Source organism: Bos grunniens, chromosome 5 (assembly GCF_055505025.1).
Source record: "Bos grunniens cultivar Pamir isolate PY7600 chromosome 5, Bosgru_T2T1.0, whole genome shotgun sequence".
Lineage (NCBI taxonomy): Eukaryota > Metazoa > Chordata > Mammalia > Artiodactyla > Bovidae > Bos > Bos grunniens.
The window spans coordinates 6,536,164-6,824,521 of record NC_141169.1 but is presented as its reverse complement, the minus strand read 5'-3'; the positions used below and the strand labels follow the sequence as shown (position 1 = coordinate 6,824,521).

Below are 288,358 nucleotides of genomic sequence, written 5' to 3'. Positions count from 1 at the left end.
TCCCACCCCCAAACATCTGAACTCCTCCCACTGTACCCCAAAACATGCTCACCAGCTAACTGACTTTCCCCAGTCATGTTAATGTCCACCATACTGGCTTGCTGTGAAAATGAAGCCAGTGATGCCTGTAAGCTGGTCAGCACGATGCTTGACGAATGTCACTTCCGTTCCCCTCTGAGCGATGTCCACTAGCTGGGGCACCTCCGCAGCTTTGTTTACTGCCACCTTCACCCTCCACACACACCCAGACCTGTGGCACGCTTTCTTGACATACCAGCCGTTTCCTGTCAGCCTTCTCTACTCCCCATGGTCTGCTGCCCGCACGGGAAGCAGACTCTGCTCTCTGGTCTCACACGGCCTGCTCCATCTCTCCAGTGGGAGGCTCTCACCTCCCAGGCTGCAACTTCCTGAGGACTTGTCCTGAAACTGGATACTAGGAACTGTGAGTCTAGAAAAGGGAAAGCTCGGGGAAACAGCTATTTTCTAATGTTGGAAGACCTGACTCATAAACGAGGAATTAGGCCAGTTTCTAAACACTTTATGCTCTTTGGTGGTCCAGTGAAGCTTATGAATGCTTTCTGAGAACGGTATTTTTAAATGCACAAACCATAACATATAGGATTACAAAGAAGCCAATTATATTGAAATACAACCAACAAAACAAGCTTGTGATGCAGCAAAGCGTATGAAGTTTTATTAGCATATATGCCCTCCTGCCGTGTATTCCTTGTTCTCTCACCTCCATCTGAGGGGCACAGCAAGGAAGACTAGAAAAGAGTGCAAAAATGTAAATTTTTCAAATAATGAAATGACAGAACAGGATTTTGGGGAATTCATCCCTGTAGTTTGACTCAGAACCCACTTCTGATGCTGTTGCCCACTTCTTTTAATCATTAATATTATTATATTTTTAAGCTCTGAGGACTTTTTCTTCATGATTGGACACTGGCAATGCACTCCGGGGAAGAAATAAGAACCACCCACTCTCAGGAGAGCTTTGTAGACTGTCACTTTGATTCTTGCTAAGCTGGGTTTCTCTGTCCTCTGGCAGACAACAGAGTGATGATTCACAAACTGAGATTTATGACTTGCTATGTTCAAAAAAACAAGCAAAAAATATTCATTTCTATCATTTCTCTCAGGAGCTCATCTGAGTCATGCCCGTGTCTCTCTTGGTATTTAAAAGACTATAGTTTTCTATGTCTGTGGGTCTGTTTCTGTTTTGTAAACAGATTCATTTGTATTATTTTTTAGATTACACATATAAGTGAATTCATATGATATTTGTCTTTCTCTGTCTGGCTTACTTAACTTAGTATGATAATCTCTAGGTCCATCCAGATTGCTTCAAATGGCATTATTCCATTCTTTTCTTATGGCTGACTTATGGGGAAAGGAGGGTGGGGGAGGGATAAATTGGGAGTATGGGATTAACAGAGACACATTACTGTATATAAAATAGATAAGCAACAAGGATTTACTGTATAGCACAGGGATCTATGCCTACAAAGGTCCATATAGTCAAAGCTATGCTTTTTCCAGTAGTCATGTACCGATGTGAGAGTTGGACCCTAAAGAAGGCTGGGTGCAGAGGAATTGATGCTTTTGAACTGTGGTGCTGGAGAAGACTCTTGAGAGTCCCTTGGACTGCAAGGAGATCCAACCAGTCAATCCTAAAGGAAATCAACCCTGAATATTCATTGGAAGAACTGATGCTGAAGCTGAAGTTCCAGTACTTCGGCCACCTGATGTGAAGAGCCGACTCACTGGAAAAGATCCTGATCTGGAAAAGATTGAAGGCAAAAGGAGAAGAGGCTGGCAGAAGATGAGATGGTTAGATAGCACCACTGACTCAGTGGACATGAATTTGAGCAAACTCCCGGAAATAATGAAGGATAGGGAAGCCTGATATGCTGCAGCCCATGGGATCAAAAGAGTCAGACATTACTTAGCAACTAAACAGCAACAATAGGAATCTATATCCAACATTTTTTTATAACCTATAATGGAAAGCAACCTGAAAATATATAATAAATATCCATATATCTGGGCTTCCCAGATGGTGCTAGTGGTAAAGAACCCACCTTCAGTGCAGGAGACTGAGTTCGATCCCTGGGTCAGGAAGATCCCCTGGAAAAGGACATGGCAACCCATTCCAGTATTCTTGCTGAGAAAATCCCACGGACAGAGGAGGCTGGTGGGCTACAGTCCACAGGGTCGCAAAGAGCGGGACACGACTGAAGCACCTTAGCACAGCACGTCTATATAAGTGAATCACTTTGCTGTAGATGTGAAACTAACACAATGATGTAAATCAACTACTTCAATTTTAAAAAGACTATATTTTTTAGTAACCATACAGCAACCTTCATACAAGGATTTGGCCAAGATAACTGCACCAAATACTTACTGAGCCTACTGCTTGCCAGGCAGTATGTTAAACATTTTATTCTCTCGTTTTGTTTAACAAAAACTCTGTGAGGTATTAATATCTCTGGTCCCCATTTGATATGAATAAGCAAACTAAAAGAGGGATTGAACAATTTACCAAAGAGTGTTGGAACTGGAAGTCAATCCATGTCTGTTAGATTCCAGAGCTCAAGTTCTCTGTTTTCAATTACCAGGGAACTTTGTCGGTCATAAGCCAGGCAGGCCACTGGCAAATACTGCTGAAATACTTGGTTTATAGCTCTGCATTGAAGCCTTCTATCCATCTATAAAAATGTGCCCCAAAGCTACTTTTTTTTTAAGCTCTCCATGTCTTGAATTCCTTTCAGAAAATGCTGTTAATATTCCCTTAGCACCCTCCATGTGCTGGTTAGTGCAAGAAAAGTTATTTTTATCAAGAAAAAAAGTCTTTCCTGGGGGTTGGTTTCATAAATGCAGCCACATCTGCTGCATTTGCGAGTCTGGCTGAAGCTGCTGGGGTGATGGGCTAAACTGGGACTCTGTCTTGGTGACACCTAGTACACCCCTGCAGTGCACATCCACGTGGCCCCTGAGAGGAGGAAGACCACGGGCTGGGTCACTGCGGCGGGGAAAGGGGGGGATTGGCATCCTAGTAACCTGACTCAGGCTGCTCACCGTTTATAAAAAGTGGCATTCACCATGGACAACATTCTGCCTAAGGACCCTCCTTCTAGAAAAATCCTTTTAGTGCCTCCAGCTGTTTCTTGATCTTCTGCTCAGGACTTCACGATTCAACAATAGCGATTTATGGAACTGCCAGAAGTTACTCAGATAATTTTTATTAGTTCAAGTCAAACACTTGCTCCCTTTTGTTTAAGCTGCCTGGGGCTGCTTTGCCAAAGAATATTTTCATCAGTAAACACTGGGCTTTGCCTAATAGCCAAATAGGAGTCAGAAGTCCAGAAAATATATAGGATACTTGTAGTAATTATTACAGTAAGAAACATTTTGTGGGAATTTATTCTTTAAGAGAAATATAGACTATAAACACTGGAATCTGCTAGAAGATAAAGGGGAAGTCTTAGGTTGGTTGAATTGGAGGATTTTTGTGTTTTTATATTTCACTGCATCATTTTGACTTCAGTTTGCAAAGCCTTAGAGGTCTTTAGATAAACACAAAGGAGAAGAAAGCCTTTTTTGTGAGCCAGGGAAGCATTTTGGTATTTGTTCTGATTTACTTTTAATTTCTTACTTTTAGAAACTGAAAGATATTTTTTAAAACAAGAAGTACTAATGGCTAATAGTCAAAAAGTGTTCTATCTAATTTTTTCAAAATTTGTGAGAGGTAAGCTTTGATTTTCCATCTGTGATTTAAAAACGAGAAGGAGAGAGAGCATCAATTGTTGTAGTGGTGTGGTTTCCTATTCCACAGATGAGTTTAAATCTTTCTGGCAAATTATTCAGCAAACTGTTTAAAATTCTTAAAAAAGGTTATTTCCTCATATATTCTTTTTTCTTAATTTATTTATTTTTAATTGAAGGATACTTACAATATCGTGTTGGTTCCTGCCATATATCAACATGGACCTCATATATTTTTAATCCAGTAAATATAGCTGCTAAAAATCCAACCTAAGTAAACAGTTGCAGATGGAATTGAAGATTTACTTACAAATGCACCAGTCACAGCCATGCTGAGAGAGCAGGATTCCCCGCAGCTCATGCTCCTGGTCTGCTATGAGCTGCAGTGGTAACACCCACCTTGTGTCATAATTTGAAGAACATTTTAGACATGGAATTAAAAAAAAACTTAGGATCAAGGCTTTGCTCTGACACCTTTGTCAACTAGCTGACTCTAGAAATTACTTTTTTAGTCTGTTATTTAACATTTTCATCTGCATCATAAAATATTTTAAGATCATCAGATTGTATTGATTCCTAGCTCTACTGTATACTAGTTAAATGAACTTGAGTAAATCCCAGTGCCTCAATTTTTCCTTCTGTGAAATGGTGATGGTAATCGTTCTTCTTATCTAGAGTTGTTTTGAGGACTCAAGTTGGTGCTAGTGGTAAAGAATCCACATGCCAACGCAGGAGACACAGGTTTGATCCCTGGGTCAGGAAGATTCCCTGGAGAAGGGAATGGCAACCCACTTCAGTATACTTGCCTGGAGAATTCCATGGACAGAGGAGCCTGGTGGGCTACAGTCCGTGAGGTCACAAAGAGCTGGACATGTGCATGCACGCACACACAAATGAGTTATTTGTGAAGGTGGCTTGTCAGGGCTTGGCATTCATCAGACCCTGTGTTAAATGAATCTGCACAATGAAAGTAACGACCTCTGTTTCACCGAAGTGATGGAAGGATTACATGGGAAGACATTCATTAAAGTATTCTATCAACCACCACACCCCACAGAGGCATTATGCCATTACTAAGGAGATAGTCGGGAGTAATGTCCATCTGAAAACTGGATGGAAGGAAGTCTTTCACTTGCTAGAAATCATGTGTTGGAGAGGTAATTGACTTAGCAGACCAGAGAAAATTGAAATTTAATTCTGGTCAGACAGAAACTAGTCTAGAGTGGAGCTGGTGGCAGAAGCAGCACCACCAAGGAAAACTGAGACTGGCGGGTTGTCAGCTGTGCTGACTGTGTCAGAGGGGTTTTCCTGACACAAGCTGTGTGGGATGCATGCGAAACAGATTAGATTTCTATTTACAGCCATAATGATGTGATTAGCTAAGGTTAGTTACATTATTAGTAACAAAGAGTAATTACTGTAACACAGGTTACAGAACTATATTTGAGACAGGAGAACTGGAAAAGCATATATGTGTGAATGGGGAAGGGAGGGTGAGGAGACAGGATTAAACCCTTACCTTTCATAACTGGAGGTTGAGCCATGGAAGCACGAGTCAGATGGGACTTCACTGGTGGTCCAGTGGTTAAGAATCCGCCTGCCCATGCAGGGGATGTGGGTTGGATTCCTGGTCTGGGAAGATTCTACGTGCTGTGGGGCAACTAAGCCCATTCACCACAATTACTGAGCCTGTGCTCTAGAGCCTGTGCTCCAGAGCATGTGCTCCACAAGAGAAGCCACTGCAATGACAGGCCCCTGCACCCCAACTAGGGAGGAGCCCCTCTCACCCCAACTAGAGAAAAGCCTGTGTGCAGCAGTGAAGACCCAGCACAGCCAAATAAACAAAAATTTAAACAAAAAGTCAGACAGATGAGGGTTGAAATACCACCTTCTCTTCTGAGAGACAAGATTTGGGTCCAAGAAGTTTGTGGGGAAGTGTTTCTAGAAAGTAAAGTAAGGATGCAGGGGAAAGAAAGAGAGAAAGGAAAAGAGCCAGGGAAGAAATGGTGCCAATTCCCTTGGGGAACCTTCTGAGCAACCATGTGGAACCCATCTTTGAATTATCCCATCGGAGAACAGGAAGGCTTGTCCCACTAGCTGAAGATGGTGTCAACCTCTCTGCACTTTTGCTTCTGGTGATTCAACTAACAGTGCCCACGGAGAAGTGAAGAGATGCAGGAGTTGTCCCTACAGGATGGGAGTTGTCACCACAGCCGCAGCAGGTGAGCTCAGAGTGGCAGGGGCTCGGGGGAAGGGGCATTAACAGATTCTGTCACACAGAAGGTGGAGTGAAGCTTGGAGGGTGGGTGTCCCAATATTTCACCCATGAGTTCGGCAGACTTAGCCCCTCCATCACTGGCCTCAAGCACTGGCAGGCTCTGGCCAATACATTCACAGATAGGGACGCAGAGCTGCATACGCCGTGCCTTAGGTGCAGGCGCACCCAGGAGGAAGAGGACGGGGCTCTGGTGGGCTGCTCACTAGCCACGTGTGTCACTTCTCCCTGGGGAGGACGTGAGGCAGGACAGACAGCAGGGGAGGTGAACAGAGTCTTCCATGTGGAGACAGAAGCCCAGGAAATGGAGGGCCCCAACAGAAACCAGTGTATAAAAGCTAATAAGGAAAGAAAGAAAGAAAGGAAATTGTATTATCTTGCTATTTCAGAGTATCAAGGTATTAGTGCAGTTGCTTAATCGTGTCCAACTCTTTGCAACCCCATGGACCGCAGCACACCAGGCCTCCCTGTCCATCACCAACTCCTGGAGTTCACCCAGACTCATGTCCAGTGAGTCGGTGATGCCATCCAACCATCTCATCCTCTGTCGTCCCCTTCTCCTTCCGCCTTCAATCTTTCCCAGCATCAGGGTCTTTTCCAAGGAGTCAGTTCTTTGCATCAGGTGGCCAAAGTATTGGAGTTTTAGCTTCAGCATCTGTCCTTTCAATGAACATTCAGGACTGATTTCCTTTAAGAGGAACTGCTTGGATCTCCTTGCAGTCCAAGGGACTCTCAAGAGTCTTCTCCAACACCACAGTTCAAAAGCATCAGTTCTTCAGTGCTAAGTTTTCTCTCTCACATCCATACATGACCCCTGGAAAAACCATAGCCTTGACTAGATGGACCTTTGTTGACAAAGTAATGTCTCTGCTTTTGAATATGCTATCTAGGTTGGTCATAACTTTCCTTCCAAGGAGTAAGCGTCTTTTAATTTCATGGCTGCAGACACAAAGTACAGTTGTAGATAAATATTACCATCCCTAGGTGCTGGCTAGTATGCTAGCATACTTGTAACAATCTTGTGTTTTTTAGCTTACAATGTAAAAAGTCTGATTATAAAAATAACACGTGTGTGTGCATTACCCACTTCAGTCATGTCCTACTCTTTGTGACCTCATGGACCATAGCCTGCCAGGCTCCTTCCTCTGTCCATGGGATTCTCCCGGCAAGAGTACTGGAGTGGGTTGCCATTCATTTCTCCAGGGGATCTTCCCGACCCAGGGATTGAACCTGGGTCTCCTGCATTAGAGGCAGATTCTTTACTATCTGAGCCACCAGGTAAACCCTATAAAAGTAACACGTGCCTATTAATATATATCCTCAAATATATCTTCCAAAAAATAGCTCTTAATGGCCACAAAACATTCCACTAAGCAGCTGCACGGTAATTTGACATCTTAGTCCCCTGGAGTAGGAAATGGCAACCCACTCCAGTTTTCTTGCCTGGAAAACAGCATGGAGAAAGGAGCCTGGTAAGCTACAGTCCGTGGGGTTGCGAAGAGTCGAACACAACTGAGTACACACGTGCCCATGCGTGCACCCACATATTTACACACACACACAGGTTGTTTCCACCTTTGCAGTGTTATAATTAACCTGGGGTAAAAATGCTCCTGCACAGATTGTTGCACCCTGAGTCGTAACTGCCTACGTGCTCATCCGTTTCCCCCAGTGGGTAATAAACGTCGTGAGAGACTCTTCCTTTTTTTGCCCCTGTTCCTTAGTTCCTAGTATTTCCCCTGGCACGTGGTATCTACATATGTAAACGTGTGTTGTGGGAATGAACAAAGGAAATAGTTAACAAATACTGGTATTTCCCCACAGAACTCAAGGGGTATTGCAGAAGAACTGAACAAAATAAGATAATCTTCATGAAAGTCCTTTATGTGTTTTAAACCTTATCATCTTTTAATCTGCATTACTTTTACTGTTTTTTATTGCTACCATAAACCAGAGCAATAAGAAAGAGATGTTGGAGAGGCAGGTGTGGGTATGGGTGGGGTCCAATGTGGGGGCAGGGGAGGGGATACACCTTTTCCTGTCCCAGTTGCTGGCAAGCAGGCTTTATTTAATTCTGCCTTGGCAAGGACGAAGCTTTCATCTTAATGGAATCTTCTGCAGGGCAGTTACATAGCTGTTTCAAGGCAGGAAGGAAAAAAGAGAAAAGAGAATGACTGTGTGGGAGAGGAAATTATGGAAGGAAAACATTTTTTCTCATTTTCTACTAAAAGTATGAGTTAGAGACACACAAAGGGGAGTTTATGGAAAGAAATGCAGAATGCAGCAGTGACTCCCTCTGTATGCTTAAGCTCTATGCTTGAGCCCAACAAAAATGTGTATTTACCAAAATCTGGACATAGCGTGCTGTTCCAGGGTACCACACTGTAACCACACTAGAGGTTAGACTGTCTTGGGGTGGTGTGTGTGTTACAGGAGGAGTGATATATTAGGGTAATTTCTGGTTTAAAAGGGCACAAAGGAACCTTTTGGGTGATGGAAATAAGTCCTACCTATGTTGTTTGGATTGGTGGTTACATGAGTATACAGTTTTACTCAGCAATTCAAACTGAATGCTTAAGATCTCTGTGCATTTTACTGAATGTAAATTATACCTCAGTTTAAAATATTAAATAACAAGATTTTTTCCAGTAACAAAAATAATATGCATTCATTCCAGAAAGTTTAGAAAATATAGACAACCACAAAAGAAATATAAAAATTACTTGGACTTTCACTGCCCAGAGATAATATGCTTGGGTCATTGTTGTTTGACTTTTCATTGTCACAGCATTCCAGGTAAAATGTTACCCAAGATAGCAATAGTTACCATGATATGGATATAGTTAGCTAATGAGCTGGCTGCCTATAAAGTCCATGCCCACCCAAACATCCTCAGCACTCACTCCCATCCCCACCCATCCTGTCAAAGAGCTTGTAGGCAGCTTTTCCCTGAGTGTTGGATGTAAACATCCGCAAACGTCATGGAAACTGAATCAAAGTGGTCTGTGGAGTTTTTAAAAACAAGGTATGTTTCATAAAGTCAGTGACCATAGTGTTGGAAAACTGCTGGGTCACGTAAAAACCAAGGAAAAGGGAGGCGTTAGACTCGATTGATGTGCACGTACTGAGAGAAAATAAGCAAGGATGATGATAAGCCCTTCAAAGGAGAATGATCATCAAAGATTGAAAAAAGCCTTTGGAAAATAAAAAAGCCCTCAAATTATTTTTGTTACAGAAGTTTTGATACTACCACAAATTTCAGATGTAAAATGGGGAAGAAGGTTGTATAATACAGTCGTTCAATTTTTGTCCAAAAGAAAAGCCAAAATATCAGTATTTTAAAAGTTAATTCTCAATGAAATGTTAAAAAAGAACTATTTCCTGTAACACAGTTTCACAAATATTACTGCGCATAGGGATCACGTGAAAATCTTGTTAAATTACAAATTATGATTTGGTTAGATCAGAGAAGGGGCCCCAGACTCTGCGTTTCTAACAATCTCCCATGAATGCTGATATGGTTAGTGTCTGGACCTTACTTTGAACACCAGGACTGTAAAACTGTGATTTAAGTAGATTCACTTTAAGTGGCCTGTCTTCAATTCTCATTAGCTTTGAGTATTGAGAAAGACTTCCCTATACTCCTAGCTATTTCTAATTTAAATGTCCTAGGTATACACAATACATGGTTCTCACGTTATAAACAAAGTCATCTGGACAACTTGTTTAAGCATAGATTGTTGGGCCCCACAAAAGCTTCTCTCTTGGTAAATCTGGGGTGGGGTCTGAGAATCTGCCCTCCTAACTTGTTCCCAGGTGATGTTAAGGTGCTAGTCCTCCGGCCATACTCCATGAAACACTGGTTTAGAATGATTGTAAATAACTTCTGGGGGGTTGCTTCCAACACCGAAAGGACACGTTCTGTTACACTTGCAAAACAAAGAGTATGATAGAAATTGTTATGTATCATATGAACAGGCCCAAACACCTAACTGAATGTTCCTAGTATCAATGCTTACTGAACTCCGTGATCCAGGTCACTGTCCAAGGGTTCAACTTGACCTTGTGTGTGTGGGTTAGTGGTCACCACCTGTTTTGACTGTAAAACATCTTGTATACTATTAATTATGTTTCTAAAGAGAGCAATAAGACTACCTGTGTTAGATGTGCTCAGATTTTCAATTGCTTTATTTCACTTTGGCTCACAAAGGATTCCCTCTCACTTTACACGTAATGGACCTGCAAAATATGCCCATGTTTCTATTAGTATAAATGGCTCACTACACAGTTTCTTTGTATGGATTCTTTCAGGCAATCCTCTTATTTTGAGAGGATTACTTAGTTCAAATCAGATAATACAACCTGTAAATCCACTTCCTGTGTTTGTAACCTGCAATATAAGACAATAGGCAAAAAAGGAACAAACAGTTTAAGGCTCCAGTACAAATCCCTTTGCTCCGAGGAACTCCCACTCAGAATACTGTAAACCTTTTGTCTCTTAGTTAAACAGTGTATTTCTATATACTTCTATAAACAGTGTATCACCTGACTGCATTTTCACCAGCATGCAGGTTTGCTGTTGGTTCAGAGTAATAAAATGGGACAGTGTCGGATGGCCCAGAAGGACGAAGAGTCGTGGTTCAGCCCTCTGGCTCTAAAACCAGCTGTTCTAGCCTAGACCCTGGCTCCACCTCCTCCCGTACACTCTGTGGTCTTCAGCAAGTGACTAGATCACTCTGTGCCTCCGTTTTCTCATCAGTAAAATGGGAGTAATAATAATAGAACATATTTCACAGCGTCATCATGAAACTCAGATAAGTTAATATGGGTAAGGTATGTAGAGCAGTTCCTGGCACAAATTAAGAATGTAATAAGCGTCAACTATTTTATTACGTCCTGAACACTGCACTGAAAGCCAGAAGACCTGGATTGTAGCTTTTAAGTGACTTGTGCAGTTGCTCTAAGCTCCCATTTTATCATGGAGATAAGTGTGGTTACCCAGCCCCCCTCCCTGGGCAGGATCTGGAGAGAAATGAAATACAGACATTCACAGAACCATGGGTTAGAGGTAACATCAGGTATGCATCTTGCCTAGGAATTGGTGATTTTTTTTTTTTTTTGTAAAAGACTAAATAATAAATATTTTAGGCTTTCTAGGTCGTAAGCCTCTGTCACAACTACCCGACCCTGCCACTGTTGCATAAAACAGCCATAGACAATATAGAAACAAATGGGCGTGGATGTGTTCTAATCAAACTTGATTTATGGACACTGAATGATTTTCACATAAATTTTACATGATGTGAAAACTTCTTTTGATTTCTTTCAAACCATTAAATTGGCAATTCTTAGCACAAAAACAAGCAGTGAGCTGAAACTGACCTGCAAGCCATGGTTTGCCAGCCCTGCTCTAGGTCAACGCCTGGCCTGTAACTGACATAGCGGTAGAATCACACGCACACAGCTGCTTTACAAACCAAAAGTCAGTAGGTATAATCTTTTGGCAACTTTGTTTGTTCTCCACCACTGCTTGAGGACCAGCATCTCTTGCCCTATTATCACATCTGTGCTTTTCCAGGAGCTAAGGAATCGGGGACCTGGCGTTATCTAAAGCTTTGATTTGATCTGTAAGTCTTTTACCTAAGCCTTGTTTTATTTCCTTGTTTTTCAATAAAATGTTAAGAATCTTTTTTTAATTACTTAAATTGCTTAAGCAAATTATGTAATTTAAATTACTTTAAATTACTTAAGTAAATATTTTACTTCAATATTAAGTAAAAAAAAAATAATGCTCATTGTAAAATTTTCAGAAAATACAGAAAAGCAGGAATAATGAGGTGGCTCTCTCATAGTCATTCCATGCAATCAGATCATGCTTAGTTATGTTGCCCACCTCCCACTTGGAGAGCCAGTTCCTTTATTAAAAAAAAAAGAAGAAATAAAGCAGCAATCAAGTAGTTAGATTTTCTCTGCCATCTGTCAGCATTACATCATTTTCTTGCTCCAAACATAATGTTTTTTTCTTTCACTGAATTGTTTTTATTATCCTCAACTTCAGATGGTTCTATACTTTCTCCTTCCTGAGCTTTTCCCTTCATATGTGTGATAGTTAACGCACGCCCCTTTATATCAGCATATATCTCAACAGAGCCCTCTCTGTTTGACCACATGCATTTTTAAAAATATTTTCTTCCTCATCAGCTTTATTTGTGATTGTGATTTCTTACAACCTGTGTTTCCCTAGGCACACCAACCTATGGAAAAAGTGAAACTATATTACAATAATAAGCAGGACTGTTTCTGACTTTCACCCACACCTCTATTTGGGACATCTGCTGCAGTCCATGGGGTCTCGAAGAGTCAGACACAACTGAGCGACTTCACTTTCATGGATTGGAGAAGGAAATGGCAACCCACTCCAGTGTTCTTGCCTGGAGAATCCCAGGGACAGCGGAGCCTGGTGGGCTGCCGACTGTGGGGTCACACAGAGTCGGACACGACTGAGCGACTTAGTAGTAGTAGTGGTAGTAGTAGTAGTAGTAGTAGTAGTAGTAGTAGTAGTAGTAGCTATTCTCAAAGCCTCATCCAGGTGCCTTCAGGAAGCTCATGGATGATCAGACAGGTGCTTATGAACGAGTCATGTCAGTTCCCAGCCATGTCTGCCACGATCCTCTCCTACCCCGGCCCCCATCCGTGGCACTTGCTGCCAAAGCCGCTGCTTCCCATGAAGGGGCTTGCGGGTGCCTGACCACCGCCCCTCCTGCAGGGGCAATCCACCTTGAGGATACTGTCTTCTGAAGCTGCCAACTATTAAAGTCTCTCCTGCTCTTAAAGCTGGTTCCCACTGTTACCGAGCGATGAGGCCTCTGTTGTTGCCTCAGCCATCAGGGCTGCTTATAGAATGTTACAGTTGGGGGCGGGGAAGTTTTTAGAGTTCTGAAAGCTCCGGGGCCTTGTGGACCAAAGCAGGAACAGAGTTTTTCTCCCTGGTATGTTAGCATCAACAGAGGACGAGCAGCAGAATAGGACTGTCTTGTGATCCTGGTATCTTACATAATTTATTGAAGCAGAGCTCTCGTTTCTTGTCTTCCTCTCTGGTGTATGAACCAGAGGCTAGTTCAGAGAGACAGACACCGTGTGGTCCTGGTCTTCCCTCCCATCTGGCCAGTTACTGGTCCAAACTTAAGAGCCCTCCATTCTCCCCATTTAGAATGAATTCTCTGCCAGGAGACCCCTGGCCCTGACACTACACATGTGGCATATCTGAATGCCAGTGGGGATCAAAACTGAGATTCAAGCCAGAATCATGCCGCCTCATCAGACTCCCACCCTCCCTCAGCTGTTCTCGTTCTTCTTAATCTGCTGTCCATTTTAAATGATGTTGGTCGGAAAACCAGTTATCTTTACTCTGGGCTTTTAGAAATCTGTTTTCTAAAGTCTCCCATATGTTTTGGTAGTGGACATCTGCTGATTTTGCAAGTCTCCTCAAGAACATTTCCCCATAAATTCTGCCTTCACCCTACTACATCACCAGTTTCCTCTCCCCATTGAATCATTCTATCAATAAATAAAAAAGACAAGAAACCGGGATTTCCCTGGTGGTCTGGTGGCTAAGACTCTGCTTCCAATGTAGGGGGCCTGGGTTTGACCCCTGGTCAGGGACCTAGATAAACTCCTGCCACAGGTAGGAGTTTGCATGCTCCAGTGAAGACTGAGGGTCTTGCATGCTGCAACTAAGACTTGAAACAGCAAAATAAGTAAATAAATATTTAAAAAAAAAAACAGTTTCTCTTGATATCCCTCTTCTAGTTACTACCCCATTTCTCTGCTCCTTCTTATGGCAAAACATGTGGAAATAAACTGTGTTGTATTTGTTTTTAACATTTATTGTTTTTAACATTTATAGTCTCCAAATGCCTTTCTTCTCATTCTCTTTTGAAGAGACTCCAATAGGGTTTTTTTGGTTTTATTTTTTTCCACCATACACCCTTTAAACTGCTCAAGTCAAGGCCTCCGTAGAGTTAAATCCAAAGGTCAGTCATTTTCACTTGACCTCCCTTCATTTGACAGAGTGATCTCTTTCTCCTTGAAGCATTGGATTCCCTTTGCTTCCAGGATTTCTCATTCTCTTCAGCCCTTATCAAGATTGGCTGCTGCTTCTCAGCCTCCAGTCTCCTTGGCTAATTTCTTATCATTACCCTAATGTCTAAACACTGAAGTACCTCGCTCTTGGAACTGTTGATCTTCCACACTCTCCTTCAGTGGTCTTATCCAGTGTTATGGTATTAAATACCACCTACAGGAACTTGCCTGGTAGCCCAGTGGTTAAGAACCAGCTTTGCAATGCAGGGGACACAGATTTGATCCCTAGTCAGGGAATTAAGGTCCCACATGCTATGGAGCGACTAAGCCCACACTGCAACAAAAGATCTCGTGGGACGCTACTAAGATCTAATGCCGCCAAGTAAATACATATTTGAGCTTCCCTGGTGGCTCAGCTGGTAAAGAATCTGTCTGCAATGCAGGAGAGGTTCGATCCCTGGGGTGCGAAGATCCCCTGGAGAAGGGAATGGCTACCCACTCCAGTATTCTTGCCTGGAGAATCCCACGGACAGAGGAGCCTGGTGGGCCACAGTCCATGGGGTTGCAAAGAATCGGACATAACTGCCTGGAGAATCCCATGGACAGAGGAGCCTGGTGGGCCACAGTCCATGGGGTTGCAAAGAATCGGACACAGCTGAGTGACGAATAGGACAGGGACCACCTATATACTAATAACTCTGTAGCCAGGGACTCTCACTCGAATCCCATGCTCATACATTCTACTGCCTGTCAACACCTCCAGTTTGAATCCTGAAAGTGCCTCACATTTAATATGTCTTCAGTGGAACTCCTGTTCCCTGAGACCTGTTGCTTCCACAGTTTTCTGCATCTCAGTTAATGACAACTCCAGGCTTCCAATCACCCTGCTCAAAAATCTCAGTTATCCTTGATACTTTCCCTCACTTCCCTCCCACCCCGCCCCAAATCCACTGCCTTGAAAATATTTCCAGCATCTGACCTCCTTTAACCAGGTCCACTGCTATCATCTTGGTCTAAACCACTAGTATCTCTAATCTGGATTGTTACACTAATCTCTTACCTAATCTCCTGCTTTCTCCCTTTGATCTACATTTTAAAATGTCAACTAGAGCATGTCACCAACCTGCTCAAGCACTCCAGTAGCTTCTCAACTCAGAGTAAAATCAGAATCAGTAGCCTACGAGACATTTTACAGTCTTTGACCTCATCTGCTCTCCCCTGGCTCACTCACACACGCACTGCTCTTTTCTTTCCCTTTCACCCAGATATTCAGAGAGTTCATTGTCTTGTCTGCTGTGGCTCACATGTCCCCTTCTCAGTGATAACCCTGCATAAACTTGCAGCACCCTTCTTGCCAGCAATCCCCGTTCCTCTTACATGTACTGTGCTATTTTTCTTCGCAGCACACATAATCACCTGGACTATGGCGTGGTTTTTTGTTTAAACACTTATTTATTTGGTTGTGCCGGGTCTTGGTTGTGCCGGGTCTTCGTTGCGGCACGTGGAACCTTCTAACTGTGGCGTGTGAACTCCCAGCTGCAGCATGCGTGACCCAGTCCCCTGACCAGGGTTCGAACCCAGGCCCTTTGCACTGGGGGCTCAGAGTCTTAGGCGCTGGACCGCCACCAAGTCCCGCAACATAGTTTAATAATGCAGCTGTTTGTTGTTTCTCTCCCTCACCCCAACTGGAATGTAATGTCCTATAGAGCAGGAACTTCTTCTATATTATTCAGTGTTATATATACCTGAATATAAAATAGGCATACATACATTCAGTCCAGTTCAGTTGCTCAGTCATCTCCGACTCTTTGCGACCCCATGGATTGCAGCATGCCAGGCCTCCCTGTCCATCACCAACTCCTGGAGTAGGCACTCAGTAAATATTTTTGTTGAATGAATGAATGAATGAATCCCTAACACCTTCGATTCTTAGCGGGGACCCTTACTTTTCCTTCATGGAACCATTCCTTTGCAGTTGATTTGTGCCAACTTTACCTCCTCAGCTTCAGACCTAACACATTCCTAGGATGTACCTATTCCCAGCCCCCATTCAGGTCACATAATTGATGTAGGGATGGGCCCAGAGCACAAGCTTTTCCAGTGACGCTCAAATTCAAGACTTCTTGGAAACTACTGGGGAAAAGATGTTCTTTTCTAATGAGGTTGATTGCCTCATAGAACATAAGCTCAGAGTTATTAGAGATCATCTTGCCACTGCGAGAGGTGACCCTGTCTTGAGAATGAAGTCAGAACCCAGGAAAACAAATAACACCAACAGGGAAATACTGATTCCTGGTGACTTCATTTGAAAACCTGGATCCAACTGTGCCTGAGCCAATTGGAATTGGATTCCCACCACTTACAACTAAAAACTTACAACTCAAACTCCACTCCCAGTGTCCAGCTCTGATATGATATGACCTCTTGATATTTTTTCTTGATATTCTTATAGCTTTTACATACCAGTTTTTCCTTATTAGTAAAAGTCATATCTAGAATATCTAGTCCCCCTAATTGCTACCTCTGTCTTCTAAGGAATGAAATTATCATGGAGATAAGCAAAGAAATTTTCAAATTCTCTGCTTTTAATAAAATGGAACCTTGGAATAGTTTCAGGTCCTCCTCTGTTGCTAGTCTCTGTGCCAGTGTGATAGCTAGAACTCAAAAAGCAGGTTCTAGAACATTTATCTGGTTAGATGGCATGCAGCATACTCCTATAAAAATACTGTTTTCAGTTTCCGCTTTTCATACTGAACAAAATTAATTTCATTATCTCTAGCCTTGGGTTTCTTGATCTCCTAGGTGAACTTTATTTATTAAGTCAGGAGATATTTCTTAAAATCCAGACTCCATACCAGGTACTTTTCTAGGTCCTAGAATGTAAAAATAAATTTTTATGCCTAACATTATCTTGTACACATGGTAGGTATTCAGCAAACATTTGTTAAGTTAGTAAATAAGTGGATGCATTCATGTGTAGACCTTCTTGAGTATTCATTGCATCTCTTTCCTTTGAACAAGGTTTGCCGTTCTGTTGATATATGTTAATTCACTCTAACAAGTCTTGGCAGGGATGATAATAACTTAACATTTATGAAGTAGAATACATATAATGTTTTATTTGTTGATATATTATCATTATTCTAGTTGGTAATCTTCAAGTGGATAGGAACAAAAACTGACTGAAGTTAACTGACATAAAAGGGTGAACAATAAAATTGTTATTGTATATAACAACAAAAGTGTTGTCATGTCAATTCAAGAATACCCATAAGGAATTGCTATAATAGGAAGCGCCAGGGAGGAGTCCTGGATTTAAGACATTTCTGAGGACATCAACAGCAGGAATTCATGAACTCGACTCACTGGTGTTCCACGTGACTGCTTCCTTCACTTCTACTCTGGTCGGCTGGCCACTCTTGGTTTAAGCAGCCCATGGCCAGAGTCACAGAAGCATGACATTAAGAGGCAATTGGCACACAACTGTGGGGAAAACCACAGGCAGTGGTGAAGACCAGGGTTAATTTAAGCCTTATTTAAAGGGGAGTATCAATCATTGCCATGTGGGCCTATGGATCTATTGTTACCACATATCTGATTTTTCACAAGAAGTTGGAAATCCTGGGTAAAACTTCTTAAGTTCTGAAGGATGGCAATGAAGGGAAGGAAGGAAGGAAAGAGGAAAGAAGGAAGGGAGGGAAGAAGGACGAGAGAGAAATAGAGAAAGAAACAGTACTACATGGGCAAACACTGCTCAGGCTTGTGTGAAAAAAATGAGTTAACGTATCAGGCCTGACTGCTTTTTCTTAGAAAGGCCTCCTACCTACATAGCTGACCCTTGGCTGGCATCTAGGAACTTGAATTTTGCTCCCAGCTTTCCCAGAACCGGTAATAATGACTCACTGGGCTAAACTGTTTTTGCAAACAATATGGCTTGTGCCCAGCACCTGCCTTCCTTCTGGGAGTATGGGATTTTCGTATGTGCCTGGCAAAGCCTGCCCACATGACTAGCCACCGGTAAAACCTTGGGCGCTAAATCTCGGAGAATCTTCTTGGCTGGCAGCATTTCTCATGTGTTGTCACCATTTACTGCTGGGGCAGTTGAGCATGTCCTGTGTGACTCCGTGGAGAGGACCCTTCAAAACTTGCTGATCTGGCTTTGTATCCTTTGCCGTGAGAAGTCATAGCCATGAGTATGACTATATGCTGAATCATTGAACTTGGGGGTAGTCTCGGAGACTCCCGATACAAAGTTAAACGAAACATCTCTAAGCCAAATCCAGCCCACAGGGCTTACTTTTCTACTTCTAATCTAGGAATTACCATTGGCAGTAGAGCAATGACCCCAAAACAGAGCATTTTTGCATGGCTTATCTCATTTAATCTTCACAACACTACACAATAAACTTTTTATGACCCCAATTAATGCATGAGGAAACTGAGACTCGAGAGCCTGCACAAAGTCACTTAACCTGTAGGTGGAAGAGGCAGGACTCAAGCACAGCTAAATCCCATTTTATTTCCATACTGCCTCTATGAAATTACGTTTTCCCCCTCAGGTTAAAATTTCAAGATTATTTTGTTTATTTCCCATTTCCTACTTGTAGCATTAACATCTCAGAGCTGAAAGTATTCTTATTCCTCCTCTTCTTTATCATATCTGCTTCTCTCTTACCCCATGCCAACCTTCTCTTCCTGTCCGCGTTGAATAAGGCTTTCTGAGCCGAGAGGGAAGGAAGATGAAAATGGGCAAGGAAAGGGAGGGCTAACCTGGCAGCTTGGCCAGATTTTGCTGGCCTGTCAGTAGTCCCAATAACAGGGTCTGAAGTGGTGTGGGGAATGCAGGGTTAACCCGTGCTGGGGTCCACATCAAAGAATGGATGTTACTATTGTTACCACCTTTCTGACTATTGGCGAAGGAAATGGCAACCCACTCCAGTATTCTTGCCTAGAGAATCCCATGGACAGAGGAGCCTGGTTAGGCTATAGACCATGGGGTTGTAAAGAGTCGGACACGACTGAGCAACTTCACTTTCACTTTCACTTTCTGACTATGGCGGTATTTGTCAGAGGGGCAGCGGGAGTTTTTCCAGAGGGATCTATAGTTGTTCCAGGGGTTCAAAGCAGAATCTCATTCACATCTGAGGAGCAGTGGCATAGTTTGGGTATCAAGATAAGAGGGGAGAAATGTATAGGCAGATTGTTAAGGTAATAGCTGGGGTCCGTGACTGAGGGTAATAGCTGGGGTCCATGACTGAGTTATATTCTTAGGAAAAATTGTTATAAAAGTCAGGAAGCCAGGAAGAAGCCCGCTCCTAAGATCTGAACTCATAGAGTCAAAGTTAAGAAGGGGAACTGCAACTCGATGGTTGAGCAAGTACTCCAGAGTTCTCCTTTGGTCCCCTGAATATCTAGCTTAAAACAGCAAGACTAATTCCAGCCCCTTTCTCTAAGTGGCATTGTGGCTGATGCTAGAATTGTGTTCATAGAGCCACACACCTGTGTGTGGGCAGAACTGAACACAGTAGGGACTGCACAATTCTTATCTGAGGAATAAATCCAGGTAAGTTTGTCTGGGTTTGTAATACTTATACACCTCTCTGGAAAGACTCAGCGACATACATATGAGCTCTAATGATACCCAGAGAGATGCCATTTCAATGAACTCCTGAGGCTACGCACCTGTAGAGTTCCATTACTAGTATACATGGTTATTCCCTTACCAAACGGCCCTATGGGTATTTTGGCACTCGTCTCTGAGTTAGGAGTATCGGGCTTGTGAGCACCCCGTCCGATTGTGTATCCACTAATACTTGCTGATATTACACGTGCCTCATGGTGACTGCGGAGAAGGCAATGGCACCCCACTCCGGTGTTCTTGCCTGGAGAATCCCAGGAATGTCGGAGCCTGGTGGGCTGCCGTCTATGGGGTCGCACAGAGTCGGACACGACTGGAGCGACTTAGCGGCAGCAGCAGCAGCACGGTGACTGTGCAGTCCCCGTGACTGACATCTATGGAGCATTTACTCTGTCGTCTGCATGGTTATGTTTACACCATCAACTCATCTCTGCTCACAACAATGCTATGGAGTAGGCATCACTTTTTCAAAAGTAATTTTATTTATTTTGGCTATGCTGGGTCTTTGCTTCAGCAAGCGGCCTTCTCACTGCGGTGGCTTCTCTTGTGGAGCAAAGGCGCTAGGAAGTGAGAGCTTCGGCGGCTGAGGCTCCGCAGCTCTAGAGCACAGGCTCAGGAGTTGTGGGGCATGCGCTCAGTTGCTCTGCAGCATGTGGGACCTTCCCAAACCAGGGATGGAACCCACATCTGCTGCGCTGGCAGGCAGATGCTTTACCACTGTGCCACCAGGGAAGCTGATACCACTTTTATATCCACTTTACAGGGAGGAAACCAACTTTTAGTTGTACCTGGAAATGTTCTTCGCTTCAACCAATGAACAGTTTAGAGTTAAGACGTTTTCAAATATAAACCACCAGTCACACTGTCTCCCCACACATTCACCCAAAGCCCGCCTTTATCCTGAGTATCGATTTCCACCCTTTGTTTCAGTTGGCATCCAAGCTACTCTGCTGCCACCTGTTGACCGGAGCAGAGAACTACCTGACTCAGAATCATTTCTCCTTCTGGGAGTGGTTCTGGGAGTCAGTGAAAGTCTGTCTTACATTCCACTTATTCCTAGTTTTAAAATGCCCATTTTATTCCATACAACACTTAATACATATCATTTACATCTAAAGAAGAGATGGTCATGAGATTGATCCATGTAAGTAAAATACTTACTCTAAGAAGTGTAGTCCATACATCGTAAAATTTCAGTAGTTCCATATACTGAATGGGTTTCTTTGCTGTAGAGAATCCAAGTGGAATGAGCAATGGAGATGTGTAACAAGTTTTCTTGAAGGAAAAAAAGATGACACTGTATCCATTTAGCTTTCTGTCCCCTCTGCACTTCACATTCTTCTCCTGCATTGTCTCTGGTCCATAGTGTTAGATTGTCTCTAAGCTGTTGCGTGATAAGGGTGTTTTTGTCTGAGTTTTCATTCAGTACCTCAGATTCCATAATGGCTTCACCAAAAGTGGTTTCAGCCAGTATGCAGGCGAACTCTGGGTTACTCAGGATTTCACAGTAAACTACAGAAGAGCTAAGAGCCAGCCCAAGGTCGAGTGGGTGAGTAGGTTGCATTTCTGCTTTATTGACTATGCCAAAGCCTTTGACTGTGTGGATCACAATAAACTGTGGAAAATTCTGAAAGAGATGGGAATACCAGACCACCTGATCTGCCTCTTGAGAAATTTGTATGCAGGTCAGGAAGCAACAGTTAGAACTGGACGTGGAACAACAGACCAGTTCCAAGTAGGAAAAGGCATACGTCAAGGCTGTATATTGTCACCTCGCTTATTTAACTTATATGCAGAGTACATCATGAGAAACGCTGGACTGGAAGAAACACAAGCTGGAATCAAGATTGCCGGGAGAAATATCAATAACCTCAGATATGCAGATGACACCACCCTTATGGCAGAAAGTGAAGAGGAACTAAAAAGCCTCTTGATGAAAGTGAAAGTAGAGAGTGAAAAAGTTGGCTTAAAGCTCAACATTCAGAAAACAAAGATCATGGCGTCCGGTCCCATCACTTCATGGGAAATAGATGGGGAAACAGTGGAAACAGTGTCAGACTTTCTTTTTGTGGGCTCCAAAATCACTGCAGATGGTGACTGTAGCCATGAAATTAAAAGATGCTTACTCCTTAGGAAAGTTATGACAAACCTAGATAGCATGTTCAAAAGCAGAGACATTACTTTGCCAACAAAGGTTCATCTAGTCAAGGCTATGGTTTTTCCAATGGTCATGTATGGATGTGAGAGTTGGACTGTGAAAAAGGCTGAGCGCTGAAGAATTGATGCTTTTGAACTGTGGTGTTGGAGAATACTCTTGAGAGTCCCTTGGACTGCAAGGAGATCCAACCAGTCCATTCTGTAGGAGATCAGCCCTGGGATTTCTTTGGAGGGAATGATGCTAAAGCTGAAACTCCAGTACTTTGGCCACCTCATGCGAAGAGTTGACTCATTGGAAAAGACTCTGATGCTGGGAGGGATTGGGGGCAGGAGGAGAAGGGGACAACAAAGGATGGGATGGCTGGATGGCATCACTGACTCGATGGACGTGAGTGTGAGTGAACTCCGGGAGTTGGTGATGGACAGGGAGGCCTGGTGTGCTGCAATTCATGGGGTCGCAAAGAGTCGGACACGACTGAGTGACTGATCTGATCTGATCTGATTCCATGTTCATATCTAATGCCTTCTGGGAAGCTCCTTGGGAATTGTCTATAGTTTGTTTTTGATAATCACCTTATGGAAGTAGTCTCCATTTTCAGATGAAAGATCACTCTCTGGATTAGCCGCATTGGCTATGGCATTAGTTATCCAACAATCTCAGGGCGGTGGTATAGGTGGTTCTCAGTTCAGACTCTGCTTTTCCCCAGTAGTTCTTAATCAGCTGCAATTCTTGTCAGAAGGATTTGTTTTTTGCTCACAGCTCAATATAACTCTCCAGGTAGACCTGTGTCCCCGAGGGTGTCCTTGTACCCCCCTTTCCCAGAGTACGTTGTGTTCTCATTGGATAGCTCCAGTGGGTTTTCATCTTGGTTTTCTGCCAGAGCTGTGGTTTTGTCAGAATCACCGAAGTTTCAGCTAGCTGTCAGAGGTCTCACAAGAAACAAGTTAAACCTATTTCCATCCACTGTTCAGCCACAGAAAGAGAATAGTATCTGGGCAGTTGCTCACACCAGTTGCCAAAGGGGTAACCCTGACAGGGCCGGAACTCTGGCCTCACTGTATTAGTAAGAATTATGTTACTGGGCCCTGCCAAAACCTGCAAAACTCTCCGTCCAGCCACTAGACGGGAATTAACCATGATGTACATTAACTTTGAGGCTTCCGTGGTCCCAATTCCCTACTCCAGGCACTCGAGGGACACCAAGTGAGACAGGAAGGATGGCATAGCTGTCAGCTGCTCTGAGCTTGAGTCTTCAGCACTTTCCCTATACTATTCTCCAAGTAGTTTCTAAGAAGAAAAAAAAAGAAATGTCTCCTTTATTCAAGCGTTCCTCCTTCTATCCCATTATTTTCAGCAATGGCAGAGCCGAAGGTTACCTGGGGAATTGCTCACCGCATAATTTCATCAGTGTCCTCATCCCCAATTCTTTAATGGTAACCTTTGACATTTCCTCAGTCTGATTGATATACTGTGCTTTATAAAATCCGGAGAAGGCAATGGCACCCCACTCCAGTACTCTTGCCTGGAAAATCCCAGGAAATCCCGACTGAAGCAACTTAGCAGCAGCAGCAGCTTTATAAAATCAGCTTTAAGGCTTATCTTCTAACCAGTATGCAGCCTCTAACCCATCCTAAATAGAATTTCTGGACATGCCATTACTTCCTGGAGACCTTTAGTAAGGAAATGACTCAAAGCAAGAGGTTTGCTCTCTTTCCTGAAACCCACCTCATCCTCTGAAGCTCTCATTTCTGTAAACTGGGTAAAATTAAGTGAGAGTGAAGTCGCTCCATCGTGTCCGACTCTTTGCGACCCCATAGACTGTGGCCTACCAGGTTCCTCCATCCATGGGATTCTCCAGGCAAGAATACTGGAGTGGGTTGCCATTTCCTTCTCCAGGAGACCTTCCCAACCCAGGGATTGAACCCGGGTCTCCCGCATTGTAGGCAGACGCTTTACCATCTGAGCAACCAGGGAAGTCGGGTAGAATTAGAGGTGCCTCCATTTTATCTCCATAGGTTGCATGTTTCCAGGAACATCAGAACCCGGCTTCTCTGCTAATTGACTTCTAGTGAGGCTGTTTGTGGATAATGTTCTTCAGAGATTGTGTATGAGGTTAGGGCCTTTCATAGCCACAGTGTAGTAGAGTTTCCTTCTCTAATTAGCTTCCTTCAGTTCCTTCAAGTGGGTATAGGAATGGGAAGGACACTGTTTAAAGTATGCTTTTTACTGTAACCTCTTTCACTCTTTAATTTTACAAATGAAGAAATTGAAGGCTGGAGGGGTAAAATGACCTGGTTAAATTCACACAGCCAGACCTCAAAGAGCAGAAGACTGAACCCATGGCTCCTGACCCACAGACTAATGCCTATTTTTCCTGTTTCATTGGGAAAAAAAAAAAATTGCCACAGTTTTTTAAAACATTGTCTTTTCATTTAAAAATACTTGCTCTTTCCACTCCATTATGAATTCAGTTAGTGGCCTCCCCTCAGAAGTGAATTACTATTTAAATCCATTTTTCTGTGGGAAAATGCATTTCTAAATCTACTCAATTTTCTTATTGTCTCAGTCTATTTGGGAGTTAAAATACCATAGGTGAGATGGCTTAAATAACAGACATTTATTTCTCACAGTTGTAGAGACTGGGAAGTTCAAGTTCAAGGTGCTCGTGGATTTGGTGTCTGGATAGGCCCCCCTTCCTGGTTTTCAGCTGGTTGGCTTCTTGCTGTGCCCTCATATGCAGAGGCTAGTAGCCTGCTCTCTGGCCCCTTCTTATAAGGACACTCATTCAGTCGTGAGAACCCCATTTTGTGACCTCATCTAACCTAATGACTTCCTAGAGGCCCATCTCCAGCTCCATCACTCTGAGGATCAGGGCTTCAACATATGGATTTTGTGCACATGCTCACGGGTGTGTTTCCCAGCTTGGGAGAGGGATACCAACCTGCATGCCCTACTTCGGGAACTTTGGAAAAATATGTTACCCAAAAATTCCATTTTCATGAGGACCCAAAGGTGTACAAAAATAAAGTTTGAAGATTTAACTATGGTATAAATTGATGTGACTATGGTACTGTAATAGGGAAGAATATGTTGTATTCTATTACAAGTTAATCACTAGAGAGATGTTGCCTATAAGCTTAAGTTATACATAATGGCCAATCTCTGGGAACTCTGCCTCCCAGGTAATGAGCATTAAGCTAAAATACCTTTGTTTAGCTCACAGGAAACATCTTTAACAGGCCCACTCGTGAATGACTGTAGGGAGGAAGAAATTAACACATCCCCTCTGGAGGCTGATGGGAACCAGGAAGTGTTTGACTTTACTTCCTCCCCTTTTAGTATAAAAGGAGTCTGAATTCTGACGCTGGCAAGATGGTTCTTTGGGGCATGAGCCCACCATCTTCTTGGTTAGCTGGGCTTTTGGAATGAAGTTGGTATTCCTTGCCCCAAGAACTCATATCTCAGTTATTGGCCTGTCCTGCAGTGAGCAGTATAGTTTAGACTCGGTGGGAACAGTACCCCGCCTGCTCCATGAGGAGCCCTGGACTGGTGTTGAGAACAAGCGCACTGGAGCCTCTGCCCTGTCCGCAGTGTTTTGCCTCACGCTCATTCCCTGTCTACTCTTCTATAAAAACGCTATACTGACTGAGGTTCCAGGCCAAGAAAGAGAATGCCTGGTTTGAACTTTGGCTTTCTCATCTACTAGCAATGTGGCCTTGAGAATCCAATAATTGGAAAACATTTTTTTAAAAGGAGAAAAAAAAAAACCCCAAGGGAATTGTCCAGAGACTTCATGCCTAAATGAGGGACTGGTTAAGAGAAGCTTCAATAAATGGGTACCTAACTGCTGATAGCATATAAATATATAGGAAGCTACAAGCTGTCATTTGGCCTTGGAATACTAATTTGACCTTGGAATACAAAATAAAGCAGGTCAAAGGCTAACAGAGTCTTGCCAAGAGAACGCATTGGTCATAGTAAACATTGTCTTCCACCAACACAAGAGAAGACTCTACACATGGACATGACCAGATGGTCAATACCGAAATCAGATTGATTATAATCTTTGCAGCCAAAGATGGAGAAGCTCTATACAGTCAGCAAAAACAAGACCAGGAGCTGCCTGTGGTTCATATCATGAACTCCTAATTGCCAAATTCAGACTTAAATTGAAGAAAGTAGGGAAAACCACTAGACCATTCAGGTATGATCTAAAGCAAATCACGATTATACAGTGGGAGTGACAAATAGATTCAAGGGATTAAATCTGATAGACAGAGTGCCTGAAGAACTATGGATGGACGTTCGTGACACTGTACATGAGGCAGTGATCAAGACCATCCCCAAGAGAAAGAAATGCAAAAAAACAAAATGGCTGTCTGAGGAAGGCTTACAAATAGCTGAGAAAAGACAAGATGTGAAAGGCAAAGGAGAAAAGGAAAGATATATGCATTTGAACACAGAGTTCCAAAGAATAGCAATAAGAGATAAGATAGACTTCCTCAGTGATCAATGCAAAGAAATAGAGGAAAACAATAGAATGAAAAAGACTAGAGATCTCTTCAAGAAAAAGAGATACCAAGAAAACATTTCATGCAAACATGAGCTCAATAAAGGACAGAAATGGTATGAACATAACAGAAGCAGAAGATATTAAGTAGAGGTGGCAAGAATACACAGAAGAGCTATACAAAAAAGATCTTCAGGACCCAGATAATCACAATGGTGTGATCACTCACCTAGAGCCAGACATCCTGGAATGTGAAGTCAAGTGGGCCTTAGGAAGCATCACTACAAACTACATAGTGGAGGTGATGGAATTCCAGTTGAGCTATTTCAGATCCCAAAAGATGATGCTCTGAAAATGTTGCACTCAATGTGCCAGCAAATTTGGAAAACTCAGTAGTGGCCACAGGACTGAAAAAGGTCAGTTTGCAATCCCAAAGAAAGGCAATGCCAACGAATGTTCAAACTACCACACAATTGCACTCATCTCACAAACTAGCAAAATAATGCTCAAAATTCTCCAAGCCAGGCTTCAACAGTACATAAGCTGTGAACTTCCAGATGTTTCAGCTGGATTTAGAAAAGGCAGAGGAACCAGAGATAAACTGCCAACATCTGTTGGATCATTGAAAAACCAGGAGAGTTCCAGAAAAACATCTACTTCTGCTTTATTGACTATGCCAAAGCCCTTGACTGTGTGGATCACAACAAACTGTGAAAAATTCTTCACGAGATGAGAATACCAGACCACCTGACCTGCCTCCTGAGAAATCTGTATGCAGATCAAGAAGCAACAGTTAGAACTGGACATGGAACAACAGACTGGTTCCAAATCAGGCAAGGAGTATGTCAAGGCTGTATATTGTCACCCTGCTTATTTAACTTATATGGAGAGTACGTCATGAGAAATGCCGGACCAGAAGAAGCACAAGATGGAATCAAGATTGCTGGGAGAAATAATAACCTCAGATATGCAGATGACACCAACCTTATGGCAGAAAGCAAAGAAGAACTAAAGAGCCTCTTGATGAAAGTGAAAGAGGAGAGTGAAAAAGTTGGCTTAAAACTCAACATTCAGAAAACTAAGAAAATGGCATCCATTCGCATCACCTCATGGCAAATAGATGGGGAAACAGTGGAAACAGAGACAGACTTTATTTTGGGGGGCTCCAAAATCACTGCAGATGGTGACTGCACCCATGAAATTAAAAGACGCTTGCTCCTTGGAAGAAAAGCTATGACAAACCTAGGCAGCATGACAAACCTAAAAAGCAGAGACATTACTTTGCTGACAAAATTCCATCTAGTCAAAGCTATGGTTTTTACAGTAGTCACGTATGGATGTGAAAGTTGGACTATAAAGAAAGCTGAGCATCGAAGAACCGATGTTTTTGAACTGTGGTGTTGGAGAAGACTCTTGAGAGTCCCTTGGACATCAAAGAGATCCAACCAGTCCATCCTAAAGGAAATCAGCCCTGAATATTAATTGGAAGGACTGATGCTGAAGCTGAAACTCCAATATTTTGGCCACCTGATGTGAAGAACTGACTCATTTGAAAAGACCCTGATACTGGGAAAGATTGAAGGCAGAAGGAGAAGGGGACAGCAGAGGATGAGATGGTTGGATGGCATCACTGACATGATGGACATGAGTTTGAGTAAGCTCTGGGAGTTGGTGATAGACAGGGAGGCCTGGGATGCTGCAGTCCATGGGGTCACAAAGAGTCAGACACAACTGAGCAACTGAACTGAACTGAACTACAAGCTGTTATTAAATAAACTGCATTCAGAACCCAAAAGTTAATTTAGAAAAGCAATTAAGGAAAGAAATATCACTTCTTAACAAATTGGGAAAAGTGAAGAGAGTGCTCTGTAAGGATTAGAAGCAAATGAAGAAATCAGAGCCTGTGAATCAGATTACCTTTGTGATATAATATATATCCCAATATTTCCCCATATGTATATAACATATGTAATATGTTACATATTACAGTGTTTTTATATATAGTATATATATTACATATTACAATGTTTATATGTATATTATATATAATATATATCAATGTTTTGTGCCTTAATTGCCTGGCATAATGTGATTAGGTAGGTGAATCAGTATTGACCAAGAGCATAAAAAAGAGAGATTGTAAAACTCTGTTTTTTTGTTTTTTGTTTTTTTTGCACAAACATGGCAAAAAACCCCACACATTTGAGAAATCCTAGGCATCTTTGCCTGGAGAATCCCAGGGACAGGGGAGCCTGGTGGGCTGCCGTCTATGGGGTTGCACAGAGTTGGACACGACTGAAGCGACTTAGCAGCAGCAGCAGCAGCAGGCATCTTTAGTTTAAGGGAGACCCTGGCCCAATTTCATCAAAGATGCAAGGTTGCAATTCACCAGCAACGTGTTAGTCTCCTTCCTCGCTTTGTGGTGCCCAGGCCTGTACAAACAACCTAGAACCAAGCAGATGTTTAAACCCCAGGAGACACCATTCAAGCACACCAGGTAAGATATTTGGATGTGCAACCAAAAGTGAGTTTGCTTTCCCCACAAACGGATTCTACAGAGTGTTTCCTGCTTCCCAAAGAGACCTCAAAAATCAAGTTATTTTTTCTTTAAGTAGCAGTCATGCTCGACCCCTAGGATCCTGATAAGAAGTAATTTTATACTCCAGGAATGAAAACACTCATCTTTTAATATTGTTTGGGAAATAAAGACCCACGGGATTCAAATATTTTTCCCAACATTAAAATAAACTGGATGTTAGTGATAAGAATGAGTTTGAAACCGGAAGTAGTTGAAGCCTTGACTAGTCCCAGATAATGAGACAGAAGCACTCACCTTTTTGTTTGAGTGAGAAAAGAGTCACAGATGTGCTGTTCATTTGTGCACAAAGGGAGGAAAAAGGACGTTCTAAAACTCTTCTCCTGGCTTGACAGAGAAACCTCATAAATATCTCATTGCCTTTTAAAAAGTAGAGATATCAGTTTTAAAATAATTACTAGGGAAGCAAATTATTAAGATAACCAATTAGAACTGCAGACTGTTGGAGGTTGCAGGGAAACTTTTCAGAGGACACAAAAGCAATCTTTCTGCAAGTCTGTCTGTCTTTAAAAGATTCCTTTGAAAAAGAATGCATTTGAATCAGTCCTAATGAGGTGGATGAAACTGGAGCCTATTATACATAGTGAAGTAAGCCAGAAAGAAAAACACCAATACAGTTTACTAATGCATATATATGGAATTTAGAAAGATGGTAACGATGACCTTATATGCAAGACAGCAAAAGAGACACAGATGTAAAGAAGTCTTTTGGAATCTGTGGGAGAAGGCAAGGTTGGGATGATTTGAGAGAATAGCATTGAAACATGTATATTATCATATGTGAAATAGATCGCCAGTCCAGGTTCAATGCATGAGACAGGGCACTCAGGGCTGGTGCACTGGGATGATCCAGAAGGATGGGATGGGGAGGGAGGTGGGAGGGGGGTTCAGGATGGGGAACACATGTACATCCATCGCTGATTCGTGTCAGTGTATGGCAAAACCACTACAGTATTGTAATTAGCCTCCAATTAAAATAAATTTAAAAAAGATTCCTTTGTATAAATATCTTGCAGAGACAGTTTTATAGTAGCAGAACACAACACAAGATTATATGTTTTTACAGGTATCTCCAAACTGAAAAGAAAGTAAGGCTGGTACTTTTGTGAACATCCTAGATTCAAGCCTTTATCAGAAATACCTTGGGAATTCTCTGGTGATCCAGGAGTTAGAATGCCACATTTGCATTGCTGAGGGCACGGGTTCAATCCCAGTTTGGGAACTAAGATCCTGCATGCCCTCGTGGAGTGGCAGAGACCAAGCCAACACAAACAAAACCCTAACCCTGACCTTCATGTTACTGAAGTGCTTATCAATAACATGCGCCTAATTCTTTATAAGAGAAGAAAGAACATCTCTTTCTCTTTGCTTTTCTGAAAAATGTCAGGGGCAGTTTGAGAGAAAAAGGCAAAGCTAAAACGTACTTTCTCAAAGTTTGTTTGTTAGAATCTTTGGTGGCAGTTGATACAGACCCAGCTGAAACAGAGGAGGAAGAACGGAATGTGTTATGAGGAACGAGACTGTCTCACAGAACCCAAGGGCAACGACGTGGCAGGACCTTGACAACTGACTGGAACCAGGTTCCCCAGCAGCAGGCGGAAAGCAGAAGAGGCTCTCCATCCTGGGTCTCCACTTCCCCTTCAAGTCTCCAATTTCATCTGTTCTCCAAACCACGGGGCAGAAGATATTCACCATCTACAACTCCTTCTCTAGAATTTAAGACAGTTGAAATCTTTGATCAACAAATATCTTTCAATCAACAAATATCTGTTAAGTTGTTGCTATTGCATGGTTCTCAGTAGACAGTAATAAAAAAAAAATAGACCAATTTGTTCCCCTTCTAGAACTAGATTTTCATGAGACAGATAGTCAATAAACAAGTAAATACAGAAAATTGTGTCTGGTGGTTGCAAGCAACATGATGAAAATAAAAGCAGTATAGAGGGAGAGAGTTATAGAGGTGCTAGTTTAAATAAAATTAATGGTCAAGGAAGCCTCTTTGAAAGGTGATATTTGGCAAAAACCTAAAAGAAAAAGAAAGAGTAAGCCATGCTAATACTTGGGAGATAATGGGTTTTGATGCTCTGAGTTTTGGTAGATTCCCAGTCTCCAAGAAGTTTCTTTTACAATTACTATTAATTTTTATAGGACTATAGTTGCTTTACAATGTTCTGTTAGTTGCGCAGCAAAGTGGTCAGTTATACATATACATTTGTATATATACAGGCTTCCCTAGGGGCTCAGATGGTAAAGAATCTGCCTGCAATGTGGGAAACCTGGGTTGGATCCCTGGGTTGGGAAGATCCCCTGGAGGCGGGCATGGCAACCCACTCCAGTATTCTTGCCTGGAGAATGCCTGGCAGGCTACAGTCCGTGGGGTCACAAAGAGCTGGACGTGACTGAGAGACTAAGCGCAGCACATGTATACACGCATATGTATCTCCATATATGCACCACGGAGCGCTGAGTGGAGCTCCCTGTGCTGTACGATAGTTTCTCACTAGTTACCTAGCAGGGTGTTTGTGTCAGTCCCAATCTCCCAATTAATCTTGCCCCACCTTCCCCCCTTGGTAAGCCTGAGTTTGTCTTCCACATCTGTGACTCTATTTCTGCTTTGCAAAACGTTCTAGGTCCATCCCTGTCTCTGCAAATGTCATATTTCACTCCTTTTAATGGCTAAGTAATATGCCATCACCGTGTTCACTATTCATTCCTCTGTAGACGGATATTTATGTTGCTTCCATGTCCTGGCTATTGTAAATCATGCTGCAATGAATGTCGGGGTGCATGTATCCTTTAGAATTACGATTTTCTCCAGATATATGCCCAAGAATGGGATTGCAGGATCATATGGTAGCTCTATTTTTAGTTTTTTAAGGTATTCCCAAGCTGTTCTCCATAGTGGCTACACCAATGTACATTCCCACCAACAATGTAGGAGGGTTCCCTTTCTCCCAAACCCTCTCCAGCATTTTGTTTGTAGAACAACAAACTTCTTAAAGTGATCAAGTGAATCCTTCTACTGGACGATGCTAGTCCAGGCAGGGAATGCAGTGATTCCTGTGCCTCTAGCAGGCCCTAGATCTGCCCCATGATGAGTCTCTTGTTCATCTCTGGCCACAGAACACCAGCACCAATGCCAAGGGCCGCAGTTCTTCACAAGACTTTCGGGAGAATGTCTCAACTCTTTCAGCCAACCTCGTATGGCAATCCTAAGAGGAGCTGAGGTGAGGGGATGTCTAAGTGCATGCAGGGAACTTTCTTCTCATCCCCACACCTCCATCAGCTCCCAGATAAACCCTAAAGATAAATATACAATCTAAGTCATAGTACACTTGTATATAAGCAACTTCAAAATAAGTCCCCAAAGTGAATTCGTTTCTTCCACCCCTCCCCATGTAAACACATATACACACACAGAAGAGAACACTGCTCACAAGGCACCCAGTTGAAAGTTCTGGCACCAACACTGGCTGTGCTCATTGGTTACAGCTCATTTAGCTCTCTCTAGCTAGACTTCCCTCCTGAGTTTACGGCCCCATGTTGTTGCAAGCTGGGTTCCCCAGGAACTGACTCAAACTGAGGACATGTGCATGACATTTATTAAGGAGTGCCTGTGTATTAACACCCATGGAAGGGAAGAGAAGGGGAAGGAAGGAAGCTGGAGTGGACGGAGGAGAAGTCAAATTGTGATTCAGCCTCAATGACAGTCTTGGACAATGCCCCAGGGAGCTCTGGAGCTAGGATGACTCTCCATAGCTGCCCCGTGTGTGTGCAGACTAAGTCGCTTCAGTCGTGTCTGACTCTGTGTCAGCCTATAGACTACAGCCCACCAGGCTCCTCTGTCCATGGAATTCTCCAGGCAAGAATCCTGGAGTGGGTCGTCATGCCCCGTTCCAACGGATCTTCCTGACCCAGGGATCAAACCCGCGTCTCTTCTGTCTCCTGCATTGGCAGGCAGGTTCTTTACCACCAGCACCACCTAGGAAGCCGTAGCTGTCCAAGTCGGTTGGGCCAAAGTGGCAGGACTTTTGTGTTCTCGCATCAGTGGTTTTGAGGAAGCCCAGGCCACATAGAGAGGCCATGTGTACGTGTTCCAGGCAAAAGCCCCGCTAAGGTCCCCGCCAACAGCCCACATCCTCCCACACACACGTGGATGAGGAAGCCTCAGAATGACCCCAGCCACAGCTGTCTGACTTCAACCCCCCCGAGAGACTAGGGGGTTGAAGTCCCGTCAGCCCCAACACTGTAAGAGATAATAATTAAGTACAGACCACTGCTCCATGCTATGCAGTTGAGGCGGTGTGTTACACAGCTGCAGATAGCCAAAACATTGAAGAACCCTCCCCGCGGGGCTGAAGCAGGTCTATCTCAACCTCTTCTAGTCAGAAGCACTTAATATTCTTGTCTTCAGATCTAACCATCATATCAAAGTTCCTATCACAATTTCTTTCAAGAGATTTTACGTCCTTCAAATTAAGATCTTAAGATCTGCCTTTCATTTTCCTGAGGTAGACAAGCAGATAATTTTCCTGTAATGCGTGGCATGTGGATGGTGAGTCCAAGGACAGTGAAGCAACAGTTTATTTTCTGTGGAGATCACTTGCAGTACGCCCCAAACCAAGTAGCTGTATCCAGGGGGACATTGTAATTCATTACTGTGACTTTTACCTGCTCACATTTACTAGTCCATTCTGAGACTTTACTACAGTAAGTAAAAAAATAAATCACTTTAAAGGAAAAAAGTCAATAGAGAAAGAAAAAAATTTTAAGTTGACAGAAGCCATTGAAGGATTTAAAAAGGAGGATAACAAGTTCTCAGATTTACATATTTAAAACAATGCTGCTTCTGTTGTGTGGAGGATATAAGAAGGAAGATGAATTAGGAGGCTGTGGCAGTCATCTCCAGGAAAGATGATAGATGAGAATCAAGAGGATTTGATGCCAGAGGCTTCTGTGGTGGCTCAGACCGTAAAGAACCTGCCTGCAATGCAGGAGACCTGGGTTCTATCCCTGAGTTGGGAAGATCCCCTGGAGAAGGGAATGGCAACCCACTGCAGTATTCTTGCCTGGAGAATCCCATGGCCAGAGGAACCTGTGGGGCTACAGTCCATGGGGTCTCAAAGAGTCAGACACAACTGAGCAACTAACACTTAGATGTGGAAGGTAACAAGAGTGAAATTATCAAGGATAATTTCTAGGTTTCTGGGATGAGCAGCTGGAAGAAAAGGCTGAAAGAAAAGCAGAATTGGAAGAGAGGAAAAGATCAAAAAGTTCAGGGTTTTTCTAATGTTAATTAATGAAATAATTTATCAGCAGTGCTGAGTCTCAGTTGTGGCATGCACAGTCTTTACTGGCAGCATGTGAACTCAGCTGAGGCATGTGGGGTCTAGTTCCCTGACCACGGGTGGAACCCGGACCCCCTGCATTGGCAGCGTGGAGTCTTAGCCAGCGGCCCACCAGGGACCAATCGGAAGTCTCCCAAAAGTTCAGTTTAGCCATGTTCAAATTCACATACTTCCATGAATGAAAATGTCAGGAACAATTGGTTGGATAATACCCTCTGGAACCCCAGAGAGAGGTGTGGACTGGAAGGGGAAAAATAAGAGAACAATCCAAATTGCAAATGTGCTCCCGCATGTGTTGTTGCTTAATCAAATGTGCTCGTTATTTCCTTTAACATCTTCAAAAAGTATTGTTTGGCCTTGCAGAAATGCAAATATGCCTTATTTGCAAAGTGGCTGCAAAATGTCTGCCATCTGGTGGACAGTCACGGAGAGGGCTATAAATTTACTTCAACCGAAGGAATAGAAACGTTTTTACTGACAAGTAGCACAAATCTTTTTAATGTCATTGTCTTACTAATAAACATTCACACCTTTATATTTCTCATTATGGAAAATTGGTTGCCATATTAAAACCTAAATCACATCAAAGTGTGAAGCACTGAAAAGATTTATAAAAGGAATGTTTAGTTTCATAAAGTATTAAAACCAACATTAAGAATAATTCTCCAAATTGGATATCCTAGGAACTACACCAGAAACGATGTAGTCTTTGGGCTGTTTGACAGAAAGTAAATTAATATTTGGGGCTTTCCTGATTGCTCAGATGGTAAAGAATCTGCCTGCAATGCAAGAGACCCAGGTTTAATCCCTGGGGCATGAAGATCCCCTGGAGGAGGGAACGGCAACCCACTCCAGTATTCTTGTCTGAGATTCCCATGGACAGAGGATCCTCTTGGGCTCCAGTCCATGGGGTCGCAAAGAGTCAGACATGAATATTTATTTTTTCCCTCAGGTGACAACCGTTGATTTCTGGAGCTGGCTTATCCAGGCTCTTGAGAGCTGACTGGGCATGCTGACTGGGCACATCTCTCCCCAACTGTATGTTCTGTGATTTCAGACTGGTAGCTTGAAATTGGCCATGGTGGGAGTGTTTATATTAAAGAAGTCAACAAAGACTTCAAATCAGAATTTCCTCTTTGTTTTTGCTTTCAGAAAGCCAGTTTATAGGCACATCATGCATGGATCACTTTTATCTCTTGATTCCACCAATTTTTAATAAAAGCAATCCATGGAACATTTGTTTTAAAATTTTTTATTTTATTTAAACACACATTTCTAAATTTGGGTGTCCATGGAATCTTTTAGGAAATAATATTTGAATTTTATACTTTTAGTTGGAGGAGACCGGAGTGAATTTCTTAGGTTATTTATGACCAAAATGACAAAAAAACAATGTATCTCAAATTTTTGCTGTCTCATTACCAATACTGGCAGTTGGATTTCCTGATGTGATGATTGTCAGCTAATCGGTACAATTAATCATTATATAGCTCCAAAATTGGCAGAAATCGAAAAGTTCTCAGTACACATCAGTGGAGGAACATGTGCTTTGAGAATGTCCCGATCTATTTCTAGAGGGGTGGACTTGAGAGGGATAGTTCAGTTCAGTCGCTCAGTCGTGTCTGACTCTTTGCAACCGCATGGACTGCAGCACTCCAGGCCTCGCTGTCCATCACCAACTCCCAGAGCTTACTCAAACCCATGTCCATTGAGTCAGTGAGGCCATCCAACCATCTCATCCTCTGTCATCCCCTTCTTCTCCTGCCTTCAATCTTTCCCAGCATCAGGGTCTTTTCCAGTGAGTCAGCTCTTTCCATCAAGTGACCAAAATAATGGAGTTTCAGCTTCAGCATCAATCCTTTCGATGAATATTCAAGGCTGATTTCCTTTAGGATAGACTGGTTGGATCTCCTTGCAGTCCAAGGGACTCTCAAGAGTCTTCTCCAACACCACAGTTCAAAAGCATCAGTTCTTTGGCACTCAGCTTTCTTTATAGTCCAACTCTCACATGACTACTGGAAAAACCATAGCTTTGATTAGACGGACCTTTGTTGGCTAAGTAATGTCTCTGCTTTTTAATATGCTGTCAAGGTTGGTCATAACTTTTCTTCCAAGGAACAAGCATCTTTTAATTGCATGGCTGCAGTCATCATCTGCAGTGATTTTGGAGCCCCAAAAAATAGTCTGTCACTGTTTCCACTGTTTCCCCATTTATTTGCCACGAAGTGATGGGACCAGATGCTATGATCTTAGTTACCTGAATGTCTTTTGTGTTTGTCTGATGACTAAGCAGCAGTCCCTCTGATGTTTCCTGAGGGCAGGGTGATCAGCTTACCTTTGTCTCTACATTGCCTTAAAGAAGCTTAAACCATAAGGGGGCTCATTTTTAAAAATAAATCTCTTCTTAACACATAAAGACAAGTCCTAGACAGAGAGCTATTGGATCAGGTACTTTATGTTCAGTTCTTCACCATGCCATATTCTAAAATAGGATTTTCAGATCTTATGGGTTCTATAAACTCGCAGATAAAAGAGAAGGCAGCTCTCTGCTTTCTGAAACAGAAATGATGAGGCCTGTTTCATGTCAGCGGAGGTTCGATAAGGCAGAGAAATTTCGCTCAGTGGGAGAAGTCACAGGTTCCTCCGTTAGTGTTCAATGGTAAGTGTCTGTACTTTGTAATTGGTGCAGGTGGATTGAGATGATGATTTGATCTCCAACTCAAAGGGCAAAGGAGACAGCAGTATTGGATATTAAGGGTGACAACTGGGAAAGTTTTACTAATGTAATATGGTCACAGCCAGGTAGATTTACCTTTCACTTCCTTGTGGATGTCAATCTTTGTATCTCCAACACCCAGCAAAAAAATCTCAAGAGTTATCTGTTTAGTTTTTACAAAGTTATAAAGGTAAAAATAAATGCAATCATGTTTTTAATGCCTGCAAGTTCCATGAGGTTAGAGGTCATATCTGTCTTGTAAATACTGTATCCTCAGTGTCTGGCATATGGTAGGGAATTCATAAATGTTTATTGAATGAACATTTCTAATATAGATATTAGGAATGATATTAAGTACTGGATCTATTTAAATTTGTGTTGCAGGTATTCTGGCTTACCCAGAATGCCATTCTATTTTGGGTTCGTTTGTTTTGTTCTTTAAAAATATTTATTTTGCTTTCCTCCCCTTTTCACAAAATGAAGGAACCTGAAGTAAAGGCACAAAAACATGTCTTAGGCAAAGTTATATTAGTTTTACTTGTCAATAGTTTCTGTCCTTCTTAAGAAACAAATGTTTCTTGAATAGTTTGTAGTTAAAATTTATAATCTTTCTGGTCAGCATCCTCTGTCATCTGAACTTTGAAGATCTAATTAACCCTATTTCCTTTCACTTTCTCAACATGCTGTTTGTTGGAGACCTATCTCCTTTGTGTGACATGGTTACGTCATGCTTTTGCTTTCTTCATGTCCCTTCTAACCACTTTTCGCTTACACAAAGAGGTCGGTTCTAGAAACCACACCTCATAGCTGAGACTTTCTATGAGACTTTCTTTGAAATTCTCTCAAATTCAGCACTGGAATAGATATTTTGGGGCTTCCTGTGGCTCAGCTGGTAAAGAATCTGCCTGCAATGTCGGAGACCTGGGTTCGATCCCTGAGTTACGAAGATCCCCTGGAGGAGGGCAAGGCAACCCACTTCAGTACTTTTACCTGGAGAATCCCACAGACAGGGGAGCCTGGCAAGCAAAGTCCTTGGGGTCACAAAGATCTGGACACAACTGAAGCAACTTAGCATGCACACACACATGTGTCTTTGTAGTACAAAATGTCACCACTGAGCCCTGGGGACACAGGGATCAACAGTCAGTAGTGTCAGTCCAATGACATTACACAGACAGTGTCATGGCGCACTTCCCTGGCAGTCCTGTGGTTAGGACTCGGCACTTCCATACAGGGGCATGGGTTCAATCCCTGATCAGGGAACTAAGATCCCATAAGCTATTTGGCATGGCCAAAACCAACCAACAAACAAAAAGTGTCATGGGTCTTTGTTTATGCCAGACGCATGCTCAGTTTGGACTCCAGGCAGGAAAATCTTTCCTATCACAGCTCAATGGCCAGAGGAATACGTGATCAATTTCCACAGAGAGAGTGCAAACTCAGAATATTCAGGATGCAGAGACCAAGCTACAGAATCATCTAGTCAGGTTCAGTGAGTAAAGATTCTTATGTAGCAGTACAATAACAGTTTATTCCTTGGGATTTTCTTTTCAATATATAGGGTGAAAAAATGAGACGTGGAAATACTTTGCAGAAAGGGACCTACCTTCATTGAGTACTGACCAAGTGCCACACTTTTCAGTGTAACAGATGTAGCATAGGTGTGCCTTTCTTGGTTCTCTGCTCATCACACTCTGGGAGAACATCCAACCATAACGTTAATTTCCAAGACTCATCATCCTCTATTTTTCCTATGTAGAGGAAGACCTGCATACATGAATGCTCTGATTTGCTATTAAGGTCATTCTCTGTTATTTGTCTAAATTTAAAGTGGTTTCACATAATTCAAAAAGATACATGCACCCCAGTGTTCATTGCCTCACTATTTACAATAGCCAATACATGGAAGCAACCTACATGTCCACTGACAGAGGAACAGATAAAAAGATGTGGCATATATAGAAAATGGAATATTACTCGGTCATAAAAAATGAAATAATACGATTTGCAGCTACATGGATGGACCTATGGATTGTCATAATGATTGAAGTAAGTCAGACAGACAAATATCATATGAAGTTGTTTATATGTTCAGTTCAGTTCAGTTGCTCGGTCATGTCTGACTCTTTGCGACCCATGAATCGCAGCACTCCAGGCCTCCCGGTCCATCATCAACTCCTGGAGTTCACCCAAACCCACGTCCATCGAGTCAGTGATGCCATCCAACCATCTCATCCCCTGTCGTCCCCTTCTCCTCCTGCCCTCAATCTTTCCCAGCATCAGGGTCCTTTCCAATGAGTCAACTCTGCGCATCAGGTAGCCAAAATATTGGAGTTTCAGCTTTAGCATCAGTCCTTCCAATGAACACCCAGGACTGATCTCCTTTAGGATGAACTGGTTTGATCTCCTTGCAGTCCAAGGGACTCTCAAGAGTCTTCTCCAACATCACAGTTCAAAAGCATCAATTCTTCGGTGCTCAGCTTTCTTTATAGTTCAACTTTCACATCCATACATGACCACTGGAAAAACCATAGCCTTGACTAGACGGACCTTTGTTGACAAAGTAATGTCTCTGCTTTTTAATATGCTGTCTAGGTTGGTCATAACTTTCCTTCCAAAGAGTAAGTGTCTTTTAATTTCATGGCTGCAATCATCATCTGCAGTGACTTTGGAGCCCAGAAAAATAAAGTCAGCCGCTGTTTCCACTGTTTCCCCATCTATTTGCCATGAAGTGATGGGACTGGATGCCATGATCTTAGTTTTTTGAATGTTGAGCTTTAAGCCAACTTTTTCACTCCCCTCTTTCACTTTTATCAAGAGGCTCTTTAGTTCTTCTTCACTTTCTGCCATAAGGGTGGTGTCATCTGCATATCTGAGGTTATTGATATTTCACCTGGCAATCTCAATTCCAGCTTGTGCTTCCTCCAGCCCAGCATTTCTAATGATGTACTCTGCGTATAAGTTAAAGAAGCAGGGCGACAATATACAGCCTTGACGTACTCCTTTTCCTATTTGGAACCAGTCTGTTGTTCCATGTTCAGTTCTAATTGTTGCTTCCTGATGGGCATACAGGTTTCTCAAGAGGCAGGTCAGGTGGTCTGGTATTCCCATCTCTTTCAGAATGTTCCACAGTTTATTGTGATCCACACAGTCAAAGGCTTTGGCATAGTCAATAAGGCAGAAATAGATGTTTTTCTGGAACTCTCTTGCTTTTTCGATGATCCAGCAGATGTTGGTCATTTGATCTCTGGTTCCTCTGCCTTTTCTAAAACCATCTTGAATATCTGGAAGTTCACAGTTCACGTATTGCTGAAGCCTGGCTTGGAGAATTTTAAGCATTACTTTACTAGCGTGTGAGATGAGTGCAATTGTGTGGTAGTTTGAGCATTCTTTGGCATTGCCTTTCTTTGGGATTGGAATGAAAACTGACCTTTTCCAGTCCATATATATATATATATATATATATATATATATATATGCTTATATGTGGAATCTTAAAAAATGGTACAATTGAACTTATTTACAGAACAGAAATAGAGTCACAGATGTAAAAAACAAACTTATAGCAACTGGGGGGAAAGTGGGGGAATGGAAAAGTTGGGATATCAATACTGAATATGCATCTGTGCTATATTGCTTCAGCTGTGTCCAACTCTTTGTGACTCTATGGACTGTAGCCTGCCACGTTACTCTGTCCATGGGATTCTCCAGACAAGAATACTGAAGTGGGTTGCCATGCCGTCCTCCAGGGGACCTTCCCAACCCAGGGATCAAACCCATGTTCTCTTGAGTCTCCTGCACTGGCTGGCAGGTTCTTTACCACTAGAGCCACTGGGGAAGCCCGGCATATACACACTACTATGTATAAATGGGCTTCCCCAGTGGCTCTAGTCGTGAAGAACTCACAGGCCAATGCAGGAGACTTAAAAGATACAAGTTTGATCCCTGAGTTGGAAAGATCCCCTGGAGGGGGGCGTGGCAACCCACTCCAGTATTCTTGCCTGGAGAATCCCATGGACAGAGGAGCCTGGTGGACTACAGTCCATAGGGTCACAAAGAGTCAGACACGACTGAAGAGACTTAGCACACATGCATATATAAAATAATTAATAGGGACCTACTGTATGGCACAGGGAACTCTAGTCAATACTCTGAAATGACCCATATGGGAAAAGAATCTTAAAGCAAGTATATATATATATATATATATATATATATATATATGTAACTGATTTACTTTGCTGCACACTTGAAACCAACACATTATAAATCAACTATATCCCAATAAAAAATTTTTTAAATAATAGTGGTTTCAGAGGAACTTACCTAGCTCTTTATCATTTTTTAATGACAGTATTTACCATAGCTACATTTTAAATTGTTATATCTGTTCTTATATTGTGGTTTTTTAAATTAAATTAATTTTGTTACTTAATAGCTGTCTCAGTCTTATGTAAGGACAGGAATTATCATTGCAATGGGGAAAGTAGTTGCCCATTAAAGTAGTCAAAAGTAGTTGGAGGGGAAATTAGTTGCCATTGAAAGAGAGCCACTCAATGGAGAAAAGGCAGTCTCTTTGATAAATAGTGCTGGGAAAGTTGGATATTCACATATAAAATAGTGAAAATAGGCTCCTATCTTACACCACTCACAAAAATTAACTCAAAATGAATTAATGACTTAAATGTAAGACCTGAACCATAGAACTCCTAGAAGAAAACAGAGGGAAAAAATTCCTTGACATGGGTTTTGGCAATGATTTTTTGATATGTCACCTAAGCAAAAATAAACAAGTTGGGCTACTTAAAACTAAAGAACTTATTCAGAGCAAAAGAAATAATCAGCAAAGTAAAAAGACAACCATGGAATGGGAAAAAAATATTTGTGAGCAGATATCTGATAAGGGGTTATTACCCAAAATATATGAAGAACTTACACAACTCAATAGCCAAAAAATTCCCCCAAAACAAAAAAACCTAAATGAAAAGACCCAAGTAATCCAGTTACAAGATGGGCAAAAGACTTGAATAGACATTTTTCAAGAAAAGATATATGAAAGGCCAACAGGTGCATGAAAAGAGGCTCAACACCCCATCATTAGGGAAATGCAAATTAAAGCTACAGTGTGATATCACCTATGCCTGTTAAAGTAGCCTCATCCAAAGGATAAGAGGAAAAATTCCGGTGAGGATGTGGAGAAAGGGGAGCCCTTGGGTACTATTGGTGAGAATGTAAACCGTACAGCCACAGGGAAGACAATATAGAGGATCCTCAAAACTTAAATAGAACTACTATATGATCCAGCCAATCCACTTCAGGAATATATCCAAAGGAAGCAAAAATACTAACTTGAAGAGAGTATCTGCATCCCCATGTTCATAGCAGCATTATTTATAATAGCCAAGACATGGGAAAAACCTAAATGTCTGTCCACAAATGCATGGATAAAGAAATTCAGTATATACATAGAATAGAATATCATTCAGCCATAAAAATGAAGGAAGCCTGCCATCTATAACAACATGGATCCACCTTGAGGGCATTATTCTAAGCGAAATAACTCAGGCAGAGAGAGACAAATACTATATGATCTCACTCAAATGCAGAATCTTGAAAAACAAAACACTAAACTCGAAGAAAAAGAGATCAGATTTGTGGTTATCAGAAGTGGGAGGGTGTCAGGGAAGGCAGAATTGGAGGAAGATGGTCAAAAGATACAAATTTCTACAACCTAAATGTCCATCTACTGATGAATGGATAAAGAAGAGATGGTGTATATGTATACAGTGGAATACTTCTCAGCCACTAAAAGAATGAAATGATGCCATGTGCAGCAACATGGATGGACCTAGGGATTGTCATAAGTGAAGTAAGTCAGGCAAATACAGATACCATATGATATTACTTATATGTGGAATCTAAAAAAAAAACTGGTGACAAATTAACCTCATTTATAAAACAGAGACTCAGAGACATAGGAAAGGAACTTATGGTAACCAAAGGGGAAAGATGGAAGGGAAGGATAAATTAGGAATATAGAAGTAACATATCAGTTCAATTCAGTTCAGTCGCTCAGTCGAGTCCAATTCTTTGTGACCCCATGGACTGTAGCATGCCAGGCTTCCCTCTCCATCACCAGCTCCCTAAGTTTGCTCAAACTCATGTCCATCGAGTCAGTGACACCATCCAACCATCTTATCCTCTGTCATCCACTTCTCCTGCCTTCAATCCTTCCCAGCATCAGGGTCTTTTCCAATGAGTCAGTTCTTCACATCAGGTGGCCAAAGTAATGGAATTTCAGCTTCAGCATCAGTCCTTCCAATGAATATTCAGGACTGATTTCCTTTAGGATTGATTGGTTGGATCTCCTTGCAGTCCAAGGGACTCTCAAGAGTCTTCTCCAACACCACAGTTCAAAAGCATCAATTCTTCTGCACTCAGCTTTCTTTGTAGTCCAGTTCTCACATCGGTACACGACTACTGGAAAAACCATAGCTTTGACTAGATGGTCCTTTGTTTGCAAAGTAATGTCTCTGCTTTTTAATATGCTGTCTAGGTTGGTCATAACTTTCCTTCCAAGGAGCAAGCGTCTTAATTTCATGGGTGCAGTCACCATCTGCAGTGATTTTGAAGCCCCCCAAAAAATAAGTCTGTCACTGTTTCCATTGTTTCCCCATCTATTTGCCATGAAGTGATGGGACCAGATGCCATGATCTTAGTTTTTTTAATGTTGAGTTTTAAGCCAATTTTTTTCACTCTCCCCTTTCACTTTCATCAAGAGGCTCTTCAGTTCTTCTTCACTTTCTGCCGTAAGGGTGGTGTCTTCCACTTACAAGATAAATAAGTACTAGGGATGTAAGGTACAGCATGATAGCTATAGTTAACACTGCTGTGTGACGTATAGGAAAGTTGTTGAGAGTAAATTTTAAACGTTATTACAAGGAAAAATATTTTTTGTTTTTTTTTTTTCTTTTATCTGTATGAGATAATGGATTCTAGCTAAACATTACCATAATATGTATAATATATTGTACCACAATATATGTACCATTTGCTGTATACCTTAAACTTATTCAGTGATGTATGTCAATCATATCTCAATAAAGCTGGAAATAAAATACAAAGGGAGAGCCCCCTGAGCAGGATATTTTCCTAAGACAGGTCTTGTGAGTGTGCGTGTGTGTTTGCACGCGCACACTCAGTCGTGTCTGACTCTGCGATCCTATGGACTGTAGCCTGCCAGACTCCTCTGTCCATGGGATTCTCCAGGCAAGGTTACTGGACTGGGTTGCTTTGCCCTCCTCCAGAGGATCTTCCTGACCCAAGGATTCAACCCACGTCTCTTGTGTCTCCTGTATTGGCAGGCGGATTCTTTACCACAGATCTCCTAAGGTGGCGTTAAGGAATCTCTGGATACAATCATATCATAGCAACCAATGGTCCATGTTAAAAGGCACAATTCCCTTTTTATTCTGTGAAAAGGAAAATGGAGGAAAGGCACATAAATACTTTAGCTATACAGAGGAGAAGAAACAAGGACTTGAAAACTGCACAGAACCTGGTTTCAAGTTCATTCCATCACTTCCTGTTTGAACTTGGAGAAGTTGTTTAATCTCTTTGTACCTTTTCTTATGAAAATCCAGATAGTAATGTCTAAGAGCTGTTGCAAGGATTAATTGACATTCAATTTAGCATAATAAATAACATTTGCAAATCATTTAATAAATATATATAATTTTATGAGCGATATCTTTGTGATATATGGACCACAGAAAAGCTATAGATTCCTGCTATATTTGTCTAATGAGAAACTACAGATAACTAAAGTACTGACTGCATTTTTCATTTTCCCCTTTACATTTATATTGCAAACAGACAATTATAAAGCCGGTCTAGCATAACCATAATCTTCTAATATTTGTCAGGTTCCAGTTCTTGTAAGTGCTATAAAATTAAGTTCCTCACAGGTAAAGAACTGAATTTATCATCTTGCCTGACACAAACCCTTTCTTTTTTTGACTTCCTGATTTCTTTGAAGAGCATCACCTTCTCCCATGCTTGAAATGCGAGTCATTTTTGAAAACCATTTCTCCCTCCCCACCACCTACTGAACTTACTTCCTCATTCTTCTCAAAATCCATCTCCACTCATCTCCATTTCTAGGGCCACCACCCTAGCTCAGGCCTCCAACCTGTTTTTCTTGTCTCAAGTCTCTTTTCTCCACTAAATTCATCTATAGCTGCCAAACAATCTTAGGTAAATAATGACTGATCCTGTTTCACCCATTACCTCTGCCTCTATTGAAACACCCCTGGTAGCTCGCCATTGCTTACCAGATGAACTCCAGGCATCCAATACCTTCACAAGATGGCCATATACTAACTTTCTGGCCTTGTCTTAATAACTCTACTTTCTGCATCCTCCTCCTTGCCTTTCCCCAAACAAGGAGGAGGGTTTTTTTTTTTTTTTTACCTCCATAAATCTATTATTATTTCTTATACATACTTTGAGAAACCTAAACTTTCATTTCTTCAAATCATCTCTCCCTTTAAAGACAAAACCAAACGCCATCTCTCTAACAAATGAAATAGTAGGTTTGCAGAAAATTCATTTTAAAGTGAATGAACTTACTTGATTCATTGATTAAATAAATTAATCAATAAATGTATAAGTGAAATAAATGAATGAATAAAATTCTACCCTGAAGGGCTAGGTTGATTACTGGAACAAGATCAAAATAATTGAAATGGAAATCATTAGAATATTAGTGTGGGATTTGATTAGGTAGATAAAAACGGAGGCAAGAAATCTTTACTTTGGCAAGAAGAATGGAGGGTTAGAAATGGGGAACTGAGTTGGAACCAAGAACAGAATATGATGGGTCATGCTTATTAGCAAGCAGAAAAGATCAATGAGAGAACAGTTAGGCCAGGATTGTTTATAACAGCACAGACTTGACTCAGAGGGGCAAAATTTGCAAAAAAATGAATTGCTACCACTTAGAATTTAGATTTGTTTTCGACTGGTGGCTCTCAAAACGTGACCTGCAGACCCCATGGAGTCCCTAGGAGACTATGCAACGTCAAAACTATTTTCACAATAGTACTAAGACGTTATTTGCCCCCCTTACTATGTTGATATTTGTACCATGTTACAAAGGCAGTGCTGGCTAAAAGGCTTAGTGCCTTAACAGAAATCAAAGCAGCGATACCAAGCTGTTAGTAGTCACTGTGTTATTCATTGCCGTATACAGTCATCAGCCTCTCTGTATTCCCACAGATTCAATCAACCATGGACTGAAATTTTTAAAGGTTTTTCTTTTGAAAAGTTCCAAAAAGCAAAGCTTGAATTTGCTGCTCCAACAACCATTTACATAGTATTTACACTGTGTTAGATGTTATAAGTAATCCAGAGATGATTTAAAATATACAGGAAGATATTCCATCGGTTATATGCAAATACTATGCCATTTAATATAAGAGACTCGAGCACCCTCAAATTTTAGCAGCTGCAGGGCGTCCTGGAACCACCCCCACAGATACCAAGGAATGACTGTACTCACAGGAGAAAAAAATAATTTAAGAATATGCTTGATAAAATAGTAAAAATTATTAACTTTGTTAAATCTGAATCCTTGATTGCATGTCTTTCAAAAGTTATGTGAGGCAGAATGCATAAAGCATTCCTGCTCCATACCAAAGAACAATGGTTGTCTCAAGGAAAAGGATTTATGTAATCAAGTTGTGAGCTGAACAAGCCACTTTTAATATGGAACATCATTTTTACTTGAAAGAATGAGACAGACAAACTATAGTATTCAGACTTGGGTATTTGGCACACATTGTCTCAAAATTTAACAAAGTAAATCTATAACTTCAATGAAAACAACTTTCAGCATTTTTTGTTATGAATAAAGTTTGAGCTTTCAAGAAAAATTCAGAGTTTTGGAAAACTTATATCCATCCCTGTGAGTCTCATTGTCCTGATGAGTGGTTATATCATTAATGAATGTGAGTTTTCGATATTTCAAAATGAAATGTGTCAACATTTGGAAGATATGCATAGCTCAATGAACAACTATTTTCCAAACGACCAATGCATGACATTACAAAATAATGTAGGACTAAAAGATCCATTCAAAGTTCAAGACACACCATAATACACAAATATATATTAATGTTACAATATACAAACATTCATTCATACAATTTCAGATTCTACATTGCTGATAACCTAGGAAACTATCACTGTTAAGGTTTTGGTGGTGTGAAAGCAAAGAATTATATTCACAATTAGCTTTTTAAAAAGCTATTCAAATGCCTCTTCCTTTTTTGATTACATATGTGTGCGAGGCTCATTTATTGCAACCAAAACACCATTATCAGAACATACAGAATACAGAAGTGGATATATAAGAATTGAACTGTCTTCTACTAAGCCAGACATTAAAGAGATTTACAAGTATGTAAAACTTGTACTTCTTTTCTCACTAAATTATTTTGGAAAATACAGTTAATTTTCATGAAATATATGTTATTTATCTTAAAACATAATGGGCTTATTGTTAATTTTTAAAGGAATCAATAACCTTTTAAAAATCACTAGTTTTAATTTTTAATATGGAAAATATCCACAGACATCATCCATATAAACAAAAGTTCTTTGGAATTCTCCATACTTTTTAAAAGCGTAAATGGGCTTTGAGACTAAACACGTAAGAACTGCAGTCCTCAACAGCCCCACGCAGGCCAACCTTCTTCGGTCTACTGGGAAGCAGAATGAAAGTTTCTCCTCTACGAAAGTGGCTATATTTCCTTGATCCAGAAATTGTTCAAATCTATCTTGAGTTGAAGTAGCAGAAAATTTGAGAGTCAAAGTTAGGATTAATTAATTGCATCCTCTGGTTTATTGATGTCTGATCTAAACTTTAGCTTTATGTGGTTAGAATTCTGATGCCCCCATCCCAAGATAACCTCTAGAAGACAGACTAGAGCACGGGCTTAACGGCACTAGAATCCTCAGTCTAGTTGCGGTGTGTGGATTTGAGTGCTGAGGTCATATGTTTGTTTTTCTTAACAATATCCTTTCCAGTTAACAAAACCATGAGTATAGTCATGACCATAGTCATAACCATGACTATGTTCACTATAGTTAGGTGATCAGGTGATCTAAACTCATAATCTATATCATTCACTAGATTAGGACTGGAGAGTGTAGGATGCAAGGAACTGGTGTGCTTATTTTGATTTAGAAGAGCAGAAACTGGTAAAATATGGGATAGATATAGAAAATGGAGAGGAACTGTAGTTTTAAGATCTTGGTGGTAGGGAAGGTGCCCAGGAAGAGATCAAATAATGTTTAGAAGATTTTAGAAATGAGAGCTCATAAATAGCCCCAAATTTAGTCTCCTGACTGTAAGAGTTTCCCTGACATAAGCTGGATTAGATTTTAGGGACTGCTTCAACTTGATGAATGAAAATCTGTGCATTGATTCAATGGTTTTTAGTTCCCTAAACGAGTTGTGCATGACTAAAGTATAGTGAGAGAGTTGAAGGACAAGGAAAATGGAAAACATAAATGGAAGAGAGGGTTTGACATTAAAAAGTAGAGGGCTATATTACTGTTATAGGTAAATTCTGTAATGAAAAAGAAAAATGGTCTAATTATTTGTCTTGAGGGTAGACAATGGTCCTCTCAATCAGACAAGTTAACAAAGGAAAAGCAAATGACCTAAGAGGTAAAAAGATACTGACAAAACAGGATAGAAATGAAAAGGAGAGAGCAGAGACATTAATTTGCTAACAAAGGTCCGTCTAGTCAAGGCTATGGTTTTTCCAGTGGTCATGTATGGATGTGAGAGTTGGACTGTGAAGAAAGCTGAGCACTGAAGAATTGATGCTTTTGAACTGTGGTGCTGGAGAAGACTCTTGAGAGTCCCTTGGACTGCAAGGAGATCCAACCAGTCCATTCTGAAGGAGATCAGCCCTGGGATTTCTTTGGAAGGAAGGATGCTGAAGCTGAAACTCCAGTACTTTGGCCACCTCATGTGAAGAGTTGACTCATTGGAAAAGACTCTGATGCTGGGAGGGATTGGGGGCAGGAGGAGAAGGGGACGACAGAGGATGAGATGGCTGCGTGGCATCACTGACTCAATGGACATGAGTCTGAGTGAATGTGAACTCCGGGAGTTGGTGACAGGGAGGCCTGGTGTGCTGCAATTCATGGGGTCACAAAGAGTCAGACATGACTGAGCAACTAAACTGAATTGAACTGAACCTTTCATGAGAAACCAAATTAGGGCTGAATTGTAGCAAATTTCTAGGTGTTTAGATTCTTTAATGGTCATTAGCCTATTTGCTCTCAGATCCATCACTCCCAGCCCTTCCCCAGCTCTACTCTGAATCACAGGACACACCCAGGTTAAATGGTATTTCCCAGAATTCCTTTAGCAATTGGTTTCTGATTAGGTTCAGCCAATGGAACACTGGAGGGGAGAAGGAGAAGAAAAGCATTTTATCACTAAGAAAAAGGTGCCATGAGCCATCATATGTGATACTTGGGGTGGCTTGGAAGGCTGCCAGTTTTGAGTAGACTCAGAAAAAGTGATAGTTCCTGAGTACAATTCCTCTTCTTCTGTGCACTTTAGAATGAAACTAAAGAAATCAGTTATCTGCTTCCAACAAGCCCAACATTCAATGCTGGGACAGATGTATTAATAATATTACTGACAGGCATTCTAGTTTATAAAGGGGAAAAAATGAAAGGCTAAAAAGAGTCCCTGGTCCATTGGAATTTTGAAATACAGCTAGGTGAATGTTGGGAGTTTCCTTGATTAGGTTCTTTGGCTTGAAAATAGTCTTTCATGGTTCTTGGCGGAACCCCCTGGGGTCTTGGTTCAGCCCTCGAAGTCATCCTCTCTTCCTCCTGGAAGGGAGCGTGTGTTCATGGATGAGGATGAGCAGATTCATCAGTCTACGTCTTGTCAGTAAAATCTAGAGGATCCGACAGCGTCCTTCTGTTTTTTATCTCCTTGTCCTTCTCATTCCAAGTTGGTGTGGAGTGCACTCTTTGAGACAGAAACCACACAATGCATAGACTGCTTCAGAATAACTCAGTCTCTACCTGTGGCTACTGCTGAGAGCCTAATGCTGAGGAACAGTACCTTTGAACTTCTTAGAGGCTCTTCGAGTGAGAGGATCTGTGTGCATGCTAAGCTGCTTCAGTTCAGTTCAGTCGCTCAGTCGTGTCCGACTCTTTGCGACCCCATGAATCGCAGCACGCCAGGCCTCCCTGTCCATCACCAACTCCCGGAGTTCACTCAGACTCACATCCAAGGAGTCAGTGATGCCATCCAGCCATCTCATCCTCTGTCGTCCCCTTCTCCTCCTGCCCCCAATCCCTCCCAGCATCAGAGTCTTTTCCAATGAGTCAACTCTTCACATGAGGTGGCCAAAGTACTGGAGTTTCAGCTTTAGCATCATTCCTTCCAAAGAAATCCCAGGGCTGATCTCCTTCAGAATGGACTGGTTGGATCTCCTTGCAGTCCAAGGGACTCTCAAGAGTCTTCTCCAACACCACAGTTTTCAAAAGCATCAATTCTTCAGTGCTCAGCTTTCTTCACAGTCCAACTCTCACATCCATACATGACCACTGGAAAAACCATAGCCTTGACTAGATGGACCTTTGTTGGTAAAGTAATGTCTCTGCTTTTCAATATGCTATCTAGGTTGGTCATAACTTTTCTTCCAAGGAGTAAGCGTCTTTTAATTTCATGGCTGCAGTCACCATCTGCAGTGATCTTGGAGCTCAAAAAAATAAAGTCTGACACCGTTTCCACTGTTTTCCCATCTATTTTCCATGAAGTGATGGGACCAGATGCCATGATCTTCGTTTTCTGAATGTTGAGCTTTAAGCCCACTTTTTCACTCTCCACTTTCACTTTCATCAAGAGGCTTTTTAGTTCCTCTTCACTTTCTGCCATAAGGGTGGTGTCATCTGCATATCTGAGGTTATTGATATTTCTCCCGGCAATCTTGAGTCCAGCTTGTGCTTCTTCCAGCCCAGCGTTTCTTATGATGTACTCTCCATATAAGTTACTCTCCATATAAGTTAAATAAGCATGGTGACAATATACAGCCTTGACGTACTCCTTTTCCTATTTGGAACCAGTCTGTTGTTCCATGTCCAGTTCAAACTGTTGCTTCCTGACCTGCATATAAGTTTCTCAAAAGGCAGGTCAGGTGGTCTGGTATGCCCATCTCTTTCAGAATGTTCCACAGTTTATTGTGATCCACACAGTCAAAGGCTTTGGCATAGTCAGTAAAGCAGAAATAGATGTTTTTCTGGAACTCTCTTGCTTTTTCGATGATCCAGCGGATGTTGGCAATTTGGTCTCTGGTTCCTCTGCCTTTTCGAAAACCAGCTTGAACATCTGGAAGTTCATGGTTCACGTATTGCTGAAGCCTGGCTTGGAGAATTTTGAGCATTACTTTACTAGCATGTGAGATGAGTGCAATTGTGTGGTAGTTTGAGCATTCTTTGGCATTGCCTTTCTTTGGGATTGGAATGAAAACTGACCTTTTCCAGTCCTGTGGCCACTGCTGAGTTTTCCAAATGTGCTGGCATATTGAGTGCAGCACTTTCACAGCATCATCTTTTAGGATTTGAAATAGCTCAACTGGAATTCCATCACCTCCACTAGCTTTGTTCATAGCGATGCTTTCTAAGGCCCACTTGACTTCATATTCTAGGATGTCTGGCTCTAGGTGAGTGATCACACCATCGTGATTATCTGGGTCATGAAGATCTCTTTTTGTACAGTTCTTCTGTGTATTCTTGCCATCTCTTCTTAATATCTTCTGCTTCTGTTAGGTCCATACCATTTCTGTCCTTTATTGAGCCCATCTTTGCATGAAATGTTCTCTTGGTATCTCTAATTTTCTTGATGAGATCTCTAGTCTTTCCCATTCTGATGTTTTCCTCTATTTCTTTGCATTGATTGCTGAGGAAGGCTTTCTTATCTCTTCTTGCTATTCTTTGGAACTCTGCGTTCAGATGCTTATATCTTTCCTTTTCTCCTTTGCTTTTCACTTCTCTTCTTTTCACAGCTATTTATAAGGCCTCCCCAGACAGCCATTTTGCTTTTTTGCATTTCTTTTCCATGGGGATGGTCTTGATCCCTGTCTCCTGTACAATGTCACGAACCTCCGTCCATAGTTCATCAGGCACTCTATCTATCAGATCTAGGCCCTTAAATCTATTTCTCACTTCCACTGTATAATCATAAGGGATTTGATTTAGGTCATACCTGAATGGTCTAGTGGTTTTCCCTACTTTCTTCAATTTAAGTCTGAATTTGGCAGTAAGGAGTTCATGATCTGAGCCACAGTCAGGTCCCAGTCTTGTTTTTGTTGACTGTATAGAGCTTCTCCATCTTTGGCTGCAAAGAATATAATCAATCTGATTTCGGTGTCATATTCAACTCTTTGTGGCCCTGTGGACTGTAGCCTGTCAGGCTCCTGTGTCCATGGAATTCTCCAGGCAAGAATACTGGAATGGGTTGCCATTACCTGCTCCAGGGGATCTTCCCGACCCAGGGATCGAACCCACGTCTCTTGCATCTCCTGCATTGGCAGGTGGGTTCTTTACCAGTAGCGCCATCTGGGAAGAGAGGATCTGAGACACCCTTTGTCTCTTAAAATGGTCTTTGGTGTGACTGAAAACCAGTGACCTTTTGGTCTCTTTGAAGTTTTAACAAAAGGTTGCAGAGTTACTTCCTGGGTATCTTTCTCTAGAGCAGGATTTCCTGACAACGTTCAGAAGCCACTTCCTAGGATTAATATTTTTTAACCACCTGGGGTAGATGAAGATTTTCAGAATCATCAAGTCCTGATCCTTTTTTATTTAATAATATTTCTGCTACATTCTCTCTTTCTGACATCTTGCATTTTGCTGTATGCACCAAAAACAGTGTCACATCTAGGACTTTGCTTTGAAATCACCTTAACTATATATAACAAAATTCACCACTTACAAGTTTCGCTTTCAACATAACTGCAGGAGAAAGTCTCACTAAGTGTTCTGTCGCTACAGTGCAAGTGTTCTCCTTCCTCTGGTTTCCAATCCCAGGCTCCTCACTTGCCTCGGAGATCTTCACAGTACCCTCAGTGTCCCTATTTCTCCTGATAGTCACGGTGACCCCAGTCATGGTGATTAAATTTCTCTATCATGCTCTTCAACATCCTTCCGGTTTCCACTCATCACTTGGTTGCAAAACCACAGACACATTTTTAGGTGTTTGTTACATCAGCACCCCACTACTAGGTACTAAAATCTGTATTCGCTTTCTGTTTCTATGTAACGAACCCCATAAACTTATCAGTTTAAAACAACACATATTATCTCTTATTTCTGTGGGTCAAGAGTTCAGGCACAGCTTGCTTGGAGTCTCCACTTTGGGGTCTCACATTGAACATTTGATTAGGTTGTATTTCCATGTGGAAGCTCAAGTGAAGAAGAACCCATTTCCACACTCTAGGTTGTTGGGAGAATTCATTTCCTTGCCGTTGTTGGACTGTGCGTTTCAGAGGTTTTGCTGGCTGTCAGCCGGAGGCTGTCAACCACTTACAGAGGCCACCTGGGTTCCTTGCCATGCGGTTCTCTCCATACGCAGTTCAAAACATAGCAACTTGTGCATTCAAAGTGGCAGCAATGTGAGAAAGAGCAATTCTGCCCATGAGATCAATTCTTTCCTAATGTAACACAATAATGGGAGTGATGTATCCCATCGCATCTGTCACGTAATGTAATTGTGGGAGGAAGAAGGCAATGGCACCCCACTTCAGTACTCTTGCCTGGAAAATCCCATGGATGGAGGAGCCTGGTAGGCTGCAGTCCATGGGGTCGCTAAGAGTCAGACACGACTGAGCAACTTCACTTTCACTTTTTACTTTCATGCATTGGAGAAGGAAATGGCAACCCACTCCAGTGTTCTTGCCTGGAGAATCCCAGGGACGGGGGAGCCTGGTGGGCTGCCGTCTATGGGTCGTACAGAGTCGGACACGACTGAAGTGAAGTGACTTAATACCCTATAACCAAGCAGGGAGATCAAACCAGTCAATCTTAAAGGAAATCAAACCTGAGTACTCTTTGGAAGAACTGTGCTGAAGCTGAAGTTCCAGTACTTTGGCCACTTGATGTGAAGAGCTGACTCATTGGAAAAGCCCTGATGCTGGGAAAGATTTAAGGCAGAAGGAGAAGAGGGTGAAAGGGGATGAGATGGCTGGGTGACATCACCAATTCAGTGGACATGAACTTGGGCAAACTCCAGGAGATGGTGAGGGACAGGGAAGCCTGGTTTCCTGCAGTCCATAGGGTCACAAATGAATTGGTCAGGACTTGGTGACTGAACAATGACAAAAATTGGCTGGAAGCAATTCACAGGCTCCACCTACATATAGGGATAGGAGCTTAAAGAAGGGCACTAATACCAGAAGGCAGGGATCAATAGACCTTAGGGTCTCTCTGCCACACTGGACAGTGCAAGCTGGAAGCTAGTAGATAAATGCTGCCCTCCCCTTCACTCAGGCAGACAGTTCTACATGAATTCTAGAGTACTATTTGGAGATCTAGAAAACTGAACCCTGATTGCCTGCAGAAATGTCTCGATTGGTCATCTAGTTTTGAACTGGTTTTCCCTCCTTCCATGATTTAGTTTTCCAGTTTTTTCACTCTTATTCATTGAGATCTCTGTCCAAAATCAACTACCTGCACATAAGTTATAGTCATAGACTCTAATTCTTGGAAGGAAGCCAGGTTAAGGAAGAAGGAATGAATAAACTTATATAAGTAAAAATAAATGAAATGAAGTTGCTCAGTCGTATCCGACTCTGCGACCCCATGGACTGTAGCCGACCAGGCTCCTCTGTCCATGGGATTTTCCAGGCAACAGTACTGGAGTGAATTGCCATTTCCTTCTCCAGTGGATCTTTCCAACCCAGGGATCAAACCTGGGTCTCCCTCATTGTAGACAGATGCTTTACCATCTGAGCCACCGGGTAGTACATTGCAAAATAGGAAGAACTGTAAGCCGGAGACACGTCCCTCCACCCCATATAATTTCTCCAGACTGTCTTTAATAAAGCAATGCTAAGACTTCATGACACTGTTTCATGAAGTTGGCTTAAAGTTCAACATTCAGAAAACTAAAATCATGGCATCTGGTCCCATCACTTCATGGGAAATAGATGGGGAAACAGTGTCAGACTTTATTTTTGGGGGCTCCAAAATCACTGCAGACAGTGATTGCAGCCATGAAATTAAAAAGACACTCCTTGGAAGGAAAGTTATGACCAACCTAGATAGCATATTGAAAAGCAGAGACATTATTTTGCCAACAAAGGTCTGTCTAGTCAAGGCTATGGCTTTTTCGGTGGTCATGTATGGATGTGAGAGTTGGACTGTGAAGAAAGCTGAGCGTGGAAGAATTGATGCTATTGAACTGTGGTGTTGGAGAAGACTCTTGAGACTCCCTTGGACTGCAAGGAGATCCAACCAGTCCCTCCTAAAGGAGATCAGTCCTGGGTGTTCATTGGAAGGACTGATGCTGAAGCTGAAACTCCAGTACTTTGGCCACCTCATGCAATGAATTGACTCATTGGAAAAGATTCTGATGCTGGGAGGGATTGGGGGCAGGAGGAGAAGGGGACAACAGAGGATGAGGTGGCTGAATGGCATCACCGACTCAATGGACATGAGTCTGAGTGAACTCCGGGAGTTGGTGATGGACAGTGAGGCCTGGTGTGCTGTGATTCATGGGGTTACAAAGAGTCAGACACAACTAAGTGACTGAACTGAACTGAAGACTTCATGAAAGAAAGTACGGGACGGGCTTCCCTGGTGGCTCAGTGGTAAAGAATCCACCTGCCAATGCAGGAGACACAGGTTCAATCCCTGGTCCGAGAAGATCCCACATACCTCAGAGCAACTACGTCCATGCACCACGACTACACTGAGCCTGTGCTCTAGAGCCTGGGAGCCACAACTACGGAGCCCACATGCTGCCCTAGAGCCTGTCAGGCTCCCCAGCCAGAGGAGCCCGTGCAATGACAAGCCTGCACACTGCAGCTAGAGGGGAGCCCCCACTCAGCAATGAAGATCCAGCACAGCCAAAAATAAATACATTTTTAAAATGGAAAAAAAAAAAGAAACCATGGAAGAGTTTTGTAAGATACTCCCTCCATAAAGCCAGAACTTACCCTGGGCTGGGCTAGCAAGTGGAGCTATAGTTTCTGTTGTAGAGAGAGAGAGCTTTATCAAGTAAGCCTGGTAAAGTGTAATGGCTCAAGAAGAATGAGAGAAGTATTTAAAAATAGAGAAGAAAGCTATTAAAGAACATTTGTCACCAAAAAATAACTTATTTTCTTCAGTTATCTCTGTTTTCAACGCCTGTCATCTGACACAACAACCATTCACTCTACTCCGGCCAAGTCATTTGTCAAATCAGTGATCGTCAGGTCCTATGTTTGGGGATGGTATGGATAGAATAATGGCAACAGAAGGACACATGACACTCGGGGAAAGAGTTATGAGGAAGAAAAGCCAGTGCGGTGCTCATCAAAAGGACTTGAGTCAGAGTCATACGGACACCATGTGTAGCACAGTGAATTATCGTAATCTTCACATAAAACTTCTAAAATTGTTGCCTTAAGATTGCCCTGTCTGCATGGTCAGAGTTCTCATTTCCTTTTCCTAAAATGTGAGTTAGGACTCTGAAATGTCTAAAGGTAGGTGACTGTCTTTAGTTGGTTGAGTATATTGTATGAACAGGCCCGGTACTGAGCTAACTGCTGTGCATGCAATTTCACAACATCTTTTTGAGGACAGATGGTATTATTATGCCTTCCTCTAAATGTGGGGAAACTGTGAACGTCAGGATATTGAGTAATTTGCCCAAGGTCATAACAGCTAGTGAATGACAGAGCTGAGACCCAAGCTCATGTCTGCTTGCTCTGAAGTTAAGGGCCCTAACCCCTGTATCATACTTCTCTCTAAGGGTTCAAACAGGAAGTCTCAAGTTTAAAAGAATTTAAGTGTTTACACATTTCCCTTCAGTCACTTAAACGATTGAGCCTAACATTTCTGTTTTCCTCTGAAACAATGCAGTCATTAGACTATAGTGACGGAAAACACATCAGTCCTTGAGGACAGGAGAAGGATGGGAGGGGCGGAAGGAAGGAGGAAGGAAAGAGGCGTGAAAACACTTTGGGGAGCAACAGATATGCCCTCTATCGTGATCAAGATGATGCTGTCATTGCTGTACACATAGGTCAAAACTTACCGAATTATACTTTAAATATATGTTGTTTACGACATGTCAGTTATACTTCAAATTGCAGATGAAGAAGTAAGAATCAAGAAATTAAAGTGTCTTGTCTAAGATTAGCCAGAGAGACAGTAGCAGAGATAGAATAAAAACACAGCTTGTAAGATTCTGAAACAAGTGCTTTTTAATCCCTCTCAATTTGATGTTATTCCCATTTGGTTCCAAAAAGGATTTAAAGAGACATAAAATATGACATGAAAGAAGAGGATCATGCTTAAGAGAACTAAGGGTTAACTTATCTCAATTGAGCACTGGAACCTGTGGTGAATTCATTAGATGAAAAGTTCAATGTATCTCTTTAGAAGTTTGTCATCATATGCAATTTACTGAGAAATACATATTTTTAGGAAATCTAAAATTTGTGTGACCAGCAGGGGGCAACTAAATTCTTCAGAAACAATACCTTGTACAGAGACCAAATTATAATTGTAGACTGTTAGCATCTCAGCAATGTAGAAGTGAATTTATTCTAAAGTGACAGTTAACACCTAGCCACACATTCTCACAACACTGAATTTTTGAAGATAATTAGAACATTCCCCTAAGAAGACAGACTATAAAACCACATTCTAAGGCCTATATGTGGCAGATTGTTTTGGCTGTTTTTTCAGTCTGGTAAGATTTTTGCAAAAATCTGTGTATTTTATAATAGAGGTGGTTTTTTTTTTTAATTTCTTGTATTACAGAAAATATAGGAAATTCCCTGGTTGTCTAATGGTTAGGACTTGACATTTTCACTACCAGGGTCCAGGTTCAATCCCTAGTCAGGGAACTAAGATCCCAAAAGCCATGCAGCATGGCCAAAAAAAGAAAAAGAAAAGGTAACATATAAAAAAAGAAAATATAATAAATATTGACTTATTTCTGTATGTTATTCTAGGATTCTACTTTTTTATCTGAAATCAAAATAGAGCTTGCATAGGATCTTGTTTTATATATATATATATATATATATATATATATATATATATACATACATACATACATACAGAGAGAGAGATTTATTTTAAGGAATTGGTTCAAGCAATTGTGAAGACTCAGAGAGAAATTGCAGTTCAAATCTAAAAGTAGTCTGCTGGCAGAATTCCTTGTCACTTGGAGGAGGTTGGTTTTTGCTCTATTAAGGCTCTCAACTGATCAAATGAGGCCCACCCACATTATGGAGGGAAATCTGCTTTCCTTAAAGCCCCCCAGTTTAAATGTGTATCTCATTCAGAAATATCTTCACAGAAACATCCAGAGTTAAGTTTGATAAAATATCTGGGCACTGTGGCCCAGTCAAGTTGACATATAAAATTAACCATTACAGTTGTTCTATTTGTTTATACCTATAAGAATAGATCTATATGGTCAAATAATCTAAACCTTCTCCATATGGAACTGCAATGCCTGACACAAAGCATTCAGTAAATGTATGCTGATTCGAATTGAACTGCATTTAAGTGAATTGAATGAAATATCCTCCAGTGCTGGCTAGGTTCTGCCAGGCTTCCTGTGTGATATTGGGAGGTTATATAGGATAGAGTTTAGGCACAAGCTCTAGAATCAGAGTATCCTCTATTAATACCATCAATGCTATTAAACCTATTAATAATAGCTCTTAATGGGCTTTCCTTGTAGCTCAGTTGGTAAAGAAATCTGCCTGCAATGCAGGAGACCAGGGTTCGATTCCTGGGTCGGGAAGATCCCTTGGAGAAGGAAATGGAAACCCACTCCAGTATTCTTGCCTGGAGAATCCCACAGACAGAGGGGTTGCAAGACTACAACCCCAGACTACAGGCCATGGGGTTGCAAGAGTTGGACACGACTTAGTGACTAAACCACCACCACCATTAATGGTATTCATTGCTAGTGTTAATTAGTATTCCGTTCTCTTTCCCTCTGGGTACTCAGTGGATCGACTGTGTATCCTGCAATTGGATGGGGCCATGTGACTCAGTCTGGCCAATGAAATATTGTGGAACTGATATGTGTCTATTTTAGAATGAGGGCATGAAAGGCCTGTATGAAAGTCCCAGTCTTTCTTCCCCTACTGGGGCAATCACAGAAGGAGATTCATGTTAAGATGGTGATCCCACAAGGTTGAAAGAGCCTGAATTATTATGTCACCATGTGGAGAACAGTTGTCTGCAGCCAAAGCCAATTTTTTGGAACAAGAAATATATCTGTGATCAGTTAAACCACTGACTTGTTTTTCAACTGAAGTGTAACCTAGACTATTCTGTTCTGTCTCACAGATTTGTTTTGATGATTCGATTGGATATTTTATGGGAATCTCTTGATTGATAAGTAATTAGCACCCAAATGTTATGATTGTTATATTGAGTGAATCACATTGTCTTTGAATAAAAAACATTGCTTGGCTGGTGATCATTATCACAATTCAAAACTCAGAACAGTCAGAGTACCAGGGAACTTTTGTTTAAAGTATTCTAACTCTTTAAACTTCCACTTAGAACATTGCCTAACACACAGTAGGAATTCACGAATAAAGAACAAATTCCTATTTTACTGATCCTCTGATAATTGCTATCGTTCTTTCCTGGGATCCTTTATTCCCTTATTGTCAGGCTGGTAAGATTTTATTTTCCAAGACCAAAGTTCTTATTAAACAGCCATTTCTGGATAGACTTGTCCTGTCAATAATGGGGATTAGGCAGTGATAGGTGCTTACATGTCTTAACTTTCTTCTGAATTCAGAACCAGTTGATAGGGAGCCAGAGAGAGGGAAAAAAACAAAAAAAAAAACAAAAAAAAAAACAAAAAGAATACACCTTCTACTGATAAAGCTGCTTGGACAATATGAGTTCAGTGTACAGTCATGACCAAGACTTTCCATACTCCTCCTCAAGTCCAAATGGGAGATGACATACCAACGGAAATTTTCAGTTTGCAGGACAGATTAACAGGCAGAGTCACCACTTCACACTCAGTGTGGTCAACAGTGGAAAGAAGAAAGTGTAGGCCTCAGAAAGTGTTAATCACTCAGTCATGTCTGACTCTTTGAGATCCCATGTAGCCCACTAGGCTCCTCTGTCCATGAAATTCTCCAGGCAAGAATCCTGGAGTGTGTTACCAATTCCTTCTCAGGGGATCCTCCTGACCCAGGGATCAAACCCAGGTCTCTGGCATTGCAGGCAGATTCTTTACCATCTGAGACACCAGACCTCCATCTAGAAAGTAAGCATGGGCTTGATTCACACGAGTTTGAGAATGAGAAACAGATCCAAACATAATCTGTTGTGGAAAGGTAGATTTGAAAAATATGGCAAGAATGCAGTGGATTTTATTTTCATCTCCCCAAATCACTAATTAAATAAAATGCTCTTTCAACTTACATACAGAAGGTGGCAGAAATAAAAATGGAAGTTACTCTTCACTAAAGTTCTAAAAGAACCGTATTACTATTTTAAGAGCCAGGTAAGGGAGCACCTAAACAAAAGAAACAAACATTAACAAATCTAAAGGGAGAAATAGAATTTCTGCCCAAAGGCAAACAAGAGACAAAGAAGTTGTTAATTAGTGATGACTGCTAAGGTGAAAAGTCTGTGCTGGCCTGGTGCTAATGTCGCCCTTCTGAGCCACAGGTAAGAGGCACAGGCTGAGGAAATCCGCAGGCAAGGAGAGGCTCTGAAGAAATAACCAGCTGGGCTGGTGCCCTGGCAACCTCCCAAGCTGGAAAGCACAGACTTGTGTTGATGATTGTCCAAAAGCTGTATGTGGGCCCAATAGGAAATAGTGATTTTTTTTTTTTTAAATAAGCTTTTGTCATTATAAAGGTAGTACCTGCAAAGTAGAATGTTGGATCTATTGGGCTGTCTGAAAAGTTCCTTCATTTTTTTTAATTAAAAATAATGTAAATTTAAATTTTTATTTAAAAATAAAAGACACATTTGTCACTTTTACCAGGAACTTTATTGAACAGCATATTCACGGTTTTGTTTCACTGTGCTGTGCTGTGCTGTGCCTAGTTGCTCAGTCATGTCTGACTCTTTGAGACCCCATGGATTGTAGCCCACCAGGCTCCTCTGTCCATGGGCACTCTCCAGGCATGAATACTGGAGTGGGTTGCCATCCCCTCCTCCAGGGGATCTTCCCAACCCAGGGATCAAACCCAGGTCTCCTGCATTGCAGACAGATTCTTTACCATCTGAGCCACCAGGGAAGCCCGAGAATACTGCAGTGGGTAGCCTATCCCTTCTCCAGGAGATCTTCCTAACCCAGGGATTGAGCTGGGGTCTTCTGCGTTACAGGCGGATTCTTTACCAGCTGAGCTAACAGGGAAGCCCTTTGTCCCACGGCCTTCTGCCATTTTTCAGGCAACTTCAACTTTCATCTTCCCAAAACTGTTTATCTTTTCAAGCAAAGAACTGTTCCAGGTGCCTTTGACAATCTTCCAGGGAATTGAAATTTTTTCCATTAAGAGAATTTTATAAAGAAATAAATGGACATCTGAAGGTGCAATGTCTGGTGCACGCAGCCAATGAATCAGAACTTCCCAGTCAAGCTATAACGGTTTTTGCCTGGTCATCAAAGAAACATGTCATCTTGAGCTATCCTGAAGGAAAATCATGCATTCCCTTTTGACTAATTCCAGATGCTTCCTGCTAAGTGCTGCTTTCTGTGGGTCTAATTGGGAGCAGTACTTGTTGGAAGTAATCATTTGATTTTCCAGAAGGAGCTTATAACAGAGCTCCAGTCCCACCATATATACAACATCACCTTTTCCAGATGAAGATTGGACTTCAGTGTGCTTGGTGGCGGTTCATTTTGCTTGCCCTAGGATTGCTTCCATTCCACATTACTGTACAGTATTTACTCACTTTCATTGCTCATCACAATTTGTTTTGAAAACAGAACATTTTTGTTACATTTAAGTAGAGAATAGCACGCAGAAATAGTCAAGAAAGTTTTTTTCACTTGACCTATGTGGAACCCAAACATCAAAGTGATGAACACAATCAAGCTAGTGCAAATGATTTTCAGCACTTGATTTGGATATTTTGAGCATGTCAGCTCTCTCTCATGTGGTGTAATGCTGATTGTTCTCAATTAATGTCTTGATTTGACAACTATTAACTTCAACTGGTCTACCTGACTGTGGAGCATCATCCAGTGAGAAGACTCCAGCATGAAACTTTACTAACCACTTTTAAAAAATATTTTGTTTGCTTATTTATGGCTCTGCTGGGTCCTTTCTCTAGGTGCACCAAGTAGGGGCCACTCTCTAGTTGTGTGCAGGCTTCTCTCTTGTGGAACACGGGCTCCAGGGCACGCAGTCTTCAGTAGTTGTGGCTCCCGAGCTGCAGGACACAGCCTCAGTAACAGTGGCACACAGGCTCAATTGTTGCACAGCATGTGGGATCCTCCCAGATCAGGGATCGAACCCGCGTCTCCTGAATTAGCAGGCAGACTCTTTACCACCAAGCCATCACAGAAGCCCTGCAAATCACTTGTGAGACATTCAGTCAGTCATAGTACCATCTGCATACCCCACACAAATCTTTTTTTGTGTTTTTACCTTTCTTGAAATAATAAAGCATCAGTTCAGTTCAGTCACTCAGTCATGTCTGACTCTTTACGACCCCATGAATCACAGCACGCCAGGCCTCCCTGTCTATCACCAACTCCCGGAGTTCACTCAAACTCATGTCCATTGAGTCGGTGATGCCATCCAGCCATCTTCTGCCGTCCCCTTGTTCTCCTGCCCCCAATCTCTTCCAGCATCAGGGTCTTTTCCAATGAGTCAATTCATTGCATGAGGTGGCCAAAGTATTGGAGTTTCAGCTTCAGCATCAGTTCTTCCAATGAACACCCAGGACTGATCTCCTTTAGGATGGACTGGTTGGATCTCCTTGCAGTCCAAGGGACTCCCAAGAGTCTTCTCCAACACCACAGTTCAAAAGCATCAATTCTTTGGCACTCAGCTTTCTTTATAGTCCAACTCTCACATCCATACACGCCCACAGGAAAAACCATAGCCTTGACTAGACGGACCTTTGTTGGCAAAGTAATGTCTCTGCTTTTCAATATGCTATCTAGGTTGGTCATAACTTTCCTTCCAAGGAGTAAGCATTTTTTAATTTCATGGCTGCAATCACCATCTACAGCGATTTTGGAGCCCCCAAAAATAAAGTCTGATACTGTTTCCACTGTTTCCCCATGCTGAAAATGTTGCTTTTTTTCTTTTATCTTTCATATTAAAACAGCTACACAAAAAGTCATTGAGTTGGACGGCATCACCAATTCAATGGACATGAGTTTGAGCAAGCTCTGGGAGATGGTGAAGGACAGGGAAGCCTGGCATGCTGCAGTCCATGGGGTCACAAAGAGTTGGACACAACTGAGTGAAGAACAATGACAACACTTTTGTGTAGTTTTGTGCTTTTTAGCCACCAATTTTGATGTTTTTAAAAAAATGCCTGCTGATATGATAGCTGTCACAATACAAGCTAACAAAATTGTTTTGAATGAAGTTAAAAACGACTGAGTGCTACTAGAGCCATCTTATGGATAAAAACTAACAAAACTTCTGGCCAACCCAGGAAAATGAAAACAACCATATTCCCTACCCAGATGTTTACCACTGTTAACAGTTTATTGTATATCTTTATTTATCCCTATACATGCATAGACATATTATATAAATATGTATTTTTCATTGAAGTGGTTTTATCATACTTAATGTACAGTTTTGTAACTTAGCCACTTTTTTAAAATTAAAAATCTCCACCTTTCCAGATCAATACATTTTCATCTTATCTAAAACCCCAATTCAGTTTTGCTCATTAGTCCCCAAAATATCCTTACTTTGAAAATAGTAACTGAAAGCAAAGAATTATTATTTATTTTTCCTTTCCTATAGGAACCATATTTCAGGATAACCAAAGTGTTCCAAGTAATGAAGTTTACTGAGGAATGTCAGAATAAGGCAGAAATAATTAAATTAGAATTATTTTACAGTTATTGAAATTATTGGCTCACATGAGGGTTTTAAATGAGTGTTAAAGGATAAGCTTCATGTTTGAAGAGGAAATAGACATCTCTGTAGTATCAAAGTAATGTCATACAAATTGCTTCTTAGTCACAAGTTCATAAAGTAAGGATAAGCCTGCCATATCGTTAATTCAGTTATCAGTTTAAGTGTCAATAATTGTCATCAAATATCATGAAAGATACTATATAAAAATATACTACATCATCTACAAGTATTCCAAAATGTAAACCTTGAACCCATCAAGTCTTTACATTTAATATCTTTTAGAGAAGGAGGTCAAAAAGTCAGTTTTACAACTATGAAAAATCATATTCTGGGTTGGTAAGCAAATGGGAAGGCAAAATTAAAAAAAATAAAGAGATATATGCATTGTGCTTAGGGATACATTTTGTTTTACTATGACTCACTGTACTTAAGAAATGAGTTTGGCAAGAGGTGACTGGTTTAGAGTGTTGACTCCATGTATGGTAAGAGAGCTGGTGGGAAATCTTACTTGAACGGAGAACACAACTCTGAAATTGAGTCAATCACCTGGTTGCTGAAGAGATGTCTTTCATTATTACGTTACATGTGAGATCCTTATATTTGAAATGAGGATCGTCCAGATTCTGAAATAAACCTGCTGCCATGGCCTGAAGTTATGCTTATCTATGTATCATTTGTAATTCTTAGAATTAGGCCAGTTGATGCAAAAGTTTGGTATCAAAGGAAAGTTGGTGGAGTATTTAGTCTCTGTATTATTTTCCATCAATTGAGTTGAGTGAAAATACAGCTAGTAACATTGTATAGATTGTGGTATTTCCAAAAGATTGTAATGGTAAGAGTTTCTTTTTCTTGAGTTCTATGACTCCTATAACAACACTGTAAAATAGGCTTTTAAAATATCCACTTTACAGATGAGGAAAAGAGCTCTGGTGAGGTCACATAGCTTATAAATGACGTGGTTAGGATTAGAATAGAGATCTGTCTGATTTTAGAGTTGGAGCTCAACTCCTTTACACTACACTACTTTGGTGAGTCAAATTTATATTAATAAACTTTGTAACATTGATTGAAGTGATTTTTGGGATTTTTGGGGACCTAATAGTCATACTAACTTAAAACAGTTTCTAAATTATCACTAGTAACCTAATGGGATTTCTATGCATGAAATAAAAGTACTTAGTTCTTGTCAAATATTAGCATTAAAGAAATAAAACATTAACAGAATACTTCTGATTTTCTTTTCAGATGTCAGTGCTATTCAAAGCAAAGCCTAAGCTCTTACTTGACATTTTGGGCTACTTTTTATGAATTTGACAGTTGTGCATTTGGAATCTGTTCAAATTCTATTTGTGGCTAAATCATGTGAGTGCCAAGGAGATCAGTACAACTGCTTGTTAGCATCTCTAGAGTAATCTTTATTTGTAGACTGTCTTATATAAATTTAAAGATGTTAACATGCTCAATCAGATCTATTTGCCACAGGTTATATAATGTTAGGCTTTTCACAGTAGTTTAACAGAGGTTTGGAGCAAATAATAGGTAGTGTGAGTTGCTTTTGATTTGAATACTTTTACTCAGAAAAATTATAGACATGATAAAGAGGAAACAATTATTATATTTTGTTAAGGGTAGAAAATAAGTAATAGTTGTAGAGTACATTCCCATTAGCCTCACCTATAGGTAGATAAAAGAAGCTTACATGTTTTAAAGGTTTTTTTTTTTTTTTAAAGCGGGGGGCACAGTTATAGTTGAGAATATGTTTAATAAATGAGACATTTTGGGACTTCCCTGGTGGTCCAGCGGCTAAAACTCCATATTCCCAATGTAGGGGACCAGGTTTGATCCCTGGCTGGGTAGGTAGATCCCACATGCTAATTAGATCCCACATGCTAAGAGTAGATCCCACAACTAAAGATTTTACATGCTGCAACAAAGACCTCATGTGCTCCAGCTAAGACCAAGTACAGCCAAATAAATAAACAAAAAAGAAATATTTTAAAAATAGATTATCACACTTAAAACCATAATTCTTTAATATCATGTATCATCAAGTCATGACAGAGGATGAGATGAGATGGATGGCATCACCAACTTGATAGACATGAGTTTGAGCAAGCTCTAGGAGTTGCTGATGGACAGGGAAGCCTGGTGTGTGGCAGTCCATGGGGTCACAGAGAGTCAGATACGACTGAGTGACTGAACTGAACTGAAGTGAACATGAAGTCAGTATTAAAATTTCCCTGTTGTTTTTGTTTAGTCGCTAAGTCATGTCCAACTCTTTGTGACCCCATGGACTGTAGCCCGCCAGGCTCCTCTGTCCGTGGAACTTCCCAGGCAAGAATACTGGAGTGGGTTGCCATCTCCTCCTCCAGGGGAATCTTCCAGACCCAGGGCTCGATCCCTGGTCTCCTGCTTGGCAGGCAGATTCTTTACCACTGAGCCACCCGGGAATATCCCATTAATGTCTTCTTATGGAAGTGGTTTGTTTGACTCAGAGGTCCGTACGTTGCATTTGGTTGGTGTGTCTGATGCATCTCTTTTAACCCATGACAGTGCCTTTCTTTTCCTTGCCTTCATTTGTGAATAAAGGTCATTATCTCCCAGAATTTTCCCTGTTCTTAGATTAGATCCTTGTGTTTATATAGGGTACTATTTTTGTAACAATATAAGAAAGGAGGGCAGAGTTAGAATGCAAATGATGTCAGGTCCAAGACTATTGGCTGATAGCAAAAAATAGTGGAAAGTAATCAACAATGAAGGCCCACTAGGGGTACAGTCTTCAGCCATCTCTGGAAAGGAGTTGACATTCAAAGACAAAGTCTTAAATGGGGCTGTGTCAACTCCAGCTCATTTCTAAGAGGGGGTTACCGAGGCTTGTGGTTAAAGGAAATGACTGGGGGAATGGGACTGGGAGCCTCATTTAGCTGTGCATGTAAGAATACTAGACAAAAGTAAAGCTCCCAAAGGAGTTGACTGAAAACAAGTAGAGAGGAGTATCAACAAGACCTAGAACAAAGGGATGATCCTGACAGGAATGCACCAGACAGATGTTACTGGAATATAGGGTAGGTGCTTTTTTTCTCCATTTTGTCACCTCTGGGTTCCAGTGTTCTAGATGGGTAGGAGAGACACTACCTACCTAGAGAATCTGGTGGAAGTCATCTAGGTCAGTAGGATCTGTCCTTGTTGGGAGGGGTGGGTAGATGGCTGCTACCTGATCATGCTGGAATATGGCACCTTCATCCAGCGGACAGCAGAAAGGACAGTTTTGAAACACTGTTAGTTTATAGGGTGAGGCGTCTTGCTCTCTTCTCATTCATTTCAGGAAAGAGGTGGAGTAATATAGATTCTTGATAGATATTTTTTTGAAAGAGAATGGGCCTCAGTTCTGGTAAAACTGATAACTTATTGCATCGAAGAATTAAAGTACTCTGGTTTAAACAAACTGAATTACTTGTAACCTCTCAGAAAGTTTGTAGATATGTACATACAAGCTGAACAAAGTTAACTGGAATAATCTATAGTAGTAATATGTAATCTTTTATATGTTAAAAGATACAAAGAAATAAAAGTCATTTCAGCATTCTGCAGTGAAATTACACTTTTATTAAGAAAGTATTATAGAAGAAAGTATATTTTGAATAATATCATGGGGGCTGAGGGAAAGAGAGTAAAGCTTTGGTGAAAAAAATGAAGTATAATTCCTGTACCATCTTTGCATTATAGCTGCCACAATTTTAGGACCTTAACGGATTGTGTGGCCTATGTTTCCCATCTTTACATTATTATACACTCTCCTAAAATTGGAATAAAAAATATATTTAGAACTTGTAATATGTAGTCGGATAGTCATCAGAAAGAGATGGGTTCGTCTTTTAAAAATTTATTTGGCGCTTAGAGTGCCCTCTGAGCTGAATTAAAACTCAGGAGTCAACCCTAACACCTGAGCATAAATTTTTAACTATTTCCAGAGATGTATTAAAAGTCACATCATGCACCTAACTTTGAATAGGCAATGTGGGTGGAAAGAGTAGGCAGAGCTTTTCAACAAGATTTAATTGTTATTAACCTGTGAATATGTAATTACATAATTCATTATGATGAACTTTCATTTTTAGACTTCTGTGGTGGGAATCACTAATGCTTCAGTTATGTGAAAAACAGTAATAATTCTGTTTTTTATTATTCCAAATCCTGATCTCCTAAATATATGCTAATTTCTTAGCCTGATTATTAGTGAATCATCTTCATTGGTACATTATGCAAATTTGAACTAAGAATGTCATTATGAAGAAAAACGCTTAAAATGCAGCACCAGTAGAGTTATTTAAAATGAGAATGCCAATAAAATATTAATATAATTTTGCCTATATGGATGAGAAAAGAGCAAAAAAATGGAAATGTTTAGTGATTTTGCTTTTTAAGGCATATTCTAGGTGGAGATAATAATACAAATGGGTGACATACTTGGTCCAATGAGGTCTATTGAATAGTAACTGTAAAGTGAGAATTTGATTGGACTTATCCTGCTGTTAGGCATATGGATGATTATTTTTCATTTAAAATATTAAAATAATTTTAACAGTTCTGTTTTGCATAATCAATAGTTTTTATATTTATGCAAATATGTGCCACTTTCAAATGTCTTTCAGTCTCAACTCTCAGACCTCCCATTTGGGATCATTTCATTTTTGTCTGAGGGAAGATATTTCTTCTTTAGACTTTCTGTTGGTGGGAATCTATTATCAGCAAACTCTGCTCTTGCTTGCCTGAAAATGCCTTTATTCTTGTGGCATTCTTGAAAGATCTTTCCACTGGTTATTGAATTGTAGACTGACAGTCATGTTCTTTTAGCCCATGGAGGATATTATTCCACTGCCTTTTGGTCTCTGTTGTTACTGATGAAAAGTCAGTTATCAGACACTTTTGAGGATAATCTGTATTTTTTTTCCTCTGCTACTTTTATGGCTTTCTTTTCTGTTTTTGGTGTTCTACAGTGTCACTATAATGTATCTAAACATGGATTTATTATTCTTTAAATCACTTGGGATTTGAGAGACTTTTTTAGGATGTGGGTTGGAGTCTTTCATCAGTTCTGGAAATTCTCATCCATTATCTTGCCAAATATTGCCTCTGCACAATTTTCTCTTTCCTATTCTTCTGGAGCTATAATTCAAATTAGTTTAGATTTTCTCATAATGTCTTCCATATCAATTAACATCTCTTTTATATTTTTCTGTTGCATTTGGGATAACTTCATCATCTCTGTCTCCTAGTTCCCTGATCATACTTCTGCTCTGTCAAATAGACTAGTAAACTTGCCCACTGACAATTAAACTTGTCAATTTTTTTCAAATATCTGCAGTCTTTTTTTATAGTTTCTTATTCTCTGTACATATTTTCAAGCTTGTTTTTATTTTTTATTCATGTTTTATATGTAGAGTACATCATGAGAAATGCTGGGCTGGATGAAGGACAAGCTGGAATCAAGACTGTCAGAAGAAATATCAGTAACCTCAGATATGTAGCTGATACTGCCCTTAAGGCAGAAAGCAAAGAGGAACTAAAGAGCCTCTTGATGAAGGTGAAAGAAGAGAATGAAAAAACTGGCTTAAAACTCAATATTCAAAAAACAAATCATGGCATCCAGTCCCATCACTTCATGGCAAACAGATGGGAAAACAATGGAAATAGGGAGAGACCATTTTTCTGGGCTCCAAAATCACTGAAGATGGTGACTGCAGCCATGAAATTAAAAGATGCTTGCTCCTTGGAACAAAAGCTATGACTAACCTAGACAGTGTATTGAAAAGCAGAGACATTACTTTTCCAACAAAGGTCCATCTAGTCAAAGCTATGGTTTTTCCCAGTGGTCATATATGGATCTGAGAGTTGGACCATAAAGAAAGCTGAGTGTCAAAGAATTGATGCTTTTGAACTGTGGTGTTGGGAGAAGACTCTTGAGAGTCCCTTGGATTGCAAGGAGATCCAACCAATCAATCCTAAAGGAAATCGGTCCTGAATATTCACTGGAAAGACTGACGCTGAGGCTGAAACTCCAATACTTTGGTCACCTGATGCAAATAGCTGACTCACTGGAAAAGACCCCAATGCTGGGAAAGACTGAAAGCAGGAGGAGAAGGGGATGACAGAATATGAGATGACTGGATGGCATCACCAATTCAATGGACATGAACTTGGGCGAGCTGCGGGAGATAGTGAAGGACAGGAAAGCATGGTGTGCTGCAGTCCATGGGGTTGCAGAGTCGGACACGACTGAGCTACTGGACAACAGCAACAATATACTTTATATATTTTATAGTCTGTGTTTGGTAATTTCCGTAGTTGAAGTTGTTTTAAATCTGTTTCTGTTTAAGACAGTAAATTTTCTGTGTAGACTTGGGGATGGGTGTATATGCTATTATGGGGGAAGTTTATTTCTAGTACATCTTTAAACTGAATAAATAATTCTTGGAACACTTCTCTCTCTCTCTGTATGTGTGTGCCCATAGGACAGGTCATGGCTTTTGTCTCTTATTAGATAAAGAAAATCTCATGTAAACTGGGCTTGGCAATGTCCAAATGGTAAAAGCATGCTTTAGCATCTGCTCACCTCTCTAAGTTTCTGCCTTCACTTAATTTCTTTGACCTACTAATTTCTTTATTGCCAGTTAATCAATGAGATACCTAGTCCATAATATTGCCAAAAACAAAGCCTATGCTTTATCTTAAAGTTTATTATCCAAACTTTCTTGGAGGGATATTTTCTTAAGATAAATAAGAGTAAGCAGAAATGCTTAAAATCAATATGCAAATATTTTGCAGAGAAATCTGTAGATTTTATAAGTAGACTTTCTTTTTAATATAAATTTTATTTGAGTCTATCAGATACCTGGCTGACTGTTTTGTAGGTCTCTATCATTTCATTTTATTAAACAGAAGTTTACATATTGTTCCAGAGTGCATTTAGTCTTTGAACCACTAACCTGTTGGTTAAAATTCACTTTAGGTGCTCTGTGAGGTTATGTTATATAACAATTTCAAAAATCTCTGTAATTTAGAACAAGAAATATTTACGTTTTACTCTTCTTTCACATTTATAGCTGCAAGTTAGCTGCAGTATTGCTCCAGGGTAAAGGTCAATTTCAGGTCTGCTCCACATATTTTCTCATTCTGAGACACTATTTGGAACATGCTTTGCTCATGGCAGGCAGTTCAAGACTAATGAAAGAAGATATTAAAGAAAAATTTAAAAAGTTAGCATGTGTCACATCTACTCACAAACAACTGGCTAGAGCAAGTCACATGACCAAGAGTAATAGTACAATCCACTTCACAGACTTCAAGATAATGTCAGAAACTTTATTTATGTCTGAAATTGCTCTCAATCTTCTTTGAAAAATTACGATTTTAACCTAAAAGCCTCATCAGCAGTCTTTGGTAATGTAAGTGTCTAAATGGAAGGCTAATAGAAAAAATCTCAGACAGTGAAGAATCTGCTGCAATGCAGGAGACCTGCACTCAATCCCTTGGGCAGGAAGATCCCTTGGAGAAGGGAATGCCTACACATTCCAGCATTCTTGCCTGGGAAATGCCACGGACAGAGGAGCCTGGTGGGCTACAGTCCATGGGATCACAAAGAGTTGGACAGTATTGATTGGCTAACATTTTCTTTCAAAGGAAAAACCAAAACCAAAAAAAAAAAAAGCAACACCTCTCAAACCAAATTTCTCACATTCTAGGTCAGAGTTTTCTATGGGAAAGATTATCATGCTTATTAGGGCTTAAACTGATTTGAAAAAAAATAAAACTTTTCATTCCTAGAAATGTATAATTAATTAAACATTAGGCAAAAGACGTGGATTCTCACTGGAGTTTAAATAGCAGAGTTACAATAAAAAGTTTTAGTTTAAAATATTTTCTTTTTTTTTTTAATTTTATTTTTAAACTTTACAATATTGTATTGGTTCTGCCATATATCGAAATGAATCCGCCACAGGCATACACGTGTTCCCCATCCTGAACCCTCCTCCCTCCTCCCTCCCCATACCATCCCTCTGGGTCATCCCAGTGCACCAGCCCCAAGCATCCAGTATCGTGCATTGAACCTGGACTGGCAACTCGTTTCATATATGATATTTTACATATTTCAATGCCATTCTCCCAAATCATCTCACCGTCTCCCTCTCCCACAGAGTCCAAAATACTGTTCTATACATCAGTGTCTCTTTTACTGTCTCGTATACAGGGTTATTGTTACCATCTTTCTAAATTCCATATATATGCATTAGTATACTGTATTGGTGTTTTTCTTTCTGGCTTACTTCTAAAATACTATTCTTAAAATCATTTTAAGAGTAGCAAGCTGCAGGGCCTCTCAACACAGAAAATGGAAGCTACCTAATACTTTTCAGTTACAGTGCAATATCATGTATTACAGTTTCTGCTTATGTTATGATTACATTGAAAATGCAAGATTGAATGATTATCTCCTGAAATCCTACAATATCAGATTTGAAAGGATCTAAAAAACATACATTTTTCAACTGTAATGCATTGAGATGCCATTTTGCTGCAATCAATTGTAATGTATGTTAAAATCATTAGTTATTCATGACAAATAACTATTACTAGCAGTAGTTAATACTGCTAGTAATAGTTAATACTGGAGCAGCCGTGAAGACATACCCCACGCCCAAGGTAACAGAAACCCAAGTAAGATGGTAGGTGTTGCAAGAGGGCATCAGAGGGCAGACACACTGAAACCATACTCACAGAAAACTAGTCAATCTAATCACACTAGGACCACAGCCTTGCCTAACTCAATGAAACTAAGCCATGCCCGTGGGGCCACCCATGATGGGCGAGTCATGGTGGAGAGGTCTGACAGAATGTGGTCCACTGGAGTAGGGAATGGCAAGCCACTTCAGTATTCTTGCCTTGAGAACCCCATGAACAGTATGAAAAGGCAAAATGATAGGATACTGAAAGAGAAACTCCCCAGGTCAGTAGGTGCCCAATATGCTACTGGAGATCAGTGGAGAAATAATTCCAGAAAGAATGAAGGGATGGAGCCAAAGCAAAAAGAATACCCAGCTGTGGATGTGACTGGTAATAGAAGCAAGGTCCAATGCTGTAAAGAGCAATATTGCATAGGAACCTGGAATGTCAGGTCCATGAATCAAGGCAAATTGGAAGCGATCAAACAAGAGATGGGAAGAGTGAATGTTGACATTCTAGGAATCAGCAAACTAAAATGGACTGGAATGGGTGAATTTAACTCAGATGACCATTATATCTACTACTGTGGGCAGGAATCCCTCTGAAGAAATGCAGTAGCCATCATGGTCAACAAAAGAGTCCATAATGCAGTACTTGGATGCAGTCTCAAAAATGACAGAATGATCTCTGTTCGTTTCCAAGGCAAACCATTCAATATCACAGTAATCCAAGTCTATGCCCCAACCAGTAACGCTGAAGAAGCTGAAGTTGAACGGTTCTATGAAGACCTACAAGACCTTTTAGAACTAACACCCAAAAAAGATGTCCTTTTCATTATAGGGGACTGAAATGCAAAAGTAGGATGTCAAGAAACACCTGGAGTAACAGGCAAATTTGGCCTTGGAATACGGAATGAAGCAGGGCAAAGACTAATAGAGTTTTGCCAAGAAAATGCACTGGTCATAACAAACACCCTCTTCCAACAACACAAGAGAAGACTCTATACATGGACATCACCAGATGGTCAACACCGAAATCAGATTGATTATATTCTTTGCAGTCAAAGATGGAGAAGCTCTATACAGTCAGCAAAAACAAGACCAGGAGCTGACTGTGGCTCAGATCATGAACTCCATATTGCCAAATTCAGACTTAAATTAAAGAAAGTAGGGAAAACCACTAGACCATTCAGGTATGACCTAAATCAAATCCCTTATGATTATACAGTGGAAGTGAGAAATAGATTTAAGGGCCTAGATCTGATAGATAGAGTGCCTGATGAACTATGGACTGAGGTTCGTGACATTGTACAGGAGACAGGGATCAAGACCATCCCCATGGAAAAGAAATGCAAAAAAGCAAAATGGCTGTCTGGGGAGGCCTTACAAATAGCTGTGAAAAGAAGAGAAGCAAAAAGCAAAGGAGCAAAGGAAAGATACAAGCATCTGAATGCAGAGTTCCAAAGAATAGCAAGAAAAGAAAGCCTTCTTCAGCGATCAATGCAAAGAAATAGAGGAAAACATCAGAATGGGAAAGACTAGAGATCTCTTCAAGAAAATCAGAGATACCAAGGGAACATTTCATGCAAAGATGGGCTCAATAAAGGACAGAAATGGTATGGACCTAACAGAAGCAGAAGATATTAAGAAGAGATGGCATGAATACACAGAAAAACTGTACAAAAAAGATCTTCACGACCCAGATAATCATGATGGTGTGATCACTCACCTAGAGCCAGACATCCTGGAATGTGAAGTCAAGTGGGCCTTAGAAAGCATCACTACGAACAAAGCTAGTGGAGGTGATAGGATTCCAGTTGAGCTATTCTAAATCCTGAAAGATGATGCTGTGAAAGTGCTGCACTCAATATGCCAGCACATTTGGAAAACTCAGCAGTGGCCACAGGACTGGAAAAGGTCAGTTTTCATTCCAATCCCAAAGAAAGGCAATGCCAAAGAATGCTCAAACTACCACACAATTGCACTCATCTCACACACTAATAAAGTAATGCTCAAAATTCTCCAAGCCAGGCTTCAGCAATATGTGAACCATGAACTTCCTGATGTGCAAGCTGGTTTTAGAAAGGGCAGAGGAACCAGAGATGAAATTGCCAACATCCGCTGGATCATGGAAAAAGCAAGAGAGTTCCAGAAAAACATCTACTTCTGCTTTATTGACTATGCCAAAGCCTTTGACTGTGTGGATCACAATAAACTCTGCAAAATTCTGAAAGAGATGGGAATACCAGACCACCTGATCTGCCTCTTGAGAAGTTTGTATGCAGGTCAGGAAGCAACAGTTAGAACTGGACATGGAACAACAGACTGGTTCCAAATAGGAAAAGGAATACGTCAAGGCTGTATATTGTCACCCTGCTTATTTAACTTATATGCAGAGTACATCATGAGAAACGCTGGACTGGAAGAAGCACAAGCTGGCATCAAGATTGCCGGGAGAACTATCAATCACCTCAGATATGCAGATGACACCACCCTTATGGCAGAAAGTGAAGAGGAATTAAAAAGCCTCTTGATGAAAGTGAAAGAGGAGAGTGAAAAAGTTGGCTTAAAGCTCAACATTCAGAAAACGAAGATCATGGCATCCGGTCTTATCACTTCATGGGAAATAGATGGGGAAACAGTGGAAACGGTGTCAGACTTTATTTTTCTGGGCTCCAAAATTACTGCAGATGGTGAGTAGAGCCATGAAATTAAAAGACGCTTGCTCCTTGGCAGGAAAGTTATGACCAATCTAGATAGCAAATTGAAAAGCAGAGACATTACTTTGCCAACAAAGGTTCCTCTAGTCAAGGCTATGGTTTTTCCAGTGGTCATGTATGGATGTGAGAGTTGGACTGTGAAGAAGGCTGAGCGCCGAAGAATTGATGCTTTTGAACTGTGGTGTTGGAGAAGACTCTTGAGAGTCCCTTGGACTGCAAGGAGATCCAACCAGTCCATTCTGAAGGAGATCAGCTCTGGGATTTCTTTGGAAGGAATGATGCTAAAGCTGCAACTCCAGTACTTTGGCCACCTCATGCCAAGAGTTGACTCACTGGAAAAGACTCTGATGCTGGGAGGGATTGGGGGCAAGAGGAGAAGGGGACGACAGAGGATGAGATGGCTGGATGGCATCACTGACTCATTGGACGTGAGTCTGAGTGAACTCCGGGAGTTGGTGATGGACAGGGAGGCCTGGCGTGCTGCGATTCATGGGGTCACAAAGAGTCGGACACGACTGAGCAACTCATCTGATCTGATCTGATCCGATCAGTAGTTAAAATACAGAAGATTATGAAAGATATACTTGAAATCAAGCAGAACCCTGGAAGACTTTCCAGGGACAGACCCTGGAATCCTCTCTCCCACTCTTATTTATAGAAAAGTTTTAGCTTTCTCCAAATTCCAAAGAGCAGATTTAATCAGAGCAGTGAGAAAATGCAGAAACAAAGGAAACCAGTCAAGCAAGACAAAATAATAGTTTAGCCATAAAACAAAGTCAAGGGCCTTTAGTTCCTCCTCGAGGGCTACAGACAGTATCCCAAGCCATATCCTTGAGCTGTCTTGCCGATACTGAAATGTGCAGTAGGTGGAAGAAGTCAACTGCTGACCCCCAGCACATAGAACCCAGACTGGTTGGACCTGAAAGATTATAATGTTGACTCTCAAATACCACCCTGTTTCCTCACCACCAGTCAATCAGAAGGATGTCCACAAACTGATCAGGCACCCTGAGATCCTCACCTTGCCTTTAAAAACCCTTTCCATCAGGGAGTTTGGGTCTTTTGATCATGAGCTGCTTCTTCTCTTTGCTTGACCCCACACTGGGCACCTTGCAAAAAAACCTGTACTTTCCTTCACCACAACTTGGTGTCAAGGAATGACTTTACTGTGCACCAGTGAGGGGAAGCCAAATTCAGTTCTGCGATATATTAATTATTTACATTTGTCTTCCCTATTATATCTTCACTTTCACTTACACGCATTCTGGGTGAGTGCGTGGGTGTGTGTGTATGAGAGAGAGAGGAGTTACAGCTAGTTTGAAAACAATCTGCATAATCCTGGGTACACCATGACTATTTGTTTCAAATGTGAATATCATCCATTGGAAAAAAGGATTGCATATCATTCCTTAAAGAGCATGTAAGTCCAACTCCCTTTTATCAGAACTTGAAATGCAGGGAGTAACTTCTCTAGTCGCATATCTAATTAACCTAAGCTTCCTTGATTCCAGTACAGTGCTTTCCCTTTCAATAAATGACTGTATTTTCAACAGACAGTGTAAGAAATGGTTGTCTGAGGAGGCTTTATAAATAAATGTGAAAAGAAGAGAAGTGGAAGGCAAAGGAGAAAAGGAAAGATATACCCATTTGAATGCAGAGTTCCAAAGAACATCAAGGAGAGAGGTAAGAGAGCCTTCGTCAGTGATCAATGCAAAGAAGTAGAGGAAAACAATAGAATGGGAAAAACCAGAGATCTCTTCAAAAAAAATTAGAGACACCAAGGGAACATTTCATGCAAAGATGGGCTCAATAAAGGACAGAAATGGTATGGACCTAATAGAAGCAGAAGATATTAAGAAGAGGTGGCAAGAATACACAGAAGAACTATGCAAAAAAGATTTTCATGACCCAGATAATCACGATGGTGTGATCACTCACCTAAAGCCAGACATCTTGGAATGCGAAGTCAAGTGGGCCTTAGGAAGCATCACTATGAACAAAGCTAGTAGAGGTGATGGAATTCCAGCTGAGATATTTCAAATCCTGAAAGATGATGCTGTGAAAGTGCTGCACTCAATATGTCAATAAATTTGGAAAACTCAGCAGTGGCCACAGGACTGGAAAAGGTCAGTTTTCATTCCAATCCCAAAGAAAGGAAATGCCAAAGAATGTTCAAACTACTGCGCAACTGCACTCATTTCACATGTTAGCAAAGCAATGCTCAAAATTCTCCAAGCCAGGCTTCAACAGTACATAAACTGTGAACTTCCAGATATTCAAGCTGGATTTAAAAAAGGCAGAGGAACCAGAGATCAAATTGCCAACATCTGTTGGATCATTAAAAATGCAAGACAGTTCCAGAAAAACATCTACTCTTGCTTTATTGACTATACCAAAGCATTTGACTGTGTGGATCACAACAAACTGTGGAGAATTCTTCAAGAGATGGGAATACCAGACCACCTGACCTGCCTCCTGAGAAATCTGTATGCAGATCAAGAAGCAACAGTTAGAACTGGACATGGAACAACAGACTGGTTCTAAATCAGGAAAGGAGTACGTCAAGGCTGTATATTGTCACCCTGCTTATTTAACTTCTATGCAGAGTACATCATGAGAAACGCTGGGCTGGAAGAAGCACAAGCTGGACTCAAGATTTCTGGGAGAAATATCAATAACCTCAGATATGCAGATGACACTACCCTTATGGCAGAAAGCAAAGAACTAAAGAGCCTCTTGATGAAAGTGAAAGAGGAGAGTGAAAAAGTTGCCTTAAAGCTCAACATTCAGAAAACCAAGATCATGGCATCTGGTCCCATCACTTCATGGCAAATAGATGGGGAAACAATGGAAACAGTGACAGACTTTATTTTGGGGGGCTCTAAAATCACTGCAGATGGTGACTGCACCCATGAAATTAAAAGACACTTGCTCCTTGGAAGACAAGTGTTGACCAACCTAGACAGCATATTAAAAAGTAGAGATATTACTTTGCTGACAAAGGTCCATCCAGTCAAAGCTATGGTTTTTCCAGTAGTCATGTATGGATGTGAGAGCTGAACTATAAAGAGTTGAGCACTGAAGAATTGATGCTTTTGAACTGTGGTGTTCTAGGAGACTCTTGGAAGTCCCTTGGACTGCAAGAAGATCCAACCTGTCAATCCTAAAGGAAATCAGTCCTGAATAATCATTTAAAGGACTTATGTTGAAGCTGAAACTCCAATACTTCGGCCACCTGATGGGAAGAACTGACTCATCTGAAAAGACCCTGATGCTGGGAAAGATTGAAGGCAGGAGGCAAAGGGGACAGAAGAGGGTGAGATAGTTGAATGGTATCACCGACTCAATGGACATGAGTTTGAGTAAACTTCAGGAGTTGGTGATGGACAGACAAGCCTGGCATGCTGCAGTCTATGGGGTTGCAGAGTTGGACAGGACTGAGCAACTGACTGAACTGAATTTATCTAGTCACATATAATTAACCTAAGCTTCCTTGATTCCAGTACACTGCTTTCTATTTCAATAAATGACTTTATTTTCAACAGCCAGTGTAAGAAAGTGGGGTTGAGGCAGAAGAGGACTACACAAGGCAATTCATCGCCTACATCTAATCTTTAGTCTCAGTTCCCAAAGTCAAGGAAAAGCCAAAGAGCCCAGATGGTATATTTTGCATCTTATCTATGCTCTGGGAACATTATTTTTGAAATCCTGTGGTTGTTGTTTTGTCGTTTTGTCCTACACTTTGTGACCCCATGGACTGTAGCCCACCAGGCTCCTCTGTCCTTGGGATTTCCCAGGCAAGAATACTGGAGTGGGTTGCCATTTTCTTCTCCAGGGGATCTTCCTCCAGACCCAGGGATCGAACACATGTCTCCAGCTTGGCAGGCTGATTTCTTACTGCTGAGCTATCAGGAAAGCCCATAGATTTTGAAATCTATCTGATTGCAACTCAGAATAAGAAATACAGTTTAAATCATAACACAGGTCATAGGCACCCTCCTCCACAACTGAAACCAAAGTTTCAGAATCCTTGCCCTTGTTATATATACACTCTGATCTTTTAGATTCCATTCTAGCCTATCATTAAAAAGTAAAATGGACTTTTGAGTCAGTTCAAAAACCCCTGCTCTAGAAAATAGAAGACAGGCTTCAGTCTGCTCACAAACTCCAGAATTACTAGCTTTGCTGAAATCGTGTCATTCACAGAATACTAAACTTCCCTCATATTTATCTGAACCACAACTACAATCTCTCAGACTTCAGAACAGAACCTATAGAACCTTTTCCTCATTGGAACACCACTTCATTATAATATCTCATAGATTCTAAGACTCATTCTTTTTCACATTTTAACATCTCCGAGTTTAAGATGCATCTTTAAAAAATCAGTGGCATGGCACAGTTTAATTGGCAAAGTTTCTTTTCTTTCTTGGGTAACATGAAATAATGGTGAGTCTTAAGTTCCATGATGTTTTTAGAGTTTCTATGAAATATTTTAGTAATAAGGATTATATAGGCCAAACTCTTCTGCTTATTCATTTCAAAGTATTCAGCTGATCAAAATGTTTTTTGACCTCTTAAGAAAACGTAATGAGAATCACGTAAGAAAAGAACTTAGTTCTGGGTTAGAAGGAAAAATGAGTTACAAACTGAGTTTACTTATTAGTGAAAGCTTTTTCATGTGCCTTCATTGTTAACAGAATTTGATTATGATCTTTCTGCTTTTCTACCGCCCTTATTTTTGTACTGTTACCGTCTTTTGGTCACTGACACTTTACTCTTCCTCTCATTACGGGGTTGAGGTGCGAGTTCCTTGGATTCTGGTTAAAAGAGAAGGCAAAAGGTTATGTCCAAAAGTTAATGCACCTGAAAAAAAATCAAGAATTAGGATTTATTTTAAAAATGGAACGAATCGTCAAATTCCTGTGTATCTGTTTAAAATAGTCACCAACCTCACACACTGTAAAACTAAATGACTGTTAAACTGGCACGAAGGATCCCGAACAGGACTAGAAACCAAAATAATTTTGCTAAACTATTTTCATCTCAGCATGAAAGAAATGCACCATCCTCTCCTCAAAAATAAAAATCTCTAATGAAGAAAACAGTACATTAAATGCCACAACTGACGTGCTACTAGAAATAGGAAGTAGTTACTGCCTTCCAAGGCAGATACCACGATGCTTTCTGTCTGTCTTTGCTTGGCTAAAACTTAAGGCAAGCCCCAGGCTGGGGAGTTGGGGGGACCCTGAGTCCTACCCGGGAGCTCTACGAGACAGTCTTCTTAGTTTAGGCAGGGCCCTGCAAGACCGGTCCCAAAGGCCTCGCCTCAACAGGCGCGGGGTGGGCAAGTGGGTTCGCCTCCCGAGCCCGCCCCAGGATGTCCAGAGGCGTTTTCGGCAGCGATAAGACTCCGCCCGAACCAGCTGTTGACAGTTACTCCCGCGCGGCCGACGCCCGCTCAGCTGGAGACGCTTCGTCACCGCCTCCGCACGTCGTCACGTGACGGGAAGGGGGCGTGACCGAGCCCGCCAACAGGGGGCGGGGCCGGGGCGGGTCCTCGAATGTGAAGGAGCTTGGCGGCTCCAGAGGCCCAGAGCGGCGGCGGCGCGGCCGGTGACAGCATCAGGCTGCGACGTGTTCCCGGGCGGGAGGCGGTGGTAGCGGCAGCCCCAGCGGCTGCAGCGATAGCTGTCGCCGGCGCGGTAGCCGCTGCGGGTAGCCCGCAGACGGAGGTGGGGGCCCGCCCCTGCCGGCAGACCGTAGGGCCGGCGTTCCCGCCTTCTTCGCGGGCCGAGTGGGTACTGCCTTCTCGGCCGCGAGGCAGCGCCCTTGGGCTAGGCTCGTGCCCCAGCTGCCGCCGGCGACTGCGGCCGAGAGAAGTTGGGGTCCGATTGGACGCGTGCGGGGTCCCACAGGAACCGACTGCCCGCGCCCCGCCTCTCTGGGGGCTCCGCACCGGTGAGTGTAGCGTGGGTCTCTTGTGTCCGCACCCTCCGGGCGGCGGCACCCCTGCCTCGCACGTTCTGCGCTCGGGCCGGCGGGGACTGCGGGCACCCCGCGCCGGGGAGGCTTCCTTTGGTCCCTGTGTCCCCTCCTGGAGTGGGACATTCCAAAGGCTGGAGAGGATGGAGTGCTTTGAGGCCCACGGTGAATGCGTCTGCAACCTCACAAAGCCGCAGCAGGGGTAGGGGGCCGGTACCGTCTTTTGGACGGCCCCGGGAGTCGGCCCCCGCCCGAAGTTTGCTTGGGCGGACGGCGGGGTCTCGCCGGAAGCCCTGGCGCCGGGGATAGTGGCGCTTTGTCTCTTGATGCAGTTTAGGCGAGGCTCCCGTTTTCCTGTGACAGCCCCGGAGGAGGGCTGTGGCGCGCACCGCAGACCGCGCCCGCCCTTGGGAGAGCCGAGCGCCACGGTGTTGTTCCTCTAAACCTCAGTTCCTGTGGCCTTCTTGGAGCGTAGGAGGAAGGCAAAGCCTTTGCTGTACTTTTAAATTTAGTGTTTGTGTCTGATCCCTTTCTGGAGAATGGAATCGGGTTCCAAGACGCTTCACAAAGAGCCTGCCTTTGGTTCATTGAGCCATCCACTCAAGACCGGCCCAGCCGAAGCAACAGTATATGCAGATTTTCCATTCACAAAAGTCATTCGACACTCTTTATGAGAGACATCTGCGATTGGGGAACGTACCTAACTTAATTTTGTCTAAATACTTCCTGAAATAATAGGTAACTTGGAAAGGAAAGTGAAGTCGCTCAGTCGTGTCCGACTCTTTGCGACCCCATGGACTGTAGCCTACCAGGCTCCTCTGTCCATAGGATTTTCCAGGCAGTAGTTTTGGAGTGGATTGCCATTTCCTTCTCCAGGGGATCTTCCCGACCCAGGGATCGAACCCGGGTCTCCCGCATTGTAGACAGACGCTTTACCGTATGAGCCACCTACTTAAATAGATGGAGAAATCTACCCGATTGATGTTATATGCATATTTATTTTAAACAATTTAATGAGGTTTTTGTCTTTCTGATGCTGGAAGATGTAAATGACTTCTAAGTAGTATTACATTGCACTGTGTATGGTAGGGTTATTCGTTTTTAATTAACTTTCTCTGAAACTTAGCTTCAAATTAGAGCCACTGCACCCCACTCCAGTACTCTTGCCTGGAAAATCCCATGGACGGAGGAGCCTCGTGGGCTGCAGTCCATGGGGTCGAGAAGAGTCGGACACGACTGAGCGACTTCACTTTCACTTTTCACTTTCATGCATTGGAGAAGGAAATGGCAACCCACTCCAGTGTTCTTGCCTGGAGAATCCCAGGCACGGGAGAGCCTGATGGGCTGCCCTCTATGGGGTCGCACAGAGTCGGACACGACTGAAGCGACTTAGCAGCAGCAGCAGCAGCATAGGTCTTTTCAAAAATAATTATTTAAAAGTTTTGTTTTGTTTTGTTTTTTGGCCTCCCTTAAGATTCCAAGGATTGTGAATTCTTTGTTAGTTTCCGTCTTCTATCTCATCCAATGTTATCTAAACTTGATCAAGCGGAAAGAATAGGGTGAATTTCTGTGCTTGCTCGAACCTGTTTTGCAGTGAAAATTTTAAGATCATGCTGGCTTTATGAAACAGGTTGGAGAAGGAGGAGTGTCCTCTATTACAGCTAATTTAAAATGTTACCCGTTTTTTTTTTTTTTTGGTTTTTGTTTTTTTCATTAGTAACTGTGTGCGGAATGACTGCAACATGCCTGTTCAAAGTAATGGAAAAGGGAATAGATGAAACATAAGAACTACTTTTTAGGTCTTTATGGAGCTTAAGTTGTGTTCAAATTCCATGTGAACCGTTTGAGCCACAATACATTGTACACAGGTGCTTAGAAGGGCTGGTTTAATTAAACATGGTCATGGTTTATTTCTCTTTTATTGAATCATAGTATTTGTTGTAATTGTGATCTGTGAAGAGGTTTTTCACAGATTTTTTTTTTCCCAGTTAGAATATTATGACCTTTTAGAGGCAATCAAATGTTTCTTACAAAGCATTTATAGTACCTATAAATTTGGTAATATCTAGTTTTTAGGTTTCTTTTGAGTTGAAAAAGACATAAAAGATAGTTAAGAAACAAGTAATACAACTCTGTAATGGAATTATGCTTTAGTTTTAAGAAAAAAGTGGTAAAGTTATGAATTTACAAAACTTGCATTATAAAAACATCTCTCTTTTTAAGGAATTAATTGCATAATTTCTCTAATGAGTGTCCTTAGTACCCTTAAACTTGGTTTATAAATAATCCTTCAAGAGCAGATCATTTGAATTGAAGCATGAAATGACAAAATAAAGAAATGATACTTAGAGTTATCTAATATTATTTTGGAAAATCTTTATCCTAATAATACGTGAAGTATTGTATTTTAATATTTACATCATAATATCCAAAGCTGAAAACTTTTATTGCAATGATCTTGGAGCATTGAGGAATTAAAAAGGCCCTATCTTATGAATATGACCTACAAATAATACATAAGGGCAACTTGAATTAAGTCTCTGAGTACTTCATCAGTGAAGGTGGCTGTGTGCAGGGAAATTGAAGTAGAGTTTCCTTGTGGTTGGAACACAGAAAGAGCTATCTGGACTAATGTGTGAAGATTTCATGTCAATATTTTCTTTTGGAAACCTCTGAAAGACTTTAGATCTATCCTTCCTTCCAGCTTGGTCCTCACCCCCTCATATATCCTCTTAAAGGCATGAAATTGAAGGTCTCATCTGGAACACTTGATAGAAGGATTTTTCCTCCCTGAAGAATGTTACCAAGTTTGCAAGGAGAGAGCTTTCTTCAGATACCTTGTAGGAAAGAGTTCTTGTCCTGAAACATCATACTCTTCTACCCTTTGTTAATTTTTGTTGTTAAAGGTGGAAACAATGTAAACTCTCCATGATAGCAAGAACTATTGAAGTTCCAAATGCTTAAGAGTTATTGAATGAAAAAATGTGGTTCCAGATATATGACTGGAAAGCAAAGAGGAGTATGTGATAATGTAATCCAGATTAGGTACAAGGAAGGAGGTGACAAAAATGATGTAGGTGTCGAAGAAGGGAGGCAACTCATTTCATCTGGGGAACTTTCTTGGAAGAGGTGATTTTTCATTTAAGTCTTGACTGAAAGCGGTATATCTGATGATAAGCAGATGTTTTCTAAGGGGCAGACAGCTTGAACCAAAGCATTAAATTGGACTGGGTAGTCACGCCAGATTAAACACAGTGAGTCTTTTTTGGTAACATGAATTTTTCTTCTTCCCTTCTGTTACCTCTCCTTGATAAAAGTGTTGACACACTTTATAAGAGCTGAAATTTAGAGTATTTGAGTTTTGGAAGTGACAATGGTAGAGTGAAAGCAGGAGCATTGATCTGGAGGTTGGAAAACTTGATGGGATTTCTGACTGCATTTTATACAAGAAATTAGGGGCTTCCTTGATAGCTTAGTTGATAAAGAAACTGCCTGCAGTGCAGGAGACCAGGGTTCAATTCCTGGGTCCGGAAGATCCTCTGGAGAAGGGATAGGCTACCCACTCCAGTATTCTTGGCCTTCTTTTGTGGCTCAGCTGGTTAAGAATCTGCCCACAATGTGGGAGACCTGGGTTCAATCCCTGGGTTGGCAAGATCCCCTGGAGAAGGGAAAGGCTACCCACTCCAGTATTCTGGTTTGGAGAATTCCGTGGACTGTATAGTCCATGGGGTTGCAAAGAATCAGACGCTACTGAGTGACTTTCACTTTATATAAGAAAGCTAGGTAAATCACTGGGCCTTAGCTTTCTCATTTGTAAAAAGAGGAGAATAGTCCTTATTCACATGGTTGTTGGGGAAATGAGATTACAAAATGTATGTCAAAGTGCCTATTTCATTTCCCCCCTCCAGACTTGAAACTTTTGTATTGGGATTTAACTGACGAACAATGTTGTGGTATTTTCAGGTGAACAGCAAAGGGACTCAGCTATGCATATACATGTATCCATTCTCCCTGAACGCCCTCCCACCCCCCGGAAGTGCCTATTTCAGTACTAACAGATAGGAGAAATCAAATGTTAAATTACTTAAAACATTTATTTGTCATTAGAGCTTTAAAAAATATTTTGATGTATTTATCACAGACTCTGATATCTACTTATCTTTGCATTGACCCATTGTGTTACCTTTAAATTTACCAGTATCTAAATTCTAGATACTTAATTTTCTTTCAGTCAAGCATAATGTTTTCTGATAGAAATGAGGCTTAACTGTATTACTTCTTAATGTTACAAACCACAGGGAATGTTAGATACCTTAAATTTGTAAAGCTTTAAGGGATATGTGTTACTGAAAAATCTGAGCCTTTAGGCTTTCTTTACAGAATTTGTTTTTGAAGAAATTGTGCTTGCCTGTCATGCAATCTGTCTATTCACTGTTGTGAAAAACAAAAAAAAGTACATTTTCCTGCTATTACAGAAAAAAAAAATTACTGAAAATATCATCTGTATGTTTTTAGTGATCTGAGTGACTGTAAACCATGAGGAGTCTCTATCTGCTGTGTTTTAGTTTAGAATTCAATATTTTGTGAGCAGTCTTATAGACTTCTGCATCATTCCTTATCTAAGCTTTTTGCTCTAGTAGCTGTGTATTCTTTCATGAATCTCAAAATTTCATTATACTTTGTGAACTCTTTACAGTGTTTAAATTAATAAAGCAGGCTGTCCTTTGTATAATATTTGAAAGGGAATTGTATTATGAAAAGACCAAAAAGAGTCTTGAATCTTCAAACAATAAGCCAGGTACCTACCATCTTCCATATTCACAAAGGACTGGGGGAAAAAAAAAGAGGAAACAGTTTTTGAACTTGAAGACTTTTCAAATAAAAAGGAAACTTTTTAATTCAGGATTGTTAAAAACATGATAGATTCAGAGGGAGATCGAAAGCTCCTGAAGGTGTCTTAGTAGGAGTGGTTAGTCATAATAATAATGGTAACTAATATGTGTTGAGGACTAAGTGTGTATCCAGTACTTGCATATGCACTTGACTGTCATCCCCTCCCCCTGAATCAGGCTATTTTCTTGTCCCTTTTTAAACCTCAAGCACTGAGAGATTAAATGGTAGGCTGGAGAGCCCGGATTTGAACTAACCCTGAGTCACAGGGAGGGTAAGTAGCAGGTGGTGGAACTTGCCAAAAGGCTTTGAGTTCAGGGTTTAACCCGCCTTTTCACATCAGAACCTGACCTTGTAGCCATCACATTACACTGCCTTGTGTCGTTTTCTGGCAGTTGCCCCTTGTGTCGGGTCTTGACCTTTATGATCTTTCTCAGTCTATTTTGACTTCGTGATTTGATGAAAATACAGTTTGTAATAAGATTACCTCGATTTGCTTCATTTCATGTGTATTTGAATGACATCCTTTATTTTATGTGGAGTAAAGCAAATAATTCATTATTGTTCATTCAGTTGCCATTTTCTCACTCGGAAATTTCAGGCTAAACTGGAATTGTATTTTAAGGTGATTTGTTACAATTTTTAAAATTAATACTTTTTTTAAAGAGTAAAACGAATGCACAGAATTGGTATGAGTGGGTTATTATGAGTGATATTTAAAGTTTTTATGAGTGACATTTAATCATACAAATCTACATAATTAAAATCCATCCTTTTGAAATGTCCATTGTTAAAATAACTTTTTTGGCTGCCAGATGCCACTGTTCGCAGGAGAAACAATAGAGTGGGAAAGACTAGAGATCTCCAAGAAACTTAGAGATACCAAAGGAACATTTCATGCAAAGATGGGCACAATAAACGACAGAAACAATATGGACCTAACAGAAGCAGAAGATACTAAGAAAAGGTGGCAAGAATACACAGAAGAACTATGCAAAATAGATCTTCATGGCCCAGATGACCACGATGGTGTGGTCACTCACCAGAGCCACACATCCTGGAGTCCGAAGTCAAGTGGGCCTTAGGAAGCATCACTACAAACAAAGCTAGTGGAGGTGCTAGAATTCCAGCTGAGATGTTTCAAATCCTAAACAATGATGCTGTGAAAGTGCTGCACTCAATATGCCAGCAAATTGGGAAAACTCAGCAGTGGCCACAGGACTGGAAAAGGTCAGTTTTCATTCCAACCCCAAAGAAAGGCAATGCCAAAGAATGCTTAAACTACTACTCAATTACACTCATCTCACATGCTAGCAAAATAATGCTCAAAATTCTCCAAATCAGCCTTCAATATTATGTGAACTGAGAACTTGCAGATGTTGAAGCTGGATTTAGAAAAGGCAGAGAACCGGAAATCAAATTGCCAACATTTGTTAGATCATCGAAAAAGCAAAGAGAGTTCCAGAAAAACATATGCTTTATTGACTATGCCAAAGCCTTTGACTGTGTGGATCACATCAAACTGTGGAAAATTCTTAAAGATACAGAAATACCAGACCACCTGACCTGCCTTCTGAGAAATCTGTATGCAGGACAAGAAGCAACAGTTAGAACCGGATATGGAATAACAGACTGGTTCCAAATTGGGAAAGGAGTACGTCAAGGTTATATATTGTCACCCTGCTTATTTAACTAATATGCAGAGTACATCATGAGAAATGCTCGGCTGGAGGAAGCAGAAGCTGGGATCATGATTCCCAGGAGAAATATCAATAACCTCAGATATGCAGATGACACCACCACCCTTATGGCAGAAAGTGAAGAGGAACTGAAGAACCTCCTATTGAAAGTGGAAGAGGAGAGTGAAAAGCTGGCTTAAAACTCAACGTTCAGAAAACTCAGATCATGGCATCTGGTCCCATCACTTCATGGCAATTAGATGGGAAACAGTGGAAATAAAGACAGACTTTATTTTGGGGGGCTCCAAAATCACTGCAGATGGTGACTGCACCCATGAAATTAAAAGATGCTTGCTCCTTGGAAGAAAAGCTATAATCAACCTAGACAGCATATTATAAAGCAGAGACATTACTTTGCTGACAAAGGTTATCTTGTCAAAGCTATGATTTTTCCAGTAGTCATGTATGGATGTGAGAGTTGGACCATAAAGAAAGCTGAGTGCTGAAGAATTGATGCTTTTGAACTGTGTTGTTGTGAGAAGACTCTTGAGAGTCCCTTGGACTGCAAGGAGATCAAACCAGTCAGTCCTAAAGGAAATCCTGAATATTCATTGGAAGGACTGATGCTGAAGCTGAAGCTCCCAATGCTTTGGCCACCTGACGCGAAGAACTGACTTTATTGGGAAAGACCCTGATGTGGGGAAAGATTGAAGGCGGGATGAGAAAGGATGAGATGGTTGGATGGCATCACTGACTCGATGGACATGAATTGGAACTGGCTCCAGGAGTTGGTGATGGACAGGGAGGCCTGGCATGCTGCAGTCCATGGGGTCGCAAAGAGTTGGACATGACTGAGCAACTGAACTGACTAAACTGAACTGAGTTTGTCAGATTACTTAGCTTCTTAAAAGAAGGCTCATACTCCAGTGAAAATTATGAAATATGTGTATGTGCATTTTGATGGGGTGAGGGTATGGTATTTGATTGATACAAAAGTCACTGATTTCTGACCGTGAATTTTAAATTATTATTATGCTCAAACATCTTTTTTAATCAAAATAGGAATGATTACAATCAACACATTTTTGCCAATGAGAAATAAGTTTGCTTATTCCTGTAGCATAAAAATCCATACTTTGGGATTCAACAAACACTTTGAAAGCTTTTTCTGCCTCCTCCTGGTTGTGGGAGCATTTTGCCTGCAAAGAATTGTCATTTGGCAAGAAGTCAGGTGAATATGGTAGAAGAGGCAAAACTTGGTAGCCCAATTCATTCAACTTTTGAAGCGTTGATTGTGCAACGTGCAATCGGGATTTGTCTTAGAGAAGAATTGGGCCCATTCTGTTGACCAATACAGGCTTCAGGCATTGCGGTTTTCGATTCATCTCATTGATTTGCTGAGCATGCTTCTCAGATGTAGTGGTGTCACTGGGATTCAGAAAGCCTTATCAGATGGGCAGCAGACCAGCCAGCAGTGAACCATGACCTTTTTTTTGGTGCAAGTTTGACTTTGGGAAGTGCTTTGGAGCTTCTCAGTCCAACCACTCAGCTGGTCATTGCCGGTTTTATGCAATCCACTTTTCTTCGCATGTCACAATCCAGTCGAGAAATGGTGTGTTGTTGTTGCATAGAATAAGAGAAGACGACACTTAGAAGTGATTTTTTTTTGATTTTTGGTCAGCTCACGAGGTACCCACTTTTCAAGCTCTCTCACCTTTCCAGTTTGCTTCAAATGCCAAATGACCGTAGAATGGTCGATGTTGAGTTCTTTGGCGATTTCTAGTGTAGTTGTTATGGAGAAGGAAGTAGCAACCCACTCCAGTGTTCTTGCCTGGAGAATCTCAGGGAGGGGGGAGCCTGGTGGGCTGCCATCTGTGGGGTCGCACAGAGTTGGACATGACTGAAGCGACTTAGAAGAACCAGAGACCAAATTGCCAACATCCGCTGGATCATCAAAAAAGCAAGAGAGTTCCAGAAAAACATCTATTTCTGCTTTCTTGACTATGCCAAAGCCTTTGACTGTGTGGATCACAATAAACTGTGGAACATTCTGAAAGAGATGGGAATACCAGACCACCTGACCTGCCTCTTGAGAAATCTGTATGCAGATTAGGAAGCAACAGTTAGAACTGGACATGGAACAACAGACTGGTTCCAAATAGGAAAAGGAGTACATCAAGGCTGTATATTGTCACCCTGCTTACTTAACTTCTATGCAGAGTACATCATGAGAAACACTGGGCTGGAAGAAGCACAAGCTGGAATTAAGATTGCCGGGAGAAATATCAATAACCTCAGATATGCAGATGACACCATCCTTATGGCAGAAAGTGAAGAGGAACTAAAAAGCCTCTTGATGAAAGTAAAAGAGGAGAGTGAAAAAGATGGCTTAAAGGTCAACATTCAGAAAATGAAGATCATGGCATCTGGTTCCATCACTTCATGGGAAATAGATGGGGACACAGTGGAAACAGTGTCAGACTTTATTTTGGGGGGCTCCAAAATCACTGCAGATGGTGACTGCAGCCATGAAATTAAAAGACGCTTACTCCTTGGAAGAAAAGTTATGACCAACCTAGATAGCATATTCAAAAGCAGAGACATTACTTTGCCAACAAAGGTCCGTCTAGTCAAGCCTCTGGTTTTTCCAGTGGTCATGTATGGATGTGAGAGTTGGACTGTGAAGAAAGCTGAGTGGTGAAGAATTGATGCTTTTGAATTTTGGTGTTGGAGAAGACTCTTGAGAGTCCCTTGGACTGCAAGGAGATCCAACCAGTCCATTCTGAAGGAGATCAGCCCTGGGATTTCTTTGGAAGGAATGATGCTAAAGCTGAAACTCCAGTACTTTGGCCACCTCATGCGAAGAGTTGACTCATTGGAAAAGACTCTGATGCTGGGAGGGATTGGGGGCAAGAGGAGAAGGGGATGACAGAGGATGAGATGGCTGGTTGGCATCACTGACTCGTTGGAAGTGAGTCTCAGTGAACTCCGGGAGTTGGTGATGGACAGGGAGGCCTGGCGTGCTGCGATTCATGGGTTTGCAAACAGTTGGACACGATTGAGCGACTGAACTGAACTGAACTGAAGCGACTTAGCAGCAGTAGCAGTGTAGTTGTGGGAGGGTCAGTTTTGATGATGACTCTCAACTGGTTGTTGTCAACTTCTGATGATTAGCCACTATGCTCATCTTCAAGCCTCTCTTCTCTTTTGCAAAACTTCTTGAACAACCACTGCACTGTATGTTAGCAGTTCCTGGGCCAAATACGTTGTTGATGTTGCAAGTTGTGTCTGCTGCTTTATGACCCATTTTGACCTCAAATAAAAAATTGATTGAATTTGCTTTTTGTCTAACATCATTTCTATAGTCTAAAATAAACATAAACAGCAAGTCATAAGTCATCAGCCAGAAAACATAAAGTGAGAAATTTGCATTAAAACAATGTATAATATAGCCACATTTACTTGAGAACATATTCCAATGTCAAACAGCAGAGTTCAACAATGCAAAACTGCAGTTACTTTTGCACCGACCTAATCCTCGGATTTCTTTGGAAGGAATGATGCTAAAGCTGAAACTCCAGTACTTTGGCCACCTCATGCGAAGAGCTGACTCATTGGAAAAGACTCTAATGCTGGGAGGGATTGGGGGCAGGAGGAGAAGGGGACGACAGAGGATGAGATGGCTGGATGGCATCACTGACTCAATGGACGTGAGTCTCAGTGAACTCCGGGAGTTGGTGATGGACAGGGAGGCCTGGCGTGCTGCGATTCATGGGTTCGCAAACAGTCAGACACGACTGAGCGACTGAAATGAACTGAATAGGTTTGGGGAGACATAGTCCCGTTGAAGTAACACTTTCGTATGTTATTCATTCATAGTACAAAATAGGTTATTATTTTGTATGAGTAATGAGGTGACTTCCCTGGTGGTCTAGTGCCTGGGACTCCTCGCTTCCAGTGCAGGGGGCCCGGGTTCAATCCCTGATCGGGGAACTGGATCCCACATACCCCAGCTGGGAGTTCTCATGTGCAGCTCAAGATCCTACATGTCGCAACTGAGACCTGGAGCAGCCAAATAAATATTTATTTTTTAAAAAAAGAATAAGGAGTTGGGACTCCTTGGACGTGAAGACACAGGTACACTGTAAAGTGGAGAGTAGGGTGAGGCACTTCTGAGAACAAGTTTTGCTTACTGTATAATTTTGCCTATTGTTTTGACTATAATAAGTTAAGATCAACAATCCAGAAGCAGAGAAAAACAGTGCTGTGCATCATAGTGGGGGGATTGTAATAGTCCCCTGGGCTGTTTTGCAAGGTGTGAATGCTTTATAAATATTCATTAATGATCATGAAAGGAGTTTCTTCCTACCTAATATTTAGAAAGCTAGAGAGGCAGACTAGAACAGGCTCTGGAGCCAGACTGCTTCACTCAGAACCCCCACAGCCATGTAACTAGCTCATTGCCTTGTCCTGACCCTCTGTGACATGAGAGTGCTGCAGGCGAAGGCAATGGTGTCTTCAGGCACAGCAAGACCAGGAGATGCACCCTGTGAGTTTCCTGTTTTTCTTACGTGGTATGAAAGAGATCTGGAAGTTCTCACATAATCCAAGTGCAGGAAATAGAAGTTAGCAGAGTGAGAGCCAGCCCGCCTGTCCTGCGGGGACTGGTGTGAGCAGAAGAACCACCTAGATCCTAGAGGTTGTGGGGAGGGCGGCTGCTTGGGAGAGGTAGCTGAGGCCCTAAGAATATCCATACCAGCAGGAGCTGAGGTGGGGCCAAGTCAGGAGGCCCACTGGATGCTGTTGCAGCATCCTCATCACTGTATGCCATTGTGACCCTGCTGCTGCTGCTAAGTCGCTTCAGTTGTGTCCGACTCTGTGTGACCCCATAGACGGCAGCCCACATGGCTCCTCCGTCCCTGGGATTCTCCAGGCAAGAACACTGGAGTGGGTTGCCATTTCCTTCTCCAATGCATGAAAGTGAAAAGTGAAAGGGAAGCCGCTCAGTCGTGTCCGACTCTCAGCGACCCCATGGACTACAGCCCACCAGGCTCCTCCGTCCATGGGGTTTTCCAGGCAAGAGTACTGGAGTGGGGTGCCATCGCCTTCTATCAAACCTCAAAGGCTGATGAGGACCCAGAGGGCAGTCCATGGGTCCACATTCAGACCAATCATGACATTCCCTCTGCCCACAGAAGCTTTCCTCTACATCCAAATACCATCATAAGAATAAGGAACACAGAAACTGTAAACGTTTCTCTATAGAAGTCTGAAGAGTTCCTGTGAAACAGGGTTTCTCTGGCTTGGCTTCGTGGACATACTGGGCTGGATAACTCTCTGTGTGATGATGGTTTCCTGTACATTGCAGACTGTAGAACAGCATCCATATCGTCTGCCTGTTAGATGCCAGTGGAACCTCCATCAGTGTACCGCCAGAGTGTCTCTAGATATTGCCAGATGTCCCCTGGGGGCAAATCCCCAGTGGAGAACCGCTACCTCAGAAACTGGAGTTAACCTGAAAGAAATTATTTTAAATTGAAACAAGCTTACCTTTAATTAAAGGTATTTTTCTCCCCTTCGGAGATGGGTGGAGTTCATGGGGGAGGTTTGTTTATGGATATGCAACAGAGGAAGCTATGCTGTTTTTATAAAATAGTTTCTATTGAATCTACACTTAACACTAATTTATCAGCTTAGACATTGTCTGGATTTTCCACTTTTTCTTTCTTCCTCTCTCTTCTTTCTAGACTGGTAGCTATGGTTGTTATTGCCTAGCTAAACACATTTCCCTTATCCCCCCAACCCCAGCTGTGATGTCCCTATGTCCATCTCTAAATAACAAAAACCAGTATATAGTTTTGATGCTGCTGCTAAGTTGCGTCATTCATGTCTGACTCTGTGCGACCCCACAGACGGCAGCCCAACAGGGTTCTCTGTCCCTGGGATTCTCCAAGCAAGAATACAGGAGTGGGTTGCCATTTCCTTCTCCAATGCATGAAAGTGAAAACTGAAAGGGAAGTCGCTCAGTCGTGTCCGACTCCTTGCGACCCCATGGACTGCAGCCCACCAGGCTCCTCCGTCCATGGGATCCTCCAGGCAAGAGTGCTGGAGTGGGGTGCCATTACCTTCTAAACTTACTTGATCTTTTTTCTGGAGTACATCCTCAACTAACTTCCAAAAAAGTGTGTTTGAGAGGCAAATTTTCTGAATTTCTATATATAAAATGTCTTCATTCTGTTTCCATATTTAACTAATAGTTCAAGTACAATCCTAAAGGAAGTCAGTCCTGAATGTTCATTGGAAGGACTGATGCTGAAGCTGAAGCTCCAATACTTTGGCCACCTGATGTGAAGAACTGACTCATTTGAAAAGACCCTGATGCTGGGAAAGATTGAAGGTAGGAGGAGAAGAGGGCAACAGAGGATGAGATGGTTGGATGCCATCACTGACTCGATGGACATGAGTTTGAGCAAGTTCTGGGAGTTGGTGATGGGCAGGGAGGCCTGGCATGCTGCAGTCCATGGGGTCGCAAAGAGTCAGACACGACTGAACTACTGAACTGACTGACTCTGGTACAATATTGTAGGTTGCAAATGACTTTCCTTTGAAACTTTGGAAAGCAGTGCTTGGTTGTCTTCCAGCACTTGGTTCGAAGTCAGATGCCATCTAATTCCCTATCCTTTGAAGGTGATTTGTTCTTTATTCTGACTGAAAACTTTGAGGATATTCTCTATTTCGTCTTTTTGCTGGAAACTCAACGAGGAGTGCATGTTTTTGTTGTTTTGGTTGTATTTGTTATAGGCATTCAATTCCCCATATTTGAGTCAGATTGTTCAACTCTAAGAAATCCTCTTCTGCCTTTGATCTTTTCTTCTCTTTGTTTCCTTGTTTGTTCTACCATAGGCAGATTTTTCTTGCTTGGACTGATCCTCATCTTATTTTTGCTTTCGTACTTTGTGCTTTTCTTAGCTCTATGTTCAGGTGACTTTTTTCCCCCTAGTTTATTGGGCTGATTTTTTGAGGAGAGGGTAATCTATGGATTTTCTTGTTCTCTTTTTCTGCCATTCTTTTCTTGTTTTATGTTTTAGTGCTCTCTTTAGTCTCAGAATATGCAAAGTAACATTTTTAAAAGGCATTTTGTGTTTCCTCAAATATTTCCTTCTCCTGTCAGCTTTTATGTTTGTTTTTGTAATCTCTTTTTTCTTACTTAGTTTTCCTTATATGCCTGGTGATGCTTAGTTGACTCTCATTAATGTTTCAGAAAGAAGGACCAGCTTCCTGGTCTGGATATCCCCCTCCCACTCCGTTCCTTGGACTGCTTTCAGTATTAGGTTTTTTCCTTTGAATAGGAATTCTAGGCACGGCACTTCGTGGACAGGACATTATTGAGTGGGGCCTATCTGTTGGCAAGTGTTGTGTTGAGGGGGAGGGGAGCCAGGCCATGGGCCCTCAAAATTCCAGGCTGTTGTCCAGTTGTTCAGTCGTGTCTGACTCTTTGCGACCCCATGGACTGCAGCACCCCAGGCTTCCCTGTCCACCATCTCCCGGCGCTTGCTCAAACTTATGTCCATTGAGTCAGTGGTGCCGTCCAGCCATCTCGTCCTCTGTCGTCCCCTTCTCCTTCTGCCGACAGTCTTTCCCAGCATCAGGGTCTTTTCTAGTGAGTTCGCTCTTAGCATCAGATGGCCAAAATATTGGAGCTTCAATCTCAGTATCAGTCCCTCCAATGAATACTCAGGATTGATTTCCTTTAGGATTGACTAGTTTGATATCTTTGCAGTCCAAGGGACTCTCAAGAGTCTTCTCCAACACCACAGTTCCAAAGCATCAATTCTTTGGTCCTCAGCCTTCCTTATGGTCCAACTCTCACATCCATACATGACTACTGGAAAAACCATAGCTTTGGCTGGATGGACCTTTGTCAGCAGGGTGATGTGTCTGCTTTTCAGTACACTGTCTGGGTTTGTCATATCTTTTCTTCCAAGGAGCAAGTGTCTTTTAATTTCATGGTTGCAGTCATCATCTGCAGTGATTTTGGAGCCCAAGAAGATAAATAAAGTCTCTCACTGTTTCCATTGTTTGTTCATCTGTTTGCCATGAAGTGATGGGACCAGATTCCGTAATCTTAGTATTTTAAATGTTGTATTTTAAGCCAGAGTTTTCACTCTTCTCTTTGACCTTCATCAAGAGGCTCTTCAGTTCCTCTTTGCTTTCTGCCATAAAGTTGGTGTCTTCCACATATCTTAGGTAATTGATATTTCTCCCAGCAATCTTGATTCCAGCTTGTGCTTCATCCAGCCCACCATTTCTCTGCATATAAATTATGATGTACTCTGCATATAGGTTAAAGAAGCAGAATGACAATATACAGGTTAGAAGCATTTATTACTCTGGGCCAGCACCCCACTCCAGTACTCTTGCCTGGAAAATCCCATGGATGGAGGAGCCTGGAAGGCTGCAGTCCATGGGGTCGCTGAGGGTCAGACACGACTGAGTGACTTCCCTTTCACTTTCCACTTTCATGCACTGGAGAAGGAAATGGCAGCCCACTCCAGTGTTCTTGCCTGGAGAATCCCAGGGATGGGGAAGCCTGGTGGGCTGCCGTCTATGGGGTCACACAGAGTTGGACACGACTGAAGTGACTTAGCAATAGCAATAGCAATAGCATCCCCTAGACGAGTATTCACTTTCTTCAGAGAAAGGCCGACTGTCATTTTGCCAGGGAGTAAATGCCGGTCGTTTAGGTGCTGCTTGGAGGTGGATGTTGGGAAATGGAGCTGTCCCTTAAACAATCAGTCAGGTAATATATAATTCTCCTATTTTTAGCCCCACTATTTATTCCCACCCTTTGCTGAACTATTTACTTTGCAATAATGCTTCTCTGGGATTCTGTCAGATATATTGGTTCCCACCCTTTTATATAGAACAGATATATTCTATATAAATTTATATAAATAGATATTCTATAGGATAGAATGAGGCCGTGGCTTTCTCTGCTTGTTGTATCAAGCAATTTCATATCTATTTTCATCTTTCATAAGCTTGTTGACTTTTCTCTCTGTACCGCTCATCTCCACTTCTGGTGTGTGTCTTATTTTTAATTTTGTTAGAATTTCAAGGTTACTCTCAATTTACAGTTATTACAAAATATTGGCTCTATTCCCTGTGTTGCACAGTACATCCTTGAGCCCATCCTACACGTAGTAGCATGTACTCCCATTTCCTGACCCCTATTTTGCCCCATCTCTGCTGTTAATTTCTTTGCTCTTATTATTCTTTTTCTGTATGAACTGTTTTTATGTCAATGGGATATCTGGAATAACTGGAGGGAAAATTTATATTTAGTCCATCATCTTTTGTTGGAGACCTTTCCTATCTTTTTATGTTGTTGTTAATGCAGGTTTATTCATAAAAACTGTGATCATGATACTATGTTGATGTACATTGGTATTTCTTCACTGTTGATTTGTAGAGGTGTTTGTGTCTTTCTGCCAGTTGGTCCTGAAATTTGAGTGCTTTTTGAATTCTTGTTTGCTGCTTCGTTTCTCTGTTTCCTCTCCTGTTGTCATCTGCCCCAGCCTGGACATGTCATTACGATTCTCTTGCCACTTCCACTTTGTCCCTCGAAAACTGAATGAGACCATTTAGAATTGTGTGTAAAATAGTATCTTTTCTCTAGAGAATGGTGTGTCACCTGTAAGCCCATGATTCCTGTCACATTGTGATTATTCATTATATGCTTTCTGTTTCTCAGCTGTGTCAAGGAAGATGAGGTGTTAACTCTTTTTCATTTACTTCTCCGCCTTAATTGTGATATCTACTTTGGTTCCTTAGTTACTGATATTTTTCTCTATTACCTTTCTTTCTCTTCCTAATCATTTTTGGTACCTTAAATGTTGAGCTTAGATTGCCTGGGTGATTCACTAATGCCATAATTTTCATCTTCTTTTATTTTATACTCAGAAAAACTTCCCATCGTTGTTTAAATTCTGTATACTTTATTCTGGTTTTTATTTTCCAGTCTCCTTTCTCAAAGCTTTAGAGAAATTGATTGACTATGATGTATGGGGAGCAAACGCGTTTAGGCGTCTGTTTCCCCGTCTTCCATGGTACTGCTGCACCTCTCTGTTAGTGTGCTCAGTCCTCTCATGAGGCTTTGTCATGCCTTCTTTTCCAGCGATGGTTTTGACTGCTGAGATGTCTTTTATGATTAGAGTTCTAATGCGCTTGCAATCAGAAGTTTATTTAATCCAGATTTTTAAAATGCTGACTACTTTGAAATTGAAATCCTGTCAGAAGGGTTGTGATTTGGAAGGCTTAAACGCCTAGATTTGGCCTGATTATGTAAGATCCTGTGGAACCTACACAGTACATGCTTATTTGAAATTTAAAGTAGCTTAGAAAAGAAATCGGCTCTTGTGTAGTTTCTTTATTTGCCTGCCCTAGGGGATATCAAAGCTGTAAATATTTCCTGATGCAGTTGATATTTATTCACTGATTATTTTGTGAACTTTCTCCATATTCTGTGCAACTCTTGGTTTTAGAATCCAAACGTTTGATTAGATCATGGTTGTATGTCTCCTGGTCTACCTTTTTCAGGTATTCTAAACATTTTCCTTTTTAGATACTTGTTATAATCACTGTCCTTCTTGTCTGGCTCATTATGGTATACTTTATTGCTTCTATTATGTGTATAGTTTTGGTACTTCTTCTCACTGTTCCTGAAGTTTTAAAATAGAATCTTTAGCATTGATTTTCAGTTTGGGAAATTGTAGGTTTATTATCTTTGTTTTGTCAAGAATTTCTGATTAGGGTGTAAAAATTTAAAAATAATACTCTGTCAGTATTGAGGAAGAATTCCTGTGTGCAAACAGACTCATTTAAGAGGTTGATTGCTTAACATAATTAGTGTTTTAACTAGCAGAATCTTACTTGGTTGTCTTTGGTGGCTTCTACTTAATTTACAGTAGTAGTAATTAACCTCTTCAAGTTTGTAAATTCCAATTAATCAGTGATACATTTTTGTGGCTATGACACAAATTGATTTTAATTAAATTCAGAAAATTATGCCTTTTGGTATTCTCTAAGAATTTTTTTCATAGTCACCATATTGATCAGTTTTCTTTTAGGAAGTCTTTCAGTATGAGTTATTTACATACTTTGTCTTTTTCGATAGTCATTTTTCATTGAAGTATTAAAAATTATGTTAATTTTCATAGATCCTTTTTGAATTGGCATGTGGAAGTGTAATTATGTATCTTGGTTACCTTACATGATAAATTAAAGATGATGAGTACTTTGGTTGTGGTAATTTATACCTTGAATTAAAACCCAGAAACATCTAGGCCAGAGTTAGGCACTCAGACACTCATTTTTCTTTCATGCCCAAGGTAGAAAACCATTCTTAGCTGCATCAAATTATGAAGAGATTGTTTTGGGGACTGAATAATAAAATCAGTAATAAAATTCCTTGAGGTTCTTCTGGATTAACTTTAGTCTTGCATTTCAAACTTTGATCCTTAGTGAAAAACCCCCACCTTTAAATATGGATATGAATTTACTTGTAGGAAACTGGTGCAAGTCCTTTGGTTTATTATAGCCAGTTACCATAATTAATGAGAAACACATTCACTTTTTTCTAGTATCATGATTTAAAACAAGGTTCATATTTTCCTTAGAAAAGAACCTTTTAGAAAACAGTGAATTCACATAGAATGAGGTAGTTGTAGCTGTGTTTTTAAATATCTCAGTTTAAAAATAAAGACTTAAAATCCAAGGGAGACATTTAATATATTGGGCTAAAGTATTAATAGATGGCCAGTGACATATTTCCAAATACTGTCCTTAAGAGGCCTCGGTTTATTATTGTATCAGAAACCCTCTTTGAGACCCTGTGTCACAGCCTTCTGCAACCCAGCATTACAAATACCAACTGATTTAGTAAACAGATGCACTGGGAAAAAATAAAAACCTGCCAGAAGTATTGTCTTTCCTGCTAAGTAACTTTGTGACCTTGGCAAAGCACTTAGACTCTGTGGGTCTTAGGAAAATGGAGAGTTGGAATAGATAGCCTCTTAGGTTCTTTTGAGAATTCCTTGATGATGCTAGGGGGCATCATGTAATATAGTCATTACAATAGCTCTGAAATAGATTATTTTATTCCCATTTTACAGATAGAATTATTGATGTTGTACCGACTCTGTGTTCAGTCAAGTAACATGATGAATCATGTAGCTGCCAAGAGGCCAAGCAAAAAGTTGAACTTAGCCTATCTCATTCTATAGCTGTGTTTTTTTCAGAATACAGTACTGCCTTTCCAAGCCATGTTGTTAGAGTAGACCACTAGACTTTATTCCTAAAATTTATTGCATTTCTTAATCTGTACTTTATAGTAAATGTGCTTCTGCATGATATCATGTGCTACTCAGGGAAACCAGAAGTCAGGGATCAGGCCTGTCTGACTTGTGCCTGGAGTAGAAATGTGTGACCAGCTTTTAGATAAGCATATTAAAACATATGTCTAAGAGATGATTGATGTGTTCAGAGTTATTTTGAATTGATTTGAATAACGTCAGTGTTTTTCAAAAACACTTTTGAAACTATCCTTTTGATATTTCTTTAGTGACTTCAACCTCATTCTTTTACCTATATTCTTTGATGGCAAATGACATTTGTTGAGAATGAATTTGATATTTGGAAAAAGTGGGAAGTCATTCTGAACTGAGTCTCACACACAAAATTAGGGAACAAAATGAGAAATGCCATTTTCAGTTAAAAATAATCAGTAACCAAAAGGATGACACCTATTATTCTTGTGTCATTTGTATGGTAGCTAAGAAAGTGATTAGAAGAGAGGAGTTCTAGAGTTGTTTTGTATGATGGCAAGTTGAAATAGTCTAAAAATGACTACTCTAATGGAGATAACCTTTATTTGGATGTAAATTCTTCTAAATTAGTTAAAGTTACACCTTAAAATGGTTATACTTGTTTTCTGTTTGTGACTTAGGCCAGTGCTGTGCTGATGTAGCCTGTGTTTCAGAGTTGGTGAATGAATTATACATGGCAGGCAGGTGATAGTCTTTCCATTTGAAAGGAGATCAGAATCTATATAACATTTGTTTGCATAATAATATAATTCTCAGTTATATTCATATTTATTATATAATTTGTGGTTATCTGTATCTAGGTTTAATTCCAGTCAGCTACCTTGTCCCATTTCCTAGTATGAACTAAAAGCGGTTCTGCTGCTAAGCCTGAGTATACTCTTTGATGTAGGTCTACACATAAAATAACTTTTCTGCAAAACTTATACTGGGGGACATTATGAACATATATTACTGAATGGCTTTTGGATATCAGTGCTGTACTCTCTTGGTACAGATATAAGCAATACTATACCTATATATCTTGTTGCAGAAGAACTTGTGACAAGAAGATTTCATTTTATCTTTTCAAGCATTATTTTTTAAAATTTAAAATCCCAAAGGATAGAGTTTAATGAAGCTTCCTCATTTGTGATTATTAAGGGATACTAAAAAATGCCTCTAGTCCCTTTTTCGTAATACTTTTCCTTTTGAGGGTTCAGAATAATTGAATGTTACAAGACCTTTAATTCAACAGATACTTGAGTGTAAGTCATTCCGTGGTGGCTCAGGCGGTAAAGAATCTGCTTGCAATGCTGGAGACCCGTGTTCGCTCCCTGGGTGGGGAATGAAGGAATGGCAGTCCATTCCAGTATTCTTGCCTGGAGAATCCCATGGACAGAGGAGCCTGGCGGGCTACAGTCCATGGGGTCGCAGAGAGTTGGACATAGCTGAGTGACTAACACTTTGACTTTCATTATGCAAGGCACGGAAAATTTAGTGGGAACTGGATAGACATGTGTGGAGAAGGCAATGGCACCCCACTCCAGTACTCTTGCCTGGAAAATCCCATGGATGGAGGAGCCTGGTGGGCTACAGTCCATGGGGTCTCTAAGAGTCGGACACGACTGAGCGACTTCACTTTCACTTTTCACTTTCATGCACTGGAGAAGGAAATGGCAACCCACTCCAGTGTTCTTGCCTGGAGAATCCCAGGGACGGGGGAGCTTGGTGTGCTGCCGTCTATGGGGTCGCACAGAGTCGGACATGACTGAAGCGACTTAGCAGCAGAAGCAGATAGACATGTGACCTCTGTGTGTGTGTGTGGGAAGGATGGGAAACATTGTAAACTACTAATTGTGCAATTCACTGTGTAGTCACCACTGTGGACAGTGCTAAGAGGAGGAAATAAGAGGGTGATAGAAGATTTTGCTGACCTAGTGGGGGAGGGGAGCCAAGGAAGGAGACCCAAGGAAGGTGACTTAAGCTGAGAGGGAAAAGAAGAATATTTCTGGCAGAACATCTTGTTTAAATATCCTGGAACAGCAAGGAACTTGACTTTTGCTAGAACTAAGAGTCCACTGTGTGTAAAAAAAAAAATAATAATAATGAGAGTGACAGTAATGTGGCTCAGTAGGCAAGGGCCAGATCATACAAGACTTGAGAGGTCTTGTTAAGGACTTTGATTTATGTCTCATGGTCCATTAGAATACTTTAAACAAAGGGATCGTGAAATGATCAAGTTTAGCATAATCACTCTGGGTGCTGTGTAAGATGGTTTGAAGCGACCAGGGTAGATGCTGGGAGACTCGTTAGATTGTGTTGAAGTTAAGGTCCCTATGGCTTATCCAAGGGAGAATCCTGTAGGCCAATGGGTCTCAAGGTGTGTCACCTGAGAGCTTATCAGAAGTGCAGGTTCTCGGGTTCTTACTAAAACCTGTTGAATCAGAAGCTTTGGGAGTGGAGCTTAGAAATCTGATTTTGAACAAGCCTTGCCGGTGATTCTGATGCTTCCTAAAGTTTTTGAACCTCTGCCGCAGGTCACTATACATGATTTTGGTATAGGATAAAGCTCTAAGTTGGTGATGTGAATATGGAGTAGCTGCATGAAGAGGGTATTTGAAAACAAGAGAAGAGGTTCTAATAGAATGAAACACTGAGATTCTTTAGTTTACAAGACCTGTAGCAGAGTGAAGAGAGCTAGGGAAAGAATTAGAAGAGGGTCGGTTGGAGGGACTAGACGGCCAGGAGCACCTTTGGAGGGGCATGGCAAAGGGAGCGTTACACTTGGCGATGCAGGATCCTCGTGTGAGTAACTGTAGTGGGATTACAGAGGCAGGCACCAGGTCTCAGTGGGTTCAGAGGGAAAGGGAGGAAGGAGTGAAGAAAATACAATTTACTTACTCTTTATTCTTTGGCGAGATATTTAAAATTCCAAAATATGGGAAAAGTAGATAGGCTTGATGGGCAACTAACCGGCATATGGTTCTATTGAGAACTATATGATATTAATGAAATCTCAGTGTTTGGACCTATTAATTTTGAAATTCATAATTTACATAGAGGGCTGAGCTCAAGTCTTTACCATTTTGCAAGGAATGCCATAGTGTAATAGTAAACTTACGGGAGGGAAGTTGCGGGGTGGATGTTTAACCTACCAAGATGGTTTTTTTAACATGATTAAAACCATTTTAGTGTGTATTTATATGAAAGTAATTTTTAAGTTACAAATACTCTTACTCATTACAAATGTATTAATTCATCTTCTACTACTATTAGGTATCTAAAGAAAAATTAAAATTAAAAAATTAAATAAATTGAAGTACAGTTGATTTAGTGTTGTGTTAGTTCCAGGTATAAAGGAAAATTCTTTAAGTGTAATTCTTTTATAATTTAGACTTTTAATTTCTTTAATGACCCTGGCTTGTTAGAATTATTCTAACATGTTAATGTTATACTATTCTTAAGGAAGACCACATTTAATGTGAAGCCAAATTAAGATAATTTCAAGGTCAACCCCAGTTACAAAGTCCTGTCTTTCAAGTCTTGTGCGCGTGCATGTGTGCATACACATGAGGGAGCGGGCGGGGGCTGAAGACAGACTTAAGCCATTTGGAGATGCATTTTCTTGGTGACATATTTTTGTCTAATGTTTTTTAAACCAAAAACATATCAACATATGCTGTCTGTAAAATTCAACAGCTATAGAAGCTCATCCAGTTAGTTTCTGTTGCCTCTAGACCCCACTTTATGTCCCGAAGAATCTGCTTATTATCAGTTTGGGATTATTCTTCCAGGTATTCTTCCCCTTGTCCCTCCTTCCCCTAATCCCCCACCCCTACCCCGTATATGTACATGTATGTATAGTTAAAAAAAACCACAATTGGGATTATAATGCTGTTTTGCAGTTTTTTTCCACCAGTCAATACATATTAAATCTAAAAGGCTGACTCTTAATAATTCTTCCCATTGAATTTATATTTTGTTCTCTGAACATCAAACTGAGTCTTGAGACTGGGGTTCTGGTCTCTTTTGCTCCATGATCTTGGGCAAGTCACTTAATCCCTCTATGATTAGTTTCTACATCTGTAAAATTTAGAGATGGTCAGTGATTGATTTGAAGATTTCTAATATCTCTAAGGGCTTCGCAGATGGTTCAGTGATAAAGAATCCTCCTGTCGTGCAGGAGTCAGAGGTTCAATCCCTGGGTCGGGAAGATCCCCTGGATAAGAAAATGGCAACCCACTCCAGTATTCCGCCTGGGATCCCGTGAACAGAGGAGCATAGCGGGCTATAGTCCACGGGGTCACAAGGAGTAGGACGCGACTGAGGGACTAACCAACAACAGAGGAAAGGAGATGTGGCTCTGAGGCAGGAGCTGTGCTTTCTGCTCTCCGGCTTTCCACTTTGCAATTACTGGCTAAGTAAAATTTTTACAAAACGCTTGAGAAGGCAGAGCAGTCTCAGTTTGAAGAATCTCTGAGTGAGGTGGTTTGGCTTTGGAATTAGCATTGCTCTGTTCTTACTGTGAATATTACATTTATTTCCTGCTTTCAGTGTCTCAGGTTGCTTATTTTATTTCCTTTTCATTTTTCTCTGTTTTTAATTATTTTCACCTTTTTTTAATCCATAGTGTTCTTTGTCCTTTAAACTTGTAGGGACTCTTTGTATTCCTAATCTTAAGCTTGTGTTTTTCTAATATTTTCTCGTCACTTTTATATATTTTGAATTTCTCTGGCTTTCATATTTGAATTTTTGTGCTTAAACTCTTTTTAAACAATTAGCTATTTTTTTCAAGTAGCATTTTATTAAGGCAGAGACACAAGAATAAAGAATAATTGAGAAAACGAATGACTCCAGCAGTGGCTTGCCCAGGGAGAGCTTTAGTTTGTTTTTGCTGATACATGTGTTCTTTTTTCTATAAACCTGGCTGCTGGGCTGCATAGTTCTTTTATGATTGGCTTCGAATATATTGGGTTGGCCAAAAAGTTAGTTCAGTTCGTCCATAATCTTATGGGAAGACAGAACACATGTTTTGGTCAGCCTAATGCTTCACACTCTAAGTAAGAGATTCAGGGTGACTTGTCCTCTCCACTTACCCAGTAGTAGCTCTCAGGGCTTCCCGCAACAGACTTTCTTATTCCTTTAAATTTTGAACCTCTTCCTCCTAGCTTTAACCTGAGTATGTACCATGGGCAAATTTCCCACCTCTAAATAAATAAGTCTATTTACAGTGATAAAACCTTTGAACTATACATAAAAGGACTGCTCTCATGTTTCTTATCATCTTATCTTTAATTATTTTGGAGGTGTTTGATTTTAAAAGTTTCACAATCCTCATTTTAAAAACAATAAACAATCTTTAGCAGTATTAGCCTCCCCAGATCTGCTTTCAATAAAAAGTGAAAACAGAAAATAGGGGTGGGTCTTGCCTAATAGTTTACCACTAATCTTATTATTAAAATTTTTTTCTAATTTATTTTTCTTTAGTAGCTTCCTTTTCTGGTATACATAGAGGAAATTCTTTGGAAAGTATTTTATGATATAATACCCTATTGTCATGAAAGATGAATGTTAACGAGACAAGCATTTGTGACTGATATATCAATAATTTTTTATGTCTTCATAGAGACCTCCGTTATTACTTTGATGTATAACATACAGGCCCAAGAAAGCAAATGTAGATAAGGTCATTCTTTAGTCTCTGGGCCACGGTCTCTGACTGGTTACAGCTCTGAGGTGGGTGAAGCAGATAAAGCCTTGTTTTTCAGCTGACTGTCACTATATAAGGTGCTTTCTCCATAAGAGACTAGAGTGGATTCAGTCCTGTAGCTGTGCTGTCCTCACTGGAGCTACATTGCTGCTACTTGGGTTAAAGGTCAGCATTATTGTCCTTTAATATTATGTCTCTCATTGTGCCATCTCATTCTGCATTTCTGACTGTTCCTCATTCTAGCAACTAAATTAGCTCAGATTATTAATATTTTGGCCACGTCTTTAGACAGAAGGCTTCCCAGGTGGGGCTAGTGGTAAAGAACTGCCTACCAATGCAGGAGATGTAAGAGATGTAGGTTTGATCCTTGGGTCTCTAGAAGATCCCTGGATGATCCCCTGGAGGAGGGCATGGCAACCCGCCCCAGTGTTCTTACCTGGAGACACAGGAGCTTAGCCGGCTACAGTCCACATAGGGTCACAGAGTCAGACACAACTGAAGCGACTCAGCTTGCACATCCCAGATACAAAGTATTGAAAAAACACTTTTCTGTGTATAAAATATACAAAGGAATTATTCTGCCATATATGTAAAATCTTAATAAATATTTAAGTTAGTTTAAATGTCATAAAAATGCAGACCCTGCACTCTTTTATTAAACATTTTTACGTGTATACATGTAAAAATATTTCAAAATTATGAATACCTAAGAATCCTAATCTTGGTCACTTTAGGTCTCTTGAAATATAATTATAGCATTCTTGTACCTTCTCAAGTAATGAGCCTTGATATATAATTCTTGTTCAGTTCAGTTCAGTCGCTCAGTCGTGTCCGACTCTTTACGACCCCATGAATTGCAGCACACCAGGCCTCCCTGTCCGTCACCAACTCCCAGAGTTCACTCAAACTCACGTCCATCGAGTCAGTGATGCCATCCAGCCATCTCATCCTCTGTCGTCCCCTTCTCCTCCTGCCCCCAATCCCTCCCAGCATCAGAGTCTTTTCCAATGAGTCAACTCTTCGCATGAGGTGGCCAAAGTACTGGAGTTTCAGCTTCAGCATCATTCCTTCCAATGAACACCCAGGACTGATCTCCTTCAGAATGGACTGGTTGGATCTCCTTGCAGTCCAAGGGACTCTCAAGAGTCTTCTCCAACACCACAGTTTTCAAAAGCATCAATTCTTTGGTGCTCAGCTTTCTTCACAGTCCAACTCTCACATCCATACATGACCACTGGAAAAACCATAGCCTTGACTAGACAGACCTTTGTTGGCAAAGTAACATCTCTGCTTTTGAATATGCTATCTAGGTTGGTCATAACTTTTCTTCCAAGGAGTAAGCATCTTTTAATTTCATGGCTGCAATCACCATCTGCAGTGATTTTGGAGCCCAGAAGAATAAAGTCTGACACTGTTTCCACTGTTTCCCCATCTATTTCCCATGAAGTGATGGGACCAGATGCCATGATATTCGTTTTCTGAACGTTGAGCTTTAAGCCAACTTTTCCACTCTCCTCTTTCACTTTCATCAAGAGGCTTTTTAGTTCCTCTTCACTTTCTGCCATAAGGGTGGTGTCGTCTGCATATCTGAGGTTTTTGATATTTCTCCCGGCAATCTTGATTCCAGTTTGTGCTTCTTCCAGCCCAGCGTTTCTCATGATGTACTCTCCATATAAGTTAAATAAGCAGGATAACAATATACAGCCTTGACGTACTCCTTTTCCTATTTGGAACCAGTCTGTTGTTCCATGTCCAGTTCAAACTGTTGCTTCCTGACCTGCATATAGGTTTCTCAAGAGGCAGGTCAGGTGCTCTAGTATTCCCATCTCTTTCATAATTTTGCAGAGTTTATTGTGATCCACACAGTCAAAGGCTTTGGCATAGTCAATAAAGCAGAAGTAGATGTTTTTCTGGAACTCTCTTGCTTTTTCCATGATCCAGCGGATGTTGGCAATTTGATCTCTGGTTCCTCTGTAGCTGATAGTTTTGGGGGGAGACTTTTTGGTATTGTTTTCCAAAATAACAATCACTTACAGAATTCAGATTCTGGAAAATGTAAAAGGCTTTCATAATTTCAAGAGCACACTGACAGCTACACAGCAAGTCCTTATGTTGCTTAGCTGTAATTACATTTTAATAATTATTTCTCTTTGGAGGAAAGAACTATGGCTAACCTCCAAGAGACTGATGAATGTTAAGTGTTCATATTTTCTCAGGAGAACTATCATTGTATCATTTCTATCCTGGATCCTACTGTATATTTTAAATGAATATTTGAGTCAGATGGGGCAATTGCCCTGGTTTTTTGGTCACTCCCGTATATGAACTTGCTGCCACAGACGTGCTAATTTTGCCATCTCCTACACACAATTGGCTCCTTCCACCGCCATTCTTCTGCCCATTGCTATTCCCTCTGCCTGCATCCTTCCATTCATTTTCTTTTCTCTTTTTAATACTAGTATCTAAAATTATTTCCCCTCAAGCTACTTATTCTATGTAATTATTACTTATTTTCCTAGTTTCACCTTAATACTTAACTTGGGTAAATATGTGCTCAGTCATTCAGTCGTGTCCAACTCTTTACAACCCCATCGACTGTAGCCCTCCAGGCTCCTCTGTCCATAGAGTTCCCAGGCAAGAATGCTGGAGTGAGTTGCCGTTTCCTATTCCAATAGATAGGTACAGATTTAACTATTCTGAGCTAGCTTCCCTGGTGGCTTAGACAGTAAAGAATCTGCCTGCAATGCAAAAGACCCAGGTTCAATCCCTGGGTTGGGAAGACCCTCTGAAGAAGGGAATGGCAACCCACTCGAGTATTCTGGCCTGGAGCATTCCATGAACAGGGAAGCCTGGCAGGCTACAGTCCATGGGGTCGCAGAGAAGTCGGACACAGCTGAGCAACTAACACTGACGCTGATTGATTCAGGTATAGTGTTAGATCTATCTCGTTTAATTTTCATAGTGATCCTGTGAGTTATTCCCAGTTTACCAGTCAGTTCAGTCACTCAGTGGTGTCTGACTTTGCAACCCCATGGACTGCAGCACCCCAGGCTTCCTTGTCCATCACCAACTCCCAGAGCCTACTCAAACTGATGTCCATCTTGTCCGTGATGCCATCCAGCCATCTCATCCTCTGTCGTCCCCTTCTCCTCCCACCTTCAATCTTTCCCAGCATCAGGGTCTTTTCCAATGAGTCGGTTCTTCGCATCAGGTGGCCAAGGTATTGGAGTTTCAGCTTCAGCATCAGTCCTTCCAGTGAATATTCAGGACTGATCTCCTTTAGGATGGACTGGTTGGATCTCCTTGTTGTCCAAGGGACTCTGAAGAGTCTTCTCCAACACCACAGTTCAAAAGCATCAGTTCTTCAGTGCTAAGTTTTCTTTATAGTTCAACTCTCACATCCATACGTGACTACTGGAAAAACCATAGCTTTGACTAGATGGACCTTTGTTGGTAATGTCTCTGCTTTTAAATGTGCTGTCTAGGTTTGTCATAGCTTTTCTTTCAAGGAGCAAGCGTCTTTTAATTTCATGTCTGCAATCACCATCTGCAGTGATTTTGGAGCCCCCCAAAATAAAGTCTGTCACAGTTTCCATTGTTTCCCTATCTATTTGCCATGAAGTGATGGGACCAGATACCATGATCTTAGTTTTCTGAATGTTAAGTTTTAAGCCAACTTTTCCACTCTCCTCTTTCATTTTCATCAAGAGGCTCTTTAGTTCTTCTTTGCTTTTTGCCATAAGGGTGGTGTCGTCTGCATATCTGAGGTTTTTGATATTTCTCCCGGGAATCTTGATTCCAGCTTGTGCTTCCTCCAGCCCAGCGTTTCTCATGATGTACTCTGCATATTAGTTAAATAAGCAGAGTGACAATATACAGCCTTGATGTATTCCTTTTCCTATTTGGAACCAGTCTGTTGTTCCATGTCCAGTTCTAACTGTTGCTTCCTGACCTGCATACAGGTTGCTCAAGGGGCAGGTCAGGTGGTCTGGTATTCCCATCTCCTGATGAATTTTCCACAGTTTATTGTGATCCACACAGTGAAAGGCTTTGGCATAGTCAATAAAGCAGATGTTTTTCTGGAACTCTCTTGCTTCTTCTATAATCCAACGGATGTTGGCAATTTGATCTCTGAATCCTCTGCCTTTTCTAAATCCAGCTTGAACATCTGGAAGTTCACGGTTCACGTACTGTTGAAGCCTGGCTTGGAGAATTTTGAGCATTACTTTGCTAGCGTGTGAGATGAGTGCAATTGTGCGGTAGTTTGAACGTTCTTTGGAATTGCCATTCTTTAAAATTAAATAAATTCCCTGTTATAGTCCTAGTTTTAGCTGTGCTGAATTTTAACTTTGTGATCTTTAAAAACATAGCTTTAATGTCATTCTGCCTTTCTTTCTGTAATCTTGCCTTTCATCCTCTCTACCACTTAAATCATCATCAACAGCTTTTTGAAATTCAGGTATGATTTACATAGAATAAAATATACCAGCTTAAAGAATATAGTTTGCCTTTTGACAAATGTAACCACCGCCACAGTCAAGATGTAGAACATTTTCTGCAGTCTCCCAAGTCCCTTGTGCTCTCTCCCACTTCACATCTCTTACTCCCCACTCTCTTCCCCAGGCAATAACTGATCTGGGTTCTGTCCACTATAGATTGTCTTTGTTTTAGAATTTCACATATATAGAATCATAGACTATTCTCTTGTCTGGCTTCTTTTGCTCAGTGTGTGTTTGAAGTTGTTTCTTTTTATTGTTAGATACTGTTCAATTGTATAGAATGGAATATACCATAATTTGTTTAACCATTCACCTGTTGATAGACAATTTGATTTGTTTTTAGATTTTGGCTGTAAACAATTAAGCTGCTATGAAAAGTCCATGCGCAGGTCTTTGGATGTATTTCCATTTTTCCTATGTAATTGTCTAAGAGTGGCTGTACCATTTTGCATTCCCATCAACAGAGTATGAGAGTTCTGTTTGCGTCTCATCCTCATCAAAACTTACATTGTCAGTTGAAATGTTTTAGCCATTCTAGTGATTATGCAGTCATGTCTCATGATTTTCCGTTTGTATTTCACTGGTGACCAGTGGTATCAAACATGTTTTCATGGGTTTATTGGTTATTTGTATCTTTTTCTGGTAAATTTTAAAAATCTTTGTCTATTTAAAAATTGGTGTTTTCTTATTATTATTATTAACTTTAAACTTTTTTTTCTTAAATATAGTCAAGATCTTAGTTATCTGTCATACATATATATAGTGCCTGTCTTCTCCCAGTCTGTGGCTTGCCTTTTTGTTTTCTTAACTGTTCTTGAAGAGGAGAAGCTTTTAAGTTTTATGAAGTTCAGCATACTAGTTTTTTCTTTCATGATTTATGCTTTTGGTCCCTTAAGAAATTTTTGCCTACTGCAGAGTTGTGAAGATTTTGTCTCCTGTTTTATTCTAGAAGTTTTACAGTGTTTCTATATTGAGGTCTGTAATTCATTTTGAGGTATTTTTGTGTTTAGTATAAGAGCCAAGTTCTTTTCCTTTTACCTAATAGCTAGTTTTAATTGAAAGTATTTTTTTTGTTTTTCAAATTAGATTTCCTTGGCACCTTTGTTGAAAAATAATCGACCGTGTGTGTGTGATCCATTCCTGGACTTGTGCTTCTCTTCCATTGATACATATACATGGTATTGCAATGCCATACTCTTTATTTTTCTATTTTTCTAGAGAGAGTGTAAATCTCCCGACCAGACATTATTTTGAAAATAGAAGAAGGACTCTGCATACTTCATTCCCTTGCCCTCACTGCTTGTGTTTGCCTCGTTGCTTTTTGGTTTTCATTTGTCTTTGTTAGTTTCTGCTTTCAAAGACGTTGCCATCTGCAGGAGCTCTGTGTTTGGTATCTGCCAGGGCACATACTGTTTATATTATGGGAGATGTTAACTACTTTCACCTGGCTGGAAGAAATTAGCCTTTGGGGTTTTTCCTTTGTGTCACTGTTGTTGACAATAAGCAGTCCTACATTTCTTTGGTACCTATATATTATTTTTGAGAAGGTCAGCAAATTGGAGCTGCAGTAGCAGAACTGTGTACCAGAAGCCAAGTATTTAAATATCAAATCTGAAACTTGACAGGAAATGAAATTGTAACGCTTTTTAATTACCTCACATACTCCTTTTCCTCCTTCTGTCTCTTTACCAGAAACATCCCAGCCTTGCCTAAAGCAGTCTGCAGCATAAATGTTGACGAACTCTGATGGCAGTTGCCAAAACTATAGCATGTGCTTCATGGGAACATGTTGAAGAAAAATATTAGATACAGATTGCATTTAATCTAGTTTCTGGCTACATGTAAAAAGTCCTGGGTTCTTGGTTTTGGGACAGTGCCCAGATGCTTTTATTTTTCTTGTTAAACCTCCTTGCCTTGTGTAAGAGTAAACATATTAGGAGAAAAGGTAAATGTAACGTGTATTCAATCATGTACAAATTTCTGTTTGTCAAATCAGTAATACACATATTGCATGTGTATATTTGGTTCTTCCAATTATATTTTATACTTTACCAGACAGAGATTTTTATGTTCTGCCTATTTTGTATTCATTTTCTTCACCTTTCACATACTGGAACTGTTGATGATGGATCTCAGTTATGCATTTTTTTCTTTGTTTTTTCTTTCCTTTCCTTTTCTCTGGCCTCAGACATGCGGCCTGGCAGATCTTAGTTCCCCAGGGACCGAATCCAGCCCTCTGCAGTGAAAGCGCCGAATCCTAACTGCTGAACCAAAAGGGAATTCCCTGGATTATGCATTTTAATTAACTTATAGTGTAAAATAAAGTCTGAGGCCACAGTAGAAATATATGTGTATTTTTTTCTTCCTACTAAAATCACGTTTCTCCTCTGAAAGACATTTCTTAGCTTAGCACTAGACACAGCTTAGGATTTTAGAAACCAGGTAGGTGCCGAGGTAGAGGTAGGTGAATAGCTTTCCCTTTTTAGGTTGTTGCAGATTGACTGTGCTCCAGGGCATGAGAGGAGTTTATCAGCACTTTGTGTGCATTCCTGTGTTTGCTTCATGAAGACTGCAGTCAGACAAGTGGAAATGTCAGTCAGCTGCTTGAATAGATATTTTTAGATGTTTCTCCTCTTAGCACTAGTCATGCCGTTGACCACAGATCTTGCATTTGATAGTGGATGAGAAGATATGAAACGGGAGCTCCAGAGGAAGCACCTTGGGTAGTAAGATCCAAACCAAAATTGAGGTAGAGATCACATTTCTGATTAAACACAATCTTTTCTTCTTATGACTCTGATAAAAACCTGATCTTGCATGATGTTCATATAATGGATCTTATTTAATGAAGTAAGGGCACCTAGCCAGAAACAAATGGGTGAATATAATGCTATTGTATTTTTTTCTTAAGATAGCATATATAGTGTTTTATAGTCTAGGTCTGACATTGATTTCACCTTTGTAAATGCATTTTAAAATATTTTGAAGTTAACTTTCATTTTGGTTTCATTATTCAGAGGTCGCCTGTTTTGCTTATAAGTGACTGAAATAGTACCTATGTCTACCATTTTAGGGTTCTTTGACTACTTTAAGTAAATCACTAGAATGACCAGCTCATACTCTGAAAGTAAATGCTGAGAAACTGAGTTTAAAAAGAACAGACCCTTGAGCAGCTCCAGAGATCTAGAGAGCAGGAAGCAGTGGGTAGTCTTTATAGAGCTTCCGTTCCAACAGATAGTTCTTCTTTGTTTTTCCAGTCATGTGATCACTCTGCTCATGATTCAGATTTTTCAGAGATTGAGACAGATAGGGACTTAGTGGCCTGGCTTGGGTTTATTGCTTACTGTTTGTTAGGAGAGGGCAGGGCACCAATTGTTTACTTTGGAGGAGGAGGGACCTTTTCCTCAAAGGAAGAGCTCAGTGTGCTATCACAGGAAGAGGAAGTAAATATGGACAGGTTAAAGAAAAAAAAAACAATATTATTACAGTTTCTTAGTTGATTTGGTTTGGTTTAGTTGCTAAGTCGTGTCCAACTCTTGGGACCCCATGGACTGTAGCCCGCCAGGCTCCTCTGTCCTTGGGATTCTCCAGGCAAGAATACTGGAGTGGGTAGCCATTTCCTTCTCCAGGGGATCTTCCCACCCCAGGAATCAAACCCGGATCTCCTGCATTGCAGGCAGGCTCTTTACTGACTGAGCCACCAGGGAAGCCCTTGGTTCGTGTAGCCTTGCAGTTTTAACTATTTCTTGGCTGAGCTTGGGTTTGGACCTTTCAGCCTTTATAGATTTGCCATGATCATAAAATAGCACTTATTAAGACTGGTCTGTTTTGTACTTTAGTTGCTTTTCCCCTGTCTTTAGTTCATACCCTTATTTGAATATGTGATTTAAACTATGGAGTCAATTTGAAAAAAGTTATTACGTGGCTGCGCTGGGTCTTCCTTTTGGCATGTGGGATCTTTTTGTAGGTGCAGCATGAGAACTCTTAGTTGAGGCATGTGAGGTCTTGTTGCCTGACCAGGGATTGAACCCAGGACCACTGTATTGGGAGCATGGGTTCTTAGCCACTGGACCGCCAGAGAAGTCCCTCAAGTCAATTACTTTTAAGAAATTTTTTTGTTTCCTTTGTTTTTTTTGTTGTTGTTGTTGTTTGTTTCCTTTATTCATTAAATGAATTTTTTTAAGTGTTAGCTGTGTGCCAGGTACTATCCATGCTGCCAAGGTTTCAATAATATTATTTATTTTTGAGTTAATAAAAGTTAACATGCTCCCCTCCACCCCCAAGCTTTATTGAGCTATAACTGACATATAACAAATGCTGTATAAGTTTAAGGTATACAATGTGATCATTTGATACATGTGTATATTATGAAGTATTTATCACAGAAAGGTCAGTTAACACATCCCTTACCTCACATAATTGCCCTTTTGTTTTTGGTGTTATGGTAAGAACATTAAAACTCTACTATCATGGCCACTTGCAAGTATACAATATAGTGTTGTTAACTATAGTCACCATGCTTATATATCTGAAGTTTATACCCTCTCATCAACATCTTCCCATTTCTCCCCTGGCTACCTTCAACCTCTGGCTACCACCATTCTACTCTCTGTTCCTATGACTTTGTTGTTTTTAGGTTCCACATATAAGTGGGATCATACAGGATTTGTGTTTTCTCATCTGACTTACTTTACTTGGCTCTCAGGGTCCATCCATGTTGTTACAAATGGCAGGATTTCCTTCTTTTTTTTTTTTTTTAATGGACAAAATAATATTCCGTTGTACCTATATATTGGGTTGGCCAAAAGTTTCCTTCTGGTATTTTCATAAGATATTACGGAAAAACCTGAGCAAACCTTTTGGCCAACCCAATACTCTTTTTTTTTTTTGCCTGTGTGTGCGGTTTCTCTCTAGTTGTGGCACATGGGCTTCTCACTGTGGCGTGGAGGTTTCTCTTATTTTGGAGCGAAAGCTTTAGAGCACACACACTCAGGAGTTGTGGCACGTAGCTTAGTTTCCCCGTGTATGTGCATTTCCTGACCTGGGACCAAACCGGTGTCCTTGCACTGGAACGCATGTTCCTAGCCACTGGGCCGGGAGGTCCCCACACCTCCTTCAGCCATTCTTCTGTTCTGAACTTTTAGGTTGTTAACATATTTTATCTATTGTGAATTATGCCACAAATGAAAATGGGAGTGCAGATATCTCTGTAAATGGCACTATTTTGTTCTTTTTTATGGTTGAGGAAGGCAGTGGCACCCCACTCCAGTACTCTTGCCTGGAAAATCCCATGGACGGAGGAGCCTGGTGGGCTGCAGTCCATGGGGTCGCTGAGAGTCGGACACGACTGAGCGACTTCACTTTCACTTTTCACTTTCATGCATTGGAGAAGGAAATGGCAACCCACTCCAGTGTTCTTGCCTGGAGAATCCCAGGGACGGGGGAGCCTGGTGGGCTGCCGTCTATGGGGTCGCACAGAGTCAGACACGACTGAAGCGACTTAGCAGCAGCAGCAGCAGCAGCAGTAATATTTCAGTGTGTGTTGGGGGGGCACTCTTTCATTCCTTTTTATGGTTGAGTAATATTGCATTGTGTATACATATTCCACATTTTCTTTATCCATCTCTCTATTGATGGACATTTAGGTTTCTTCCATGTCCTGGCTATTGTAAATAGTGCTGCAGTGAACACTGGGGTACATGTATCTTTCTGAATTAAGGTTTTCTCTGGGTATGTGCCCAGGAGTGGGATTGCTGGGTCATATGGTAGCTCTATTTTTAGTTTTTGAGGAACCTCCTTACTGTTCATGACGACTGTACCCGGTTTGCATTCCCACCCGCAGTGTAGGAGGGTTCCCTTTTTGGAAAAGATAATTTTGGTTTGAAATTTTGGGGTGACCTATTAGTTTAATGAACTTGATGTTCAAATCTTTTCCCCAAGTTTGGGAATTTTCTCAGCCATTGTTTCTGTAAATAAACTCTCTACCCTTTTCTCTTTTCCTTCTGAGACTTCAGTGATACATAGTTTCTTTTGAAGGAATCTCATAAGACCTGTAGGCTTTCTTCATTAGTGGTTTTTTTTCCCCCCTCCACTAGCTGACTAATTATCAGTGACCTGCCTGTGAGCTCATAGATTCTTCTGACTCTCAGCTGCTGTTGAAGCTCTGTTAAATTCTTCAGTTTAGGGATTATATTCACCTTCCAAATTCCTGTGTTTCTCTTTTATGTTTTCTCTGGTGAATTCACATCTTGGGTTTTTTCCCCCCTAAGTTACTATATTTTATTTTTATCTATTTATTTTTGTTGAGGTATAGTTGATGTATAATATTCTATTTGTTTCAGATACACAACATACTGATTCGGTATTTCCATAGATTTTACTCCATTTCAAGCTATTACAAACGATGGCTATATTTCCCTGTGCTCTACAACGTATCCTTGTTGCCTATATGTTTTATTTATAGCAGGTTGTGTCTCTTACTCCCATACCTGTATTTTGTCCCTCTTCTCGCTGGTAGCCATCACTTTGTTCTGTCTATATCTGAGGCTGTTTCTGTTTTGTAATTTGCATTCATTTGTGTTCTTTTGTAGATTTCACATATAAAGTGATAAGATAGAGTATTTGTCTGACTTCTTTCACTAAGCATAGTACCCTCCAGGTCAATCCATGTTGTTGCAAATGGCACAGTTTCATTCTTTTGGTGGTTGAATAAATATTGCATTGTGTATGTATACCACATCTTCTTTATTCATCTGTTGATGGACACTTAGGTTGCTTCCGTATTTTGGCTATTGTAAATAATGCTTCAGTGAATATGGGGCGGGAGCGGTGCGTGTATGTTTTCAAATTAGTCTTTGTTTTCTTTGGATAGTACCCAGGAGCGGAATTGCTGAGTCATATGGTAGTTCTATTTTTAGGTTTTTGAGGACCCTCCATACTGTTTTCCGTAGTGGCTGCACCAATTTACAATCCTGTCACCAGTGTACTAGCGTTCCCTTTTCTCCACATCCTTGCCAGCATTTATTATTGGTAGACTTTAGATCATAGCCATTTGACAGGTGAGAGGTGATACCACATTGTGGTTTTGATTCTCATTGCTCTGTGTGAGGATATTTTCAGGTGTCTGTTGGCTATTCATATGTCTTCTTTGGAAAAACGTCTAATTAGATCTCCTGCCCATTTTTTAAATTGGGTGGTTTGGGTTTTTTGTTTTTTTGTTTTGGTATTGAATCTTCTCATCGTGTTCTTATATTGTGTTCATGACATTGTTAAATTTTTATTTGTGCTGTCCTGTAACACTCTGAGTATTTTTAGAATAATTACGTTGTATTCTTTGTCAGACAATTCCTGCATCTCCATTTCTTTGGGGCCAGTTATTGTTGCTTAGCTGCTAAGTCGTGTCCGACTCTTTGGGACCTCACGGACTGTAGCCCACCAGGCTCCTCTGTCCCTGAGATTTTTCAGGCAAGAGTATTGAAGTAGATTGCCATTTCCTTCTCCAGAGGATCTTCCTGACCTAGGGGTCGAACCCATGTCTCCGGCATTGAAGGCAGATTCTTTACCACTGAGCCACCAGGGTTATTAGAGGTTTTCTGTATTGCTTTGGTGGATTCACGTTTCACTTTTTCTTTATGATCCCTGTAGCCTTGCATAAGTAAGTATCTGTGTATTTGAAGAATTGGTTGCCCCTTCATGACTTGGTGGACTGACTTCAGCAAGGGAAGACTTTCACCTGTGGTTAGGGGCTTGCTGAAGCGTGGTGTGAACCCCGAGTCCAGTGGTCTGTGGCACCAAGTATGGGGGTGCTGGGTGGCACTGGGTCCAGAGGAGACATGGTGGCTCATGGGCTCAGGCTGTCGGGATCCGCAGCCTTAACAACTGTGTGGTCCTTGGCTAGCACTGCAAAGATCTATCGAGGCTTCAGGCTTTGAGGTCCTCAGAAGTGCCTTCGGACCCAGGTCTAGGGTCTAGGGCACACAGTGGTAGTGGCTCTAACTGGTGTGCACAGGCTCAGGTGCCGGATCAGCTAGCTGCAGGTACCTTTGTAGTGGCAGGTCAGGTTCCAGACGCACGTGTAGGGCGGATGCCAGGGTAGGCAGAAGGGTTGGGGTCATCTGTGGGCGCACTGACACCCGGGGAGGTCGTGGCTGTCAGCAAACCCTACCATGACTAGCGTCTTGCTTCAGGTTGGTAGCGGTCCAGGCCCGTGATGGGGCTGGGCCAGATGTGCAGGCGCATGGCTGGCGGGGCCGGCTGCAGGTGAGCACGGTGGTGCAGGCCAGCTGCGGGGGCCCAGGTGTGGACATGACTTTCCGTGGCCACATAGTCTCCAGGCCTGCGTGTGACGGTAGCAGCTGGTGACTGATGCCAGTGGCATGCAAGTGCACAACTGGAGGTTCTTGCTGGAGCAGGCATGTGGTGGCCGAGGTCAGCCACGGAAGTCTAGACAGCGTCTTGCAGTCGTGCAGCCAGAGGCTTGGACTGGTTGCTGGGGTGGGTTCTGGGCTCTTGTGGGGGGCAGGGGAGAGAAAGGAGCAGGGAGGGACTCAGGCCGCTGTGAGCTGCTGAACACAGACACCTTGGGACCAAAGCTGGTGAAATCTGCCAGTGATCCATGGCAGCTGTGCTGGCAGTTGGTTTTTTTCAGTTGAAAAGCTTTAAAATTCAGGTCCTTTGAAGGGCAGCTGACACTGTGGTGATCTTGGTAACCCCGGCTGTTCTTCCTTGTTCCTAGCCATCTCTGCCTCAGCTTTGCTGGTCTTTAGGTGGGGTGAAATCGAAGTGGGAACTTTGTGCATTGCCCAGAAAACCTGAGGAAGCTGGTTGCTCACTCTGATGCCCCTTTCCTGGCACGGGGAACTCTTTCTCGCTGGGGAAATTCCCCTTCGTGCTAAGCAGTGCTGGCTAGGGGATGGATGCTAAAAGCAGAATGAAGCTTTCTTCCCTCTTTCGACGGGATTGTTCTCTCCCCTTACCCCTCATCCCCGCTTTTTTGTTCCACTACATTGCTGAAGTTTTCTACATGGACTTCACATCCTTCCCAGAGCTGTTTTTGCTCATGGATAGCTGCCTAATTGTTGTTCCCTGTGGGAGGATAGAGGCTGGGGGCTTCTGTGTCACCATTTTGATCCCTGAGTCTTTTGGGGTGATGGTTGACTTCAAAGCAATAGACATGCAATAATTAAGGACTGAACTTGATGAGGTGTGATTTATATATAAAAAGATTCTTCAGATTGTTTACAGTCAGAAGAAATCCTGCTCATCACTACTCTCAGTGGACATTTGCAAAAGTGCTCTTTGGACTGGCTTGTGAATCACTAATGATTGGATCTATCACGAATAATAATACTTTTGTAGTACAAGGTGAAATGTTACAGGGCATTGTACTGGAGAAGAGAGGGATGAAAAGAATGTTGGGATACAATTCCGTCTTGGTGTCTTGCATTTCTGCATATCTTTCAAGTAAAGAACTGCCTGCCTTTTGTTCTGGACTATCTTTTCAAAGATTATTGTGTAATGAATAGCCTAGGAAGACAGAGGTTTTCTTCCTCTGGAGCAAAGGATAGGCATGCTTACCACCCATTATGCAGCCCATAAGATATACGGGTTTCCTAAGCTCAGAGTTCTGTGTTGTAACCCACTGCTTCTAAGGGCATCCATCTGGGCCCATCCACATTGCTCCTTTGGGACTTGGTGTGGATAACTAGAAAACATAGGGAAACTAATTGTAAACACAGTAGGATTCTCTAAACTTATGAGTTTGCAAGTGTTTTAAAGTCTTGTTTCATCTTAGAGAACTGACACTAGAAATCTCAGACAATGTGTTACAGCTGTGGTTTAAGCACGGAAGCTAGTGCTCAATTCTGATCTGTAGATCCACTCAGTGAAAATGCCTTTCCATTAAAGGATGGCGGGTGGGCACGGAGTAAGAGAAGGAGAGAGAGAAGGAGGGAATGTATGTATTTCAGTTGTAATAAAATATTTAAGATAGATAAATATTGCTTTGATTACTTATTTGAACTGATATTTTCCCTCTCTAGGAGCTATTTGTACTGACCCTGCAGAGTAAAAGATTTCAGGTGAATGTGAAAAAACTTAGAAAACGGTAATGTGCTTTATTGATTTGTTATAGTTATTGTAAGTTACCTCATGTTCTTTTTCCCCCTTAATATAGTATTCTGAAGGAAGGTCCTAGTATGGCCCTTAAAGCTGAGATGCTGCCTTACAACTTGTGTTCTTTTATATCGGAGTGATTATGTCAGCGGTAGTTAGACAAGCGGTACAACTACTGCCTTTTAGGTGGTAGGTATGTTAGAGTTTAAAGACATCTCAGTAATGGCCATTTTAACTTCATAATCTTATTTACAAGGAAACTGAGGTACAGAGATACAGAATAGTTTGTCTAAAGGTCCACAACTGTTAGAGGTGTGGACCTGAAATAGGGTTTACTAATATTCTGCATATCTCATCGTGCTACGTCCAGATAGGGAAAGTGCATGCCTTGATACTGGACATAGGGATGAAATAGTTCGTGGCCATCTCTACCAGTATTTGGTATGGTGGTGTGAGATGTTAATGAACAGTTTTAAATTTTAGGGAAGTATTAGTGTTTTTTAAAAAGTAAAACCTGTGACTTAAACTGGTAAATGTGTGGATTTTATTAGGTAAGGTGAGTTAAAATTGAAATAAAGGCAAGTAAAAAATTTAACTATATACTAGTAGCACTTGGCAAAATTGTGGTGTTGGTACACCAGTGACTATTGAGAAACACTGATGCAGAGAAAAATAGTTGTGTTCGTACCTGCTAGCATAATTACGTAGTTGATGGAGAAATATATGAAAACTCAGTTAGTACTTTTGTGCTGTATGTTGGTGAATAGAACCCAGTGATTTGAGTGTTTAGCTATTAAAGGTATAGGCTGTTCAAAGTATGCATCTGTCTTCTCCTCTTGAATTACTTAGAGCGTCTGTCATCACATCACATAGCCTCCACTTTCTGGTTGTCCCAGAGATCATCCAAGTGGTGTACAAGGACGGTTAGCAACAATGGGAGGCAGTACGAAGGCGCTTTCACAAAAAAAGTGATGTACAGCCTACATGTGCTGAAGTGTACAGATTATAAGTGTACAGCTCAATGAATGTTTATATGTGTATATACCGTAACTTAGGGACTTCCCTGGTGGCTCAGATGGTAACGCGTCTGTCTACAATGCGGGAGACCCGGGTTCAATCCTTGAGTTGGGAAGATCCCCTGGAGAAGGAAATGGCAATCCACTCCAGTACTACTGCCTGGAAAATCCCATGGACAGAGGAGCGTGGTAGGCTACAGTGGGGTCGCAAAGAGTCGGACACGACTGAGCGGCTTCACTTCACTCACCACAACTGAAGTCAAGATGCAGAGCATTTCCAGCCCCCAGTAGGCTCTTTGATGCCCTCTACTGGTCAGAACTCTCCTCCAAGAAAAGGCACTTCTTAAGCTTCTAAAGCAAGCAGTGGAACACACTCAGTGCTCAAAACTATTGATGGAATGAGTGAGGTCTGAAGATCTTACATGCTTGAAGGGATACTTTGTACATTAAAGTCACTAACTTTTTAGTTCGTTTTGCCTTTATAATTTGTATTTTTAAACATGTATAAAATGTTATTACATTTGACCATTTTTCTTATTTCTTATGCTCCCTCAAAGATAAATGATTTCTTCATGCATTAGGTAAATATTCACCTTTAATTCCCCTGTCATAATTTGATCTAAAGTATTTAATTCTTACTTGATTCACAATTTTATTGTGGTTTAAAATTTTTTTTCCCAATTTTAAAGTAGACATTTTGAAGTTAAATCAGTTTTCAGTTCTTTAGAGCATATTTTTTTTAAGTGTTGCTGTTTATATAGAACGATTATTGCTTTCTGAATCAAATTATTTATACTGTGTGATACGTACACCAGTCAGATCAGATCAGATCAGTCACTCAGTCGTGTCCGACACTTTGCCACCCCATGAATCGTAGCACGCCAGGCCTCCCTGTCCATCACCAACTCCCCGAGTTCACTCAGACTCACGTCCATCGAGTCAGTGATGCCATCCAGCCATCTCATCCTCTGTCGTCCCCTTCTCCTCCTGCCCCCAATCCCTCCCAGCATCAGAGTCTTTTCCAATGAGTCAGCTCTTTGCATGAGGTGGCCAAAGTACTGGAGTTTCAGCTTTAGCATCATTCCTTCCAAAGAAATCCCAGGGCTGATCTCCTTCAGAATGAACTGGTTGGATCTCCTTGCAGTCCAAGGGACTCTCGAGTCTTCTCCAACACCACAGTTCAAAAGCATCAATTCTTCGGCGCTCAGCCTTCTTCACAGTCCAACTCTCACATCTATATATGACCACAGGAAAAACCATAGCCTTGACTAGACGAACCTTTGTTGGCAAAGAAATGTCTCTGCTTTTGAATATGCTATCTAGGTTGGTCATAACTTTCCTTCCAAGGAGTAAGCGTCTTTTAATTTCATGGCTGCAATCACCATCTGCAGTGATTTTGGAGCCCACGAAAAGAAAGTCTGACACTGTTTCCACTGTTTCCCCATCTATTTCCCATGAAGTGATGGGACCGGATGCCATGATCTTCGTTTTCTGAATGTTGAGCTTTAAGCCATCTTTTTCACTCTCCACTTTCACCTTCATCAAGAGGCTTTTTAGTTCCTCTTCACTTTCTGCCATAAGGGTGGTGTCATCTGCATATCTGAGGTGATTGATATTTCCCCCAGCAATCTTGATTCCAGCTTGTGTTTCTTCCAGTCCAGCGTTTCTCATGATGTACTCTGCATATAAGTTAAATAAACAGGGTGACAATATACAGCCTTGACGTACTCCTTTTCCTATTTGGAACCAGTCTGTTGTTCGATGTCCAGTTCTAACTGTTGCTTCCTGACCTGAATACAAGTTTCTCAAGAAGCAGATCCGGTGGTCTGGTATTCCCATCTCTTTCAGAATTTTCCACAGTTGATTGTGATCCACACAATCAAAGGCTTTGGCATAGTCAATAAAGCAGAAATAGATGTTTTTCTGGAATTCTCTTGCTTTTTCCATGATCCAGCGGATGTTGGCAATTTGATCTCTGGTTCCTCTGGCTTTTCTAAAACCAGCTTGAACATCAGGAAGTTCACAGTTCACGTATTGCTGAAGCCTGGCTTGGAGAATTTTCAGCATTACTTTACTAGCGTGTGAGATGAGTGCAATTGTGCGGTAGTTTGAGCATTCTTTGCCATTGCCTTTCTTTGGGATTGGAATGAACACTGACCTTTTCCAGTCCTGTGGCCACTGCTGAGTTTTCCAAATGTGCTGGCATATTGAGTGCAGCACTTTCACAGCATCATCTTTCGGGATTTGGAATAGCTCAACTGGAATTCTATCACCTCCACTAGCTTTGTTTGTAGTGATGCTTTCTAAGGCCCACTTGACTTCATATTCCAGGATGTCTGGCTCTAGGTGAGTGATCACACCATCGTGATTATCTGGGTCGTGAAGATCTTTTTTGTACAGTTCTTCTGTGGATTCTTGCCATCTCTTCTTAATATCTTCTGTTTCTGTTAGGTCTATACCATTTCTGTCCTTTATCGAGCTCATCTTTGCATGAAGTGTTCCTTTGGTATCTCTGATTTTCTTGAAGAGATCTCTAGTCTTTCCCATTCTGTTGTTTACCTCTATTTCTTTGCATTGATCGCTGAAGAAGGCTTTCTTATCTCTTCTTGCTATTCTTTGGAACTCTGCATTCAATGCTTATATCTTTCCTTTTCTCCTTTGCTTTTCGCTTGTCTTCTTTTCACAGCTATTTGTAAGGCCTCCCCAGACAGCCATTTTGCTTTTTTGCATTTCTTTTCCATGGGGATGGTCTTGATCCCTGTCTCCTGTACAATGTCACGAACCTCAGTCCATAGTTCATCAGGCACTCTATCTATCAGATCTAGGCCCTTAAATCTATTTCTCACTTCCACTGTATAATCATAAGGGATTTGATTTAGGTCATACCTGAATGGTCTAGTGGTTTTCCCTACTTTCTTCAATTTAAGTCTGAATTTGGCAATAAGGAGTTCATGGTCTGAACCACAGTCAGCTCCTGGTCTTGTTTTTGCTGACTGTATAGAGCTTCTCCATCTTTGGCTGCAAAGAATATAATCAATCTGATTTCGGTGTTGACCATCTGGTGATATCCATGTATAGAGTCTTCTCTTGTGTTGTTGGAAGAGGGTGTTTGTTATGACCAGTGCATTTTCTTGGCAAAACTCTATTAGTCTTTCCTCTGCTTCATTCCATATTCCAAGGCCAAATTTGCCTGTTACTCCAGGTGTTTCTTGACTTCCTACTTTTGCATTCCAGTCCCCTGTAATGAAAAGGACATCTTTTTTGGGTGTTAGTTCTAAAAGGTCTTGTAGGACAGAATGTGGTCAACTGGAGAAGGGAATGGCAAACCACTTCAGTATTCTTGCCTTGAGAACCCCATGAACAGTATGAAAAGGCAAAATGATAGGATACTGAAAGAGAAACTCCCCAGGTCAGTAGGTGCCCAATATGCTACTGGAGATCAGTGGAGAAATAACTCCAGAAAGAATGAAGGGACGGAGCCAAAGCAAAAAGAATACCCAGCTGTGGATGTGACTGGTGATAGAAGCAAGGTCCGATGCTGTAAAGAGCAATATTGCATAGGAACCTGGAATGTCAGGTCCATGAATCAAGGCAAATTGGAAGTGGTCAAACAAGAGATGGCAAGAGTGAATGTCGACATTCTAGGAATCAGCAAACTGAAATGGACTGGAATGGGTGAATTTAACTCAGATGACCATTATATCTACTACTGCGGGCAGGAATCCCTCAGCAGAAATGGAGTGGCCATCATGGTCAACAAAAGAGTCCGAAATGCAGTACTTGGATGCAGTCTCAAAAACGACAGAATGATCTCTGTCCGTTTCCAAGGCAAACCATTCAATATCACAGTAATCCAAGTCTACGCCCCAACCAGTAATGCTGAAGAAGCTGAAGTTGAACAGTTCTATGAAGACCTACAAGACCTTTTAGAACTAACACGTACACCAGTAAATAACCTTAAATTTAGATTTTGAACTTGGACTATTATTTAAGTAATAAATAATTCATTACTTAAGTAATGATTAAAAAGTGGATAAGTGTTGATTAAAAAGTGCATTTTCTTTTTCTTCACTTTTCTAAATATCCAGAGATTGTATTATTTTATATGTATTTTCTCTTTTCTCTTTATCTGTTTTTAGAAACATATTTTTCAAAATCATGTTTTCACACCTGTAAAATACTAAAAAAAATTTCTTGATAATATCAAATGTCCAGCCAGTATTCAATTACATTCTTATTTATAAATTTTTAATAATTTATATCTATTCAAATAAGGTTCATACACTGCAATGGTTTATATGCCTGTTTCCATCTTCTTTTGTGGGGAGGATAGGGTGGGATGCAGCACACAGCTGTGAGGTCTTAGATCATCCAGCAGGAATTGAACCTGGGTCCTGACAGTGAACGTCCCGAACCTCAGTAAGCACTGGCCCCTAGGGAACTCCCTGCAATGGCTTATATACTTCTGGAGTATCTATTAATCTGTAGGTCTTTCCTACATTTTTTCCCCCTTGGCAGTTTATTGAAAAAGCCTGGTTGTTCTCTCATTTATCACAATCTGGAGTTTGCATATTGAATCTCCATGGTATCATTTAATGCGTTCTTCTGTTAGCCTTAGTTTTTATAAATTGCAGTTCGGTCCAGAAACTTATGAATGAGGTTTGATTCCCGCCCCCCTTCTTTGGTCAAGAGTTCTTCACAGCAGTATATACTTGTGTTGGGAGGCATTAGTCCCTGATTGTCCTTTCTGTTTTTAAAACAAAAATGACTTTACACCCATTTTTCAGGATTTGTTTGAACATTAGTAATGATAGATGGAAGCATGCAAATCCCTGACATTTGTTTTGCATTTAATAAATGGTTGTTCTTATAACTCTTGTTTAGTTTTCCAGGTTAAATTTGTAGTTGTACAATCAACAGTTAATAGGATGGTAAAAGAGCTGACTCTATAAATTCCTAACAAATATTTACAGTCCTTTACAGATTGTTTAAATTATTCGGTGCTTAGTTTATCCATTGAAATTTGTATGCCTTCTATTATATTGTTTTCATAGTCATTTTAAAATTTTGGTTCATGGTTTGGTGTTTGTGGGGCTTCCCTGGTGGCTCAGAGGGTAAAGCGTCTGCCTGCCATTGCAGGAGACGTGGGTTCGATCCCTGGGTCGGGAAGATCCCTAGAGAAGGCAGTGGCAACCCACTCTGGTACTCTTGCCTGGAGAATCCCATGGACGGAGGAGCCTGGTAGGCTACAGCCCATGGGGTCGCAAAGGGTCCAACATGACTGAGCGACTTCACTTCCACTTTCTTTCACTTTGGTGCTTATAGACGCTTTCATTCTCCCACAACTTATTGAATCTCCAGTTTTCTTTATCTTAAGAACAGTCTGCTAACAAAGTTAAAAGATTCATTCACCTCAGAGGCTATTTGGTATTCTTTCCTCTCAATCCTTTAATATTTACATATATACTTTGAATGATTGTAACTCACTATAGTCCCTAAATATTGTATTTTGTGTTCTAAAAGAAGTTAGCATATAATAGTCTATTTCTTATTACTTTATAGTCATAAATTTTTTTTAAAGTGAAATCCTCATGCTTTTCCATTGAAAAATTTTGCCATATTCATAACTGTTCTTCTGTTTTTGAGTTGGTATACCATATACAAGTATACTATACTTCAAAACTTCTGTTTTTGAAGAGGTATACTATATTGACGTTTAAAGTATGCTACTTTGAATTTTCTTTGTCTTGGAGATGAGTGGGTGGGGAATCAGCTTTCTATAAAATACATGTTGTTTAAATGCCCTAAATATCCCTCTTGACTTTGGATAGCTGCGACATTCTCTATGAACTCTGGCCTTATTCTTTCAGCTTCTTTGGTTTAGGGAAGGAGGAGATACGATAGAAATTTGAAAGGAAGAACAAAACAGTAAACTGTCTCCTGCTTCTTAAATTTTTTTTCCTGTAGAGAAATAGAAAATAAGTTTATGGTTAATTTTTGAGCAGATAATACATATTGACACAGTGGGAATGATGAAATTTCTTCCTGGAAACTCAAGGTAGGAACCTGCTGTATGTCAGTACTATAACTATTACTGGCTTAGGACTTTGTTCATGTGTTTTAACCCCTAATCACATTTTTTCAGGTGTTACAGTTTGTTTTTATTTAGGACTTTTTTTTCTTTTAAAACTTGGAGTTGTAGAACTACTTAATTGATGGGCAGTCCTTAAGAAGCAGCATACTGATAGCCCAGTTTACTTGAAAGATTTAAGACAGCCTATTAACAGGAAAGGCATGGTCATGCACGTGTGCCAAGTCGCATCAGCTGTGTCCAACCCTTTGCGACCCCATGGACTGTAGTCCCTCAGGCTCCTCTGTCCGTGGGATTCTCCAGGCAAGAACACTGAAGGGGGTTGTCATGCCCTTCTCCAAGGGATCTTCCCCACCCAAGGATCAAACCTGCATCTCTTATGTCTCCTCTATTGGCAGGAGTTCTTTACCACTAGCACCACCTGGGAAGCCCCAGGACATGGTCATTTACTCACAAATGAGATGAGATCTTCAGGTTTAAGTGATTCAGTGTGAATCACTAGTGCATGATGGAAAGGGATCACAATGCTGTCGGGACTGATTTCTTTCTCAACAGAACTAGACATACTCATCTTTGAGGAAAGTTGATAATGTCTTAAATCTAATTATGGTATTTCTAAATAGGAAAATTGCACACCACTTTTTTGCCCTAAATTTTAAAAATTGTGGTAAAATACGCATAACATGAAATTTAGCCATTTTTAAGTGTACAGTTAAGTACATTCATATTGTTGTGCAACCATTACCACCATCTGTCTCCAGGACTCTCTTCATTCTTGCAAAATTGAAATTCTATACTCACTGGACAATAACTCCCTATTTCCCCTTCCTCCAGCTCCTGGAAACCACCATTCTACTTTGTCTCTGTAATTTTGACTACTCTAGGTAACTCATGTAAGTGAGATCATACAATTTTTGTTGGTTTGTTTTTGTGACTGACTTATTTCACTTAGCATAAAGTCCTCAGAGTTCATATATGCTGTAGTATGTGTCAGAAATTTCTCCTATAAGACTGATTTCTTAAATTCCATTGCATGTCATTCATATATCAGTGGACACTTCTGTGTTTTAACTGTTGTGAACAATGCTGCTATGAACATGAGTGTACAGATATCTATTTAGGATCCTGCTTTCAGTTGTTTTGGGCGTATAACCAGAAGTGGAATTGGCTAGATCAGATGGTAATTCTATTTTTAATTTTTTTGATGACCCACCATGCTGTTTTCTATAGTGTTTGTGCCATTTTACATTCCCACCAGCAGTTCGCGAAGGCCCCCGCTCCTCCACATCTGCCACACACCGTATTTGGTGCTCTTCCTTTAGTAGGCAGGAACGTTAGTCTTGTTATTTACACTCCTTTACAGCCATACATGGCATAATTAGGGATTGAGTTTCGGCTACTGTGAACACCCAAGATGTGTGTTATGAACAATTACAGATATTATCATTCACACTGTTAAGTGCTGATTTAGTGGGTATAAGAAAGATTTGAACCTTGTTGCATTCTTAGACTGCAAGAAAAAATTTTCAGAAGAGAATGGCAGTTCAGTAAGGTGATGGAAGGAAATGTTTTGCTCTATCTAGCTCATTACACTTTTGAGAGCTTTCTTCTGGAGCAGAGTAACATCGAAATGTTAGCTGCTCTATTGCTTCTTTCACGTTATCTTATAGTGACGAGGAACGGACCCTGGCTCACCAATAGTTTAATTTCTTAAAAAGGCCTAATTCACTAGCATGTGTAAATGTGAGTTGTCAAATCTAAAACACACAAATGAGAATAAAATAAGGCTGTTCTTATATACGACTGGTCTCCTGCCGTAAGGCTTATGTGTATTCTCAGAATGTGTTTCTTGCCCTTCTTTGTGTAGGAGGAAAAACTCTGCGCTAGAGGATAAATGGAGTCTATTTGCTGGTGTTTGTTTCTTTTAGAACTAGTGTGATATTAGAATGTATTTTTCAAGTTCATTCATTCATTTAAAGATATTCATCATGTCTCTTTATGCCCGGAAGTTCATAACAAAACTTTTCAAGACAAATGTCCTGTAGTTTAGGCCTTACAGCTTTTTGTTTAAAGTTGTTATCTCTGAGTTGTTTTATAGAAGAGTGTGTAGGGGATTCCCTAGTGGCTCAGACGGTAAATAATCTGGTGCAATGTGGGAGACCCAGGTTTGATCCCTGGGTTGGGAAGATCCCCTGGAGAAGGAAATGGCAACCCACTCCAGTGTTCTTGCCTGGGACATCCCATGGACAGACGAGCCTGGCAGGTATAGTCCACGGGATCGCAAAGAGTTGGACACGGCTGAGCACACACACATGTTCATGTGTAGAGGATAGAAGAGAGCAGAAACTGTCATTTTTGTTTTGGGTGGTTTAATAGACTAATAAGTTCCTTTTATGTTATTTTAATTTTTTAGGTTCTTGAAGCCAAATTCCTGAAATTTACCATTGTCATCTCAGCAAATATAACCTGCTTGTATGGTGCATACAGTTACAATAGTATGTCATTGTAATTACCGATAGTAATTACCATTCTTTGTGCAAAGTACTAGATATAGAAAAATACAAATGAATGCATTAATAATAGATAATGTTTCTTTGTTGCAAAGTTTTTTTAAAATTATGGTTTCACTAGGACTATTTTGATTTTCTGTTTCTTTTTGTAGAAGTTTCACTAAGCTGAATTTTTCTAGGAATTTTTTTATTGTAAATTTTCAAGTTTATTGGTATAAAAGTCTTTACATTTTGCTTTTAAAATGTTTTTGATGTTTGGAGGATTTGCTGTTTTGTCTTTATCAGTCATAATTTTGGTTATTTTTGTTCTTTTTTCACGTTGTTTAGTCTTGCCTAGCATTCATTAATTTTACTCTTTTAAAAGAACTAATTTTTAACTTTGTTGATTTCCTTTCTTGTATTTTAGTTTCTGTGTCATTCGTTTCTGCTCTTTTTTGTTTCCATCCTTTACTTTCATAGGTTTGATTTGCTCCCCTTTCACATTTTTTGAAATAGATGACTAGTTATTTGATTTTCAAACTGCCTTTTATAGCTGTAAATTTTCTCTGCTCACCTCAAATTTGGTAAATAATGTTTTTTATCATTTAGTTAAAAATTTAATTTTCCTTATTGCTCCCTAAATTGCCACTGTGATTACTTCTTCAATCCATAGCTTATTTAGAGATTTATTTCTCAATTTCAAAATGTCTGGAGATTTTCTAGTTGCCTTTTGTTAGTGATTTCTAGCTTAATTGCTTTATGGTCAGAAATCAGTCTGTATGTTTTCAGCCTTTTGCAAATTATTTGAGACTTACATTTTGGTTTAGTATGTAGTAAAGTTTGGAAATATATGTATATATTTGAAAAGAATATATTATGGTGGTTGGTGCAATGAAATTTATAGATCAGTTCATGAAGTTTTTAAATCTACTTTTCAAAGCTTCTATATCCCTTTATTATTTTTTTTTCCCAGTACTTAACTTGTCCCTTGTTTGGCCGATGGTAGCCCCTTCAACTTGGCTCCTGAGTCTTCACTCTATGACTTTAACAGTGTTTTTGATAGCTTTCATGCTCTCTGAAATACAAGATGCTCTAGGCTCATTTTGTGGATTTGTTGTCTTAGATCTGGAATTTGCCATTTCTTCAAGAAGTCCTGGTTTCTTTTAATGAGAAATGTTGTTTAGAGACCACAGACTGGATGCTGGCATCTGGTTGCTACTGACTTGATTATTTCTTCTCTGGGCTATCTTGCTATTTCTTGTAATTGATTTATAATGAGTTAGTTTCAAGTGTACAGCAAAGTGGTTCAGTCACACACACACACACACTCAATACATATGTATATTCTTTTTCAGATTCTTTTCCTTTATAGGTTATTACAAGATATTGAATATAGTTCCCTGTGCTATACAGTAGGTCCTTGTTTACTTATTTTATGTATCGCAGTGTGCAGATGGTAATCCTAAGTCCTCATCTCCTCCTTCCCACTGTCCCCTTTGGAAACCATAAGTTTGTTTTCAGTTTCTGTGAGCTTGTTTTGTAAATAAGTTCATTTGTATTTTGCTATTTCTGTTCTTTTCCAAGGCAAAACTTTCAATAACACAGTATCATTTCCAAGGCAAACCATTCAATATCACGGTAATCCAAGTTGCTGCCCCAACCAGTAATGCTGAAGAAGCTGCAGTTGAATGGTTCTATGAAGACCTACAAGACCTTCTAGAACTAACACCCAAAAAATATGTCCTTTTCATGGTAGGGGACTGGAATGCAAAAGTAGGAAATCAAGAAACACCTGCAGTAACAGGCAAATTTGGTCTTGGAGTATAGAATGAAGTGGGGCAAAGGCTAATAGAGTTTTGCCAAGAGAACACACTGGTCATAGCAAACACCCTCTTCCAGCAATACCAGAGAAGACTCTAAACTTGGACATCACCAGATGATCAACACCGAAATCAGATTGATTATATTCTTTGCAGCCAAAGATGGAGAAGCTCTATTCAGTCAGCAAAAACAAGACTGGGAGCTGACTGTGGCTCAGAACATGAACTCCTTATTGCCAACTTCAGACTTAAATTTGAAGAAAGTAGGGAAAACCACTAGATCATTCAGGTATGACATAAATAAATCCCTTACAACTATACAGTGGAAGAGACAAATACATTCAAGGGATTAGATCTGATAGACAGAGTGCCTGAAGAACATATGGCTGGAGATTCATGACATTGTACAGGAGGCAGTGATCAAGACCATCCCTAAGAAAAAGAAATGCAAAAGGCAAAATGCTTGTCTGAGGAGGCCTTACAAACAGTTATGAAAAGAAGAGAAGGGAAAGGCAAAGGAGAAAAGGAAAGATACACCCATTTGAATGCAGAGTTCCAAAGAATAGCAAGGAGAGATAAGAAAACCTTCCTCAGGGATCAGTGCAAAAAATAAAGGAATACAATAGAATGGGAAAGACTAGAGATCTCTTCAAGAAAATTAGAGCTACCAAGGGAACTTTTCATGCAAAGACGAGCACAATAAAGGACAGAAATGGTATGGACCTAACAGAAGCAAAAGTATAAAGAAGACGTGGCAAGAATACAAAGAACTATACAAAAAAGATCTTCATGACCCAGATAACCACAATGGTGTGATCACTCACCTAGAGCCAGACATCCTGGAATGTGAAGTCGGGAAGCATCACTATGAACAGAGCTAATGGAGGTGATGGAATTCCGGTTGAGCTATTTCAATCCTAAAAGATGATGCTGTGAAAGTGCTGCAGTCAATATGCCAGCAAATTTGAAAGCTCAGCAGTAGTCACAGGACTGGAAAAGGTCAGTTTTCATTCTAATCCCAAAGAAAGGCAATGCCAAAGAATGCTCAAACTACCGCACAATTGCACTCATCTCACATGATAGCAAAATAATGCTCAAAATTCTCCAAACCAGGCTTCAACAGTATGTGAACCATGAGCTTCCAGATGTTCAAGCTGGATTTAGAAAAGGCAGAGGAACAAGAGATCAAATTGCCAACGTCCATTGGATCATCAAAAAAGCAAGAGAGTTCCAGAAAAACAACTATTTCTGCTTTGTTGACTATGCCAAAGCCTTCGACTGTGTGAATCACAACAAACTGTGGAAAATTCTTAAAGAAATGGGACTACCAGACCACCTGACCTGCCTCCTGAGAAATCTGTATGCAGGTCAGGAAGCAACAGTTAGAACTGGACATGGAACAACAGACTGGTTCCAAATCAGAAAAGGAGTACGTCAAGGCTGTATATTGTCACCCTGCTTATTTAACTTCTATGCAGAGTACATCATGAGAAGTACTGGACTGGATGAAGCACAAGCTGGAATCAAGATTGGTAGGAAAAATATCAATAACTTCAGATATGCAGATGACACTACACTTATGGCAGAAAGCAAAGAAAAACTAAAGAGCCTCTGATGAAAGTGAAAGAGGAGAGTGAAAAAGCTGACTTAAAATTCAACATTCAGAGAACTAAGATCATGGCATCTGGTCCCATCATTTCATGGCAAATAGATGGGGAAACAGTGGAAGCAGTGAGAGACTTTGTTTTTTTAAACTCCAAAATCACTGCAGATGGTGATTGCAGCCATGAAATTAAAAGACGTTTGCTCCTTGGAAGAAAAGTTAATGACCAACCTAGACAGCATGTTAAAAAGCAGAGACATTACTTTGCCAAGAAAGTTCCGTCTTGTCAAGGCTATGGTTTTTCCAATAATCGTGTGTGGATGTGAGAGTTGGACTGTGAAGAAAGCTGAGCGTCGAAGAATTGATGCTTTTGAACTGTGGTGCTGGAGAAGACTCTTGAGAGTCTCTTGGACTGCAAGGAGATCCAACCGGTCCATCCTAAAGGAAATCAGTCCTGGATATTCATTGGAAGGACTGATGCTGAAGCTGAAACTCCAATACTTTGGCCACCTAATGCAAAGAACCGACTCATTTGAAAAGATCCTGATGCTGGGAAAGATTGAAGGTGGGAGGAAACAGGGATGACAGAGGATGAAATGGTTTGATGACTTCACCGACTAAATGGACATGAGTTTGAGTAAACTCCCGGAGTTGGTGATGGACAGGGAGGCCTGGCATGCTGCAATCTATGGGTCGCAAAGAGTCGGACACCACTGAGAGTCGGACACCACTGAGCGACTGAACTAAAGTGAACTGATTTCTTTTAAAACACATAGAGCTACATAGTTTACTTTGGAATGATTTTTTTCTTGCCTTCAAGTTTTAAAGGGGAAATAGGAATGTACAGTAAGGGAGGTCTTAGTGCAGCTTTCTGCAGGTTGGCTTGATATCTCTAGGGAAGCTTAAATGACTTTGAATTATGTTCTGTCATTCATAAATAATTTCTTCTCTGTATCCAACTCTGCAAAATGTCCAGGGTTTTATATATATGATAGAATCTTACTGTAACCAGTTTATCTTCAAACTAGAAAATTAATTTTCTAATCTATTCCTCTTCCATACCCATTTTTAAGAAAAATCATAAGCTGTACAATAATTTAATATTACTTCAGTTGTTCCTTTTTACTTTATTCTTTTGTAGAATTCTATATCAATTTGAAAGATAATTGAACTAGTTTTGTTTGTGACTAAATCTAAAAGCAAACAAATGAACCTAAAAAACAGTATAAACCTGAGTTCAAAATAGACTGTTTAAGAAGCCCTTTAGATTGTAAATGTTTACAAAAGACTCCTTGTTACTCTTTGCTCGTACTAATTGGGTTTATTTCTGTGTTTTCCTGCTGGTAGTTACTGTTTTTTTCAATATAAAGGGGCATAGAAGGACTTTTGGGGAAGAGTAGGGGGCACTCTTGCTCCACCATCTGCAGAAATCTGGGTTTGATGTCTGCATGTGCTGCTGCAGGTACATCCCGCACATTCCTTCGTCATAATGCTCATTACATAGTAGTATGCTAGTCAGTATTTAATCATAGTAGTATTTTGCTGTCTTTTAGCTAGGACAGGATGTTTATTCTTTATATGTCCAGAATCTAGAACAGTGTCTCTTATGCGACAAGAAGTAAATATTTAGTGAATGTGTTTTGAGTCCTACAAAGGACATATAAAATGATGGTGAAGCAACAATAGATATTAAGGGTTTATAAACCATATATTTTATGAATTATGTATATTAGTGGTTGGTCCAGACATAATGGGAGATGGAATTTGTTTTGTTGTTGTTCAATCGCTAAGTTGTGTCCAACTCTTTGTGACCCTGTGGACTGCAGCACACCAGAATTCCCTGCCCTTCACTATCTCCAGAGTTTGCTCAAACTCATATCCATTGAGTCAGTGATGCCATCCAACCATCTCATCCTCTGCTGCTCCCTTCTCCTCCTGCCTTCAATCTTTCCCAGCATCAGGGTGTTTTCAGTTCTTTGCATCAGGTGGCTAAAGTATTGGAGCTTCGGCATCAGTCCTTCCAATGAATATTCAGGGCTGATTCCTTTAGGATTGACTCGTTTGATCTCCTTGCAGTCCAAGGGACTCTCAAGAACCTTCTCCAGCACCACAGTTCAAAAGCATCAATTCCTCGGCAGTCAGCCTTCTTTATGGTCCAACTCTTACATCTGTACATGACTCCTGGAAAAACCATAGCTTTGAGTATATGGAGCTTTGTTTTGTCTCCTGTCAGAAATTTGGTAGTAGTGGTTTCCTGGTTTTCCTCTGGGCGAAGTGCTTACAGTATCATTTTGTCTGTACTTCACATCAACAGTATGTATTTTGTAAAGCAACAAATCAAGAAAATCTTTACTATCTTTTTCTTTGTGCTTTTTATTAGTAATACCGTTGTCACTTGTATGGACTGAAAAGGTCTCCCAGACCTGATGCCATCGTGTATGTGTGTAGGCTCCCCCAATCCAACAAGCAATTAACTCTTCGACAGCACCAGTACGTCAGAATTCTCCTGATTTCTAATTCTGCGTACCTGGAAATAGAGAGTCGGATTCCAAGGGAAAGGGCTCGGTCCCACAGGCCCATTCTCCACTTCAGATGCAGTTGCACGTCCAAGTCGTTATCTGAACTTCTGGCTATAGTCAGAGGTTCCCACTCCCCATTGTTGGGTTTGACTGGTTTGCTAGAATGGCTCACAGAACTCGAAAATACGTTGACTTACTAGATTACTGATGTGCTGTAAATGAATATCTAAGGATATGAATCAGCAGCCAGATGAACATGTACACAGCACAGGGTCCTGAACGAAGGAGTTTCTGTTCTTGTGAAGCTTGGGGCTCAGCATGGTAGCATGGCAGAGTCTGTTTCCCAGAGGTGGAAGCTCTCTGGAAAACAAGGGGTCCAAAAAGCTGTTCTTTGGAGTGTTTATGGAGGCATTATTACATAGTAATGATTGACTAAATCACTGGCCAATGGTAGTTGATTCAACCTCAAGCCCTTCTCTCCTCCCTGAAGATCAAGGGGTGGGACTGAAAGTTCCAACCCACTGTTCACATGGTCGCTTCTCCTGGCAAACAGCCCCTACCCTTGGGTGAGATCCAAAAGTCACCTTCCCGGAAGAGTTTTCAGGGACTGAGGACAAGAGATCAAGTATTATCTGCCACCACCCCCCTTTTTTGTGCTCAGAAAGTTCCAAAGGTTTTAGGAGCCTTGAACAAGGAACGGTGGATGAAGGCCAAATATATCTGAAATACACACATGTATACATCTGTCTAAAAGAGTGCATCTAGTTGAACTGTTTAATGAATTTGCCAAATCAGAGATATAAAAAGTATTTGGATGCCTTTCTAGTTCAGAATTTAACTAATTGATTGGACTTTAATGTGTTGTTAGGCAGTCATTAGATAAATGCAAACTAGATTATAGTGACTTTATGAAATAGACACACATGTGAAAGCGGCTCAGTCACTGCCGACTCTTTGCAACCCCATGGACTGTAGCCTGCCAGACTCCTCTGTCAGTGGAATTTTCCAGACAAGAATACGTGAGTGGATTGCCATTCCCTTCTCCAGGGGATCTTTCCAACCCAGGGATCACCCGGGTCTCCTGCATTGCATTCATATTCTTTACTGTCTGAGCCACCAGGGAAGCCTCATGTTTGTGAAATGAGGTACTTTTAATGAGGGTATTCTAGGAGGGGCCGTGCTTGAAAATGCGTATATACCTCATACTCCAGAGAAATCCAGATAAGAGGAATCATCTAGATTTTTTCTCTCCTTTCAACTTTATATCTTTAGGTAATTTACCATGCCTTTCTCTTTTCCAAGACATGGTCTGACAGCTCAGACTATTTCTTCTCTCTGTGTGTCTCCCTGACACATCTTTCTCATCTCTCTCCCTAGGGTTGTACAGCCACAGTAGGGTGATTTGCCTTTTACACTCTAACCATGCTTCCCTCTTGCCCTTTCCAGCTTTTTGCTTGCCTCTCAGTCTTCCATTAGAACCATCACTATCATTCTTGTTGTTATATTTAGAATGGAAAACATCTTAACATAATTCATAGGTGCCAAAGTGTGAATACATTTCATGAAAAATATGTACTACACTGTTTTGAAAGCCATTTGGATAAGCTGCTCTAATAAAGCAATCGTGTGTGTGTATGTGCAAGTGTGCACACGCACATATATATATTTCAAGCTGCTTATGAATTACATGTTGGTGCTAGCTTTTTGGGATGTCACATTTGTATCATTAATTTCTCATTATATTAGACTTTCCTTTAGGATTTAATCTACTATAAATACTGTACGTTAGTTCAGACTAACTAGATCAAATTACTCTTATTTGCAGTCTTTTTTTAAAAATCAAATTGGCAATGAATGAGGTTAAGATTATTGAATTTAATCCTAGTTTCCAGTGATAAGAAGGCAGTGCTAATCTTTCGATGTATGGTGTGTTCATTGATAGGCATTGTTGCTTTTTACACCTTAAGCATTTAACAAAACAAAATAGCGTCCTGTGAAATAGGAGCCACAATCTAATCTATACAACTTGTAACTGCCTTCGGAGACAGCCATCATTCAACAGTGCCAAGAAGTTGTTATGGTTACATGACATATGTTAAAGTCATTAGTCTTGCTTAGTAGATGCTCCTTCATTTTTTCTGTGACTGGAATAACAGTTCAAGCCCAAAATAGAGAAGATTTTTATACATTTTTTTTCCTCTAGGAACTCTGTTAGTTTAAGGGTAGACAGTGAGGCACCAGTGCCCCCAAATGATATCTAGAGTACTGATAACAAAGGAACAAAAGAGGGAGCAGAGTCTTTAAACTTTGAATCCAGCTATCATGTTTAAATTAGGATGCAGGCCTAGCTTTAGCTTGGCAGTTTGGAGAAAGAAGTCTTCAGGATTGTGATGCACCGTACCTTTTTACAAAAAACTTAGACATTCTTTTTGGTTATAGAAGCAACATGCACTGTTTAGAAAGAGTTAAAATAGGAGACTGCCTTTCTTCTCTTCAAGGCTGCTCCCTAGAGCCTACTGCCACTAGGTCTGCGTTTAATCACTGTTTTAACTTTTAAAAATGTACTTTTTATTCTCAGATTAGCTTTAAACTCTTAAAAGAGGGGGAAACGAGTCTGCTTATACTTTAAGCTTCCAGTCAATCACCCTCTCTCTGTAGGATTTTTCATTATACATTTTCAGTTATAGTCTTTGATTTCAAAGAAAATACTAAGAACTTGTTTCTTGACATGTTAGTAGCATCTCACCTCCCTAGTTTCATCTGTGAGGAATTTAGGGCAATTATTTGTCTTTTCCTGCTCCCTTTCTAATTTATTTTTTCTTAAAGTATAATTGATTTACAATATTATATTAGGTTCAGGTATTGTTGTTCACTTGCTAAGTTGTGTCTGACTCTTTTGTGACCCTATGGACTGTGGCTTTCCAGGCTCCTCTGTCCATGGGATTTCTCAGGGAAGAATACTAGAGTGGGTTTCCATTTTCTTCTCCAGGGGCTATTCCCAACCGAGGGATCGAACCTGTATCTCCTGCATTGGCAGGCAGATTCTTTACCACTGAGCCACAGGGGAAGCGCCCAGATTCAGGAGTACAGAATAGTGATTCAGTATTTTACAGATTCTATTCCATCCTAGGTTATTATAAGACAATGGCTATAATCCTCTATGCTATACAGTATATCCTTGTTGTGTAGTTTGTATCTGTTAAACCCAAACCACTAACTTGGTTTTTTCTCCCTTACCTCTTCCCTTTGACAACCGCAGATTTGTTTTCTGTATCTGTGAGTCTGTTTCTGTTTTACATGAAGATTTATTTGTATTATTTTTCAGATTCCACACATAAGTGATGTTACACAGTGTTTGTCTTTCTCTGACATTTCAATAAGCAGGATATTCTCTAGGTTCATCCATTTTACTGCAGATGGCAGAATTTCATCCTTTTTATGGCTAAGTAACATTTCAATGTGTGTGTGTATATGTGTGTATATATATGTGTATATATAGAGAGAGAAAGATTAAGATACAGATATATATATATATCATGTATATAGATAGATATATAATCTCATATAAACATCCATTCGTCTGTTGATGGGCACTTAAGTTGCTTCCATATCTTGGCTGTTATAAGTAATGCCGCAATGAACATGGGAGTGCGTGTATCTTTTCAAATTAGTATTTTTATTTTCTTTGGATATATATTCAGGAATGGGATTGCTGAATCATATAGTTGTTCCATTTTTAGTTTTTTGAGGAACCTCCATACTATTTTTCGTAGTGACTACACCAGTTTACATTCTCACGAGCCGTGGGAATAAAAGAGTTCCCTTTTCTCCACATCCTCATCTGCATTTGTAATTTGTGGGGGTTTTTGGTAATAGCCATTCTGACAGATTCTGAGATGATATTTTGTTGTGGTTTTGATTTGCAGCCATTCCTCTGATGATTTGCAGTGTTCAGCATGTTTTCATGTGCCAGTTGGCCATCTGTATGTCTTTTTTGGAAAAATGTCTATTCAGGTCTTCTGCTCAGTTTTTAATTGGATGGTATTATTTTTTGTGGTATTGAGTTGTATGAGCTTTTTAACCCTTTATTGATCATATCATTTACAAAGAATCTCTCCCATTCTGTAGGCTGTCTTTTCCTTTTGTCAGTGGTTTCCTTTTCTGTGCATAAGCTTTTTAATTTAATTAGGTCCCATTTATTTATTTTTGCTTCTATTTCCTTTGCCTTGAGAGACACATCCAAAAAATACTGCTATGATTTATGTCAAAGAGTGTTCTGCCTATGTTTTCTTCTTGGAGTTTTATGGGTTTTGGTCTAACATCAGGATCTTTAATCCACTTTGAGTTTTGGTTTTTTTTTTTGTATATGGTGTAAGGAAATATTCTGATTTTATTCTTTTACATGTAGCTGTCTAGTTTTCCCAGCACCATTTATTGAATAGATTGTCTTCTCCCTATTGTATATTCTTGCCTCCTTTGTTGTGTTAATTGACTGCAGTTGACTGGGTTTATTTATGGGCTCTCTATTCTGTTCTGTTGATTTATGTGTTTGTTTTGGTGGCAATACCATACTGTTTTGATTACTGTAGCTTTTTAGTATAGTCTGAAGTCAGGGAGCATGATACCTTCAGCTTTGGTCTTCTTTCTCAAAATTGTTTTAGCTTTTTATATAGAGTGATTTTGTTTTTACATAAAATAATTATATTGAGTAGATCTGAAAATTGAAAAGCAAAAATTGGGATTTATTCATTCTCTAAATATTGATTCTTTAATATTGAATACCCCAGAGCTCTGTACTCTATCCTCTTTTCTGCCTACACTGATTCCCAAGGAGATCTCACTAGTCTCATAGTTTTAAATTCCATCTGTATGCTGATTCTCAGTTTACATTTCTACCCTGACTTCTTAACCTCACAGTCATAAGTCTAACTATATCCAATTGATATCTCTATTCAGATGTCTAACTAGTGTCTCACAGTAAATATATCCAAAAGGAGCTGTGATATTCAGCCCTTTCTTCGTCAAGTCTTCCTATAATGTACTCAACATATGTTAGTGGTAGTTTCATTCTTCTTGTTGCTCAGGACACAGACCATCTAGGTCTTACTCCCCCACACATACTTCTGTCTGTCTCTCTCATTAAATTCACATCCTATATCTGTTCATTAACAGATCCTTTTGATTCCATATTCAAAATACTTAAATAATTTAACACTATTTGCCACATTGCTTGCTGCTGTTCTGGCACACGCCTGCATTATATAGCAGTGGTCTTCCCGTTGCTAATGTTTTCTCAGCCAGTAGCCAGAGTAATCCTGCATAAGTCAGATTCTGTTACTTCTCTGCTCTCTTTTCAACAGATAACTTCCCATCTCATTCAGGGGGTAAGTAAGCCAGAGTCCTTCTGTCTTATGAGGCTGTTGGCGATTTGGAACATAGATATCTTTCTGTTCTTATTACCCATTGCTCTTTTCCTTATTCCACTCGCCATATTAGTCTTCTTGATGTTCTTTATCTTATTTTTTTAATATTTTATCTTTATTCTGTACTCTCACCTTTTGCATTATAAAGTACCATTTGTATTGTTTTGGGTGTGTGCCTATAAACTACATAATGTGAATTTTGCTTTGTTAACCAATTCAAAAACCTTTTTCTGTTTTTTTTAATCTTCTGGCCATGCTGCTCAGCATGTGGGATCTTATTCCCCAACCAGGTGTCAAACTCACATCCACTACGTTGGAAGCACCAAGAAAGGCTCTCTTTGCTGCTCTTTAAGCATGCCTCATGCTCCTGCCTTAGGGTCTTTGTGTTTGCTGTCTCCTCTTCTGCCTGGAAGGGTCTTCTAGATACTTGAGCAGCTCACCCCCTCAGTTACTGAGATCTTGACTCAGATTCGTTCTTATCTAAAATTCTCCCTATTACTGTACATGTCATATAATTGCTCCCTTCCTAATTTTTCTTCTCCACACTGATTACTATCTAATAAACAATACATTTTCATTATTAGTTTTAAAAAACTCTTGTCAGGCCAGGTTCATTGAGGAGAACAAATCACTATAGATACTTAAAGCAAAAGGAAAACTAGTAAGGGGATTTAGATTCTTAAAACTTATTGGGAAAGCTGTAGGTGTGGAGCTTGAAAGACTGTTCTCAGCTTTCACTGCTGCTGCTGCTATGGCTTGCGGGTAGTGCCAGCATAGGGAGCTGGCAGGGGAGCATTCGGTGATTACTGTAAAACCTCATATCTGTCACAGTCCAGGTGTCTCCTGCATTCAGAAGCATGGCTTTGTTTCTGTCTCTCTTCTGCCTTCCAAATGCTGTGTAAATGCATTGCATTTGCAGAATGTGAACACAGAGAGAGTTCTGGGATTGAAGACTTGTAAAATGGCGTTCTCATCCTTTTAGCTTTTGTGGAAGAGGAGATACAGAGGAGCACACGGAAGGTGGTGAGAATGAACAATGAGATAAATATATCTATGTCTATATGGATAAGATATGAATACACGCACACTTATTTTATCAGTCAGTGTTCTCCGGAGAAACAGAACGAATTAGATAAACGTATATACAGAAAGAAAGAGGGGAAGAAAGAGATGGATTTATTTTAAGGAATTGGCTCACGTGCTTGTGGGGGCTGGCAAGCCTGAAATTGCAGGGCAGGTTGCAAAGTCCCTGGGTGACGTTCACTCTCCTTGATATCCTATAAGTTAAATATTGATATAAAGTTAAGAGTAATTAACTACTATGATGTAAAGTCAGTGTATCTTATGTTATATGATAAGAAGAGAGAAGAAACCAGTGATTTGATAAGTATACACAGCATATATAACATACCATATACAACCTTCATAATAAAATAAGGAAAAAATACTCAAAACAATTATAATTCTCACTTCTGTAACTGGTAATGTAGTGGGATCTGAGATTTATCGATTCCTTCTTCCACTACCCTTTTTGTATTCCTTTGCCCTCAGCATGCACCTCAGATAGCCATAGTTCTTTACGGTAGAGTGACCCAGACTTTTGTTTCTGAAGGGTTTGAGTCAGTTGTAGTCCTGCCTAGGTTGGGCTATTGAAGTTTTCTGTTGAATTTAATCAGAAGACATGGCAGTACTAAGAGATGCCCTTAGGGATTTCCAGTAACCAGACATGCTCTTCTTAGCACCATTGTGGCATTGTAGTCCATTTCCCCTTGATAATTAGTCAGTTACCCAGGCCAGCAGAGTAAGTTCCTTCTTTGCCCACTGATTCAGAAGCACGGGAAGCTTAAAGTGGCCAGGTGGCTGGCTTAACTTCCAGTTCAGTGGAAGCATTCCTTCCTTTGGGACTGAGACCTCCAGACCAGCAGAGCAAAGGTCATGGGAAGAGGAGACAGAAGCATTTTACTAGTGAGTGGTGCTGGGAAAGCGTGACAGCCGCATGTAAATCAGTGAAGTTAGAGCACATCCTCACACCATACACTAAAGTAAACTCAAAATGGCTTGAAGACTTCAATGTAAGACATGACACCATTAAACTCCTAGAAGAGAATATAGGCAAAACATCTTCTGACATAAATGTTACCAATGTTTTCTTAGGTCAGTCTCCCAAGACTATAGAAATAAAAGCAAAAATAAACAACTGGAACCTAATCAAACTTGTAAGCTCTTGCACAGCAAAGGAAACCATAAATAAAGTAAAAAGACAACATAGGGACTAGGGAAAATACTTGTGAACAATTCGACCAAAAAGGGCCTAGTTTCTAAAGTATACAAACAGCTGATAACAACTCAGTAACAAAAAACCGACCCGAACAAAAATGAGAAGAAGACCTAAATAGACATTTCTCCAAAGAAGGCATACAGATGGCCAATAGGCACTGAAAAAATGCTCATCATCACTAAGTATGAGAAATGCAAATCGAAACTACAATGAGGTACCATCTCATGCTGGTCAGATTGACCATTATTTTTAAAAAGTCTACAAATAAGAAACGCTGGAGAGGATGTGGAGAAAAGGGAACCCACCTACACTGTTGGTGAGAATGTAAGTTGCTGTAGCCACTATGGAAAACAGTATGGAGGTTCCTCAGAAAACTGAAAATAGAATTACCATGTGATCCAGGGATCCTACTCCTGGATATATGTCTGGAGAAAACTCTAATTACATTTTACAGTAGCCAAGACATGGAAGCAACCTAAATGTCCATCTGCTGATGAATGGGTAAAGAAGATGTGGTATATATACACGATAGAACACTGCTTAGCTGTAAAAAAGAATGAAATAATGCCATTTGCAGCATCATGGATGGGCCTAAAGATTATCATGCTAAGTGAAGTAAGTCAGAAAGAGAAAGGAATATGATGCCACCTATATGTGAAATCTAAAATAGGGCATGAACTTACGAAACAGAAACAGATACAGAAAACAAACTTAGGTTACTAAAGGGGGAGAGGGAGTGGGGGACAGATAAATGAGGAGTCTGAGCTTAGCAGATACAAACTACTTTATATAAAATAGATAAACAGCAAGGTCCTGCTGGATAGCAGAAGGACTATAGTCAGCGTCCTCTAATAAGCCATAACAGAAAAGAATGTGTGTGTGTGTGTGTGTGTGTGTGTGTGTGTGTATTTATATCTGAATCACTTTGCTGTACACCAGAAACTAACACAACATTGTGATAATAAATCAAAATTTTTGCTTGTGGGCCGTTAAGTGATGTCACTTGTTTCCTCCTTTGATTCTTGGACCTGTGAATCTTGGGTATGCAAGAAGCAGCACCATATATTGGACGTTCATAGCACATGGAACTTTTGGGGGGTCTTTGCCCAGGCGTGCAAGGTATTGCCACCTGGCTGGTGTTCTGGCTGAGTCTTCAAAAGGTCATGCTACTGTTCTATCAAACCAGTTGTTTTAGGATGATAGAGATTATAGTAAGACCAGTGAATTCCCTAGGCCATTGCCACACTTTTTTTTTTTTTTTTCGCTGTGAAATGAGTTCCTTGATCAGCAGCGCTTTGTAGAATAGAAGGAAGTAGATAAGGCATTCTGTAAGTCTGTGGATAGTAGTTTTGGCAGAAGCATTTTGTGCAGGAAAGGCAAATCTATATACAGAGTAAGTATCTGTTTCATCTAGAATAAAGCACTGCCCCTCCCATGATAGTGTGTTAATTGCCAAGTCTTGTCTGACTCTTTGTGACCCCATGGACTGTAGCCCTCCAGGCTCCAGCTCCTCTGTCCGTAGAATTCTCCAGGCAAGAATACTGGAGTGTGTTGCCATTCCCTTCTCCAGGGGATCTTCCTGACCCAGGGATCGAACCTGGGTCTCCCCCACTGCAGCCAGATTGTTTACCATCTGAGCCACCAGGGGAGACAGAAGTCCAGTGTAACCAACTTGTCACAGGTAGCTGGCTGATCACCCCAGGGAACAGTGCCATATTGGGGACCCAGTGTAGGTCTCTGTTGCAGGCAGATTTGGCACTCAGCAGTGGCAGTAGCCAAATTTGTCTTGGTAAGTGGAGGGTCATACTGCTGAGCCCGTGTATAACCTTCATCCCTTCCACCATGGCAACTTCGTGAACCCATTGGACAATGACAGCGTTGGCTGGAGAAAGATGCTGACTCGTATCCACAGGATGGTCGTCCTGTATTTATATTTCGCTGCAGCTTTTTATACTTGCAAAAACAAGAAAATGATTTGGAACTCTTAAGAAATGACTAGAAATCTACATATTTCTCAGTTTTAATTTTGTTAATTGCTTTAAGAAAGAATTATTATTAGAGACTTCTGGATATATATAATTACTATAGGAGTTCATCTTGGAGGCTTTGTTAGTTAAAAAGCTCAAAGGAAAAGACTTGTGAAGGCATAATTCTAACACTATTAAAAATAAAAATAAGTATAAAAATAATAGATGTTCATTATAAAAATGAAACATTCAGAAGCACAAAGTTTTTTTCTATATTATGTTCTCTCATTAAATTGTCCTCTCCTAAATTGTTTCCATTTATATTCTATTCACAAAAGTGTTTGAGAACATCTGTTTTCCTACATTTGTGCCAACATCAGATGGTAGCATACTTTTTAGTATTTGCCAATGTAATAATGAGAAAGAATCTAATTTTATTTCCTCAATTATAAGTAGGTTTAGGCGTCTTTTCAAATTTTGAACAGTCTCATATATTTAACCTGGCTCTTGCTTTTCCTCTTCACTTGGAATAGTGTCGTTCATTTTTTTCTGAACTTTTACCACTCTTCAAGGCCCACGTCAAAATCTGTTTCTCCATTATTGATGTTTCCTGATAAGCTCAGCCTAAAATGATATCTGCATCCTTATATACTTGATGTTTTATTTTCCACTTATCACAGTTTTATACCAGAACTAACGTGTATGGTTTTCTTCTTCTAGGATTTCCAAGTTTACAGGATGGCTAAACATTAATGGGAAGAGAAGTGTAAGCCTATCTTCTTTCACTATGGAGGCAAGTTTGGCAGATGGAGAACCTGACCGAATTTTGGTGAGTGATTCAAATACAGCATAATAAGGTACTACCATCTATCTTGGAAAGTGTTTGATTTAAGCCATCGTTTTATTTTTTAAATGTATTTAAAACGAACTTCCAAAAAAGTTGATATAAAAATTATAGGTAGTTTAAAGCTTGTTGAAGCATAACCCAGTGTCCTGCCACTTCCACCCTATCTCCTACCTCTTTTTCCTTGTTTTCCTGGCCATATAGTAAGATATATTGATAGAATAGTTGGTGTTCATGTTTTCCTCAAGAAATTTTGTCTTATTGAAATCAAGAGGTTATTCACAATTGAAAAAATTAAATGCCCGGAAATCTTAAATTGTGCAGCTGGGGACAGAATGAAAGAATTAAGATTTAATTCTTAATATATGTTGCCATACATACTCTTTCTATAGAAGTGTGAAGATTTAATAAGTATTGCTGCCTGTGATTGAATTGTATTCTGAAATTAAAACACTTATGTATGGGTGGTGGTTATAAGTGTACCTTCTCCAATAAGTAAAAAAATAAAAATAAAAATTAACCAGTGGGGTAAATTAAATGATGCTTTGTCACGCATAGAGACATTTTGCTCAAGGATCATTTCATTTTCATTTTTTCTGTTGCAGTTTTAAAGATGCCATTAAATACTGATTTATAGACTCTTTATTAGAAATGTTTGTACTACCTAAAGTCAAGGTGCCAGTGGGTAAAATGTAGCCAGCTGATAGCTCTGTGGCTTGTTAGGTGGTAGATTCTTTGACAGAGTTACAATATTGGAATGATGCAGAGGCCAGCTTTTCTTTCATACTGCTGTGAAGTTGAAAGTCACTACTATATTGAGATGTTTGTGAATTTTAATTTAGTGCATGTTCTTTGTTCAGGCTCCAATGTAGGATCAGTAATGATTGACAGCAAAATGCAGTTTCGCTTACTTGCGTTAACTTGGTCCCACCCTTTCCTGAATTTCTGGTCCAAACTTGTTTCTTTAATGGTCAAAAAAAGTTAAACTTTAAAATGATAGCTTCTTAATAGAGAATAAAATGGACATGGACAGAACTTGGTTTATGAAGAAGGTTATCGTAACGATTTTAAATGGAAAACTGATGGTAGGTTATTTTGTTTTTACTGTCTTCAAAAAAAAAAGATGAAAGCCTTTCTTGGAACATACTATTTACTTTATCATAAATATTTTCTTATTTAAAGCTAATGGACTTCCTGAAGGTTTATTTTTGGCTAAAATATTTTAAATCTTTTGGTTATGATATATAAATATCAGTAATAGCAATTGCTGTTTTCTGAGTATACACTTTTTCTGACTGTCTTCACAACAGTCATTAAAGGTAGATATTTGCTTATCCTCACTTTTAAAGACAAGGAAATAGGCTCAGGGAGGTTGATTATGTTCTCTAAAAGCTACATCTTAAATGATGCAACTGAGATCTATCTCTAAACATTTTCCTTTGCCACTAACATGTTGATTACATCATACCTGTATTTCTGGATAGAATTGCTTAAAATTTATTGTTATCTTTTTAAACTTAGTATCTAAGTAGATAGTATTAAATTCTATACCAGAATGTCTGCACTGTACTGTTAAAGTTTTATTCATTTTTTATTCTTATTTCTATTGATATTGAGAGGTTAGAGCAAGTTACTTAAAACGCAATGAGATCAATTTTCTTCTTATTCTTCATTGTTTCTTCGGTGAAATATTGTAGCTTATTTTAGAAACAGTAATACCACTGATTTCAGTATGAACTGCTGAAATTTTCTCTATTCGAAACTAATCTTGAGGTCCACTTTGAGTTATCTATTAATGAAATATCACCTTTGAACTGCATGGCCTAAGCTAGTTAGTTTAGATTTAAGAGAGGTGGATAAGAACATGGGCTTTGTAGATACTTGGTTGTGTGTTAAAATCTGAGCTCTGTCACTTAGCTACATTCTCAGGGTTTCCAATTCTCCTCAGGTTTGAAATAAAGATTAGTAGTACTATCTACTTAATATTTACTTGGATTTTAATTGAGATAATGTATCTATAAAATGCCTTTTTCCACATCTGTGCACATTATAAATACCCCGTAAATAAAAGCTACTATGGTTATTGTTAATATAACTATTAATATTCAGCCTTTTCTCCAAAAAGATAAATATTTAGAGGCAGAAGACGCAACAAAACACATTTTTAAAAGTCCTGTGCTGTTGAGTAATTTGGGATTTGCACTTTCTCTAAATCTCATTTTTACTGTTTAAAATATTGAGGCAAATATTCTACTTCAATGAAAAATACATAAACAAGAATGCTCATCCTGCCTACTTGACAGGGACAATATGATCTAGTGAAACCAGAAAGTTCTTTGAAAATATAAAGCAACATATCAGTATGTGGTGGCAGTGTTGTATAAAACCTTATTGTGTGTACTAATTTTTAAAATAGTATTAGTTAGCTTCTTTTGAGTGCAGTCTTTGTGCAAAGTGCTGTGGCCAGTGAAGGGGATGTTAAGAGAGATAAAATGTAGTCTGTCTGAATTATGTTTATTTTGAGAAGACTAGATAGAGGGATGGATAGATAAGGCAGTAATAAGCATTTACTCAGTGTCAAATGAGGGACATAAGGCATAGTTACACAAGTTGTGAAAATTGGGTGGTTGCTATACACTGGGGTAGTTAGAAAAGGTTTCTTAAGAGAATACAAACTGTGAATAGGGTATAGGGGTCATGGGATTGAAAATGAGCAAGGAGAGCATTCTAGGAAGGGAGGATGGCAAGAGGCAAGGCTAAAAGCGAAATTAATTGCACAGGGTTTATTCAGGGGAAACGCATAGAGAAATTGGAAGGTAATATTGTTTATTCCTTGGAAGGAAAGTTATGACCAACCTAGACAGCATATTAAAAGCAGAGACATTACTTTGTCAAGAAAGGTCCGTCTAGTCAAGGCTATGGTTTTTCCACTAGTCATGTATGGATGTGAGAGTTGGACTATAAAGAAAGATTGATGCTTTTTTCTATAAAGAAGAATTAATGCTTTTGAACTGTGGATTGGAGAAGACTCTTGAGAGTCCCTTGGACTGCAAGGAGATCAACCAGTCCATCCTAAAGGAGATCAGTCCTGGATGTTCATCGGAAGGAATGATGTTGAAGCTGAAACTCCAATATTTTGTTCACCTGATGTGAAGAGCTGACTCATTTGAAAAGACCCTGATGCTGAGAAAGATTGAGGGCAGGAGGAGATGGGGACGACAGAGGATGAGATGTTTGGATGGCATCACCGACTCAATGGACGTGGGTTTGAGTAAACTCCAGCAGTTGGTAATGGACAGAGAGACCTGATATGCTGCAGTCCATGGGGTCACAAAGAGTCAGACACGACTGAGCGACTGAAATGAACTGAATGTTGTTTATAAGAATAATGATCAATGTGGCAGATAGAGACCAAACTTATGGAAGTCTTGAGTGCCAGACCAGGGATTTTGAACTTGATTCTGTAGACAGTGGTATGTCACTGAATAGTTTTATGAAAGTGGACAGGATGAATCTGGAGCCGCAGGATATGAGATGATTTAGAAGAGAGAGAGATACAGGTACTGATTGAGACTACTTGTAGTCTTAGTGAAGGTGGTGAAAGCTGGGACTCAGTTGACTTTAGTGTCCACTTATTTGGTTTTCTTCTCCTACATGAGATTATGCTTCCTATTTAAAAAAAATTCATTTGCTTATTTATTGTTTATAGTTCTGTTTTTGTGGTAGTGTTTTATGTCTTAGGTAGTAAATACTAAAAAATATGAATTCAATCTTTATACTAAATATACTTCTGAACACGTTTACATTTAATATATGTATTAAAATATTTTGTAAAAGGGCAGAACTCATAACACTTTGGAAATTAACCACTGAGAAATCCTTTAAATGCAGGGGTCAAATATTTATTAATAGATTGAGGTAAACCAAATAAGTGAAGTAGATTAAAAAAATTCCTTACATTAAGTAAAGTCCTGTCTTTTGACTATCTTGTATACTATGCTATTATCAGAGGAAAATAAGTTATAAAGTCTATTAAAGGTCAAGATCTTTTGTTGTATTAAAAATTGATTATATAAATGACTTTTTAGAAGAGAATAAAAATTTAAAAACATGTAGAAATCTTTGTAGTATTATTAGGAATTCTCAGTTGAGAAACTCTTAAGATTCTACTTTAAATTGGACACTTTGAGTCACATGTTTTCTGAAGTGGAAAGAATGGTGAAGATGATTTAGCTCAGTAATTCTTAGAATGTAGTAAATGAGTAAGTATCTTCTTGAGGGGCCTACAGATGACCCAGCTTCCTGAAACTTGGAGTTTTATATTTACTAGATGAATTTTTACTGATTACTATGATTTAGTGCTCATAAAGTAAAATTGATATTTTATTAGCATTTACTGAGCACTTTAAATCATATGCTAAGAAGTATGGCTACTATATATATGTAACATTTGACGACAACATACAGCTTGTGTATATGGCATGTAAATTAATGAAATTGCCTATTTTTGGTAACATTAAGTATTATTTTTGATCAGGTCATAGGCTTTAAAGGTTATTATTTTTTTCTCTTGTTTAAATGTAGTTGACTCTTGAATGTTTGGAGATGGGTTGGGGTGGAGCGTCTGACACTTGATACGGAGCCATGGTTCTTTGGTATCTGCGATTCAACAGACCACTGATCTGTAGCACTGCAGTATTTAGTGTTGAACTGCCTGCAAGTGGAGCTGTGTAGTTCACACCCTTGTGTTCAAGGGTCAGCCGTACCATTAATTTAGTTTCTTCATTGCCATTATTGATTTAGTATATTGTATGTTTTCGTTTGGGGGCTTCCCTGGTATCTCAGATGGTAAACAATCTGCAATGAGGGAGACCTGGGTTTGGTCCCTGGATTGGAAAGATCTCCTGGATTTATAAGGACAGTATTTTTGGTGCACAGTTTCTCAATAACTGACCTTTAAGACATTTATGCATTCAAGTCTAATGATAAATTATCCTCATGTCAATTAATCCTCATAAAGTATTCTTGTACAATGGCACTTGGTTGTTATTAGATCCCCCTTCTCAGCCCTAAGTGGAAATGAGGGAGAAAGGCTGTGAAGTTTCTTATCTATAATAAATGGGTCACCAAATTTGGTACATATGCTCATCTAATATTTGAATACCCTTTGAGACCTGCCTGCTAAGTGTTTCCTAATGCTTATATACTTCAGGATTGCCTCGTAGAGGCCTTTTCTTTTCAACTTTAACAAAGATTGTGCTATCAGCAGAGCCTTTTGCAAACCTCTGAGTCCTGTGGCTACTTCTCCCCCTTAGTCTTTGTGGGAGACTGTTAGAGATCGTTTAGTCCAATAGTCTGTCTAACGTAACGATTCTGTCCACAGTACCCGCTGACTGAGGTCATCCAGCCTCGGCATGAAGTCCCGTAGTTATAGGAAGCTCCGCTTCTCAGAAGGCACCTCAAGTCATTGTGCTGGTTCCCTTGCTGCTCCAGCTTACCACAAATGTAGTCTTAAAGTAGCAGTAACTGATTATCTTAGAGCTCTGGATATTAGAAGTCCAAAAGCAAGATGTTGTGTTCATTCTGGAGGCTCTGAGGGGACTGTCCGTTTCTTTTTGTTGAGACCTGGAGGTAGCAGTCTTTCATTGACTCGTGGCTTCCTCCTCCCATTCAGCCTCTGGCCTTTGTTGTCACACCTCCTGCTACACTCACCTTCTTCTCTCCTTCTTGTCAGGACCCTTGGAATTCCTTTGGGTCCACTCAGGTAATCCAGAGTAATTGCTCTATCTCAAGATTTTTAACTTAATCACATCTGCAGAGTCCTTTGCCTCATGTAAAGTAACATTCACAGATCCTAAGGCTTCTAAACAGTCACAGATTCTAATATCTTTTTTTTTTTGGAAGCTGAGCTTGTAGGATTTTAGTTTCCTGACCAGGGATTGAGCCCTTGGCAGTGTGAGCACACAGTCCTAACCACTGGATTGCCAGGGAATTCCTGGGATGTGGATATTTTTGGGAGGCCATTATTCTACCCACCATCGTCATAGTACTAACCTCTGGTGCATCCCAGCCTAGTGAAGTGGGCCCTATTGCCAAATAATCCAAAATCAGGTAGTCTGGTGGGGCATCTCACCTAAGGAATTGCCAGTTAGATTAAGCTCCTAAATTAGGTAAATTTTTAGGTGGCAGAGATCTTCTTATGTAAAATAATAAAATAACTAGACATTTTAGTCACCAATGTATTACCTACATACTCATTGTCTTTTATATTAAAATAGCTTCACCTTCCTAATAACCATTTGCTAACTATAACAGTTTAATTACACGTGCAAGAATGATAATAGAGACCTTCCTTGCAGTCTCTATTATGTGAAGTTTTGAATGCATGTGTGCATATTTGGCTGTGCTGGGTCTCCCTTGCCACATGAGGCCTTTCCCTAGGTGTGGAGATGGGGGCTGCTCTCTGGCTGCGGTGTGAGCTGCTCATTGCGGTGGCTTCTCTTGTTGCAGAGGATGGGCTCTAGGGCGCCTGGGCTTCAGTAACTGAGGTCTGTGGGCTTAGCTGCCCCATGGCGTGTGGGATCTTCTCGGACCAGGGACGGAGCCCATGTGCCCTGCACCGGCAGGTGGAGTCCTCACCGCTGGGCCAGTAGGGAGCGCCCTCAAACGTGTTTAAAAAATAAGATAAACTAGTATCATGAACCCTCATGTACCTGTCACTCATCTTCAGCATTGTTAGTTCAGGTCAGTCTTGTTCATGTATAGTCCTACCTTCCCACCTGATATTTTTTTTTTGAGAAAATCCCATATGCGTCATTTTATTCATAAGTATTTCAGTATAATCTCTAAAATATAAAGACTTTTCTTTAAAACTTTAACCATAAATACCATTCTTACTCTAAAAAAAGAGTAATTCTTCGATATGAAATATTTAATTATTGCTTAAATTTAGTTTTATTGTCTTTGTATTGGGCTTGGTTGATAAGTCACTTTGTCTTTTTAAAATCTTTTCAGTTTCTCCTGCATCTGTTTTTGATTTTTCCTTTTCAGTTTTAATTTTTATTTTCAATTTACTGAAGAAATAAGGTAGCTGTCCTGTAGGTTTCCCACAATCTGGATTCTCTGCCATGATCATTATTTAATGTGTTCCTCAGTTACTTATATTTCTTGCAAATAGGTCAGTAGACAGTTTTAACCTGAGGCTTGCTCAGATTCAGGTTCAGTTTTTTTTTGACAAGATTAATTCATCGATGGTGTTGTGTATTACCATCAGGAGGCATATAATCCATTTTCATTTGCCTAATATGTAAATGGCACCCCACTCCAGTACTCCTGCCTGGAAAATCCCATGGACGGAGGAGCCTGGAAGGCTGCAGTCCATGGGGTCGCTAAGAGTCGGACATGACTGAGCGACTTCCCTTTCACTTTTCACTTTCCTGCATTGGAGAAGGAAATGGCAACCCACTCCAGTGTTCTTGCCTGGAGAATCCCAGGGACGGGGGAGCCTGGTGGGCTGCCGTCTATGGAGTCGCACAGAGTTGGACACAACTGAAGTGACTTAGCAGCAATATGTAAATACATTTAATCTTTTTTGACTATAAAAATAATACATGCCAGTGTGGCATATTTAAGCAATAAAGAAAAATATAATAAAATTAATTTTCTAGAGGTAACCACTGTTATTATTTTGGAGGCCTCTTTCCTAAATGTGTTAATGAGTATATCTTATGCATGAGATTTTATAAGTGGGGTCATAGCATACAAATTTATGTATCAGTAATTTTAAAAAATTTTATGGCCATTGATGATCATCACTTAGATCTGTTAATTCAATAGGAGCATAAATTAATAGCAGTACTTAAATACACTTAAATATTTGTAATGTTTGAACTGCCCAAGTGGGAAAATATTACTCAGTATTTTCTATTGTTTGAGTGCTTAGATTCTTAGTATGTCTTCCTTTTTTTTTTTTTTTTGACTTTTAAACGTTATCCTTGATTCTCTTATAAGTTGAATAATGTAAACATTTTCCAGGTATATGGTGGGACTCTAATAAGTTTGGGGAGCTAAATTGGAGAAAGGGTTAACTTTGAAAAAGTAGAAGAAATTCCAAGTCAGAAATCTTTTGTATTACCATTATGTTTGGAGATTTTCTCAGCGCGTTCCCAGGACTGTGGAACTCAAGATCTTTTCAGAGGTCTGTGAGGTCTGGATTATTTGTGTAGTAATGCCATGGTGCTTGATGTTGTTTGCTTTGTTTCTCTTTCTCGTGAATGTCTAGTGCACTTTTTACCTAAGACCGCATGAAGTGTAATGTCATTGCTCTGCCGGCTAATGGAGTGTATGCTTGTGTATTCTTGTGTTTTCAAATTTTCTTAGTTTAATTTTTTTCCTAAGCAGTGGTTTTTTAATTTAAATAAGCTTCATTTTCTTATAAGAGTTTTAGGCTTACAGAAAACTTGTGAACATAAAGAATTCCATATAGCTTGTACTCAGTTTCCTTCCTCTATTATTAACATACTAGAATGGGACATTTGATACAATTAATGAATCCATCCTGATACATTATTACCTGAGCTCCATACTTTGCTCTTTGTTTCAGATTTCCTTAGTTTTTACCTAATATTCTTTTTCTGTGTGTGAATCCCATCAGGTAGCACTTTACGTTTAGTCATCACATCTCCATAAGGTCCTCTTAGCAGTTAAAATTTCTTAGACTTGTTTGTGATAATCTTGACATTTTTGAGGAGTACTAGTCAGATATTTTGCAATGTCACTCAACTGGGATTTGTCTGATACTTTTCTCATGATTAGACTGGGTTTTGGGGAGGAGACTACAGAGGTAAAATGGCATTTCACCACACGATTATGGAAAAGTATGTGTACTATCAACTTGGCTTATCACTGTGACTTGCCCGTGATGAGCTAGCAAAGATAGTGAATTTCTCACCTTTAATTTCTAATTCAGCGAATATGAATAGGTATAATCCATATAAACAGCAACTCTTTGGAGTCTTTGGCAATTTCTAGGAGCACAGAGGGATCTGGAGATACTAAAGTTTGTTAACAGAATTTTAGAACCAGAAGTTAATTTGCAATAATGTCTGAACATACAGGTAAGCAATGTTTTAGGATAAGGTTTTGGAAATAGGCTAGGTCTGAAGAAGAAACTTGGAAGTTGTCTGAGTAAAGGTACAAATGAGCCTTGAATATGACTGGAACCTGCAGTAAGAGAGCATATAGAAAAGAACAGATAGTTGAGGACTGAGCATTGGTGAAGCCCACATGTTTTATTGAGTGGAAGGACAGAATGGAGGTGGGAAATTAGGAGAAAGGAAGCCAGAACAGTGGAGTGTTTTAGAAACTAAAGGAAGAGAGGGCTTGTGTGGTGGAAAGGCTGATATAATTAAATATATGCAAGGAGTTTAAGAATTGTGAAAAAGCCCCAAATCATGCCAGAGAAGACTTGACAGATTGGTAGGTTGACTGTAATTTCCTGGGAATCCACCAGGGGATTCCCTGGTGGCTCAGACGGTAAAAGCCTGCAATGCGGGAGACCCGGGTTCGATCCCCGGGTTGGGAAGATCCCCTGGGGAAGGAAATGGCAACCCACTCCAGTACTCTTGCCTAGAAAATTCCATGGATGGAGGAGCCTGGTGGGCTATAGTCCATGGGGTCGCAAAGAGCTGTACATGACTGAGCGACTTCACTTTCTTTCTGTAATTTCCTGACGTCTTGGACATTTTTTTTTAAAGGTTTAGTTTCAGTGTAAACATACTATTGATCTTTTTTTTTTTGCCACTTTTTAAATGACTAATGAAGCACTTAATTCCTTCTATAAACTGTGAGTGCTCTCCAGATTCAGATTCAGGTATACAAAGTTAAATCACTCCTGAGAAAATTTGTCTTTTTTTTTAGATCTTGCCATGTTCAAAAGTTGCTGAAGTTCAAGAGACAGTGAGTAATACATGGTGCCATGTTCAAAATGTTAACATTTTTGGTTTTTTTTTTTAGGGTTTCAAGTTAATTCTTAAAATGTATTTTCTTCTATGTTTAATCTTAGATGATTCTGTTAGTACAAAAAGTAGCTAATGTAAATTGAAAAGCTTACTTTAAAAATTGCATTTTCATTTGCCCAATATGTTAATACATTTCATCTTTTTTTATTATAAAAATAATATATAACAATGTGGCATAATTAAACAATAAAGAAAAATATAGTAAATAAAATTTATTTTCTAGAGATAACCACTGTTATTATTTTGGTGGCCTCTTTCTTAAGTGCTCAGCTATCAGGGCTTCTCCAATAGCTCAGTTGGTAAATAATCCACCTGCAGTGCAGGAGACCCTGGTTTGATCCCTGCATTGGTAAGATCCACTGGAGAAAGTATAGACTGCACACTCCAGTATTCTTGGGCTTCCCTTGTGACTCAGCTGGTAAAGAATCTGGCTGCAATGCGGGAGACCTAGGTTTGATCCCTGAATTGGGAAGATGCCCTGGAGAAGGGAAAGGATACCCACTCCAGTATCCTGGCCTGGAGAATTCCATGGACTGTATAGGCCATGGGGGTTGCAAAGAGTCAGACACGACTGAGCGACTTTCACTTTTAAGTGTATTCACGTGTATATCTTACACATAAAATTTTATAAAAGTGGGGTCATAGCATACAAATTCTATATCAGTACTTTAAGAAAAATTTATTTTAACTAAAGTATAGTTCATTTACAGTGTTGTGTTAATTTCTGCCATACAACAAAGTGATTCAATATAACCTACTTTTAAAAGCCAATATGTAATGGATGTTTTTCAGTCCCTGAAAAAATAAAACCAAACTATAATGACTACATAGTATTTTATTATGTGAATATATTATCATTTATTTAATTCCATGTTTTAAGTATATCATTTACTATAAATGATGTGATAAATATCTTTGAACACATCTTTTTAAACATTTTGAATGATCATCTTAGTATACATTCCTAGTAGTGGAATTGCCGTATCAAAAATGCAACTAACTGCCTGGCAGATTGGATCATATTCTCTAACAGTGATAAACTCTAGTCCCAGAAAAATACTCCTTTAAAATCTCTCCTGCAAAACTCAGGAATGAAATGTGAACATGTGTGTTTTGCAGATGATTGTAGGAATATGAAAAAGTTCATTTTAAGTGTAATGAGTCCTGTTTATAGGACAAAAAGATTTCAGCTGCATAGTATATTCCTCACTAAAGTTGCTTACTCTAAGAGCTGAAGATAACGCCAAGGAGAGCAGTCTTAAGATGCTTTATATAACCCTTCTTTAGAATTGTGGCTTCTGGGAGCCCAGAATCCCAGAATCTGGGAGCAGGATCGCTTCTGCAATCTTCAAGAGTACAGCTTGATCAGCAGTACTGGGGAAAGAGGTGCCATCTGCCTGCGAGTTTATTTTGAACTCTGCTCCTATCAGTGGTTGATAAGCTATTTGGACTTTCTCTTAAGCTCAACAGATTTTTTTGTTGTTTGTTGTTTAGTCGCTAAGTCATGTTTGATTCTTTTGCGACCCATGGACTGTTGCCTGCCAGGTTCCTCTGTCCATGGGATTTTCCAGGCAAACTTAAGTCAAATCGGTAAAAGGGGGAGTTGCTGTGCTAAAGGCAATGGAAGCAAGCCATAGATCCCCTGGTATTGTTTCTGTATTATATATACAGACAGTGGCCATCTGTCCTACATAGTTTAGGACTGAGGGGTTTCTCAGAATGAAGGGCACCACTATGAGTTTCTACTTCTCCCTTTATCTTTCTTAAAGATCCTAAGTTTTATGCTAATTATGGATGACATGGCAAATACTTAGAAATATTTTAAAATAAAATCACATTTTTTGCATTATGCTCTTTTCCTGAAATTTTTAAGCTAAAATCAGTAAAGATTTAGATAATGGCTATATTTCATTCTTTAAAGTACTGTTAGTATATACTATGTATACAATATACTAATGAATTCTAAGTTAAAAAATTCTAGGCATTTTACTCTTTTATTATTTGTCAGCTCATGCTTTCTGCTGAAGTAGAGATTTATTTAAATGATAAAAAAAATTGAGATGATGACTGTGGACATTGTTCAGAGGATGATGGTAAACATGCTGAGCTGCTCAGAGAGAGGACATTGTTCTATCATACCTTAGTGGTCTTTTTCTGAACAAGCTGAGAAGTTCTTGGATTTTTTGAAATTTTAGTAGTATTTTGGTTCTCTTAACAAAAGCCAAGAAGAGTGGCTAGTTTTTTATTTTATTTTATTTTTTAATATAAATTTATTTTAATTGAAGGCTAATTACTTTACAATATTGTATTGGTTTTGACATACATCAACATGAATCCGCCACGGGTGTACACGTGTTCCCCATCCTGAACCCCCCTCCCTCCTCCCTCCCCATACTATCCCTCTGGGTCATCCCAGTGCACCAGCCCCGAGCATCCTGTATCATGCATCGAACCTGGACTGGCGATTCTTTTCTTATATGATATTATACATGTTTCAATGCCATTCTCCCAAATCATCCCACCCTCACCCTCTCCCACAGAGTCCAAAAGACTGTTCTATACATCTGTGTCTGTTTTGCTGTCTCGCATACAGGGTTATCGTTACCATCTTTCTAAATTCCGTATATATGTGTTAGTATACTGTATTGGTGTTTTTCTTTCTGGCTTACTTCACTCTGTATAATAAGCTCCAGTTTCATCCACGTCATTAGAACTGATTCAAATGTATTCTTTATAATGGCTGAGTAATACTCCATTGTGTATATGTACCATAGCTTTCTTATCCATTCATCTGCTGATGGACATCTAGGTTGCTTCCATGCCCTGGCTATTATAAACAGTGCTGCAATGAACATTGGGGTACACGTGTCTCTTTCAATTCTGGTTTCGTCGGTGTGTATGCCCAGTAGTGGGATTGCTGGGTCATTATGCAGTTCTATTTCCAGTTTTTTAAGGAATCTCCACACTGTTCTCCATAGTAGCTGTGCTAGTTTGCATTCCCACCAACAGTGTAAGGGGGTTCCCTTTTCTCCACACCCTCTCCAGCATTTATTGCTTGTAGACTTTTGGATCGCAGCCATTCTGACTGGCGTGAAATGGTACCTCACAGTGGTTTTGATTTGCATTTCTCTGATAATGAGTGATGTTGGGCATCTTTTCATGTATTTGTTAGCCATCTGTAAAAGGTACTTGTACAGAGCATTTCAACATCAGTATCTTCATATTGTCTTTATTTGTGTGTTACACAACATGGAACTGCACAAAGTAAGCCCAAGTCCTAAAAGCAGTAAGAATAAGAAGTGTAGTGTGTAGGCCAGTGGTGTGTAGAAGTCTTCAGTTATTTCAGTTACTTGGTAAAATTAATATGTAATCTTTAATAAGATCTCATTTCCCAATTAGCGTCACTTGCAAACAATTCTGAGAGATGATTTCACTTGCGTCTCAATTTAGTGCCTTTTTATCTACATCACATCCTTCTGGGATGAAGTGAATAAGTGTCTTCTTGTGTCTTCTGCTTCTGTTTGTAATATTTCAGAGTAACTCTTGGCTCTCTTGTTGTTCCATTATAATATATGTTTTCTGGTGCCTGTTTCTGGAGTATTTTTTAATCTCCTGTGATGAAGCCATTCAGATCATATACCCTAACTCTCACACATACCATAATTTATACTATTTCCTTACCAGCCTAAAGCATTCCCTGTACACGTACATGTTCATGCAGGTCTGCATGTCCAGCTGCCTACTTGATATTTTGACTTGGATGTCTAACAGACATTTTAAACTTAACCTGTTCCAAACTGAGAGACAGTTGGCCCTCCATATAAAACTGAGGGTTCTGCATCCATGGATCCAGCCATCTGCAGATGGAAAACATTTGGGGAAAAAAATTCCAGAAAGTCCCAGAATTAAAACTTGAAGTTGCCACATGCTGCTGCTGCTGCTAAGTCGCTTCAGTCATGTCCGACTCTGTGCGACCCCATAGATGGCAGCCCAGCAGGCTCCCCCATCCCTGGGATTCTCCAGGCAAGAACACTGGAGTGGGTTGCCATTTCCTTCTCCAGTGCATGAAAGTGAAAAGTGAAAGTGAAGTCGCTCAGTCGTGTCCGACTCCTAGCGACCCCATGGACTGCAGCCTACCAGGCTCCTCCGTCTGTGGGATTTGTAGCGTTTTCATTGTATTTACTACTATTTACTTAGTATTAACTTTGTATTGGATATTATAAGTAACCTAGAGGTGATATAAAGTATACAGGAGGATGTACATGGGTTATATGCAAATATTGCACCATTTTAAATAAGGGACTTGAGCATCCACAGATTTTGGTATTGCCCTGGGGTGGGGGTGGGGGATATCTTGGAACCAGTTCTCTCTGGATACCAAGGGATGATTGTAGTTACATTTCTCCCTGTAAATGAGCTTGTCTTACTGTCTTTTCCATCTCAGATGACGGCAGTTCCATCCTTCCAGGTGCTCAAAGTCCAACGCTTGACTTCATTTTGATTCCTTTTTTCTTTTACCTCATACTTGGCCTATTTGGAAATTCTGTTGACTTCATCTTCAAAATATATTTAGAATTTAACTACTTCTTGTCCCTCTCACTTTGCCCATCTTGGTCCAAGTTTCCATCATCTCTCCCCTATAATATTGCTGTAACTTCTGAACTGATAATACCCTCATCCCTCTGATCTGTTCTCAACACAGCAGCTGGAGCAGTCCTGTTAAAACGTTCTCATATAAGTTACTGCTTTTCTCAGAACCATCCAGTGGCTTCCCAGCTCATCCAGAATAAAACAAAAGTCTTGACTAGGTGCCATAAAGTCCTGCAACTCTTTACTTCTTTGGCTTCATCCACCGCTCTCCTGCTTGCATTGTATTCCAGTCCTCTGACCTTTTCGCTGTTCTCCAGACTTGCTCCCATCCAAGTCCTCTGCTCTAATCTTGATCTTCCTGCTCCCTGGAGTACTCTGCTCCTTTATGTCTTTATGGGACGTTTCCTCATTTTATTCAGTTAACTTCGTAGTGAAGCCTCCTTAGGCCACCCTATCTAAAACTTTAACGCCATCTCTCTAACATTTTATATGTCTTCATTTTCTGCTTATTTTTCCTTAGTGTTTATACTATATAATATACAACAAAATTTTACTTGTTTATTATGTTACTGTTTTATCTTTCCCACTAGACGTAACTGCCACAAGGGCAGAATTTTTGTTGTCCACTGCTCTATTCCTCAGTGCCTAAAATGGTACCTGTCTGTATAGTAGGTACTGAATGAATATTTGGGTGGGTGGATCCATGGATAGATGATAGATCAATGATAAGAGTAGAGAGTGTTTACTTTGATTTGCCTCAGTCTGCAAAAAATACTGAGTTAATCCAGTAGAATCAGGTTTATATGACACAGATATGCCTGAGCAAATACTGTAGAAAACATACTTTGAAATAAGTTGTTTAGAAGTTGCTTATATGCTAAGGGTTTTTTTCTGCTAGTAAAAATGCAAGGTGTACAGCTGCACAGATGACATAGTGCTTTTAATCAACATAATTTAAGAATTATATACAGCTCTGCAATGAAATTGAACTTAATCTTTTATCCTAAGTAGAAGACCAGCTTGAGAACGTCAAATGTGACTGGCCCTGTGAAATTAAATACTCTTGACTAAGTATATATGGTTAGAACCATTGCTTTCCTTTAGGAAGTTACCTTTAGGAAACCATTGCTTTCCTTTAGGAAGTTACCTAAAGTTTCCTTTAGGTCAGTCTAAGGAAGCTGATAGTTATTTGTATCAATACAGGAGGATTTTTCCAAAGATGCCTGTGAAGCATTTGTAAAGTATGCCATAGTTGTCTCTGTGAGTTTCCTAACCTCCTTCAATTTTCCAAAGTATTGTCTTAGTTATTTATTGGTATGTAACAAATCATCCCTAGGTTAAGTGGTAGAAAACAGGCATTTAATACCTTACAGTTTCTGTGAGTAAGGAATCTGAGAGAATCTGGCTGTCTCTAGTTCAAAACCTTTCATATGGTCAGTGGACTGGGGAAGGAGCTGCTGCTAAGGGTGTCAGGGGAGATGGAAGAGCCACCTTCAGGCTCACTGAAGGCTGGTCGGCAGACCTCAGTTCCTTTCCTTTTTGGGCTTTTCTGCACGATTGCCTCATGACTCAGTGGCTGGTTTTCCCCAAGATGATCTGTCTTGGGGAGAGTGAGAGGAGAGAAAGAGACCCCAAACAAAAGGGAAGTTATAGTCTTGTTACAGTCTAATTTTGGAAATGACATTTTCACTTCTGCCGTATTCTCTTTATTAGAAGCAATTCAGCACATCCAGTGTATGCTCAAAGAGAAGGAATTATACACCAAAAAGTGGGGATCACTAGGGTCATTTTAGAAGTTGCCTGCCACAAATGTTTTAATCTCTTTCCACATGCTTGCTAGCTATAATAACATGGCCATTTCAGTAATAAGGATTTGAGCACAATTACTTCATTGTCCCTAAAACTGTATTTTTTTTTTTTTTTTTAGTTTTATCAGTGAAACTAAAATGCGTTTGTAGAAGAATGAGCTTAAAGGGGCAGCTACCGAAAAATAAATAAAGCAAATGCCTTTAGAGGAATTAGAACATAATTTTACGTATTGTGAAATAACCTTCACTTAGGAAGTAACAGGGCCAAGCTTATTTTCCCTCTGGGAAACACAAACCCAAAGCAAACAACTGCAACTTTTTTGAAGGGTGAATGCAAAACCAGTTAAGTAAGACTCCCCATTTCCTTTAAATAAGACCAAACAATAGTGTCATCAGTGGGAATTATTTGTTTTTGTTGTTGCTTTAGTTCTAATACAGATCCATGAAGGGAAGAGAACTAAGGACTCTTTTCCTGCCAAGGGAGACCAAAACACTTGTCTGTGGGTGATGTGTAGTGTCATATTGTTTATTAAAATAGTTACTAGATAAACAGTCAGCAATTTTTCCTGTTTCTTTTGGTTGATTGCAAGTTAATCGTTCAAGAATTTGATCTTCTATCTGCCGGGAGACTAGTAGCTCTAGATGCTATGCTTGATAGTAGTGGGTCCTAGGAAAGTTTTGTCTAACTTAACTTTATTGTTCTTCTCTTTGGTTTTTGCCGCTTTGTTGATGTCTCTATAAAAGCTCTTTGCACAATGCTTGACTTAAGTGCTCAGTAAACTCCTTCTTTCTTTTTGTAGAACAAACAGACTGAATTTCTACATAGTGTTAAGTGTTTTCATGACATGCAGAACTAATATTTAATAGTGCATGAGTGTTATATATTTTTATACCACTTGAATTTAAAGGATGAATAACTTTTGGCTATCCTTTGCATTTCTAAATAATTTTTTAATCACTCCTAACCCATACCTTGAATCGTAATTGGAAGTAATTTTTCACTTGAGTAATTTTCAAAACAAAATACTTGAGTGATTTCATTTTTCTCTTTCTACTTTCATTTTCCAAAATTAGAACAGACATTAGATAATGCCTAAGACAGGGTCTTTTTATGTGTGAAAAAGAAAATTCCTTGCAAATTATGATTATTAGCATGTGCTTTCCACTTATAAACTAATGCTATTTTCCTTGTCCTTTTGTTTCACTGCTGCTTCAATCCTGATACACTTTGCTTCTTCCTGGTTTGGATTCTATTTGTTTGCTGCTCAATTATCCTGCATTAAAAGCTTCTTGGTGATAGCAAAGATGTCCTTGGGCCATCAAGTAAGTAGTTAAAGTTTGAATGGCATATTTGCAGACGTGATAATATTTTGATGTGTACTTATAAAAGGTATATGGTATTTCCGTTTGATTATTGAGTCTTCTACTTTGTTTCCAGGCATTGAAATAGAAAGACTATAAATGGTCAGTCAGTACCCATCTGTTGTCAGTGTCCCTCTGAGATTAATAGTGTTTGTGTACTTACATCTTAATTATCTAAAGATGGATTATTTACTTAGTTATCTAATTGACCATTTATAAATTCATAATTCCTAAATCATGAATTAATGTTTTTTTATAGTATCCTTTCTACAATCATCACAAAGCACAGATCAGACTACTTTGAGGCTGGACAAGGTGTAACAAAGTCACTGCCATATGAAGTGAGAAATACGGTTTTATTTTTGTCAGAACTTTTATGTAATAGATAATCTGGTTATGAAAAAAATTATTTTTACTTTGGTAATTTCATAAGTGAAGCCTGTTTTATCTAGGGATTTAGAAACTACATCCTTTAAATTTATGTTTTAAAAAAATCTGTTTTTGACTAGATATGGTGCTAGCTTTGAGGAATACACAATGAATAAAACATGTGCCTTGGCTTTAAGGATCATTATATACTAGTAGGAGAGTTAGACCTGTGAATACATAATTTTCAAAGCTTTGTGACATATTAAACGTAATGATGTGAATGAAACTTCAGAGATCATTTAAATAAAGCATTAATTTTTGTAGATGAAGAGTCTGAAGCTTAGATCTTAAGTATACCCAAGGAGTTAGAATTGGTTACTCGTTTAGTAGCCATCTTCTGATTTTCAAAAATCAGAATAAAGCTATCATTTCACTGAATTAAGTATAACCAAACAATTAAAATATTGCTGCATTATAAATCAAAGGTTTTAACTTTGTTCAAAACCCACGTGGAAATTATATTGATTCAGGAAGTTTTCGTATTTATTCCTAAATAATTGTGTGACTGCTGCAAGTCAGTTGACTGCTTTGGGGCTCGTTTTCCTCGCTGGTTGAAGAAGGGGACCCAGCGAGATAATGGCAAAGTGCTTCGGTCTAGATCAGTCCCTGTTTGTCTCTGATAATGGATATAGTACGTTTATAATTCTGTTTTCTAAAGAGAGAGGTAATTTAAAGTAATATGCTAAAATTCCATTTTTATTCTAATTGTAACAATTCATAGTATTGAGTAGTTCATGGCATTATTAGAGTAGTAAAATTTTAAAGTAGACCCTTCGCTGTTCACCTAAAACTACCACAGCATTAATCGGCTATCCCCCAATACATAACAAAAAATTAAAACAAGTTTTTTGAAGTAGAAAAAGTATACGCATCCCAAAACGTTTTCGTTTTCTTTTTCAGCCTTACTTATGATACCTGGTAGATATTTTTAATGCATTTTTCAGTTACTTTAATTACCTCATGTATTTAGATGTTGACTCACGTGAACTTATTGTCACTGCTGAACTTTAGAAATAGAATTGCATTTTTAATATCAGTTGAAGTGGTTCTTCTTAGGACCTGGGTTTTATAAATGGGGGTCTTTAATTTCTACTTGAAATAGAAGACATTCATTATAGTTATATATTTTAAGCACATATGAATTAAAATATATAACATATATTAGAGGTGAGTTTATATTGTAATTTACATATTAGAGTTTGTACTGTACTCTGCCAACTATTAGAAGACTGTGGCTGTGTTATTTACTATAGACCATATATCATTTTGAGTGAAATGTAATTCTATTTAGTTCTTCATTAGGATCTATGCTATTCAGTGAAAAAACTATAAAGATACATAGCAACATATTTAAATTACTAATGTATTTGAGAAAAGGTATACCATCTTCTCTGTAAGGGCATATTTAGGATTTCTTCTAAGGGATTATTTATGACTTTAAAAGACTTAACTTCTTTTTAGTAGTTTTTACTTAGATTAAGGGCAAGAACCAGACTTTGAAGCTGGTAAAATTCTCCTGACTTTGTACTGATGAGTTAAATTCAGAAAGTAAAAGAATGGTTGTTACAGAATCATATCCTCCTTAAAAGTTGCAGCTGATTTGTTAATTATATTACTATGGATGATTCCAGTGTGATTAATTTCTATCTTAATATGACATTCAGCAAAGTAGGCTGCTTTGCTTTGCTTGCTTTGCTTTGCTTTCCTTTCATTACGAAGCGGAACCAGAAGAAGGCACTGTCATGCTGTCTTTAGACAGGGAGGCTGGTGGTTACATCGCCAGAGACTGTTTTGGAATCCTGTAGTGATTCATTGGTCAAATATTGATCCAGGCATTTAGCAAGTATTTATTGTCAGTTTTATGCCAAAGAATACAAATGAAAAAAAAAGTCACTGTCTTTCCTGAGTTTATACACAAATATTCTACTAGTGTGCAAATGATGCAGGGCATCAAAATGATTTTTATATTATGCAAATTTTCTGTATAGTTAATGTTTGTGAATGATGTAAGAAAAAACAAATAGAAAAATAGGCTTCCTGGTTTTTATAAGGAAATATACTCCATATGTTGCTATTTCTACAACTCCTCTCATTTCAACGTTATCAAAATTATAAACAGTAATACCTTAGTAAGGAGTTAGCAAGAGGTAATAGAACTAAATTTGCACTTGTATTTCTTTTTTTATATAGTCAAGTTATTTAAGACTTATTTACGTGTGTCTTTCTGATGAAATACTAAAGCACGCTTTAATTCTGTTAGCTGTTCTGATAATGTATTTTATATATATTTATCTATTTATCTGCACCGAGTCTTAGCTGAGGCATGCAAGCTCTTAGTTGCTTGCATGTGGGATCTAGTTTTCTGACCAAGGATTGACCCTGGGCCCCTGCTTTGGGAGTGTGGAGTCCTAGCCCCTGGGCCAGCAGGGAAGTCCCTTTATAATGTATTTGAAGTAGCCTTAAATGTACTAATACTACAAAAGATTATATGAAGCATATGAAAATTATGAAGTATATTCATACAGTGAGTACATAGTGAACCCACCACTGACTTAAGAACTTGAATCTCTCACGGCTGTGCCTGTCCTCCCAGGGGTGATGGTTAATTCATTTTTGCTGTTTTTGTTTATTCGTTGCTTTTTCAAAAATATATTTTTTGGTTATTTTTAGGTCACATATGTATCACTAAATTTTACTAGGGTTTTAATTTTACAAGAATGGCGTCACGCTCTATGTCATCTTCTAGGACTTGTTTTTTGTAGTTAACGTTGTGTTTCTAAGTTTGAGCCATGTTACTGGGTATAGATAAGACCATCTGCTTTTACTGCTACATACTATTCCATTATATTCGTATACCTCAATATATGAATCCATATTGTTTTCAGTTTATGAATATTTATTTTGATTTTTGCTATTATGAACAGTGTTGCTATGAACATTTTTATCCTTGTCTTTTGGTATACACATTCCAGGTATAAAGCTAAAAGTGGAATTTTTGGACCCATAGAATATGCTAAACTTCAATGTTATAAGACCTAAGTGGTTTTCCAAAGTGCTTGTGTCAGTTCATACTCTGTCATCAGCAATGCGTATGTTGGCTCGCTGACCATATCCTTACCATCATTGGATAGTATCAGACTTACTAATTTTTTTCAGTTTTACTGAGTATAAAATATTTATTTCATTGTGATCTTGATTTGTTTTTTTCCCTTATTACTAAGGAGGATCAAAATCTTTTTGTACATTTATGGGCCGTTTGCATTTCTTCTTCCATGAACTAATTGTTCATGTTTTCCTACCATTTTTCTTTAATTAAAAACATTAATAGATGTTTAATTGACATACAACATTGTATTAGTTTCCAGTGTGTGACATAATGATTCCATATTTGTATATACTATGAAGTGATAATCACAGTAAATTTACTTAGCATCCATCGCCATAGATTGTTACAGAGTTTTTTTTCTTATAATGACAGCTTTTAAAACGTACTCTCGTAATAGCCTATAATGGAGAAGAATCTGAAAAAGAATATAGGTAGATATATAACTGAGTCACTTTGCTGTACACCCGAAACATTATAAGCTATGGTTCAGTTACCAGCTGAGCCACAAGGGAAGCTTCTCTGGTAGCTCAGCTGGTAAAGAATCCACCTACAATGCAGGAGACCCCAGTTCAGTTCCTGGGTTAGGAAGATCTGCTGTAGAAGGGATAGACTACCCACTCTAGGGATATGCTACCCAGGCCAGTATTCTTGGGCTTCCCTGGTGGCTCAGCTGGTAAAGAATCCGCCTGCAATGTGGGAGACCTGGCTTTGCTCTGTGGATTGGGATGGTCCCCCAGAGAAGGGAAAGGTTACCTACCCACGCCAGTATTCTGGCCTGGAGGATTCCCAGGACTGTATAGTCGAACACAAACTGAGTGACTTGCACTCTCACACTTCAATTAAAAAAAAAGATTTACTATCTTAGCACATTTCATATATGCAGTACAGTATGAACTCTAGTTGCCATGCGGTACATTACATCCACATGACTTCTTTATTTCATAACTGGGAGTTTGTACTTTTTGACCCATTTTGCACAACCACAACCCCATCCCCCTCTCTGGCAAACCACCAGTTTGTTCTCTGTATCTGTGAGCTCAGTTTTATGTCTGAGTTGCATTCCATTGACTATATATACACCGCATTGTCTTCACCCGTCCTTCCATTGAGGGATAGTTAGGCTGTCTCCATATCTTGGCAGTTGTAAATAATGCTGCAATGAACATGGACTGCGTGTATCTTTTTCAAATTAGGGTTCTCATTTCATTTGGATAAATACCCAGAAGTAGAACTGGTGGATCGTATGGTAGTTTTAGGTTTCCTTTTTGAGGAACCTCCATCCTATTTTCCATGAACCTCCATGCTGTTTTCCATAATGACTGTACCAGTTTACATTCCCACCAACAGTGCTCAAGGGCTGCCTTATCGCTGCATCCTCATCAATACTTATTATTTCTTATCTTTTTAATAATAGCAGTTTTACCAGGTGGGAAGTGATACTTCACTGTGCTTTTGATTTGCATTTCTCTGATGAATCGTAATGTTGATCATCCTTTCATGTATACTTTGACTATTGAGCTATAAGAGTTCTTTATGTGTTTTGGATATTAACCCCTTATCAGATATACTATTTGCAAGCATTTTATGCCATTCATTGTATTGATGGTTTCCTTTGCTGTGCAGAAATGTTTTAGTCTGACGTAGTTTCAGTTCTTTATTTTTGCCTTTATTGTCTTTTGGTGTCAAATCTAAAAGAATCATTGCCAAGACTGATGTCAAGGAGCTCACCTCTAGTTTTCTTCTAGGAATTTTATATTTTCAGGTCTTAAGCCATTTTGAGTTAATTTTTTTGTAACAGTAAGATAGAGGTCCAGTTTGTTTCTCTTGTGTGTGGCTGTCCAGGCTTCCCAACAGTATTTATGAAAGAGACTGGCCTCTTCCCTGTTGTATGTTTTTGGCTCCTTTGTCAGAAACTAATTGACCATATACATATAGGTTTATTTCTGGGCTCTCAGTTCTGTACCATTGATCTATGTGCCTTTTTATGCAAGTGCCACGGAGTTCTGATTACCATAGCTTTGTAATGTAATTTGAGATCAGGAAGTATGATGCCTCTGGTTCTGTTCTTCAAGATTGCTTTGGCTATTTGGGGTCTTTTGTGATTCCATGCAAGTGTTAGAATTGTTTTTTCTGTTTTTGTTAAAAAAAAAAATTGCCATTGGAATCTTGAGAGGGATTGCACTGCTTTGGGAGGTGTAGACATTTCAGTGTTGCTCCTCCGGTCCATCATGTAGTGCACCTCTCCATCTGTATCTGTGCTCTTCAGTGTCTTTCCTCGGGGTCTTACAGTTTTCAGTGTACAGGTCTTTCACCTCCTTGGTTAAATTTATTCTTAGGCATTCTTTTTGATGCATTCCTTTACCCTTGTGTTTCTTTTACCTTTTTGATCCTTCTCTAATTGATTTACAGGAATTTTTTTCAACATATTTTGAATTCCAACTCTTCGTTAATTATATGTGTTACAAATCTCTTGGTTTCCCCTCCCCCAATTTCTTTTTATCTTTTGATTAGGTTAATTCTTAATCCCCACCCCCACCTTGCGCTTTCTTTATTGGTGAGTGTTTCGTGTGTCTTTTTAAGGGAATCATTGCCTACCCCAAATTTATATTCTCTTAAAAGTTTTCAAGTTTTACTTCTTTGCATTCATGGTTTCAAAGATTGCTCAGGCTTCTGTACAGACAATGAACTCTACACAAGCAAGGAGCAAGATGATACAGGTAGAAACTAGGTAGAAATATGCTGCTGTGATCCGTGGAAAGGTAATGGTGTCTTGGAACAGGGTAGTGGTTGTGGAAGTGCAGAGAAGTAGGAGGATCCCAGATAAATTTTGAAGATAAAGATATCACAGATTGATGGAGTATGAAATGTGAGAGAAAGAGAAAAATCAAAGAATACGTCTAAAGTTTTTGGCCTGAGAAACTGGAAGAGGAGAATAGTGATTCCATTAACAGATGCTACTGCTGCTACTGCTAAGTCACTTCAGTCGTGTCCGACTCTGTGCGACCCTATAGATGGCAGCCCACCAGGCTCCCCCGTCCCTGGGATTCTCCAAGCAAGAACACTGGAGTGGGTTGCCATTTCCTTCTCCAATGCATGAAAGTGAAAAGTGAAAGCGAAGTTGCTCAGTCGTGTCCGACCCTCAGCGACCCCACTAACTGCAGCCCACCAGGCTCCTCTGTCCATGGGATTTTCCAGGCAGGAGTACTGGAGTGAGGTGCCATTGCCTTCTCCAAACAGATGGGAGAGAGGCAAATCTGGAGGATAAACAAAATAAAGACTGTTGTGGATAAATTTGAGATGTCTGTTAAGTAATACAGGCAGGCAACTGATGTGTGAGTTTTTGATTTTAGGAGGAGATAAAAATTTAGTAGTCATCAGTATAGGATGCTTTTTTATTGATTTGATGGGAAAATAAATTCTTTGTAACTTTACTTGGATGATAAGTGAGAGTATTTTTGAATTTTTACTTTAAAATTTAAGGAGCTAAAATATAATTTTGAAAACTTTAGCACCATCAAAAGTACATTAATGATTATGTTAAAGGTAATTTCTGTTTAAAATGTTAAAGAAGCAATTTTCCTTGAAAGATATGGTGATTAAAAATATCAGCCTAAGTTCTGCTTAAGTTTGAAATTACATCTAGATTGAAGACAGAATCATTCTCTCTCAAGATAAAGCTTAAGGTTTCTGTAGACTGAAAGCACAGTTACATAAAAATCGAAGAATGGAGATCCTGGGGCACTGTGGACTTGCTCACAATTTGTCCTGCTCCTTCAATCAGTATTTTTTCTTTTCTGTCCTCTCTGGAACTGGGCATTGCTTTCCTCTATCAGTAGCTTGGTCAGACGGGTGACTAGAAGCCCTAAACACTATTTAGATTTATCATTGAGGCAGCAGGCTCTTAAGAAACCAGACTTTGAACCAAATGGTCCTTTGTTAGAATATTACCAGTATTAGGTTTAGGCAAGGCAATCTCTGAACCTCCAAGTTTCCCCAACTTTAAAATAAGAATCACACCTACTTTCCATGAAAGTTGGAAATTAGAAATTCTAGCACATATGAAATACTATTTTGTGGCTCAGCTGGTAAAGAATTCACCTGCAATGCAGGAGACTGCCTGCAGCACAGGAGACCTGGGTTCGGTCCCTGGGTCAGGAGATCCCCTGGCGTAGGGAATGGCACCCGCTCCAGTATTCCTGCCTGGGAAATCCCGTCGACGGAGGAGCCTGGCGGGCCACAGTCCACGTGGTCAGAGTTCACGCAGTCCAGGCCAGTCACAGAGAGCTCGACACAACTTAGTGACTAACCCACCACCACCACGCCATTTTATGCTGCTGTAAACTGGAATGTTTCCTCATTACCAGTGAGGTCGACTGTCTTTTCATATGTTTGTTGACCATTTGTATGTCTTCTGCATTGTCTTTTGCTTATTGCTTTGTTGGCAAATATATAGAGTCAATAACACAATGAAAGGTTGATAGTAAACCTTGGAGGACCTTTCATTATCAGAATATGTGTTTTCATTTTTATGAGGTGTGTAATTTGACGCATGACTATAAACTCCTCTTGAATTGATAGCAAACTAAAAATAAAACATTTATTAATTATTTATTAAAGTAATTTAATTTATTAAAGTATTATTAGAGTATTGAGTTGACTAAATGAATATAACCATTGAGGCCATGTCAATCACAGTTCTGCTGCTACTGCTAAGTCACTTCAGTCGTGTCTGACTCTGTGTGACCCCATAGACGGCAGCCCACTAGGCTTCCCCGTCCCTGGGATTCTCCAGGCAAGAACATTGGAGTGCGTTGCCATTTCCTTCTCCAATGCAGGAAAGTGAAAAGTGAAAGTGAAGTTGCTTAGTCGTGTCCGACTCTAGCGACCCCATGGACTGCAGCCTACCAGGCTCCTCCATCCATGGGATTTTCTAGGCAAAAGTACTGGAGTGGGGTGCCATTGCCTTCTCCGAATCACAGTTCTAGTCCATGTTATTAACTATGCTGTTATGTAAATCTGTGACTTAAGTACTAATTTCTTTTTCCCTTCTTTCCTTGAGCTGTGGTAGCAAACAGTGACGATACTCAACACCTGACACCAGGAAGGATGAGTCAGCGCCAAGGGAAAGAGGCTTTTCCAACACCAACCAAAGATTTGTATCAGCCATCTTTCAGTCCAGCAAGTCCTCATACCCCGGGTACGGAGTTGTACTTTTAATGTTTTTTGTTGTTACTGATGGTGGGCTCTGTGTGTATGGATTGTTTTGTTTTTTAGGCAGGTCTGTCCTTTGCTGGTGTATCATGATTTTTCTTTTTGACTATTTGGTTTTATAGAGGTTTATGTTTGTTTTGTTTTGGTCATCCATAATACACTTCAAATGAGTGCATTTTCCTTTGGAGTACTTTTTAATTCTCTTTACATTCTCTAAAATATTTGGTTAGTTATAACATTCTTTTAATTCAGTGATTTTCAAACTTTTGGTCTCAGGACTCCTTTAATACTGTCAAAAATTACTGAAGACCCCAAATAATTTTTATGTGGATTAATTAACCTGTTGATACATACTGTACTGCATATTAAAACTGAAACTTTAAAAAAATGTTTACTTTGTTTTTTGAATTGATGTATAGTTGATGTACTTATCAGCTATATGCATGTGGACTTCCCTGGTGGCTTAGTGGGTAAATAGTCTGCCTGCAGTATGGGAGAGCCGTGTTCAGTCCCTGGCTTGGGAAGATCCCTGGAGAAAGAAATGGCAACTCCCTCCAGTATTTTTGCCTGGAGAATCCCATTGACAGAGGAGCCTGGTTGGCTACAGTCCATGGGGTCGCAAAGAATCAGACACGACTGAGTGACTGACACTTTCTACACTTGATATACATATGTATGTTACAGGTGTAAGTATCAGCTCAGTTCAGTCGCTCAGTCGTGTCTGACTCTTTGCGACCCCATGAATCGCAGCACGCCAGGTCTCCCTGTCCATCACCAACTCCCGGAGTTTACCCAAACTCATGTGCATCAAGTTGGTGATGCCATCCAGCCATCATATCTTCTGTTGTCCCCTTCTCCTGCTGCCCCCAATCTCTCCCAGCATCAGGGTCTTTTCCAATGAGTCAGCTCTTCGCATGAGGTGACCAAAGTATTGGAGTTTCAGCCTCAGCATCAGTCCTTCCAATGAATACCCAGGACTGATCTCCTTTAGGATGGACTGGTTGGATCTCCTTGCAGTCCAAGGGATTCTCAAGAGTCTTCTCCAACAACACAGTTAAAAACCATCAATTCTTCGGTGCTCAGCTTTCTTCACAGTCCAACTCTCACATCCATTCATGACCACTGGAAAAACCATAGCCTTGACTAGACGGATCTTTGTTGGCAAAATAATGTCTCTGCTTTTTAATATGCTATATCTAGGTTGGTCATAACTTTCCTTCCAAGGAGTAAGCATCTTTTAATTTCATGGCTGCAATCACCATCTGCAGTGATTTTGGAGCCCAGAAAAATAAAGTCAGCCACTGTTTCCACTGTGTCCCCATCTATTTGCCATGAAGTGATGGGACCGGATGCCCTGATCTTAGTTTTCTGAATGTTGAGCTTTAAGCCAACTTTTCCACTCTCCTCTTTCACTTTCATCAAGAGGTTTTTTAGTTCCTCTTCACTTTCTGCCATAAGGGTGGTGTCATCTGCATATCTGAGGTGATTGAGATTTCTCCCGGCAATCTTGCTTCCAGCTTGTGCTTCTTCGAGCCCAGCGTTTCTCATGATGTACTCTGCATAGAAGTTAAATAAGCAGGATGTCAGTATACAGCTTTGACGTACTCCTTTTCCTATTTGGAACCAGTCTGTTTTTCCATGTCCAGTTCTAACTGTTGCTTCCTGACCTGCATATAAGTTTCTCAAGAGGCAGATCAGGTGGTCTGGTATTCCCATCTCTTTCAGAATTTTCCACAGTTTGTTGTGATCCACACAGTCAAAGGCTTTGGCATAGTCAATAAAGCAGAAATAGATGTTTTTCTGGAACTCTCTTGCCTTTTCCATGATCCAGCGGATCTTGGCAATTTGATCTCTGGTTCCTCTGCCTTTTCTAAAACCAGCTTAAACATCTGAAAGTTCACAGTTCACGCATTGCTGAAGCCTGGCTTGGAGAATTTTGAGCATTACTTTACTAGCATGTGAGATGAGTGCAATTGTGTGATAGTTTAGTGATTCACAATTTTTAAGGATTATACTCCTTTTATGTGCTGTGCTGTGCTTAGTCACTCAGTCACACTCTTTGTGACCCCATGGATTGTAGCCTGCCAGACTTCTCTGTCCATGGAGATTCTCCAGGCAAGAATACTGGAGTGGGTTGCCATGCCCCCCTCCAGGGTATCTTCCCAACTCAGGGATCGAACTCCCACATTGCAGGTGAATTGTTTACCATTTGAGCCACCAGAGAAGCCCAGGAATACTGGAGTAGGTAGCCTGTCCCACTTGAGGAATCTTCCTGACTCAGGAATTGAACTGGGGTCTCCTGCATTGCAGGTGGATTCTTTACCAGCTGATCTGCCAGTGAAGCCCATACTCCACTTATAGTTATTATAAAATATCAGGTACATTCTCTGTGTTGTATAATATGGCCTTGTAGCTTATTTTATACATAATAATTTATTTAAAATGTTTACCCTTAATTCATTTCAAATTATAATAATAAACCTATTATAGGCTAATATGAATCACATATTTTTATGAACAATAACTGACTCCCCTCCCCACCAAAGAAGAGTTGAGTGAGAATGAGAAGAGTGGTATTCTTTTCCTTCAAGGTCCCACAGCCTTGCCCCTATTGTCATTTTGGGCTGGATAATTCTTTGTTGAGGGGAGCTATCCTGTGCATTGCAGGGTATTTAGCAGCATCCTTGACCTCAATGCGCTAGATGCCAATAGCAGTTTTCCTGGATGTGACAACTAGAATTAGCCCTGAAGTGAAGTGAAGTCGCTCAGTCGTGTCTGACTCTTTGCGACCTCATGGACTGTAGCCTACTAGGCTCCTCCATCCATGGGATTTTCCAGGCAAGAGTGCTGGAGTGGGGTGCCATCTTGACAAATATCCCTTGTGGGACAAAATTGTCTCTGGCTGAGAACTACTGTTTTACATTTTTTGCAAATCTTTCTAATTTATGTCTAGCTTTATCAAGGATATTTGTCAGTGAAACCGACCTTCTTTCACTGCAAGTGCATTGCAGTGAAGAAGTCAGTGACTACTACTACGGTCGGATGCCTCTGCTTTGATATGGGCCAAGGTGCCAGTGGTCTCATCTAGCATTGCTTTTGCATGACTAGTGAAAACGTCAGCACAATAAAAGAGTATTATGAAACTAGTTTTGACCTTGCAGACCTTTTGAAAGTGTCTTGGAAACTACAGTGATTATGATAATTTTTAATTCATAATTGATACATTTTTTAAATTGGATTCTGTTTCTTAGCTGAAGTTTATTTGATCATATACTTTGAACTCTCCTTATCAGTTATTGGTACTACTGATAATTACTGATCCCCAATCAGTTATCAGTACTACTGATAACTAGGGGGAAAGACTTCTGCTTTTAAAGCTAAGAACTTAAATTTGGTATTTAAAAGCCAATACATACTTAGATTATCAAACTTTTAAAAATTAATTATTTTAACTGGAGGATACTGTACAATATTGTGATGGTTTTGCCATACATCAACATGAATCAGCCACTAGCGAGTCTTAGGTGTTATGTTATACTGTCTACATAATTAGTTGGGTTTTGGTGTTGTTACTGTGTGAATTATCCCTTGGGGTAGGCTTTAGTTACTTCTTTTTAAATGAGTATTAACTGGTTGATCGTAAGTTACATGACCATTTTCTAATTTACTCCAGTAGAAAATTTTTTCTAGTCAAGTATTAGATGGAAACATTTTTACATAACATTGTAAAAAAATTGTAACATAAAGTTCTGGAAGGATGCAACTTATGTGATTTTTTTTTTTTTTTTTGGGTTCTGTGCACCAGAATTTTGACTGTAATGAATATGGTTCATCTGTTTCATATATCTGTGTATTAGAATATTTAGAGAAATCCTTTAACTTGATATTTAATGAAACAACAAAGGGGTTAGTTACTAAAGCTTCTTGTATTTGTATGTATCATGAACATTTTCAGACAAGCAGGGAGTTTGTAAGAATAATGCAGTTAACACTAATAAACCCATCAGGTAGATGTAAGAAATTATTAACCTTTTGTTGTATTTTATTTATTTGGGGGTGGGGCTGGAATATTTGGAGTAAATCATAGACTTCATGATTTACATCAGCCATAGTATTAGATATATCTTGATTTACACCTAAATGTTCTTGGGTAGGTTATGGGTAAATTAATATTTATAGTGTGAATTACATATTGAATGTACTTCTTTGTTAAAGTCAGCTTATTGGGTTATTGTAATGCACAATATCTCCCTCTGGTTTACCATGATTCCATATGATAGTTTTCAGAAGTGAGAGATGTGTTTAAAATAAGCTAAACCCATTAACTCTTGCTTATTGTGAAGATAAATAGTTGGAAATTAACATGTATAGAAAATATCTTTGATAGGTCTGCCATAACTCAAGTATTATACTCTAGATCAGTATTTCAATTTCTGAATGGAAAGAATTAGAATTCCAAAAGCTTATTAATAGTAATAATGATTAAAATTCCTCATGTCTTTTATGTGCTTTTTACATGCATTAGCTCCTGGAATTCTTATAAGAACCTTATGGTATATAAATCATTGTCTCTGTTTCACAAATGAGGAAACTGGGCAGTTGGTAAGGGAAATTTCCTTGCCTGGTTTACATATTTAGTATGTAGTAGAGCTAAAACTTGAACCTAGGTATAATTACACAGTTTTATATTTTTAAGGTTTCAGTCAATTTAGTCATTAGATTTTTTGAGGCTAAACTTTTCCAAACCTTAAACTTGGCTTCTGTGTCTTTTGATATAACCCCATTATGTGTACAATGTTTTCAGTTCAGTTCAGTCACTCAGTCGTGTTCGACTCTTTGTGACCCCATGAATCGCAGCACGCCAGGCCTCTCTGTCCATCACCAACTCCCGGAATTTACCCAAACCTATGTTCATTGAGTCGGTGATGCCATACAACCATCTCATCCTGTGTCGTCCCCTTCTCCTCCTGCCCTCAATCTTTCCCAGCACCAGAGTCTTTTCAGATGAGTCAACTCTTCACATCAGGTGTCCAAAGTATTGGAGCTTCAGCTTCAGCATCGGTCCTTCCAATGAACACTCAGGACTGATCTCCTTTAGGATGGACTGGTTGGATCTCCTTGCAGTCCAAGGGACGCTCAAGAGTCTTCTCCAACATCACAGTTCAAAAGCATCAATTCTTCGGCACTCAGCTTTCTTTACAGTCCAACTCTCACATCCATACATGACCACAGGAAAAACCATAGCCTTGACTAGATGGACTTTGGCAAAGTAATGTCGCTGCTTTTTAATATGCTGTCTAGGTTGGTCGTAACTTTCCTTCCAAGGAGTAAGCGTCTTTTAATTTCATGGCTGCAGTCACCATTTGCAGTGATTTTGGAGCCCCCAAAAATAAAGTCAGCCACTGTTTCCACTGTGTCCCCATCTATTTACCAAGAAGTGATGGGACCGGATGCCCTGATCTTAGTTTTCTGAATATTGAGCTTTAAGCCAACTTTTCCACTCTCCACTTTCACTTTCATCAAGAGGCTCTTTAGTTCTTCTTCACTTTCTGCCATAAGGGTGGTGTCATCTGCATATCTGAGGTTATTGATATTTCTCCCAGTAATCTTGATTCCAGCTTGTGCTTCCTCCAGCCCAGCATTTCTCATGATGTACTCTGCATATAAGTTAAATAAGCAGGGTGACAATATACAGCCTTGACGTACTCCTTTTCCTATTTGGAACCAGTCTGTTGTTCCATGCCCAGTTCTAACTGTTACTTCCTGACCTGCATATAGGTTTCTCAAGAGGCAGGTCAGGTGGTCTGGTATTTCCATCTCTTTCAGAATTTCCCACAGTTTATTGTGATCTACATAAAGTCTTTGGCATAGTCAATAAAGTAGAAATAGATGTTTTTCTGGAACTCTCTTGCTTTTTCGGTGATCCAACGGACGTTGGCAATTTGATCTCTGGTTCCTCCGCCTTTTCTAAGACCAGCTTGAACATCTGGAAGTTCACAGTTCACGTATATTACTTTACTAGCATGTGAGATGAGTGCAATTGTGCGGTAGTTTGAGCATTCTTTGGCATTGCCTTTCTTTGGGATTAGAATGAAAACTGACCTTTTCCAGTCCTGTGGCCACTGCTGAGTTTTCCAAATTTGCTGGCATATTGAGTGCAGCACTTTCACAGCATCATCTTTCAGGATTTGAAATAGCTCAACTGGAATTCCATCACCTCCACTAGCTTTTTTCGTAGTGATGCTTCCTAAGGCCCACTTGACTTCACATTCTAGGTGAGTGATCACACCATCGTGATTATCTGGGTCGTAAATGCTTTATGTGAAGTTTATTTTTTTTCCTTTCTTTTGAGTAATATGTAGGAGTACAGTTATGAAATCATATAAGTGTGTTTTACTTTATAGAAGTGGCCTGTTTTCCAAAGTAGTTATATCATTTTACATTTCTCTCAGCAGTGTATGAGGATTTCTGTTGCTTTATATCCTTGATATTTTTTATTTTAGCCGTTCTAGTGGGTGTATAGTAATATCACATTGTGATTTTAATTTGCATTTCCCTGTTGACTAAGTGTGGAACATCTTTTCATATGCTCGTTGGCCACTTGTATATCTGAAGTGTCAGATTAGAATTTATGCCCATTTAAAAATTTGGCTTGCTTGCTTGTCTTACTGAATTTTAAGAGTTTTAAAAATATATTTCAGCATCCTTCTTTGCTAACTGTATACATTATATTTTCTTCTAGCCTTGGCGTGCCTTTTCATTGTCTAAATGACTTCTTACAAAGAACAGATGTTTTTAATTTTGATGAAATTCAATTTATCAAGTTTTCCCCCATGACTCAAGCTCCCTGCCACATCCCAACTAAAGAAATCTTTGTCTATCCTAAAGTTTCAAAGAACATTTTTTTGTAATTCTTCTAGAAGTGTTAGACTGTCCCTGCTTTGGTCTTTATCTTCATTGTCCTTCTTAACTATCATCATCTTAGGTCAGGTCCTTATTACTCCACACCTACATTACATAGTACCACAGTATTCTAACTTCTCTTAGGGCTTTGCCTTCCGGTAACAAGGCTCATCTTTCTTAACAAGACAACCAAACAGAAAATTATTGTTACTTTGTAAGGTGAGACTGTGGTAAGATTAGGGTTTTATGGATGTATGTGGGCAGAGAACACGTGGATCCAGTGAAGTAGGTCTCTTAGGGAAATGATATGAATAAATGGAAATAGAAAATTATAAATGAAAATACAGATCTTTATTCAAGCTTGTAACTGAATACCTCATAAGGTATCTGCATTTATGACACTCCCATTCTCAAAAAGTCAGTGGTTGACTGTCGCCTAGAGCAGTGGCTCCTAGGTGTGGCTGTGTCTGAGAATCACCTGGAGCTTTCTTTGATTAGATGCAGATTCTACTCCAGCCTTTCAAAGTCTCTAGGGTGAGGCTGTGCATTTATAAAGTTTTCCAGGTGTATCTGGTACAGCAACATTTGGATCAGCAAGCAGAAACCAGCAATAGAGAGCATAAATTACAGATTTTGTAATGTTGTAGTCAGCGCTCTTAGTATTTCTGATCTTATTCTTCCCTTCCAATTTAATTTTGTATTTTTCCCATCACGAACTCAGCTAGATGACTTTCTTCCCTGTTCCACAGAAGACTGTGCTTTTATTTATTCTGCTTCTCTGTCGTGGAATATCCTCTCCCCAGTGCTTATCTCCGGTGGTCCAGTGGTTGGGAATCCACCTGCCAGTACAGGGAACATGGGTTTGATCCTTGCTTGGGGAAGGTTCCGTATTCCACGGGGAAACTAAGCCCACATCCTAGAGACTGTGCTCCCCAACAAGAGAAGTCACTGCAGTGAGAAGCCCACACACCGCAGCTTGAGAAAGCCCAAACCTAGCAAAGACCCAGTGCGGGCCAAAATAAATAAAATTTTAAATTCTTCTCAGTTCCCAGGGTGTAGGAAAAATGGCCTCAACATAAAGATCAGATCAAGAGTGCTTCTGTAAGATTTTTTTGGTTTGAGACCTCAGAAAGATTTACAGTGCCTCTCAGCAAGACAGAAGCACTTCAAGAAAAAGAACAGAGGACAGAAAGATTTGTTGTAAGATGAGACATTTGAGCATATTCAGACATTGAAAGGATAAAGTCAGTAAGAGAAATATTATAGGAGGAAGCTGCTGCTGCTACTGCTGCTAAGTCACTTCAGTCGTGTCTGACTCTGTGCGACCCCATAGACGGCAGGCCATCAGGCTCCCCCATCCCTGGGATTCTCCAGGCAAGAACACTGGAGTGGGTTGCCATTTCCTTCTCCAGTGCATGAAAGTGAAAAGTGAAAGTGAAGTCATTCAGTCGTGTCCGACTCTTAGCGACCCCATGGACTACAGCCCACCAGGCTCCTCCATCCATGGGACTTTCCAGGCAAGAGTACTGGAGTGGGGTGCCATCGCCTTCTCCGATAGGAGGAAGTTAGGAGAATCAATAAGGCAGGTTTTCAGAGAAGGCGGCAGGGATGGAGTCAGGTGTGAAGATTTAGGGATTGACTGGACTAGGAATCCAGCTGCAAAGTGGAGGAACCACAGAAGTGGGTGTGCCAACTAATGCTGAAGTTGGTATCAGCCTGACCTAGTATGGGATTTTCTCCTGTAATGGTAGGCTTTGCTAGGTGTGTGCAACGAAAGAATGGTGGCAGAGTCCGTATGGGACACTGGTAAGGGAGGCGAGGCTTAACGGATGAGTTGGGCGAACTGCTTTGGTGGAGCGGGCAGGATCTGTTGGAGGAAATGCTGGAGTCAGTGGGCAGCTGAGGAGCACTGTGCAGGAGTGGAGAGCTGTGGGAGCAAGGGCTCTCTTACAGATGAACACAGAACTGATAAAACTAACAGGGTTGGTGTACAAGGAAGAGAATTGTTGGTAGTAAATAAATGCTTGTGGATGTGCTTATGTATAGTCCCCCATGCCTAGCATAGTACCTGGAACATAAGCACTTGTGTGTTTATAAATGAATAAGTATCTTTATTGAGCACCTCTTATGTGCTGCTCCCTGCCATTGTGAAGGTTACAGGCTCACATTTTAATGAGTATGAAATTTTGGAGATGATCTTCATGTGTTGGAAGCCCTTCTCTGACATGAACCCTGCATGTATTACTCCTGTTTCCTGACGAGAGAGAATGGATGACCAGGCAAGTAGATAGGTAGATAGATTTATTTTTTTATTTCAAATGGCATTTATTTTGGTGGTATTTCCTGGACTCATACTAATACCTGCCATTTATCAAGCACTTACTGAGTTTGACTATTGAAAGTTTTATATGCCAACTTATATTTAACTTTTGAAACAACCCCACAAGATACAAACACAATTACTGTGTCTGCTTTATCAGTGAGACAGCTGAAAATGAGGATGTTAAGAAATTGTTCAAATTCACAAAACTAGTAAATGTCAGAGGCAGGTTTCAAATTCAGGACCGTCCAAGCCCATGGTGTTTTTTCTACTGTACTGGAGTGAATTACAGATGAGCTGTTTTCTTTTTGTTTTATGCATGGTATGATGCTAGAAATTTGTGAGAACAATGGCAAAGATTCTCATTGTTTTCTGGCTGAGTCTCCTTTATACATGTTGATTCATACCAATTTAATATGGGTCACTTTCCCTTAAAAATAGCTTGTTTGGTTTTTTGCAATGTGGTTTCCTTCCATCATTTTAAGTTTTCCTTTGGTTGGTTTTTTGGAGAAACTAGGGAGACTCTGGCTGTCCTCACTAAAGCCCAAGATACTCTTTTTATTTGTTTTATGTTTAGATTATGATGCTGAATCAGGTTATTCTAAAAATTGTGCATTTGCCAGATTTTTTCCCTTGTTTGAAGACTAAGTACTAGTTTATTTCAAGTAGTTTTAACTTAAGTATTATTACAGTCCCTTGAGTAGGATGACATTTGTTTCATGCTGATTTGAGTATAATGTATTTTGATTGTTTACCAAGAAAGACAGACTTGTAGTTAGTTAGGCTTGTCGTCTCCCTTTTCCCCTGTACTTGTGAGTAAGGACGATGCTACAGCACCCTGGAGACTAAATCATAGCTTATCTTACAGCTGCATGTTCTGTTCCCTCTAGATCACGTTTGAGATTATCATCAAAACTGGATGAATTCCTGACTTTTATCTTGTAGCCACCCTTGGTTCTTTGGTCATAAAAAGCTCTTTTCATGCTTTTATTTTTAAAAAACCATCTTTCAATTATAGTGCTCTGTGACAGAATATAAAATGTTGCCATGCCAAAATTTATATGAATCCATTTCAAGCTAATTTTGTGTTTAACGTTTTAAAACTAGAAGTTTTACCTGCTTAATCAGTTTTATCAAAGTTAATTTAAGCCATGTTTGGTTCATCTAGGCTTGAGTTAAAATGTCTACACTGAGTACTGTGTTTCTCTTATCCTCTAGGAAATCTTAAACCTGTGAAGTCCCTTTCACCTTGAGTGCTCTGGCAGCATTGAATGTGACATGATGGGTCTATATCTAATATTTCTAACTTTAACTGAGAGTTTACTATTGTGAAGATGTCGTACAGATTTCCCCAGGTGACAGTCTGAAACACTGCTGGGATAACCTCAGGTGACTAACACAGAGTAGCTTCATTAGAGTGGCTCAGACAAAAGGAGACCTAGATCAGTTTCCTCCATGAACCGAAGCAGTTCCTCTGTCCTTGGTAAGACGTTTCTAGGATCAGTTCTGAAACTATATGAGACCAGACACACATAACAAGTGTGTTCCGGAATATATGTCTTATATTTCATGAAAATTGTTTTGCCTGAAAGAAGACTTGAATTTTTTCCCCACCCCCACTTTCTTTTTTTCCCCTAGATGCTGTGCTTTGGTCAGTTGTTTTCTTTAGAAAGAGTATAAATTAGAGGCTATATTGATTTTCTCCTCTGAGTTTCTGAGCCCTAAATAAGTTAGATTTCCAAAGTTATATCTTAAGACATACTTGTTTTCTGCTTTGAAATTCCTTGTGTTTGGATAATTGCTTCATAGAGCTATGAAAGTACCTATTATGTAATGAAAGAGGAATATTTGGCATGTTAAGAAAATAAGAATAAAATATTTTTATAAATCTCTCTTGTTAAATGTTGCAGTATCTGTGTTCTTCAACTATTCCCATAGGGAAATATGAAATACTTTGAAATCATTTGTTGAAAATTCAGTGAGAATGAATAATTCAGCTTTGTTTTAAGCATCTTTACAAAGATAAGAGAGTCTGTCTTATCCTTGCCGGGCGTTATTAATTGCTTCTTTAAGAAAGCAGTAAGATGAACATTAAGAACAACATTAAGAACATTAAGATGCTTTTCTCCGCATAAACATATACATTCATATATTCCTTCCTCCCTACTTTATTAAGATAACAGTTGTTAAGATAACAGTTTATTTATTAAGATAACAGTAAAGGGTTATCAGATAATACGTGCGCTTGTTTCTGGGCTCTTTTCTGATGGGATCCCCCGCCCTCCGCCTGCTCTTTGTTCCCACAGTCTGAGAGGCTGAGCCTGTTTCTGTGTATAGACTGTGGGCCGGTGCCACTGCGTGTGCTGATCTCCTTGTGCATAAGCGAAAAATAAATACACTGGTAGGAGTGTTCACTAAGTGAACTTCCTTCAGTTTAAAGAACTGCCCTTTATTATGAGATTATAGTCTTCCTGCTGTATCATATTTAACATCCCTTTCTGAATTGAAGGCTGTGAATTTAGATTTTAAAAATATTGTGTCTTACCAAGTTGAGAACTGTAATATCAGTGCTACAGTTTGGGGAGGGGGAATTTTTTTGGTCCACAGATTCAAAATCTAGGAACCGTAGTTTTACTGTGGTTTACCTACCTCACATAGTCATTTACCTATGTGAGGAGATTGTGGATATAGGGGTAAAAGATAAGGAAATCCTTGTGCTTTGGATGGAGTCATGGGCCGTGAAGTTAGTTAGATATGTGGTTACAACTGTGGAATCAAAATAGCTTCTTCAGGACCTTATTAGGCTCATCATTAGGAAATATCTGGAGTGTGGCAGCCAATAATTTAAATTGTATCCAACTCCAAAGCCTCCATAGAGTTGGATTGAGTCTCTAGTGGGTAAGTAAAATGATGTGAGCATTGGCACCAATATTTGAATATCAGTCAGGAGAGAGAAGGAAGAGAGATCCATATTCATTCTTTCCATCCTAGAACAATGTGTAAGCAGTGCTGTCTTATAACATGGTTCCCATTCTTGAAGAGAAGACTGGAAAGGAGTGGAATTTTTTTTATCTGTTATGTTTTGAGAACTCAGTTATAGGTTTTTTTAGCATGATATTTGCTATCATGTGTAGTAAAAAGTGAAGGAAAAAGTATAGTAGTTTTTTTCTAGCATGATATTTGCACAGCTTTCTAGTGGAAAATTTTTTGAGAAGTAGATGTTTAAAGTTTTGAGTTGTGTCCTTCATTTACGAAGTGTCCCTATATGTGAAAGCCGATCCAATTGAGTGGTCTCTGTCCTATAGGCTCTCCTTTCTTCTTCACCATCATTAAGATATTTCTTGCTTTATCTCTTTCTACCACAGACCCTGGGATGGTGGTTTTTTATCCCCACTCTTTGAGTCTCAGCTTACCACAAAATTGCCTGATGCTGGTATTTGTGTTGGTGGGCATAGGGAAAGCAGAATGAGGAGATGGGGGAAAGTAAACACTGCTTCCGTGGCTGGATTCTCACTGGCGTATCGCTCATTTACTGTGTGGCTCTGAGCCTGTACTCCTCAGAGTTCGTGTACGGGTTAAGTCGCTTCGGTCACGTCCGCCTCTTTGTGACTCCATGGACTATACCCCCGCCAGGCTTTTCTGTCCGTGAGGTTCTCCAGGCTGGCATACTGGATGAGTTGTCATGCCCTCCTCCACAGGATCTTCTACATCCAGGGACTGAACCCATATCTCTTACATATCCTGTATTGGAAGGTAGATTCTTCACTGCACCGCCTGGGAAGCCCATGCCTCCAAGCTTGAAAGTGAAAGTGAAGTCGCTCAGTCGTGTCTGACTCTGCCACCCCATGGACGGTAGCCTACCAGGCTCTGGGTCCTTGGGATTTTCCAGGCAAGAATACTGGAGTGGGCTGCCATTTCCTTCTCCAGGGGATCTTCCCAACCCAGGGATTGAACCCGGGTCTCCTGCATTGCAGACAGACGCTTTACCGTCTGAGCCATACCTGTAAAACCAAGATACTGTTGTTCTTTCAATCTATTGAGAACATATGTGAAAACACTTTTGAAAACTTATTACTGTATAATTCTTAGATAGTATTAATAAAGGTTATATTCATAGATGCTCTTAGTACATTTTCAGTTAAATAGATTCTTGTGAACAGTCTTAGAAAGAAACCTAAGCACCTCATTTAACATTTCTTTTGTGGGAATAGACCCTGAGTTTCAGTCAACTTTTAATGACCATGTACTCACACATGTTGAAAGCTCAATAAGAGCAGAAATTAGGGGGTATTATATCATAACTGTCTGTGCTTAACATAATTTCTAACCCAAAGTATATGCTCATCACATTTTTTATTAAATGAATGATTATTTGATATACAAATATAATTACAAAGAACTTTCCACCCAGAGGAAAGTACTGTCTTATGCTTGCTGATGTGAGTGTGGATATATAGACAAGAATGCTCTTCCGTCTAAAATTATCTTAAGCCAGCCTTTTAATTTTGTATGTGCATTTGCATGTGCTGTTGAGAACATATTTAGTACTGAGAATCTACAAGAATAATTTTCTCATTATAAATGTGGGATAAATAAAATTGCTTTGTGTGCCATATACTCATCAGTGAAATTTTACTAATTACAGTTAAGAACTTACTTTGTCTCTTTGGAGGATGGAAATTGAGAGCTTTATTGTTGTGCTTTCTTTTTTAAAGCAAAGATCATTGTCAGCCATCTCAAATTGTATGTCCTTTGAAAGGTTATTAGTAGTCTTGTTTGCTAAGACTGAGCTGCTTAATTAATAGTAAACAACTATATTATTTTTAAAATTTTGTGCTCTGTAGGGAAACACTGCTGAGTTTGTATAGTACCACTGTCAGACATTTAGTTCATTTTCTAAGGTGGTGGTTCTGTTCATGTTTGGGTGTGATACTTTCTTAAATTCTTGTTGACTGATGTTTGTTTTTAGTATTTTGATCTTTTTCCAATTCTTTGTGCTGCTTTAAGAATTTTAAATCTCTTAAAACCTCGCTAATTATCTTGAGATTCAAGATTAAACTATATAGTTCTTATAATATAATAACTTAAGCCAATATATTTTATCCTGAATGTGCATATGGAACTTTATAGGGCTTAAGTGGATTTTCCAGCTACCGAATTAGATTATTTCAAAATATCAGCTATGTTTGCCAGTCATCTGTTTTTTAAATAAAGCTGATCTGGAATTTGTCCAGGGAACTCATTAGAGTTCTAATATGAGCAGTGAGCTGCCTTCTCCGGTCCTAATCTTTTGGCTCTACAGAAAGAAAAACTGAAGCTGGGCATTTTCTTTGGGCACAGCAGGAGAATCTAGGGGTTCTTTCTGTTATGGCCTTTGGTGGGTTTTGTTGTTGTTGTTGTTCGGTCACTAAGTTGCGTTTGACTCTTTGAGGCCCCACGGACTGTAGCACTCCAGGCTCCTCTGTCCTCTGCTGTCTCCTAGAGTTTGCTCAAACTCATGTCCGTTGAGTCAGTGATGCTGTCTAACCATTTCATCCTCTGCTGCCCCCTTCTACTTTTGCTTTCAATCTTTCCCAGCATCAGGGTCTTTTCCAAGGAGTTGGCTCTTCACATCAGGCGGCCAAAATATTGGAGCTTCATCTTCAGCATCAGTCCTCCCAGTGAATATTCAGGGTTGATTTTTTTTTTTTTTTTTTTTTAGGAGTGACTGGTTTGATCTCCTGGCAGGCCAAGGGATTCTTAAGAGTCTTCTGCAACATCACAATTGGAAAGCATCAGTTCTTAGGCACTCAGCCTTCTTTAGGGCTTCCCTGGTGGCTCAGACAGTAAAGAATCCGCCTGCAATGCAGGAGACCTGGGTTTGATCCCTGGGTTGGGAAGAATCCCTGGAGGAGGACATGGCCACCCACTCCAGTATTCTTGCCTGGAGAATCCCCATGAACAGAGGAACCTGGTGGACTACGGTCCATGGGATTGCAAAGAGTCGGACACGGTTGAGTGACTAAGCACAGCAGCCTTCTTTATGGCCCAACTGGTGAAGAATTGATGCTTTTGAACTGTGGTGTAGGAGAAGACTCTTGAGAGTCCCTTGGACTGCAAGGAGATCAAACCAGTCAGTCTTAAAGGAAATCAAGACTGATGCTGAAGCTGAAGCTCCAATATTTTGGCTACCTGATGCGAAGAACTGACTTATTGGAAAAGACCCTGAGCTAGGAAAGATTGAAGGCAGGAGGAGAAGGGGATGACAGAGGATGAGATGGTTGGATGGTATCACCAACTCTATGGAGATGAGTTTGATAGAAAGGGAAGCCTAGTGTGCTGTAGTCCTTGGGATTGCAAAGAGTCAGAAATGACTGAGCAACTGAACTGAACTGAACTCACATCTGTACATGACAGCTGAAACAACCATAGCTTTGACTGTATGGACCTTTGTCCACAACGTGGTGTATCTGCTTTCTAATATGCTGTCTAGGGAGTTGGTGATGGACAGGGAGGCCTGCCATGCTGCGATTCATGGGATCGCAAAGAGTCGGACATGACTAAGCTACTGAACTAACTAACTAACTAGGTTTGTCACAGCTTTCCTTCCAAGGAGCAAGCATTTTTTAATTTCCTGGCTGCAGTCACCATCTGCAGTGATTTTGAAGCCCAAGAAAATAAAATCTGTCACTGCTTCCACTTTTTCTACTTTTGTTTGCTGTGAAGTAATGGGACTAGATGCCATGATCTTAGTTTTTTGAATGTTGAGTTTCAACTTGGCCTTTTCACTGTCCTCTTTCCTCCCTCATCAAGAAGCTCTTTAGTTCCTCTTTACTTTCTGCTATTAGAGTGGTATCATCTGCATTTCTGAGGTTATTAATATTTCTCCCAGCAGTCTTGATTCCAGCTTGTGATTCATCCAGCCCAGCATTTCACTTGATGTACTCTGCATATGAGTTAAATAAACAAGGTGACAATATACAGCTTTGTCATACTCCTATTCCAATTTTGAACCGGTTAGTTATTCCATGATGGTTGTGTTGCTTCTTGACCCGCATACAGGTGTCTCACGAGACAAGTAAGGTGGTCTGGTACTCTCATCTTTTGAAGAATTTTCCACAGTTTATTGTGGTCCACACAGTCAAAGGCTTTAGCTTAGTCAATGAAGCAGTAGTAGGTGTTTTTCTGGAATTCCCTTGCTTTCTCCATGATTCAGGATATCTGCTTCCTCTGCCTTTCTAAACCTAGCTTATACTGCTGAAGCCTAGCTTAAAGGATTTTGAGCATACCTTGCTAGCATGTGAAATGAGCACAGCTGTAAGGTAGTTTGAACATTCTTTGGAATTGCTCGTCTTTAGGATTGAAATGAGAACTGGCCTTTTCCAGTCCTGTGGCCACTGCTGAGTTTTCCAAATATGCTGACATGTTGAGTGCAGTACTTCAACAGCATCATCTTTTAGGATTTTAAAAAGCTCATTTGGAATTTCATTGCCTCCATTAGCTCTGTTTGTTGTAATGCTTCCTAAGGCCCGCCTGACTTCATGATCCAGTATGTTCAGCTCTAGGTGAGTGACCACACCATCGTGGGTGACCACACCATCGTGGTTATCCAGGTCATTAAGACCTTCCTGGTAGTTCCTCTGTGTATTCTTGCCACCTCTTCTTAATCTCTTCTGCCTTTGTTAGGTCCTCACAGGTTCTGTCTTTTATTGTAGCCATCCTTGCATGAAATTGTCCCGTGACATCTCTAATTTTTTTGAAGAGATCTCTTGTCTTTATCATTCTGTTGTTTTCCTCTATTTCTTTGCATTCTTCATTGAAGAATGCCTTCTTATCTCTCCATGCTGTTCTCTGCAACTCTGCATTCAGTTGGGTATATCTTTCACTTTCTCCCGTGCCTTTCACTTTTCTTCCTTCCTCAGCTATTGGTAAAGCCTCCTCAGACCACTGCTTTGCCTTCTTGCATTTTTTCTTCTTTGAGATGGTTTTGGTCACTGTGTCCTGTACATGCTGTGGTTTTTGCCTCTGCCCAAATATCTGCCATTTTAATATGGAAAGAACCCCTAGACCAAAGATAATATATTCAGAGGTATTAGTTCTTTTTAGTGTTAGGGAATTTCAAAATACATTAACTGGTACAGGAAATACCTGTACTTTCCTCTCAATTTTGCTATGAACCTAAAACTGCTCTAAAAAAGTTTTTAAAAAAAAACAACAGACATTTCCATGTATTTGAAGTCTCCTCAGTTTATCTATACATCAGGAGATGAGGAAAAGAGAATAAACCTCACCAGCATACTGTCAGGGCATGTCAACATCAGGAAAGAATGTTGGTAAATCTCATAGAATTTGTCTTTGGTCAAAAAGAGATAGTGCAGTGATAGGAGGAGACATTTTGATGATGACAGCTCTTTATATTGAGTAACCTGTTTCCCGTATTCTCAGTTCAGTTCAGTCACTTAGTCATGTCTGACTCTTTGTGACCCCATGGACTGCAGCATGCCAGGCTTCCCTGTCCATCACCAACTCCTGGAGCTTGTTCAAACCCATGTCCATCGTGTCGGTGATACCATCCAACCATCTCATCCTCTGTTGTCCCCTTCTCCTGCCTTCAATCTTTTCCAGCATCAGGGTCTTTTCCAATGAATCAGTTCTTCACATCAGGTGGCCAAAGTACTGGAACTTCAGCTTCCACATCAGTCCTTCCAGTGAACACTCAGGACTGATTTCCTGTAGGATTGACTGGTTTGATCTTGGAGTCGAAGGGATTCTCAAGAGTCTTCTCCAACACCACAGTTCCAAAGCATCAATTCTTTGGCGCTCAGCTTTCTTTATTGTCCAACTCTCACATCCATACATGACTACTAGAGAAATGATAGCTCTGACTAGATTGGCCTTTGTTGGCAGAGTAATGTCTCTGCTTTTTAATATGCTGTCTAGGTCTGTCATAGCTTTTCTTCTAACAAGCAAGCATCTTTTAATTTCCTGTATTCTATGTATCCTTGATTTGCTATCACTTTTTGGTAGAGTATATATTCTTTTATATTTCTCAAGGGAATTCCTGAGAGGGAAATGAGGAAGGCATATAACATATAATATAGGTGAATATTTCTCAATTCTCCCAAGAATATGGTGCATGGCAACAGCTATAATAGATACATAGGAGAAAAGAGTTAATTCATTTTAAAGAGTGGATGTTTTAGTTCATTAAGCTCAATTCTATTGTAGAACCCTAGGTAAGAATGATTATTCTAGTAAATTCTTTAAAAACATGCATGGAAAGTAAATTTTTAAGACCCTGCATATCTAAAAATATTTTATTTTACCCTAATATGTAATTGATAATTAGACTGGATATGTACTTCTGAATTGGAAGTCATTTTCCTTCTAGTTTTGAAGACATTGCCTATTTTTTTGTCCTGGTTTCAGTATTGTTGATACCAGTAGCTTGTCTTTCCTAATCGTGGTGCTGTTAATTATCTGTAGAAGGATTTTTTGCTGCCATAGGGTTGGTTCTCAGTTTTTACCACTCATGTGTGGTTCAGCTTTCTTGAACCTGCAGGACAAGTGACAGCAAGTTCATCTCATGCTTTCCAGGGCAAGTTATGTGTTGCTGTGTCCTCTCTTGGGTGCATACTTGTGGAATACACACCCACGCTTGTATATGCTTTTTTAAAAAAATACTCCACTCCTAGAAATTTTGTCGTGTTTTAGGAGAGAATACATTATTATGTCACTATCTTCATTCTACCATTTTAACCTGGAACCTTTCTTGATTTTCCATCTATTATCCTATTTGATGCTTATAACAGTCCTGTAATATAGATAATGTTATTAAAATTTTATAGATGAGGAAACAGAGACACAGAGAAGTTAAGTCAATGGCTCTAATGTATCCAACTAGGTTAGAACTAGGATTTGAACCCACGCAACTTTAATTTCAAATCCTGTTTAACCATTGCACTATAAATGCCTTTTGTGATGTTATATTCTTTATGCTTTAAGAGGTAGGCAACACTGTGAATTATTTATAAGTATTTCCCTGATGCCTATATTAAGTGGCAGTTTATATTTCATGACAAGGGAGAAAAGTAGGGGGAAAACTCCCAAACCCAAAACCTGTTATGGTTGTGGGTATCAACCATAAACCATTTTTATCACTAACTGATTTTAAAATGCCTTTGCCAAAGAAATAGTATGTACAGGAAATTAAGTTTGTTTAAATGTCCTTTCTTTTGAAGAGAAATAGTCTTAGATTTTGCGGGATGCTGTTGTGTATGAATGGAGAGCCAGCCTTGAAGTGTATGCATAATGAGGAAGGAGACGGAGATCTTACAGTAAGGCGCCTGTAAAAATGAACCACCAAGTCAGTTATAATTGAGCTGTTGTCTAAGAAGGTGTGTTTCCAGGTTGAAAGAACTGTGGTTAGAAAAACCAGTCTAGGGTATAGAAAGAAAATAACTGACTTAAAGCTTTTTAACTTTAGTTAAGGTGTAAAGTAAATGGATTTTAATATAACTAGGAAAGTCTTCTTGGAATTTTAAAGATTAGATATAAAGAGATGACATACTGTATCATTTTGGCTAGAGGTACTTTCCTGTTAGATTTAATGATATGGGATCATCCTAGTCACTTAGTTTTAACCCAGAAAAAAAAAAGATATTTATATTTGTTACTGTGATAATAAAATTGTATTTTTTAATTAAGATTTTTAAGTGGAAAATATTCATTGGTTGATTATATGTTTTGAAAAGTTTAAATGTAATGAGGAACTATAGCATCTCTTTTCAGAGAAACATATTGGAGATACAGCATTATTAGTGGTATCCTTTTAATCTTTTGTGTTAATGGTTTGCATTAGCAGTGTCTTAATGACACGTGTATCTCTACTAGAGGTAAAATTTAAATGTTTATTCTCTGCGTTACCCATTGGAATCCATCAAAAATGTACTTGAAAGAATATCTTCCCTTATGAATTCTTAATCATAGCTAAAGCAAGCAGTAGATTAGATATAAATCTAGAAGCTTCAGGAAAGATAAACAAGTGTTATATCCATTTTTAAAGTAAGCAAAAACTGGAAAGCATCGGAAGACGTGGGAAGTGTGGCAGATACTATAAAAGTATAATGAGTATGAGAAGAGGATTGCGTTATTTTGAGAAGAGAGAAACTGAGTTTATTATTTCATCTGAATCTCTAAGTATTGATCTTGCTTTTGTTTTACTAAGGCAGTAATTCGGTGCAGGGCATTACTTGTTTGATAAAAAGGTAAAACAGTGGAATAGCCTTCCTTATTTTTCAGCTCATTTCTTTTAAAACACCCAGCAGCATGGCTTAATGCCTTTTCTGTCAGCCTCTATCTGTTTATTGCTGATTTGACGGTCTCTGGTCCTTCTCCTTTGCTGTTAAATGTGTGTGTCCTTTGTTTGTGCTGGTGGGTTCGCTGTATTTAGATGTGAAGAAAAGCCTGTTATTGCCATACTGGTCTAATTAGCCTTCTGGGTGAGGGTATACATTACATAGGCCTTTTAAGCCATGAAAGAAGACAGCTCACAACAACGTAGGTTTTCTTCCTGTACTGTGGTTTCGCCTGTTTTATTTCCTCCACGAATTGATGGCCGAAAGCTTGTCCGGAACGCTTCATTTGGAGGATACAATGAACTTTCTCCTTCTTTGCCAGGTTGGTTTGTTTAATCTTGCATTCTTTTCTTAATTTCTTATAGACTTTTCATTAAAATAAACTGGACATCTTAATGTCTTAAAGCTGCTTTCTTTTAAACAAAACAATTCTATAATGAAAGGTTAGATTTTAGTAACTGCTACTATATGGCTTGGCTTTCCATATTTTCTTTTACAGTCTCCTTATGCTTGAACTTGAAAGCTAATGATTCAGTGAAGTATGAATCTTGAGTGCTTATAGCATGAGTTTTTACTTTAATTATTGAAATTAATATTATAACCCTTTGATAAAAATAAAGCCCTTTGTAGATTTGAGATAAAATTCTATAAATAAACCAGTTGTTCTGAGGTTTCTGCAAATGAAACCCACATATTTAATATTAATATTTGTTTGACTATTCTCAAGCAAAATAGTAACTGTGAAAATTGACGTTTAGTTTATGCTTTAATAGATTAAGTCCTGACTAACATGAAGTTATCTGTGTAATTTAATTTTTGAAATGCCTTACTTCATGTTGTTAAATGTGTTTATGTATGATCAGTTTTTGCTTAGAAAATGTTATTTTTAGGGCAGAATTTATTAAATGAAATTAGACATTTGACACCTATGACTTAGACGTTAAACAGTTGGTCAATGAGATGTAGCTGTTAACTGATCTTTTATTGTTTGAAAAAGATTTATTGTAGAAAATATTTGGATGTAGATGTTAAGATATAAGCAATCTTTGTTTTCTTTTCAGAATATTAAACTGCTACATAATCATATCTACTCTTTTAAAGTTATATTTTTCTTTTAAAATAAAAATGTTCTTTTAATCCTCATGACAAATATTGATTGAACTGGTGCTTGTTTTAATTGTTTATGTATTTTCTGACACTCATTTTGTGAAATTTGAATTATATTTTCATTTTTCACACTAGCCTTTCTTCTTAGCTTTTTGTGAATACTCATGCTGATAGGTAGGACATACATTCTCTTGAGATACAGTGTTACTTGGACAATTAAATAAATTATTATAAATTCACTGACTTCATTTTCTTTTCTAACAATGTTTTGAAAAGTATTGGAAACCATAGTCCTGAACTGTTGCCTGAGTAACATAAGCTTTAAACAGCATTCATAGTCCGTATTTAGTCTTCTTAGTGTAGCGTGGCTGCTATCATGTTTCTTTCTTAACGTTCTCACAGTGCTGTAAATTTTACTATTTGTCTTTGTTTAGAAGTGACTGAAAATACAACAAACAAGTTTTTAATGTGGTTGAATACTTACTTGCTTTTTCAATGTTGACTTAGCTCCATTTCTGGATTTGGCTCCTTGTTTTTCTTTTTTTAAGCCAGCAAGCTTGCTGGCACATGTTTGCTGACCTTCATGCTATGAGTCTACTTAATGTAGAGAATAATCAGGTGACCTTACTTAACAATAGAAAACGTTTTAGAAGTTTGGTTTTTACTTCATTTAATTTAAGACAGAGTTGTGAGTTTCTCTTGTCAAAGAGAATATTGAAGGTCATCCAGATAGATTTCTTTTAGTGGAAAAGTAGATGTTTGGCTTTGTTTTCTAATTCTTGAAATAGATAAGGTCATATTCATAAGGATGCTTCCATAGTCCTCTTAATGCAACTAACAATAATATTAAAACAAAAGCGCTTTCTAATATGTTTTATCAGCTAGGTAGAATAGTTGAATAGAATTAGGTACTACAAAGAAGTGGCTTTTTTAAGTTAAAAGTAAAAAATATAATTTTTTCTGGGACATTTTGTTTTTATCTGACATCATTAGAGAAAGAGAGGTTATACATTAGTGATATTTAAAGATAGCTTTGTTTGTTTTACTGGTTTGACCACAACCCTTTTTCGTTTTCATTTTCCTTAGGAAAATCCACCCGCCCTTTTTTTTTTTTTTTGGTCACTTCTACCTTAAGGAACAAATTGGTATGACCTTTTTCTGTATGATAGAGTTATAAAATAGAATGGTACCCTTTGTCCATGTACCCAGAAATTGAAATAAACTTTGAACAAAGAAATTTACAGACACTCTGTAGAAGCTTTAGTATATAGTTAGATCTTTTTAGTATATTTTGACTTCTCTGAATTTTTTTTCTTGTACAATTTCTTAATTCTTGGCTGTGTTCAATTTAGTTAATGCAGTAATTCTATATTTGTAAATATTTACTGAATCTACATTTTTAGATACTGTGTATGTAATCTGATTTTAACAAGGCTGAAGCAGTATAAAACTTGCTTTATTATATCTAAACGTTATTGAACCAATTTTTAATGAGGTATATAAAAAGTTATATCTTATCAGTGATGATAGCATTTTTCATCTGTTAATAAGAATTTAGGGACAGTGTATTAATTTATTCAGGAATCACATTCCATTGAATTAGTAGGAAAAAGTTTTACTACTATATTACTGGAAAATATCTTCTGCTATTTTCCCACAGATTTAGGGAAGACTTTCTTAAGACCCAAAAGCACTAACTGTTAAAAGAATGAGGTTGCTACATTTGGCAGTGTTCAAATTAAGAGACATTCATCTAAAGAGACCATGCAGAGAATTAAAAGACAAGCCATAGAGTGGGGAGATATTTGTAATAAATATAACTGGCAAAGAACCAATATTTGGGAAACATTATGAATTCCTATATAAATCAAGAAAAAGTACAGAGTTTTTTTTTTTTTTTAATGTACTGAAGAGTTTCTTCACAAAGAGAAAATTAAAATGGTAATATATGAGATAGTACTCAATATCATTAGTGATCAGGAACACACTAACTAAAGCCTCACTGATTTACCATTGACACACCCAACAGATTGGCAAAAATAATAAAAAATTTGTCAATATTGATGTTACCATGGATGTGGGAAAAGGAGAACTATCATACAGTGTTGGGGGAAAATAAACAAATGGTAAACAATTTGGTGTTCTTAAAGACGCACGTACACTCAGGCCTAGGAGTTCTGCTTCTGGTTTAACCCTTAGAGATACTCATGGATATACTGGGATGCGTTGCCAACAATATTTGTATCACCTATATTTGTAAGAGGAACAAACTAGAAACAACACAAGCAGATGGATAAATAGTGATATAGTCATGCAATAGGATTCTAATCAGCAGTGAAAATGCATGAAATACCAGTTGTGGCATGCTGGTACATAATCGTAAAAGTCAAAGTAGTTATTTCTGAGGGAAAGAAGAGTAGATAGGGTCAAGAATGGCATGGAGCGGCGTAGGGGGTGGTTCTCACAGGATGGTGACAATTCTGTAATTCTTGATTTGGGTGGTGGTTATGCAGATAGTTTTTGTATATATTAAATTATGCTTTATGTATGTTTCTGAAGTATGCGTTTTTCACATATTTTAAAAAGCCACTGCATGTAAAAGTAGAGTCCATTTTTATTCATCTTTGGATCAGTTTATCAAAATTTGAATGGATGAATAAGAAGCGAGACCCTTCTTTTCAGGAACTCCCAGTCAAGTATGGGACGTGAACGTGAGAACAGGCAATTGAAATATTTTGCGATAAATAGAGTAGTGCAAGTGTACCAAGTGCTGCGTCTCAGGGGAGACAGCTAGCTGTGTTTATGCAGTCTAAACACGGCCTCCCGGAAGACGCTGGCCTTGAGTCTCGAGAAGCACTCTGACATTCTAGAACACCATGAATTTTAAAGTTAGATCTAAGTTTAAATTAGCGCTGATACTGTCACCTATTGACATTTGTCACGTTACTTAATTTCTGTAAGCCTCAGTTTTTTCAGTTATATAGAATATACCTGATATGTGAGGGGGGCTGGATTTTAAAGATTAGGAGTAAATTATCAAAGTGTCTTAAAATTGCAAGTGTTCCTACAAATGGATATTGGTTGCTGTATTGTTTTCATTAATATTATGTTAATTATCTTCTTAATTATCATGGTTATGGATGAATCAGAATCGGCCCAGAGCAGGATATGTTAAAGGGGTATAGAGTAAGAAAGGATGCCATAGCAAGAGCGGTCTAATAAATTAGAAGATTAAGGAAAGAGTGTGGTGCCGGTAGTAAAAAACTCATCTGCAGGAGACACAAGAGGCACTGGTTCAGTCCCTGCATCAGGAAGATCCCCTGGAAGAGGAAATGGCAACCCACTCCGGTATTCTTCCCTGGAGAATCCCGTGGACAGAGGAGCCTGGTGGGCTACAGTTCATCGGGCTGCAAAGAATCAGACATGACCAAAGCGACCTAGTAGAGCACATATGAATTTTTTAAAAAATTATCAAGGCGTAACCTACACATAGTTCATTCACAACTTTTTGAATTTTTAGTTATGTATCTACTCCAGTATTCTTGCCTGGAGAACCCCCAGAGGACTCTGGCAGGCTGTAGTTCGTGGGGTCACAAAGAGTCGGATGTGACTGAGCAACCAAGCACAGCGCAGCACTCAGCCACGTGTGTGACCACGCCCCAGGTCCCCAGAAAACTTTCTCAGGCCCAGCCCAAGTCAGTTCCCTCCTGCAACAAAGTCAACCACTGTTCCAGCCTCTACCACCATAGGTTAGGTTTGCTCGTTGTTGTTTATCCTGCTGAGGCGTGTCCGACTCCTGTGACCCCGTGGACTGTAGCCTGTCAGGCTCCTCTGCCCGTGGTATTTTCCAGGTAAGAGTCCTGGAGTGGGTTGCCATTTCCTTCTCCTGCTAGTTCCTGACCTTTATATAAATGGAATCATATGGTATGTGCTTTTTTTTTTTGGTGGCGAGAGGTGGCTCTTTTCACTCGGTGTTCTGTTTGTTGTTTTAGGTAGTGGTGATTCGTTCTTCTTCACTGATGTTTATCTTTCCATTGTGTGACTGTAGCATAAGGGATTCATTTATTCTACTATTAATAGTCGTTTGAGTTGGCTCCAGATTTTGCTATTATGAATAGAACTGTTGTGAACATTTTGTACCTGTCTTTTAATGACCGTGTAACGCATTCATCTCTGTTTAGTACATCTAGGATCAGAATTGCTCTGTTCTAGAATATGAGTACTTTTAACTTTAGCAGATATTGTAAAATAGCTTTCCAAAGTGATTATGCCATTCTCATCAGTAGTGAATAGAGTTCCAGTTGTGCCATAGTCTTATCTGTATTTGGATGCTCCTAGTCCTTTTAATCTTAGCCATTTGGGTGGGGATGTAGGTTTCTATCTTGTGGTAGCAGTGAGGAGGATAGTAGGAAGAGAATTTACTGCCTGATATCACTAATGAGCAAACTTGGTAAAAGTCATGAACTGAAACTGTTCTGCATTTTACTGATAATGGTCAGTAATGTATTGTGTGCTGTGTGCCATGCTCAGTCGCTTCAGTCATGTCTGACTCTTTGTGACCCTGTGGAATCTAGCCCACCAGCCCCCTCTATCTGTGGGATTCTCCAGGCAAGAATGCTGGAGTGGATTGCCATGCCTTCCTCCAGGGGATCTTCCTGACCCACGGATCGAACCTGGATCTCTTATGTCTCCTGCATTGCAGGTGGACTTTTTACTGCTGAGCCAGGGGGGAAACCCATGCATTTTATTGATAACGGTCAATAATGTATTATAGGCTTCAGGATTTTATTTATAAATGTCACAATAAAAAAATACAGTTAAATAATATGGAAGTCATCAGGGCCACCTTTTAAAATAATGATTTGCAAGTTTGAGGTATAGAAAATCTTTTAAAATGGTATTCATTTATTGGTCTGACATAACCTAGGTTTATGAGTGACCTATTCTTTTTGTATTTTGGGGGATTTTTATTTAGTCTTGTTTTTGTGTGTCCTTTTCCAGTATTTGAAACTTTCTGCAAGACATATTTGCATGTTCAAAAAAAGTCTATTCAGATTTATAACTTTGTTTTAATTTCCTGTTCTGTTGTTAAAATAATATGTGAATATAGATACAGTGAAGTAGCCATTTTATTAGTCTAATAAATGCATTGATATACATTTATCGGAAGCCAAAACCACACTGGAGAAATTGAATAGTCTTGTTCTTATGAAAATAAAGGAAGATATTATCTTTTTTCCATTCATAATTATATTTTTAGAAAATCTTTGTTCTTTTATACATATATTTAGATCTTTGAAATAATTAATGTTAATTCATTAATATTAAGAATTGCCTATGTTTATTACTCTGAATAAATATTTTTAGAATTTTTAAGCTGAATTATGTAACTTCGATTTGCTTTACACTAAAGTTTCAAATTCTGGTAAGTTTCATTTAAAATTCCATGTTAGATTTAATAAGATTTTTTTTCCCCTCCTCAATTTTAAAATTGCCTGATCTTGCTCTGTACCAAAGATGGAGAAGGAAACAAAAAGATTTCTTTTTCATATTACCAAAAAAAAAAAAAATTTGGCAAAATCATTGAATTAAGAAAATAGAATGGATTTGTTTTAGCTAATATAAATCAAATAAATGGTCTCACTGATATGTTAGAAGTGATTTTTAAATGCTTCAGGCACTGATACTGCTGGTAACTTTTTAAGCACTGTTCTATGAATGATTATTTGTACATTTTTATATAGGCTTTATTGGACTCAGGACAAATGGTTGTAGAGAACAGTTAATGCTACTTGTCCACAAAAATAGACAGAGCTTCAATAAAATGGGCACTGCTCCACTTATGGCGGCCACACGAATCTCAGCATTAGCATTTCTCTGAATATACCCGTACAACACTAACTTGCTAACTGCTTTTGGCATAGTGCTGTATTGGCTTCCCTGGTGGCTAGGATGGTAAGGAATCTGCCTGCGATATAGGAGATCTGGATTCGATACCTGGGTCCGGAAGGTCCCCTGGAGAAGGGAATGGCAGCCCACTCCAGTATTCTTGCCTGGAGAATCCCATGAGGAGCCTGGCAGGCTATAGTCCCTGGGCTCTCAACAAGTTGGACACCACTGAGTGACTAACACGAATACATAGTGCTGTATTAATGTTACATGATTGGGAAGATGTGAGCATATATCCCAATGCACTCATATTTATCCTTTTAGAATTTCTATAACAGTAGTCAGTGCCAATGATAATATTAAGGATCAATGTTAATTGAATATATACTGTGCACAAATGCTATGCTAATTGCTTTCTAGGCATCCTTATTTAATTCTCACGGTAAGCACATTATTAGATTTTTTTTTTAAAAGTCTGTCCTTCAATTCAGATTCATTTCCCTAGTCTTCTTTTATCACCAATTCTGGAGTTGTTTTCCAGTTTGACAAGGGGCATGAAAAGTATGTTGGGTTGGCTCTTTGTTAGAAAACAACTAACTGAAATAAACATTCTGTGAGCACTGAATTCATTCCAAGTGAATGAGCAGAGAAAAGAGGTATTTATCTTAAGTTGATGGGTTCAGGGAAAGACACCAGTACCTCTGTAAGCCTTGATTTATTCTAAAGAATTACTAGAGATGACCCCTTAGTAGTCTTTAAACTATAATAGTTTAAAACTGTATGTTGAATCTAGGTTTCTTGCACTGATATATATCAAATATTGTATAATGTATATTTGAAATTGAATAACTTATGTGTATCTGCTTTTTATTGCCTGTATATGTTCAAATGTGGTAATACTGAAATAATGACTATGTTTTTAAAGGTTTTGAAAGAGGAAAGGAAGACATTTCTCAAAATAAGGATGAATCTTCACTTTCTATGTCAAAGAGCAAGGTAAGCATATTGTCCTCAAGTATATGATCATAATATTTTTCTAATATTTAAGATGAGTGGACTAACACCAAAATCTTACCAGATTTTTACAGGATGTGTTCATGTTGGTATATCTAAACCAGGTAGTATTTATGAGAAAAGGAACATTCCCCTGGGGCTGGTTTAGGAGCGTTGGTTATTCGGAAATACAGCCGATTGGTAATCAGGCTTCTCTCCTGAGTGATACTGTTGTGGTATGTCTGCCACAGCACACATCTCAGACTTAAGTCTGAGGCTTCCATCTGGAGAAACAGTCAGGTTTCTTTTTTTTTTTTAAGTTTTAAGTGTTTTGGGTTCATTCAAATGACTATCAAAAACATGTACATTTTAACAGTTAAAGACCAAATATCTTTTACTATAGCAGCATGCAACTGAAAGACAGTTTCTTAGAATAAGACAGAGTTCCCTAAATTAGTAGTTTTCAAATTGGGTACTTGTATATACTCTTGGGCTTTCCTAGTAGCTCAAATGGTAAAGCATCTGACTGCAATGCAGGAGACCCGGGTTCGATCCCTGGGTCGGGAAGATCCCCTGGAGAAGGAAATGGCAACTCACTCCAGTATCCTTGCCTGGAAAATCCCATGGACAGAAGAGCCTGGCAGGCTGTACAGTCCATGGGGTCACAAAGAGTCGGACACGACTGAGCAACTAACACATATATTCTTAGGTCTGTTGAGAATTTTTTCTCTAAGAGTACTATTCAAATTTGAGAAGTACTGGATGATGCATAGGCTTTCCTATGGGTTTGTAATTCACTAGATTTTCTATAATTTGTCAATGGATTTGACTTTTGACTTATTTCTGGTCAGGTTTAGTAGCAGAAGAAGCTTTTTTGTTTATGGACTCAAACTTCAATAACTGTAAGAAAATCTGTTTCTTAAGCTAGTGAATTCTCTGCTGTTCTTAGAATAGGCTTTGCTTGTAAAACCAGACATTTTTTGTTCTATTCTTGAGAGTGGTTGAGTCAGAGGATTCCATGATGTTTTATACAAATTTTATTCACATTTAACTTTTCATTACATAAAAGTCCATCCTATATTTAATATGGGTAAAAGTATATAAGGAGAGTTTAGTGTCATACTTTGATGTGTAAAATACAAAGAGAAACACATGAGAAATGCCTTAATCATTTTATATAAGATGCGTAATTAACAAGGCTTCCCTGGTGGCTCAGAGGTTAAAGCATCTGCCTGCAATGCAGGAGACCTGGGTTCGATCCCTGGGTCGGGAAGATTCCCCTGGAGAAGGAAATGGCAACCCACTCCAGTATTCTTGCCTGGAGAATCCCATGGACGGAGGAGCCTGGCGGGCTACACAGTCCACAGGGTCGCAAAGAGTTGGACACGACTGAGTGACTTCACTTTCACTTTCACTTAACAAGGAGGTAGTTTGTCTTGGTTCTGCCATGGTTCGAAATGCAGTGAAATTTATGGAATTTTAAAAACCTATTTTCAAGCAGTTAATACGAGCATTGGTGAATGTAGGTTTAATTGGTATTCCTACTCAGAAGCCTAAACTCCGGCCCTACCTGCCACAGCCTCCTAGTCTCTAAACAGGAGAATGAGGGAGGAGCGGAAGGGGTCGGAAGGAGAGGGAGCATGGAAAGGGAAGCAGTGCGGATTAATGAAAAACAAGGAAACTAGACTGCACCTTGAGTGTAATAGCACCGAATTGTATATGAACTTTAAGTAAAATTAGAAATTTGGTTCCTCAGTTGCACAAGCCACATCTCAATAACTCACTAGCCATATGTGGCTAGTGGCTACCATATTTAACCACTCAGATATAGAATATTGCTGTTATTCAGAAAGGTCTACTGGACACCAAGCACCGACTACCTTAAGGTTAAAAAAGTGACTTTGAATCTTGATTGTCATACGTTGCCTATGATTTCTTAGATGCTAATTACAATGATATTAATAACTAGTTTGTATTAAGAGCTTGCTAAGTGTCATTTTAACTCTTAACAATACTAGAAGACAGGTATTATTGGCCCCATTTTATAAATGAAGCTTAGAGAAGTTAGATAGCTCTCCAAGGGTCAAAGTGTTAGAGCTAGAATTCACAGTGGCTTCAGTTTTCTTCTCTGTACAAGGGAGATAAAATCTAACTCACAGATTGTGATACTGTAAGTGCCTGACAAAGTACCTGGTTAATAATAGGTATTTGAGAACTCATTTTTCTTCCTTTGAATAAAGAGCTACAGTGAATGAATGGGCTTCTTGGTGTGGTAACTATTTAGTGTAAGTAAAATTGTACTCGTTCTGTTTTCCAAGAGCTGAATCTTATTGATTCTTAATCTCAGTTTATTCTGTTACCTTAAGAGATACAGTCACTAGCTTGTCTTTGAATAGTTTAACATATATCCTACTGTATTACTTTTTGGAAGAATCCTAAAATGTATGCATTTATATCAAGCCTTATTTTCATGGAATTATGAAGATTTTGTTCTTACCCAAGTAACTTTGGAAAACAAAATCTTGTTATTCCTTCTATGATTGATCTGTATAACTGAGGCCATTAAATAATTTTAACTTTATACTTTTATGAATTTGATGCAAAAGTATCAATACTGTCATTTAGGTCATTGATTTTGCAGTTAAGTGTTATTTCTTAAAAATACATAATTGAGACCAATAGGCACAACCCTTCTTTACCTCAGCCCCCACCATTTTAGAAATAAAAGCAGTTCCTGTTTCTTATGCATCCTGTAAATGAGTGAATTGAAGAAGGCAGTTAATCAGATCATCTCTTCTTCCTTTTAGCATTTTTAAATAAATTTTTAATTGTCTATCTCAATGTAAGGAATTACGAGCATGAATAATATTTCTAGTGGGATAAAAGGAATCCTATTACAAGGATAAGGAGTTTCTGAGCTGAGATCTTTTGACTTGATTCTCCAGTCATCAGTCTCCTTGCCTGTAGGTTTGCTAAGTCATCTATCACTTGCTGTAAAAAATATGTTTACCTGGATATTAAAAAAATACCTTTCCAAATCAAAATATCTGATAGAATCATAGTAACATCATAATTGCTATTGTTCTTATGTCTACAGTATTTTAGTTTTCAAAGCAAGTTGAAAGTATTCCAGTTATGTTAATGTTCCATTTATCTGAAGATTATATTTCTGTCAACACTTGCAGTCTAGGAGATAGTCACAAATCTGAAACACAATACATATCAAGTACTGTGTTAAACACGTGCACACCGCCTCATTACCAAAGCAGCGCTAGGAGTTAGTAGGAATATCCTTATTTTATAAATAAGGCAATTAAGACTGGAAGAGAATATCTTCCCATAGTCACACAGCCCATAACGTGTCGTCATTAAGACAGTGGTCAGTAAGGTTATCAAAGAAGGAAACTTAGTTTAATAAAATATTTCCAATAAAAACAGATTATGATTCTTGATATTTAAAAGATAACTTGTTGGTTCATGAGACTTAGTATTACGTTGAAAAGAATATAGAACTTGGTCACTGGATTTCTTTTCTTTCCCCCAAACTAGCTACACTGTTTGGCAGGATTTTTTGAAGTACGTGTGCTGTCATTTAGCAAGCTCTTGGTGTAGCCATTTGGCCTACTGGTCCCTTAGATACCAGAATCATTTAGGAACCTCCAAGCCAGTCTTGCCATGTCTAGGGAAATAGATTTCCTGTTGTTCATAAAGACAAGTCTTAAATTTGAGTCTGAGATTCTATATGAATAGTTGTAAAAAGATGAGCAATAAATGTGGTGAGAGGGCTAAGAGCATGAGACTGAGAATTAGGCACACCAGAGTCCAAATCCCAGATCATCTGTTTATGGCTCTGTGACTTTGGAAAGTTATTTAATCTGTTAGTCTTAGTTTCCTGATTAGCAGAAGAAACGACTACTGTCTCATAAGGTGGCTTTGAGGATTAAAAGAGGCAGAACACATAAAGTATTTATTACAGTACTTGGTAAAGAGTCAAACAACCGTTCATTTTCACTAACTTTTAAGTTAACACTATGGAAATTCTTTATTTAATAATATCTAAAAAGTACATTATAATATACATTTTCCTATTAAGCTGTGGGACATAGAAACCATTATATTCCTCTGACAGTAGCTGTGTCATCTTTGAGTTTCCAGCAGCAAGGAGAGGACAGAGACCTATTAGGCTTGATGACTTTTGTGAAATGGTTTTGATATCACAGTATATCTTGTCATCATGAAAGTAAGCCGTGTAATGTTTCAAGTGCAGTTCTCAAAGGAGTAACTTTAACAAAAATTTAATTAGGTTAATCCCCACCTTCTACATTGAGTGTAGTTTACAGTTCCCTTCCAGTTCAGCCACTTATTTTACCATCAGCATAATAGTTCGTATTTTGTACTAAATAGCAGAGGCATTTTTAAGAGAGATGAACTGCAAATGCTAGTTTCATTTTGATAATTCCGAAGGTATTCATTGAGCCCTTGCTTTACTAAGTTACTTCCAGGCAAGAGTACTGGAGTGGGGTGCCATTGCCTTCTCCCCTAAGTTACTTCAGTTGTGTCCAACTCTTCACGACCTTATGGCCCATAGCCTGCCAGGCTCCTCTGTCCATAGGATCCTCCAGACAAGAATACTGGAGTGGGTTGCCATGCCCTTCTCCAGGGGTTCTTCCTGACCCAGGGATCAAATCCAGGTCTCTTAAGTCTCCTGTATTAGCAAGTGGGTTCTTACCACTCACGCCACCTGCAAAGCCCAAATTACCCCAGGTGCTATCTTGCTGCAATGGTTGAATAAGCATGGTCCTTGTGTTCATGGATCTTAAAATTGAGTGAGGGAGTTTATTTCCCAGTGTTCTTCCTCCTTGATCACATCTAGTGATATTATACAGATCTGGCCATTTAAACACTTGAAAGCTACCATTTAAATCAAGTCCCATATACTTTCTTGGCCCTAGGAGTAATGCTGTGAACTTGAAGTACCTTCTACCTTGTCTAACAATAGATAAAAATGAAATTCATAGGACAGTGAAGGATTATGTTCAATTTTATTGTTCCAGTATTTATAGAAGCAGCTTTTAGTTTTATATTCTTCTACTCTGGTAGAAGAAAGTAGTCTCCTTGAAAGAGGACTGGATTAACAGCACTAGGTTCTGATCCCTGCTATTGATTATTTAGAAAATCAATGTCCATGAGCCTCCCTTTCATGATTTGTAAAATGGAGATAAAACCACTTGTTATGCCTGTTTTTCAAGATTCTTACAAGGATCAAACTGAAATATCAAGTATAAGAAAAATCAGAAAACAAGTTTGAGGCGTTAATATTTATTTTTCGAGGCACTGGATAGTTAGAAAGAAGTGCTGGGAATTCTGTTTTTTAAACACTATACAAATGAGGGTATTTCAGTTCTAGTTCCTGAAGATGTTTGTATCTACTCCCTTTGAAGAAGGAGTAGTAACAGGGCAGTGTTTGCAGCAATTTGCTAGTTTTTTGGGTTTTAGAATATTTCAGTCTAAAAAATTGCACTTCTTTGGATATGCTTGTCCTGAGAATTATTTTGTATAAAATAACTATATTCTTTAGAAGTATTTTGAAAAACAGAATGCTGCTGCTGCTGCTAAGTCACATCAGTCGTGTCCGACTCTGTGCGACTCCATAGACGGCAGCCCACCAGGCTCCCCCGTCCCTGGAATTCTCCAGGCAAGAACACTGGAGTGGGTTGCCATTTCCTTCTCCAATGCATGAAAGTAAAAAGTGAAAGTGAAGTCGCTCAGTCGTGTCAGACTCTTAGCGACCCCATGGACCACAGCCCACCAGGCTCCTCCATCCATGGGATTTTCCAGGGAAGAGTACTGGAGTGGGGTGCCATTGCCTTCTCCGAAAACAGAATGCAGAGAATTTCAAATGATCTTGTTTAACTTTACGTTGTACGCTGATTTACTGACAAGTTTTTATTTTTGTGTTTCTGTGGCTTTAATGTGGATTAGTTTTCAAACCCAAATACTGTATAAGAAAAATCAGTATTTGAAAATTGATATTTGCCTAAAATCACAGTAATGAATAGGAAGAAGGTCACAAACATAATTTGAATATCAGTTTTATGTGCCATGTGTATGTGGAGAATAAGTGACAATTTTAATTATTATTTCTCTTTTCTTCCTGTCTGTGTGGTTTCAGTCTGAATCTAAACTTTATAATGGCTCAGAGAAAGACAGTTCAGCTTCAAGCAAGCTTACAAAAAAGGAATCTCTCAAGGTTAGTTTCCACAGTTATTTTATAACTAATGTTACGCTTTACCTGTGCTTTTGAAAGTAGGCTAATAAAGAAAGAAGTATTTGTATTCCTAAAGAAAAAAAAAAAAAAACTGTTAATGTTTGTGTTTGCGTGGCATGCTGGAGTCAGCTGAAAAGGCTTTCTGATGACGTCCCAGCGCTGCTCTGCCCTCCGTGGGATGGGGGCTGAGGACGGGATGTCTGCAGTGGGCCTGAGTCCAGCACATCGCTGTGCTGTGGAACTCCTGATGGGAAGCTCTCTGCCCTTTGAACTTAGAGTTTCCTGACGGCTAGGTCATGGGCTGAATTTGGTCCACAGGTAGATACATTTTGTTTGACCTACACAATGTTTTAAAAATTTGAGCCAACAATTACAGGTCCAGGCTTCTAGCTTCCCTTAAGAAATAGGTAATACCGGACTTGCCTTCCAGAATGGCCACAGACCCTGGAGCTTAAGGAGCATGTGCTCTCTGATTGATTCTTGATTCCCATACAGTCTGTTTTGCCACCCCCCCCTTTCCCATATCTGATCCCATATGTATTTACATTTATAATCATATATTAAATCTGTTAATTCACTTATGCACATTAATAAAGACCAAAGTCTAAATTTTTTTGACTGTATAATTATTAAAATTTTGTTGTGTGTATGTAGTCTCTTTACCATTAAGTGCAACTAGGAAAATTTTGTGTTTTACTTTAAGAAAAATCACTGATAGGTTATCTTCTATTCATAAGCAATGCAAAGTAATAACTAATAAGTCTGCTCCACTGCTGCTTTCCCAGATTATCTCAGAAGTGACTTAGGAAGGGTAAAACTTTGATAATTTGAATGTATTAATTTCACTGTTGTGGTTTCTTAATTATTTATATCTTATGTATTAGTGTCAGGAAAGAGAGCAAGATTGTCCATCCTAAGTAGTTATAGCGTTGTTTGTGGTATGAAAAACTGACAACAGAGTAGATTACCATCAGCCAGAGAGTATATTAAGAAACATTACAGAAGCAGTATAGCATGGTGGTTCAGACGTGTCTTTTAGAGCCGGTCTGCTTCTGTTTGCATTCTGCTTCCACGACTTACTTAGCGATGTGACACTGAGCAGTTTACTCTCTGGGTATCAAGTTTTCTCATCTAGGGAATAAGGATAATTATAGTCTTACTCCCCAAGGTTATTGTAAGTATTAAATGTGGTAGTACATGTAAAGTGCTAACAGTAGGGACAGGTACACAGAAGGTGTCCAGTAAATGTTACCTCTTATTGTTTTATTCATAGGAAGAATCTCTGTAGCAGTTAAAAGAATGAGGTAGGCAAGGAATGGAAATAGAGTTGAAATACTCCAAGAAATATTGGAGAACCTTTTTTTATGTGTTAGAAAAAGCAAAAGCAAACACAAAAGCTATGTATTTGAAAAGACCTGAGTGTATAGTGTTTCCTCAACGTTATAGTGTTTTCCTGAAGGTTAACAGTGATCAATTCTGGGGATCAGAATAGGAGAGGGTATATTAAAAATGGTTTTTAGCTTTTGTTGTTTGAAATTTTTACCATGAGTTCATATTCATGTATTGTGAAACTTTAAAAGGGTTAAAATTCTTTAAAAAAAAAAAAAAAAAAAGGCTCTTCTGTCCTAAGATGCTGGAATTCTAAAAGAGGTTTAAATTTTTATTTTACAGTGTAAAATTTTTACATTCCATAAAGTTAAAAAATTGAAAAGAAATTGCCTGTTTCTAATGAAGTTTTTTATTTTTCTATTATTTCTGTAAAATAGGTACAAAAGAAAAACTACCGAGAAGAAAAGAAAAGAGCCACAAAGGAGTTACTCAGTACAATCACAGATCCTTCTGTTATTGTTATGGCTGATTGGTTGAAGGTCGGTTTGTATTGTCTTGAATTCAAATTGCTGGATATTTACCAACTGGCATAGGAAAGCCCAGAGTGCACCTGCCTAAAAGCTTGCGAGACAAAAACAACTCTAGGATGATTTTTTTCACTGACGAAGAAGCCATTAATTGTATCCCAGAAGGTCTGTGTTCCAATCTTAACGGAGAGCAGGAACCTTAATGTTGGCTCTCTTGACAGCAACATCAAATATGGATAGCAGTGCTTTTAAAAAGCTTTGTGATATATATGACAGGACATAGTCCAATCAATGTGAAGTGAAGAAATGTTCTGTTTGCTGTTCAAATTCTCATTTAGTATGGTTGTAGACTTGGTGTATATGCATTTTGGTGAAGATATGAGACAAAGTTAGTGTAAAAGTTGTCATTTGAAAAGCTTTAATTTTCCAAAAAAACATACATATTGCTATTTCCATATCTTATTTTTTTCCATATCTTATTCTTTTAGCCTCTGGGTATTCCTACTTATTTTTATTTCCATTTCTATCATCCTAGTCACTCTATTCTCTGTATCACTGTTATTTGTAGAATATTTGCTAGGAATTTTTTAGACTAATGCTAACTTTGAGAATGATTTTGTAAGACCCTGACTCCCAGAACGTTTCAGTATGTGGCTTTCACCTAAAAATCACCCCAGCCCTGAAAAGCTTTTCTCTTTCCCCAAGGGTAGGTACAGCCTTCAAACTAAAATCTTTGTGAGATCTGTCAGGAAAGTTCTCTTACCAAAATGGGAGTCTAGTGATAATTTCCTTGATAGTTGAAGTAATACTGAGGTCTTCTTGCATGTTATTCTGAAAACACCTTTGGACTTATATTGGCTCTACTTACTAAGTGTTTAAGCTCCAGATCTTGGTACTAAGAAAGTATATTTTAATGGCCCTTGACCTGGCCAGGAAGGTTAGGATTATTTTGAAACTGTTGATGTGATGCAGTCTCCCACTAGAATTTAAGTTCCTTAGAAGTAGCAGCCGGACAAGGCAATGGCACCCCACTCCAGTACTCTTGCCTGGCAAATCCCATGGATGGAGGAACCTCATAGGCTGCAGTCCATGGGGTCGCAAAGAGTCAGACACGACTGAGCAACTTCACTTTTACTTTTTACTTTCACACATTGGAGAAGTAAATGGCAGCCCACTCCAGTGTTCTTGCCTGGAGAATCCCAGGGATGGGGGAGCCTGGTGGGCTGCCGTCTACGGGGTCACACAGAGTCGGACACGACTGAAGTGACTTAGCAGCAGCAGCAGCAGAAGTAGCAGCCATGCTGTTTTCACATTTATTTGTAGTGCTGGCTAATTAGTAGCTTAACAAATATACATCTAGTGAATTTTAAATGTACATTTTTTGAAAATTTTAGATTAAAACACTCTGTTTGCCTCTATTCATTTAGTATCTTGTGAAGCAGAAAAACAGACCTTTATTTCTGAAAATAAACTTATCTTTTTGTAGATTCGTGGCACCCTAAAGAGCTGGACCAAACTGTGGTGTGTGTTGAAACCTGGTGTGCTACTGATCTATAAAACCCAGAAAAACGGTCAATGGGTAGGAACAGTCCTTCTGAATGCCTGTGAGATCATTGAACGTCCGTCAAAAAAGGATGGCTTTTGTTTTAAACTTTTCCATCCTTTGGAGCAGTCTATTTGGGCAGTGAAGGTAAGTAAGCACTTGTTACCCAGGCAAAAAGTAAGGATGACAATCTGTAAGTAGAACTCAGCTAAATCAGTGAGTGACCGCCTAGCGGTTGCTGTCCTCTGCTAGGGCTTTGTTTCTGTCTGCAGTCATGTTGTTCCTCCTTCCATCTCTGCCCACAATGAAATGTGCACCAAAGTGCTTAGTTTATTTTACCTTTAAGATCAGACTTAAAAATTTCTCCGGAAAATGTTTCCCACATTTATGGTGTACCCTTTTCTCTCTTGCCTGTGTGGATTGTTTGCACTGTTTTTTAGTTTGCAGTTAGGAGCTTTGCCTTGTAATATTGTATCTGGTTTACTGTGACTGTTTTTCTCTTGATCAATTTGTCAGACTCCCTAGAACAGAAGCTGCCTTTTCTTTTGGTGGTCTTTCCTGCAGGGATGTAAACTTGGGACTGGAAGCCTGTAAACAGGAGTGGTCTTATTTACTCTTAAGAGGCAGCTTTCTTGGAAGATGGAGCTCTAACGCTTTTATAACTGAAAAGCATGACTGTGGTCACTGCTATGAATAGGAACAGAATAATGTTTGTAAATTTCTACTTTGTGTCAGGGACTCTTCAGCATACTATATGGAATCTTTTTTTTAAATTCTTCTACCTGTAAGGAGGATACAAATTTCTCTTATTACCCAGATAAAGAGATTGAGGCCTAAAGAAGTTACTTAAGTAATTTTTCTTGGAGTCATACTAGATTGAAACCAGGCAATTTGACTCATGGCCCTACTCTATAGTGGTTCTAGGACCTGGACCATAAATTATAAAGCCATTTGAAAACACCCAGGGGATACTGTAGGATTTGTTGAAATCATATTGATTTGTTTCTACTTTTTTCATTTTAAATGTTCCTCCTTACTTCCTGATGTATATGCTTCTTAAAATCCGTTTATTCTTTGATCTGACAACTTAAAAAATTATTTTTCACAAGACCTAGTAAAAGTTCATTTCTCTCTTTCTTATATTTCCAGCTGTTTATTTAGGCTTCCAGAAATTTAGTGTTTCTTAGCTAGTAGTTTTTGTAGTGTGGAAATTCTCCATTAAATTAAAATTTGGTCTAGTATGTTAAATTTTAGGCTTTTTTAAAATATGTGAACCATCTGCAGAGATAATATTAAGTGTTAACTATAAATTCAGTTTTCTGGTAAGGAAGTTAAGTTTGGTGGAAGAGGAAAGGTTTCCTGACTACTTGACATTTGCTCTCAAGAAGCATGAAATTAACGCTTGCTTGCTTTTAAAAATTATACTCCGTGCCTTACTTAGTTTATTACAGGTAATAATGAATAATATAAAGTTGAGATCTCATAATACTATACACCGTTTATTTTGTTATTTTGCTTTTTAAGGGTCCAAAAGGTGAAGCAGTTGGATCCATAACTCAGCCCTTACCTAGCAGTTATTTGATCATCCGAGCCACTTCAGAGTCAGACGGTAAATAGAAATAATGGGTTGGATTTTGATCCTCATTTTTAAGGGTTTATTTCATATATGACTGTGTTTTCCTTTGGGAAATTTGTCTTTGGTATGGAATTTCAATAAAGGTATTATAATCACAAATTATTTAGAACACTAAGTATTTATATCATCAACTTGGTTGACAAACAGGGCTATCTGATAGAAAGGAAGCGTTGTATAATTGAGTGATACATTAGCAGCCTGGGGTTTCCGCCTCATCTTTCATGACATGTCTGTTCTCTGGTAATTCATTGTTTTGTCATTTTAGAAGCACATTTAATCATATTTATACTTTATCACTAAATATTAACATGAGATACCACGCGCATTATTTTTCTTTACGTAAGACATTCAAATGCGAGCTCCTCTTATGTACTTTATTACTTAATATTTCCTTCCTGAGACAAACATAGGGAGGGTTTAACTTATATGAGAGCAAGGTATCTTTAAAACCTTAATAACTGATAATGGATTTTTTCCCCCAACTTTTATGTTTTATAGTTTAGACCATCTTAGCTTAGGGAGTCATGTAACCTTCTAAAGTTTCCTTTCACTAGATGATTATTTTTTAAATTAAAATATCATATGCATGCATTTTCATTATGAAAATGATTTATTTGGCTGATTTTTTAGTATATCTTGAAACAAATATATATGACAATTAGCATTTTTTTCTGCTAATACTGTTCTGAATTTTAATTTCAAAAATAGTAGGAGAGGAGGACTAAATTGGGAGTTTGGGATCGACATGTATACACTCCTATATTTAAAAAGGATAACAAACAAGGACCTACTGAATAGCACAGGGAACTCTGCTCAACAATCTATAACAACCTAAATGGGAAAAGGTTTTGAAAAAGAAGAGATATTTGTATATGTCTAACTAAATCACTTTGTTGTACACTGGAAACACAACACTGTAAACCAACTATATAGTCCAATATAAAATAAAATTTTAAAAAATATAGTCAACCACACATTAAAAAATTAAGTTGTTAATGTTTCTCCTGACTAATATGACAATAACATTATTTGTACAGGCATTTTTCTGACTTAAAATTGAGGTGCTAAAACTGGGGTAGATGTCTTATCAACAATAAAATATTATTTTAGTTTGTTTCCTAGTAGAAACGTAATTCTTAGGTATATTTTATGTACCTTTTTGGTACCTTCAAATTATACTATTAGAAACTTTTAAAAATTAAGTACACTTATTTTAGATTAAGTGTATTTCCTAATGTGCATTAATGCTATTTATTGACCAGTGGTTTCTAGATATTTAGAATGCAAAAAGCATTTATTATGCTGAAGAATTGCATTAAGAAGTCCTGGAAGGATTTTATGTTTTAATTAGCTTTTACAGTGCATGTTTTGAGAGAAGTAATATGTTCAGAAGTTAACTGTGATAAATTATGTTGGTGCTAGTTTTTCTAGTTCCTTGAGTTACACCGCTTTTGAATCTGCATTCTTCTAGGAAGGTGTTGGATGGATGCTTTGGAGTTGGCTTTGAAATGTTCTAGTCTTCTTAAACGTACGATGATCAGGGAAGGAAAAGAACATGACCTGAGCATCTCATCAGAGAGCACGCATGTGACTTTGTATGGCTTATTACGTGCTAACAATCTCCACAGTGGTGACAATTTCCAGTAAGTAGATATTGCCACTAATATGGTGATTATTTTCAAGACTGTGTTACTCACTAGGTCAGTCGGCAGGCAGAGAATTTTTGTATTGTATTTAGGATTGAAACTCATCTGCTTTAGACCCCTTTGTGTGCTTGCTCAGTCACTCAGTCGTGTCTGACCCTTTGCAACCCCGTGGACCGCAACCCACCAGGCTCCTCTGCCATGGGCTCTTTCAGGCAAGAATACTGGAGTGGGTTACCATTTCCTACTCCATTAAACTCCTATGGCCTAGTTTAAAATTTGTTTAGTTGCTGTGATGAAGTGTAGAAAGTTCTTTAATTCCAACTAATGTGACTTACTTGTTCTTTCCTAAATACAACCATACTAGCAATCTTGTCTTTGTGTACAGTGTTCCCTCCATTAAGAACGATTTCTAGTCCTCCTTGCTTTTTTTCTATCATACTCCTGTGTTTTCTTCAAGGCCAATCTCAATTTCAAATATTATATGTGAAGCCTTTCTTGCCTCATAAAAATGAGATGTAATTCATCCTTCTATTGCTGTTCTATAACAGTATTTTTTTTGTTTTGTTTTAAATGGGACTTGGCTTATTGTACCTGGTGTTTGTGGAATTCTTCTGTTATATGGTATTTCAAGTTTGAACTGTATATTTTTGTGTTTTTTTTTTCCCCTGAAGCATTTGTTGTAGTTAATAGTAAAAAGAATTTTCTCCAAGGAAAGAAGAGGTTCAGAGGTTTGTTGTGGTTCAGATCTCTTCTGTTGCTTTGCAAGAGAAATAGACCTCCCCGTTTCCTCCCTGGCCCCAACCCTCGGCTTCTCTGTAGTCACTTACTGATATCGGCTTTCAGGTTATTCTCAAAATGAAGCTGCTGCTCTCCTCTCCTCCCTGTAATCGGAACTGAACTTTTTTCTTCATTTTCTTTTAACTATTTTTCTTACTCTTTTTTAAAACTACCATTACCTGGTCTTTTACATGCTTTCTTTGTAGATCTATTAATGTAACCTATAGCTTTATTTTTGGAAAAGGAAATGGTAACCCACTCCAGTGTTCTTGCCTGTAAAATCCCATGGATAGAGGAGCCTGGCAGGCTACAGTCCATAGGGTCACAAAGAGTCAGACACACCTGAAGTGACTGAGCAGCGTAGCTTTATTTTATCCTCGTATAGGAGCCTGAATGAGATAGGATGTCGGGGAGGGAGGTGCAACTTATACAGGAATGGATTTTTGAGGGGGCCTCTTCCCCTGGTGTTATTGAATACCAGGTAATCCTTAAATACTCTTATGTGGGGATCTTAAAAATTCATCTGCTCCACATATATATTCATTAAAAAAAATTTGAGTCTCTTTTCTTTGTATGTAATTGGATAATATAAATATTGGACATGTTGAAGAAGCAGTGGTTTCTGGACATATAGATGGTCAGCCGAGCATTTAAAAGCAAGCACGGGAAATCATCAAATAGAAGTGATGAAGTCTTGAAACTGGATAGCTTGCCAAAGGGGAAGAGAGGATAAAACAAAAAAGAAAATAAAAACCACACTGTGAGGGGTAAAGGAGAGACTAAATGGTAAGAAAGCAAAGACAGAAATTTTAGACTTAATGTTTTTTAAAAATATGTGATTGTAAAGGATAAGAAAGGAAATAGCAAGTATTCTTAAAAAGTGAATTTGTATTAGGAGTTCTCTGATTAAAATCTAAACATAGGAAGATTTTTAAAAATAGACACAAAAGTAAGAATTAAATGGTGCTTCTAGGGCCTGTTTTTACCTCAGCATTATTAAAGTATCAATCATATATAATGGCACCATGTAGTCATTTGTAAAGAGCTTTATAAAATTTTTATACAAATGAAACACATAGGTACTTTCTCAAATAAGAAATTTCTAAAAAAATTTTGATTCTGGAAATGATTTGTTTCATTATTTCATTTTTATGCAGATTAGCAACCCTAATCATGTAAGTAAGAATAAGGTTGGGTATAGCAGCTTAACAATTTTAGGCTGAAAGTTCATTTCCTTAAGCTGAAATTTCCATTTCTAATTCTTCCTGGATTTTTTTCCAGGGTTAAACTTATCAATCAAGTATTAAATCAACATAATTGCCTCATATGTTTTCTCCTTTATTTTTGGAATTATTATGAGTGAATTTGGAGACCTTTACAGGTAGAAAATCCTAATTCATTTGTGTTCACTTGAGAATCTGGTGGTTTTGACCTGAAGTTTTTCTCTAGACCAGAAATGATAGGTTGATTCAAACATTCAAGTGATGTTTATAAAACTAAGAAAAAAGTCTAGCAAGAAATAGTCTAAAATTTTTGTTTTGAAAAATTTAGACCTAAAGGATAGAGAAGCAAAGAGCTCAGAGTGTCATCTTTTAATATTTTCCAAGTTTTAGTTTCTCTACGCCCCCAATTATCTGTGAAGTGAGAATAATCATTTTACTTATCTCATAGGGCATTTTTACAATTAAGTAAGTTAAACTATATATATAAAACACTTAGAATGGTGTCCAGCACATAGTAAATTCTCAGTAAGTGTTACATATCATTCTTACTTAAAAATTAAATATTCTTAACCTCCTTTATCCTTCCTGCTAATAATTCTTTCCCTTAAGGTTAAATGATAGTGAAATTGAACGACAGCATTTTAAGGACCAAGATATGTATTCTGATAAATCTGATAAAGAAAATGATCAAGAGCATGATGAGTCTGACAATGAGGTGTTGGGGAAAAGTGAAGAAAGTGACACAGACACATCAGAAAGGCAGGATGACTCATACATTGAGCCTGAGCCTGTTGAGCCTTTAAAGGAGACTACCTACACTGAGCAGAGCCATGAAGAACTCGGAGAGGTAACAGCTTGTGATTTTCAAAGATTTTTATTTTCTATGAATTTATAGATGTAATTGAAGATATTTGTATAACCTATTGCTTATTTTCCTAAAAGAGAATAGTATTCATATAATACTTATTTTAAACTGCTAAATATATATACTCATACAAATGCCAATGTAGTATATTGAATTTAAAGTTTATATTTTCTTCAGGTTTTCTGAGTATATATTTTTATGAGTATATATATTTAGTGGTTTAAAATAAGTATTATATGAATACTATTCTCTTTTAGGAAAATAAGCAACAGGTTTTCTTTTGAAATAAGATACTCCTTAATATTATTGCCAGATACAAAGTAAACTGCAGGGAAGTGTGAATTTATAACTTTCTTGTTGCTAATGCATAGAAGTAAACATAGTCTAAATAGAGTATGATATTTTTTGTAATGGATTCTTTGAAAATATCATTCACTTTAGTGTCTCTTGCAACTACCCTTTTACTGAATTTTATAGCTATTGACTAATTGCCTAATGGATTGTTTTCACATTTTGAGAATGCTTGGAATAATGCTATAGTGAATTATTTTTTTCTGCACTAGCTGTCTTATCTACATACATATCTATGCTTCTGAAATAAATACGATATTTCAGTATTATTTGTTAATTGCAAAAGGCAGGGGAAGCATCGCAAACAGAAACTGTGTCTGAAGAAAATAAAAGCCTTATCTGGACTTTGCTGAAACAAGTTCGTCCTGGCATGGATCTATCCAGGGTGGTCCTGCCTACATTTATTTTGGAACCCCGTTCTTTCCTGGATAAACTTTCAGATTACTACTATCATGCAGATTTCCTGTCTGAGTAAGTAAATTCTCATTTCTTAAAAGATGCTTCGTGGTTTTAGAGATTTTTCAGAGTGCTGTTTTCAGTTGTTGGCTTCCCCGGTGGCTTAGACAGTAACGTGTCTGCCTGCAATGCGGGAAACCTGGGTTCGATCCCTGGGTCGGGAAGATCCCCTGAAGAAGGAAATGGCAGCCCACTCCAGTACTCTTGCCTGGAGAATCCCATGGACAGAGGAGCCTGGTGGGCTGTCCATGGGGTCGCAGAGTGTCAGACATGTTATGCTGTACCAAAATCAAGCTCTGATGAGATCCTGTTCTCTCTTCTCCACCACTAGTATAGTTGACCTTAATAAGAAGTAAGTTTAATGCTTTGCTGTGATGTTTCTATTTATGAGGTCAAATGGGGTGATCGCAAGCTTGAGGAAGACAGGAATTCTGCCTCTGCCTTGACAGCACTGCCATCACAGGCTCCCTGACCTGTGTGCTAACCCAGCACAGGGAGAGCTGGTTGGCGTTCTGTGTTCTCCTCACCTGAGTCCTCATGCAGGTCCTGTGCTGGGGCTTCTGCTTGTGTCTGTGCTATCCTCTCTGTACACAATAAGGCGTGTGCAGCTTATTGCATCTGGAACACCCTGCCAATTGCTGGCTCATGGCATAAATCCCCACTCTCTTTGTTTTTCTTCCTGCCAGCTGATCCTGGGTGTAATTCTGAAAAAGGCAGGCCTGAAGGAGGTGGAGGAGGATCTGCCTGCCTCCTTCCCAGCAGTTTCTTGAAGAACCATACTTTTCAAGGTTCCACCTGCTGCCCCCATTCCAGCAGCAGTTTCAAGGCGCTGTGTTTTCTGAGATACAAGGTTCTGGCCTTGTGACCGGATTTTTAGATTCTTCATCAGTATCTTTATTCAGTTTATTAGTGAATTAGTTTATTAATGAATATTGCAAGGAAAAAAAGCATAAGCTGATTCAAAGGATAATTGATAAAACTGTGGGAGATTTTTGCAAATTAAATCATACATGAAGTGTTAAGCTCCCTAAAATAAAAAGAGTTCTTAACTAGTGAATGAAAATGATCAATAACTTAATAGAAAAAAGAATGGAAGAAATGACCAGGAAGTTTAAAAATGAAGTATAGGAACAAGGAATTCTGCAGGCAAGAATACTGGAGTGGGTAGCCATTCCCTTCTCCAGGGGATCTTTCCAACCCAGGGATCGATCCCAGGTCTCTTGCACTGCAGGCAGATTCTTAAGGCTTCCCTGGTGGCTCAGGTGGTAAAGAATCTGCCTTCAATGCATAAGACCCAGGTTCACTCCCTGGGTTAGGAAGATCCTCTGGAGAAGGGAATGGCTACCCACTCCAGTACTCTTGCTGTCTGAGAATCCCACAGGCAGAGGAGCCTGGTGGGCTACCGTCTATGGGGTCACACAGAGTTGGACTCGACTGAGTGATAACACACACAATAGAGACACTTCCTTAAACATGTAATCTTAACTTTAAATAAGAAAAGTGCAAATTCAAACCATAGTAAGATCTATTTTTTCATCCATCTCATTGACCAAAAATCTAAATTTTCTTGTACCTCAGTTCTCCTTTTTTATCTACCTAGAAACTTATCTCTCTCAAAATATGAGGCAGGTTCCGATGAATCACAATAAGATCTTCAGAGATGCCCATTTCCCCAAATTGAGAGATTGCACTTCAGGCAACACAAAGTATTGGGGAGGCTGTGAGGGGCAGCAGGCGCTCATAGACTGCTGCTGGCTCATCCAGACTTGCACGGTGCCTTTGAAAGAAACCTGGCAGTATTTACCAAAATTATGTCAGTGCATTCAGTCCTTTGTCCAGTAATCCTACATCTGAGAATAATTCCTACAGATACAAGTCTACATATACAAAATGATACACATACAAAATTGTGGCAGCAGGGCTTGAAATAGCAAAAGATTACATAACTCAAGTGTCCAGCCACAGTTGACTGGTTAAGTAATGTATGGTATATCCACACTAAGGAAGAGCTTATCACACTAAGACTGATTTAGAGGGATCATCAGGATTTTATGTGTGTGTGTATGTTAAAAAAAAATAAAAGCAAAGTACGAAAGTACAAAAGAATGCATTGTTTCCTCTCCCTTTTAAAGAAAAAGGCTATATATTATATTTACTTCTTTATGCTCTAAGAAAACTGTGCATAAAAAGAAACATTTTTAAAAGAAAGTTGCCTATGGTAGGTTAAGTAGGAAGAACATGGGGCCATGGGGCAATGGCAAGACTGTATACTTTTTTATATTGCTTTGGAGTTTGAACTATGTATTCTACATGCATGTTAAGTTTTAAATAAATTTCATAATAAGAGAATTTAAAGCAAGAAAAGAAGAGCACAATCAGAGGAAAAACTCCCGAAAAGTTCAATGACTTTAAGTTGCACAGTTGTCAGCAAGCCTAGGCCTAGCCTCCTCCATCTCACACTTTATCTCAAAAATCACCATATTGGACCTTTAGACATGCTTAAAGGGAGTAGTATAAATAGTTAAATTGCTATGTTTGTGTGTGTGTGTGTGTGTGTGTGTGTGTATGTATATGTATGAAACTTCTCAGATTGACTTCTGAAAAACAACACAATCAGTGTTTTACTATTTCCAGCAATAGCAGAAGGGCAAGGGGACAGGTGAGTCATAGCTTCTAAAACTGTCTCTTTTAAAACGAAAATTGTTCTTTATCTATTAAATTGGTAGTTATTAAATAACTCTGGAAAATCAGTTGGTAGCAAATAGGGGAGATTCAAGTCTAAAGATGGGATTAAAACCTTTTTGATTGATATAAGTTATTTTGTCTTCCATATTGGTGATTTGAAACTTCTGCATTTTATACTAGGGACTAAAAGGGACATAGTCATGTGCTTCAGAGAGGCAATTTCATGGAAGAGGCTGATGTACTATAGCGCTCACCAGCTACTATTGATCGCTTCTAATTAACATCACCAGCTGAAAATAGGCTAGATCAAGTCCACGTGGTCCTTTTCTGACAAAAGGACCAAAGACTTCTAATGAAATCATTAGCAAGACTGCTTGGCCATTGCTTCATCATTGCAAATGCTAGGGATCATGCAGTGTGTGAATCTCAGAATCTATTTTTATTTTTTTCAATCACAATTTCAAATAGAACTCTAGCAATATCTAGGGTTCTATAGAACCCGAGTTGAGAAACCTTGGTTTAGAGACTTTTCAAAAACTACTTGAGCAGAGGCTGGGGCAATATATCAAATAATAAGAAAAATGGGGAGAAAAATAACTAGATTATGCAAAATGACTCTTGCATACTGATTGACATGGTTACTTTTACCATCTGTTTTAAATATGAATTGTGTACTTTCCTATCATTTCATATTCAGTTGTTGGCTTCATTAATATTAGGGAGACTTAGTGATATGTTCTATAAAATTTTTGCATGTTGTCATTTTGTTTTTTAGGGCTGCTCTTGAAGAAAATCCTTATTTCCGTTTGAAGAAAGTAGTGAAATGGTATTTGTCAGGATTCTATAAAAAGCCAAAGGTAGTGTTTATGTTTTACTTTCTTTAGCCTTATATATTTTGGGGGGGTTATCTTAGATTATTTATGAATAATTACTATGCAAGCCCTCTTTCAGTTAGCAAAATTTCAAAATACTTGTTTAGACCTATATTCTGATTGAAGTCATTTAGTTTTATTTCATGTCATTATAATTTTATAAGGATAATTCTCAGATGATACAGTTAAGCCCATCTTGACTGGTTTAAGTTAGTACTTGGAATCTTCCGTGTTTATAATTTGAAACTTGTATGTTTTTTACTAGGGACTGAAGAAACCTTATAATCCTATACTTGGTGAGACTTTCCGTTGTTTGTGGATTCATCCCAGAACAAACAGCAAAACTTTTTATATTGCTGAACAGGTATTAGAAATGCTTGTTATAGAAGGAAAACTGATTTGGAAGTTAAGATTTTTTTTAGAGAAAATATTAACTCAGTAAACTCACTGTTGATTAACCTTTCTTATTAGTGAACATTTGATAAGCATTTAACCTCTTAATACTGACAACTACTAAATACCATACTCTTACACTCATAGAATCCTGTAATCAAAATGAGTCTTTATTTTTCTTGCTTTGCTGTTTGTTTGTTGTTTGTTTTTGTGGCTGGATACTTCAGTGGTTCTCCAATTCCTGAGTCAAATTTAAAGCCATTTCTCTAACATTCAGGGTCTTCTGTATCTTTCTAAATTTATCTTACATTGCTGGCCTTTTGGGGCTTCCCTGGTGGCTGAGCTGGTAAAGAATCTGCCTGCAATGTGGGAGACCTGAGTTCGATCCCTGGTTTGGGAAGATCCCCTGGAGAAGGGAACAGCTACCCACTCCAGTATTCTGGCCTGGAGAATTCCATGGACCATTTAGTCCATGGGGTCACTGAGTCAGATACCACTGAGCGACTTGCACTCACCTGCCTTTGTAAGCACTCCACAGTAGTCTAATCTGTGCATTCACAATTAGATAACCTGATATTGTACTTTTTTGCCTCATTATTTTTAAATTTAATTCTCCAACCCTATTTCTTCCCAGATATTCATGTAAATAAATTCTGGCCTGCTTACCTTTAATATAGGGAATGTAAGGAGGATGAGAATACAATGTGTTATTTGAGAAACCTTCATCTTCCCAATAAATTTTGATGTACTCCTCAGATTGAAAGCACTTTATCTGTATTAGTTTTTTAAATGATTGCATTTTAGTTTGCTGTAATTCTTCACTAAGTTGAAAAGCTTGAGAAGTGATTAATTTTACCTTTGGCTCATTTTAGAAACCTTAAGATGTATATGTATCAAAATATTAATTATTAAAATGACACATTTGTTAACGCTTTTGTTAGCTTCTTAGGTCTATTCAGTAATCTACATGAAGAGTAGGCACTGTATTAGTTATTCATTGTTGTGTAACAAATTCAAAACTCAGCGGCGTAAGACAACAAGCACTTACTACATCGTATAATAAGGTTAGGGATCTGAGAGCTGTTTAGCTGGGTGGTTCTGGCTCAGGATCTCTCCTGAGGTTGAGGTCAGGATGTCAGCCAGCTTTGCAATCTTCTGAAGGCTTCTGCTTCCAAGGTCATCGCATGGCTTTTGCAAGGAGGTCAGTACCTTACCACTTGGGCCTCTCCATAGTTGTTCACAACATGGAAGCTGGCTGTTCAGAGCTAATGATTTGAGAGAGACGTGCACACACCAAGATACACGCTGCCTTACAGCCCAGTTTCAGAGGTAACATACTATGACTTCCACACAAACTGACCCGGGAGCTCGTCTACTGCTGTGGACACCAGGAGGTGGGTTTCCTTGAGACACATCTTGGAGATTGGTTCCTACACTCATCAGTATTTAATTTTACTGTTAAATACTTACCAAATATTTCTTTTAATTCATTATTAGAATATACTTCTAAGACTTGAGCTTTGCATAATATCACAGTAATATGCTTAGAATTATTATATTTTCATGTATGTTTCCTGTATCCAATAGGTGTCTCATCATCCACCAATATCTGCCTTTTATGTCAGTAACCGAAAAGATGGATTTTGCCTTAGTGGTAGTATCCTGGCCAAGTCCAAGTTCTACGGTGAGTCTACCCATGGCTCAACCTATACACTTTTCTGGGATGTAGTATTTTCTGGTGAGCTTTAATATAGACAATGTCTTGTACTGTTTTCAGCAAGGGATTGTGTGTCATTTTAAGTAACAGTTTTACTTGGATAATGCCTTTTCGTTTTTGTTGTTTTTCTTTGCTCATTCATAAATAGAGGTTTCATCTATGTGTAAATTTACTGCAAACACCACTTATCAAAAGACAGAATAATGACTGTCCACTGTAGCTCGCCATTTTAGCCCACAATATATTTCTTTTGCCTTTAGCTCTACTAAGATTTTTTGTTTCATCTCACTGTACCTGAGGGGTTGATCTTTTGATTTAGTCTTTGACTAGAGGGAGAGAGAATCTAAATATAGTTAGAATACTTGTCCAGAGTCCAATATTGAAAGTAATGATATTTTTACCTTGAGTCAAGTAACATACTACTAAAAACTTTTGTAAAAGAAAAAAAAAGGAAAATAAAGAAATATGTACAGTAGGATCTTAATCTAAGACCTGTGACAATTCAAACAAGCAGAGCATCGCTTGATGCTTTTTGTTTGGCTTTTGAGTTTGATTTTTTTTGCCTAGTTTTATATTCTGCTTGTTTCAGAGTGTGATCATTTTCTTCTGAAAGTGCATGTATTTGAGTTTTTCCCCACTGTACCCTTCATCTCTTCATGTCCCTTCCCTGGCTATAGTGTAGATAGCTTTTGTGAATGTGTGTTCTACCCTTGTAGAATTTTTATTGAGTACCAGCTACACTTTCCAGGATTACTTGCAGCTAGCCGCCTTTTTTTCAGTGTTATAGTGAATATAGTTGTGTATATCAGAGCTATCTGTTCCTTTGTAATTTGAAAGAATTTACTAAGTTCAGACTTTGTAGGGGCAATTTTTTTTGTAACTTCTTCATTTCTTCTTTGGTTATTGACATCCTCATATAAAAACTTCTTGCTTGGAGAGTTTGATAATTTATTTTGTTTTAGGAATTGGTGCATTTTCTTGAATCTAAATTAAGCTAAATTTAATGACATCTGGGCAGAGTGTATTCCTCTTAACAAGTAGTCTCTTGACATTTTGATGTACTAAATTATCAGTTTTTCCTTTGATGGTTTTTGCTTTTGATGTCACAGAAAAATCCTTTCTCACTTCAGCTTATGTAATAATTCACTTATATATTCTTATACTTTTATGCTTTCATTGATCTTTAATTTGCCTGGAATTTACTTTGATGTATATATTGTGAATGGAGTGAAGCAAGAACACAACTTTCTTTTCCTAAAAGCCAATTAATTTTCTTAGTGTCTATTTATAAATGATTTTTAGTGTCATTATTTTCTATTTCAGGTTCTGTCTTCTCAGGTCTGTTGGTCTGTTTTTTTCTTGTACCACTAGTCTTTGCCCTAAGAACCATTTATTTTTAAATGGGTTTCTTATATTTTGTGGAGCAGGTGAAATATAGGTACTTAGCTATGGGTTAAATAATTTATCATCATTTGGGACAGCTGCTCTTGTTTTTCAAATAGTATGCATGAACCGTCAATTTCATAATCAGAATACGAGTTAAGATTTTGGAATTCTGAACCCCAGTCTTGACTTACCAAATCAAAATCATTGGGCTCAAGAATATAATTTTTACAATTTCCAGTAATTCTAATGTACACTATAATCTGAAATAGCTTATGATACAATGTTAAATGAAAAGCAGAATACATCTATGCTCTGAGTCACCTCTACTTTAAAAGTATTCATGTTTTTAAAGTAAAAGTAAACATGCATTCATGTTTAGGAAAAAAAATCAAGATTTCATGATTAACCTGAATTATAGAATTATGGATAATTATCTTTTGATTTTTCAACTTGCTCATGAAGAACACATATTTCCTCTAAAATAAGGAAACAGTTATTTTAAGATATAATATGGCTATGAATACTATATCATAAAAGATAAATGATTTAATGATAAGCCAGTACATGTATACAGTTGAATACAAAAGATCTGTGTAGTTTTACTGTGTTAAAAGTGTATATGGACAACAATGCCTGAATAAAGCCCTCCTGGACCATCCTTCTCTGTACCTCTGGCCCTAATACCAAAGGCAGCTGCCTGAAGGTATTAAAGAGAGAGCAGATGCAGGCAAATTCAGTGGGAGTCCACAGTCATAGGTCAGAAATCACCCAGAATGAACCCTTGCTTCTCAGCTTCAGGTTACGTACGGTCAACAGGGTAAGCTGGTAGAAACATTGCAGCCTTTCCAGCCTGGAGCACCAAACGCTGAATTCGAAGAAACCATTGTCACTGGACAGAGAATGGGAATCTGAAAAGGAAAAGGGCCAGAGAGGGGGATCTCAAATTTACTGTCGTAAAATCATCCACAGTATTCTCTTACCCTCTTTTCAGTGTCTGTAGGCTCTGTCGCGATTCTGCTCATTTTGTTCCTGATTTGTGTTCTTTATTTTGATCTGTCTGTATCAATTCTTGGCTTCCCTAATTTTCTGAATTATCTGTCCACTTTATACACTGATGTCTGCTCATCCTTATTTCCTTTCTTCTACCTACTTGGAATTTAATTAGTTCTTTTTCTAATTTCATAGGGTCAAAAGTCGGATCACTGATTTGAATTTTTCTTGTTTTCTAATTTAAGTTGTAAATTTCCCTCTACTGTAGATATCTGATAGATGTCCTCAATATGTTTAGTTTGTTTTGGAATGGTTAAATTATTTTCTGTTAAATTTAATAAGCAATATTTATTTCAGGAAACTCATTATCTGCAATATTAGAAGGAGAGGCACGGTTAACTTTCTTGAATAGAGGTGAAGATTATGTAATGACAATGCCATATGCTCATTGTAAAGGTAAATATTTTCTATACTTGTTAGATTTCCCCTAAATCTTCTTTGTAAGTGAATGTATTTGACTGTAATTTGTTATGTTTTGAGATTGATGGAGTTACTTGGCCTTTTGTTTGAAAGTGTCCTTGATTTACAGATACGCAAGATCATTGTTATCATCTGCTGAATACTTGTATGGTGAATTAATTCACCACAATAGACTTTCTGTGACATGTATATTAGTTTGGTAGAGACTAATTTATAATAATGGAATTTCATTTGCCTTATCTGCAAGTTGCAAAATTTGATGAGACTATTATTTCAGAATCTTTGAAAGTGATTTTCATTTTTTTGTACCATTACCCATTCCTTAAATGTTAATTTACTGCTTTTCACTATAACAGGCTCCTTAAAATTTTTTCTTATCCTTATTTGGCAATTTCTTAAAAATTAATGTATTATGCTTTTCTCTCATTATTCAGTGTACAGATAAAGATATTAAATAATAACTATCAGGACAGGACAGGCATTCAACTATTCTGTGCACTCTACATTTATAAACACATCTAATCATTCCAGTAGCCCTATAAATTAGGTAATATTATCTTTGTTTGATGGACAAGCAAACAAGGCAGAAAGAGGTTAGCACAAGCTCTGCAGTCTGTACTGTAGTTCTATATGGCATCATCTTAAACACTGTGCTCCATCATTACCTATACCATCCTTTCCAACCCATTTCTTAAAATAGCTTTTTAGGGTAATTATCCTCTATTTTAGGAACTGATTCATGACAACATAGAAATTACTTAATATGGCCTCATTTCATAGATGAAAAAACTTGTAAGGGTTAGGAATCTTACCTAAAACCAGACCAGCTAGTTAGTAAGAATGCTGAGACTAAGCTCTGGGCTATTTGAGCCCATCCATTGTACCATGAATCTACCTGGTACTAAGCACAAGAGTGCCAACTTGTGGCCTGAGGCTGGATGATTCTTGGAGCTTCACGTGTGGTTCTTGAAATAAGCAGGAAGTGAAACACTTGAAATCATGATTTGATAAATATATTTTTCAAATTTTGGAATAAGTAAAATGATATTTTATGTAGATAAATACCTGATGCCAGACCTAAATAGCAACAGGGAAAACTTTTCATAGCACTGCTTATATTGCAGGGAAAAAAGGAAATTATAGCCTCTTGTGAATGAGGAAGTTATTATTTTCTACCTTTGTATATATTTTCTAAGATGTGTTCCCTAAATCAGTAGTCTCCAATTATTTTATAAAGCAAGAATTCCATAGTCAAATAACTTGGAAACATTGCATAGTCTGTTCCTCTCTTGAAAATTAGCATTGTGTATTTACATATTAAAGACTGCCATGGGAGTTCAGTCCAACTTGGAAGGCATTATGCTAAGAAGTAAAGTCAGATAGAGAAGGACAAATACAGTGTATCACTTATACATGGAATCTAAAAAATACAACAAACTAGTGAATATAACAAAAAAAAGAAGCAGATTGGCAGATATAGACAACAAACTAGTGGTTACCAGTTGGAGTGGATTTTAGTGGTCGGGAAGTAGAGGGCACAGCTATTGGGTGTAAGATAGGCTCAAGGATGTGTATACAACATGGGGAAAATAACCAAGATTTTGTAATAACTGTAAATGGAAAATAATCTTTTAAAAATTGTATGAAATTTTTTAAATTTTTAAAAATTCAATCTGAAATGTTGTTTAAAAAATCAAATTGAAGAAAGACCTGTTATAGTATGATTTATGCAAAATGAGCTTATATAGTTTCTGTGCATACATGGTAAAAATATACAAACTATGGAAATTAGTCCAAGAACATACACATACACACAGGCTGTTTAACTCATCAAACTCAGAATTTCCCCAGCTTTTAGTCAAGTGCCAAAATGGGGAGATTTTTAAATTTATCTTACACAGTTGATTATTGTTGTTTGCAGTACTTTTTATAATGTCACCATAATGCTTATTGTTACGCTTATTGTTACACTCCAATGTGAAATTAATGAATGCCAAACTATTGCTCCTAGAGGAAACACATGGTGAGGTTCTCGTGAGCCTTCTGTCACTGTATTTTCATTACCCAGTCAAAACATAACTTTGTTTTTATTTGTGTGCTTAGTCGCTCAGTCAGTGTGTGACCCCCCATGCCCTGTAGCCCGCCAGGCTCCTCTGTCCATGGGGATTCTCCAGGCAAGAATACTGGAATGGAGCTATGCCCTCCTCCAGGAGATCTTCCAACCCAGGGATCAAACCCAGGTTTCCCGCATTGCAGGCAGATTCTTTCGAGACAAGGATTGCTTTCTTTATCGTGGCATATGTTTTTGATTCATTAACATGGAATTAATAGCCAGCAGCACTATAACGCATGCCTAAACCAAGCATTAACGCACGTATTTGCTCTGTAAGGCACATCACAGTCTTCTGTGCTTAGGAACACCAAAGAGCACTTTAGCACTACGTTTGGGGGATTGTAAATAGTAAAATCACCAACAAGAAGTACAAAAATGTGGCACTGAATACACTGCATAAAAGACTCTGCATGAGCAGTGAAACCAGAAGTCAGCATCTCGCCTTGTTTGACTTCAACTCCAGTGTGCGCATTGGACAATTCAAATATTTCACCCACTCTGCACACATCCATGAATGACTGCAAAAATAAAAAAATGCTCTGGGTAGGGACTACTAACTTATTTTGGTGAGAATAGGGAATTCCCTGGTGGGAATAGGGAATTCCATGGTTAGGACTTTGACTTTCACTACAGGGGGCATGGGTTTGATGCTTAGTGGGGGAACTGGAAACTAAGATCCTACATGCTGTGTGGTACAGCTTTAAAAAAAAAGAAAAAGGTATTTTAGTGAGAGTATTAATTTGCAAATGTAGAATCTGCAGATAATGTGGATCAACTATTATCTTTTTAAATCTTTCAGAACCAACTTTGTGTGTATATTATAGATTGTTATTGGATAGGATAGAATCCTCTTGGATTATTAGTTTCTACTAGAAGGAGATTAAATTGTAAAGTTCTGCTTATGATAAGCCAGTGTCTCTCTCTTCAAACTTTTGTCAAAAATTTTTTGTTGTTGTTTAGGAATTCTTTATGGCACAATGACACTGGAGCTTGGTGGAACAGTCAATATTACATGTCAAAAAACTGGATACAGTGCAATACTTGAATTCAAACTAAAGGTTAGTAGAGAATGATAGGAGGTATCACCTAGTTAAAGAGGAGCTATGCTATAAATATTGAACAAAGAGCGCAATTTTGTTCCTATTTGAAAACTAAATATAAGAACACAGAATTAATGAAAAGGCAGCCTTGGAAGATTCAAATCAATAGAAAGCTGGATTTTCTTAGTTAATAAAACTGTTGGCGAGTGAGTGAGTGAGTGAAAGTCTCTCAGTCGTGTCTGACTCTTTGCAACTCCGTGAACTATACTGTCCATGGAATTCTCCAGGCCAGAATACTGGAGTGGGTAGCCTATCCCTTCTCCAGGGGATCTTCCCAACCCAGGAATTGACTGGGGTCTCCTGCATTGCAGGCAGATTCTTTACCAACTGAGCTATCAGGTAAGTCCATAGGAAATTTAAGAAGAGAATGAATGGAAGTTTCTTAGTAAATTGAAGCACTGCTTTACAGAATACCAAAAAATATATATCTGAAAAGAAGTATGTATCAGCTTGAGCTATAGCTGTGTCCATTGAAGGATTTGTATTACTTATTATTTCTGACTTAACATATTCTGAAATTTGCAAGCTTAGAAACAACTGTGTTCTGTTTCTTAATGGTTCTGTGGGCCAGGAATTTGGACAGGGCATATTGGGGATGGCTTGTCTCTGCTGCATGATGCCTGGGGCAACAGTTACGCAGGCTGTGAGAGACTTAACAGTTGGGGGCTCGATACATCTGAAAGCTCATCACTTACATGACTGATGACATGTAAGTAATGTTGGAGTGACTGAAAGACTGGGACTGCAGATCTGAGCATGTGATCTTGTCTTCCTCACATCAAGGGAACTTTCATATAGTTAGACTTCTACTTGGCTCAGGATTCCAAGTACAAGTGTCCTTGTGAGCAAGACAGAAGATACATTGCTGTCCATGACCTAGCCTCAGAAATCAAATTACATCATTTCCACCATTCTCTACTAGTAGAAGAGTTACAAACCCACCTAAATGCAAGGGGAAGGGATATAGACCACCATTTCTCAGCGAGAGGATGGATGCCAGGCTCTCACTGAGGAAGAGCGTGTGGGCTGAGGAGGGAGGAGAGATATAGTTGAGGTCATCTTTGGAAAATTCTGTCTGCCTCAGCCTGGAAGGGAAATTTAAGATCCTTTCACAGTATCATTTGTTGATGTAGCATAGCATTATTTTTAGATAAAAATATTTCTATGAATTATTTAATGCTTACAACCAAATATTAGTTGTAAGTATCAGCTATCTTGATATCCAGCAGATCAGCAGCTTTGCTCTAATAAAAAGGATCTCTTTAAGTATTATCTGATGCAGTGCCCTTTGATTTTTTTCCTTCTTGGCAAATGATACTGAAAATCATGACTGAGAAGGTCTTTTCTTCTAATTGAATTTCAGAAGTATTTGGATTGAGTGTTGTTTTATTGGTTTGTTTTAAAGGAGGAGTTCCTATTAAATATATGAGTTAGTCTCTTATGTGTACTGAGTTGTTATTGTGTAAAATACTGCAGCAGGGATAGAGTGCAGTCTTGCGTCGAGAGAGCCCAAGACACGAGCCAGTTACTTCAGTGTCAGCTCTCTTAGCGTGTTTACTTGGACCTGTATGGTCTGCTTTTATCTGTTTACACACAGCAATAAATTTAAAATTTTTACTGAATATATCTGACTAAAATTTGAGTCAGTATTTCACCATTTGTGCCTCAACAGCACTGAATAGTTATACAGTCACTTTTTCGGTTGGTTTTTTGTTTTTGTTTTTTTGTCTACATTGTATGTAAATATATTAAAAGTAAAATGTTTCTTCAACATTTTTTCTTTTAAAAGCCATTTCTAGGTAGTAGTGACTGTGTTAATCAAATATCAGGTAAACTAAAATTGGGAAAAGAAGTACTAGCTACTTTGGAAGGACATTGGGTAAGTATTTTTATATTTTAGCTTTACAAAAAGAATTTTATTCAGTGGGAAAAAATTAAACATCAGATTTTATAAGTTCACTTATTCCATTTCTAAAAGCATGACTATTCAACGTAAGCTTCAACTTAAATATTTTGGTGTTGCTCTGTTATTGGTAATATTTAGTTTAATATTTGAGCTTTCTAAAACCTTAAATCAATAAAAATAGCTGACATTTTTATATCACTTATTATGGAGTGCATTGTTTAAAAATGTTACTTATATTAACTCATTTAATATAGTGATCTTATGAGGTGAGTGTTATTATTTTGTCCCCATTTTACAGAGGAGGACACTGAGGCACAGAGAATTTAAATAATTGGTTCAGAGTGGTGAAGTAAGATTCCCAGCCTAGACACTCTGGTTCCAAGGCTGTGCTTACACACCACAGTATACTGCCTCTCACCAGAAGAGGCATTTCCAGTAAGAGTTCTAGTTCCTTCTGAGGAACTGGGAAAAGATACAATGTTTTTTGAGAACAGTGGCTTTTATTTACTTCTCTGATGACCTAAATTCACATTTATGTAATTTTTCTAAGAGGAGCTTATTAAATTAATTAAAAAAAAGGATCATATCTTGCTAGTGCCAAATGCATTCTAACTGTTAACTCTAGTATATGCTTTTTTCTGCATTATAATCAGAAATGATGGGAAATATGATGTTAAAATGAAGGTAGACCTAAAAACTCAACTTAGAAGTCACAATGCTCTGTTATTTTTAGAATTTACTTTTATCTGAATATCATTTGGAAAAAAGATAGAACTCTTTTTAAAAAAATGAAATTTATGAGATTGTGCTCAGATTTTTAATGCAAGAAACGCTGTTAGCTTTTTCCACATATATTGAATACGCAGGTGGTCTGCAGCACCTCATACTGGTCTACAGTACCTATAGCAAACACTATGCTACTTTGACGATTCAGATATTAAGTGAAACTTGTGAAAACTCACAAACTTTTTGTCTATTCAACCAGACTTTTAAGGACAAGTATTATATATTTAATCTTAATGTTTTCTTTTTTTTTTTTTTATTTTATTTTTAAACTTTACATAATTGTATTAGTTTTGCCAAATATCAAAATGAATCCATCACAGGTATACATGTGCTCTGCATCCTGAACCCTCCTCCCTCCTGCCTCCCCATACCATCCCTCTGGGTCGTCCCAGCGCACTAGCCCCAAGCATCCAGTATCGTGCATTGAACCTGGACTGGCATCTTGTTTCATACATGATATTTTACATGTTTCAATGCCATTCTCCCAAATCTTCCCACCCTCTCCCTCTCCCACAGAGTCCATAAGACTGTTCCATACATCAGTGTCTCTTTTGCTGTCTTGTACACAGGGTTATTGTTATCATCTTTCTAAATTCCATATATATGTGTTAGTACACTGTATTGGTGTTTTTCCGTCTGGCTTACTTCACTCTGTATAATAGGCTCCAGTTTCATCCACCTCATTAGAACTGATTCAAATGAATTCTTTTTAATGGCTGAGTAATACTCCATTGTGTATATGTACCACAGCTTTCTTAATGTTTTCATAACAAGAGATTTGGGGCTTTTAGAAAAGTACTTGTTGTATTGGTTTTAGAAATGTGTTTTACTGGGATTAAGTGTCAAGAAGAAATGGTTATTACTGAACTACATAATTCCCTTTTAAATAAAGACAATTCTTTACATTAATTTTTAATATCTTTAAATACAGGATAGTGAAGTTTTTATTACTGACAAAAAGACTGATAATTCAGAGGTTTTCTGGAATCCAACACCAGACATTAAGCAGTGGAGATTAATAAGGCACACTGTAAAATTTGAAGAGCAGGGAGATTTTGAATCAGAGAAGTAAGTATACCATTTTTCAGTTAACTTCATGAAAATCCAGAGTTTTTTTTTCTTTTAATCCCTCAACAGTGTGATCACTTTTTTCTGTTTGAATTCAGCAAAGTAGTTTTCTGTTTGTGAGATGTGACAGGATTTTGCTTTGGTGTATGTGAATATCAAGTAATTACAATACAAGTCCTGTTGCTCTTCTGCTCTAAATTAAGGATTCCTATTTTTTTCCTTTCTCTTCTTATCTGCTCCAGGGCCTATTTAAAAAAAAAAAAAAAAACTTTTTTGCTTGCATAAAATTACGGGACTAGGTCTTCTCTAGCAGTCCAGTGGTTAACACTCCTCACTCCTGGTGCAAGGGACACAGGTTCAGTCCCTGATCAGGGAACTAAAAAGACAGAAAAATACGGGACTAATGATTCTTGGTTTTTATCCGGCCATTTTCTAACCCGGGTTGAGCATGTGAAACTCTAGGTGGAGGGAGCAGAACAAAATCTACTTTTGTTTTATTTTCTAAAATACAAAAATTACAGCACTGGATGTGCAGCTTCTAGAGGACTTATTGGTTGGAGAATAATTAAGGCCATAATTTCTTTTCTTAAATCATAAAATTCTTGCTCAATCTGGTATACTTTACTGGAATGGGTTGCCATTCCCTTCTTCAGGGTATCTTCCTGACCCAGGGATTGAACCCGGGTCTCCTACATTGCAGGAAGATTCTTCACTGTCTGAAACACTAGGGAAGTACCTCAAAAATATGGTATACATACTGCTCGGTTGTGTTCTTCTATTCCTTTCTTTGTGTTAGGAGAAGGGGGCTGCTGTGTCAAAGACAGTCTACTAGGTACTTTATACTAGTAGAGAACAGTATGAGTTTCTGCACACATATCATTCTCTTCTCATGAGGATTCAAGTCTACACCCACTTTCCTTCTATACTCAAAAACTGAGTTTGCCATGTTCTAAAAATTCTGTTTCAGGGAACTTCCCTGGCAGTCCAGTGGTTAAGACTTGACCTTCCAGTGCAGAGGGTGAGGGTTTGATCCCTGGCCAGGGGACTAAGGTCCCACATGCTTCATGGCCAAAAAAATAAACAGAAATAAAACAGAAGCAATATTGTAACAAATTCAATAACAACTTTAAAAAAATGTTCACATTAAAAGAAAAAATTCTGTTTTACTATAACCACATGATGCTCTCCATCAAGAGTGAAACATTGCCACGGCATACAACTATTTTTAAAACATGGATATAATTTAACATATGTTTACGATGAGGAAAGTGAGTTTTGGACAAGATAAGTAACTGTAAGTTCCCCAGCCACGAGGTGGCACATCTAGGATTATCTGATTCTATAGCCTTTATTTTTTCAGCCCCAACATACTGTCTTGCCAGAAGGGTAGAATATAGATATATTTTTATGTATCTAATATAAAATTGAACTTTAGTAGGGGAAAAGATTTTACTTCTAATAGAAAAGTAGTCTTTTTTGTTAAATCAGTGATTCTCAACACTGGCTGCACATTAAAATCACTTGGGAAACATTACAAAAATAATACGTGGGCCCACTCCCATAGATTCCGATTTTTTAAATTCCCTGACAAATGCTGCATCCAAGATTGAAAAACATGACATTACACTTTTGTATCTTTGAGGCCAGTGGATCTTAATCAGCATGTACAAGAATCATCTGGGGAGCTTGTTAAAAATGTAGATTATTGAGCCTTCACTAGAGTTGTATCATCATGGGTCAGCACCATTTATTTCCGTATATTTAAGAACTCATGTAATAAATTTCTCTTGCCAAGAAAAAAGATTGGTCTCCACTGTCTTGCTGTATTTAAGGCATTACTTTTTATATCTTGACTTGTTTCTAAGCATCTGAGCTTTAGCTTTGTCAAAGCCAAAAACCCACATGGGCATCATTTCCTCTCAGGGGGACTCAAACCTACTCCATGTAGATTTGATTTTCTGTTGTTTTCTCAATGTTATTTTTGCACATGAATTAGACTCTGGCAGCGGGTAACTCGAGCCATAAATGCCAAAGACCAAACAGAAGCTACTCAAGAAAAGTATGTTTTAGAAGAAGCTCAAAGACAAGCTGCCAGAGAGCGGAAAACAAAAAATGAAGAGTGGACTTGCACGTTATTTGAACTTGACTCACTTACAGGAGAATGGCATTACAAGTTTGCAGAGTAAGTAATTAAAAAGTATGTTACAAATAATATCTCATAGTTTTTTGCCTTTATTTCTAGATTTTTTATTGTTAGTATGAATAGTTTTTAAATTAAGTGATACATACACACACGCACACACACACACAAAGTATGAGATTTTGCCCTTGATGTTCATTTGAAATCTGACTCTGTGATAATAGTTAGCCTATAAAATAAGCTGAGGATCAGAAGATTAGATATAACAGATCTTAGTTTTATGGCTAAGTTTATAATTACCATTGAAAATCTAATTGTAGAACAGAAAGTTTCTAAAAAAGTTTTTGAGTGCTTTGCTTAGTCATTAAACAAGTGGTGTTTTTTTCATTTATGTAGTACTCGACCATGGGACCCACTTAATGATATGATACAATACGAAAAAGATGGTGTTATCCAGACCAAAGTGAAACATCGCACTCCAATGGTATGTACTCAAAAAGTAATTAGACTGCCAGTCCTAGAGGAACATCTTCCCTTTAGTTCTCCTGCACTTCCTTTGCTTCTTTGTCTTCAATAAATAGTTCTGAATTTCCACATGTAAAAGAATGAAGTTGGATCCCCTACCTCAAACCATACACAAAAACTAACTCCAAATGGATTCACAACCTAAAATAAGAGCTAAAACTATAAAACTCTGAGAAGAAAAAAGGAGTAAATCTTCATAATCTTTTATTTGGCCCTGTATTCTTTTTTATTGTTAGTATGAATAGTTTTTAAATTAAGCGATACATAAACACACACACACACAATGACATTAAAGGCAGGAGGAACAACAAGAAGAAACAGATACATTGAACTTCATCAAAATCAATACTTTTGTGCATCTAAGGAGGCACATCAAAGTGAAAGACAACAGAGAATATTTGCAATAATTGATCTCGTAGGAGTTTAATACCTAGGGTATATATAGGACTCATTACTTAACCAAAAACAAACATTCCAAGTGAAAGATGAACAAAGGACTTGAATAGACATTTCTCCAAAGAAGATAGACACATGTCCAACAAACATGAAGCGACGCTCGGCATCATTCGTCATAAGGGAAATGCGAATCAAAACTGCAAGGAGGCGAGGTGCCACTACACACCTACTAGCATGGTAATAATTTAAAAATAGAAAATACGTGTTGAGAGGATGTGGAGAAATTGAAGCCCTCGTGCATTGCCCGTGGGCATGTGAAGTGGTGCGGCTGCTTGCAGCACGAGTTGGTGGTTCCTCAAAAAGCTTAACATTGCATAAGCCAGCAATTCTACTACAAAAGAATTGAGAACAGAGTCAAACATATACTTGCACATCAGTGTTCGTTGCAGCATTATTCTCAATAGCCAAAAGGCAGAAACAATTCAAGTGTCCATCAACAGATGGATAAACAAAATGTGGTATATGTTTACAACAGGCTATTTTTTTTTATTCAGCCATTTTTAAAAGGAATGAAGTTCTGTTACATGCTGCATCATGAATTAACTTTGAAAATAACATGCTAAGTGAAATAAATGAAACACAAAAGGATTGATGCTGTTTGATTGTACTTATATAAAATATCTAATAAGCAATTCATAGAAAGATTAGAGGTTACTAGGGACTGAAGGGAGGAGAGAATAGGGGTTACTGCTTAATTGTTAACAGAGTTTCTCTTTGGAATAATGAATATGTTTTGAAAGTAGTGGTGATGGTTGCAAAACATTATGAATGCACTTAATACAACTGAATTGTACACCTAAAATGGTTAAAATGGCAAAAAAAAATTTTTATGTGTGTGTGTGTGTGTGTATAGGTGTGTGTATACATATATACATGTTATCACAATTTAGAATGTTTTTTAAATTTTAAATTTTGTTTCTTCCTTTAACAACACTATCATGATAGCGACATATAGGGCATCTATATTTCCTATCAGTAGAGTTTACTGATCACATTAAATCTTTGTCTACTGAGAGTTAGATTACTGACTCCCTGTCTCATTTTAAATAACTTCTCACCAGGGCTTATCAATCTCCTTATCTTTGCATCAGGCCATGTCAATCTCTTGAACTACTATTTGACCTACTTCTCTAAGAATGTGGATTTGGATTCTAAATGTTATGAAATTTTAGGTTTCCATGATTTAAAATATGAGGGCACAGTGTAGGCTCAATCTAGAACCTGCCTTGTTTTTTATTTTCTGTAATTATACAAATTTCAATTTGAAGCCAATGAGTAAGATTTGCAAAATTATTTCAAGGCATAGTTAACTGGGGATAATTCCTATTTAGAACAGTAAACAGATGAGAATAAAGACTTAAGACCACTGATTCTATGTTTTTATAAGCATATAAATTGCCTTGCCCTTCTATTTCTAGTTTCTTCTCACATATTTTATTCTAAGGAAAATTTAGTCCTAATTGATGGTTAAATACACTTTTGAATTTTGTACATTTACTCAGATATTTACAGTAAGTTTAAATTATGCTCTGCATGACAATAATATCATTTCCATTTATTGTAAGATGCTTTCTACATTATCCAGGTATTATTAAAACTTTTAGGTAAATAATTTTGTTGGAAACCCAGCATCATTCGGTGAGAATGTTTGTAATGTTGGAAACAGGCATGATCTTAAAGTAGCACTGTTAAATTAGCATTCAACTAGAGGTGCTAACTTGGGCTTCCCGGTGGCGCTAGTGGTAAGGAGGCTGCCTGCCAATGCAGGAGACGTGGGTTGAGTCCCTGGGTTGGGAAGGTCCCTGGAGTAGGAAATGGCAATGCACTTTTCTAATGATACCAAATGTACTAACTGTGCAGTTAGAAAAGTAGGGTATCTGTATTCATATTTGTGTGTGCATAAAAATATTTCTTGAAAGATACACAGACTAATAGCATTGAGTATCTTTTTAGTGGGGGAGAGACTGGGTATATATGGATCAACAGTGGGGAGGAAACCACTTCACTATAAATTTTCTTATACTCTTCAATGTTTGTGCCAAATTAATATTTCCTATTAACATGAAATACTTTGTATAAGTGTATCACATCCTGTTAAGTTTTAATTAGACTGTTTCATATTTGTTTTTATTTCTAAGTATTGTGCCCATGAACAGTTTTGACAGTTGTACAACATTGATCTTTAGTTACAAAATTCAGCACAAATTCACATAAGAACATGATCTTTTGCTTTCAGGTTAGTGTCCCAAAAATGAAGCATAAGCCTACCAGGCAACAGAAGAAAGTGGCAAAAGGCTATTCCTCCCCAGAACCTGACATCCAGGACTCATCTGGAAGTGAAGGTAAAAATATTTATTGCAGACTATTGATTATAAAGAGTCTAAATTTTTAAAAGGATATTACTATACTGTGATATATTAAAATGGTTTTCATATTAACTCAAGAAGATTTGTAAGTTTTGGTAGGGGATAGGGGTGATGTGCAAGAAAAGCTTTTTTAGATTATAGATAAATTTCAAAACCAGGCCACAAGGTAAAGTCATAGAAATGAAAAAAGGGGAAGCATGCAAATCAAGAACCACAGTAGTAGTAGCTCCTATGCCTTGTTAGCTTCTGGAAAATTGTTGTTGGTTTCCTAGATTCAGCACAGGCACCATTTCTCGAGTTTTGGGTTCAGTTCCATGCTTCAAAAGGTTTTCATTCTCATAGTAAATTACTGTGGTGTTTAGAAATCACAGACAAGTAAAAATATAACTGTATCAAAATTATGAACTAAATTAACAAGTGTGCCATTTCCAAGTCACATAATTTATAAGCTGTCTTGGACTACACTGAGATGTAATCAAAGATTAAGGTAATGTCTGAGATGTTATGAGAAAATAAAGGTTTTTTGTTAAAGCCGTAGTCTTTACTAAGCTTACACTAAAGCTGGGGAACTCAGTTTTACAGAGATAATACTAGAGACAAAGAAATGGTAAGTGCTAAGAAAGCAGTAGATAACAAATAGTAAAGAGTTTAAAGGAAAGGGAGCTGAATTCAGTTTGAGGGAAGGTTCTTGAGGGGAAAGGAACTCTGATGAATTATTAGGATTTTTAATGGATGATAGCAATCTGGGCTTGAGGGATGCAGGTGAGTAGACAAGATAAAAGAGGAGTAAAATGAATAAAGTTTTTCTAAAAGCAGGAGTCACGTGGTACCATTGTGCTCAAAAGGAGAATATTATTTATGCTGTTGTTCCCATTTCACAGTAAAGGAAACTGAGGCACAGGTTAACCTGCCCAAGGTCATATACCCTGTAATGCAGTATATATATGTTATATATGCAGATATTCTGGCTCCTTAATTCATTGTCTTATCTACTCCACTACATTACCTATAATGTATCAGCTAACATTTATTCAGTACCTAACATGGCTGTTTAAACACACATTACTACAACCGTGTAAGTTTTGAGTATTATTATTATCCTAAGTTTACAAATGAGATAGCTGAGACCTGGCGAGAGATTAAGATCTAAACAAAAATGGAAAGGAAGGAATGGATACTTGAAGGGATTAAAAAAATACCATACACTTTGTTGGTTGACAATAAAAATTTGTAGAAGAGATACTAAAACCAACAGAAAAGTTTTAAAATGTAGGTGACTAAGGAAATAAAGATGACATTAACACTTAATTTTAAAAAACTGAAAAGGGTGCTCAGAAAGCTGACTTCTTCATATGTTTACAAGTAGGCAAGAGATAGAAGAGTAATACCTCCCCCAGATTAATATATGTATTTTTAAAGAAATATTTTTGTCTATTTTAATTGGCTAAAAAATAAAACTGATTCAACCCAAAATTTAACTAGTTTATGGTTACTTGTCATATATCTATAGTGTTCTAGTTTTGAACTATGATTGAAACTTCAAAAATCCCAAGTATTAGGAGTAGTATGTTAGTCTCTAAACCATAAAAATAATGTCTAGGAAAATTTTTATTACATGAGAATCATTAATCTGAAATGTAAATTGTTTATAATTAAATATGTCCACTATTTTCACTGTGTTTATTCTCAATGTCTTTTTAGCTCAATCAGTAAAACCAAGTGCAAGAAGAAAGAAAGGGATAGAACTGGGAGACATTCAAACTTCAATTGAATCTATTAAACAAACACAGGAAGAAATTAAAAGGTAATCTATACTGACAGTGACTATTCATTTGAGTCCAGAGGAGTTAAAAATCCTGTTACGTAGGAAGTCATATGCAAACTTTACATTTTTATAACATTTCTAAGCTAAACCAGAACCCTGGCTTCTAACACCGGATTACTGAAACATAGGAAATTCCTTTGGCACTGAAGTACTGGGGGAGAGAGGGAGGTTGTTTTGTCTCATCTGTGAAGCTAGAATTGGAATCTCATCTGACTGCTGTAGCATACTATAGGAATGTAGCTGAGTTAAATGTGGAAGTGGGATGGTTTTTGAGAACGTCAAGGCTTCCACAGTCCTTTGTACATGGCTAATTTTAATTGGAATGTACCAGTTGTTGAAATACCAAAATATGTTCATAACAGTGGGTGAGACCTTCGAGTGTTGCCTTTGCATTTCCCCACACTCACCCCCCGATGATCCAGCACTGAAAGGTTGTAACACCTAGGGAAGTTCCTTGTAAGGGAAGGTTCCTATCTATCACTAAGGCCAGCACAAGTTCAGATTAGTTGTATCCCATTGCTATAACAGATGTTAAAATTTTTTATATTGGCCAACCTGCTTTTGTGTATTCAGCACTCAGTGCTAGCTGTTCTGGAGGATTTTTTTAAAGATATTTATTCTATTCTTGGTGATTTTATAGCTTATATTTAGTTGCTGTTTTCAACCTCATCTCTTGCCATTCCTCTACACTGACCCTGTGCTCTAGTCCTATGAAACTTCCCACATCTCCAGAATATAGTGTGCCCTTTCATATAGGGGTTTCCCTAGTGGTTCAGATGGTAAAGAATCTTCCTGCAATGCAGGAGACCTGGCTTTGATCCCCGAGTTGGAAAGATCCCCTGGAGAGGGGAATGGCAACCCACTCTAGTATTCTTGCCTGGAGAATTCCACTGACAGAGGAACCTTGTGGGCTACAGTCCATCGGGTTGCAAAGAGTTGGACATGATTAAGTGACTTAACACTTTTTTCTTTGGATCTTTACCCACAGTGAATCCACTTTTTAAACTGCCCTTCCTCCCACCTTGTCCTTCAAGAAAATCCCTGTTTATCCTTCAGAATATAATTCAAATGCTACCCTTTTTGTAACATTTCTGATCACTCATCCTCTCCGCACAGAGTTTCTAACTCTTCCACTTGGCTTGTATGGTTCCCATTAGTCTTTTACTATACTACTGCTGCTGCTAAGTCACTTCAGTGTGTCCGACTCTGTGCGACCCCATAGACGGCAGCCCACCAGGCTCCCCCGTCCCTGGGATTCTCCAGGCAAGAACACTGGAGTGGGTTGCCATTTCCTTCTCCAATGCATGACAGTGAAAAGTGAAAGTGAAGTCGCTCAGTCGTGTCAGACTCTTAGCGACCCCATGGACTGCAGCCCACCAGGCTCCTCCGTCCATGGGGTTTTCCAGGCAGGAGCACTGGAGTGGGCGCCATCGCCTTCTCCGCACTGTACTACAGAGTTGCTGACTGTGGGTCTGTTTACCTGCCCCCACCCCACCCAGTCGGACTGTGAGCTCTCTGAGAGCAGGGAGCATGTCTTCTGCATCTTGGCTTCATCAGTCCTTATATAAAGTGATCACATTTCCTAATTTCATTATATTTATAAATTAATGAGCCTGCTTGTTCATTTTGCCTCCTTTCTTCTTCTATACTGGGAAAACACTTTAAAAGAAGGCATAAAAACAAAACATCTTCACTAATCAGCTTGTTTTAGGCAAAGTATTTAGAGTTGCACGAGGATAATGTAAGCTTGTATTGCGACTAAATTAACATTTTATTTTTGTTAGCATATGAAATGCCTACCGAGCTTTCTTCAAGTAAGAAATATCATAAAATTTGTTTTTTTCCTGATAAATAAAGGATTTTTATCCATCTCTACCTTTGTCTCCCTAAAAAAAGATAAAAGAACCTTAGTGGACCAACTGAGAAGCAAAATTTTTGTTTTAAAACCACTGTGATAACAAAGAAGGTGATATATTTTAAAGTCTGCAAACTTTAAGAATTATGTTTGACATGCTTATTCACTCAGTCATGTCCAACTCTTTATAATCCTTTGCACTGTAGCCCACCTGGCTCCTCTGTCCATGGGATTTCCCAGGCAAGAATACTGGAGGGTTGCCATTGCCTTCTCCAGGACATCTTCCCAACCCAGGGATCAAACCTGCATCTCCTGTGTCTCCTGCATTGCAGACAGATGTTTTACCCACAGTCATCAGGGAAACCATGCTTAACACACATCATGAAGTCATACATTTGGTACAGTGTGCAGTACAGATTCAGGCAAAACCTACTAGTGCTTCCACATAGCATGATCAGTTCCCTGTTCAGGGGGTGGTAACTGTTGGAACTGGATACAATTGAATTTTATACAGTTGAATTATGTGGCCATATATCAAATTGTGATTTCTCTGCTATCATTTTTTATCAGAAATTATTACATTTATTGTTCCTTATTTTTGTAGAAATATTATGGCTCTTCGAAATCATTTAATTTCAAGCACACCTGCCACGGATTATTTTCTTCAACAAAAAGACTACATCATCATTTTTCTCCTGATTTTGCTTCAAGTCATAATAAACTTCATGTTTAAGTAGAAGTCCTTTACAATTGAGTTAATGAACTGGAATGATCAGATTTGGCCTGGGACCAATGTTGAAGTTGGTTTGGTCTTTATTAAAACATCACAATATTTATAAAACTGAAAACCTTAGAAATAAATGTAGAAGTGTTGATTTTTCATACCTTTTATCCTTAACCTGAAACAAGAGCTATTCTATTTGATTATTAAAGTGAACTATGTGTTAAGTGCCAGAACGTTTCTAGCTTTTGTCAGAATGTGTCTACATGTGAGTATAATAAATCCACATGTATACACAATTGTGTCTTATATATACCTTAACAGTAATCTTTGTAGTCTATGGTATGTTCATGTAATGAAATATATAGCATTAATGTCAGTCATAACAAAAATACTATCGATCTTATATATGTAACAATCTATTTTCTTCATAAAACAGGCACAAAACTTTTATCAGTAAGGAGTTACAGAATGGGAAATAACGGGATACTAGGCATAAATAGTTCAACACACTGTACTGTTAAAAAAAGATCATTTCCAAAGCATTCAGCTCGACTGTCTTCTTACAGAAAACAAACAAAATGTGTGGTCAAATTGAGACAAAGTGGCAAATTGCTTTTTTCAAAAGTTTACACAAGATTTTTTTAATCCCTAGAATTTAATATTTATAGATACAAGTATAAATATGTGTATATCAACAGCAGAAAACTGGTATGCAGCTACTTGGATCTATTGATTCTATCTTTCTTATCGTACGTATATAATACCCACTTAAGCACTTGCTGGAAAAAAGTGTGGTCAAACTTGATTGCTGTCCTTTTTTATTTTTTTAAACTCAGTTGGTCCAATAACATAGGCTAAATTCTAGAGATGTTTGTAGGGCATATAAAATGCTGATAATCGTGATTTTTCATTATGAAAACCTTTCTTTAGCTTTCATTTAGATTCTGGTGTGTTCAGTGAAACAGTAGAATAGAAAATATATATACATATATCTCCCATATTTTACTTCAAAAGCCAAATAAGAGAAGAGTGATAAGAAAAGACACTTAGTGTGGTGGTAATTATGCATTTTAAAATTGGTTTCTTTAAAATGTGCAATACGTTGAGCATCTAAGAAGAGCATCAAGTTCCGAAGTTTAATTCTCTGTTCTCTGCTTTCAGTAACTGCAGTCTGTGGCAAAACCACAGTTCCTCAAGGTTCCTTTTGTTCAGGCTCAGGCAAACATTTTCCCTAAATTTTTTATCAGTTTAATATTTTTACTTTATGTATCTTAGAATTCCAAAAGTAGATTTTGAAATGAAAATGAAGGTCAGAGAGGAAATAATTGCTCTGGCTACATTTGCCCTTGACTAAGAAGAGACTGTGAGATACTAGTGAAGTTATAGTCAATGTTTATGCCATGCTAAGCATACAATAAAGGAAAGATTACTAAATTATTAAAAACTGAAAATGATAAGAAGAGCCTGCTTTGTTCCTCCTAATCAATATAGTGATCTTTAGTCTCCTTAGGTTTTATGAGGAGCCATTTCTCATGTATTTTTGGCAAAACAATAATTGTGAAAATGTTTTTTAAATAGATTATACGTAAATAAGATATACCTATACCCAATATAAGCATAGGTATGACTACACTAAACAGGTGGGTTTTTTGTTTGTACTTCATACTTGTTGATATCATTTTTGTACTCACTCTCTGTTACCAATATTATGCTCAACTGCCTATTCATTAATATATATTTTGTAAATATTGTACAACTCGATCCTTTTTTATGGCTTAAATTAGAATTAATTTATATAAGTTGATTGGCTGATCACAATAATAATTTCATCTTTAAACCCTGAAAACTTAATATTTCTTTGTTGGTAAACTCCCTTTTGGGGCTTTAGGCTTATCTACTTGTATGCTACTTTCATTTGGTCTTAGTGTTTTATTTGTATGGTTATCCTCTAAGACTAGAGAGGGAGTTGTTTTCTTTATTTTTAAAACTTTTCTTGTTAGGGCAAATGTTATGGGTTCTTATTATCCCAGGAGTCAAAAACTATTTCATGAGAAAGAGCAGGGTTACTCATGCTGTTTCTTATACACTAAAAGCATATGTCTAATCTAATAGTCTTACGCTTTTAGTTATATGAGTTCCTTTCTGTGAACTGAATACAAAACTCAGGAATTGGTGGCTTAGTTTTAGATCAGTTCTTATACTAGGCTTAGTATGTGAATCCTTTAAAACACATAATGAACTTTGTATTTAGCCATGTATGTAATTGACTTTGAATGTTCTCTACCTGAGATTAATCTTCCTTCACACATGGACTCATAAAAATTATGATTTACAGTTCCCAGTTATCTGAGAGTCTCATGATGGTTTCTAGGATTTAAGACCTATAACCAGTTTTTTTTTCTTTTTTTCATTTAATCAAAAATTTTATTTTTTCACTGAAAAATTTAAATAAGTAATAGTTATTGACATGTGCATTTTTGTTTTAGTTATTAAATATACTATGCCTTCAGTTATCCACCATTTAGTGAGATGTAGCTGGCCCAAGAAAAGACAATAAATTAGGGTGCGTGATATAAGTAAGTTTCAGCAGTAGATATTTCATTTGTATTTCATATCACTACTTTTTTTGTATTACTTATAAAGGTACAGTGTAATTTTTGTTACCATTCCATTGAAAAAGTTGGCCTTGTAAAATACAACTCTCATTTAGTATTCATGCTTTTGTGCCTTTAAGAAAATAATTTTTTGTCATTTTTGTGTTACAGAACTGTAATATGATTCAAAGTGTTTATAGGCTTAATTGTCATAAAAGGGTCATTTCTCTGTGTCACTTTATTTCCTTTTATATAGCTATAGTATGTTTAAACAGTAATGCCATACTTTTATAAGAGTTTGTCCATTTACCTATCTCAAATATATTCTTCACTTTCAGACATCACTGAACTAGACTTGTCAGATTATTCTGAGTATTGTTAAACAGTGCCTTTTCGATGGAATTCACACTGTTTTAGGATGTCAACTTGTGCCATATGTATACAAAATTATGTGGAGAAGGCAGTTTTAACTTTTTGAAGAATATCTTGGTCAAATATTTAAGAAAACAAATGTGTAAAATTCCATTTTTTCCAGTGTTTCACATTTCCAGTGAACAGTGAATATATTTGGGGGTTTTTGTTTGACATACAGTGATAATGACATTTGATGAGCCATGCATGATGCTGCAGATGATTTTGAATTATGTTAAATGCACAGAAATATTAAAGTCAGCATTTATACCAAATTTTCCAATTTGAACCATAGCTGAGAGGGGAGGAATCCCACACAGATCACTAAGTTTACATTTGAACTTCTATCTTATTTGACTACGTGGAAAAAGATTCTTTAACCTGTACCCTGCCACTATTATGTAATTTGGTTTTATTTTGTGTACCTATAGTGTGAATTTAGTATATTAAATTTACTTTTTGTCACTCTTAACATGCTGTTTGTTTTGTTACAGTTTTAATTGAAGATGGACTGTTAAAATTGAATAGGACCAGTGTCTCCTTAATATGATTAACATATTTAGAAGAGCCACAAGAAACCCATGACAAAATGAATGTGAATATACTTTATAAAATATTTAGAAAATTTTCTTTCTGAATTTATCATGAAAAATTATTTGAGAATTACAATATTAAATTTAAAGAAAAAATGCCATGAAACATTTGAACTGATGAGCCACACAACTTCAGTTGAAATTTTTTACTTTTTAGCATGTTAACTATACATCTAAGTTAAATATCCTGTTTAATGATCATTTATAAATTCAAACACTGGTCAGTTTTGTAAAACAGAATAAAAGTATGTTATTTGCAGTGTAAGTACAGCACACTGTCAAGTTATTTTCCTTAAGGTGCATAGTAAATGTACAGATAGTCATAGGCAACTGTTTTGTAATGTATTACATTTCTAATCTGTTACTCCTAACCTACTATAAATGTTTGCAGAGACAAAAGAATTGAATTTTTCTAATGATCTGTAAAATGATGCTAACTTCAACTAGGCATTCTAAATAAAGTTTTTAAAAAGAGCAAACTGATCAAATGATTTTGAATATAACATGGTGACTAAAAACTAGTAATGAGTTTTTAGTTAAAAGTCATTTGGGGAGTAGTTGTGAATGATGGTGAAGGGATTTAACAGCTAGAGTCCCTAATGTATGCTTTACATGATGTTTTACATTCACTCTTCTTGAATACCCATAATAACCTCCAGATAAATGGAAGTTAGATTTTAGAGATGAAGAATCTGAGGCTCATAGAAGTTACATCATTCTGAAAGCTACATAATAAGAGTGATAGCAAGCCCAAGTTTGAATCCAGGTCTGACTTCAGTGTCCATTCTCTTTCCACTGTACACTTAAACAGAACTCTGATCAAAGCACTTTACTTTTAAATGTTTGTAATAGTCCGTTGCTCAAATCAAGTAACCCCTTTGTGATGGATAAGGAAAAAAAAACCTTGCTATCATTCAGTTCAGTTCAATTGCTCATTCATGTCCGATTCTTTGTGACCCCCCGGACCACAGAACGCCAGGCCTGATGCCATCCAACCATCTCATTCTCTGTCGTCCCCTTCTCCTCCTGCCATCAATCTTTCCCAGCATCAGGGTCTTTTCAGATGAGTCAGCTCTTCGCATCAGGTGGCCAAAGTATTGGAGTTTCAGCTTCAGCATCAATCCTTCCAATGAACATTCAGAACTGATCTCCTTTAGGATGGACTGGTTGGATCTCATTGCAGTCCAAGGGACTCTCAAGAGTCTTCAACAACACAGTTCGAAAGCATCAATTCTTCAGCGCTCAGCTTTCTTTATAGTCCAACTCTCACATCCATACATGACCACTGGAAAAGCCATAACCTTCACTAGACAGACCTTTGTTGGCAAAGTAATGTCTCTGCTTTTCAGTATGCTCTCTAGGTTGGTCATAACTTTCTTTCCAAGGAGGAAAGTTTCTGCCATAAAGGTGGTGTCATCTGCATATCTGAGGTTGTTATTTCTTCCAGCAATCCTGATTCCAGCTTGTGCATCCAGCCCAGCATTTCATGATGTACTCTGCATATAAGTTAAATAAGCAGGGTGACAATACAGTCTTGGTTCACTCCTTTTCCTATTTGGAACCAGTCTGTTGTTCCATGTCCAGTTCTAACTGTTGCTTCCTGACCTGCATACAGATTTCTCAAGAGGCAGGTCAGGTGGTCTGGTATTCCCATCTCTTTCAGAATGTTCCACAGATTATTGTGATCCACACAGTCAAAGGCTTTGGCATAGTCAGTAAAGCAGAAATAGATGTTTTTCTGGAACTCTTTTTCAGTGATCCAGCGGATGTTGACAATTTGATCTCTGGTTCCTCTGCCTTTTCTAAATCCAGTTTGAACATCTGGAAGCTCACGGTTCACATATTGCTGAAGCCTGGCTTGGAAAATTTTCAGCATTACTTTACTAGCGTGTGAGATGAGTGCAATTGTATGGTAGTTTGAGCATTCTTTGGCATTGCCTTTCTTTGGGATTGGAATGAAAACTGACCTATTCCAGTCCTGTGACCACTGCTGAGTTTTCCAAATTTGCTGACATACTGAGTGCAACACTTTCACAGCATCATCTTTTAGGATTTGAAATAGCTCCACTGGAATTCCATCACCTCCACTAGCTTTGTTCATAGTGATGCTTCCTAAGGCCCACTTGACTTCACATTCCAGCTTGTCTGGCTCTGAGTGATCACTCCATCTTGATTATCTGGGTCGTGAAGATCTTTTTTGTACAGTTCTTCTGTGTATTCTTGCCACCTCTTCTGAATATCTTCTGCTTCTGTTAGGTCTATACCATTTCTGTCCCTTATAGAGCCCATGTTTGCATGAAATGTTCCCTTGGTATCTCTAATTTTCTTGAAGAGATCTCTAGTCTTTCCCATTCTATTGTTTTCCTCTAGTTCTTTGCACTGATCACTGAGCAAGGCTTTCTTATCTCTCTTTGCTATTCTTTGGAACTCTGCATTCAGATGCTTATATCTTTCCTTTTCTCCTTTGCTTTTTGCTTCTTTTTTCACAGCTATTTTAAGGCCTCAGACAGTCATTTTGGCTTCTTGCATTTCTTTTTCTTGGGGATGGCCTTGATCCCTGTCCCCTGTACAGTCATGAATCTCCATCTGCAGTTTATCAAGCACTCTGTCTGTCAGATCTAGTCCCTTAAATCTATTTCTCACCCCCACTGTATAATCATAAGGGATTTGATTCAGGTCATACCTGAATAGTCTAGTGGTTTTCCCTACCTTCTTCAATTTAAGTCTGAATTTGGCAATAAGGAGTTCATGATGTGCCACAGTCAGCTCCCAGTCTTGTTTTTGCTGACTGTATAGAGCTTTCTCCATCTTTGACTGCAAAGAATATAATCAATCTGATTTCGGTGTTGGCCATCTGGTGATGTCCATGTGTGGAGTTTTCTCTTATGTTGTTGGAAGAGGGGTTTGTTAGGACCAGTGCATTCTCTTGGAAAACTCTATTAGCCTTTGCCCTGCTTCATTCTGTACTCCAAAGCCAAATCTGCCTGTTACTCAGGTGTTTCTTGACTTCCTACTTTTGCATTCCAGTCCCCTATAATGAAAAGGACATCTTTTTTGGGTGTTAGTTCTAAAAGGTCTTGTAGGTCTTCATAGAACTGTTCAAGTTCAGCTTCTTCCACATTATTGGTCAGGGCATAGACTTGGATTACCATGATATTGAATGGTTTGCTTACATAAACATAGATAACGAAATTCACATGAAAACGTTTTTCCCCCACAAATTATCTATTAGTCCCAACTGAGTCAACATCAACATCACATATGTTACAAGATATCATTCCTCTAGTTTTCCTCCTTCATCCTCCAACCCAGTATTTGCTCCCCTCAGTTGCTTGTGGCTAAGAGCGAGTTAGTTTTGTCTTACTACCGGGAATGGGAGGGCTTACAGGTGTCTCCTGTCCTATACATAGGAGTAAAGGATAGGGAAAATAGCCCCTCACTGTTCAACCTCAATGAAACATCTAAAAGGTCATTTTCCTGATGTTGACCAAACTCCTATATAGTTGTATTGGGTTGATAATTCTTTTGAACCTTACAAAATATCCCTTTCTTGTGGAAATAGTGGGTCCCTACACTGGTGACACTTGACGGTAATTTGTTGAGTATGTTGTATTTGTTGAGTGCCTAGTACTTATGACACACCATGCCAAAAAAATACCCCCCAAATCCCACAGCTTTGTAAACTGTCCACTGCCACCATTACATATCACCATTTTTTCTTTTAAGATGAGAAAAGTGGAGACAAAGAATGTCACAGATGTAAATGGCACAACAAACACAGGTAAATCTTAAGCCCATGCTCTTTACCATTTCATCCTTAAGAGAGGGGCGTGTCTTAACGTACGAAACAGTATGTTCTTTCTGCTTAACAGTATTTTTTTTTTCCTGCCGTCGGATTGTGTGCAATAATCCTGGGTCACTGTTTTTAAAGCATACTATTGATTACCAGTAAGTCCTCACATTTATCACCTCTGCTAAAGAAAAAGAAAATTGCGGTGGCGAGGATTTCATGTTGTTGATACTCAAGCCCAGGAAATGCGGCAAAGCCACCTGCAGAAAGCATGAAGCCTGCAGCTGGTGACCGTGGCCAGGCCCTCCTCATCTGGCCCACACCGCGAAAGAAAACCGCTGGTGCAGAATGTGGACAGGATAGGCACAAGCTCATGGCAGAGGTTTGGGAACTAATTTTTGACGGCAGTTGGAAACGAACCGAATTCTAGCCGCAGGGCCCAGTCCCTCCACTATCGTGCCGAGCTCCTGGGAAAGGAGAGATCTGGTGGCAGCTGAAGCCTCCAGGAAAGGAATGAATTCACCTAGGAAGCTGGGGAAGGGCTTTCAGCGTCCTCTCCAGAGACAGCTTCAGAAAACCCCCGACCTTTTTTCTACCTTAGCGGGCTTTTGGACCGCTAGTTCTACTGGCCGAACTGCGGGGCAATTTCCGGTGGACGGGCGGAACGGCAGACCCTCGCCCAACCAAGAAGCCTAGTTGCCCCGGCTTCCGGTCTTCTACCCGCCCCTTCCGCTTCCGGCGGTACCCGCGCTGTATTCCTTCCAGGCAATCCTGGTTTTCTGCAAGCGGCGTGCGTAGGCCGCTGGAACCTGAAGGGCTATGGCCGCTGCGGGGTCTGTGACGGTGGCGTTGCATGTGGCGGAAGTGCTAGAAACCATCGTGAGCGGTTGCCTGGGGCCGGAAGGGCGGCAAGTTCTGTGTACCAAGCCCACTGGCGAGGTGCTGCTCAGCCGGGATGGAGGCTGCCTGTTGAAGGCGCTACATTTAGAGCATCCCATAGCCAGGTACCCGCGACGCAGGCTGCAGCCCTTTAGAGCATCCTCTACTTAGGTACTCACGTCCCGCACTCCAGATGGACACCTCACTTCATCTCCCTGGACTTCTTGTCCGTAAGGTTTTGCTCTTTGGGAAAACTGACCTTCTCCCTCTCGCCCAGCAGAAAAAAGCCCAGCCATTCTGCCAGTGGAAGCTAGAGGTCCAATAACCCGGAAGATGGTAAAGAGGTCAGGGCTTCTCGGGAGCTATTTCTGGAGAAAACTGACCTTGGATCCTAGGGAACATTCCACAACTGAAAAGAGCGTTTCTCCTTTCCTTCCAGCTCGACCCAACCCTAGAATCTTTAAATAGCACAATGGTGGTTCTATTGTTTTTCCCTTTTAAGTAACAGAAACCATTCAGCCTATATTTAAGTAAATTTTAAAAGGGAAAAAACAAACTAAGTACATCAAGGAGATAGTATTCTCATTTTATAGATGTAAAAGCATGCTTTCAACTTGATTCAGATGTGGAAAGGCAGCCCTCTGAAAATCTGAGTTGCTTTCCTTCTTTCTTGTGCAGGGTGATGGTGGCCTGTGTTTCCAGTCATCTAAGAAAAACAGGAGATGGTGCTAAAACATTTATTGTCTTTCTTTGCCATTTACTCAGAGGACTTCGTGAGATCACAGACAAGGAAAAGGATTCTTTCCTTTTTGAAAATATTCAAACCTGTGGAAGGCATTGGAAAAATTGCTGTCGGTGGAAATTTATTTCCCAAGCTTTTCTAACATTTCAGACACAAATATTAGACTATGTTATGGACCATTACTTAAGTAGACACTTCTTGTCCATCTTTTCTTCATGCACTAAAGAAAGAACATTGTGTAGGAGCTCTTTAGAGATGCTCTTAGGAGCATACTTTTGTGGAAGAGTGGGAAGAAATAATCACAACTTGATATCTCAGTTGATGTGTGACTATGTTTTCAAGTGTACAGCTTGTGAAAGTAGGTTTGAAGAAGTACTGGAGATAGTGGATGACTGTTTTGTTGAGTTGAAAGTTGGTGTCACTGGCCTTCCTGTTTCCGATTCCAGGATCATAGCTGGGCTTGTGCTTCAGAGAGACTTTTCTGTGTACTGTCCAGCAGATGGTGACATAAGAATAGTGATAGTAACAGAAACCATTCAGCCTCTTTTTTCAATTCCTGGATCAGAGTTTACTCTAAATTCAGAAGCACAGTTTCAGACATCTCAGTTTTGGATTACAGAAAGAACAAAAGCAATAGTGAAACATTTACAGAATCAGAATGTAAAATTACTCCTATCTACTGTGAAACAACCAGACTTGGTAATTTATTGTGCGGGACTGAATGGCATATCTGTGGTGGAGTGCTTATCATCTGAAGAACTTTCTCTGATCCAGAGAGTCATTGGTCTTGCTCCCTTTGTACTACCAGAGGCCTCTTCTCAGTATGAACTCTCTCACACTGCTTTGGCGAAATTCTGTAAACCCCTCATCCTTAGATCCAAAAGGTTTGTTCATCTTGGCTTGATGAGCACCTGTTCATTCGCACCACATTGTATAGCTCTTTGTGGACCGGTGCAGGGGCTTGTGGAACAACATGAGAATGCTTTACATGGAGCGTTTAAAATGCTTCGGCAAGCATTTAAAGACCTTGATCTAAATTGTGTGACACAAACCAGTGACCAAAGTTGTACCTCAGGTCCTTGTATATATAAGAATAGTAGAGAGAGTAATGAGTTACCAAAAATAGTTAACAGCTCAATACAAAGGTCGTATCAGGACACTGTTGTAAAGAACAAAGGTGAACTGGCAAAAACTCAAACGAATTTAAAAGTATGTTCAAATTTGATAGTTCCAAGCGTCAAATTAGAGCAAAATGTATTGTGTTCAACACCAAAAGTGGCAGTAACAGATTCATACCAGACAGATGAAACATTGAGATGTTCATCCCCAAACAAAGGGAGGATAATGGATGACCATGAACCCTTTATTGAGAGTAATTCTGCTAACTCAAAACCAGAGAATACCAGAAGGGGAATTTCTTACGAAAATTTACAGGTTACAAAACTTGCTAGAAAGGACAGCATTTTACCACTGAGGTATAAGTCACTAGAGACGTGTACTTCCCAAAGTTACTATTCCTCATCTATACCAGCTGGTTGTGTTTTGCCTGTGGGTGGTAATTTTGAGATCTTATTGCATTACTATCTTCTCAACTATGCCAAAAAATGCCAGCAATCAGAACAAACCATGGTTAGTAGGATAATAGCCAATGCAATTTTAGGCGTTCCCAAAATCTTATATAAGTCTAAGAAAGGAAATTACAGCTTTCCACAAGTATATGTAAGAGCTCTCCAGGCACTGCAAACCAATCAACCCATGATAAGCAACCAAACAGGTTTGGAATCAGTTGCTAGTAAATACCAATTACTAACTTCAGTTCTTCAGTGCTTGACAAACATTTTGACTGTTGACTTAGTAATCAATATTAAGAGACAGCCTCAGGAAGTTTATGATCAAGATTCAGAAGAAGAACTATAAAATGGAAAGCTTTTTATTAACCAGAGTTTTAATCCAACTCAAGCCATAAAACAAGGCAGGCATGTGACCACTGATTTTCAAGTTAATTCAACCTCGTTAGGAAAACAGCAGAACTTTAAAGTCTTTAGAAGTACATGAGGCCACCAGACGTTCAGATATGAATATTGTAGACTGCATTCATTATGGAACAGTTCTGAGGAGGAAGTCTGGCTGAGTGAAGCCAGGATCTGAGTAAGTGGATCTTTTTTCCCCCAGTGTCCCTGCGTCTCAGCTCTTGAGTTAGTCTGTGGTTTGGAGGGAAAGTGTTTTTTCATAGCTCCCTTTTACTTTTCTGTATCTTTTTTCACTCTTCTTCCCTTCTGCCTTGCCTTTCTATAGTTAGTTAATAGAATAATTTCAGATTTGGATGAAGTCTCCAAATGCCATCCTACTTTAGTTCATAAAATATTATTTGCTTATTGAAAATGATTCATTTTCCCTACTCATAATTTCTGTAGCAAAAGTCTCATTCTTTTTTCTCAAACAGTATATAAGTAAAATTATTTTTTACTTTAATTGTCCCCTTATTTAGAGCCTGGATAGATTTTTTTCACCATTCATGCACCATTGAATATGTTACCATAAATAGGATTTTGTGGATTGTATTTATTTTCATTTCTTTAGTTGAAATAATTCCAAAAAGAATATGAAAATCATACTATCATTTTCTCCTGTTCTCTAAGAGCTTGCAAGATAGTTCATGTATCTGTTGGGCTTTCTTGTATTGTATGCATAGCCATAGTTCAGTAGTAATAGATAATTTGAGGGTTACAGTTGGCTCTCTGATCTGTGGGTTGGACATCAATGGGTTCAACCAACTGTGGATTGAAAATATTCAGGGAAAAAATTTACAGAAAGTTCCCAAAAGCATAACTTTAATTTGCCAGGTGCACTGGCAACTATTTACATAGTATTTACATTGTATTAGGGATTATAAGTAATCTATAATCTATGATTATATATATATCTATATCTATATCTATATATCTCTATATATCTAAATCTATGATTTAAAGTACAAAGACTATGTGCATTGCTTATATGCAAATGCTGTGCCATTTTTTATAAGAGACTTGAACATCACAGATTTTAGTGTCTCCTGGGAGGCGGGGCTGGGTGTGTGTTCTGGAACCAATCCCCCTTGGATACCGAGAGACTGCTATATTTATGTCTAATATGAATTTTTTAATGTTTATATTTTAAAGGTTTATAAATGCAAAAAAATATTGTGATTCTAGCTGTGAATAAGGGCAATATCTTCTACTTTTGATAGTTCTCTGTAACACCCCAGGCAGTATTAAGTTCATACCGAGTATTCAGAAGGGCTTGTTGAATAAAACTGTTTTCTTTAATCTGTTCTAATTATGTGTTTCCTGTTTACTAATTCAACAAATTCTTTTTGAGTGCTTGCTGTGTGCCAGATGCTGAATATGCTGTGGTAAACAAATAGATATGGTTCCTACCTTCAGGCGCTTTTCCTTAAAGGTTAATGTGTAGTGGGTAGTAACACCAGTTGGACTGAAATTAAATGGAGGAAAACCAATTTTTAAAATTTCATTAGAGTTAAACTTGAAAAAGCAATGACTGACAATATATTAAAAGACAGCAACGTCCCATGCTCAGTTGGGCGGCACACATACTAAAATGTGATCCATAAGATCAGCATGAGCCTGGCACAGGGTGACACCCAAAAATCTAACGTTCCATCCCTGCAAATCTTTTATATTAAGTAAAATTTTATTTTTGTAAGGTTTATGTTATATGCAAGCGAAAGTGTTAGTTGCTCAGTTGTGTCTGACTCTTTGAGACCCCATGGATTGATTGTAGCCTGCCAGGCTCCTTTGCCCATGGAATTCTCCAGGCAAGAATAATGGAATGAGTAGCTGTTCCCTTCTCCAGGGGATCTTCCTGACCCAGGGATCGAACCAGGTCTGCATTGCAGGAAGATTCTTTACCATCTTAGCCTACCATCTGAGCCAAGCCACTCTGGACATATTATGTTATATGTGATAACACTGTTTCACTTCTGTGATTATGGAGAGAATGTATTATTTCTCTTTCTTATACTAAATCCATAGATACATAGATGTACTGTAAAATTATTGGATCATTTTTTTCATTCACTTTTTTAAATTGCCTGTCAGGTCTCTTGATAACTTTGCTTTATTTTGCTGCTGTTGTTTTAAATACTTCTCCATCAGTGAAGGCATTCAAAAACATGCATGCCCATGCCTTGCGTTTGGTAGGCGTTTATAGCTATAAATAGTCACTGGTCCAGGAGCCCCTTTGTAAGCTGGGAATGTTTGTGTTTGGTACCTAATCTAATATCTGCCACATAGTAGTAGCCAATAAATGTCTGTTAGGGAGCTCTGGTCCTCATAGATGAGGCCCTAATTATTTCTATCAAACTTTCATGGAAAAGAATCTGTTTGCAGGGGAAAGAAGCAGAAAATGTAGAACAGGTCTATACAAAGCAATCTTTTTTATTTTCATTAAAAACATCCTCAAAAATGGTGATAAAGCTTTCATGGGTCATCTTTGTCCTTTGCAGAATAACACTAGAGAGTTCACATTACTGAGTTAGATAAAAGAGCATTTCAAAAAATGTGGTTATGTTATACTTAAACCCACTTCCACAAAGGGTTTGAGGTGACCTGCAACAAAAATAGATAAAACTAAAGTAAAATCTGAATAAAAATTAAAGAAGACCAAAGAAAATGTAGAAGATGATTAAAATCAAGACCATGTTCTGTTTTTATTGCTGCATGATGAATATTTTTATTCATTCAAAAATTTTATTCAAATTGTACTTGATTTGAATCACTGTATCATTGCCTCTCATGGTTCTGAGAGCTGCCTGGATTTAGCTGGACAAGTTTCACTGTATTCTGTCGGTTCAGGCAGCCATAAGGGTCAGCTGAAATTCAAGGGGAGGGAACACAGGTCCCACCACTCAATGGGAAATGTCGATGTCACCTTATAGGAACAGCATGTGGGATGAGATATGCTGAGGCAGCTATCTTTGGAAAACAGAATCTGCTATACCATGGGAGAGAAAAGCTTCTCAACTGAGGTTTTTATTATTGTTTTCTGTAGTTATATGTCAGTCTACCGTCCACAAACACATTCTCCCCAATAACTTTTACGAACCCCTTATTTTTTCTCATTGGGCCAGCACAATCCATTTTTATTCCCAAAACAATAGACATTAAATAGTTGAACATCCTTCAATGGCTTTAGCCAAAGAGTTGTTTAACCATGTTACACTGGAAATGTTACGATATCCATGTTTTAGACTAAAACGGACAGGGAAGAGTTCAATTTGAGCCTGAACTTTTATCAGAAATTACTCATTCCCTTCCAAAAGGAATAGAATATGTTTTTCCATCATCACAGCACTGGGGGGAGTGAGGCTAGGATGGAGCTTTGTAAATAGCAAGAGATTAGTACCAACCCTCCTGGCTCAGACGGTAAAGAATCTGCCTGCAATACAGGAGACCCAGGTTTGATATCTGGGTCGGGAAAATACCTTGAAGAAAGGAATGGCTACCCACTCCAGTATTCTTGCCTGTAGAATTCCATGGGCAAAGGAGCCAGGCAGGCTACAGTCTATGGGGTCGCAAAGAGTTGGACACAACTGAGTGACTAAGATCAGATCAGTCGCTCAGTCGTGTCCAACTCTTTGCGACCCCATGAATTGCAGCACGCCAGGCCTCCCTGTCCATCACCAACTCCCCGAGTTCACTCAGACTCACGTCCATCGAGTCAGTGATGCCATCCAGCCATTTCATCCTCTGTCGTCCCCTTCTCCTCTTGCCCCCAATCCCTCCCAGCATCAGAGTCTTTTCCAATGAGTCAACTCTTCGCATGAGGTGGCCAAAGTACTGGAGTTTCAGCTTTAGCATCATTCCTTCCAAAGAAATCCCAGGGCTGATCTTCAGAATGGACTGGTTGGGTCTCCTTGCAGTCCAAGGGACTCTCAAGAGTCTTCTCCAACACCACAGTTCAAAAGCATCAGTTCTTCAGCACTCAGCCTTCTTCACAGTCCAACTCTCACATCCATACATGACCACTGGAAAAACCATAGCCTTGACTAGACGAACCTTTGTTGGCAAAGTAATGTCTCTGCTTTTGAATATGCTATCTAGGTTGGTCATAACTTTCCTTCCAAGGAGTAAGCGTCTTTTAATTTCATGACTGCCGTCACCATCTGTAGTGATTTTGGAGCCCAGAAAAATAAAGTCTGACACTGTTTCCACTGTTTCCCCATCTATTTCCCATGAAGTGATGGGACCAGATGCCATGATCTTTGTTTTCTGAATGTTGAGCTTTAAGCCAACTTTTTCACTCTCCACTTTCACTTTCATCAAGAGGCTTTTGAGTTCTTCTTCACTTTCTGCCATAAGGGTGGTGTCATCTGCATATCTGAGGTTATTGACATTTCTCCCGGCAATCTTGATTCCAGCTTGTGTTTCTTTCAGTCCAGCGTTTCTCATGATGTACTCTGCATGTAAGTTAAATAAACAGGGTGACAATATACAGCCTTGATGAACTCCTTTTTCTATTTGGAACCAGTCTGTTGTTCCATGTCCAGTTCTAACTGTTGCTTCCTGACCTGCATACAGATTTCTCAGGAGGCAAATCAGGTGGTCTGGTATTCCCATCTCTTTCAGAATTTTCTGCAGTTTATTGTGATCGACACAGTCAAAGACTTTGGCATAGTCAATAAAGCAGAAATAGATGCTTTCTGGAACTCTCTTGCTTTTTCCATGATCCAGCGGATGTTGGCAATTTGATCTCTGGTTCCTCTGCCTTTTCTAAAACCAGCTTGGACATCAGGAAGTTCACGGTTCACATATTGCTGAAGCCTGGCTTGGAGAATTTTCAGCATTACTTTACTAGCATGTGCGATGGGTGCAATTGTGTGGTAGTTTGAGCGTTCTTTGGCATTGCCTTTCTTTGGGATTGGAATGAACACTGACCTTTTCCAGTCCTGTGGCCACTGCTGAGTTTTCCAAATTTGCTGGCCTATTGAGGGCAACACTTTCACAGCATCATCTATCAGGATTTGGAATAGCTCAACTGGAATTCCATCACCTCCACTAGCTTTGTTCGTAGTGATGCTTTCCAAGGCCCACTTGACTTCACATTCCAGCTTGTCTGGCTCTAGGTCACTGATCACACCATCGTGATTCTCTGGGTCGTGAAGATCTTTTTTGTACAGTTCTTCTGTGTATTCTTGCCATCTCTTCTTAATATCTTCTGCTTCTGTTAGGTCCATCCCATTTCTGTCCTTTATTGAGTCCATCTTTGCATGAAATGTTCCTTTGGTATCTCTGATTTTCTTGAAGAGATCCCTGGTCTTTCCCATTCTGTTGTTTTCCTCTATTTCTTTGCATTGATCACTGAAGAAGGATTTCTTATCTCTTCTTGCTATTCTTTGGAACTCTGCATCAGATGTTTATATCTTTCCTTTTCTTCTTTGCTTTTCCCTTCTCTTCACAGCTATTTGTAAGGCCTCCCTAGACAGCCATTTTGCTTTTTTGCATTTCTTTTCCATGGGGATGGTCTTGACCCCTGTCTCCTGTACAATGTCACGAACCTCAGTCCATAGTTCATCAGGCACTCTATCTATCAGATCTAGGCCCTTAAATCTATTTCTCACTTCCACTGTATAATCATAAGGGATTTGATTTAGGTCATACCTGAGTGACTAAGCACACATACAAATCTAGATGGATCCACAAACTAAATGGATTAGGGACAGTGACAGACATGCATAGGGAAGAGGTGGTTTCTCAGTGTATACCTTATGGCATTTTGATTTTTGAGCCATTTGAATGCTACTTATTGACATGAAATAAAATTAAAAAAAATAAATTTAGAGCACACACATATAGAATGCCCCTTAAATAGCTAAAATAAGGATCCTGACCTAAGGAAATGCAAGGTCATGACAGAAGAAGAACGATGTGAGATACACACTAATGGATCAGTGCTTTTACAGCAAAAAAAAAGATACAGTCAAAAAGGGAATATTCTCTTAGCCGTAACTGGGTAGCGGTTTTCGCAATAATTCTGGAAACAGTCTTTCTCAGGAGGTTACTCTGAGCCAAAGAAGTACCAGCAAGCAGTGTGGCATTCATTTCCTCAGAGAATTTCCAGTGCTGTGTCTGGCTTCTTATGTAGACTCACCATCAGATTTTGTCAGGCTGCCGAGAATGGCTCTGTCTTAGGGACTGAATCTAACCACACTTGTGAGTGTGACCAATTTATTTACAATAAGAACTGTCCCAGGAACGAGATCATTCCAAGTCCATCTGACCAGTCGGACCTATATGTGGGAAGTCAAGTAATAATCAGGTGGTTGCTCAGCAAGCGTGGAATGAGAACAAGAGAAATCAAATTAACCGCACGAGCCCCCTCCCAGCCAGTTATGCTCCAGTTCCCCAGTGCTCAGTCGTGGTCTTCTTCACCTACACTTGCTTTCTGTGGGTTTCTATTTAGTTCTATAACTTGGGTGCCACCACATGCTGATGATTCCAAATTTTGTATTTCCAGCCAACCTCTTCTCTCACCTACCAACTCATTTATCCACCTCCCAACCCAGTCTCCACATGGATGCTTACCCTTAACGTGTCCAAAACAGGATGACTGTTTCACGTTCTCTAAACCTGGTTCTTGCTCTGCTGCCCCATCCCAGTTAGTGGCATCACCAATCTCCCACTCAGTCAGAACAAAAACCTGGAGCCGTTTGGACTCCAGTCTTACCTTCACATCCTGCGGCCAACCAGCAGATCCCACTGCCCCACAAATGAAGTAGATTTCAAATCCGCCCGTTTCTCAGGATTGCCTTTCCAGCCGCCAGTCACTTCATCTCACCGGCTATAGCTTCCTAAGGGTCTTGCTTCTAGACCTTGCATTTTATCCTAGACTGATTTCCCTACCCCCAACTTTTTATGTAAAAAAATTTTAACTCCACAAAAAAAGTTGAGAAAAGAGCACAAACCCTACATCAGAATTCACCAATTACCATTTAACCCTTTGTTCATGTGTGAGTGTGTGCATACACACACACTTTACTGAACCATCTGAAAGCAAGTTGTATCTCTAAATACCTCAGTATGTATTTCTCATGAACAAGGGCTTCCCTACATGACTAAATGATTCTTTTGAAGATGCAAATCCTATCGTGTCATCCCTCTGCTCAGTCTTCCAAAGGTTTTTCCTTCACACGGAGTGAAATCCAGATTTTTCATAGTCTACAAGGCTGTCCATGTTCTGTCTCCTGCTTATCCTTAAATCTTACCCCCTACCACTCTCCCTCCAGCTTTCTCCCCACCAGTTACATTGTCAGTCAGGACAAGTTATGCCATACTGAGGTAACAGAGAACTCCAGGTCTCAAGAGGCTTGACACAGTGCATAGTAATGTCCTCACATAGCTGTTAAAGGTCAGCTAGGAGCTCTGACCCCACATGATTTTCTTCCTCACTCCTAGATCAGGGCTGATGGACCAGTTTCTGTCTTTAACTTTACCAGTCATCATGCCACAGAGAGAAAAGAGATCTAAAGGGTCTTTCATTGGCTGTGTTCAGAAGTGGCACATGGCATTTCTACTCATGACTCACTGGCCAGAATTAGTCGCGCAGTGCTAACCCATGCGCAGAAGAACCAGGTGGCTCCGTCCCACCTTGTTCCTGGAAGAGGAGAGAATTCTTGGCAGGCAGCACTAATGAGCACCCAAACCGGTGTTCCTTCTATCCCTTGAACACACAAGCCGTCTCAGCCTCCAGGTTTTCCATTTGCTGTTCTGATGCACAAAACTCTCGCTCTGAGCGCACTTTGGCAGCACATATACTAAAATTAAAACGATACAGAGAAGATTAGCATGGCCCCTGTGCAAGGATGACGTGAAGAGTTCCATATTTAAAAAACAACAACACCTCTTTCCCTCTGATCTTCATATGGCTCACTTCCTCACTTTATTCAGGTATCTCTGCTTTCTTGTCACCTCCTTAGAGATACCTTTCTTGACTTTTCAGTCTAAACATATTCCTTCTCCATGATCTTCCTACCTTGGTAAGCTCTTTTTGAAGCACACATCTAATGTTATTAGTGTGTGTGTTTATTTTTCCACAATGACTGCTTTCCGCACTAGAATAAACTTCGTGAGAATGTGGACTTTTTCACTTCCCTATTTCCAGCACATAGGATACTGCTTAGCCAAGTAGGCACTCTACTAAGTTCACTGAATGCATGCATGAGTGAATGAATGAAGACAAATGGACCAATGGAAAGACTGACTAAGTCTCCCTCCTCCTGGGCAGTGATCCCAGAGATCCAACCGACATTTGGATTTGCCTCCATGACTCCATTTTTGTGTCTAACACTACCTAAACTGACGCACCCAGTTTTTTCTTAAAATACTAAATCACTGCAACGTTCTACCATCCTGGAAGCCATTCTGTTTCCTCCAGGTGACTTAGCATGTCTCTGTTCTAAACAGTCATTTGTTCATTTTAAAGAGCAGCTCTCAATAGGAAATTTTATTCGAAGTCTGTGCAGAAAGCCTCCCTGTAGCCTATGGATTGATGACATGTTGTGGTTGAATCACATTTATGCTTAGGTTAACAGTATAGTAAGGGCTTCCATGGTGGCTAAGACAATAAAGAATCTGCCTGCAATGCAGGAGACCTGGGTTCAACCCCTGAGTCGGGAAGATCCCCTAGAGAAGGGCATGGCAATCCTCTTGCCTGGAGAATTCCATGGACAGAGGAACCTGGTGGGCTACAGTCCATGGAGTTGCAAAGAGTCAGACACAACTGAGTGACTTAACACTCTCACTTTAACAGTGTAGTAAAAACACATAATTTTTTAGTCTCTATCACTTACAGCTACTCCTTTGGATGTTTGTATTTAGAGCCAGGTAAAATCACCAGGCAGCAATGCCTGACCTTATTATAGACAAATGTCTGGGTGAAAGCCTCACAAATGATTATAGCAATCAAGGTTCTTATGCCCAGATTAAATATATCTAGTTAGTAATTGGGTGTACTCTGTGAATTCAGAGTGGTTTCCATTCTGTCCCCCGCTATTGGGAAATCCTTACTGCAGCAACAGAAATGTCTGTTTTCTCTAAAAAGGGGACCCCATAGTATATACAATCTTAATACATATTCCAGAAGTACATTTATGTAAAACTTCTTGGGACTTTACCTGTGTTTCTGTCACAATTTACATACCATTTTGTACTTACTAAACTCCTGTATTGGATTCTAATTTGTATTATATGTCTTAAAATTTACATTAACTTGCAGTATACCTAGTCTTAATAATCAGGGTTTCTTACACAATCCTCCAGGATAGTAATGCCTACAAGAACATTAGCAAATGATAACCTGTGCATAACTTGATAAGGGCGTTATCTGATTTGCTCCTTGAGAAGACTTTGTTGGTTATTTAGAGGGGAAAAGCCTTCCCTGATAGCTCAATTGGTAAAGAATCTGCCTGCAATGCAGAAGACCCCGGTTTGATTCCTGGGTCAAGAAGATCCTCTGGAGAAAGGATAGGCTACCCACTCTGGTATTCTTGGGCTTTCCTGGTGGTTCAACTGGTAAAGAATCTGCCTGCAATGCAGGAGACCTGGGTTCAATCCCTAGGTTGGGAAGATTTCCTGGAGAAGGGAAAGGCTACCCACTCCAGTATTCTGGCCTGGAGAATTCCATGGACTGTATAGTCCATGGGGTCACAAAGAGTTGGATACAACGGAGCAACTTTCACTTTCACTTTAGGGGGGAAAAGGTCAATTTATATATTTGTGTTATTTGCAATATTTTATTCTAACCCTTTTGAGAAGTGAAATAAGAGATCATATATATATATATATATATACACATATATATGTATATATCTGAAGAAACAAAATGAACTGTGTAGTGAAGACAAAATTGGGGCCGTTTGAATATTGTGTTCTGTGAACCTCAGGCGCTCGGTAGTGAAAGTGCTGTCTCAGCCACTGGCCACCAGTGTCGCAGTTTAGATTTCACATATAAGTGATATCATATGATATTTGTCTTTCTCTCTCTTACTTTACTTAGTGTGATAATCTCTGGGTTCATCCATGTTTCTGCAAAGAGAATTATTTCATTCTTTTTTATAGCCGAGTAGCAGGTAAGCTACCGTCTACGGGGCTGCAGAGTCGGACACGACTGAAGCGACTTAGCAGCAGTAGAAGCAGCAGTGTTCCATTGTGTGTATGTTTCGTGTCTTTATCCACTCATCTGTTGCTGGACATTTAGGTGCTTTTCATGTCTTGGCTATTGTGAATAGTGGTTCTGTGAACATAGGTGTGTGTGTATCTTTTTAAATTTTTGTCCAGGAAAAATTTCTGGACAAAATAGCTGAGGGGTGGGATTGCTGGATCATATATAAACTCTGTTTTTTTTGTTTTCTGAGGAACCTCCATGCTATTTTCCATAGTGGCTGCGCCAACTTACATTCCCACGAGCAGTGTAGGAGGGTTCCTTTTTCTCCACGTCCTCTGCAGCATTTGTTATTTGTAGACGTTTTAATGATGGCCATTCTGACCAGTGTGAGGTGATAGTTTAGACTGTAGTTTTGACTTGCATTTCTCTGGTAATTAGCAATATTGAGCAAATTTTCACATGCCTGTTGTGATTTGTTTTCTTTTCCTCTTGCGTTCGTGGCCCATTCTCTTCCCACTTTCCTTCACGTTGTCCTTTAGATGATTCTGCCTAAACCAGCTAATCCTATGAATCACTTACCAGGCATATTTTTCATTGTGCTGCTTATAAAATCAAATACAAATGCATTCATATTCATTTATGAATATATGAGTTATTTTTTACCTTGGCTGAGATTTCTCTTCGCTTCTTGTCTCACTCACTGCCCCTCCAGGGAGGCGAACGGACTTGCCAGATTGGTGAACTTGGGTGGAGGAAGTGCGGGTGGGTGTCTGAGCACTCCCTTTCTTTCCCTTGGTTAAGAGAAAGGAAGCAGGGTCAGCTTCACCCGCAGAGGCCCTGCTGGGAACCATGCCTGGGTCCATGTGTCTGACTCAGAGGTGGAGCATTCACGTGCCTGCTTCATGTAGCATGTTAGGCCCTCGGGTCCAGTATAAGCATCAGAGGGAGTTACTCTGCGGTTTCTGTCTCCTTCAACCTGACCCCCATGTGTGTATCCCAGTGGGGGGGAGTGATTTATTCAGTCTCCTAAAACCCCTTTCCTGCCACAGACATCGCCAGTGTTTTGTTGCCAGTGTCAGATGAAGTAGCAGCAAAGACCGATTGAAATTACTTGGTATCCTTACCATGACCTCCTGTGTGCCAGGGCTTGTATGCTCACTGGCTGAACTCTCTCCCCAATTGAAATTACTTGGTATCCTTACCATGACTTCCCGTGTGCCAGGGCTTGTATGCTCACTGGCTGAACTCTCTCCCCAGGCTCTACTCATCCCACCAGTCACGAAGTAGGCCCACAAAGAGAAATGGAAAGGCCAGTGGCTCCACATCACAGCTAAGCTGTCCTTGGGAAGAAGGTGTGTGAACTTGTCAGGAGACTGAGGTTTTGGTAATCAGGTCTAAAAGCAATCACCAGAATCAGTTAATTTATCCAAAGAGACCCAAGTTGCTGTTACTTGACGTTATTAGATTTTTTTCTATTTCCAGGGTTAACTAAGATTCTGAAAAAGCAAAATTATTTGGAGAACCAAAGTGTTGCATGTTCTTTGCCACTGAATAGAGATTCTTCCATTAAACCTACTCACAGACATGAAGTTGGAATCATAGACAAGAGGTGGAGAGAGAGAGTTCACAAGTCCGTAGCTTGCTGGGACCCAGCACTATTCCTGTTTTGGGTGCCAGGAGACGCCTCTGCTTTTAAGTGTGAAGAGTCTAATACTCCTGATGAGGGAACTAATGATAATACTGAGTGGACTGACTGGATGAAAGGACCAGAGTTTGACTACAGAAATGGAAGGAGCAGTAGGAAAAGGGAAATTGCGTCGTTCCAGAGTGCTAGGAATGATGCTGAAGCTGAAACTCCAGTACTTTGGCCACCTCATGCGAAGAGCTGACTCACTGGAAAATACTCTGATGCTGGGAGGGATTGGGGGCAGGAGGGGAAGGGGACAATAGAGGATGAGATGGCTGGATGGCATCACTGACTTGATAGACGTGAGTCTGAGTGAACTCCGGGAGTTGGTGATGGACAGGGAGGCCTGGCGTGCTGTGATTCATGGGGTCGCGACACGACATAGAGTCAGACATGACTGAGTGACTGATCTGATCTGATCTGAGAGTGCTAGGATGAAGGTATGAAGTTTTATCAGCTTAGCCTGAACACCATGCATGGCGATAGCTTACAATGGCTAATCAAGGTTGTGTTGTTAGGACTGGTGCCTTTTGTGTCCTGTTGAAGAAATCTTTGCCGACTCCAAGATTCTGGCCTTTGGAATGGTAACTAAGAAACCTCTGAGAAACACTGCCTTTCAGTAATTCCCTCATAAATACGAAATATAAACATTTGAATATATACAAATATATTAAAGATATATATAAATAATATTGACCATATAAATATATTGAATGTATTTTAAAATTGAACAATCTATTCACACTCTGAAAACTATTTTATCTTATTTTTGTTTGATATATTTATTTAGTCTGGGCTGAGTCTTCCTTGCTGTGCTGGCTTTCTCCAGTTACTGCGAGTGGGGGCTGCTCTCTAGTTCAAGTTTATGGGCTTCTCACTGCTGGGGCTTCTCTTGCTGTGAAGCACAGGCTCTAGGCTTTAGTGGAGCTTTAGTGGTTGTGGCTTAAAGGCGTAGTTGCCCTGTGTCAAGTGGAATCTTCCCAGACCAGGGATCAGACCCGTGTCCCCTGCCCTGGCAGGTAGATTCTTAACCACTGGACCACCAGGGAAGTCCTGAAAACTATTTTATTACACCATAAGAATGCGCTGAAGAGAAAAGGTACTTTCAAGTTACCTCTTTTCTGATTTATGACAAACTTGCTTCAACCTACCCCAGTGAAATGTCTTCACAAAAAGTCTTTAAATGGAACAGTACACGTCTTCTGTTTTACCACCACTCTTTCAGAAATTTTTCAAGTCAGCAGCTTCTTTGGAAACCCAGAAAGCAACCTCCTAAAACTGTAACATGAACCAGTCTGCAAAGATTTTATACTCTCACAGTCAAACGATTTTGTATTCGCCACAGTGAGCATCTTTAGGAGGCAGCATGGCATGGTAGAGGGATGAGGGGCCTTAGAGCCCCACCACCTGTGTTTGGATCTGCCACTTACTAGTTACATGACCTTAAACAAACCACTTAAACTTGCTGTACTTTACTTCCACCTTCGGTTCTTTCAGTTATCTATTGTTGTGTAACAGCAATATTATCCTCAAACGTAGTAACTAAGCAAACATTTATTCTCTCACACAGCTTCTTTGGGTCAGGCATCTGGAAGTGGGTTAGCTGCAGGGTTCTGGCTCAGGGTCTTTCGTGAGGTTGCCAAGAAGATGTTGGCCAGGGCTACAGTCATCTGAAGACTGGCTCCACTCACTGACGTGGCTCTTGGCAGGGTTCTCAGTTCCTCACTGTGTGGACCTCTCCGCAGGGCTGCTAATGTGTCTGAATGACATGGCAGGTGACTTCCCCCAGAGGGAGTGACCCCAGAGAGAACAGGGCGGAAGTGCAGTGCCTTGCATGATATGGTCACATCTGCTGCATTCTATCCATTTTAAGTAAGCCACTGAGTCAGCTTATATTTGGTGGGAAGGGATTTAGGCTCCATCCTTTGAAGGGAGGAAAGTCAAAGAATTTTTGACTTAAGATCATCACATAGTAAAACAAAAGTACTACTACTGATCTTAATGCACCCTTGAATGAATCAAAACTGAACATCTAGAACAGTGCTGGTTTCAAACTGTATATTCATTTACTCAGGCTTTATTGAGTGTTTACTACTAACCTGTATCCTCAGCATATGATCATGAGCAAAACCCAGTCCCTGCCCTCATGAACTCACACTTTAATGTGACGATAAATGTTAATCAAATAAAACATAGATATGAAATCACTGCTTCACATGTGCACAGTGCAGTGTAGAGGGCTTGGAACTAGATAGGAAAGACTTCTCCGAAGAAATAATGTTGAAGCTGAGATCAAAGGATGAGTAGGAGTTGACCAGGTACAGAACGAGAAGAGGGCTCTAGGTAAAGGAGTGATGTGGTAAGATTAGCAGGTGGAAGCGTGGAGAGGGCAGGCACTGGAGGAGACAGTGTGGCTGGTGTGGGGGAAGTGCAGTGTGCCAAGCAGCCAGCCTCTAATCTGCTTATCTGTGTCTGAAAAAAGAGGGGAGAAAAACACTTTATATACTTTTATGAGATTGGTATACATTTTAGATCAGAAAGACTGGCGATCTCTTCAAGAAAATTAGAGATACCAAGGGAACATTTCATGCAAAGATGGGCACAAGAAAGGACAGAAATGGTATGGACCTAACAGAAGCAGGAATATCAAGAAGAGGTGGCAAGAATACACAGAAGAACTATACAAAAAAGATCTTGTTTAGTTAACCCAGATAACCATGATGGTGGGATCACCGACCTAGAGCCAGACATCCTAGAATGTGAAGTCAAGTGGGCCTTAGGAAGCATCACTATGAACAAAGGAGGTGATGGAATTCCATTGAGCTATTTCAAATCCTAAGAGATGCTGCTGTGAAAGTGCTGCACTCAGCATGCCAGCAAATTTGGAAAACTCAACAATGGCCACAGGACTGGAAAAGGTCAGTTTTCATTCCAATCCCAAAGAATGGCAATGCCAAAGAATGTTCAGACTGCCACACAATTGCTGTCATCTCACATGCTAGTAAAGTAATACTAAAAATTCTCCAAGCCAGGCTTCAACAGCATGTGAACCGTGAACTTCCAGATGTTCAAGCTGGATTTAGAAAAAGCAGAGGAACCAGAGATCAAATTGCCAACATCCATTGGATTATCAAAAAAGCAAGAGAGTTCCAGAAAAATATCTACTTCTGCTTTATTGGCTACACCAAAGCCTTTGACTATGTGGATTACAACAAACTGTGGAAAATTCTGAAAGAGATGAGAATACCAGACCACCTTTTCTGCCTACTGAGAAAGTGTATGCAGGTCAAGAAGCAACAGTTAGAAATGGACATGGAACAACAGACTGGTTCCAAATTGGGATAGGAGTACGTCAAGGCTGTATATTGTCACCTTGTTTATTTAACTTACATCAGTGCACATCATGCAAAATGCCGGGCTGGATGAAGCACAAGCTGGAATCATGATTTCTGGGAGAAATATCAGTGACCTCAGATATGCAGATGACACCACCCTTATGGCAGAAAGAGAAGAGGAACTAAAGAGCTTCTTGATGAAAGTAAAAGAGGAGAGTAAAAAGGCTGGTTTAAAACTCAACATTCAAAAAACTAAGATCATCGCATCTGGTCCCATAAGTTCATGGCAAATAGATGGGGAAACAGTGGAAAAAGTGCCAGACTTTATTTTCTTGGGCTCCAAATCACTGCAGATGGTGACTGCAGCCATGAAATTAAAAGACACTTGCTCCTTGGAAGACAAGTGTTGACCAACCTAGACAGTACATTAAAAAGCAGAGACATTACTTTGCCAACAAAGGTCCGTCTAGTCAAAGCTATGGTTTTTCCAGTAGTCATGTGTGGATGTGAAAGCTAGACCATAAAGAAAGCTGAGCACCGAAGAATTGATGCTTTTGAACTGTGGTTTTGAAGAAGACTCTTGAGAGTCCCTTGACTGCAAGGAGATCCAACCAGTCAATCCTAAAGGAAATCAGTCCTGAATATTCATTGGAAGGACTGATGCTGAAGCTGAAGCTCCAGTACTTTATCCACCTGATGCAAAGAGCTGACTCATATGAAAAGACCTGATGCTGGGAAAGATTGAAGGCAGGAGGAGTAGGGGACGACAGTGGATGAGATGGTTAGATGGCATCACCAACGCAATGGACATGAGTTTGAGCAAGCTCTGGGAGTTGGTGATGGACCGGGAAGCCTGGCATGCTGCAGTCCATAGGGTCACAAAGAGTCGGACACGACTGAGCGACTGAACTGAATTGATATATTTTATATACTCTTATGAGACACTTGCTCCTTGGAAGAAAAGTAATGATAAACCGAGAAAGTAAAGTGAGTCTCTCAATCGTGTCCAACTCTCTGTGACCCCATGGACTGTATAGTCATGGAATTCTCCAGGCTAGAATCCTGGAGTGTGTAGCCTTTCCCTTCTCCAGGGGATCTTCCCAACCCAGGGATTGAACCTAGGTCTCCCACATTGCAGGTGGATTCTTTACCAGCTGAGCCACAAGGGAAGCACAAGAATACAGGAATGGGTAGCCTATCCCTTCTCTAGAGGATATTCCTGACCCAGGAATTGAACTGGGGTCTCCTGCATTGCAGGTGGATTCTTTTCCAACTGAGCTATCAGGGAAGCCCATAAACTGAGACAGCAAAAAAAGCACTGACATTATTTTGCCGACAAAGGTAAGGTTAATCAAAACTATGGTTTTTCCAGTAGTCATGTACGGATATGAGAGCTAGACAGTGCAAAAGACTGAGTGTCGAAGAACTGATGCCTTCAAACTGAGGACACTAGAGAGTCCCCTGGACTTCAAGGACATCAAACCAGTCAATCCTAAAGGAAATCAATCCGGAATATTCACTGGAAGGATGGATGCTAAAGCTGAAGCTCTAGTATTTGGCCACCTGATGTGAAGAGCCGACTCAGTGGAAAAGACCCTGATGATGGAAAAGATTGAAGGCAAGAGGAGAAGGGGATGACAAAGGATGAGTTGGTTGGATGGCATCACAGACTCAATGGACATGAGTTTGAGCTGGCTCCAGGAGATGGTGACCAGGAGGTAGAGTTAGGAGTAGGAGCTGAGTACGAAGAGGCACGAGGGGACTTTGGGGATGATGGGAGGTTCTGTATCTTGATTGTGGTGCTGGTTACACAATTATACACGTTTGTTGGACCTCAGAACTGTAGACTAAAGAGCGTAAACTTTATGTGAATTTACATATGGTTTATTGTAAATATAATAATATTATAGTAAATTTATGGTTTACTGTATGTAAACTATATTGTACCTTCACAACCTGAGTTTTAAAAAAATATGTTTTTCTGCAAGCACTTTTATTGAAGAGTACCATGACATTCTGAATTTTCCTATAATATAGGTTTTGGATTTCTTCCAAGCAGTAGTAATTCCTGCAATATCAAGAGAAGACTGTCATAATGAAGTTTATCCTACTGAGCGGTGCTGTAGCTAAAATCTTGCAGTCAGTGAAGAGTGAGGGGGGTGGCTGTGTGTGTATGTGTGTTGGTGGAAGGAGACTTGAACACATATCAAAGTAAACGAAATATAGTGCACTTACACTTTTGCCGTTAAAAGTAACATGTTTTCGTAAGTGTGTGAAGTGTGAAGGTAAGAAGAATTTCAGAGATAATAAATCAAGTTACTTGAATATAAATGCTGATATTTTTGTTTGCTCTAATTTTATTCTGAAAAAATGTTGCTGTATGAGTAGAGTTCTAAGCAAAGCAGGCTCAGATATGGCTCAGAAGCTGAGAGAGTACCCATAGCATTTTACTTAATGGAAGACACTGAGGCCGTTATGAAATTTAAGTTTTGAGAATAACACTATGTTTATTGCAGCACTGGACTTCACTTTCAACAGCTAAGCCCTTGAGATTTCCAATGTCAGATGTTTTTAATGAAAATGAAATGGGTAGTAGTCCACTGTATAAATATATCACAATTGATTTATTCATTGAAACGCAGTGGAAGGAACAGCCTACAACATGCACACAGCACTGGGAGTGAATCACAAACAAAAGAAGCCAGCTGCCAAAATGCACCTGGTGTGATTCCCTCTGTATAAAGTGCAGAACCTGGCAGAGTCAGTCAAGGCTGTCACAAGTCACCACAGCGGTCCCCTTGGAGAGGAGTTGTGGGAACAGCTGAGAGAGAGCATGATGTGCATTTCTTGGGATGGATTACATTCTTTTCTTCCTGTCTTTTTTAAATGAAGTATAGTTGATTTACAGTGTTGTGTTACTTAATCACTACTGTACAACAGTGATTCAGTTATATATATATATTCTATTTTCATATTTTTTTCCATTATGGTTTATCACAGGATATTGAATATAGTTCTGTGTGCTATAAGTAGGACCCCGTTTGTCCATTCTATATATAAAAGATTGTGTCTGCTAACCCAGCCTCCCGCTCCATCCATCTCCAACCCCACCCTTGGCAACTGCCAGTCTGTCCTCTGTGGCCGTGGTCTGTCTCTGTTTTGTAGGTGGGTTAATTTTTGTCATATTTTAGATTCCACACTTAAGTGATCTGGAGCGTAGATATAAATGAATAGTTGAACCTGCTAATTTTTTAGGGTAGGGTATTGATTGTCCCAACAAAACTTTTTAAAATCATGTAATAATAGTCGGTGGTAGTTACTCGTAAGCTGCTGCTTGTTTTGAAAATGTTAGGTAGTTATGGGCCTCCAAGGTGGCCCAGAGTTAAAGTATCCACCTGCATGAGTTCGACCCCTGAATCACGAAGATCCCCTGGAGAAGGAAATGCAACCCACTCCAGTATTCTTGCCTGGAGAATCCCATGGGCAGAGGAGCCTGGCGGGCTACAGTCAATGGGGTCATAGAGTTGGGCATGACTTAGCAACTAAACAACAACAAATATTCTGTTTCTTGATCTGGGAGCTGATTGTACAGGTTTTCAACGTGATAGTCACTGAGCAATACATTTATTATATGTGCATTTTTATACATATGTTTTCAATAAAAATGTTTTTAAATGAAAAATATACAGAACAGCTATAAGAGAATGTGTGTGTACTCAGACACTTCAGTCATGTCTGACCTTCGTGACCCCATGGACGGTAGCCCGCCAAACTCCTCCGTGCTTGGGATTCTCCAAGCAAGAATACTGGGGTGGGTTGCCATTTCCACCTCCAGGGTATTTTCCTGACCCAGGAATCAAACCCATGTCTCCTGTGTCTCCTGCATTGCAGGTGGGTTCTTTACCCTCTGAGCCATTGGGGAAGCCCAGCTATAGGAAATGTGTGTCCTAAAATAGAAAACTAGAACAGCAGACCAGGCTACCACACACGTGGGGCTTCCCTCATAGCTCAGTTGGCAAAGAATCTGCCTGCAGTGCAGGAGACCTGGGTTCAATTCCTGGGTCAGGAAGATTCCCTGGAGAAGGAAATGGCAACTCACTCCAGTGTTCTTGCCTGGAAAATCCCATGGACAGAGGAGCCTGGTGGGCTACAGTCCATGGGGTCGCAAGAGTCAGACACGACTAAGAGACTAAAGCACCACCACCACCACACACGTGACCACAGGGCCATCCTCCTCTCTGAGAAGACCACCCCCACCCCCACCGCCGCCGTCTTTGAGCAGGTGGCTTCAAGAGGCAGTGTTTAGGTAGAAGTTAAGGAGCACAGGAACACCAACTCAAGCGTAAGAATCAGTGAGGTGTCCCTCATGGCCCAGTCACTCTTGTGTTGTCATTACAGACTGGGGATTTCACATAATGAATCCAGTTAAAACTTTTAAATGATCCAGACAATAACGTGTTAAAATATTTGCTCATAGCATTTCTGTAGGACTGGGAAGTTGGAAAATCTGTTTCATGATTTCACTATTTATAATACACTTATCAACAATTTTATTCAAGTCCCTTTTCCAGAACTTGTAAGGAATAAGAAGATACATGAGACAGTCCTTGACTTCAGTAAGCTATTGATTTAATATGGAGATTACCCAGCCATGAAAAGATCAGCCAGAAATACACAGGGGTACACTGTATAAGGGCTGAGTTGGGAAGCATTGAGTAAACGCAGCTACTGGCTGTGAGGTGAGGGACAGAGAAAGCTTATGAAAGGAGGCAGAGGTTGAGTAGAAATCTGAAGGAAGGAATTTAAACGAATAAAGTAGACCTGGAAAGGTGAGGAGAAATTTCAAGAGAGAGATTAACACTGTAAATAAAGATTCCAGAGTCAGTACACAAAGTCGTTTTAATGGGGACTGTCTCGTGGCTCACCAGTGTTAAAGGCCATTCAGAGTTCTGCTGGAATCTTTCCACAGAGAGTCGTCCAATTGGTTATCCTTAGCATCTCTTTTTAAAATATCCCTTTCTTCATTCCTTGAGGTTTAAAACCTGTCATATATTGCAGGTGTAGCTAGACTAGGAGTTGGCAGACTTTTTCTATAAAGAGCCAGATAGTCTTTGTCACAACTACTCAGCTCTTCAGCTGTTGCATAAAAGCAGCCATGGCCAATGTGTAAATGATGGATGTGGCTGTGTTCTAATAAAATTGTGTTGTAATAACAGACGGGTTTGGCCCACAGGTCTACCTTGGACACACTTGAACAAGACATCTAATGTTAACGTTAAGTCGCTTGCTCAGTCGTGACTCTTTGTGACCCCGTGGACTGTAGCCTACCAGGCTCCTCCATCCATGGGATTCTCCAGGCAAGAATACTGGAGTGGGTTGCCATTTCCTTCTCCAGGGGATCTTCCCAACCCAGGATCGAACCCAGGTCTCCCACACTGCAGGCAGACGCTTTAACCTCTGAGCCACCAGGGAAGCCCAAACAAGACATCTGATGCCCCACAAAGATGACTCCTCACAACCTGTGAACTTTTCGTTTTCTCCCTCCCTCTATCCTTTTTCTCTTTTCTCCACAGTTGTATTTTATTCCCTATGACACCAATTCCTACTCTGTAATGATAGCCCTAGAACAATGGGTAGAGAAAGATCAGGAATCCTGGGGAACTGTGGATAGTTTCTAACCTGGGAGAGTCAGTCAATCCAAGTGATATTTTAAGGAAATTAATCTGGCAGCACTGTGTAGGATGGATTGTCATAAATATAACATAGAGACCAACTAGGAGATTATTGCAAAGATTGTATACAGTAGATGTGGAGCCGAAACTAGAACATCAGCTAGGAATGGAAAAAAATAGATGGGTGTGGGACAAAATGGGATTCAAAGATTAATTGGAGGGACTTCCCTGGCTATTCAGTGGTTAAGGCTCTGCACTTCCAATGTGAGGGGCTTGGCTTTGATCCCTGGTTGGGGAACTAAGATATCCTTTGCTGAGTGGTATGGACACACACACAAAAAAAGCTCCTGGGATTGGGGCTTCCCTGGCAGTCCACTGGTTAAGGCCCTGCACTTCTACTGCAGGGGGCTCAGTTTCTGTTCCTGGTTGGGAAACTAAAACCCCACATGCCCTGCAGCATGGTAAAAACAAACAAACAAACACTGCTTAACTGAAATTGACAACAGGTTAGATGCAGAAGTTTGCAAAGAAAGGTAAGAATTACTAAGATACAGAGGCTGGTTAAGTAGGGAAATATTTGCCTGATTTTTGTCTACGTTTTTAAATTGTCCTTCTCCTTGTCCCATAAATATCAGCGTTCCTCAAGTTTGCTTTCCTTCTCTTCTTGTCCCTTCCTCTCCTACCTCATAAAATTTTCCTGAGTGACATGATTTACATTTGTAGTGTTAATCAAGACGTCTCAGTTGATTATTTCCAAATCTGTTATCTGTAGCCAGATGTCTTTGGTGAGATACAGACCACCCCCCAAGTGGTGTTTCCAGGAGGACTCACGGATCAACTCAGGTTCCAGTTGAGATTGGTTTTACCCTACTTTCTAGCCAGTAAATTAGCTTTATTGCTGTTTCATGGATGCAGGCAAAAGAAGTAAGGGTCTTGGATCAGACAGAAGTTCTTACTCTTTACAGCACAGCAAGCAGCATCAGCATCAGCATGTGGACGTCAGTTACTCTTGACACTCCGAGTCCCACAGGGTGAAACGGAGGGCCAGATATCCATGCAGTGGATTGCACTTTAGGAAGGGGACACTGAGCCTGAGGAACCTGCTGTTTTATTGCCAGTGGTGGGCAAGCCTCCTCTTTGTCCTGGAAACAGTCCCTCAAGGTTACTCAGAGCAAAAACACGCCTGAAAAATGACCCAGGTGAAGAGCAATCAGGGCCTTGCATTTTTAACATACTTTGCAAAATGTGTAGGAGTGGACGAGACCCCTTGGAAGATTGGTCCAGTAGTCTGAATGACCAGAACTGAATTTACCAACTTCCTTAAGACCTGCTCTCTGTTCCCAGTCTAGGTGAAGGACGCCATCTTCCATGCTGGTCACCCAAAGCAAAAACTGATGGTTGTCTCAGGCTTCACCCTGTTGCTTAGTCTCCTCGTCTCAATTAACCACTGAATTAGTTTCCTGTGGCTGCTGTAACAAATTAACGTAGACAACAGAAATTTATTCTCTCAGTATTCTGGAGATCAGAAGCGTGAAATCAAGGTATTGGCAGGCCTGTGCTCCCTCTGAAAACTCTAGGGGAGAATCTGTCCTTAGCCTCTTCCAGCTTCTGGTGGCTCCAGGAATTCCCTGGTTTGTGGCCACATTAATCTCTGAATGGCTTTGCCTCTGACCCATATTGCCTCCTCTTCCTCCTCATCTATCTGTCAAATATCCTTCTGTCTCACTCATTTGAGAAAACCTGTCATTGGATTTAAAACCCATCTGAATAACCCACTGTATAATCATAAGGGATTTGATTGCAGTCATACCAGAATGGCCTAGTGGTTTTCCCTACTTTCTTCAATTTAAGCAGAGTTTTGCAATAATGAGCTCATGACCTGAGCCACAGTCAGATCCAGGTCTCATTTTTGCTGACTATATAGAGCTTCTCCCTTTTCAGCTGCAAAGAATATAGTCAAACTGATTTCGATACTGACCGTTGGTGATGTCCATGTACAGAGACGTCTCTTCCGTTGTTGCAAAAGGGTGTTTGCTATGACCATGGCGTTCTCTTGACAAAACTCTGTTAGCCTTTGCCCTGCTTCATTCTGTACTCCAAGGCCAAACTTGCCTTTTACTCCAGGTATCTTTTTTTTTAATTTATTTACTTTTACTTGAAGAATAATTGCTTTACAATACTGTGTTGGTCTGCCAAATATCAGCATGAATCAGCCATAGGTATACCTATGTCCCCTCCTCTTGAACCTCCCTTCTACCTCCCTCCCCATCCCACTCCTGTAGGTTGTTACAGAGCCCTGGTTTGAGTTTCCTGAGTCAGACAGCAAATTCCCATTGGCTGTCTGTTTTACATATGGTAATGTATGTTTCCACGTTGCTCTCTCCATACGTCCCACCCTCTTCTCCCCCCATGTTCTCTATGTCTGTGTGTCCATCGCTGCCCTGCAAATAGGTTCACCAGTACTATCTTTCTAGATTCCATTTATATGCATTAACATATGATATTAGTTTTTCTCTTTCTGACTTACTTCACTCTGTTTAATAGGGTCTAAGTTCATCCACCTCATTAGAACTGACTCAAAGGTGTTCCTTTTTATGGCTGAGTAATATTCCATTGTATGTATGTACCACAGGTTCTTTATCCATTCATCTGTCGATGGACATCTAGGTTGCTTCCAAGTCCTAGCTATTGTAAATAGTGCTGCACTGAACATTGGGGTACATGCGTCTTTTTCAATTTTGGTTTCTTCAGGGTATATGCCTAGTCATGGGATTGCAGGTGATTTTATTCCTAGTTTTTTAAGAAATCTCTGAACTGTCTTCCATAGAGGCTGTATCAATTTATATTCCGACCAACAGTGCAAGAGGGATCTCATTTTCCCATACCCTCTCCAGCATTTATTGTTTGTAGATTTTTTGATGATGGCCATCCTTACCATCCTTACCAGTGTGAGGTGGTATCTCATTGTAGTTGATTTGCATTTCTCTAATAATGAGCAATCTTGAGCATCTTTTCATGTGCTTATTAGCCTTCTGTACGTCTTCTTTGGAGAAATGTCTGTTTAGGTCTTTGGCCCACTCTTTGATTATGTTGTTTGTTTTTCTGGTATTGAGTTGTATGAGCTGCTTGTATATTTTAGAAATTAATCCTTTGTCAGTTGTTTCATTTGCTATTTTTTCTTCCATTCTGAGGATTGCCTTTTCACTTTGTTTTTAGTTGCCTTTGCTGTGCAAAAGCTTTTAAGTTTAATTTGGTCCCACTTGTTTATTTTTGTTTTTATTTCCACTACTGTAGGAGGTAGGTCATAGAGGATCTTGCTGTAATTCATGTCATTGAGTGTTCTGCCTAGGTTTTCCTCTAAGAGTTTTATAGTTTCTGATCTTAACATTTAGATCTTTAATACATTTTGAGTTTATCTTTGTATATGGTGTTAGAAGTGTTCTAATTTCATTCTTTTTCATGTAGCTGTCCAGTTTTCCTAGCAACACTTATTGAAGAGACTATCTATCTTTGCCCCATGGTATATTCTTGCCTCCTTTGTCAAAAATAAGGTATCCATAGGTGCATGAGTTTATCTCTGGGCTTTCTATCTTGTTTCATTGATCTGTACTTCTGTTTTTGTGCCAGTACCATACTGTCTTGACAACTGTAGCTTTGTAGTATAGTCTGAAGTCAGAAAGGTTGATTCCTCCATTCTTCTTTCTCAAGATTGCTTTGGGTATTCAGGATATTTTTTGTTTCCATATGAATTGTGAAGTTTTTTGTTCTAGTTCTGTGAAAAATGTCATTGGTAATTGGGTAGGGTTTGCACTGAATCTAATTGCATTTGGTAGTATAGTCATTTTCACAATATTGATTCTTCCTACCCAGGAACATGGAATATCTCTCCGTCTGTTTATGTCATCTTTGATTTCTTTCGTCAATGTCTTATAGTTTTCTGTCATGTATTTCTTAACTTCCTACTTATGCCTTCCAATCCCCTCTAATGAAAAGGACATCTATTTTTTTTGATGTTAGTTCTAGAAGGTCTTCTAGGTCTTCACAGAACCAGTCAACTTCAGCTTCTTTGGCATCAGTGGTTGGGGCATAGACTTGGATTACTGTGTTGTTGAATGATTTGCCCTGGAGACAAACCAAGATCATTCTGTTATTTTTGAGATTGTACCCAAGTACTGCATTTCAGACTCTTTTGTTGACTATAAAAGCTACTCCATTTCTTCTAAGGAATTCTTGCCCACAGCAGTAGATAGTGGTCATCTGAATTAAATTCTCCCATTCCCATCCATTTTAGTTCACTGATTCCTCATATGTTGATGTTCACTTTTGCCATCTCCTGCTTGACCACATCCAATTACCTTGATTTATGCACCTAACATTCAGGTTCCTATGCAATAGTGTTCTTTACAGCATCAGACTTTACTTTCACCACCAGACATATCCACAACTGAGCATTGTTTCTACTTTGGCCAAACTGCTTCATTCTTTCTGGAGCTATTAGTAATTGCCCTTTGCTCTTCCCCAGTACCATATTGGACACCTCCTGACCAGGGGGCTCATCTTCTAATGTCATATCTTTTTGCCTTTTCATATTGCACATGGGGTTCTCAAGGCAAGAATACTGGAGTAGGTTGCCATTCCCTCCTCCAGTGGACTACGTTTTGTTAGAATGCTTTACTATGACCCGTCTGTCTTGGGTGGCCCTGAATGGCAAGGCTTATAGCTTCACTGAATTATATAAGCCCCTTTGCATGACAAGACTATGATCCATGAAGGGGATTTGACCTAAATTTGACCCTTATGATTATACAATGGAGGTGAGGAATAGATTCAAGGGATTAGACCTGATAGACAGAGTGCCTGAGAACTATGAACAGAGGTTTGTAACACTGTACAGGAGTCAGTGACCAAACCATCTCAAAGGGGAAGAGATACAAGAAGGCAAGTGGTTGTCTAAGAAAGCTTTACAAATAGCTGAGGAAAGAAGAGAAGTGAAAGGCAAAGGAAAAAGGAAGATATACCCAGCTGAATGCAGAGTTCCAGAGAATAGCAAGGAGAAATAAGAAGGCCTTCTTCAATGAACAGTGCAAAGAAATGGAGAAAAACAATAGAGTGGGAAAGACTAGAAATCTCTTCAAGAAAATTGGAGATATCAAGGGAATGTTTCATGCAAGGACAGGCCAGATAAAGGACAGAAATGGTGAGAACCTAATAGAAGCAGGAGAGATTAAGAAGAGGTGACAAGAATACACAAGAACTAAACAAAAAATATCTTCATGACCCAGATAACCATGATGGTGGGATCACTCACCTAGAGCCAGACATCCTGGAGTGTGAAGTCAAGTGGGCAGCGTTACTACAAACAATGCTAGTGGAGGTGATGGAATTCCAGCTGAGCTATTTCAGATCCTAAAAGATACTGCTGCTGAAGTGCAACACTCAGTGTATCACTGAATTGGGGAAACTCAGCTGTGGTCACAGGACTGGAAAACGTCAGTTTTCATTCCAATCCCAAAGAAAGGCAATGCCAAAGAATGTTCAAACTACCACACAGTTGCACTCATCTCACACCCTAGCAAGGTAATGCTCAAAATCCTTCAAGCTAGGCTTCAGCAGTACATGCACTGAGAACTTTAGATGTGCAAACTGGGTTTAGAAAAGGCAGAGGAAGCAGATGCCAGATTGCCAGTGTTCGTTGGATCACGGAGAAAGCAAGGGAGTTTCAGAAAAACATCTACTTCTGCTTCAGTGAAGTAGACAAGTAAAGTAGTAAAGCCTTTGACTGTGTGCATCACAACAAACTGTGGATCATTCTTAAAGAGATGGGAATACCAGACTACCTAACCTGTCTCCTGAGAAATCTGTATACAGGACAAGAAGCAACAGTTATAACTGGACATAGAAAAATGTACTGGTTCAAAATTGGGAAAAGCATACAACAAGGCTGTATATTGTCATCCTGAATATTTAACTTCTAGGCAGAGTACATCATGAGAAATGCCAGGTTAAATGAAGCACAAGCTGAAATCAAGATTGCCGTGAGAAATATCAACAACCTCAGATATGCATATGATACCACTGTAATGGAAAAATATGAAGAGGAACTAAAGAGCCTCTTGATGAGGGTGAAAGAGGAGAGTGAAAAAGCTGATTTGAAATTCAACATTCAAAAAACTAAGATCATGGATCCGGTACCATCACTTTATAGCAAATAGAAGGGGAAAAGGGGGGAAACATTGACAGATTCTATGTGCTTGGGCTCCAAAATGACTGCAGTTGATGACTGCAGTGCAGTTCAGTCCAGTCCCTCAGGCGCGTCCAACACTGTGCGACCCCGTGGACTGCAGCACGCCAGGCCTCCCTGTCCATCACCAGCTCCCGGAGTTCACTCAAACTCATTTCCACTGAGTCGGTGATGCCATCCAACCATCTCATCCTCTGTCGTTCCCTTCTCCTGCCGCCTTCAATCTTTCCCAGCATCAGGGTCTTTTCAAATGAGTCAGTTCTTTGCATCAGGTGGCCAAAATATTGGAGTTTCAGCTTCAGCATCAATCCTCCCAATGAATATTCAGGACTGAATTTTTTGAGGATGGACTGGTTGGATCTGCTTGCAGTCCAAGGAACTCTCAAGAGTCTTCTCCAACACCACAGTTCAAAAGCATCAATTCTTTGGCACTCAGCTTTCTTTATAGTCCAACTTTCACATCCATACATGACTACTGGAAAAACCATAGCTTTGACTAGACGGAGCTTTGTTGGCAAAGTAATGTCTCTGCTTTTTAATATGCTGTCTGCTGCTGCTGCTGCTGCTGCTAAGTCACTTCAGTTGTGTCTGACTCTGTGCAACCCCATAGACAGCAGCCCACCAGGCTCCCCCGTCCCTGGGATTCTTCAGGCAAGAACACTGGAGTGGGTTGCCATTTCCTTCTTCAATGCATGAAAGTGAAAAGTGAAAGTGAAGTCGCTCAGTCGTGTCTGACTCTTAGCAATCCCATGGACTGTAGCCCACCAGGCTCCTCCATCCATGGGATTTTCCAGGCAAGAGTACTGGAGTGGGGTGCCATTGCCTTCTCCAAATACGCTGTCTAGGTTGGTCAAAACTTGTCTTCCAAGGAGTAAGTGTCTTTTAATTTCACGGCCACAGTCACCATCTGCAATGATTTTGGAGCCCAAAAAAATAAAGTCTGGCACTTTTTCCACTGTTTCCCCATCTATTTCCCATGAAGTGATGGGACCAGATGCCATGATCTTAGTTTTCTCAGTGTTGAGCTCTAAGCCAACTTTTTCACTCTCCTCTTTCACTTTCATCAGGAGGCTCTTTAGTTCTTCTTCACTTTCTGCCATAAGAGTGGTGTCATCTGCATATCTGAGGTTATTGATATTTCTCCTGGAAGTCTTGATTCCAGCTTGTGCTTCATCCAGCCCAGCATTTCCCATGATGTACTCTGTATATAAGTTAAATAAGCAGGGTGACAGTATACAGCCTTGACGTACTCCTTTTCCTATTTGGAACCAGTCTGTTGTTCCATGTCCAGTTCTAACTGTTGCTTCCTGACCTGCATACAGATTTCTCAGGAGGCAGGTCAGGTGTTCTGGTATTCCCATCTCTTTCAGAATTTTCCACAGTTTATTGTGATCCACACAGTCGAAGGCTTTGGCATAGTCAATAAAGCAGAAATAGATGTTTTTCTGGAACTCTCTTGCTTTTTCCATGATCCAGCGGATGTTGGCAATTTGATCTCTGGTTCCTCTGCCTTTTCCTACAACAGAGTAAACAGGAAGCCGAGTTCTCTTTCTTGCCAGTTCCCTTTGATTTGCACTTCAGTGCTCAGAGTTTCAGTCTGAGATATAAAAATGACCCTGATAATCATCTGCCTGTCCAAAAAATTCTCTGATGGGGGTTGGTGCAATTTAGTGAGAATCAGCCCTTATGAGGGCCATTCATAATCAGCTTCTAATTTTGCGGACTTTCTGCCCTACAGGCCTGGTGAGAAGCATGAGCACATCAATCCTGAAGACTTACGAAGCACTTTATATTTCATAAGCACTTAGCTAAAATTAATTATCCAATTAATCTCCAAGGATGATAACCAAATGATTTCTTTTTTAAAAATATCATTACTTATTAACGAATTAGAAAGCTGAAAGCTGATAGATTTTGCATGAGTTTCCACTGGGGAAATTGGAGTCACTGAGGGACCAAATTCCAGTCCCTTCAATGTCTTTTGACAAAAATGCAACAGAACCCAAACACGGGGAGGTGGAACACTGGAATCTGCTCTGTCCACCAAGTGGAAATCATGGAGCCACTGAACCCCCAGAGGTGTCGTTTGTCTGTTAACCACAACACTAGAATTCTGCCCCTGCTTCTCTGACTGAACTGAAAAAGTGAAGTCTTCATGGAAATGAAAACGTTTTATTCTGGGAATGTTGACTGACTTGTATATTAAGCTAATTTAAAATAAATTTTAATTAAACAAGAATGTTTTTAAGTCCAGGATCCCTTCACTATGAGTTATTATGTAACTGGCTTTGATGGTGTTATGTTGTGCTTGAGAACTTAGGATCTGGGGCCAGACGGAAGGATTTGAATCTCACTCACTACCTGGGTGACTGTGGGCAAGTCACGTGCCAGCTTCCTTTCCCATAATATGGCATCACGACAGTATTATTTTGAGGACTGAATGAGTCAATCCAGGTAGAGGTTCTTGGCTCTGTTCCACTTCTGTGGCAGGAAGCCAGTTACTGCTTGCATCTACATAGCTAATTAAGGACTTGGGAGTTTTATCACAAAGGAAAGAGGACATGAACGTGTCCCCTAGGTTTCCTTGACCAGATGGGCACTGACTGAGCATCCAGCAGACTCCCAGCCCCTCATAGCTTCTGCCTTCCCTCCACTCCCCTGCCTTTCCCCATGTCTCTGTTACTTTACCTCCCTCTCTTCTCCCTGCCTGCCCTTTGCTTTTCCTCTCCCTCTTCCGGTTTCTTCACCATCCAGGTCAAGGAAGGATCCCAAAATTGGCTGGATCTGCTCGTGGGAACAATTTTTTTCTCGTGGAGTATCAGAGAAAAACAGCCTGCTTTGTGAGGGTCTCTGAATCCACTCTCCTCGCTGGACAGACTGTGTTTGTGCCTGTGCCCCACGTTCTGTGTCTGCCTCTCTCTGACTCTCTTCCTGTCTGTCTGTCTCGTATCTGTTCTGAATCCACTCTCCTCGCTGGACAGACTGTGTTTGTGCCTGTGCCCCACGTTCTGTGTCTGCCTCTCTCTGACTCTCTTCCTGTCTGTCTGTCTCTGTATCTGTCATTGTCTCTTGTCATGTGTGCATCTCCCTCAGTTGTGTGGGTCCCCTCAGCTGTAGCGGGGGAGCTCCCTGGGCCCTTTGAAGAATTGTTGGTGGGGAAGCAGAGAGAAAAAGATCTTGTGCCTCCTCCTGCACTGGGATGTGATTGAGAGAACCGCTTTCTCCAACGAGAATTAGTATCCATATGACCTGGCAGGTGGTTCTGAAACTCCAGGGAGTCAGGTCCCACTCGATAGACTCTGAAGTAGCAAGACTGGAAACAGTATATTTCTGAACAGGTGTCTGAGTGAAGCAGAGATGATGATTCTAATCAAGACAACTTACACACAAGTTCACTGGGCACATATTTAATGATGCATGTAATTACGATTGTGCTGCATGGTAATTAGCATAAATGGTAAGGGGCTCATGAAAATGACTGTTAAAAAAAAACTACAGTAGCATTACTTTCTCACAGCTAAGCCAAATTTTATCTCCCCTTCCTACACTGCTAATTCACCAGCATCTGTAATCAGTGTCAATGCTGATAATTTCTTGATGTCACATACTGTTTACTCATCACATCCTGTGAACACACTTGGATCCAGACACATAAATGCACATGAGTATACACACGCTCACACTCTCTCTCACTCACAAAAAGACACAGAGTGAGCCTGGACTCAACTGTAAAATGAGGATTCCCTTATCCATATTCACCTGCCCTCTCCTGTAGGGCAGAGGTTAGCCCCCATGAATCCCCGCCCCATTCCCCTCCTTCCTGGATCCCTGTGGTCTCTTTGGAGAGGCTTGACCACTGGCTGAAGTGATGTGTGAGTTTCCTTATAATCATAATATTCTATTTTAAAAACAATAATGAGGGGGTGGTTTAAAAGTATAAATGAGTAGGTTTTGGTGCCTTCATAATATCACCATCATCTTCATCATCACAAAAAATTAAAACAGTTGAACATATTCCAGATGCAATGATGTATCTTTGTATACACAATCCATTTAAATTTTGAAGTAGATATTCTTCACTTCCTAAATGAGAAAACTGGAATTTATTGAAGTTAACTATTTGCCCAAGGTCATGGAAAAAATCAGTAGGAAGTCAGGATTCAAATTCTGGGGATTTTGACTGAAGCTCACGGTGTGAAACCACCTTGTTCTTCTAGCAAAATACAAGTGATAAGAATAGATATTTCCTCCCCCTAAATCTTTATTTTTTCCATTGGTAACTATGTTCATAGGGCATGTCTATCTTTCATGAGGAAGAAAGGGCACTGGAGCAGTTCCCACATGGCTCCTTCTGTGGCCCTCAATGTCCTTGTCAATTGCAGCTTGTCCCCCTGCTTGCACGTGACCTCAGCCCTGCCCCGTTCCTCCCACTCCTCTTGGTAAAATCCAGATTGTCCAAACAATGGCACTTAATTAATCAGAATAATTCCTTCTTTTCCCCAGAACCTCTTGGAACAAATACTCTTGAAACTAGCTGAACTTCAGCTGACCCTGCCTACTGAAGCCCTGTAAAAAAATTCCACCCTCCTTCCCAAGTTAGAAAGCTCCTTCTCCTGCCGACAGCTTTGAAAAAAGACTTATGCTAATGGCACTCTTGTTTTTTTCCACAAAGGATTTGCGTAAGAGATGCTGAGATGCTAATAGCTGTCCACAACTTGGAGAATATGGAGAAACCGTTTTAGGAAGAGTGAGATTAACACAGGAAGAGGTAAAGGCTTAAGTGCTGGAAGAAGAGACCGAGATATCCAGTGGTATTCATGTTCCCATCCTATTTCTCTAAGCCCAGCACAACATCTGTTATTACCATTTTATTCTTATGTAAGTGAACTAGTTAAACATGTAGGGTCAAGAAAAAAAATGAAAAGGAGGACAATCACAGCAATCCTCAAATTTGGCTGTGCAAGCATGATTTTTATAACAAATTCTGCAATAAACTCAAATCTAGAGCCTCTGTGTCCAGGAATGAGGGTAGACATTATTTTCCCCTTTTTATTAGCTCACTCAACTAGACTCTTCTGGGTAAATGCTCAGTCGGAAACTCAGGGATCTCCCCCCACCCCTTGCCAACCCCACTTTTGGGAATGAGCTCAGTTGCTAGAGAATCAGGGTGCTGAAACATAATTTTTAAAAATTGTGGTCTCTCATACAAATACAAAATATGTGTTGAAGATTTTATTTCACTCATTATTTAATGAGGAAACCAGTGAGCACTCAAAACTGGTTCAAAGGAAAATCCAAAGGAAAAGCACATATATGGGCAGTTAGGAATACAGAATTGAATTTGCTGATAGAGACAAAACTGGCATCTTCCATAGAGTGGAAATTGATGCACCTTCACTGGATAAACTTCATTTGTATTTCTGAAAATGGAATTGTTTGCATCAGCATCAGCCTTTCACAAGTTAACTTCAATTTCTGCAGACTTCCACACTAGGGGTGATATAAGACACAGATCCCTATAAAATCAGGTAATCCTGAAAGGGTCTTTTCTCCAGAGACTTTTGCCGAGAATTCTGTCTGTATAGTCTGATCTGCTACACGGGATCAGACTAGTTTAAATAGAAGTGAGATTTTAATAACTGAGCTTAAAAAACTTCCTGCCACATATGACTTATAAATTGCTGCCAAACTAAAAGTATTCTATTTTTCATAGTCCCCCACCCATTTCATGGGTTGTGACAGAACCGGGAACTGTCCAGTCTTCACTGCACAGTCAAAGCTGGTTGCAGACAAGGCTGGGTTACCATTCACAGATAAGACAGAGTAGAAACGCAGGGCAGTCACATTCTTTCTAAGTCAGTGATCAAGAGCTGCATGTGTTGCTTTACCGTCATTGCGTAGCCAGAGCCGCACACCTAGTGACAAGGGTCACTAGGGAACAGAGCCTTAGCTCCGTAGCCGCCTGCGTGGCTGAACTCTGT

The 288,358-nt window shown here is 39.4% G+C and overlaps 3 protein-coding genes, 1 non-coding gene and 1 pseudogene across 28 annotated transcripts; 4 read left to right on the top strand and 1 right to left on the bottom strand.

The window, feature by feature from the left end:
- The first annotated feature begins 37,446 nt into the window (after positions 1–37,446).
- LOC147371281 (U7 small nuclear RNA) lies at positions 37,447–37,505 on the top strand. Its single transcript, XR_015164958.1, has one exon. It is a non-coding gene; the product is annotated as a U7 small nuclear RNA (small nuclear RNA).
- A 43,032-nt stretch (positions 37,506–80,537) lies between these two features.
- Positions 80,538–93,840, bottom strand: LOC147371280 (uncharacterized). The gene is made up of 3 exons (XM_086403681.1): positions 93,673–93,840; positions 81,159–82,323; positions 80,538–80,719 (listed from the first exon to the last, which is right to left on the bottom strand). Exons 1-2 carry the CDS (start codon positions 93,838–93,840, stop codon positions 81,379–81,381), a joined length of 1,113 nt encoding a protein of 370 aa, XP_086259807.1. The 3' UTR covers positions 80,538–80,719; positions 81,159–81,378.
- On the top strand, positions 81,495–248,348 carry OSBPL8 (oxysterol binding protein like 8). Of its 24 annotated transcripts, none has more exons than XM_086398778.1 (25): positions 81,495–81,860; positions 147,067–147,175; positions 157,109–157,147; positions 164,894–164,930; positions 173,573–173,701; positions 202,196–202,266; positions 208,436–208,513; positions 210,298–210,399; positions 211,874–212,077; positions 213,455–213,539; positions 215,038–215,209; positions 217,822–218,059; positions 218,715–218,899; positions 222,345–222,426; positions 222,707–222,805; positions 224,422–224,518; positions 227,285–227,383; positions 230,481–230,578; positions 232,410–232,499; positions 234,244–234,380; positions 236,377–236,562; positions 236,917–237,004; positions 239,738–239,843; positions 241,569–241,671; positions 244,152–248,348. In XM_086398778.1, exons 2-25 carry the CDS (start codon positions 147,134–147,136, stop codon positions 244,282–244,284), a joined length of 2,700 nt encoding a protein of 899 aa, XP_086254904.1. In that variant the 5' UTR covers positions 81,495–81,860; positions 147,067–147,133; the 3' UTR covers positions 244,285–248,348. The 24 variants fall into 24 exon arrangements, with proteins under 24 accessions (XP_086254904.1, XP_086254901.1, XP_086254905.1 ...); XM_086398775.1 differs by having other exon boundaries at positions 173,564–173,701; XM_086398779.1 differs by having other exon boundaries at positions 81,495–82,049.
- A 4,024-nt stretch (positions 248,349–252,372) lies between these two features.
- On the top strand, positions 252,373–256,598 carry BBS10 (Bardet-Biedl syndrome 10). Of its 2 annotated transcripts, none has more exons than XM_086398798.1 (2): positions 252,373–252,663; positions 253,217–256,598. In XM_086398798.1, the coding sequence occupies exons 1-2, from the start codon at positions 252,479–252,481 to the stop codon at positions 255,195–255,197; spliced, it is 2,166 nt and encodes a 721-aa protein (XP_086254924.1). In that variant the 5' UTR covers positions 252,373–252,478; the 3' UTR covers positions 255,198–256,598. The 2 variants fall into 2 exon arrangements, with proteins under 2 accessions (XP_086254924.1, XP_086254925.1); XM_086398799.1 differs by having other exon boundaries at positions 252,403–252,709.
- A 6,474-nt stretch (positions 256,599–263,072) lies between these two features.
- Positions 263,073–263,167, top strand: LOC147371277 (U6 spliceosomal RNA; annotated as a pseudogene).
- The last annotated feature ends 25,191 nt before the right edge of the window (positions 263,168–288,358 follow it).

Excerpts from the sequence above, each read along its gene's own strand:
- LOC147371280 (XM_086403681.1), bottom strand. The coding sequence starts at position 93,840 with ATGGATGCTGTTCTACAGTCTGCAATGTACAGGAAACCATCATCACAC. Across the intron at positions 82,324-93,672 it reads TGTTCCTTATTCTTATGATG|AGGAACAACACCGTGGCGCT; the intron begins GTATTTGGATGT and ends ACTGAGGTTTAG.
- OSBPL8 (XM_086398771.1), top strand. The coding sequence starts at position 113,709 with ATGAGAAGATATGAAACGGGAGCTCCAGAGGAAGCACCTTGGGTAGTA. Across the intron at positions 173,702-202,195 it reads AGCAAGTCCTCATACCCCGG|GTTTTGAAAGAGGAAAGGAA; the intron begins GTACGGAGTTGT and ends ATGTTTTTAAAG. Across the intron at positions 230,579-232,409 it reads TACTTGAATTCAAACTAAAG|CCATTTCTAGGTAGTAGTGA; the intron begins GTTAGTAGAGAA and ends TTCTTTTAAAAG.
- BBS10 (XM_086398798.1), top strand. The coding sequence starts at position 252,479 with ATGGCCGCTGCGGGGTCTGTGACGGTGGCGTTGCATGTGGCGGAAGTG. Across the intron at positions 252,664-253,216 it reads TTAGAGCATCCCATAGCCAG|GGTGATGGTGGCCTGTGTTT; the intron begins GTACCCGCGACG and ends TTTCTTGTGCAG.